Genomic DNA, 288,358 nt, shown 5'->3' with positions numbered 1-288,358 from the left:
CTTCTGCAATGGTGTTCGATAGGGATGCAACGATACAGTTAAGTCATGGTTCGGTACGAATTTTGATATGGGGGACACGAATTTTGAGCCGATTCAATACATTTAATGCTCTGTAAAAAAAAAAAAAAAAAAAAAAATTGTATTGTATTGTAAAAATTAAATTGCCATCATATAAACATGCATTTTAGTGCATAATATTTATGTGCTTACTCCTTACTGATATGAAAAAAATTGTATAAAAGTGCTGAGAACAATCTTTACTGTTTGTAAAGTGAGGCAGGGCACACCGTTGATTTCTACAGCTCTCTTAGCAGCTAGGTTTACTACATGAGCAAGACATCCTATTTATGGTCCGAATCCATCTGTGTCACGTACTGAATTAACAATATTTGCAACATTATCTATAGTCACTGGTATGGATTGATTTGGCCTTCTTAACTTCCATTCAGTCATGAAAGTTTAGAATTCATCGATGTAGTATATGGACTACATGTCCCATAATCACTCTGGGCTCACGTAGCCAATGGCATGGACCGTAATACATCTAGTTTGCCATTTCATGATATCTAGTGTGTACGCGCAAGCATATGACGGCTTTCATAAACAGGACGAGTTTGAAGCACAGCGCTCTTAATTTCATTCAGCTGTTCGTTGTCAAAGTGAGGTTATTCGTAGCAGCCAAGTCGGTAACAATGTTTTGGCGGACTTCGTTGTAAATATCCAGCGTTGTGCCGAAAAATAGCCGCCCCGCGTGAAATGTCACTCCTGATGGGAGCGCCCACACGTCAACAACACCGGCGCGCCATAGATGGTCCACAGTCACTCCGGAGCACTGACGCGGCCGGTGTACGTTGAACAATAGGATATAATGGGAACGATTGGCTCTGGCGCTAGTTTTTGCCGGACCTGGAACGAAGATGCATTTTGCGCAGTTGGTAACGAACTTTTAACAGCACGTCTGCCGCACGCGCACACACACGTGCACGTGAGGCGATAAATCGCAGCGGAAAAATGACCGCCTTCATTTTTATATATCGCGCGATAAATGGAATTATTGCATATTGCGACAGGCTTACGTAAAGGGTTAATTCCAATTTTACGCTGAAATTCAGGTTACATCGCCAGCGTAGGAACGGAACTCGTTCGTAACCAGGGGACTACCTGTATCTGATTTTAAAATTAAGTTTTCTATATTACCACAAATAGTTGCTTGGTTTATATAGGATTGAATATCTATTTAATGAAATTATGCTAGAAAATCTGAGTCTGAGACAAGATCAAAATCGTTGGGAGTCGAGACCAAGATCCTCAAAATGTAGTTTCTGGACCAAAACCAGTTTTAAGAGTTGAATAACTGCCCAAAAAAACCCTGATGAATCAGGACAACGAGTTACTACTTTCTAGGTGTGTGACAAAATACCAAAATGCTGATACAGTGGGGCAAATAAGTATTTAGTCAACCACCAATTGTGCAGGTTCTCCTACTTGAAAAGATTAGAGAGGCCTGTAATTGTCAACATGGGTAAACCTCAACCATGAGAGACAGAATGTGGAAAAAAAACAGAAAATCACACTGTTTGATTTTTAAAGAATTTATTTCCAAATTAGAGTGGAAAATAAGTATTTGGTCACTTACAAACAAGCAAAATTTCTGGCTGTCAAAGAGGTCTAACTTCTTCTAACGAGGTCTAACGAGGCTCCAATCGTTTCCTGTATTAATGGCACCAGTTTTAACTTATAATCGGTATAAAAGATACCTGTCCCCAACTTAGTCAGTAACACTCCAAACGCCACTATGGCCAAGACCAAAGAGCTGTCAAAGGAGACGAGAGACAAAATTGTAGACCTGCACCAGGCTGAACTGTGCAAAGTAAAGAATGAATGGGGCCATGTATCGAGAGATTTTGAGTGAGCAAGGGCATTGAAGATGAGACGTGGCTGGGTCTTTCAGCATGACAATGATCCCAAACACACAGCCAGGGTAACAAAGGAGGGGCTTCGTAAGAAGCATTTCAAGGTCTTGGAGTGGCCTAGCCAGTCTCCAGATCTCAACCCCATAGAAAATCTGTGGAGGGAGTTGAAAGTCCGTGTTGCCCAACGACAGCCCCAAAATATCACTGTTCTAGTGGAGATCTGCATGGAGGAATGGGCCAAAATACCAGCAACAGTGTAACAGCAGTGAAAAGCTTGTGAAGAGTTACAGAAAACGTTTGGCCTCCGTTATTGCCAACAAAGGGTACATAACAAAGTATTGAGATGAACTTTTGGTATTGACCAAATACTTATTTTCCACCATGATTTGCAAATAAAATTCTTTAAAAATCAAACAATGTGATTTTCTGGAGTTTTTTTCCACATTCTGTCTCTCATGGTTGAGGTTTACCCATGTTGACAATTACAGGCCTCTCTAATATTTTCAAGTGGGAGAACTTGCACAACTAGTGGTTGACTAAATACTTATTTGCCCCACTGTGTATATGTTGAAGAATGACCGTAGTGGTTCACATTCTCCCATTGATTTTTTTCGCAACGTTTCAAAATGCATGCATGGTACGAAAATGATTTACATTGAATCCTCGAACAAATCACTCCTGAGACAATCCTTCCTGCTTGTATGCTGTACAGCTCTCATAGTTCTTCCAAAAATCCAAGCTTAAACCTGGCTTGGAAAGAGCGTGTGCCGTCTTCGGCTGACTATTCCTAAATGAAGCTCAGCAGCTCGGGCGTGACGCGAAGTGTCACGTCAATAGTAATGAAGTCTATGATTCAAATCTCAAAATAGTTGTCAAATAATCGATTACTTGTCGATTTATCGTGTCAAGTCAGTCAGTCTCATGTGATACTACAAAACAAAATTGCCTGGAAGTTGAAGGCAAGGCAAGTTTGTAGTAAAGCAGAACAACCTAAAGAGGCACCCGCGTTGTGGTCTCGACATTAGCTCATCAATTTACAGACTTCAGGAAGAAGGGGAGGAGACAGACTTTATCAACGTAACCATTTAACTATCTTTGACAAATCAAGAAAATCTTAAAACAGAGCCATGCATGTGCAAAATAAAAGTTATAGTTGGTGCCCAAAATCTCGATAGATACAATTTATTTTAGTCTACCCGTATGAGGCTACTCTTCAATATTACCAATCTGTGGTTGTGTGAAAAATTTCCCTAATAATTCACATGTATTCAGGACATGCCGCAAAAAGAAAGTCGACCGAGGCTGAATCGTGGTCGTGTGGCGTCTGTGGTGGAACGAACTGTTTTGATTTAAATAGCAAGTGGAGCTTTCGACAGCTTTCCTTAATGAAATTCAGACATGTTTTTTTGTGGGCTCCGGGACCTTTTTTTTTTGTTTTTTTTTTTTCTGTCCCGATGACATCAGAAGTTAAAGCATTTTCTGCGGCGGTCTGAAAGTAGCTTTCCTGGTTATTTGGGTTTATGCAATCAAAACACTGATAATGACGGTGTCGACTTGACATGAGTAATTGCAGCGTAGAGTCTTTCGTTTGTTGACATTTTTGGTGCGGGTTTTGGGATGAGCATCATCAGCTGTGTCTTTGGAATTTTCGAATGAGAATGCACAGATGTTTGTTGAAGAGAGGCAAGTTGACAATAGGTGCGAGTGTGAATGATGTTTATGTGAATGGAAAAATATGTATTTATTTTTTGGGATGGACAAATTGTTGTTTGCAATGTGTGTGTGTATGTGAATGCTACAGAGATGTTTTCATTTCTCTGTTAGTCAACATTGCATAATGTACATTGCATGCCCTACGCGCATATGGGAAAGGACAAACTAACTCATTTTACTTGATCGAGTTCAGAGCTCCAAACTTTGTGACTAAAATTAGAGCCTGTATGAGTATTTTTTTCATCTACTCGCACATATGCTACCAGTAACATTGCAGAATTTTTTGTTGTTGCTGACAAACTTTTTCACGGTTAAATCCACTAGCTGGCGGTAATGTAACGAGCTAGTTTGCTAAGGGAAAATACAACAGAAGAAAAAGAAGGTGAAGGTGGGTGATGTGTGGAGTGGGTGATAATTGGGGTAGCGGGAAAGCTTGACAGCACATGCCAACAATGGCGAAAAAGACAATAAGCGACTACTTTCTTTCCAACAAACCTTCTGGCACTGTTTCGATGGAGGATCACAGGGGGAATAAGTCTGGCAAAAAGTCAGAAGAATCGTAGCATGTTCAATTTATTTAATAACTCAATCTGGAATAGATTACAAAACATAGACAAAATTAATTAATTAATTTTCGAAAGCTGCCTCATGAACAATTGACCGAAACTCCATTATAGGTGAGCATGTGTATGCGCAAACATGTAAAGATAAGTGTAGGGGTGACTAAAGAGCAGTCAGGTGTTTAATTTAATTATGTTTTTAACTGGAAGATATAATTCCTGTTACTCTAATTTTCGGAGTATAAGCCGCTACTTTTCCCCCTCATTTTGAATCGTGGCTTATAGTCCAGTGCTTCTTATTTGTTGATTTATTTGGGTTAATAGGTAACAGTATATCTGACAGCTGCGTCATAAGACTGCCATAAGACCCTCATACAGTAATTAAGACATGACATTATCAGTTACTGTTCTAGTTGTTTCATTAATTGCTAGTTATGAATTTGGTAATACTTTATTTGACAGTGGCGCCATAAGACTCTCATAAGACCATCATAATTATGACTTGCAATAATGAATGCTTATGACAAATATCATTAAGTGTCATCCGGCAAATTACCGTAATTTCCCGAATATAAGGCACACCCCTGTATAATGCGCACCCCAAATTTACTTGTAAAATCTAGGGAAAATTATTGTACCCGTTTATAAAGCGCACCCTCATTTTAGCACCAATAAATAGAAGAATACAAGAAAACACAGCTCGTGTACAAATGTCATTTTAATGACTGGTGAAACACAGCACAAGCATAGCACATTGGTAGTTCAAAACATTACCATAAACTGACAATATTTACGGTAATAATATGATTTGACAACTTCTCCAACTTATCAGAATCTAGGAGAAAACAAAACAGATGTGACTTTTCTTTTAAAGGCTGCTGTATAACTTGCTCGTTTCATCATGATGAATAAATGTTACTTCCATGGATTGATACGGTAAAATGAAAGTGAGAACGTAAGTCGGAAATCCTTGAGCGCTCATCGCTGTCAACACGACAGTAACAATAGGAACTATTGTTATTTGGGTTTGAGTTTCCCGAGGGACAGATATAGTTGACGGACACAGGAAGTCTGTGTGCTTACGTTTGTTATGGTCCGAGTTGCGGAGCTGCAATAAACGTTGACTCAAATGAGTTCAAGAAACTAAATTCTGTGCTTTATGAAGAGTGAAAAAAGCAGAATTTAACAGACGAAATCATTCGGCCGATGAAGTATTACCGAAACAAAATGGTGACGTCACGTACCGTAATGGTCGGCAACGGGTCGCAGCATATGTTTCTTCAACACAACGTGGCCGTGTCAATAAAGAAAAATCGGTTTACATATATATATATATATATATATATATATATATATATATATACTAGTATATCTATTTCTGTCTACATCCATGTACCCGTTTATAATGCGCACCATGATTTTACAAGTTGATTTTGGGGAAAAAAAGTGTGCGTTATATTCGGGAAAGTACGGTATGTCACTAACTCCATTTATGTCCAGCTCGGACCTTTACATCTATTCAAAATGGAGATAATTTGCCAAAGGACACAAAATGACATCTGTCATAAGCTTTCATTAATGCTCATGGCAGTATTAAGTCATAATTATGATGGTGTTATGACAGTCTTATGGCGCCACTGTCAAATAAAGTGTTACCAAATTCCATAACTAGCAATTAATGAAACAACTAGAACAGTAACTGAAGAAATAATTAGCACAGAACATGAATTTTGATTTGTTACTGACATTTGTGGTGCTGCAATGCATGCCAGGAGGCATGTTGGATAAAAACAGTGTTGACAATAGGTGGCAGCAGAGGCTGACTGTCTCCCCCAAGGGAGCAGTGATGGCCAAATGAAGCTTCTTGAAGCAATGCTTCATGGTGGTTCATTTGGTCTTATGACAGTCTTATGATGGCGCTGTCAAAGTGTTACTGACCAGTGCGGCTTATCTATGAACAAATGCTGCTTTGTGTCAAATTCAGTGGGTCGCGGCTTATAGTCAGGTGTGCCTTATAGTCCGAAAATTACGATATGTTTATAACTGGAAGATATCGTTCTTGTTAAATAAATAGACAGACATTTGAAAAAGGACAAAGTTGTTTTCATGATAGGTTAAATAGATATTTTAATTCATCCGCGTATGCTGTCAAAGGCCAGGTAAATGTTTACAATTGGTGTGTTTGTGAACACATGGAGGTTTGAAACAAATTTGATGTGTAGTACTAACTGCGGGCCGTAGATTTGGGATTAGTGAAATATTTACAGAAAACACTTGGATGAATGACTTTCAACTGTTTCTTGTGAATGTGAAAGTGTATTTGTTAAAGTATTAATGACTTAAAGCCCACTCTACGTATGCCCTTGAGACAACTGTGTGTGTGCGAGAGCATCCACCGGCTCAGGCTGCTTCTCCTCTCCTGCCGCCAAAGCTGAGAGAGAAGGAGACAGAGGCTGCTCAGGTTGCCGCCGCGCCCCGATGAGCTCTCGCCCGCAGAGGGTTGATAAGAGAAACGCAGGCGCCTGGGCGCTTCCTGCTGAGATGAGATGCTTAGCGGCGTCATGGAGCGAGTGCTTCCTCACCGCCGCAGTCTTAGTGTGTCGAGAAGGTGCGGGCCTTTCATGTGTGCTGAAGCTGCAGGTGCAGGAGAATTCAAAGATGCGCCTATAAATGAGAGTGGGATAAAGTCACAATATATTTCCCACATGCAGGTTTGTTTACTTGTAGAAATTACATTCTATTCATCTATTTGAATTGGAGGCTGGCAAGAAGGTGATTATGTTTTAACGCAGTTGATGGCAAAAGACGTCTATTGGCCGCCTAGCGCCGTCAATGGCAGCTAAGGAGTTAAATGGATAGATGGTTGCATTAGTTTTGTATAAAATAGCAGGCAAATATCCAATCAATGTATGTGTGAGGGGACAGGTCTGTAAACGGTATTGTTTTTTCCAATACAGTTTTTGGCACCCGATTCTGATACAAGTGTGCTACAGTGGTATGAACCTGAAGCTTTTGGAATTTCTCACATTTCTGCATAAAATCACCATCAAATGCGATCTTGTCAAAATCACACAGATGGAAAAACAGCATCTGCTTTAACTAAAACCACCCAAATTGCATGCAGACAATGACAGAAGCGGGAAAATAAGTAAGTGAACCCTCTGCCTAAGTAGACTTATAAAGCAATTGAAACCCATTTTTACCAAACTATTTTAGTCAGGTGTGTGGCCAATCACTGATAAGTGGTTTAAAGCTGCCCTGCCCACTATAAAACACACACCACGAAAGAATTGTCTTGATGAGAAGCATTGTATGATGTGCATCATGGCTCGGTCAAAAGAGCTGTCTGAAGACCTACGATCAAGGATTGTTGATTTGTATAAAGCTGGGAAAGGATACAAAACAAACTCTAAAAGTCTGGATGTTCATCAATCTAGTTTGGCACTGTTGCTGTCTACCAAAGATGATGCCAAGAGTTCAGCGCAGAATACTCAGAGAGGTAAAAAAAGAGCCTGAGAATGTCTGCTAAAGACTTACAGAAATCACTGGCAGTCCAATATCTCTGTGCACACATCAAATATATGTAAAAGTATGGCCAAGAATGGTGTTCATGGAGGACTCCACTGAGGAAGCCACTGTTGTCTAAAAAAACATGTTGCTTGTTTTATGTTCGCAAAAAGGCACTTGGACACCCCACAGAAGTTTTGGAAAAATATTTTGTGGACTGATTAAACTAAAGTTGAATTGTTTGGGAGTAACACACAACGCCATGTGTGGAGGAAAAATGGAACAGCTCACCAACATCAACACCTCATCCCCACCGTGAAGCATGGTGGAGGCAGCATTATGATTTGGGGCTGTTTTGCTGCCTCAGGGCCTGGACAACTTGCAATAATTAATGGAAGAATGAATTCAAAGGTTTATCAGGATGTTTTTCAGGAAAAACTGAGGCCGTCTGTCAGACAATTGAAGCTAAAAAGAGGATGGAGGCTGCAACAAGACAATGATCCAAAACACAGAAGTAAATCAACTTCAGAATGGTTTCAGAAGAACAAAATACACGACCTGGAGTGGCCAAGTCAAAGTCCAGACTTGAACCCCATTGAGATGCTGTGGAATGACCTAAAGACAGCGATTCATGACAGACATCCCAGGAATCTGACTGAACTACAGCAGTTTTGTAGAGAAGAATGGGTCAAGATTAGTCCTGATCGATGTGCCAGACTGATCTGTAGCGACAGGAAACGTCTGGTTGAAGTTCTTGCTGCCAAAGGGGGAGTGGGGGGGGGGTCACAAAATATTAAATGTGATGGTTCACTTACTTATTTTTCCCCCTTCTGTCACTGTTTGCATACTGTCGTCATTAAAATATGAAAACCTAGAAATTTTGGGTGGTTTTAGTTAAAGCAGACACTGTTTTTTTCATCTGTGTGATTTTGACAAAAATCAGATCACATTTGATGGTGACTTCCTGCAGAAATGTGAGAAATTCCAAAAGGGTCAGATACTTTTTTATCCCACTGTAGATCCCTTTTTGTTTAGCACTATGTGATACATTTGTGAAATGTTTGTTCAAATGTCGATTCTAAATAAATTGAGGAGGAAAAGCTGTCAGAATCTTATTTTTCATCCATTAATTAAAATGTACTTGTGGAATCATGTTTTCATGATAAAGTGAATGGCCCATGTTGTAACAGATGTTTTTTTTTTATCACTCAGAAACTAGTGTGTATGTTATTTTATTTTTACATCATGAACTTTGACACTACTCTTGTATTCCTATTTAGTTTTGTTGTTTATTGTGAAGATTCCTACTCCTACCCTGTTTAATGCAGCGTTTTTTCACTCACGAAAGTAACAAATGTTAGCTGTCAACTTTCATTTTGACAGCTGAATTGGCCTAGAAGAAAGGCTTCTTGTAAAGGAATTAAAACAAAAAAAAGCATCTCATGTTTGCATGAAGAAGAGCGAGGCAGATATGCGGTGGACAGGCCCAGTGGACTGAAAGGCTATTTGGGATGTCTTTTTATTCATCCAAAGTGAGCCTCCCGCTGGGCCCGCGAGCCGTCATCGACAGGCGGAGCTCCCGCACACAACTAAGATGTAAACAAGGCTTTCAGAGGCCTCATTAAACACAATTATTTCACCGGTTTTTTTCTCCTTTGCTGTAGAAAAGGGACTACTTTTTCTTCAATCCAATAGAGCTGCATGTAGATTAGCTACTGTTTTGATTTACTAATTCATTTGTTTTGCGTTGAAGGAATTCCAATTATGATGATAATGTTGAGTTTGATTGACACTGTAAGATAGGAATCCTGTTAGTGGAACAAATGAACAATTTCTAACATATTGAGAGCTGTTTCCAATACTTTGACTCAAAAAAGGTGACCTTTTTAATAATTTCTGCAAATATTCACCACTTTTATATAAAGAGTTCCCATTGGAAATAGGTTTAAAAACACAACCCCAACCCCAAAACTGAATTAATATTCATATATTTCTTGGTATATAATTTTAACATCACGTGGGAAGATGCCATTTAAAATATGCTATTTAATATGATTGTAATAAATGTCAAATTTTAATATGACATTTGCATTGCTTTCTCTCGACTTCTCTAGGCTTGCTATTTTATGAGATTTTAACTTTTTAAACAGTCAATTAAACAAATACATAATGAAATCCAATATTTTTTTGTAATTAAATGTAATTAACTTCATTCTAAGAATTTCAGCAATATACAGTTGTGGTCAAAAGTTTACATACACTTGTGAAGAACATAATGTCATGGCTCTCTTGAGTTTCCAGTTATTTCTACAACTCAGATTTTTCTCTGATAGAGTGATTGGAACAGATACTTCTTCGTCACAAAAAACATTCATGAAGTTTGGTTCTTTTATGACTTTATTATGGGTGAACAGAAAAAAGTGATCAAATCTGCTGGGTCAAAACTATACATACAGCAGCGCCCCCTTGGCCATTTTCACTTCAATTAGGCGCTTTTGGTTGCCATCCAAAAGCTTCTGGCAAGCTTCTGGTTGAATCTTTGACCACTCCTCTTGACAGAATTGGTGCAGTTCAGTTAAATTTGATGGCTTTCTGACATGGACTTGTTTTTTCAGCATTGTCCACAAATTCTCAATGGGGTTTAAGTCAGGACTTTGGGAAGGCCATTCCAAAACCTTAATTCTAGCCTGATTTAGCCATTCCATTACCACTTTTGATGTGTGTTTGGGGTCATTGTCCTGTTGGAACACCCAACTGCGCCCAAGACCCAATCTTCGGGCTGATGACGTTAGGTTATCTTGAAGAATTTGAAGGTAATCCTCCTTCTTCATTATCCCATTTACTCTCTGTAAAGCACCAGTTCCATTGGTAGCAAAACAGCCCCACAGCATAATACTACCACCACCGTGCTTGACGGTAGGCATGTGTACTTGGGGTTAAAGGCCTCACCTTTTCTCCTCCAAACATATTGCTGGGCATTGTAGCCAAACAGCTCGATTTTTGTTTCGTCTGACCACAGAACTTTCCTCCAGAAGGTCTTATCTTTGTCCATGTGATCAGCAGCAAACTTCAGTCGAGCCTTAAGGTGCCGCTTTTGGAGCAAGGGCTTCCTTCTTGCACGGCAGCCTCTCAGTCCATGGAGATGCAAAACACGCTTGACTGTGGACACTGACCCCTGTGTTCCAGCAGCTTCTAATTCTTGGCAGATCTGCTTTTTGGTGATTCTCGGTTGAATCTTCACCCTCCTGACCAATTTTCTCTCAGCAGCAGGTGATAGCTTGCGTTTTCTTCCTGATCGTGGCAGTGACAAAACAGTGCCATGCACTTTATACTTACAAACAATTGTTTGCACTGTTGCTCTTGGGACCTGCAGCTGCTTTGAAATGGCTCCAAGTGACTTTCCTGACTCGTTCAAGTCAATGATTCGCTTTTTCAGATCCATGTATGTATATTTTTGACCCAGCAGATTTGATCAATTCTTCTGTTAACCCATAATAAAGTCATAAAAAAACCAAACTTCATGAATGTTTTTTGTGACAAAGGAGTATCTGTTCCAATCACTCTATCGGAGAAAAATCAGTGTTGTAGAAATAACTGGAAACTCAAGAGAGCCATGACATTTTGTTCTTCACAAGTGTATGTAAACTTTTGACCACAACTGTATTAAGTAGGGCTGTCAAACGATAAAAATTTTTAATCGAGTTAATCACAACTTAAAAATTAAGTAATCGTAATTAATTGCAATTCAAACCACTTATAAAATATGCCATATATTTCTGTAAATTATTGTTGCAATGGAAAGATAAGACACAAGACGGATATACTGTATACATTCAACATACTGTATTTGTTTATTGTAACAATAAATCAACAAGATGGCATTAACATTATTAACATTCTGTTAAAGCGATCCATGGATAGAAAGACTTGTAGATCTTAAAAGATAAATGTTAGTACAAGTTATAGAAATTTATATTAAAACCCCTCTTAATGTTTTCGTTTTCATAAAATTTGTAAAATTTTCAAGCAAAAAATAAACTAGTAGCTCGCCATTGTTGATGTCAATAATTACACAATGGCCATGGTGCTGAAACCCATAAAATCAGTCGCACCCAAGCGCCAGCAGATGGTGACAAAACACCAAAAAACACAAGTAACAAATGCACATGACACTGTGCTGTCATTTTAATCTGTTTGTTCGGGGCATGTGCGTTAAATATTTTAATGTGATCAATTTAAAAAATTAATTACCGCTCTTTAATGCGATAATTTTGACAGCCGTAATATTAAAGAGCATACGACAGGAGAAAAAAAGTCTTAAATGGCATTATTATGTGAATTACAATCATATTTTGAGACGATTCGACTATATACAACAATTTAGCAAAGCGCAGATGACGAGAAATTAGTCTTTTAATCTGCCGGTTAGCCACGCCTACCGTTATAGGGCTTTAGCGTCCCCAACAGGTGGATGACGTCAGCGGTAGACTGGGCTCATCGGTTTTACTTTTCAGCCCATTGAGGGGGAATTATTCAGAACGAGGAAAACGCGACGAAGACAGCCGCAAAATGTCATTGTTTCAGTCTCTATACTCCAATATTTTTACAGGATATTTTTTTATCCAAGTATTTTTCCCCAATAGCTATATAAATGGCTTGAGAAGGACCAGTCAGCCCGTCTAGGGGGAACTATTCACAACGAGGAAAACGCGACGAAGAGAGCTGCAAAATGTCATTGTTTCTGTCTCTTTACTTCAATATTTTTACAGGATATTCTTTTTATCCAAGTATTTTCCCCAATTGCTAAATAAATGGCATGGTCATGACAAATAACAGTCTTGTGCTAAATGGAATATGAAATAATAAAAATGCATTTATTCAGGACGACATGGCAAAATTATTCCATAATGGTCAAAACAGTCGACTTCACCTTTACTGTCGCACCTCCCGAACGACATTTTATGACACCTAAATCGGACATATGTCATTTCCCTTCCCCGGCTTCGGAGAATGTAAACAAACCAAAAGGCGTGACAGCTAGCCGACATGCTAACCCGAACCGAGTGATGTTTCAAAGTCTTCGAAGCGGAAAATCACACATAACTAGCCTGGATTTATTGACATGACGACTGGGTTGTCGATTGTCTTCGCGGATCGGCAAACCGCCCGGCAGAGAGCAATTTACAGTTCGTTCCCCGTAGGAGGGTGGCTGCAGTTGTTGTGCAGCTAACGTGCTGCTAATGTGCATGAGGACAGCTTTTTACATGCCTATCAATGATCAAACATAAGTAGTCTTTTATTTAAAGAAAGTTTGTAGTGTTTACTTTGTAATCGCTGTATTCGTATTTGACATAATACAAAACAAGATGTTTACTCACTTCCTCGTAAGTCCAATGGTCCCACAGTAAATATCCACGGTGAATGGGAACCTTTTGAAACTCCAAAAAGGCGCATATGCCTCTCCCTCATACAGAATGATTTTTCGGCAGCCGTTTGGCTGGCGTGATGCGAAAAATAAACGTATTAATCCGCAAAATCAGCTGAATCCTTCGTCCTCATACACAACAGTACACCGTATAGTGAAGAGGACGTCTTCTACCGTACACGTCGCAGCGCCCTCCTCCTCAATGCAAGACCGAAGCCGGAAGTCACTCATTTTCATGGCGCGGGAGTCAAAAAGCTAAATAAATATAGCGATCGCTTCCACACACATCCACGCGGTCCATATCATTCAGGAGCATAAAATACCGCGTGTATTATGAAATAAACATGCTTTTTCGTGTCACATGCACTTTAAGTTATTAGTGCATTCCACAAAGTGCAAATTGCAAATGGTAAGAGTTAAATACTTCTTCAAAAATGTATATATCCTGTGAAACACCAAACTTACTCATTGATGAAAACTTATTTGGTTTAATTGTTAATAAATGAATAGAAAATACAGATCAGGCGTTCCAAATAACTCTTTGTAAAATAACACCTCACAATTTCAATGTAAATACTGCTTTCATTCCACCAGCAAAGTATTTTTTTAACTACTTATATTCAATTTGTTTTGCTATATCATAAATAAAAAGTGTACAAAATATCAACACTATGTCGCTATATTTATGTACTGTCTTTGATACTAGTACACTTTATCATCTCTGGCCATACTGTAAGCATGAGTCATATAAGAACTACTGGAAGTGATCACATGATTTTTCTCTGTGGACTTTGGGAGTTTTTCCATCAATGATGTCAATCGTCTTCATAAAGATTTGATGGGCGAGCCGGTCCGAATCCACGCAGACTTGGCGTCCTAGCTGGTGCGGGTGGGCGCGGTAAATATTAGCTTTTCAAAATGAGCATGGCTTAAAGGCCAAATTGAGAAGATTTCTACACACTCTTCCCTCCCTCTTTTTGGCAAGATGCTGCAGACCGATGTTCTCCATGACCGTTCAGTGTGAATCCTCCTCTGGTGTGGCTCGCTGGGGAAGGAGGAGCTGAGGAAGGGCTCCGGGTTCACCTAGTGTGTGTGTGGGTAAACAAAATAGGCCGCAGTGTCATGGGTGTCACCCATCTCTGCTGAAAGACTGAAAGATGGACAGGCGGGGATGCTTCGTGTGCAGCCACAGGCATGCTTGAAATGAAATGAAAGTGTCAATTTTTCCAAAAAAGAACCTCAAAAAAAAAAAAAAAAAACTATGTAATTTTGCAGATTTAATACAGTATAAGCCCATTTCAACCATACGCTAAACTCCGGTTAAATCCTGGAATTTGAACAGGTAGCCCTTATGTCAGAAAGCAATTTCCTGGGTGGAACGACACGGACATTAACCAGGTCATGTCCTCATATAATGTCTGGGACTTACCCGGGATGCAGCATGTGTGAAAACAGCCATTTAATTCCCAGGTCACAGCGCGAAGGCTGATCATGTAAATATCATAGCGGGCCGATCGTCATTTCCTTTTTCTTCGCCGTGAGATGAAAAGCGGTGAGCAAACATTGCAATTATCAACAAGGCAAAAAGGAAAGATCGCTACATTAAACAGGAAACATATATAAATTAATTTGCTACTGGATCTTAGAGCTGTGTAAGAGACAGTCCATTGTCCATCTTTGGAAATGTGTGGTTTATTTTGTTGTCGATGCAGACCAGAAATAACGTAATGTCTGGGTTATAAAATCCGCCCCTATCTGTTTTTAGCCATTATGCATGTTACCTTCAAAGTGAATGTAGAAGCCTTCTGTCTTTGTACACAGACTGGTTACAGCTTAGTACAACAGTTATTTTTATTGACCATTAGATGTCTCTAAACGAAGATGCTTGGGATTTGTTATATGAGCAGACCATTTGCATTCATGGTGCAAAAAATAAATGGACAATAAATGATTGAATAACAATGAATTATAAACTCATTACATACATACCTCATTCATTGAACTGAAGCCGTGTGCCTTTATTGTTATTGTGAGCCATATGTGATATGGCAGTGCCTTATTGGCACTTTGCACTTGTACTTGTACTTGATCCAAAAACAGATGTTTCCATGCACTATTTTGATTTCAACAATAATGGTGCAATATTGGCAGTTTGACACTTTCCCCCATAACTTCAGTTGAAGTTGTTCTGTTATTGTTCTGAATGTTTATTGGAAAACCTTGGAGTAGTTGTGGCTCTGTTGTACAATTAGCGCCTTTAGTGAGCAAACTGAAACTCCACTCACCGTTTTGGCGGTGCTCTCCGGCGTTTCTTGGTCCACATCTTCAATCCTTGTTTTTCGCTCAGGAGTTGTTGTCGCTTTTGAAAGCTTATGTTAGAAAAAAAACTACATTATGTATATCTATCTTGTTTCTACTGTCTTCAGTTGGTGTTGGTGTTGGCTAAGCAAAGCAAATGACCTTGTCTTTAAGGTGCTAGTCACATGATCTGTTCGAAAATTAATTTTGACCCATTATAAAAATATATTTTTTTAGTGCTGTCAAATTTATCGCGTTAACGGGCGGTAGTTAAGGGTGTAACAGTACATGTATTTGTATTGAACCGTTTCGGTACATGGTGCTCGGTTCGGAACGGAGGCGTACCGAACGAGTTTCTGACATAATGTAACCCTTACTTTTCGAGGCTGTGAGTCGATCGCGTTACAGTTTCTTTGTGTAGATTATATTTACTTCGTCTTCTCTACTATAATGAGGACCAACACGGTAGGACAGTATAACCCAGAAACGTCAAATGCGCGACAACGTGGCCGATGTGAGAACACAGTGAAACGCGGGCGTTAAAGTCAATCAGCCTATGCACACTAGTCGCAGTATGGCCGCGTGTTAGACGCGTCTCAGAAGCGGCTCAACACGACGCACGCGAAAAGAACGGCAGAGTTTAATATTTGACACGAGACGTGACCCTCCTGCATCAATACTACTACCGGTAGCTAGGATCGGGCAGACCAGAAGTCACTCGTGTAAAAACACGGTGGATCCGGTCGATTTTCAAACTAATATGCAATCGTAACCCACCTTTTGAGTCCATCGGATCTCTTGAGTGGTAGATCGGGGCACAGTTGACTTGTCTTTGTTGATTTACTGCTGTCTTCTCTGCTATAATAATAACCAACACGGCCCCGTGTTCAATACAAAACCCTCCTACCACAACAAAGCAAGTAGGAACTATTATTCACATAGGAATTAAAGTTACACAATATAAAATATACAATATAAATGAATATTACATCACATTCGTAAAATATAAACTCATAATAAAATAAATAATAGCCCATTTATGTAAATAAAATAAATTGAAATGAGCTAAAACACCTGTAATTAAATAGTAGGAATAATACACAGCTCCTGCTTACACAATTAAATTTATGAATTTCTGTGTGGCGCTTTAACTTGCGAAAATCTACCAATAAGCTTTTGAAAACCGTTCATAAGAAGAAAAAATGATTCATTGAGGCATTTCATTTGTAAAATATATGTTAAAATCTTTGTCATTGGGATTGCTTTTCTCTTTAGCACAGGACTTCTTTTTTCTTCTTTCTTTCAGAAAGAAAGCTGACCAATACGCGGGGTCTGAAAGGCAAATTGTTGTTGGATTATCTCTAAATACCCGCTACTTTTTGAGCAGAATTCTAGCTTTGTATAGGCCAATGTTCCTATTGTTGAAAGCACAAAGGTGTGTAATAAACAACTTGCACATTTATATTTTGCATTTTGTTTTCTTACTGTATCGAAAATGAACCGAACCGTGACCTCAAAACCGAGGTTTTTGTGTACCGTTACACCCCTAGCAGTAATTAATCTTTTTAAATTAATCACATTAAATTATTTGACGCATTTAACGCATGCACGGAATGACTCGCTCATGTATTGCCTCAACCAGAATATAATGACGCCGTTTTTGTACATTGAGAGCTAAAACGCAGTGATATGCGAGTGGATACAGTCGTTGATTGGCCCACGAATTTTATTGGCATAAGCATTGGCAATTCTTTCACAACACATATAACTATAGTGGTGAGCGACATGGGGAAGAATGACAGGAGATGATCGTTTTCTTAACACGGCTTTATTGAACACAATGCAGAACAAATACCATTTGTAGCCACCAGTGACAGTCATGGTTGCCCAACTTCCCATCATGCATTTGGGCGGAACAGTTAAATTGCTTCAGTATCATTTAGTGAAAGCACAACAAAAATAATATTCCTATCTCTTTCAAAAAAATTATGTTCACAAAAAGAAAAGCGCTCAATGCAAAGAGAGCTGGAATTCCAAATCAAAATAGCTATGCAAAATACACATAAAACGTACTCAGACTTTGCCTTGGCTAGATCTCTAATTAATTTAAAACTCGCCATTGACACCTTGTGGTGTATTTCAATCACTACCTTGCGTAGTTAAAGACACTGTGGAAGAAAGGCAGGGAGCCCATGTGACATCCCGCTCGGCGACGTCAACAATGGCAAGCTATTAATTCATTTTTTTGATTAAAAATGTTACTAAAACAAAAATATTAAGAGGGATTTTAATATATAATCACTATAACGTGTACTCACATTTATCTTTTAAGAACTACAAGTCTTTCTATCCGTGGATCCCTTTAACAGAAAGAATGTTAATAATGTTAATGCCATCTTGTGGCTTTACGGTTATAGTAAAACAAATGCAGTACTTATGTACAGTATGTTGAATGTATATGTCCGTCTTGTGTCTTATCTTTCCATTCCAACAATAATTTACAGAAAAATACAGTATGGCATATTTTGGAGATGGTTTGAATTGGGATTAATTACGATTAATTAATTTTTAAAACGGGATTAACTCGATTTAAAATTTTAATCGTTTGACAGCTTTATTTATTTTTTTGTTAATTTCATTCCTTTTTTTGTTTGTTTTATTGCTTTACAACTTTCATAGACAGCACTTTACCGACAGTCTTTAATTTTGAAATCATGTACTGTATTGGAAAGTCAGTTACATGTTATGACAATTTCGGCCACCAGGGAAGGAGGGCTATGCCCCCCCCCCCCTTAATCTTCGCGTATGCTTATCGGCCAGCCCAGAGTAATAAAACAATAAACAGCATGATTTATAAATGAGCTCAATAACTTTGTGCTAAAGGAAATAGCTTCAAGTCCATTTTTCAATAGATCATTATCTCAATATACACTCGTCAATATGACATTTGACTGTTACCGTTTTGTGAGTCCCTTTCTAGAGTTCAGCTCAGCTGACATTTGATCCCGTGAACACGAAACGCAACCTCAAGTGCAGCACGTGCGCAGCAATCAGTAGTGTCCATTAACACAAACACTAAGGAGAGACCTCATTAAAAATTCTTGTAGTATCCAAGCAGATGCGACTGAGTGTTTTTTTCCATGCAGTGACATTTTGGTTGAGCTGTTACACATCATAAAGACACTGTAATAAGACCATATTTGCCTAAATCAATTTCAAGCCTTGTTTAATCGTCGCGGGATTGCGCAGATGTCAAACATATTAAAGTAATATATTTGCAGTGTTGGTGGTTAAAAGAGGTGAAGAGTGGAATGTCCGAAATCTGTGTGATGCTCAGCCCTGCTCTTTTTTTTTTTCCTGGGTGAGCACAATCAGAAACAGTCATTCATTCATGTCCTACACGTCTTCCCGGAAACTCCAACCTGCACTCTTTTCCAGGGAAAGATGCAAAAACCTCTTGGGAGGAATGCGCGGTAGCTCACCGCAGACGCTAATTTCTCCCACTTTTACCTCCTCGTTTGCTCAATCCATCACTTCAGCTCCTGGAATGTCTGCTAATTGTCCTCCAAAGTGCTCTTAAGGAGTTTTGGGTTTTGCGCGAGTGCGTGCTGTTTTTCCTCCACTAAACGTCGGCTTCTTTTTCAGCTCTTGTGTTGACTGTGCTGCTCATGTTGTTTCTCACACTTTGTGGTCACCGGGCGGTTTTGTGTTGGAGCTATTAACGTGGAATTGTTGTGATAAAACAGCACGATGTGGAAATTTAATGCGCGAGCTGTAATAAAGCATAAGCTGCTACTAGGAAACAGTTTTGAATTTCATTCTTTCGTGAAGCAATTTTAGTTCCATCGGACTCAGATGATGAGATTTTAAAGGGATCCACGGATAGAAACACTTGTAGTTCTTAAACGTCATTATGAGTTAAAATAATTTGATATTGAAACCCCTCTTGATGTTTTCATTTTTATACAATTTGTAAAATTAATTAGCAGGGCGGTGACGTCACTGGGTTATGCTGCCGAGCTTCCAGAGTATGACTCAAGCGGCATAAACATGTCATCTGTTCAACCATTTCAATTTGAATCCGAGATGAACATTAACTCATTTGCTCCCAAAAACGTATAAATACTGTACGTTCTATTTTTAATTGTTTCAGTGTCCCCAAGATATATTTATACATCTTTTACATTTTTTTTTTTTTTTTTTTTTTTTACAAGAGACATCTCTGGGTTCTGATTCAATTTAGCTCCAAAGCACAAAGCTGAAAATCCATTTTAAAGCAATAAAACTGGCCACTGGAGGGCAGTAGCACATTTGGTAAGACCCGCAACCCCATTCAATGGCAACGCACGGCCGAGGCGCCGGCAGAAGACAACCGAATGGCGTCCAGGATGCCAGGCAGTGGACGACCGAGCAGAAAAACCTTGAGGACGCCCAGGCTGCCGGGCGCTGGACAACCAAGCAGAACGACCGGGACCACCAGTGCAGCGGACGATGCCTTTGAGTCTGTGCTGCTTGCGAGCAGAGCCCATAGAGACTAAAAAAAAATTCCTCTTTATGAGACAGACGGCAATGAGGGAAAAGTTTAACCGGCTGTTGCGGCCAGAACAGCGTCATCTTTCAGTTAGGTGTAAATAAATTGTTACTTTGCTATCAAAAGCTCTATTTGTCTTGTTGTTTATCTTGTTTTGTAAATGGAAAACATTATTCAGATGTTTGGGAAGTAACTAAAGCAAAATATAGCTGTGTTAAAGTCAAAGTTATGTTTGAAATGTATGCTTTCACAAAAAGTTCAATTTCTCAATTTTTTCATCACAAATTGGAAAATTGCTCAAACTAAGCTATTTTCTAATGCTGATTTCTAAAGAATGGAAAACAATATGAACTGTTTTTTTCTGCTGAAAAAAAAATCTTTCTTTTGGTGGGTTCCATGTTTATATAGTAATAGAACAAAATTTTCTGTGGGCTTTGCAAAATCAATCAAAATCCAGTAAAACGGCCGGGAGCGAAGGGCCTTGCTCCGGTGAAAATGCCTGGGAGTGAATGACTTAATGAGCTTGACAGCACTGTCGATATTTCACAAAACGAGGAGCAAAAGCAAAATGAACAGGAAAGACGGTATGAGACGAGACGAGAGAATGTCAAAACTGGTGTTCTGCCAAAATGGGCTACACCGGCAAAACCTACAGCAAGCGAATTTGCCACAAAAAGTACAACCGTGCGCTTTCAGCTTGTTTTGCATGGATGCATAAAGACAGAACATACTAAACATTTAAACGTAGCAATATCAAAAAGGGTAGTTTAAATACGCTACGTGACTAATGTGGTGAACAGATCCACAATTTGCTTTAAAGCTACCACAAGCAAACACAAATGCTTAAAAGTATGAGAGGGAAACACATGCAAAAAGGATTTTGAGGCAATGAAAAGGTAGTAAAAGACTCAATAAACACACAAATAGTAATTACACGCCGCTTTTAACCGATGTGTGCATGTGTTGGACGTCTCGCTGCATAGATGGAATTACAGAACACCTGTAGGGTTCGTCTAGTGACAGTGACAAACTATGTCATCACCCCGAGCGTCCATTGCGCGCATAAAACATGGCGCTCTCCGTAGGTCAAAATATGTAGTAAATTTTACAGATTTTTAAATCGATGGTAATATTTTATGGGTTTCTAATAACATATTGTTGTAAAAGAGAACAATTGTGGCTTAGTAGAGCCTACAATAAGTCCGAGGTTCCCTTTAACACTTTGATGGCAATAGACGTCCAGTCTTTTTCAACTGGGAGAGGTTGGCAGTGAATGAACTTTTCCCCTTCTGTTTTACTGTATTTTATTTTTTTTTTAGTTTTTTTTTTTTTTAATGAATACTTTATCTCCTTTTTATAAATAATATACTTTTTTTTTATTAAAAAGAAAATATTTACTCAAATCGTTTACTTTCAAATCAGCTAAAAGAAATAGTTAAAATATCAAAGGCTTCTAGATACATTATTTACATTGAAAGTAATACATACACAGCTAAAACTATTCTGAATATTATTTCCTGATAACAGTTAATATCCTGCTAGAGATATGACAGGAAGTGCTTTTATTTTGAAGTGCGACAGAGTAAGCTCTTGCATTAATTACCTGAAAGAGAGAAAAAAAGAAAAAAGCAAGCCAAGTCGAATGAGCCGTGTTATGGCCAAAATGCATTTGTTTTATGTTGTACTGCAGCATTTCAAGTACTGTACTAAATGTTTAAGTTGAAAAGCGAGCGTCTTGGTCATCATTAAGAAGCTTCCACTACCTTACAATGGGAAAACTCTTGAGTTGATTGAAGACACTTAAGGCACAGGGGCAAGATCCGGCCCGCCACATTATTTCGTCTGTAGTCTTCAATGAAAGGTCAAGGACTACAGAAATAGAATATTTATTGTTCCCCCCCTTTTTTTAAAAAGTTAAATAAAGAAACATTTTGTAAAAATTGAGATTTTTTCCACTGATTTTTTATATAAAAAAAGAAATAAACAATATAAGCAATTTTTTCCTGACCTTTTAAATAAAAATGTACTTTTTTTAATTAATAAATTTAAAAAAGACAATATTTCCCAGCCCCCCTTTTTTTGTTTGTTTATTTTTTGTTTAGGTTACAAAATAGGTAAACAAATCAGAAATGAAAAAGTTTTCTATTGAAAGGCTTAAAAATGAGAATTCGGACAATTTTTAGATCAGCAATCTCTCTAAATGATTCATTAGGTATCAAAATAGCGGTTGGATTATTTGTTCGTCGATGAGCTGTTGTCGATTTGTCAAATCGCGGAAGCCCTTGATGGCAGACGTAATGGTCATGTGAAGCAAACCAAAACTACTTGAGCTGCTACTAGTCTTTGTTGTTTTGCGGTCAAAAGTTAGCATCCCAGCGCTAAAATAACACTGCTACTTAACTGTTGCTAGCTAGGTAGTCTAAAATGCATAGTGAAGGTCCTGGTTGTTGATTATCTTTTTATTTATCTTTTTACCACTATCTTTGGAGTGACTTCCTTCTGGTGTATCAGTTGTGTTTCTCACATTACGCAGGGTTGAGTACAATAGATGAGTTCATTCACATATCACTATCATCAGTGGATAGTCATAATAATACAGTAATAATAATCAATCCCCCAACTTTATTGACCTGTAGGAGTCAGAGCAGAGTGATAGACCGATTTGCCACAGTTAAAAACAGACGGCATTCTTTAATGCTTCCATCCATCCATCTATTTATCTATCTATTAGGAGTGCAACGGTTTATGGTTCAAAGCCGAACCGTATAGTTCAATACGCCTTTATGAACCGCGCCTTTTCGGTTTTACAATTAATTTATTCCGAACGCTTGTGGAATGAATTGGTCGAGCTCTGTGTGCGACGTGAAGCACAGCTGTGGAGAAATTCCCGCCCCGCCGCAAGTAAATGTCCGATCGCTGTCAAGAACCTGTGTAATAGAAGCCGAGTAACGCCCTCTCTCGCTTACGACCGCAGTGGAAGTGAAACAAGAAAGAACACAAAAAGCTATGGCGAGCGGAGGAGTGGAGAGACCGAATTTTGAGGAAGCACTGGCTTCTTTCAAATCTGCGGTGTGGCAACATTTCGGTTTCCCTGTGGACTACAATGCGGTGGGAGAGAAAATAGGAGGGAGAGAAAATATTGAAAAAAAAAACAACAACAATTTGCAAGCATTGCTCAGCGCTTGTTCCCTATGCTATAGGCAACACTTTTATAACATGACTCCGGCACCTCAGCCGGCATCATCCACAGATATCACTTTCTCAGAGCAGGACAACCCCGGAGATGACACCAGTGAAAACACACGGCGGGCTTCGTTAATTTATTTGCAACGCTTGACCCGCGTTACATTGTTCCCTCGCGGACATATTTCTCCAACAACGTATTCCCCGATATTTATGAAATGGCACGCAAAGCCATCGAAGATGACTTCGCTAAAGCACATAGTTTTGCCGTGACCACTGATAGTTGGACGTCCCGTGCTACAGAGTGCTACTACCTAACTGTGACAGTCCACTATAATTCATACCTGTCAAGTTGTACGGTCTCAGCGTAATTTGTACAAGTGAGCACTGATTTTTAAATGTGTACGCCGTACATTACGTTCAAATTCTGTACGTTTTTCGTGCATTACGTTTTTTTTTCCTCCGTTCGTTAATACGTTGGTTGAATGACGCGAGAAAAGTCAGAAGCACTGAGAGGGATGTGTTTGTTGTGACGCTGTAGCAAACGCGATGCTAGGCTAGGTGGCTCCAATATTTCCTGACTGTAGCCGACAGTCTACAACCTACGCCTAGATACCTCATGCATATAGAACTACATGCGAAATGACAGACTCGGTAGCGTTAGTTAAACAGCCGCCATTTTAGAGCAGGAAACTTCTCAGAAAGGCTCTGTTGTAGTGAACCTTCCTAGTGAACCTAAGTAACTTTTTATCTAATATACTCCTAAATCGGCAAAATCTTGACTTGAGTCTATCTTTAAATGATGAAACAGTTTTAAAATTTTCAAAAGTAGACAGAAGGGAACTAATGCAAAAAACGGGAGCAATTTTATCAACTTTAACGGTTCATTCAGAACATTAAATGACCTCTAAACATAGCAAAGGTTACTATGTTTTTTTGTTTTGTTTTTTTTTGTTGAAAAAAATGAAAAAAAAAAACCAAAAACATGAAAGGTAACACCAGTTACTTTGCCTAGTAACTTTTTTACTACTGTGTGTGTATTTCAGTAGTCAGTCACTAAACTAGCCAAAGAGCTAAGAGGCATTTTAACAGTCGAACATTTTTACATTTTAAGTGTTTATTTCATTTTCTTAAAAGCAAAATAAAGGCAGTTTAAAAAAAAAAAAAAATGCAAAAAGCAAACCGAAACTGAACCGAAACCGTGATCCCAAAACCGAGGTTCAAACCGAACCGTGGGCTAACTGAACCGTTGCACCCCTATCTATCTATCTATCTATCTATCTATCTATCTATCTATCTATCTATCTATCTATCTATCTATCTATCTATCTATCTATCTATCTATCTATCTATCTATCTATCTATCTATCTATCTATCTATCTATCTATCTATCTATCTCTATCTATCTATCTATCTATCTATCTATCTATCTATCTATCTATCTATCTATCTATCTATCTATCTATCTATCTATCTATCTATCTATCTATCTATCTTCGTAATTTGCAACTGTAGCCATGTTTTTCCTGTTGTTCTACTGTATTAACAAAATAGATTGAAACAACAACAATAATAATAATAATTATAACAAATAAATTATCAGTCTTTGTTAGCTGTTTGTGAAGTTTTGTGCTTGTACGCTACGTTCACTTACATCCTGTGCATCTTCTGGGGGCTAAGCCCCCCCCGTTCTTAAAACCTAGCGACGCCCCTGAATGTACGTAAGGAACTCATGGGTAGAAAGAGATGCAAGGTTTGTTCAATTTGTCTTTCTCATCCCTGCAGGAGTCGGAAGATTCAGATCCGGAACATTCCACCTCATCTACAGTGGGAGGTGAGTTGTGTGTGCGTATGCTTGCATATCCAAACAGCGTGAAGTTGTCCATTACCTTCCCAAGTTTTGCCTTATTCATGCTGTGGACTCACTTGTGCACAAGATCTGTTGGTTTCATGTTTTACTTGTATATGTCAACCAAAAATCAGCAAGACTGTATGGACATTTTTCTCAACCAATTTTTTTTTTTGTAGGATTTCTAATAAATTAGCAACTCATTCATTTAAATGAGTAACACACAATTTGAGTAAATGATTTTTAAAAATTATTATTTTAAAAAAATTACAGGACTTTTACTCATACAAATGCATAGTGGGCCAGAATGTAGACCAGAACAGGTCATATGCAATGTTCCCTCTAAGCTGCGCGTGTGCGCAATCGCGTACTGCTGGCACCTACTCTGCGCACAAGAAATTCAATGCTGCGCACAAAAAAAAAAATCAACAGAAACATATTAATTGCGTTGGTACTCGGTGAGTGACAGGTGTCCAGCAAATGATACGATGAGGTTCACTTCCGCTACGCAGCCAATCATAACATTGACATTGCTTGTGTATTGCCCAGCCTACACGCGCGGTGTAGGTTAGCAAGCTGACAACACTGCGTGAGTGCGGCGGAGTTGAGAGACGCAAAGGCCAACCCCTTATCATGGCAAAACGAACGGGCAGCGACACATCCACTCACCAAGACAAAGTAAAAAGAAATGCGGTTCATATAAGATTAAGTGGCTGTCGGAGCATGTGCAAATAGACGAACAAGCTGAGAAACTGAAGCCAAAGTACCAAGTGAGTTTTCAGAGGGAAAAATGTGGACTCAATGGAAGTTGGACTACCTCAAGCGTCATATTCAGCAGAAAAGTCATTTGAAAGCTGTTGAAAATTACAAAGACTCAAGATGCGACAGGGGATTGGTACATTATTGCGGGAGAATGCAAAAGACCGACAGAAGAGAAACGAGCTGTCCCACAAAACAAAATCTGACCCAGAGGAAGTTGAAGTTCTCATTGACAATATTTTACTTGCCATCGAAATGAATCCGTCAATGGTGTCAGTTCAACAAATCCGCAATCACATGGCAAAGTATGTGAGTATACCAGAAAGCTGGCGAAGTAAAAACTATGCCTTTGAATTTGTAAACTCAATCAATGAGATAGTGGAGAACGAGACTATGTGCAGTGTTAAAAATGCACCCTGGCATACACTGATAGTAGATGAGAGCACTGACATATCAGTACACCGAATGCAAGTCCTATATATTAAGACGTGAAAAATAAGGTACAATTTAAGTCAGATTGGTGTGTATTCTAGTGACATTTATTAAGATATTTTAACTATGGCTATTAATCATTAAATGCTCTTACTACTAGATAATTTACGGGTAGTAGAAATGCTAATAGGCCTGAAAAGGCTTGATACTGGTGTGTGGCCGCTATGTACCGTGTTTTTCGGACTATAAATCGCAGTTTTTTTCTTAGTTTGGCAGAGGGTGAGTCTTATTTTCTGAAGCGACTTATATGTGAACTTATTCACACATTATTATATCATTGTTGCTAGTTAGTAGAGGTGTGCAAAATTTCCGATTCTTAGATTATTCGCGATTCGGCCGTGGAAGATTCGAGAACGATTCACAAACATCCAAATTCCGATTATTGAAATATGCCAAGTAAAGCGGAAGTACAACACACTCAGCGCGCCACGCGGTCTTCGGGGCGCAACGAGGAAGAACGCAGCGAGAGTAGCTAAACATCATGCTTCTCATTACCCGGCCCCTTGGGTAATGCCAATGCTCAACTCGCGGCTCTAGCTCAACTCATGCCACGAGATAAAAAAACACAACAACATACCTGACTGCTGCCGAAAAGCTGCTACAAAGTACGTCATCCACATAATGTAATGGTAGATATCATTTATATAGGACTAGATGCACCATTGATTCGGTAGCGTGAGCAGCACATCTACAAAAAGCTAGATGCGGCCGTTAGTAAACGGCCGCCATCTTAAAGCAGTACACTTCCCTGCGAGGCTGTTGTAGCGAACCTTCCAAACAAACCTAATTAACTTTTTATCTAAAATACTCCTAAATCGGTAAAATATTGACTTGAATCTATCTTTAAAATAGTTTTAAAACTTTCACATGTCGAAAGTAGACAAAAGGGAAATTATGGAATGACGGGAGCAATTTTAACAACTTTAACAGTTGATTCACAACATTAAATTAATTGAATGTAGTTTAAAGCTGCTGTTACAGAATGGGGACTGGAGTTTTTTATTTACTGTTATTTTTGTATATTTGTTTACTGCTATATGTTAAATTGATACTGAAATAGTAGTTTGGTTTAGCCTGAGAGGATTTTTGAACAATTTTGGAACTAATGTACAAAACATTTAATTTAAAAAAAAAAAAAAAAAAAAAGAAAGAAAGAAAGAAAGGAGGGGGGGTGCATCAATAATCGTTTTATAATCGAATCGGAGCCTCTGAATCGTAATCGTAATCGAATCGCTAGGTGCCCAAAGATTCCCAGCTCTACTAGTTAGCATGTTCTTTATGCTATAGTTATCTGAATAACTCTAAATAGCTATGTTACATTGATTATGCCAGGCATGTTCTCAGTTCGTTGTTTATGAGTCATGTAATGTTATCATACCGTGCACTTATTCAGCCTGTTGTTCTCTATTGTATTTTTATTCTAAATTGCCTTTCAAAATGACATGTCTGTTCTTGGTGGTGGATTGTGCCAAATAAATGTCCCCCAAAAATGCGACTTATATGCCGGTGCGACATATGTTTTTACCTTTTCATTGCGCATTTTTTGGCTGGTGCGACTTATAGTCCAAAAAATACGGTACACATCTGATGTTGCTCACCGTGGGCCGCAGTGTGCTCAGGGAGATTTGTGTTTGCTCAGACACATGAAAAATTAGAGGGAACATTGGTCATATGTGGATAATAATCTTGTAAGTCAGGGGTGCCCAATCCCGGTCCTCGAGAGCCCCTATCCAGCTTGTTTTCCATGTCTCCCTCCTCTAACACAGCTGAATCAACTAATCAGGATCGTTATCAGGCTGCTGCAGCGCTTGCTGATGAGCTGATCGTTTGATTCAGGTGTGTTCAAGGAGGGAGACACGGAAAACAAGCTGGATAGGGGCTCTCGAGGACCGGACTTGGGCACCCTGGGCCCTGATATAAATGCTCCGAGTGAGATCACAACCAATCAGTGGTGTCGCTGTCTTAATGACCCAATTACTGCCCGGTGGCCTGCCCATCCGAACTACTGGACTAATGAACTACTTTCCTACTCTAGTTCAAACATTTTAGTGAGTAGTTTCTAGTATGCTCATGTGCCCTATTTATTCATTTATTTATTTATTTATTTTGAACATCTCTGTCATCTCTCCGGCAGGATTTTGACGGCCTTCTTGCTCGTTATGGTACTGTAGAAAATGTGGAACAAGGTACACAACTCTTCTAAAATTTATGCATTTATGTAGTTTATGAGGATGTCTTCTAACATCCAATTCTTGCTTTTTCTCTGACAGTCAACACCGACACAGAAACAGCAGTGGTGAATGTCACGTACGCAACCAAGGAGGAAGCGAAAGAGTGAGTATTGTGAATAATGACTCTAATGCATATTTTGCTTTTATAATGTTCTCTAAATTATTGTTTGAATGTTTTAAGAAGGTGCGTGTTTACTGATCTTATAATAGGTGGAGTAATGTACTTCAGATGTTTCAATTCTGAACACCTTAAGTTACACATGATCTAAAGTAATGTCTGTTGTAGGTTAGTATGCAAAACAGCAAACATTCTCTGATTTCACCGGTCTTTAATCTTTCATTTTTGACTGCAGAAATTACATTTAAATTTCATCTGAGCAAGAATCATGAAGTTGATGGAGATAATTTTATTTCACGGCCACAAAATGATGTGACCTGGGCCTTGAATTTGACACCTTTGCATTTTGGTTTTTGGATATTGGTACAACTCATGTTATGACCTCATACATGATGATTTGCCATTGGAAATATGACACAAAATTAACATGATTGTCAGCCTGACAGTTTAAAATGCATATCATGGAGAAAAATCTATGTACACAGTGAAGAAAATAAGCATTTGAACACCCTGCTATCTCGCAAATTCTCTCACTTAGAAATCATGGAAGGTTCTGAAATTTTCATCGTAGGTGCATGTCCACCATGAGAGAGATAATCTAAAAAGAAAAATCCAGAAATCACAATGTATGATTTTTTTAACGATTTGTTTGATACATCTGCAAATAAGTATTTGAACACCTGCGAAAATGAATGTTAATATTTGGTACAGTAGCCTTTGTTTGCAATTACAGAGGTCCAACGTTTCCTGTAGGTTTTCACCAGGTTCGCACACACTGCAGGAGGGATCATGGTTCACCCATCAGTTAGCTTTCTAGGCTGTCACTGAGAAACACAGAGTTTGAGCTCCCTCCAAATGTTTTTTATTGGGTTTAGGTTTGGAGACCAGCTAGGCCATGCCTTGTTATGCTTCCTACGAAGGTCCCTTGGTTTTCTTGGCTGTGTCATTGTCATGTTGTAAGACCCAATCTTCGATGCTCTGACTGAAGGAAGGAGGTTGTTCCCCAAAATCTCACAATACAGGATCCCAGTCATATTCTCTTTAATGCAGTGCACTCGTCCTGTCCCATGCAAAGAAAAATACCCCCAAAGCATGATGCTACCACCTCCATGCTTCACACTAGGGATGGTGTTCTTGAGATACTACTCATCATTCATCTTCCTCCAAACACGGTTAGTGGAAATATGACCAAAAATGTCTATTTTATTTCTGACCACAAAACTTGCTCCCATGACTCCTCTGCATCATCCAAATGGTCATAGGCAAACTTAGACGGGCCATGACATGTGCTGGTTTAAGCAGGGGAACCTTTTGTGCCATGCGTCTAGTGTATGACCAACAGTAACCTTGTAAACGGTGGTCCCAGCTCTTTTCAAGTCATTGACCAACTCCTGTGGTGTAGTTCTGGGCTGATTCCTCACCTTTCTTAGGATCATTGAGACCCAACGAGGCTCTATTTCGATTGACCGTCATGTTTAGCTTCTTCCATTTTCTAATGATTGCTCCAACAGTGGACCTTTTTTCACCAAGCATCTTGGCAATTGCTCCTTAGCCTTTTCCAGCCTTATGGAGGTGAATAATTTTGTTTCTGGTGTCTTCGGACAGCTCTTTAGTCTTAACCATGTTACAAGTTTGAATCTTATTGATTGTATGGGGTGGACAGGTGTCTTTATGCTGCCATCGACATCAAACAAGTGCATCTGATTCAGAATAATACATGGAGTGGAGGTGGACTTTTAATAGGCGGACTAACAGGTGTTTCAGGATCAGAATTCTGATAGACAGGTGTTCAAATACTTATTTGCAACTGTATCATACAAATACATTGTTAAAAAATCACGCATTGTGATTTCTGGATTTTTCTTTTTAGATTATTTCTCTCATAGTGGACATGCACCTATGATGAAAATTTCAGACTCCTCCATTATTTCTAAGTGGGAGAACTTGCAAAATAGCAGGGTGTTCAAATACTTACTTTCTTCACTGTACAGTATATCATGTTGCTGAATATCTTCTGTCTTCGGTTTCCCGCTTAGAGCCATTGAGAAGTTGACCGGACAGCAGTGCGACGACTTCTCCTTCAGGGTGTCGTACATCATGGACCTGGACGCTGCTCCGCCCGTCCAGGCCGCCAGAGGTCGACGCGGCGGCCGCTCGTCACGGGACCAGGAGACCCCTCAGCCAGGACCCTCGGGGGGCTTTGGTGCCCCGCGGCCTAGGCAGCAGCAGGACTTTCCTTTGCGCATGCTCGTGCCCACTCAGTTTGTGGGCGCCATCATCGGCAAAGAGGGACTCACCATCAAGAATGTCACCAAGCAGACACAGTCCAAGTAAGCGACTGCTTGAAAAAATGGAGCTTCCTTACCTCTTTATTTAACCGCCTTTACTCTTTCAGAGTGGACATCCATCGAAAGGAAAACGCGGGCGCGGCCGAGAAGCCCATCACCATTCATTCGTCTCCAGAGGGCTGCTCCTCGGCCTGCCGGATGATCCTGGACATCATGCAGAAGGAGGCCAACGAGACCAAGGCGTGAGTTCCCATTCCCGAGAGATTAGCCATAAACGTCTGCAGCCTATAATCTTATCCTTTAACCTTCCAGTACACCTTTTAATCTCGCCGTGCATTCTCTCCGCTTTGTACAACTGACACAGTAAACACATGACACACCTCACACAGGCTGACACGTGAAGGCGGCTTAGCGTCACAAAAGACGGACGACATATCTAATTGGGTTTGACACTTTGAGAAGCATTTACTGTACACCTTTGCTTTGTATGAATATTGCTTAAAGTGCATGTGACAAGAAATAACATGTTTATTTCATAATACACGCGGTATTTTATGCTCCTGAATGATATGGACCGCTTGGATGTGTGTGGAAGTGATCGCTATATTTATTTAGTTTTTTTAATCCCGTGCCATGAAAATGAGTGACTTCCGGCTTCGGTCTTGCATTGAGGAGGAGGGCGCTGTGACGTGTACGGGAGAAGGAGTCCTCTTCACTATACAGCAGTACTGTTGTGTATGAGGACTAAGGATTCAGCTGATTTTGCGGATTAATACGTTTATTTTTTGCATCGCGGTAGCCAAACGGCTGCAAAAAAATCTAGCTGTATGAGGGAGAGGCGTGTGCGCCTTTTTGGAGTTTCAAAAGGTTCCCATTCATCGTGGATATTGGCCAAAACAAGCCCTACTACTGTGGGACCATTGGACTTACGAGGAAGTGAGTAAACATCTTGTTTTGTATTATGTCAAATACGAATACAGGGATTACAAAGTAATCACTACAACCTTTCTTTAAATAAAGGACTACTTACGTTTGATCATTGATAGCATGTAGAAAGCTCTCCTCACGAACATTAGCTGCACGTTAGCTGCACAACAACTGTAGCCGCCCTCCTCCGGGGAACGAGCTGTAAATTGCTCTCCGCCGGGCGGTTTGCCGATCCGCGAAGACAAATGACAACGCAGTCATCATGCCAAATAATCCAGGCTAGTTAGTTATGTGTGATTTTCCGCTTCGAAGACTTTGAAACATCACTCGGTTCGGGTTAGCATGTCGGCTAGCTGTCACGCCTCTTGGTTTGTTTACATTCTCCGAAGCCGGGGAAGGGAAATGACATATGTCCGATTTAGGTGTCATAAAATATCATTCGGGAGGTGCAACAGTAAAGGTGAAGTCGACAGTTTTGAACATTATGGAGTAATTTTGCCATGTCGTCCTGAATAAGTGTATTTTTCTTATTTCATATTCCATTTAGCACAAGACTGTTATTTGTCATAGCCATGCCATTTATTTAGCAATTGGGGAAAATACTTGGATAAAAAGAATATCCTGTAAAAATATTGAAATAAAGAGACAGAAACAAAGACATTTTGAAGCTCTCTTCGTCGCGTTTTCCTCGTTGTGAATAGTTCCCCCTCGACGGGCTGACTGGTCCTTCTCAAGCCATTTATTTAGCTATTGGGGGAAAATACTTGGATAAAAAGAATATCCTGTAAAAATATTGGAGTAGAGAGACTGAAACAATTACATTTTGCGGCTCTCTTCGTCGCGTTTATCTCGTTCTGAATAATTCCCTAGCAATGGGCTGAATAGTAAAACCGATGAGCCCAGTCTCCCGCTGACGTCATCCACCTGTTGGGGACGCTAGAGCCCTATAATGGTAGGCGTGGCTAACCGGCAGATTAAAGGACTAATTTCTCGTCATCTGCGCTTTGCTAAATTGTTGTATATAGTCGAATCGTCTCAAAATATGATTCTAATTCACATAATAATGCTATTTAAGACTTTTTTTTCTCCTGTCGTATGCTCTTTAACCCTTTATAAGGCACTCATTGCCTGCAATTGGTGGCGCTAGGCGTCCAATCCATTCTGACTGGGGAAGTTGGCAGCAATCGTTTATGTTTTATTATCATTATTTTAATTCATAAGTTTACATTTTCTTAAGAAAATACATAAAAACTCCAACACTCTTGAGAGTGGAGACCAAATTCAACGCATTGCCATATTTGGTAGAGTTGGCACAATACCTTTGCTTTCATGCCCCAAAATGTCATCACTCTTTCCAGTGTTGTTTTCATCAACAATGAAAATAACAAAAATATTTCGTCAACAAACAATTATTTTATGACAATGACAAGCTAAAAACGTGCCTTGGGAGACTAGAACATAACGCGACGAAGGCCAGTTTTCGTCTAACGAGACGAAAATGTGACATTCTCTCTGTCGTATGTTCACAATGTGTGATACTTCTATGTTGGATGTGGAATACGTCAGCGTGCATCGTAGGAGTGTTTGGGTTGTGTTCCTCATGTGAAATGTACTGCGCCTCCTCCTCACTCTCCTCAGCTGGGTTTAGGATGTGTTTCGAGTAGGAGTGGGAACCTCTTGGTACCTCACGATACGATACATATGCGATACAAAGCTCACGATAACGATGATATGACGATATGGCGATACAACGATTATCGATACATTGGTCAGGAAATCATTCTAGGATTTTCTACAAACAACTAATAAACAGAAAAACAAGTTTCTGCTGTGAATTGGAATGAGTTTATCATTAGTAGATGTCCAATCCATTTGAACTGGGAGTGTGGCCACTCCCTCCCACTTCAAACGGATTGAACGTCTATGGCTTTCAGTGTCAGCCAATGCCAGGCAATGAGGTAATTTTGGGCCATTCAAGATCATTTACCTGTTGATTTTCAGTTACTCCCTGTTGATTTTGGGGTATTTTATGGGTCACTTCCTGTTTATTTTGAGTTGCAGGACAGGACATGACCTGGGAATCACCCAAATGAATAGGCAGTGACTCAAACTCAACAGGATATGACCTGTAAATGCCCTAAAATGCCCTGAAATGGACAGCAAGTGACTGTAAATGCCCCCAAAAATCGGACCGAACGAATGCTGTGAATGCTCTGGTTTGGGCGTCGAGCACCGTCAATGGCAGCCTTAGAGTTAACTGAAACACTATTATGTTATTATGTTGTTATTACTATAACTTGATGGTTCCTTCTTTTTTCTTTTTTTCTTCCAAACATTGACATCGTTTTAAAACAATATCTCGATTCTTGACAGGAGCATATCGATAACCTTTTGGGATACAAAGTATCACGATATATCACCATTTCGATATTTTGTCACACCCCTCGTTTCAAACTTGGCTGCGCTCCATCTTGCTTTTTTGGAAACATGTGTTTCTTATCTTGCCAAGAGAGAATATGCAATGTTGCTTTAGCTTTTAGTGTTCTGTGCTGAGTGATCACCACTCACTAAAGGTAGCTCATTAGCATAGCGTTTGCGTTAGCATTAGTATCAACTTTAGGGGCCGTTTACATGGTGACTCTCCGAGAATACGAAAAATGTGAAATTTGCATTTGCATTTGCGTCTCCTTTTGAGCAATGTCGCGATTCCGCATGAAAACAATGTAGTATTCATGCCAGGCCCTAGGGGGCAGTGCAGATTTACTGGGCGACAGAGAATGATGCACTTTGACCCCACCAAGCTCCCTCAGCCCGGAAAAAAAATATGCCCGCCCACTCGAAGCAAAGTCACTTTTCTTTTGTTCAAAAAGGCACACAAATTGAAACGTTCAACATATTTAATTTAAAAATATTATTAAAACAGTAAATTAAAGCTGACATTCCACCATATTTGCTGTTTTTAATGTTTAGTAGCACCGCTGCGCACGCCCAATGTGACGTGTAGGAGTGCTGACGTTAACGACGCGGTCTCGTGCCGCAAGAGCCTTTGATATACATTCCGAGGAAGCCCCCCTCAACCCCCCGCAATCGGATTCTTCCACTTTGCAAGCAGGATTCAGAATTTTTCGTCTTCGACGACACCATATGCACGCGAGGCGAGTCCGCAACTCAGTCATTGCGTCTTTGTTTCGCAGAGTCGCCATGTAAACTGCCCCTTAGTGTGGCAAGCATCCTTTTAATCACTCAAACTTTTTTTACATACAGTTTGTGGCTTCTAGGTGGGTTGAATTGAAAATAATGTACTGCTTTTCCTGCTTATTTTTGGACTAAAACTTTTAAATTTTACAGACGAAAACATTCTGAGTGCGTGTCGACTAAGGGGCCGTTTACATGGTGACACTCCAGGAATACGACAAATTTCATGTATGCGATTACATGGTTCCGTCTTTGTTCCGTCTCCATTCGAACAATGTCGCCATTCCACATGAAAACGATGTAGTTTTCATACGAGGCCCTAGAGGGCAGTGTAGTTTTACAAGGCGACATTTCCTTGACAACAACCTCCTCAGCCCGGAAGACAACGTACCCGCCCACTCGAAGCAATGGCGTTTATTATATATATATATACTGTATGTATCCACATATGTGGACATCACATTTTGGGTCATATGGGCCACACTTCTATAAAAAATGTAAATATTTTGGCCCACATGACACCAAAATGGGATGTCTGCATTTTTTGACACCAGGTCTTTATAAAGTTGAGTTTTTTTTCAAGTTATCATAAATAGTTGCTATGAAGGGTTAACCTGTGTGTCTCTTTTGCTATGAAGGCAAGAGGAGATCCCTCTAAAACTCCTGGCCCACAACAGCTTGGTAGGCCGCCTCATTGGGAAGGAGGGCCGCAACTTGAAGAAGATTGAAGAGGAGACAGGGACCAAGATAACCATCTCCTCGTAAGTCATCTCCTCTACTCAGATTCCAACTTTTTAGTCTGCATTTTTACTCTAAAACAGCAAACAAATCAAATAAATTGAAAACAATCTGAGCACGTGAAGTCATATCAAATTGGAGTCAATAGTGAAGTTCCTAGACATGAGTGAAGGGGCCGAAGACAATTGATCACTGTATAAGTGGGTAAGAAATGCCTCGGCTCTATCCAGTTTAGAATATATTATAATAATATAATTTAATTTAGTTTAGCATTTTTTTTTCCTGTAATTAAGTTAGTTTTAATTAACTTGATAGTGGATTTCTAGTTTTTTTCCTTCTTAAAATTATTTTTTTTTAATTTAATTTTTGTTTCATTAGTAATTTTTTGGGTGCTTTGAGTTATTTGTGAAGTGCAAGATTCACAAGGAAAAATAAAAAAATACAACTCAGCTCGGCATGTGACGGTATGAAATTTTGACGGTATAATAACCTTAAGCAAAAATATCACTGTTTCACGGTATCACGGTATTGCAATTAGAGCTCTAAAATGTGTTTAAAAAAATAAATAAATACAACTTTTTTCCATTAAACAGGATTTTTATTTTTCAAAACGTATTAGAAAAATTGGAACATAAGTATAAAGTTAAGATCCTATATTCTAAATAAAATTTGGAAAAAAGGCGGTCCTTCAGGTGAGCGTAAACCCACAGCCACAGCTTAACATTATTATCATCAAAACAGAAATAATTGAACTATTTTCCATAAAAAGCACGTGTGTATGACTTGTATCATATTTACATTATACACACACTCTTTCTCAACACAGACCGTTGCCAGAGAGAAAAAAAACACACGTTTTACCACCGCTAGACATGCTAAACATGCTAGAGTTAATTCTCGTAGTTGGTGGGAAACTTTCATCAAAAATGCGAAATCATATTAGAGGTCTTGCCTCCTAAGCAGCCACCCTCCGCAAACATGTTTTACATGTAGGTTGGCCCTCCTCCTCTAAGCCGCGGCTATCTGTCACTTTTATGTAGCTGAAGTATTACCCATACCAGCGATTTCGTTTTCTTCGATGGAGGAAAAAAGTTTTTAAAAGTTCAGGAGTTTCACCTCCTCCAGCCATCGTGTAGCACAGCTGACTCACTGAACCTGAGCAACAACCAGTGGGAGACGGTTGACCCCTTACAGCTGCAAGCGAGGGATTTCTCCCTTTTATGGTACACAAAAAAATAGCTAACACCATAGGGGAGGGTATGACGGATTTTTTTTTAGGTTTTGAAACCGTGACATTTTCATACCATGCTATAACTTGAAACCGGTTATCGGCACATGCCTAAACTCAACAGGAGAAAACATCTTTGTTCATTCAATCTTTTAACTTTGGGGTGTGTAAATACTGCTTCCGGGGATATACCGTATTGGCCCGAATACAAGACCGTTTTTTTTGCATTGAAATAAGACTGAAAAAGTGGGAGTCGTCTTATATTCGGGGTCTACACATTATATCCATTCACGACGCTAGATGGTGCCAGATATCATTGAAGCGAATGCTGAACTCGAGGAGTAATGTTCTGTCATGACAGATCTCAGCTACTCTCAAGTTTAACCAGTTTGCATTATTTTATTGCAATGTTTTTCCTTATTCAGATTTGTTTCAAGACTAGTTACAGTCAGACCTCACTTTGATGGTTAATGCAGTTATTGCAATTTTGTTGTTTTATCACAATAGATTGGTTTATTTACATTTCAAAAACCAGAAGCCATTCATTTACGAATGTGATTGCACTTTAGTTTACATATTTAAATGTTCAGATATTAAGATTTGAATGAGGCAAAATAACATGCTTTTTCTCTCAAATATATTGTTATAATCATTTGTTTCAGATGTACTGTAATTATTTTCTGAATAAAAATTAATTTGGTGTTCAAAAAGTCTTTTTTCAAACTTTTGAAAAAGAGGGGGTCGTCTTATAATCACATATCTTATATTCGTCTTATATTCGGGCCAATACGGTAATACGAAAACAGATGGTTTAGGATCCTTGATTGACCTTAATTTCCCGAAGATAACGCACACTTTTTTTCCCAAAATGCACTTGTAAAATCATGGGTGCGCGTTATACACAAGAACAGGGACGGAGACAGAATGATTCATCATGATTCATGTCTCAGTGTCAGCTGGACCAGCACAATATTACCTGATCCGAACAGTGATATAATAATCAACTTTCATGTTGTAAATAATTGTTTTCATGATGATATTTTTCACATTTAATCAAATTTAAATGGTTTTGTTGTACTATTCGTCTATTACCGGTATTTACCGGTACATTTTTCTTACCTTGTTGTCGCAACATGCCAGCTTGACACGGCCATGTGGTCTTGAAGAGAATGTATACTGCGATCCGTTTTGTATAAATGTTGACCGCGTGGCGAGCTAGGACAGGAGTCTGAGGAGGAGTCTCGAACCACGGAGCCAAGCCGCGTTGTTTTTTGACAATGAAACTCACAATGTAACAACTTACGTCTTGCATGCTGCGACGGGAGACATTTTTTTACTTCCTGCTGTTCCCTTAACTAAACTCTTCCCCCCGGGAACTACACAACTTGCCAACATTAGTTCCACAGGTGAATTCTGTTAAAACTCGCTAAAACCGCTGCCTTTATAAAAGTTCGAGCAGGGCCGGCCCAGCCTATACGCAGACTATGCAGCTGCTTAGGGCCCCTGACCACTAGGGGGGCCCCATTCTGGCAATTGTTTAATTTATATTCTATTTTGTTTACTACAGTTTGCTTTATTTGACTTTTGTGAGTTTTGATACTTGATTACAAGCTTAAAAAAATAAAAGTTCTTCCTTAAAGTCCTTCTTTCCTCTTTTAGAAAAATGTTTGGCGCTACTTACTGTAAGTACTGACAATCATTTGGGGTGAGAAATTTGAAGTATGCAGTGCAACAAAATTTGATTAATATACAAAATATGGACGTATGGGTTTCACAGTACATTGTGACGAAATGGTGGGCCAAAAATAAGGGCCCCTTTGCATTATTTTGCTTGGGGCCCCCAAATGGCCTGGGTCGGCCCTGAGTTCGAGACATGAGTCTCATATTTATTGGTGCTAAAATTAGGGTGCACTTTATTAAAGAGTACAAGAATTTTCCCTAGATGTTACAGGTAAATTTTGGGTGCGCGTTATACACGGGTGCACGTTATATTTGGGTAATTACGGTAACTCATGTGCAACCATTGACAAATGAACATTTGCCTTTCCCTGTAAAAATGGACTGGACATCAAGCACCATCAATGGCACTGATTGATTGAAAGCAAAATCTCAATTTTCTGGGGGAAGAAAAATTTTGGACAGGAGGGCATTTAAAAAAAAAAAACCTATATGGAGGTGAGCACACGCAAGAGCAGAATTACAGACGCCATGACTTTAACAAGATATTATCGCGTACTTACCTTGTTTCGATCCAAAAACTCCTTGTCGCATCTATCACTGAGTATCAAGACACAGCTGTGAATGGCCACAGCTGGATTTTGGGGGATTTATGAGTGAAACATAGTAATATAACAAGGGCAGCGATGCAGAAATCGCAGACATCGAGGAGTGGTCGAGATTTTCTTTTTCATATAATTACCCTTTTAAACTTTTTTTTTTTCAATGTTTCTTTGTTTGGATCAATTATTTATCATCTAACATATGGGAAAATGTGACAGTAAAAAAAAAATACAATTTAGCGATAGTTATGAGGGAGATATCTGTGACTATTTTTACAGAAGCCATTTTTTTCATTGTGACGTAATTTGTTTAAAGTTTAAAATATGCGAGTGAATAATTTTTTAAAGTCGTTTTTTTTTTTTTTAAACAAAATATTAGACATCAATTAATGATTCTAAGCTAAAAATGACAGACATTTTGAATAATGAATATAATTACATACCTTGTTTTCATGGCTGGGTTTAAACAAAAACGGTTGCGCGACATCTGTAAATGGGGGTTCCCAGGGTAAAACGGGAAAATTAAAAATAGTTCGGGGGCTTAATGTGCCATGAATCTGCTATTGCAGCATATAGACATATTGTTCTATCAAACACAACAGGTGTTTTGGCTTAAAATAAAGCAGTCTTGTCTGTGTTTTCCGCCATATAATAACATTTAAAAATACAATAAATATTCATAATTTAAGAAATAGTAATGATAATAATTCCTAATATTTAAATTTTAAGTGTCAAGTTTTGTATTGCTGTCCACTGTAGTGACCACTGTCCCTGGAAAAAAAAAATGAAAGAAAGTTGCGTAAAATTAAAACAAAGAGTTTTTCAAAATATAAAAATGAATAAAACCAAAAATAACACAGCAAGATAACCATCCATAGTGACACTCCGGACAACTTAGTCTAGCGCCGTCAATGGCACTGAAACTTAATCAGATGGATTGGACGTCTTTCACTGTCAATTTTGTTTAATATAGTACCACTGGTGGCTCAGACTTGATGAACATGTAGTCATAAAATTCATGTTGTTTCCTTATCAGCACAAATGTTTATGCCCGTTTTGAAAGGCCCATACTTCATTACCTTCTGAACTAGATACACTGAAATCCAATTAAAATCCACCCACCCCCCTTTGTGATGAGCAAAATATGCTTATTGTCTTTGTCTGCACACTGCTCTGACACATCTGCGTGGTTTGTGTGTGTGTGTGTGTGTGTGTGTGTGTGTGTGTGTGTGTGCGTGTGTGTGTGTGTGTGTAATCGTCTAGGTTACAAGACTTAACCATTTACAACCCAGAAAGGACCATCACAGTGAAGGGCATCCTGGAAGCGCTTTGTAAAGCCGAAGCGGAGATTATGAAGAAACTGAGGGAAGCCTACGAGAACGACGTTGCTGCTATTAATGTGAGTTAGTGAAAGTCACGTACTGTATGACTGACCGTGTAAGCTTGGTAACAAGATTGCTACAAACGGTCATTTTTCGATCGTGGATTAAGTACTGATGATGTTTTTGTATGTACAGTAGTTGACTCATTGGAATCACATGTTATTTACGTTATTTACTATTTGTTATATTACTCTGGGTTTTAAATTTTAACTGAAAATGTGCAGTGAGAAAAGTTGAATATATATTATCATAGTTTTCCAGAGTAAAAGCATGTTTTTGCATATCATATTTTGATTCATTTGAATAATTATCTACTTAAGCATTAAAAAAAACAAGTAAAAAGAGAATATTTACTGTTAATTTTATTAAAATAAAAATTAAAGAATATTTTTTTAAAGAAATCTTAAATGAAACAAATAAAAGAAGAAATATTTGTTTTACTTTTTTCTTTTTCTTTTCTTTTTTTTTTTTTTTTTTTTAAATATTTACTGACTTTACTTACTGAGTATTTATTGACTGACTGACCTAACTTTCCCCCTTTATTTATTCAAAAATGGAAATAGAAAATGAAAAATAATCAATGGGAAAACTGCTAAAAAATTATTTAGGTGTCAAACTTATGGTCGGATCTGGCCCATCACATCAATTTGTGTGGCCTGCGAAAGCAAATTATGTGAATCCACTTCATATTTCTCGCAAAAATACATTTTAATAAAATGTCTGCAGTCCTCTATGGAAGAGCAAAGTCTACAGAAATCAAAGAATACAGCATATTTTTTTCAATTTAAAAAAATACTGTACTTTATAATAAATATTAGGATATATGCATGTATACTAGTATGTGGCTAGTCAGTTACGAAAATTAGCCCCCGCCATGTGTAAACAAAGAGCTTTTTCCGTTGAAAATTCTTGTGAATAAATGCTAAAATCACTGAATTCTTTATAGATATGGACGTAAAACAGTCTTGATTCTTGGTTTAAAGCAAAAAAACGAGGCAGATGGCAGTTATTTTGTAAATATTGCCAGGTGTAATGCCAATGCTGTGGCGGCTAAATTCTTCCATTGATTATTTTCACAACGTTTCAAAATGGATGCATGGCCTGAAAAAAATATAATAATTGCCTTGAATCCTTGAACAAATCACTCCGGAGACAATCCTTCCTGTTTGTATGCGGGGGAGCTTTCGTACTTTTTCAAAAATCAGGCTTAAATCCGGCTTCGGCTAACTGCATGTGTGAGAGTTTAACTGACTGCCACCGACCGCTAATAAATGAAGCGGAGTATGGTACAGCCCCCTTCGGGAAGAAGTGATGCAATGAATGGCAAACTTTGGGGATTAAAAAAAAAAAAGGTGGGGGGAACACCATGTCTTATATGTATCTTTCAAATGCTGTTAAATCTGAATAAATACATCAAACAACCCCCCCTCAAACATTTTTTTAATGTAAATAAGCTGCGCCTCTACTTCGCAGGGGTACAGGAGGGTGGCCCCATTAACCACGAAAAACGAGGGATCGCTGTATTTACTCTTCCCGCCCTTTTTTTTTTTTTTTAAATTAAGTGGTTCTTTTAAAAAAATAAGAGAAAATATACTTTTCCAATTTTAATGTTTAGTTAAAAAATGTAAGAAAAAAATATATGTATATATGTATATATATTACTATTAACCCTAGAACACGTAATGTGATGTGATTTATAAAAGGTCCCCTATGGTGGTTTTGTTGTTTAAATTAAATTTGATATTGTAGTATAAACACAGTAGAGTGTACCGTATTTTTCGGACTATAAGTCGCCGTTTTTTCCATAGTTTGGCTGGGGGTGCGACTTATGTGTAAAATTATTAACACATTATTATATCATTTCACATGTTATTTTGGTGTTTTGGAGTGACACTGATGGTTTGGTAAATGTGTTAGCATGTTCTTGATGCTATAGTTATCTAAATAACTCTTAATAACTATATTACGTGAACCAGAGGTTGCGTTAGACTTTTTCGTTGTCTGTCATTTTGACTGACAGGGTCATAAAAATCCGGTCATAATCTATTTTTACCAGTCACTTAAATTTTTAAAATGATAATAATGACATATTCAATAGCAGTGTTGGTCAAAAGCGGTGCGCTACTTACTCAACTCTGAATAAATTGAAGAAACTACCAGCCATGTTGTGTCTGCTCTCTGCTCTGTTGATTTGTCATCCAAGACTCGGGGTGCGTTCAGGTTTGAGAATAGCGCACGTACTTCTGACTCCAAGCTGTTTGTCCCTGCTCATTCAATTAGGCTACGTTTATACTACAGGTCTTAATGCACAAGTCCCGATTTTTTTGTCATATCCGTATTTTTTGGCGTGCCCGTTCACTGCTTTTGTCCATTGAGACCATTCAAGTATTACGCATGCGCTCTAATTCGCAGTCCGGCACGCGCCGGTGCGCAAAAGCATCAAAACAAATGACAAGTTATCTGTCATTCCAGGGATATCATATTTTGCTTTCCAAAAGGACGAGACAAATAAATAACAGACATAAATAATCCCCGTTTAGCCTTATATTCACAGTTTATATGGATCGATAGCATGCACGCACTGTCCGTGCATGTCACACACACATACGGATTTTTGTACAATTTTGTAACAGAGTCTCAAAACAAATAGCTGGCTATCAAAATAGTTGGCAATTAATTTGATCTCTGATTAGCTGTTGATTAGTCAATTAATCCTGAAAGCCCTATTCTGTATCAGCTGCTGGTAAACAGAGAGCGTTACGCGATCACTTCACAGTCATCTGGCTCTTTCACGGAGCCTCTGACTCACGCCGCCTTCTGTGAGTCTTCCCCATCACGCAGCGCCTTTCCCAGCATCCGTCTGATCCCCAATGACATCATCAGTCAGCGCTCACTGCAGCCTGAGGGGTCAACAAAACAGTGTTTGTTGATTTGACACACATTGCTATTTTTTCTCTCAAACACTGATGACCACAAATAAGAAAGTAGTTGGAGATTTCTGTTTAAAATTCAATTTAAAAAAAAAAAAAAAAAATTATTAACGGCAATTTAAAACGTGCAACAATTACGATTTTCTTCCTTGGTGGTGGTAATCATATACAGTACTGTATGTCAACAGCACAATGTGTGCTTGTTGGATTGTCTACCTGTCTCCACTGAGCTTCGAGCGCCATCTAGTGTGTATATGACGATATTACATGATGCTGTAAGACGCCTGCTCTTCCACTCTTAGTTCATCATCATGTTCACAGAACATTAATTCAAGGAGACACTTACTCAAAAAAAACGAGGAAATGTGCAGCCGTAATAACTCTCCTTAACGATTTATTACAGTAGAGTAGGCATGTGCCGGTATGAGATTCTGACGGTATGATAACCTTAAGCCAAAATATCATAGTTTCACGGTTTCACGGTATTGCTATTAGAGCTCTAAAATGTTTGAGATGTCGGTTAAGAAAAAAAAAAAGAGCTTTTTTCCATTGAACAGGGTTTTTATTTTTCAAAACATATTAGCAAATTGGAACATAAGTATACTATTAATTAAAATAAATTTTAAAAATTTATATTTTGAATAAAATTTAAATAAATGCAGTCCTTTAGGTGAGCCTAAACCCACAGCCACAGCTCATTATTACCATCAGAACAAAAATAATTAAATTATTTTCCATAAAAAGCACGTGTTTATGACTCGTATCATGCTTACATTATACAAACTGTCTTTCTCAACACAGACATTTGCCAGAGAGATAAAAACACGTTTTTCCACCGCTAGACACACTAAACACGCTGGAGTTAACTCTCGTAGCTGTTGGGAAATGTTCATGACAGTATTTACAAACCTTTAATTTTTTATGAATACGAAATCATATTGGAGGTATTGCCTCCTCGACGGCCACCCACCGCAAACATGTTTTACATGTCGGTCGGCCCTCCTCCTTTAAGCCGCGGCCATCTGTAACTTTTCTGTAGCCGAGGTATTCCCATACCAGCGATTTCATTTTATTTGATGAGTGGGAAAAGTTCAGGAGTTTCACCTCCTCCAGCCATCGTATAGCACAGCTGACTCACTGACACTGAGCAACAACTGGTGGGGGGATGGTTGAGCGTTGCAGCTGCAAAGGAGTTATTTCTCCATCCATACAGTGGGGCAAATAAGTATTTAGTCAACCACTAATTGTGCAAGTTCACCCACTTGAAAATATTAGAGAGGCCTGTAATTGTCAACATGGGTAAACCTCAACCATGAGAGACAATATTTGGGAAAAAAAAAACCTGAAAATCACATTGTTTGATTTTTAAAGAATTTATTTGCAAATCATGGTGTAAAATAAGTATTTGGTCATTACCAAAAGTTGATCTCAATACTTTGTTAAGTACCCTTTGTTGGCATAACGGAGGCCAAACGTTTTCTGTAACTCTTCACAAGCTTTTCATACACTGTTGCTAGCATTTTGGCCCATTCCTCCATGCAGATCTCCTCTAGAGCAGTGATGTTTTGGGGCTGTCGTTGGGCAACACGGACTTTCAACTACCTCCACAGATTTTCTATGGGGTTGAGATCTGGAGACTGGCCAGGCCACTCCAGGACCTTGAAATGCTTCTTACGAAGCCACTCCTTTGTTGCCCTGGCTGTGTGTTTGGGATCATTGTGATGCTGAAAGACCCAGCCACGTCTTATCTTCAATGCCCTCGCTGATGGAAGGAGATTTTCACTCAAAATCTCTCGACACATGGCCCCATTCATTCTTTCCTTTACACAGATCAGTCGTCCTGGTCCCTTTGCAGAAAAACAGCCCCAAAGCATGATATTTCCACCCCCATGCTTCACAGTGGGTATGGTGTTCTTCGGATGCAATTCAGTATTCTTTCTCCTCCAAACAAGAGAACCTGTGTTTCTACCAAAAAGTTCTATTTTGGTTTCATCTGATCATAACACATTCACCCAGTCTTCTTCTTGATCATCCAAATGCTCTTTAGCGAACCACAGACGGGCCTGGACGTGTACTGGCTTCAGCAGGGGACACGTCTGGCAGTGCAGGATTTGAGTCCCTGGTGGCGCATTGTGTTACTGATAGTAGCCTTTGTTACTGTGGTCCCAGCTCTCTGTAGGTCCCCCCGTGCGGTTCTGGGATTTTTGCTCACCGTTCTTGTTATCATTTTGACACCATGGGGTGAGACCTTGCATGGAGCCCCAGATCGAGGGAGATTATCAGTGGTCTTGTATGTATTCCATTTTCTAATAATTTCTCCAACAGTTGATTTCTTTACACCAAGCGTTTTACCTATTGCAGATTCAGTCTTTTCAGCCTGGTGCAGGTCTACGATTTTGTCTCTGGTGTCCTTCGACAGGTCTTTGGTCTTGGCCATAGTGGAGTTTGGAGTGTGACTGACTGAGGTTGTGGACAGGTGTCTTTTATACCAATAATGAGTTAAAACAAGTGCCATTAATCAGAGGTTGCGCTAGACATTTTCGTTGTCTGTCATTTTGACTGACAGGGTCATAAAAATCCGGTCATAATCTATTTTTACCCGTCACTTAAATTTTTAAAATGATAATGATGACATATTCAATCGTATTTAGTTTTCATTCATTTTTAATTAATATTGTAACGCTTGCTTGGCGGCGAAAAATTAGACACGGAAGTCGTGGTATTTTTCACCCTCTTTTTACTTTGCTTACCACCACCAACACCAACAAAACAACAACTCCGCCCCCAAAGAAAAACGGGCAACTATATAGACCCCAATCACCAACGTCACACAATGATCTTAATTGTGGTTGTCAGCCCAAAATCTTCTAAATATATATTAAATGCATCTTACCAGATATAAAATGACTACTACATAGTCTGTGGTGATCGTTTGGTGCCCAGATTTCTTGTCGAATTAAAGCAGTCCATCTCGCTCTCCTCTTCGGGTCTCTCAGAATACGGTAGAACTTCAAGTCTCTCAGTCTATCTTCTCTGTTACTGCAACCAACCGCCACACACGCCTTCACCATTTTGATTATTAATGTTAACGAGCAGAAAAACACGCCGTAATAGGAGGCATGTACGTAGCGGTAATGTGTAAACACGACGAGCTGACGGAAAATATGGCGGCTCCAGTCAGGGGGGCGGAGTTGTGACGTCATGTGATTGGGGTCTATACACAGGCGGCAATCTAGTCCACCAATTGGATGACGCGCTGGCACACCGGGTGCACCAATAAGAACCTCGCGTTGATGTGTCAATCACGGTGCCGCCGCCAGACCCCGGTGACGCTACAATATTCTGACAGAATAGCCAACGACGTCATGCATTAAGAGAGACAATAGCTAATTAATATGCTCACTCGCCACCCTGTGGTCTGGGGTGTGAATTGCAACCTGTCAAAATGACGGACGGACTTCAGTTTTTTCCGTCACCGTTTTAAAAAACCGGTCAACGACGGAAAATATTCGGTTAACGCGACCCCTGCCATTAATACAGGTAACAAGTGTAACTCGTTAGACCTCGTTAGAAGAAGTTAGACCTCTTTGACAGCCAGAAATCTTGCTTGTTTGTAGGTGACCAAATACTTATTTTCCAGTCTAATTTGGAAATAAATTCTTTAAAAATCAAACAATGTGATTTTCTGTTTTTCTCCCACATTCTGTCTCTCATGGTTGAGGTTTACCCATGTTGACAATTACAGGCCTCTCTAATCTTTTCAAGTAGGAGAACTTGCACAATTGGTGGTTGACTAAATACTTCTTTGCCCCACTGTACATAAAAAATAGCTAATGACGGAATGACGGAAAATTTTTGCGGTTTTAAAACCTTGACGTTTTCATACTACATTTAACTTGAAACCTGAAATTGGCACATGTCCAGTCTTGAGGGGAAAGGGACCCGACACCTCCTGTCGTGTGACATAATCGCTGACTGCCAATCTGGTGTCTCGGACGCCTCACGACCACATTGCAGAAAGTCTGGCACGTCAGAATTTTTGCCCGTCATGCCGTTTAGTGTGACATGTCGTAAGTGTTCCAACTTTTTTTTTGATGAATATTGACCAGTGACCTACGTGTGCTTTCTCTTGCGCATGCTCTCTCACTCTCGTTTTTTTCCCCGCTGAGAGTGCGGATGCTGGCAGCATGTGCAGAGGCGTAGCAAGAGTCCCCAGGGGCCCAAGGCAACAAGCAACATTGGGCCTTCTGAGTCACATGACACACATACATACTCACGCAGAATAATGAACTCAAAGGTTGGGAGGGTGCGAGTGCGCGCTGCGTGCACGTGTGGTCATCTTGGCCATAAAAGTGGCGAAAACTAAGCACTTTTACACTGACTCATATAGATGTACTTCCATTCGTTTATGGACACACACATTTCAACAGGTGGCAGTCCTCTACCTGAAATGCGCACCTTACGCCTATTTTCGCTCCCAGATTACGCAGTGCTTGAGACGTAGGACAATAACGGGACTGGTTGCTATGGGAACGTACGCATACCCAAGGAACCTATCTAAAAGGAGTAATAAAATTGCTAATAAAATTGTTTAGGATTATTTTAGATGCATGTATGTTGTATTTTTCTTATAGAGTATTTGACGAGGAATACGATAGACCCATTAATAGACTTTTTGGAAAAAATCACTATTTGTTTAAATAGTCACATGAATAATGAGGTGGCCTGTGAAAATCAACGTAAAATAACTCGTCAAGGACTTTCCAGAGAGTACTTGGTGAGTCACTCTTTAAACAATCACGTGGTATTAATAGCTGATTGGACTTTCTTAAACATGTTTAATGCTGATGGAGATTGATAACAGAATCGTTAGATAATCTGCCAAATGATTCCATGGTATTGAAACATTCCCTACACTTGTCCCTGCGACAGTGCAGTAAAGCTGCGTGTGCTAAATGTGTTGGCCCTCTGTGGGCCCCAGTTGGCTAGGGGCCCGAGGCAATTGCCTGGTTTGCCTAATTGGACGCAACGCCTCTGAGCATGTGACACCTCTCGCCTCCCGACGACATCAGCTGTCGGACTGCACGCTTCACAGCAGTACACGACGATCAAGCAGGTTCTGGTCTTGTAGTATGATAACTCGTTCGTTCCAAGACACGCAATAACATCGTGACACAATGTCATGTAATCTGACACTGCGAGTGTCAGGAACAAACAAGAAATCGTATAGTCTGAGTCAGGCATTCGTACGACTGTGTACTGCTTGTTGACGGCGATAGACGTCTTATCCAGTTCAATAGGATTGGACGTCTACTAGTGCTAAACTCAATTCACAGCAGAATGATGAAAAGAATTGGACATCTATTGTCATCAATAGGGGCGTGACAAAATATCGAAATGGGGATATATCGTGATACTTTGTATCACCAAAGGTTATCGATATGCTCCTGCCAAGAATCAAGATATCGTTTTAAAAAGGTGTCAAATGTCTTTAAAAAAAAATAATTAAAAGGAACCAACAGGTCGCTACCAAAATCTTCCACCATAATAGTGTCTCAGTTAACTCTAAGGCTGCATTGACTGTGCACGACGCCGAATCCATTTAGACTGCGAACGTTCGTTCATTCGAAACCAGAGCATTCACAGTCATTCTGTCCGATTTGCGGGGCATTTACAAGTCATTCCCTGTTGAGTTTGAGTCACTGCCTATTTATTTGGGTGATTCCCAGGTCACTTCCTGTTCTGTAACTCACAATAAACAGGAAGTGACCCGTCAAATACCCCAAAATCACCAGGAAGTAACTGAAAATCAACAGGTAAATGACCTTAAATAGCCCAAATTACCTCATTGCCTGGCATTGGCTGCCAATGACGGCCATAGACGTTCAATCCGTTTGAAGTGGGAGGGATGGCAGCGATTGAACGAATGTTCATTCGCTGCCACCCTCCCAGTTCAAATGGATTGGAAGTCTACTAGTGATAAACTCATTCCAACTCACAGCAGAAACTTGTTTTTCTATTTATTAGTGGTTTGTAGAATATTCTAGAATGATTTCCAGACCAATGTATCGATAATCATTGTATCGTCAGATCATCGTTATCGTGAGCTTTGTACCGCAAATCGTATCGTATCGTGAGGTATGTACCAAGAGGTTCCCTCTCCTAGTCATCAATAGCAGCTAAAGTGTTAATATTGTACTATCTTAATTCCTTCCATTTTGTTATGTCTGTATTTTATTCTAGCAACAGGCCAACCTGATCCCAGGCTTGAACCTAAACGCTCTGGGCATTTTCTCCTCCGGTCTGCCGGTGCTGCCCCCAGCTGCTGGACCTCGCGGCTCAGTCCCCCCAGTACCACAAGCAGGATACAACCCATTTTTAGTAAGTGGTGGTCAAACTGAATAAATGTGGAGCTAATTTTCATCTAGGTTTCAAATTTTAAAGCAAATCATCCGACTTAGCTGTCATGCTCGGCCCACACACAATGACAAAAACATTTTGTGTAGGATGTTTGACAAGTGGTGTGCATTTCATTTGACAAAATATGACCCTAAAAATGACATCATCCATTCTGTGTGCTTTGAAGAATAGGTTCTTGAGACTTTTTGTGGGTCTACTCATGGCAAAAATCTACCAAATTTCATGCCGACAAGTAAAACTGGCTGCGAGGGCTGAATTTTTATATGCTACAAAATATTCACTGGAGATCATTTCAAAAATTGCTGCTCCAAAGCAAAATGGCAAACTTCTGTGTTTTTCTGGCAATGGGTTTTTAAGACCTAATGGAATTGGGTCTACTCGTCATGACAAACATGTCACTAAGTAAAACCATCTTCTTGGGTGGAAATTTCCAAAAAGAGCAGAGTGCAACTGTGCCTGACTTTTAAACTACCTGAAGTTGGTTAATTATCCTGATTAATTTTAGCTATTGACTATACTGTAGCTTGTGGTTCATAAAAATTGAACTCTGTTGTCCTCAGCATTATGGTACAAAATTGACCCCCCCTTTTCAATACACTCCAAAGATAAGTCAATATGCATTTGAAACGAAGTCCACACTCATCATCGGCATCCCGAGCGACGCAGTGTGAGACGACGCGGGCCAGAATGTAAGAACGTGACTCGTTGCGACTTCAGGTCTCGAAAAAAATCCCCCCCTGGTCGGAGCCTGTGTGAGTGTGTCTGGGAATGTGTGCGTACATGCACCGCCCTGATCTGCCTGCTTGTCACTTCACTTGCAGAGTCACTCTTCACATCTCAGTGGCCTGTACGGGGTTCCTCCAGCAAGTGCCGTCCCCCACCAGCACTCAGTATGTCCTCCAAAAAGCCGCACCACACAAGAAATTAAGAGAATCTGACAAAAATGTCACTGAAATAAGAAAAGCTCATTTAAAACTTGAACCTATGATGAGGATAAATAGCATGCAGAGAGCTAAATCCAAAATCGTCGCTCACCAGCGCAGCAACATCACCACCGCCACCAGAACACCACAAATATGTCTGGATTGAGAGTTCCAACCCAGAGTTGAGCCAGGGCTCATTAAATCCACTCAATAAACCGCAAGTACACAAATACTGAGTACTGACTGCAAAAAAGCTCAACTCTTACCCGAGTCTTGTTTGCTGGGCGTCGGGTCAAAACAAACACCAGCCATAGGCTTGACGGACACCTTCGTGGAAAGCTCATTTGAGGGCTGCCATTGACAGGGATAGGTGTCCAATCCATTTTGACTGGGAGGGACAAACAAACGTCAAAATGGATTGGTCATCTACCCCCGTCAATGGCACTGAAGCATGTCTTTTTTTTTTTTTTTTTTTTTTAAACTAATGAGAAAATCTGGACTTGTGCATTTTTAAAAGTGCCTTTGTCTCCATCGACAGGCTCCAGAACAGGAGGTTGTCTACCTCTTTATCCCAACTCAGTCAGTGGGAGCTCTCATCGGGAAGAAAGGCCAGCACATCAAGCAGCTTGCACACTTTGCCGGCGCATCAATCAAGGTGCACCACAAAAGCTTCACCTCCAAAAAAATAAAAGTTAAACTTCAGCCAAAATCAAATTATGCTCAAGTTTCTTCTCTCCCATTTGACAAAAGATCGCACCAGCTGACAGCCCCGACGTGACTGAAAGGATGGTGATCATCACCGGGACGCCAGAGGCTCAGTTTAAGGTAAAAATTAATGGAATCAAATGCAGCGCAAATGAGTATATTATTTAAAATTAACAAAAAAACTTTGCCATTCGTTTCAAATGGGATGTACGTCGCCCAATTTATTTTTTCAATGGCCAAAATTTCCACTTCAATTTCAATGGCAGAAAAACATGGGTGGTGTTGATTTTTGACCAAAAACTTACTATTAAAGCGTATTGACATTCAACTGGTGCCCAAGTAAGTCTGTAATAAGTAAGTAATTAATTCTGTCAGTTAATACTAAATTTCTCCCAGAAAATGATTGCAATTACAAATGCTTTGGTAGTAATATCTACATTTATTTTTCTTGCAATGAAAAAACACAAAAGAGAATGAAATTTTTTTTTTAAATCATTATCATTTTACACAAAACCCCCAAAAATGTGCCGGATAAATTGGCATCCTTTGGAAAATCATGTGATGCTTCTCTAATTTGCGTAATTAACATCACCCGTTACTTAATTTGTTATGCGTGGCAGGCCAGGATGAGTGCATAAAAGGTAAAAAAGGGAGCAGACGTCCACTTATGCATTTTTAATCAACAAAAAATAAATAAATCCAGCTCAACCACTCGTCACTCGGGAGTGCAACGGACGACGCACACATGATAACACTCTCCAAAAAGTTGGTAGAAACTGATGAAGAAAGTGAACATACAACATAAAGAGGAGCCACCATGTGGTGGATGTCCTAAGGAACAAAAAGGATCACAGAAGTGACCGTTACATAGTCAACAGGTGATGGCAATAACTAAATCACACTTACAGCCAGTTAAAATGGATTAAAGTTGACTCAACCTCTGGCCTGTGTCCTTGTATGTACCACATTGAGCATGGAGAAAAGAAAGAAGACCAAAGAACTGCATGAGGACTTGAGAAGCAAAATTGTGAGGAACCATGGGCAATCTCAAGGCTACATGTCCAAATCCAGAGACAAACAGAATTGCAGGGGTGCCAATACTTTTGGCCTGCACTGTATATAATGTCCCCAAATCAGTTGGAAATGACAGCAATTGAAATCGGGATACATAAAATTTTGAATTCAAACTATAAAAGGAAGTCCAGTTTACTTAAAATTTTAAGTTAATAATACTCAACTCATTTACTACCAAACATCATGTCACGAGATATCCCCTTGGTTACATAAACACATAACTTACAAAAGAATGATTATATTCCTATCTTTCATCATTAAAAAAAGAAATTGAAAGCAAAGTCACCATCAGAATTTCTCCAGAAATTGCATTTTATAGTTATTAATAAACTATTTTTTAACTGTCAAAAAGATTGCATGTTAGTCAGAGAATGGACCAGAACAAAGAGAAAAATGACAAAATATTGAAGACAAGACTCGCTCCTATTCACGTAAATGGACTCGGGTGTATGGCATGATGTATACAGTACGGTCGCCTAAACTTTCCCCACACCCTTCAATGTCTCATCAATGGCATCATAGGAAATCATAAATATGATAAGGAAAAGTTGTGAAACAAATTATAGTGTATGTGCGCTGTACATATCATATTTATATTTATTGGTATTTTCAGCACGAATCTGGTTTTCTTGCGTTTTAATTGGCTTGTTTCTTTGTGCGATTACGATTCAGTTTTGATTGCTAGAAAAACCAATTGCAGAGCAGACGACTCATTACGGGAACAATTGCAGCGTTGGCAATATGTGGTGCAGTCATTAACATATGCTACCGCATTCATGGTCCTCACGGCCCACACAATTACAAGAGCAAAAATATTTTTGCCGCCCATTTAACCTTTTTGTTCTCCATCTCTGTTCTCTTGTCCCTTCACTCCTTTCTATGTATTCCAGGCCCAGGGTCGAATATTTGGGAAACTAAAAGAAGAGAACTTCTTTTCTGGGAAGGAGGAAGTGAAACTGGAGACGCACATCAAGGTTCCTTCCACTGCAGCCGGAAGGGTCATTGGGAAAGGTGGCAAAACGGTGAGTTCATGGGCCCTTTTTCATCCATCCATCAGTTTTCTATAGTTGTCTATACTGTAATTGCTTGTTCTTTAAATTTCAGGTGAATGAGCTCCAGAATCTTACCAGCGCTGAGGTCATCGTACCGCGGGACCAAACTCCAGACGAGAAAGATGAGGTGTTTGTGAAGATCAGTGGACATTTCTTTGCCAGTCAGGTACATTGAACAGATTTGGCTGCTATTGACGGCAATAGACGTCGAATCCTTTTGAAATGGATCGGGTGTCTATTGTAGCAACAGCTTAGTTAAACACAATGACTTGCTGGAATGTAGCTCACGCATTAAATATTTACACTCCCTTTGTGTTGTTAATAACAGCGTTACTAACAGCGTTATTTTTGGGAATAGTGAGTAATGTAATTAATTATTTTTCCCATCGTTACAACGCCGTTAGCGTTACTAAAGTTGTGAAGCCGCACGTTACTACAATTTGGGTGAATGAAGCGGGAGATACCGAGAGAGCAGCGCGGGAGGGGAAAAGGGGATTGTGACGCCGTTGCAAATGCGATGCTAGATGGCTCGGAGCGTTAGCATAGCATTCGCGTTCTCGCTAGCATCGGCATTTAGCGTGGCGAGCGTCATCTTAAACTCTCGGGGAACGTTTTTTTTTTTTTTTACATACTGTACAGTTCATGGCGTTCAGGTGGGTAGAATTACTTTAAAAAAATAATTGACTGTTTTCCTGTTGAGGATGCATTACCATCACCAAGTGGGTGTTGTCATTGTAGATGCTACAATACAATAATATACCGTATTTTTCGGACTATAAGTCACAGTTTTTTTTCAAAGTTTGGCTGGGGGTGTGACTTATGTGTGAAATTATTTACAAATTATTATATCATTTCACTTGTTATTTTGGTGTTTTAGAGTGACAATGATGGTTTGGTGAACTTGTTAGCATGTTCTTTTTGCTCTAGTTATCTGAATAACTCTTAATAGCTGTGTTATGTTAATATACCGACCACGTTCGCATTTCGTTGTTCATGCATTATGTAAGATTATCATACTGTACACTTATTGAGCAGGTGGTTCTCTATTGTATTTTTATTTTAAATTGCCTTTCAAGAGAAATTGCCTTTCAAGAGAAACATATTTGTTTTATGTGTTGGATTTTTTCAAGTAAATTTCCCCAAAAAACGCGACTTATACGCCGATGCGACTTATATGGGGTTTTTTTCTCTTCATTGTGCTGTTTTGGGCAGGTGCAACTTATACTCAGGTGCGACTTATAGTCATAAATAAATACGGTAGCAAAAATAGTCACTTGCCCCATACTTTTCTTGAATGACGTATCCATAAACCATGTGTGATATTTTTTGATTAAAACAACTAGAGCAAAGGTAGAGGCGTCACGTCCCATTAGGCAAACCAGGCAATTGCCTAGGGCCCCCAGCAAACAGGGGCCCACAAAGGACCAACAGATTTAGCACACGCAGCTTTACTGCACTGTCGCAGGGACAAGTGTTGGGAGTTTTTCAATTCCATGGAATCATTTGGCAGATTATCTAATGATTCTGATATCAATCTCCATCAGCACTAACCATGTGATGTACAGTAGATTATACATGTTTAAGAAAGTCCAATCAGCTATTAATACCACATGATTGTTTAAAGAGTGACTCACCAAGTACTCTCTGGAAAGTCCTTGCCGAGTTGTTTTACGTTAATTTTCACAGGCCACCTCGTTATTCATGTGACTACTTCAAAAAATGGTGAGTTTTCCCAAAAAGTCCATTAATGGATCTATGGTATTCCTCGTCGAATACTAAATAAGAAAACTATAACATACTGTATATGCTTCTAAAATAATCCTAAACGATTTTATTACCAATTTTAATACTCCTTTTAGCAAGGTTCCTTGGGTATGCGTACGTTCCCATAGCAACCAGTCCTGGTATTGTCCTACGTCACAAGTGCTACGTATTCTGGGAGCGAGAATAGGCGTAAGTTGCGCATTTCGAGGCAGAGGACGGCCACCTGTTAAAATGTGTGCGTCCATGAACAAATGTAAATATATCCAGATTAGTCAGTGTAAAGTGCTTAGTTCTCGTCACTTTTATGGCCAAGTTGACCGCACGTGCACGCAGCGCGCACTCGCACCCCCTCACTTTTATGTTCATTATACTGCGCGAGTATATACTGTATGCGTGTCTCATGATTCAGAAGGGCCCCATGTTGCTTGTTGCCTGGGGCCCCCAGCACCTTTGCTACGCCTCTGAGCAAAGGTAGGAGAGGGAACAGATTCAGAGCCTCACCTGCATATTGATATATATATATAATATATATATATATATATATTATATACAGTATACATATATATTAGGGGTGTGACGGTACACACAAGTCACGGTTCAGTACGTACAGGAGTCAAGGTTTGGTGAGGGTCCAGTACAACAGGAAAACCAAAAAGCCTTTATTCAGGAGTCAAGGTTTGGTGAGGGTCCAGTGCAACAGGAAAAACAAAAAGCCTTTATTCTCACAGCATTTGAATGTTAACGTTTTTATACCGTTACACTCTTATGCAGGTGAAATTAAAAATAAAATGTAAAAAGTGTTACCTATGTTTTTTTTTGTTTTTTTTTGGGGGGGGGGGGGGGTTACATCAGTTACTTTGCCAAGTAACTAATTACTCTTAAATTGAGATAACTGAGTTACCAATTAAATTACTTTTTGGGAAAAGTAATTTGTAACTGTATTTACTTTTTTAAAGTAAGATTAACAACACTGCCTTTCAAGCAGCTGTGTCAAACTCATCTGTGATGGGCCATATCATTATTTTCATCATTCATCATTATTCAAGGCTCCCACGATTAATCAACTCATGGACAACTAATAGATCCAATAAATTGACAAAAATGTTTATTCATTCATTCATTCTTATATTCAAAAGTTTTTTTGAGGTATTGTTGAGCTCAAAAATGTCCAAATCCCCTTTTTTTGCGTTTTAAATAGCAAATACTGTCTAATATAGTTTTCATTTACATTTTAAAAAATCTTTTTACATATTTTAATTTAAAAAAAAAAAGAACATAAAAGGTTGAAGACTATCAATATTCTCTTCTTGTTGATTGTTTTAAATTTACATTTTTTCATTTAAAAAAGAACAATCATTTCTTTTCTTTTAAATATTTTTAACTTATTGTTTAAAAAAAACATGTTTACAAGTTTAAAATTTTCACACACACAAAAAAAAAACCCAGTAAGTATTCTCTGATTTCTCTAGTCCTCAACCTATCATTGAGCAGCACATACATATTACCGTATTTAAATTTCATTTCAGTGACAAAACATAATTGACTTCCACGAGCCACACCAAATGACCTGGCGGGCCGGATATGGCCCCCAGTCCTTGAGTTTGACAGCTGTGCTTTAAAGGGACAAACAATTCGTAAAAATGACCTTCCTGTGAAATCCGGTTGCTTAAAGTCTTTAAGTATAGAAATTGTGAAATCCTTAAACCTCAGATAATGGCAAAAATGTTTATATAAAAAATGAGAACACTTAGGAGCGAGACCATTTTATGACGTCAGTTTTGCTCACGCACACACTCATTGATCAACTCGAGCACAGGTGCATGCAATGATGAGTATTAAACTATTAATGTCATCACAAAGAAGGGTGTGCTATCTGGAATACTGACATTTAATTAGAAATATTGGCTTTAATTTATGTTATTCTTTACTATTACACATCAGAAAAAACATATTAAGCAAGATTCTTTGCTTGGAATGGACATTATAAATAAATGTGTTATCTGTCCCTTTAACAGACTGCACAGAGGAAAATCCGGGAGATCATTCAGCAGGTCAAACAGCAGGAACACAAACACCAGCGAGGCGCCGCCAGTTCACCGCAACACTCCAAGTGACCCGCGGGCGCCGGCCGATGAATGTAGCCCTCCCCAAAACGGACAGAGACCTCTAGTCAGACAACGGCCGCGACCCGAGGGGGAACGCGCAGGGCTGACCGGCGGCAGCGGGATCAAAAAATAACCAAAGAACTTCATCGAGAAGGGGAAGCGAGCGAGAGCCAAAGGCGGTGAGCGACGGTGCGCACTGCCAGCCCCGCGATAACACTCGCGGTGGGATACTGATATTGCAAGAACATCAAAAGGCGGACAAGCGTCGTCTTCACAAGGTAAAACAGAAACTAGCGCGTCACTCTGCCAATTTGTTCTCTTTAGTTGGATTAACATAATGTAGGCCTGACACGGATTAAGCAACTGTATTAACGACACAATTAAATCGAGATGGAGATGAACTATCCTTAGCAGTATTAACACAGGGTAGACAACTTATTGATATTTACAGGAGCAACCACATTGAGCAGTTCCCCTACTTTGGAGGGAAAAAAAAAATCAAAAATACAAGCCCCATTTGGAAATATGGTGAATGTTTTTTGTAACAAGCCTCTGTGTGTTTGTGTGCCAATGCTTCGTATCAATTTTTTTCCCCCTTCTCATCACTCTCTCATTTGAAAATTCGTTTTTTTAAGAGGAAAAGGAATATTTGAACGTGTGAATTTTTTCTGTGATATGCATGTGGGACCCGGCACAGCAAAATGAGTCACAATAAGGCAATTTTTAAAAAGTGAGATTTGGGCAAAATCAAATAGGGATTGAGCTCAGATTTTTGACAACAACCCTTCACTTGTCTCAAGCGAAGCGCATTTGTTAGGTTGGACAACCACCCATTTACTTCACTGCCATGCATTTGCAGCGCCATCCAAATTTCATGTTGACATCTGATTCGGAATGCTAGCACGTTCTATGTTCTTTTCTAAAAATCATATTGTTATTTACCTTAAGAATTCATAGAAAAGTCTGTCTTCATTAACTCATTGGCTGCCTTTGACCGTGATAAATGTTGCTTTAAAAATGAACTATTTTTACATTCCCCACAAAGTAACTTGGCATATGACCATTTTTAATCCTGAAACTAAAAAAATTGATCAACAGCCTCTTTACTGTTGTAACAGTTTCAATGTTTTCATGAACTTATTGGCTGCCATTGACGGCGGTAGACATCGAATCCATTTGGATTGGGAAGGGCTGGCAGCGATCAGATCGGATTTGACGTCTATTGCCGTCAATGGCACTGAAACATGATCATTCAATGCCATCCATCCCAGTTCAAATATATTTGACGTCTATCACTGTCAATTCCAGTGAATGAGTTAAAACCGTCAGACATTGCGTTTTCCGACCATAGACTATATATCCCACCAATCAGAAGCCAGTATATTTGGAAGTACATATACCAACAAGCTAAAGCTTTACTATAAAACGTCTTTATGCATTTGTTAGTTAATGTTAGCACAAAAGGTAGATTTATTAAAATGGATATGAGATTAGCAAAAAGGAATTTTCGTCTTTATACAGCTAGCCGTAAACTGGGAATTCATCATGTGGTTATTTTTTAAAATAAATTGTTTTCGATACATACCTTTTTAAAAAATAGGATTTTTGAACACTCTGGGATTTTTAGCTCATGACAACGGAATATTGAATCAATAAATAACATTGAATCAATAAATAAGCGTCTTGTTGATTCAAAGAACCATTAACGTAAAATACTGTTTTACGGGGAAATGTCAATTTTGAAAGATTTTACCAGAAATTTTTGCCTTGCATTTCTTAATCTCTCTGTGCAATGTACGACTCATTTTGCGATGCCGGCCACATATGTGCTTTACAATGAATTCCAACATGGTTGCAGAGTTATTTTTTTAGTAGTTCAATTCAAAAAGTGAAACTTGTTATACACTGTAAAATAAAAACTTGAAATTTCAAGTCAATCAATTTCACTAGAATTTTCAAGTTTTAAAGGAAAACTAAAAAAATCTAGTTAATTTTGAGTAAAATGGGGTCCAGTTAATTCATTCACTACCAAAGACAAACGACAATGTTGTTTGTTGTTCAACTGCTCATAACCAAGGAAAACAAAATAGTGGAAACAAACTTTTTTTAATGATGAAAGATAGGAATATAATCATTCTTTTGTAAGTTATGTGTTTATGTAACCAAGGGGATATCTCGTGACATGATGTTTGGTAGTCAATGAGTTAAGTATTATTAACTTAAATTTTAAGTAAACTGGACTTCCTTTTATAGTTTGAATTCAAAATTTTATGTATCACAAGAAATCCAGCATGTGGTGTTTTCTGTGCCAGGAAGACCAGTAACAAAACGAGCTAGGTTCTGCTGGATTTGTAGTGTTTTGGTACTGGTTTTGCTGGTACAAAAACAAGCATGTGCTGGATTTCTCAGCATGGTTTAAAAAATGTATAATAAATTTCCCCTACTGGGGATGGAACCCTGGCCTCGCAGTGCATCTGATCTGTGGTTAAGGCTAAATTCACACAACCTAACATTTCAAGTTCAGCTTGAATAAATGGAAGTCTTGCCCATAAACTTGCATAGGTGGGTACAGTAGCCAAAAATTTTACTCAAGTAAGAGTAGCGTAAAGCAAGTAAAAGTAGTCATCCAAAAAACTAAAAAAGTATTTGATGAAAAGAATACTGACATGAATGAGTAACATTGTAACTTACGTTTTTTTAAACAATGGTATTTTTTTTCTCAGCACAAAATTATTGTCTATATGAACTGTTGTTATAATGATACTGTACAATAACCCATTTTATAACCACATTAAGCTAAAGAAATACGAAATAAAGGAAAAGAAATCATTGAATTCCGCCGAGAAAAAAAAAAGACAGAAATGATGCATTATTCGCCCAAAGAGCATGAGTGCCCTCTAGTGGAGAAAATAGTTCCTAGTTTGAATAGTGAATAGTTCCTTCATAGTTACTATTATGAAATTAAAAGGATCATGTCTGCGGTTTTCCGTGGTCAGTCGGCGCCAAATAAATACTGGGAGAGAGGTTAAAATCCACGCTTTTGAGTCATGTTTTAGGGCAGTGCTATATCTCAAATAATTCATTTTTTTACAGTGCTTTAAAGACTCCATGTGATTGAATAGGCTGGCGTCAGTGGCGTAAACATAGAACGGCGAGCTTGTGTCTGATTGGTACAATGGAGTCATGTGATTATTGTTGCGACGTCTCATTGGTGAAATTGGTAGAACTACTCTTGGCATCGCTTAAAAAAAAAAAAAAAAATTCTAATATGTAGAATAAAGAGGAAAAATGTAGCGACTCTTGTGTAGCCCAAAGTAGCGGAGTAAGAGTAGCGTTTTTTTCTTCACAAATCTACTCAAATAAAAAGTATGGCTTAGTAAAACTACTCCTAGAAGACATTTTTTTCTCAAAAAGTTACTCAAGTAAATGTAATGGAGTACAAGTAACGCGTTACTACCCACCTCTGCAAACTTGATAATTCTAGTTAAATCAACTCATTTGATCAATACTCAAAATAACAAGTTACTTAAGAAAACTAAAGAATTTAAGTTATGTCTACTTCAAATCTTAAGTTAGGATGACTAATAGGAAATTCTCTTTTTTTACAGTGAATAATTTTAGCGTTCGATAAAACGTAATTTCTTAATAGAAATGTCACCTCAAAATTGATCTTGCATACAAACTTCCTTCCTTGAATTGAACTACTAATAATAAATCCAGCTTCCCGCCAAATTGAGGTCCATCTGTATGCGTAATAGTGAAAAAATGACTACTTTCATGGTCCTAATTATAAATATTAAGAAAAAATATACTGTTAGACAAACCTTTTTCATGTGACGTCACTTTCTCTACCTGTGTTCGCTAATGCTTTCGCTGCCTTTGACGGCAATAGTCGTCCAATCTATTTTGACTGGGAGAGGCTGGCAGTGAAGCGAAGTCAAGATGGATTGGACGTCTGTTGCTGTCCAGAAGTTTGGCGAAGGTAGTAAAGTGAAGTCTTTGAAAAGTGTCTACGTATTTGAATGTGCGCACACTCGGCCTTAAGGGGGTGTTGTGTGAGGATAGCTGGGTTTTTTTTTTGTTTGTTTGTTTTGCTTAGAGGCAAATGTGAAGGCGCTAACCCTCTCTCAGGGTTCGGGGGAGCTTTGTAAAAAAGCGTGACAGCTGTGAATGTACCAAACGCAGCCTTTAAAATATTATTTTCCCATTTTTAATACTAAACAAAGCAGCCCTGGCCTTGTTCAGCAGTGATTGTCACCTCAAGAGTTTTATGCAGGTCCCTCGAAAGCCTTATTTTATCACTCATCATCGCTAAAGTCATTGCCACACCTTCCTCCGAGTGCGTGTGTTAGTATGTCTGTGTAAATCTATATATAGCTATATATATATATCTTAAAAGAGAGAGTAATATTTATGAATCTATTTTTTTTCCTATTTTGTGATGAGACCTATTGATATAAAACAAAAAGTCTTCTTTTTCCTTTTTTTTTTTTTTTTTTTTTTTGCCCTATGGGACACTGCCATAATATTTTGAAGGGAAGTGTTTATTTTCGTGAAAATGAATAAAAAGAGAAAAAGCTGAAAAAAATGGGAGAACTTTAAAAAATGAACCAACGCAGGATGTAAACAGTGCGCGTATGTCAGTATTGTGATCTACCTCAGGCTTCAGGGTACCTCAGTCCAATCTTTCATTGCCCCTCAACGCACCCTCTCCCCTTTTTCCCCACGTTTTTTATGCCTTGTTAATTGATCAGTTTGATCCCTTTGAATGAATTTACAACAAAATGAGCCGTCTCCTGCAAAGAGGATGTTTTGCCGTTGCTGAGAGGTGAATTCCAAAATTTCTGGAATGGGTGTCCGAATGGTGATGGGGAGGAAAACAAAAAGTAATGCAAATCTGACGACAGAATTTAACCGACTGTACCTCCGAAAAATCAAATAAAAAGTTGGGGATGTTTATGTTGGGTTTGTTGAATTATGCTTCTTGTACCTTTGAAAAGCCTGTCGAATGACCCTTTCCACTCATTAGGGGAGTAGATGTCCAATCCGTTTCAGTTTACAATGGATTTGTATTACTGTCAATGGCGGATAATAGCTGCATTTCCATTATCCATAGATCTAGTCATGGGAACGCCTGAATTTGGAAAAAACTGTCCAATATCGAATAAAACATTTGTATGCTAGACGTTTCGATATTCAAATATATCGCCAAAGTGCAACAGAAACACTTTTTAAAAATTGATACGGCACAACATATGATCCTACCTGGTCACTTTTACTTCTCGGCTACATGAAACCGGTTTTGGGCGTCTATCTTCCCTCAGTAAAATCTCATGGGATGAGATTTACGAGAGTTACGAGGCTTTAAAAAAGTATTCAATGGATTATACATTGCTGAAATACCGCTTTTATTTTGCGAGAAACTGGCATGGAAACGCTACTAATGAGTTAAATGATGCCAGAAATATGCACTGGTAGTAGAGCTGGGAATCTTTGGGCACCTAACGATTCGATTATGATTACGATTCAGAGGCTCCGATTCGATTATAAAACGATTATTGATGCACCCCCCTCCTTTTTTTTTTTTTTTTTTTTTTTTTTTTTAATAAATGTTTTGTACATTAGTTCCAAAATTGTTCAAAAATACTCTCAGGCTAAACCAAACTACTATTTCAGTATCAAGTTAACATATAGCAGTAAATAAAATATACAAAAATAACAGTAAATAAAAAACTCCAGTCCCCATTCTGTATCAGCAGCTTTAAACTACATTCAATTAATTTAATGTTGTGAATCAACCGTTACAGTTGTTAAAATTGATCCCGTTATTCCATAATTTCCTTTTTGTCTACTTTCGACATGTGAAAGTTTTAAAACTATTTTAAAGATATATTCAAGTCAATATTTTACCGATTTAGGAGTATTTTAGATAAAAAGTGAATTAGGTTCGCTACAACAGCCTTGCAGGGAAGTGTACTGCTTTAAGATGGCGGCCGTTTACTAACGATCGCATCTAGTTTTTTGTAGATGTGCTGCTAACGCTACCGAATCTATATTGCATCTAGTCCTATATAAATGATATCTGCCGTAACATTATGTGGATGTACTTTGTAGCAGCTTTTCGGCAGCAGTCAAGTATGTTGTTGTGTTTTTTTATCTCGTGGCATGAGTTGAGCTAGAGCCTGAGTTGAGCATTGGCATTACCTGAGGGGCCGGGTAATGAGAAGTATGATGTTTAGCTACTCTCGCTCCGTTCCTCCATGCCTCTCGAAGACCGCGCGGCGCGCTGAGTGTGTTGTACTTCCACTTTACTTGGCATATTTCAATAATCGGAATTTGAATCTTCCACGGCCAAATCGCGAATAATCTAACAATCGGAAATTTTGCACACCTCTAATTGGTAGGCTGTAGCTTCACACTTAAGGTCTACCCTACTTAAGGTCTACGTCTACTTTTTGCCGTTTCCTGTTATGAAAGCTATTTTAAAAAGCGCAATTTGTCTCAGGGTTGTTGATCACATTGCGCGTGTACTAGTGTTGTTCCGATACCATTTTTTGGGGCATCCGATTCTGATGTGTGCCAGTGTTACCATTATCACACTTGCTGAAAAAGTATAAACTTTTTTTTTTTTTTTTTCTGTTAAACTAAGTAACTGCATACTTGCATGTAGGTTAAATCCTTGTTATAAGCATTTGGAACTGGCAGCCATTATGAATAGGTTGACCTGTGATTTGAAATTTCAACTGCATTGGTGTTCATAATAATACGAAGAACATCGTACTCGCTAATGCCAATGCCTCCATTTTAGTGCCGTATCGGTGCTGCTTCTGATACGAGCATCAGTGCAAATCTAGCATTTACAATTTCATTAATTTGCATTCACTTCAACATAGGAGTATAAATGAGTAATTTCACAACTGTAAAGAAAGATATAAATTCTTTGGATTACGATACACTATGTGCCGATATTACAGACCGCTACGATTCAGGTTAATGGAGAATTATATTAGTTAAAAATTTAAGTTACGTTTCACCTTAACCAATTAAAAAATACAAAGAAATTTTGATGTTTTTGACAATTTTGTCACTAAAATTTACAGTCATTTAAATGAAAACTATTTGTTTTGACAATACATATTTAAAATAAGACTATGTTGATCGATGCTTTGCGTACGCATCGATTTTATTGGAAAATTTCTTAACAGATCAATGGGATTATGGGTGTAACTCTATTCGAACGATACAGTACTTGCCCATATTACAAAATCCGGCACGATTCGAATCAAAGGCCTTTAAATGATTTGGTAAAATATGCACACAATTAACACGAAAACACAATAAAATATACGATGCATATTTGGTTTTTGACAATTTTGTTGCTGAAAATTCCACTTTTGAACAAAACAGCTAATCAAAAAGATGACGATATAATTTGATGTTGTGATGTTGTGTTTTGATCCATTTCAATTCAATTTTGCTTAACAAATTGTTATTTCAATCAGATCAATCCACATCGATGTATTGTTACACCCTTACGACAACGACAACTAGCAAAATAAACTGCATAGCAATGCACACAATCAAGTTTTTTTCTTAAAAGATATGTCAAGTTTGTGTTTTATTTTATTGTCTTGTTTTATTAAACTGTAAACTTGGAACCAAACAGTTGTTTCACTGTTCGAACCAGAAATCCCCTGAGGCAGAATGAGAACAAGTCTGACACCTTCAGAAAAGACAAACATGTGTTGTCACTCAAATTGACAACTAAGGAAAATTTGAAGTATTTAATGGACCTAATGCGCTTGTTTTGGGAATTTGGGGAAAATGGGCAGGTGTGGTAACCAATCTTACATCGGCCCATTGACCCATTGAATGTTCATTCATCCCTCCCAGTCAAAATGGATTGGACGTCTATCTCTGTCAATGGCACTCAGTGAGTTCTAAAAAAAATAAATAAATAAACAGGCTTTTCAAAGGTTAAAGAAGCATCCTTAAACCCTACCTTCCCAACATTTTGTCTGATGCTTTTCCCCTAACTGTAACTTCTGGGGGGGAAAAAATGACCTGTGAAAAAATAAATTTTATAACACACCAGCTGGCTAATTCTGTTGGTGATTTTTATTTTATTATTTTTTAAAAAGACAAAAAGACACACAGAGCTGCAAAAATACACTGACTTTTTAAATACGGTGTACAAAAAAAAAATATTTAGAATGTAGAACTTTTAGCTGGTGACACTAGTGGATGTGAGACCATCGTGTACGATAGCGTCTCATGCTACTGTCTCACACTAACGCATATCCTGTTTCCTGTTTCGCCGTTTTGTCCTCACCTCTTCTTTTATTTTTGAATTTTTTTGCAGTGTACATTTTGAGGATTACCTCTACGAAACAAAGACTGACTTTTTTTATTTAGTTTCTTGCGGTCAGTCCCAGTGAACACACGCAGTAACAGTAACCTCACACAATGCCTGAGGCAATTGTATCTGTCCTCGGCCTGCAAGACCGGCGCGTCACTAGTAGTTCTTGTGCTTAAAATTATTGGACGTCACTGGTAATGGGGCTGTACTGGTAGTTCTTGTACTTGAAAAAATCATTAGCTAACTAGCTCGCGTCTATAGTTTCACATGGAAGCAAGCTGTTTGTTGTCAATACAAGCTGTGTCACAATTCAGGGACTGCACAATTGAAGTTTGCATTTGAAGGCCTGTGTGAAGGCTTGTCCCAAGCCATTCAAACTTGGAGTAAGCTCTTCTCACTCACTCACAATGGATCCTCCCCATAGTCGATTTGAGATGAACGTTTCCACCTGCGCCAGCAGGCTAATCCAAGTATCCTTTACTTGCTTCTCCCACAGCTAGAAGAAATCATCTTAAATGGCAGCATCGACAGCATCAAATAAATATTAATAATAGTATTAATATAATATTATAATATTAATGATTTTTTTTTTTTTGCCTCCAGATACGGATTCTACCTCTCCAGTGTTGTTTTTGGCAGCCATTTTAATTTTTGTCTTAGTCTTTTGGACGAAAATACTTACGTATTAGTCTTAGGCGTATTTTAGTCAGTTTAAAATGTGTTAGTCTTCGTCTAGTTTTAGTCAACAAAAACTCAAATTTTGACTGATAATACACACTCAGCAGGAAAACAGCACATTGTTTGCAATTAATTAAACTCACCTGGAGACCATGAACTGTATGTAAAATGTTTTCCAAGAGTTTTAAGAAGACAGTCCCCATCCTAATGCTAACATGAACGCTATGCTAACACTACAAGTTAGTTTAGTGTGTGATGATCACTCAGCATAGACCTTTAAAGGCTAAAGCAACATGGCATAGCTAGCCAAAATAAAAAAACAAAACTTACCAAACAGCACCTGACATGTTTCACAAAATGAGCCTGGAATGGAGCGCTGAGACGCAGCACTTCACATAAGTGACACGACCAAACACTGCTAAATACGTTCTAACTACACATAGAATAAGAAAATATCACAAATTGTGAATTTATGACGGCAACTATGGCGAATTTTCATCTCGTTCTTGTGTCGTCAGACGACAACTGGCTTCCATGTCGTTATGTTTAGTCTCCCAAGACACGTTTTCAGCACATCATCATAGTGAAACAATCGTTTGTTGACGAAATCTTTTCGTTGTCGTCATCGTTGACGAAAACAACACTGCACCTCCCACTTCAAATAGATTGGAATTCTGCTAGTGATGAACTAATTTGGATTCAGACGAAATATTGGGCATCTATAATCTTAAGAAGGGTGACACGCGCTCCTTTTTTTACGGCGGCATGCTTAGCTGACGGCCATCTTGGGTGGTGCTGTCGGAATCTAGAACTCAAAAAGCACATATTGTGCAGCATTGGCACGTTTTTTTATAGTACATCCTCCCTGATACCGATGACGGCATTTTAGTGCTGTATCGGCACAACACTACTTATAAGTCAAACCATTCACACTTCACATACATTTTTATTGTAGGGTTTTTACTTATTCGAATGTCCAATGACTTATATTAAACTAAAACCCCAAATTCCGTCAAAACGTGACATTTGGTTGCTTAATTATAGTTTGCTTGACGGGTCAGCTATTTTATTGATACATAAGAAAATTCATTTAATTTTTTACAAGAAGGAAATACACCAAAGACTAGACTATCCATCCCATTACCGGGAAGAGGATCCTCAGTCACCCGCGTCCAGCAGGATGCAGTCTAGAAGGATGAAGACCCTGAATTGGGACACAGTTACAGACTTCAATATGTAGACGCCTAGTTGACAGGGATGTGGTTGAGGTTAGGGTTATGAATAGGATTACCTGTAGACCACTGCCAACAAGGCCCCAGTCTTGCAGACCGCAGACAGACCCTTCTCGCCTGAGGCTGCTCCTGCCTCCTTTCTCGCGATTTTAGCCGGTGAATTGGGCACTCCCAGGGTGCTTTGCTAGTGTACCGTTTTTTGACTTGGCAGAGGACGACCTGTCTTTCTGCCTTCCCTCTTTGGGGCTCTTTTAAGCGCAGCGTTCCCTCTCCAAGGTTGGACGCTCTTCCTTTTTGCGAGGTGGTGTTTTCTAAGGTTTTGGGGGTGTTGCTAGACTTTTAATACTCAGAAACTGAAAACCACACTTAACACACATCACTGAGGATGTATTATTAGCGAATTTAGTCAGATCACAACGGTGGTTGGATAGTTGTCGTTTTTTTTGTTTTTTTTCTAGGTTTATTTCGTCTTCTGTCGATCCGGTTTTCTCGTCACCGACACTGTGTAGATGATTCTTAGCTTCAAAGTTTCATTACAGTTAGACTGCTGTCGACATTCGAGTCCAAAACGGGACGAGTAGATTGACAAGAGGATCGGGGTTTGTAAGAATAGAACAATAGGACATTGGACGAGGACAATTGCGGTGGTGTTTTGTTCAATGACACCTCATATAGCACTAAACTTCGACTAGTGGTTTTACACATCTCGCCGTTCGGGAGATTCCTCGTGTGTGTATGTGTGTACGCGTGTATGTGTGTGTTCAATAAGTGAAACCCCTCCAATGTCTCCGAAACGCGTCAAAAGGTCACTGATGATTCCGAGCGTTCTGTTGTTTGACTTGTGAGTGAACTGTATTGCTGAGTAAATCTGGATCTGAGCAATAAACACCATTTGAAAAATGTTCCTATTTTATTTGTATTTATTTACCAGCTTACCTCATTTGCTGCCATTGAGGGCGAGAGAGGTCAGTTTTATTTGAATTGGGTGTTTTAGGAAAGAAAAAGTAAGTTGACAGGAATTCTGAAAGGACGACTATTACTTGCTATAAGCCATTTATTAACAGTTCTTAAATATAGTCTTACAATAAAGCACAGTCTTTAAATATTTATGCCCCCCCAACGTATCACCAGACGTAGGTAAAATGGTTAAAAAAAAAATTGGGAAAAAAACCTGTGTTGGTCACATATTTTGTACTAAAACGAGTCACCTGATTTCAAGAATTTACCTGAGCATATATTTTTCTTCCAATTTGAAGAAAAACCATCATAGCAATATTTACTTTAAACCAAGTAAAAAGATAAACACTTGCAATACTTAGTATGAAGAATACCACTGGATTATTTTGGTGCTTTTTCGCCCTGAGAAATGAAAACGTTTTTAAAACCTGACCTTTTTCACCTAATTCCGATCCTCTAAAAATGACGCCGTCAGTCCCTACTTTTTATACTTCCTTCTGTACCACCGGGGCAAGAGAAGCCTGGTGAACCGCCAGTAGGGATGGGCATCGAGTATCGATGGGATCCAGCACTAACACTCCGATGCTCCAGGAACCGTTCGAATTGTTAATTTTCGGTTCCATGTTTCGGTGCCCTGGCCGCCGATCGGAAAGCTGCCGAACACCACAAAGAAGAAGCCACATGAAACGTGTGTGCATTGCAACTTGATTTCAACCATGGACACGGTACGGCTGCACTCAAAAGTTTGGCTCAACTTCACAAAGAAAAATGTTTAGTCAGCTCAATGCAACATTTGCAACACAGCTATATCATGCAAAGGTGGCTGCACGACCAATATGATCAAACTCCTCCAGCTTCATGGAATACAAGTGCCGAGTAGTGCATAGTTAAGTGCCGCATATTTGACACGCTGCACAGGTCCCCTAACCAGTCAGAACCAGGTAAGTAAAACAATAAATTACGTCCGTCTTCTGCTGCCCTGTGATCTGACCCCGGATTAAGCAGTAGGTAATGGATGGATGGATGGATGGAATAGTACGAGAATGTCGTATTAGTACGTCGGGCTAATGTAACTATATAAGCAGCTACGTACTTTATGTAGCGCGTTGCCGCCTCTGTCAAAATCAACAGATTTAAAAGCATCTTTGCCTTAGAATGTTTTACAAATGAGGAAATCCTTATTTTGCTTCATCTACATGAAATTAAAATTTACACTAATGCTTCGTCGTAGCTCCCAGCTAAGTTACATGTACAGTATATAAAGTGCTTAGCTACTCACAGCTACCTTACCTCTACGTAATATTTGCGAGTTTTTCTCGCTTTCTCATATTTTTGGGTTAAAGCTTCACCTAAAACCAGTGAACGCATGTTCTCCACTGCAAGAGACGCTATCTGTCCAGAACGCTCACGCTTACTGCCTGAAAAGGCAGATATGATAATTTTCCTCAACAAAAATTGTTTCTGATTTAATACTTTACCCGCTACTAATCTGGACTGGGTTTTACAGTTTTTTGTTTGATTTTCTGCACCAGGTTAGCCCATTCGTGAGAGCTCAATAACGTATAAAAATACCTGTAGCATAAGACACACTAAAACATAGGCAAAAGAATGTGTAAATGTTTTCTCTGTGAGCGTTTGAAAAATAAACATCTCCGTGAAAGTGCACTGCTGTAGAAAGAAACTTCAGCGTATTCAATTTCAAACACTGATATTTATATACAAGTTAAAAAGTCGCTGTGAAAAATTCAGTTAATTGAAAGTTCATAAATTTTTTTTTTTTTCAATAATCGAGAAGAAATATAAACTATGCAATTTTATTGACCCTGCTTATTAAAAGAATCATAAAAGAATCGGAATTGAAACGTGGAATCGGAACCGTTCAAATTCAAACGATGCCCAACCCTACTCATAAGTGATCACACAACACAAACTTGTGGTGCATAAATAAATAAACATTTAATAAAAATTTGAAAAATATGACGAGTGAACACCGTGATTACTAAACGTAACTTTTTACAAAAGGTCACTACAAGGCATTCTGGGAATTCCAGCGAGAACAATTTATGTCCACGCTACTACTTCTCCCAACCTGTATAGTGACGGATGCATTCAAAAAACTCTTGGAATTTGGCTTTTAGAATGTAATAGTAAGAATAATTTGAAGGCTTTCTGTTGCCTTTGAGAAATACTGTACATTCACAAAAAGAGGAAAAACATACAAAACTGCTCATTGAAGCAGGAGAGTGTCAATACTGATGTGAGGTAGACATTTAGAACACTTCCTCACACTGTATATGTCCAGTATATCAAGAGTATAGATACGTCACGTACGCCATCGGGTGATCAGTAGGCCAAATAATCCATACAGTGACTTATTGGACCTTCTTATTTGCGGTGAATCCATTGTGCTCGTGCGTCTCGGTCCCTTTGAGACACCGCTGGCTGTAGCAGCGCACTAGCATGCCGGGCAATAGAGCTGTGCACGCGATGGCCAGAAGCTGGGCGAGTCGCTGCCACGAGAACAGATGGTCCAGGGACGACACCTCTGCCAGCATGACGCCCGTCTGGACGCAGATGAAGTTGTAGGGCAGCAGACCTGCAGCACAAGTCAACACGCTGCATTCATACTAAGGTATTTTTATACTCAGCATTACGCTTAATTTTCTTTTTGCAATGTTATAGAGACTTTTTAACTCATTCACTGCCGACCCATGTATACATTAAAGGGAGTTTTTTAAAAAATCGATTATTAGATGCATCGCGATTCGACACGTGACGATTCGATTACGATTCATAAAGGTTAAAAAACGATGATTTTCCCTCATAACTATATGACAGCCACTCGTAGCGGAACAAAATTCAAGACACGTCTGCCCCCCGGACACCTTTAACTGACGCACACACAACGTTATGATGGATGCTACCGGTTACTGAGAGAGAGATTTACTCCTTTTCAAGAGACTGGAAAATAAATTTGTGTATGAGACAGTAGAGCAGGGCGGTAAACCGAAAATTTACCGTTACCGAAATTCTTCACGATGACCGACGTAATTTTGACCATGTCGGTAAATTCGGTAATTTAATAAAAGAAGAAAATATAGTCTTTTCATCCCGCTTTACGCTGTGTTGTTCGGCCATGTTCATTCCCCTTTAAGAAAGCAGACAGTGTGCTTACGTTTGGAGTCACATGGTTTTCAGGAAGCCAATCAAACAGAAGCCCGGTAGGCTAACGATAGCTGCTAACGCTAGCGGCTAACGCTACAAGTAAACGGGATGAAGTCGGGCTTAAGTTAGCTTCGCCAAACTTTCACCCGACATTAAGTAAACTCTTGACGGGTTCCAGATAGGGATGGAAAAACCGAGGCTTTCTGAAGCAATGAACCACTTTTAAGACAATTGCCCTAAATTGAATCACTGTTTGACACACTGCAAGCGCCCCATCTACTGGATAAACAGTGCACGTTTCTTTTTAAAAGTAAAGTTGACAAATTGCCTCACTCAGCATTACATATCTTCAATAGAATTAAGTGGATGTCGTCTATTTCAACCAGGAGATCGTGTCGTCATTAAGTGTGATTTACACAATTAAAGTTGACCTCTTTAAGCCTGTGTCATTGCTTTTGTCTGTGAAGATATGTTCAAAGCAGTATTTCTAATACACGACAGTGCTAGTCTTGTAAGTGGCTCGTCCTAGATGACTGGGAGTAACTATGTATTGTTTATTTTTTGTAAAAATTACAGTACAGTAAGCACAGTGCTTGGGAACAGGAATATTATTTATTGCATACTGTAAGGATTTCCAAAATCATAAGATGTAAATAACTGAGCCGAATAAAAGAAAGGAAAGGTTTGTGAAACATTTTATTTTTTAATTAAGTATCATTTCTGGGGGGCGGGTGGATGTGTCGTATTTGTATCTATTCTAAATATCTAAACGTATGCCACTATCTAGTGTATAACAATGCGGAATGAATTTAATGAAATTCAAGTGATGATATTTTTCAAGTCATACAAGCTGTTATAAATGTTCACACAAGAATTCTTATTGTTTACAAGATTTTTTTTCATAATGTTTAGACTGCATGTGCAATTGTTAAATTGAAAGCTGGTAAATAAATTTAACGAGAAACTGTTAATTTGTATTCCATGCATTGATTCAAATTTTCAAATTATATAACAGTTTGCTTGGGCGAATTTATCGTCATTTATCGTTATCGAGGTAAATCTGCTCAATTTATCGTGATACGTACTTAAGGCCATATCGCCCAGCCCTATGAGACAGGCAGGGAGCCGGCGGTCGCGCTTCTGTGCGCAAGTTATTTTTTCAGCGCGAGAGGGGAAGAGAGATAGTTCGTTGCTCCTTGTCTTTCAAGATGTCCAGCAGTAGTTTCATGTCATGTCATGAGTGTGTTGCTAAGACCCGTGTGCATCAATAAGAAGTGTGTACACGAACCCTTTTGTACTGTTTAGCCTTTATTGTTGTTGTTTTTGAGATGTTAACAGTTAGCGCCGAGCGCTAAGCTAATTAGCTAATTCGCTAACGTGTATTTCATATGCACGTGTAAAACCATGATTAAGTACAGCGGTAACACTACAAACATGCGAAATAATCATTTGTTTCGGATGTACTGTAATTATTTTCTGTATAAAAATTAATGCGGTGTGCAAAAAGTCTTCTGTCAAACTTGAGTCTTGAAAAAGAGGGGGTTGTCTTATAATCAGGGCTGTCTTATATTCGGGCCAATACGGTAAATTGTTACCAAATACCATAACTAGCAATTAATGAAACTACTGGAACAGTTACTGTAAAAATAATTAGCACAGAACATGAATTTTGATTGTTATTTACATCTATAGCGCTGCAATGCATGCTAGGAGGCATGTTGGACCACAACAGTGTTGACAGCAGAGGTTGACTGTCTCCCCCAAGGAAGCGGTGATGGCCAAATGAAGCTTCTTGAAGCAATGATATAGTAGTTCATTTCGTCTTATGACAGTCTTATGAGTCCGCTATCAAATAAAGTGTTACCGGTTTATATCTTTTGGTGTAACTATCCCATAATACAGTGAAAACAGCTGCAGATTATACTCCAGTGCGTCTTATCCCTGAGCAAATGCCGTTTTTTGTTAAATTTGGTGGGCGGCATCTTATAGTCAGGTTTCGCCTTATAGTCTGAAAATTACGGTAATGCTAATGGCATGCTCAAATAAAAATACTATATACATTTAAAAACCTTTTAGGACGTTAAAGCATTCTTTAAAAAGAATTTAGTTTGCTCTTAGGTGTAGTTAATAAGATACGAAATGGAGACGTGTAGGTAGGTAGTCTCGTGTGACAATTGTACATAATGACCTGACAGTCACCAATCTGCCTTGCTTACCAATAAAGACTGAGCAGAAGAAGAAGGAAACAGGGATGTTAACGACTGGCGCAGACATGTTAAGGAACCAGTTGGGCGTCATGGGGAAGAACCTCAAGAAAAGAAGGAAGAAGAACAGGCAGTCCTTGTTGTCCTCCACCTGGAAAGGAAGGACACAGCAACTCAAAAACTCTGCATCTCTAAACCTTTCTCCACCGTAATTCCGTTAATTCACCTTGCTCTGGAGCATGGCCACCTTTTCAGGGAAGAGGTTGACGATGTGGCGTTTACCAAAGGCCTGAGACAGAAGGTAGCACATGGTGGAGCCCACTGTAGTAAGCACACAAGCCAGCAGCAGTCCTTGGCTGAGCCCAAATATGGCACCCGCTAAGATGTTCTTACACAAAACCAAAAGGCTCAGATTTATGCACCGCCAATGGAAAATGTTTATTTTCAGATCTTACCAGGAAGGAGGATCCAGGGATGGCGAAGGACTGCTTGTAAAGGTAAGCACTGCAGAACAGCAACAGCACGTAGGCTGTGTGCTCAGTCTTGTAGAATTGAAGAAGCTCGGATAGCTCTCGCAAATCCTCCAAGTTGGATGGAAACTTCAACCTGAGTAGATCGTACAAGAATGCACGATCAGTCATTGGCTGCCATTGACTGCACTAGACGCCCAATCCATTTGAAGTGGCAGAGGCTGCCACATCTCTCAGGTAACACGTGTTAAATTACATGGGGGGAAAACTAGACAATAAAAGAGCAAGAAATAAAATTATTCTCACAAACTGCTACTGTTAAATATTAACATCTAAAGTTTAGGCAATTAGCTTGTGACAGCGTTATTTTGCAACTAAATACTGTTACTGTAGCAGCTAACCGTAGGCTTAGTCCGTCCAAATTAGAAGTGGACGATAATTATCGGTCCGATAATAGGAATTATGACTTCATACCAATAAATCCGATAACATTATTAATAGGCCCAATAATATATAATATTTTTGGCATGGTGTTGGTGGATTGGGATGTGTGCGTTTCCACTAATGTTTTGCCAGTGCCCAAACTTTTGTTACCGTTCTAGAGGCCATATTTTTCCATCACTGAGTAATCAACCTTACTGTGGCAAATAGCAAATGTTTGCATTTTAGTGTTATGTTTACAAGTTCTTGAGAGGCTTTTTGGTTATTGATAGACTTGTGGCCTATACTACGAACCGAGTTCAACCTCCCCAGAAGTAATCCAGTTTACCATCGGGTAACCGGAGTTGACAAAACCTGGTTGTCTAGTTTGTGGTCAATCGGTGCTACGACGCTGATTATGAGGTTGATTAGTCGAACCTGTGTCAACCCAGTCAGAGTTACTGCGCGTTCACATAAAAGGGGGCGGTGACCAGAGTCAAACACTACTTGTGACGACGGCACGGGCACCTTACTTCACGGAGGAGGAATGCGCGATGATCATGCGGAATTATGAGGAATTAAAATCCACCCTCACCGCGAAATCCAACACCGCTTCGACGAGTAGAGCGCAACGGGTCTGTTGACAGCGAATTTACAGATCGTGTGATTTGTGAATGCGTCAATATGCCAGTTTACTTATGTCCATGAAAAGAAATAAAGCCTGCTGTCAGGACAATAAAATAAGATTTGGGACATTAACAGTAAGAAATAATTGTCACGCATCACCACACGAAACAGGATGATTGTATGTTTAGTCCCCTTGACTGTATGAATACGTATGTTCTTTTTTTTTTAGTTTGGACCTAAAAAATCCAGCCCGACCCGAGCCGAGTCCAATCAATAAACTTGATTTGCAGGCCCGAGGTAAAGAATTCCCTGAGCTGAAAATCTATATCTTTCATGGAGAACATCTTCCGGGTACGCCAGCGGATTCTGGCGGTCCCGAAATACCCGTGCCCTCCGGAGAGAGCCCCTCACAATCCGCGCGCCAATGTCGTATGGGTCGTACAAGTACGCTGTCATTGTCAGGAGGACACGTCCGCGGAGGAGTGCTGTTTAAATAGAGCGTGGTTAATTGGAATCATGATGTTAAGCAAGATCTAACTCTGACACGACCAGGTTTGGCGTGTGGCGTGTGTTGCCATGGCAACACTTCTCGGTTCCAACATATCCACCTTTCGTAGTCTCGCATAGCCGCGAACTTACGTCGCACGTGATAAAGTTACTCTCGAAGTTACCCTGCTAAGCCAGAAAACCGGCTTCGTAGTATAGGCCATTGCTGTCCTTTAATTGCCAGGTTAAGAAAACTGTCTAATGGGCCAAGACCACAAAAGTCTCCTCTCCTGTTGCACCAAATGTTTTATCTGCTGACATAGCACAATACCCGTTTGGTTTATGTTTGTTTTAGTTCAGTGTTCATTGTTCAGTGGAACACATCATCAATAATATTGACTGATTGTGACTCAAATTATATTTATTTGGAAAAATAAATATGGGCACTTTATTTGAAGTCAAAACTGTTCTTGTCTTTGTTTTGTTCATTATAATAATGTTCATGTCATGAAAATTCTGGTTAGGGTTATAAAACATATATATATCGGTTCTCGTATCGATATCGGCCTTGAGGAGCAGGAAATTATCGGTATCGGTTTTTAAAAATGGTTATCGTGCACCCCTAGTCCAAATGCGACGTTCCCTTTAAATTTAATTGAAACGCTCCTACCTGCTGCGAGTGTCCTCGCTGTTCTCAGCGGACATTTCGACCCCCTCGACTGAGGCGGCATGTTGGGTCTCGGTAGCGGTCTGAATGTGTTTCGGCGGTCCGGGAGGCAAGTACAGAGATACTAAATAAAGGTAGACAGTAGCAGCGACGACCACGGAGGCAAGTCCGACGAACGAGCGCATATTCGGACTCTGTAGTCCGCACTCACGTTCCCGTTAGTTAAGCAAGCTAAAACATCCGGGTCACGTGACCGACAGGATGTTATGTCACTTCCACTTTGGAGCCTTTGTATCTGTCCTAAATGAAGTGAAGCTTTGAGCTCTAACTTGTCAATAGACCTGTACTATTGCGACACAAGAAAAGTCGAGTGTACATATGTAGCAAAACAACTGGGTACCTTCATTGACAGACAGGTTCAACCTGATATCACGCGTAAAAAGCTAGATGAAGAGGTGCGCTGTTAACCAACCGGGACGGAAGTCATCGCTTGTCGGCCATTTTGTGTCAGTGCCACTCAATAAACAACATTGTAGTCAATGGACCATATCCATTGAAATAGCCATAAATTGATCAACTTTCAAAGGATTTGGTTTTGCATAAACATCAGAGGTGGAGTACATAAACTGCCAACTCAAAATCATTATATATATTTTTTCCCAGCATCCAGCCTGAATCGTAAACCACGTTAATATGGCTTGTTCCAAACCAAAGCATTTGAAAATCTGTCAAGATTTCACCAATTTAAAGTATTTTAGTAGAGGAAAATCAACTCACATTCACTGAAGGGGAGCCTGATGCTGGCCGCCGGTACCGGACTCAGTCTTCAACTTTTCTAGTTTTATATACAAATATATAATATGTGATGTCTATCGGCGCAGGGTCGACTACCGCATTGTGACGTGACTTAACTGACAGCCCTCGTTAACGCTTTGCCATTCATTCGTTCATTAAAAAAAATGAATACCACTTTTTGACGAGATCTGCCCAATTAAAAAAAAACAAAATAAAACAAAAAAACAGCAATGTTTACTCGTTGGCTGCCATTGACAGCGACAGACGGCCAATCCATTTAAACCGGAAGGGGATGGCACTGGCAGTGAAATTATATAATAATGATATTATCGATCAACATATTTCAGTTATCTTGACGGCAATTGATGTTATTTTGACATCTAAAAGTTACAACTGCTCCATTGACGAACGTTTTTTTTTTTTTTTTTTTTTTCAAAAACGGGGGTGGGGGTGTTAAAAAACAAGTAGGCCTATGAACGGAAATGATACATTTACTTAAATTTATTTCAACATTAGGAGTGTGACAAAATATCGAAATGGTGATATATCGTGATACTTTGTATCCCAAAAGGTTATAGATATGCTCCTGCCAAGAATCGAGATATCGTTTTAAAAAGGTGTCAATGTCTAAAAAAAAAACAAATAAAAAGGAACCAACAAGTTGCTACCAAAATCTTCCACCATAATAGTGTCTCTGTTAACTCTAAGGCTGCATTGACGGTGTACGACGCCCAATCCATTTAGACTGGGAACATTCGTTCATTCGAAACCAGAGCATTCACAGTCATTCTGTCCGATTTTCAGGGCATTTACAGGTCACTTGCGGTTCATTTTATTTATTTATTTATTTTATTTATTTATTTATTTTTCCCCTTCAGGCATGACAAATCCAACATACAGCATTTATATGTGTTTACAATTAATTCAACCCGAAAAGAAAAGGGCTGACGGGAGAAGCCGAAGCTTATTGAAACCCATCCCCAGTATACCATATAGGACGCAAATGCGTCCTTCACCTTCGAGTGTCTGTGAGTCTTTTGGGGCATTTACAGGTTGTTTCCTGTTGCGTTTGAGTCAATGCCTATTCATTGGGGTGATTCCCAGGTCACTTCCTGTTCTATAACTTAAAACAAACAGGAAGTGACCCATAAAATACCCCAAAATCAACAGGAAGTAACTGAAAATCAACAGGTAAATGACCTTGAATGGCCCAAAATTGCCTCATTGTCTGGCATTGGCTACCACTGATGGCTATAGGCGTTCATTCACTGCCAGACTCCCAGTTCAAATGGATTGGACGTCTACTAGTAATAAACTCATTCCAATTCACAGCAGAAGCTTGTTTTTCTGTTTTTTATTTGTTTGTAGAATATCCTAGAATGATTTCCTGACCAATGTATCGATAATTGTTGTATCGCCATATTGTCAGATCATTGTTATTGTGAGCTTTATATTGCAAATCGTATCGTATCGTGAGGTACCAAGAGGTTCCCACTCCTATTCAACATACATGTAAGTGGAATCGTTAACAAATGGGGTGAGACAGTTCTTCATATTGACCACAAGGAGACAGCATAAGACCAAAGTTAAAACACAAATTCAGATGTACTGTACTGTACTGTACTGTACTGCCAGCCCTTCCCAATCAAAATGGGTGGAACGTCTAAAGACGTCAATAAAATCAAGTGCATTTTAAAAGGGATGGCTTTGTATCATTAATCACGTTCAGTATCACAGCAATAGATGTCCAGAGCTTGGAGGGGTGCTGGCGGTGCGACTACATCTGGGCCTCTATCGGGGAACGCTTGGCGGGCCTGAAGGCTGAGTTATGCTTCTGCGCCAAACTTACTCCGTCAAAGCAGACCCAATTTACGTCCCACCACCATAGCCTGATGTGCAGCTCCACAAAATTCTGAGTACGCGTTGCGTCAACGCGTGGTGACGTGACACAAATGGACTGTGATTGGTTTGCTCAGGCTGTTGTTTCCAGTTCAGCGCGAAATCACCGTCATTTACAAACATTCTTTTGCTAACGACCACCTTCGCAACCGTATTTTGCGTTACCTGCGCCTCTACGTTTGTATGATCAACATTTGTTGTTCAGTGTTGATGAGCTGAAGATCTACATTCAAGCGTTTCATTTCCGTTGGCATTGTTGTGTAACTGGAAGAAAACTTGAGGAAGTCAACAGGAGTCCCCCACTACCGTACAAACACAACACCACACCTTCTGTGGCTTGGCGGTACATTACAGAGCAACGCGTTCCCTTGCCGCGGAACTATCGAATGCTGATTAACGCCGTGGTCGCTACGCCATCACTACAATGCAGAAGCATATACTCAGGCTTAAAAAGGGCCCGGATGGGAGAGCGGAGTAGCTAAAATGCATGCTTGATGTTGCACTTGGCTTTAAGGCCAGATTACACCCGATGCGACTGCAGTATGGATCCGCCAAGCACTGTGTTGACTGCGTGCTCCGCAGTACTTGAAAATGGGACAAAACATAACCGGCTGCGGTCCGGCAGCTCCATCCAGTCGTGAGTTCTTGCATGATCGCGCCTGATAATATGACATTAAAAACTTAAAAACACAAACACACGGAGCCTATACTTAACAGAGAAGCAGAGAGAGAGGTGGACTTGATTTGACTGAACATTTTTTCCCCGACTTTTTTTTTCTTTTACCATGTGTTTGTGACACTCGGTCCACGTCAACAACCCGTTCTCTACTATTTAATTACTGTTTAAAATGACATAACTTGCATAACTCGCTGAGCATATTCATACTGGAGCTTATGCTATGGCGTTCCATGCAGATTCCTTTTTAAATTTTGTGACTTTCCACCTCCATAATGAATTGTTCATCATCCATGTTCGCTTGTGTTCAAATTGTGAATAAGCACCTGGCTTGTTGACTGCAGGCCTGGCGCTGCCCATTTTGACGGATGCGTCAGCGGCAAAAATAGAAAATAGCCCAAATCATCCGGCGGGCTCCGGCACATCGGAGATGGTCACCATTCTTGTTATCATTTTGACGCCACGGGGTGAGATCTTGCATGGAGCCCCAGATCGAGGGAGATTATCAGTGGTGTTGTAGGTCTTCCATTTTCTAATAATTGCTCCCACAGTTGATTTCTTTACACCAAGCGTTTTACCTATTGCAGATTCAGTCTTCCCAGCCTGGTGCAGGTCTACAATTTTGTCTCTGGTGTCCTTCAACAGCTCTTTGGTCTTGGCCATAGTGGAATTTGAAGTGTGACTGACTGAGATTGTGGACAGGTGTCTTTTATTCCGATAATGAGTTAAAACAGGTGCCATTAATACAGATAACGGGTGGAACCTCGTTAGACCTTGTTAGAAGAAGTTAGACCTCTTTGAAAGCCGAAAATCTTGCTTGTTTGTAGGTGACCAAATACTTATTTCCCCCTCTAATTTGGAAATAAATTCTTTAAAAATCAAACAATGTGATTTTCTGTTTTTTTTTCTCCACATTCTGTCTCTCATGGTTGAGGTTTACCCATGTTGACAATTACAGGCCTATCTAATCTTTTCAAGTAGGAGAACTTGCACAATTGGTGGTTGACTAAATACTTATTTGCCCCACTGTATATTCATTTGACTTGCTATGATTTCTCTGCAAAAACTGTGTTATGGTTTCCAAGTGGTGCTTATTTGTCTCTGTATAAAGCTGTAATTAATCCACCACCAGTGATGAGATGTAATGTATTGATCCAGCCCTGGCATCCTACTTTCCGTAAATGGGAGGCTTGGCAGCCGGCTCATTCCTAGCTGACATCACTGAGGCAGAGGGATGAGACAGCACAAACGGGCTGAACTTGAAGAAGTGTTACAGTTGAGCTCCAAGACGATGGGGGATACTGGAGGCTCCCAGCTGATTCAAAATCTGACTTTAAGTGCCAGCACAGCCTTAAAGGTGGTTTCTTTGACGCCCACTTTCCATCACGTTACCTGGATCCGGCAGAACATCCGCAAGAAAGAGTGTTGTTTTTTTGAAAAAGGTGCCAGGTAGGGAGAATTTTGTTTGACGGACTTAACAACCTTGTAATTGTTTGTCTTGGCTCACTACAGAGAGGATGTGTGCATGTGTGGCTACTCCAAGAGCGAGCATGTGGACGACGCCGTCCAGACAGAGGACTCTGGTGGTGGGACTTGGGACCCGCACACACATGTCCGTGAAGTCCCCACGGATGCTTTCGGGGACATTGACTTTGGAGGGTTGAGGCAGACCACGACAAAGGTAAAGATAAAAAAGCGTATGTATGCATGTTTAACTCATGTATTCAATCCATTATAACTAGGAAAGCTGGCATCGATCATCAATGGGCGTCAACAGAACTAATGTTTTCCTTTCTTCATTGTTAGTATGCTCGAGTGTCCACAGAAACCAGTCCAGAAGTGGTGTACCAGTTGATGACTGAACAATGGAAAGTGTCGCCACCCAACCTGCTCATATCGGTCACAGGAGGAGCCAAAAACTTCTACCTGAAGACCCGTCTCAAGAATGTCTTTCAAAGAGGTCTCATCAAAGTAGCGCAGACAACAGGTAAATCGCACCTGAGTAATAGTCGGACCAGCAAAAAATAAATAATAAAAAACTTTACGTATTTCAGCTACACTGGAATATAAGTTGCATTTTGGGGGGAGTTTCATTAGTCAAAGAAGAAACATTATTGCGATAATGGAGAACAACAGGCTAAATAGGCATCTATTAACATAACACACAAAAAATTATTCAGATACCTATAGCCTAAAAATACAGCTTGTTTACAGACCTCTTGATATCAGTCCGAATCACTATGAAATACATTAAAGTCTTCATTTTCAGTATCACATCTGAACAAATCCCGATCAACATCTCATCAACCCAGTGACATCATAAACCCACCCAAAGAGCGGGCATGCCCTCTACTGGCTAACCTGGAACACACAGGCATCAATAAATCCAAAAATAATTTAACCCTGAGAGAAAAAAATAATAAAAACAGGGCTTTGAGGATCGATGCGTATACATCTCTAGATGACCCCAAAGATCCATCCACAAACAACAGAGGAGTAGCCAATTTAGTTCGTGTCCTCACCAAGAACAAAGCAGGTGAGCTTTGGAGGCCTCCCTCTGGGCAATATAAAAAGTGTGATTTATAGCCTGGAAAAAACAGTAGTTATTGAAATCCAAGTAGAATCAAGTATGGGAAAAAATGCTAGAGTGGTCTCAATACCGATTTTCTGCTCTGCTTAGATACCAGATCCCCTCAGATCTCAATCTATCTTTGACTATATAAAGGTAAAAATGAGATATCTCCATCAGTGAGACATAATACGTACCGGTAATACAATCTCAAAACACTTCCAACCATCAAACAAATTTTAGTATTGCTAAAACAGATTTTGATGCCAAAGCAGCGGTACACAAATTAGAGTCAATAGGTTGTGCTACAGAAAGTTGCTTCACTAAAGGGCAGAAGACTAAATGAGGAGGGAGTATAGCAGCAATGAGTAATACAGTCTATTCTGAGCAGCTTAATGTTGAACAAATCTACTTTACGTTTTGGCACGTCTATTTAGATATATTAGAGATATGTATACTTAATTGCTTACAGAATTTAGTGGTCAAAAGGCACTATAAAATGGAGGGGTGTGGTTGTCGTGCGCATGCTCAGTAGTGCTTTGGATATCAATTCGACCTGGATACCCATTCGTCAGAACACCGGTATTATATTCTGACGGTATGATAACCTTATGCCAAAATATCACGGTTTCCCGGTATCACGGTATTGCAAATACAGCTCTAAAGTGTGTTACTTTAAGATATCTGGGTTGAAAAAAAAAAAAAACTTTCCCATTGAACAGAATTTTTATTTTTCAAAACATATTCGCAAATTGGAACATAAGTATAATGTGAGGTTAAAATAAAAATAAATGTAAAAAAAAAAATTAAAATAAATGCAGTCCTTTAAGTGAGCCTATACCCAGAGTCACAGCTCAACATTATTACCATCAGAACAAGACTACTGGTAATTGAATTATTTTCCGTAAAAAACACGTGTGTATGACTCGTATCATGTTCAAATTATACACACCCTCTTTCTCAACACAAACATTTGCATGAGAGAAAAAAAACACATGTTTTACCACCACTAGACACATTGAGCACGCTGGTGTTAACTCTCGTAGCTAGTGGGAAACGTTCTTGACAGTGTTTACCAACCTTTAATTTTGTATAAATGCGGAATCATATTGGAGTTATTGCCTCCTTGGCAGCCACCCTCCACAAACATGTTTTACATGTCGGTTGGCCCTCTTCCTCTAAGCCGCGGCCGCCTGGAACTTTTCTGTAGCGGAAGTATTCCCATACCAGCGATTTCATTTTCTTCGATGGGGAAAAAAAGTCCAGGAGTTTTACCTCCAACCGGTGGGTGAGAGTTGAGCCTTGCTGATACAAGCGAGGGAATTCTCCATGCATTTTTGGTACATAAAAAATAGCTAATACCTTAAGGACGGTATGATGGAAAATTTTTGCTGGTTTGAAACCTTGACGTATTCATACCGCGGTATTCCTTGAAAAAGGTAATCGGCACATGTCTAATTACAACCCAGTGCTTTTGTACAGGCGCATGGATTATCACAGGTGGGACCAACACTGGCGTCATGAAGCACGTGGGGCAGGCCGTGAGGGATTATTACCTGAGCAGCTCCATGCAGGGCCAGATTGTCACCATTGGTTTGGCAACGTGGGGAGTCATTCACAATAAAGAAGTGTTGGTACATTCGCAGGTACGATAAACATAACTTTACGTGATCCCAATCATCTTCTAGAAAATGTCGTTCATTGTATCACATGTCTGTAGGGTTGTTTCCCCGCTCATTATCCGATGGACGTCAAGGGTCGACTCCCCTGCCTTGATAACAACCACACCCACTTTCTGCTTGTGGACGACGGCACTCACGGCCGCTACGGCGTCGAGATCGATTTGAGGAGTAGGCTAGAGAAGTACATTTCTGGAAAGAATCTTGGACACTGTAAAAGTTACGTACGTTACTGTTTATGCTGCAACTGTAAATACACCATTAACCATAAAAGCTATTTAAAACATAGAAATGTCTGCTTTAACACTTTCATGCATGAATTATGATTTTTTTTTTCTTAAATGTTTTTATTGCATTCATTAAGAAAAACGGTCTCAAACTTGAAGCCGAAGGGGCCAATTGCTGCCCTCATTTCACATCCAATTTTACTGTAGTGTTGCCCACACGTATTTTGCGATGGGTACTAAAAGATAAAAGATACAGATTTTGTTTTGTTTTACAAATTTCTTGTGACCTCACATATCTTAACTCTTTGGCTGCCATTGACGATCACTTCCAGCCCCTTCCAGTAGAAATGGATGGAACATCTACGTACTGCCGTCAATAAGTGTTTACAATATCAATCTCCCCCTTTTACTAACTACTGCAAAACATACTCTGTGACTTCAGCTGGCAGTGAATGGGTTAAGATAATAACTTTCAAATGGACTTCCACAGAACCGACCACTGTCCCTGAAAAGGTTAAAAGTTATAAAGGTGATAATATTGTGATATGGAAGTTGAAATACTGTACAGAGGCTGCGACGCATGAGTTTTCATGTTTGATGTGGAAGTTGCAATACAAAAAAATGTCGTGATTACAAAAGCCGCTTTATAGAAGTCTCATCAAGAGGTTTGTGTTGCTATTTATAATTGTCTCTAAATTCGTATTACGACATTGCGTTTACAACTGTCTTTTTATTTATGTATTACGAAAATTTGTTAAGTCACGCTACGAAAATCTTGTTAGAAAATTGAGCAATGGAAGTTATGTTACAGAAGTTGCATTGCGAGTTACATTTGAAAGGATTTAGTTACAAAAACTGTAACATTGAAATTGCGTTGTAGAGGTGTTGTGAGTTACATTTAAAAAAAAGTTATTTTGAAACGTCGTGTTAGGAAAGCCATGCTGCGGGAGTATTGTTGCAAGTTGTTATGAAGTTGGTTTAATTGAAGTTGCATTAAAAAGTCACGTTACAAAACTAGTACTATTGGAGCGAGCGTTGTAGAAGTTGCGTTACAACTTACATACCAAAATTTGAAATACGAAAGTCATGTTGAGAAACCTACGTTACGGAAGTCATGTTACAAAAATCGACTTCCGACTTCAGTATTGAAAATTGAGATGTTCAAAACCAGCTATTTGACCGTGATTGTAAGAAACCTACATTACCACAGTCGCAATACGAAAGTTGAGTTACAGATGTTGCAAAAGCTGCGTTGAGAACATTGCGATTTATTTTAAAATCTTTTCCTTTTATTACCAGCTGTTGGAGTGACCATCCCTGTGGTGTTGGTGGTTTTGGACGGAGGAGCAGGCACTCTTAATGTGAGTTTCTGACTCATATTCTCATTGTCACATTCTTTTCCAACTGCTGTGTCGGGTTTATTTCCTCCTAGACCATCTACACAGCAATGCTCAACGACACACCATGTGTGGTGTTGGAGGGCTCTGGGAGAATGGCCGACGTGATCGCTCATGCGGCTGGACTACCAGTGAGCCAGGTCACCATCAGCCTCATCCACCGCCTGCTCAAGAAGTTCCTCAGCTTGGAGTATGACAATTTCACTGACCTCAAGATCATCGAGTGGACCAAAAAGGTAAATGGACATAATCAACATGTATTCTTCTTGTTTTTATCTCTTTCCTCTCCCTGTGCCAGATTCAGGACATTATCAGGATGTCTCACCTGCTGACGGTGTTCAGAGGAGGTGGAGACAGTCATGGAGATGTGGATGTGGCAATTTTACAAGCACTCTTCAAAGGTGAGTTGTACTTAAAATGCTTTTAGACTATTCTATCTACATCCCTTTCCAAATGGTTTCCATTTCTGACCTCCATTGATATCACTAAAACAATTTCCTGGAAGACTTTCTGCTGACTTAGCGAGTGAGGATCTTCTTCCACTGAATGCTTGGGAGCTACTTCTCAGCAATTGACTGGCACCAGAACCTCATTAGGAAAACCTCTGGGGAGAACACATCCACTATGTAGTGCCAAATAGGTCGTTAATGGTCCTGAGTCACTGCAATACAGACAGAGCCTTGGTTCAACGAAAGTGTGTCTGTGTTCATCTGACGTGCTGAAATTTTTTTTTTTTTTTTTTTTTAAATTTTGATTGCCAATTTAATTCAAATATTGCTTTTCCATTAAAGAATACTAAATTTTTACAGAAAGAGTTTCAACAGCACATACTGTTTTCTTGTCAGCGTCACGAGCCAGTGCATCACAGGTAGTGGAGGGATGGCGTCGCCAGCTTGAGCTGGCAATAGTCTGGAACAGAGTGGATATAGCTGCCACTGAGATCTTCACTGATGAAAGCCAGTGGAAAGTAAGTTGGCTTGACTTATTTTCACTTTAACTCTAGCTGTACTTAGCATTCATCGCCTAGTCTACACAATACATCGCTAGCAATAAACAATTGGGTTCCAAGAAATAAACATCAATGTCCAATGAGGAAAGTGTTTCATTTTCGCCATTCTTCAGTCCAGCGACCTCCATTGGGCCATGTTCTCAGCTCTAGTTGGCAACAAGCCTCAGTTTGTGAGCCTCCTGCTGGAGAACGGCGTGAGTCTGCGGGAGTTCCTGCACAGCGAAGACACTCTTTGCGACCTCTACAAGCAGCTGCCCAACTGCTTCTTTCTACGCAAACTAGCCAAGCGCGTCCGTGCCTCCTGTGGTCGGAGAAGGAGAGTGTTCGCCGCTAGGAACCGGGTGCGGGAGGCGCAGAACCAGTGCATCTCCTTGACTCACGTGTCAGATGAGGTGCGTCACCTTTTGGGTAACTTCACCCAGCCCATCTACCCACCGCCCACCATGATGTACCACTTCAACATGGAGGAAAACACCTCGGTGAGATTCTAGCTCCACCATCAACATTGTTTTTAAAAAAATATATATATTCATGGTAAAATACTGGCAGCTGTGATTGATAGAATTCTACTTGAAAATAAAAAGGAAAGCCATTTAGAAAATCCTGTCAAATTAGTAACAAACAACCATGAAAATAACTATATGTAGCCTACTAACCCTGTTGCAGATTTTTTTGTTTACTTCCGATCTGATCATATTTTTTGTATTAAGGTGAATCTTGTTGGTACCTCCTCAAGAAATGCTCTGTTCAAAAATAAACACAATCCATTGTTACTATCATTAGTTCCTAAAGAGAAGTAGTCCCACTTAGTGGACTGGATTGGCTAGTGGTTTGATTTCTAGCAGGCGAAAAGCATGGGGCAAATAAGTATTTAGTCAACCACTAATTGTGCAAGTTCTCCCAATTGAAAATATTAGAGAGGCCTGTAATTGTCAACATGGGTAAACCTCAACCATGAGAGACAGTATGTGGAAAAAAACAGAAAATCACATTGTTTGATTTTTAAAGAATTTATTTGCAAATCCTGGTGGAAAATAAGTATTTGGTCAATACCAAAAGTTCATCTCAATACTTTGTTATATACCCTTTGTTGGCAATAACGGAGGCCAAACATTTTCTGTAACTCTTCACAAGCTTTTCACACACTGTTGCTGGTATTTTGGCCCATTCCTCCATGCAGATCTCCTCTAGAGCAGTGATGTTTTGGGGCTGTCGTTGGGCAACTCGGACTTTCAACTCCCTCCACAGATTTTCTATGGGGTTGAGATCTGGCGACTGTCTAGGCTACTGCAGGACCTTGAAATGCCTCTTACGAAGCCACTTCTTTGTTGCCCTGGCTGTGTGTTTGGGATCATTGTCATGCTGAAAGACCCAGCCACGTCTCATTTTCAATGCCCTTGCTGATGGAAGGAGATTTTCACTCAAAATCTCTCGATACATGGCCCCATTCATTCTTTCCTTTACACAGATCAGTCGTCCTGGTCCCTTTGCAGAAAAACAACCCCAATGCATGATGTTTCCACCCCCATGCTTCACAGTGGGTATGGTGTTCTTTGTATGCAATTCAGTATTCTTTCTCCTACAAACACGAGAACCAGTGTTTTGGGCGGCCGTGGTGCAGTTGGTTGGTGTTTCTACCAAAAAGTTCTATTTTGGTTTCATCTGACCATAACACATTCTCCCAGTCCTCTTCTGGATCATCCAAATGCTCTCTAGCGAACCCCAGACAGGGCTGGACGTGTACTGGCTTCAGCAGGGGGACACGTCTGGCAGTGCAGGAATTGAGTCCATGGCGGCGCATTGTGTTACTGATAGTAGCCTTTCTTACTTTGGTCCCAGCTCTCTGTAGGTCATTCACTAGGTCCCCACGTGTGGTTCTGGGATTTTTGCTCACCGTTCTTGTTATCATTTTGACACCACGGGGTGAGATCTTGCATGGAGCCCCAGCTCGAGGGAGATTATCAGTGGTCTTGTATGTCTTCCATTTTCTAATAACTACTCCCACGGTTGATTTCTTTACACAAAGCGTTTTACCAATTGCAGATTCAGTCTTCCCAGCCTAGTGCAGGTCTACAATTTTGTCTCTGGTGACCTTCGAACAGCTCTTTGGTCTTGGCCATCGTGGAGTTTGGAGTGTGACTGACTGAGGTTGTGGACAGGTGTCTTTTATCCCTGTAATGAGTTTAAACAGTTGGCATTAATACAAGTAACGAGTGGAGCCTCATTAGACCTTGTTAGAAGAAGTTTGACCTCTTTGACAGCCAGAAATCTTGCTTGTTTGTAGGTGACCAAATCCTTATTTTCCACTCTAATTTGGAAATAAATTATTTAAAAATCAAACAATGTGATTTTCTGTTTTTTTTCCACATTCTGTCTCTCATAGTTAAGGTTTACCCATGTTGACAATTACAGGCCTCTCTAATCTTTTCAAGTAGGAGAACTTGCACAATTGGTGGTTCACTAAATACTTATTTTCCCCACTGTATTAAAAACACGCAACAACTAGATCAGATCCGATCTTGTGACCAAATCCGATACTCCAAATATTTCTGAATTTGGCACCAATATAGATACTGAGTATCGGATCTAGACATCACTAATATATACAGTATAGTGCGTTTCAACTTGTTTTATAGCAAACAGAGTAGCTTCAGCCAATAGCACCCACATTTAAGTTGTCAGCATTAGGGTTTTCCTGAACTTCTACACGCACAACACCCGCTCCATACAATCTTCATTTGCTCAGTAGCCAGGATGCTCAACTGCCAATAAAGTCACCCTCAAGATCCGTTACATATGATCACAGCATGAATGAATTTATTTAAATCCCCAAAAATCTACAAGAAAATTAATAGTTAACAAAGCATTCTTACATCAAATCATCTTGTTTCTTCCTTCCACTGTCCTTCTAGCTGTCAAGAAGTCTGTCAGGTTCTCAAGCTCCCCTCAGAGTAGACCTCGCCGAGGCCCAGAGAGACCCAGCCAGAGATCTTTTTCTTTGGGCTGTCGTCCAGAAGAATAAGGAGATGGCGGAAATCTTCTGGGAACAGGTAAGCGACATCCCAGAAGGAAAGTTGTGGGAAATTATCCAACTTTTAATGTAATACATGTGCCTTGGCTCATTAAAGATGGGGGGCTTACATAATACATACATTAATGTGAAAAAAATTAGGACACCCCATTAAATATTCCGTTCTTTATTAAGAAATGTTCGTCTGATCTTGTTATTCTTTATTTATGGAAAAGAAATTGATTTAATTGCAGGTAAACAACAAAAATTAACATTGTTTTACTTATTAAACCAAATATATCAACAAAAATACATATTCTCAGTGAGGAAAAAGTTAGGACACCTAATAGTTACTGTTACCCCCATTGGCTGAAATAACTTCAGTGAGACGCTTTTTGTAGCCATTTACCAGTCTGTGACATCAGTCTGAAGAAGGTTTGCCCCACTTGTCAACGCAGAATACTTCCAGCTGTGAGATGTTTGAGGGGTTTCTTGTATGCACAGCCCGTTTCAAGTCACCCCACAGCATCTCAATGGGCTTAAGATCTGGGCTTTGACTCGGCCATTTCAGGACTCTCCATTTCTTCCTGTTCAGCCAGACCTTTGTGGATTTACTGGTATGTTTTGGGTCATTGTCAAGTTTCAGGGTCCAATTTTGCTTCAGCTTGAATTTTTTTTCACAGATGATCTCACATATTCCTCAAGCACCTACTGATTCATAATTGAACTCATGGTGGATTCTCTGATGGTGAGCTGGCCAGGTCCTGCTGTGGCAAAGCATCCCCAAACCATGACACTTCCACCTCAATGATTCACAGTTGGTATGACGTTCCTTTCCTGGAATGCTATATTGGGTTGATGCCAAACATGTCCTCTGTTCTGGTGTTCAAATAATTCAATTTTAGATTCATCTGTCCAAAGAACAGTATTCCAGAAGTCCTGGTCTTTGTCTACAGTCACTATGGCAAACTTCAGTCTGGCCTTCAAGTTCTTCTTGGAGAGCAAAATTTTCCTCCTTGCACACCTCCAATAAAGGTTAAACCCGTGATGTCTCTTTCTGATTGTAGAGGCATGCACTTTCGCATCAACAGGAGCAAGAGCCTGCTGTAGGTCCTATGATGACATTTTAGGGTTTTTGGAGACTTCTTTTAACATCTTGCGGTCTGCTCTTGGGTTGAATTTGCTTGGACGGCCAGACCTGGGCATGTTGGCAGTTGTTTTCAATGTCCTCCACTTGTAGACTATTTTCCAGACACTAGAATGGCTGATTTTATATTCTTTGGATATCTTTTGAAATCCCTTACCAGACTCATACGCATCTACAATTTTCTTTCTGAAGGCGTCAGACAGCTGCTTTGATCTCACCATGGTGTTTTCTCTCACTTAAACAGTCAGGGGCACACCAAACTAAATGTGAGGTTTAAAAACATCAAGTCTCCATTAAAACACAGGGTTATGATGTTCTAATCATGAGCACCTGATGTGATAATCCTGTGTGTGATTTTAGCCATTTTAAGTGGGATTGAATGTGGGGGTGTCCTAGTTTATTCCTAAACAGAAATTGCATTTATTTAAAATTGCATTTTACAGAAAGTTACTTAAAAAAAACCTTTTTTTCAGTTTTAATTGTTTTGTTCTATTACTTGAATTTCTCAAGACTGTTAAAATTGATTTAAATATTCATATGACCGATTATGTTAGAAAACAGACTGGCTTCCGTAGGGTGTCCTAATTTTTTCACATGACTGTATATGAAATTTTTATATGGTATATTCAGTGTACAGACTGCGTGTCGGCCGCTCTTGCTGCCTGTAAAATCCTGAAGAAAATGGCAGAGGAGGGAAGTGACGCGGACGAAGCCGCAGTCATGCAAGAGTTAGCCGATTACTTTGAAATGCACGCTATTGGTATGTATTGATATCACACGCTTTTGGTGGTGAATAATCCAGAGATGATTCAGATCTATGCATTTGTGTTGTAGGTGTGTTTACCCAGTGTTACAGCAGCGGTGAGGAGCGGGCTAAGAAGCTGCTGGTTCGCGTGTCGCCATTTTGGGGCAAGACCACGTGTCTTAGACTAGCACTGGAGGCTAACTGTAAAAGCTTTGTGGCTCTGTCAGGTGTACAGGTAGAGTTAGCTAGTCTTGTAGAAAGTACCCGGAGGTTATACTTGTGTAAGATTAAAAAGTATACAGACACATTTTTGTTTTGTACATTGATGTAATGTACTGTATTTGGGAGTAGAAGTAGCTATTATAAGAGAATGTCAAAGCTAATGATGCACATTTATATTTATATCTTTTTCGATTTTGCAATTGTAAACAATGTTAATTATGTTGACCCTGTGCATTTGTGTGTTCCTCACCAGGCCTTGCTGACTGAGATATGGTGTGGTGAGCTTTCAGTGGACAATCCAGTTTGGAGAGTGACAACCTGCATGATTTTCTTCCCACTGATTTACACCAGCTTTCTGATTTATAGGTGACCCTCAGATGACTGTGACGATTCTTTCTTAAATTAAGGATACATAACAGAGCGCATAGTAGTTGGGTTCTATCCAAAGTATAAAAACGCATTTGGTGTTTTTACACTCCTACCTACACAGAATTGATAGCAAATTGTCTCGATTAGCAGTACCAATAACGAACTTAGAACAGTAACAATCCGGGATTTTTTTTTTTTCCCTGTTCTTAACATGTCTGTATCCTTACTAGACCTGATGAAGTAATCCAGAAGCAAAACGAGAACAGTGAGGATATTAGGACGGTGGCGAGTGTCACAGGATGCGTGGACCGAACTAAAGCTAAAAGCCCGTGAGTAAACATTTAACCTATACGATCAACTACTGTCCATCCGATTAGAATGCATCATATTAATGGCACTTTTTAACCTCAATAGTGCTCCCACAACCACAAAGTCTCTGAACTGCTGGTCCAGACTCGTCTGCCTGTATAGCTCGCCGCAGGTGAAGTTCTACTGGAATATCGTTTCCTACTTTGCATTCCTCTTCCTCTTTGCGGTGGTGCTGATGATGGACTTCCAGACCACGCCCTCCCCTGCAGAGATTCTACTGTATGTGTGGCTCTTCTCTGTGGTGAGCGAGGAGGTTCGGCAGGTAAGAACTGTACAGACTCATTTGAGAGATTTTGGTTGTCTTTAATTGCACGCTGTCTTTTGGATCTCAGTTGTTTTATGATCCCGATGGCTTCGGGTTACACAAGAAGGCCAGGATGTACATCAGAGAACTTTGGAATATTTTGGATGTTCTATCAATAGTCCTCTTCATTATCGGCCTCGTGTTCAGGTGAGCTGCCAAAGCTGTCAACTCCTGACTCGTCACGGACTCTCATTATCGTTTGTCTCCTCTAGACTAACCATCGAGCACTTCTACGCTGGAAAGATCATCCTTTGCATCGACTTTGTCGTCTTCTGCTTGCGTCTCATGGCCATTTTCAGTATCAGTAGGACACTTGGACCAAAGATCATCATTGTTAGGAGGATGGTAAGAGTATCCAGATGAGACATGTTGAAAGTGACACTTATTACATGCAATTCAACCATGTTTCTAGATGATGGACATGTTCTTCTTCATGTTCCTGCTGAGTATCTGGGTGGTGGCGTATGGCGTAGCCAAACAGGGTATTCTGATCCACAATGACAACAGACTGGAATGGATTTTCCGGGGTGCTGTATACGAGCCCTACCTCATCATTTTCGGCTATGTCCCCACAAACATCGATTGTGAGCAGACACGGTGTAATACCTTCATCTCTACTCACTTAGCAACAATGAACCATAAGATTTTGCCGTTTTAGATTCAGAATTCAACCTGGAGTCCTGTAGCATGAATGCCACTGACCCCTTGAAACCTAAGTGTCCCGTACTGAACGAGAACCAGACCCCAGCCTTCCCCGAATGGCTCACCATCATTATGTTGTGCGTTTACCTCCTTTTCGCCAACATACTTCTACTCAACCTGCTGATTGCCATCTTCAAGTGAGTCCTCGTTGCTTGTCATTCACTCACTTACATTTATAAACTTTTCACAAAATATTCTGTTGCTCTGATGCAGCTTTACATTCCAGGAAGTGCAAGACAACACTGACCGAATATGGAAGTTCCAAAGATACGAGCTCATTAGGGAGTACCACAGCCGCCCTTCTGCTCCTCCTCCCTTTATCATCCTCAGTCACCTTTACATATTCATCAGGAATGTGATACTTTGCAGGCCACCAATTAAATCCCGAAAGTTCAGTGAGTGAATTCATGCTTCTTCTTCACAGTTAACTGACTGAGCTTTATTCAAGATTATCGGACGCGATTAATTCTTAGTTAATAATGAAAGAAAATGTTGTCTACTTTGTTAACATATGCCACATCTTTTCTTCCCCTTTTATCCCAGGAACTGAGCTTCCTCACACAGAAGAAGAAGAGCTGTTGTCATGGGAGGCCCTGATGAAGGACCGCTACCTGCTGTCCACCCAGCAGCAGCGAAGTCAGACCATGGAGCGGTGTATCGTAGACACAGCGCAAAAGTAGGGACCGGCGCCATCTTGCAATCTAGCCACTCATTTTCTACTACTCTCAACCAGAGTGAGTCATGATTTCAATCACTCTTTAGGGTCACCTCCATAACTGATAGGCTGGAGCGGGAAGAAGATATACGCTCCGCCATCTTGATTAAACGTCTAGCCCGACTGGAAGAGCAGGTCCTGACCTGATCTTTGCACAGTGATCCATACAAGATACAGTTTGGTTCAGTCTGGGATGATATACTAAATGCTATCTGCAGGTTTTCCAGTCAGCCAAAGGCCTGCAGTGGATCATGGAGAGTCTGAAGTCCATACCGGGTCTTGCCGGGAAAGAAGAGCAGCCACTCCGTCTGCTACTAAATTTCTTATCTTTTTAATATATCATCACACAACTTTGATTTCCGTTCATTCATGTTCTGTTTTCCCTCAGCGATACTTTCAACAGGAAAGGACACTTCAGAAACTCTAGAATCAGAGAAAGAGACAGAAGGCTTTCACGTCAAAGCCCGACAGTTCCAATACCCAAACAGCAAAGTCACTCGCTTCCCTGTACCCGAGGAGAAGGTGCCGTGGGAGGTATATGGCCTTTTGACCTTCTGAGCCACGCAATGTCTGGTCCCAACTTCACTCACTTTCTTTAAATGTTTTTAGGTCAGCTTCAGCTCATACATGCCTTCGTATTATAACTCGGAGGATAATCTAGAAGGGTATGTTTGATGCAAATTGCTATTTAGACTTAATGACCTTATTTGACTCTGTTGTTTGTTTTCCTAATAGATTGGACTCCAAGGTGTTGGAAAATTACAGGTATGATGTCCTGAGGATTAGATGGATGCAAGGGCGTAGGTTTGCATAGGGACGGTAGGGACATAACACAACTTTTCAGGATGCTCAAATTGTTCCCACCAACTTTTAAGTAACTTAATTTGCATTATATACTGTAATGACTTCAGTTATATAGGCCATTTAGATTGTCTTCCCATTTGCTGTAATGATAGAATAGCTCCAACCATTGTTATGAGAACTATCTTCATTGTGTTAAGACTTATATTTATCCTTTTTTACTTGCTCAATCCAATCTGCCAGTATATTTTTTCCCCCTCCAACTAACGCTACCCCTATAGGTTAAAAATAAAGCGAATACAATAATTGATTATACGAAGAATTAAAATAACGTTGCCAAACTTATTGAAAAAGATAGGGAATACAGATAGAGGATTACAGTGGATTGTGTTATAATGTCACATATTCTCATTCGCGGGAGGAAGACTCATGAAAGAAAAAAAAAAACTAAAATATACCGAAGAAGGTAAAAATTACCTTGCTAAAGGAAAGACAAAATAAAAATAAGAAAAGATGAATTAAATGAAGTCATTTAGACACAGGATTGCATTTGACTGTGGTTTATTTACAGACTCTAAGATACAAAATCCACAACAACTAGGGTTCCCAGCAATGAGAATCCCCAATGAGGCACACTTTTTCATAGATGTGGCATGGCGATGCTCACAATGGCCAAACTTTTCATTTTCATTAGTTTTAGGTCTATTCAAGTCATATATTTAGAGCAGTTTTGACAACACGTACAGTGGGGCAAATAAGTATTTGGTCAACCACCAATTGTGCAAGTTCTCCTACTTGAAAAGATTAGAGAGGCCTGTAATTGTCAACATGGGTAAACCTCAACCATGAAAGACAGAATGTGGGAAAAAAAACAGAAAATCACATTGTTTGATTTTTAAAGATTTTATTTCCAAATTACAGTGGAAAATAAGTATTTGGTCACCTACAAACAAGCAAGATTTCAACGAGGTCTAACGAGGCTCCACTCGTTACCTGTATTAATGGCACCTGTTTTAACTCATTGTCGGTATAAAAGACACCTGTCCACAACTTAATTAGTCACACTCCAAACTCCACTATGGCCAAGACCAAAGAGCTGTCGAAGGACACCAGGGACAAAACTGTAGACCTGCACCAGGCTGGGAAGACTTAATCTGCAATAGGTAAAACGCTTGGTGTAAAGAAATCAACTGTGGGAGCAATTATTAGAAAATGGAAGACATACAAGACCACTGATAATCTCCCTCGATCTGGGGCTCCATGCAAGATCTCACCCCATGGCGTCAAAATGATAATAAGAACGGTGAGCAAAAATCCCACAACCACACGGGGGCACCTAGTGAATGACCTACAGAGAGCTGGGACCACAGTAACAAAGGCTACTATCAGTAACACAATGCGCCGCCAGGGACTCAATTCCTGCACTGCCAGAGGTGTCCCCCTGCTAAAGAAAGTACACGTGTCCAGGCCCGTCTGCGGTTCGCTAGAGAGCATTTGGATGATCCAGAAGAGGACTGGGAGAATGTGTCATGGTCAGATGAAACCAAAATAGAACTTTTTGGTAGAAACACAGGTTCTCGTGTTTGGAGGAGAAAGAATACTGAATTGCATCCGGAGAACACCATACCCACTGTGAAGCATGGGGGTGGAAACATCATGCTTTGGGGCTGTTTTTCTGCAAAGGGACTAGGGATGGGAATCGAAATCCGATTCCAATTCGGAACCGGTTCCGAGTGTTTCAAGGCCTCGACATCCCAATGAAAAAGCCTTAACGATCCCTTTAACGATTCCTAAACACGCGTATTGCGTCGTGACGTGTCTTGTTGTCCAGACGCATCAAACTAGCATGGCGCCAAGAACCACTCGCTCTAAAGTTGGACTACACTTCACCAGGAAAGAGTGTGAAAATGAAAGGTTACGACGGGTAAGCACGAGCATTGCAGCCATAAACATAACAATGACAGCACGTAGGTTCAAACGCTCGAAAGTGTGTCTTCACTTCACGAGGAAAAATGACAACAAAGCGACTTGCAGTCATTGCAAGGTGGAGATAACTGCATCGGGAGGGAATAGACTGCACTGTCCTCACCGAGACAGCTATACAGCTAGCTAAACTCCGAAATGACGATACAGAAGACGTTGGTATAATTTGCTGACTTTATTAAACCATCACTTGAAGAGTGAAACTAAAAATAGAAATGAAACTAATCAATTTCGTCCCCAATAACAAACAGGTTTGCATCAACGTAAATCAGCGATGATTAGCTGCTAATAACAGTATGGTTAGCATTCGTTCGCTAGCATTAGCACATCGTTCAAACCACTACACAACTGGATTTAAGTGTCCGATCGCGAGTGGAAACACAACAACAACAACACAAAAGATTATACATACAGGCGTTGTCTCTGTAGATATTAACATTAACAAAGAACGTAGGCTCGTAGAAGTGTTTCCCTCTCTCACTTCGCTCGCTCACTCGCTTGGATGCGGCATTTCTTCGGGTGCCCAAACTGCGGCCCGCGGCCCAAATACGGCACGCCTCAACATTTGGTCCGGCCATTTTGAATTTTTTTTTCTCAATAGTGTTATTTATTTCCTGGCCTTTTTCATTGAAGAATTCAGAGAGGGTTATTTGGTTATTATCTATTTAATTAATAGTGTTTTTATTATTAATTATTATTATTATATTATTATTTTATTTACTTTCATTCCGTGAAGAATCCAGAAAGGGTTATTTGATTGTGGCTTTCTGAAAAACAATAATTTTTTACATTTATGCACTTCTGCAATCGTCACACCTTTTTTTTGTTACAAACTGACCCCGGCCCCTCATCAGAGAAGGGAAAAGTTATGTGGCCCTCACAGGAAAAAGTTTGGGGACCCCTGCTTTAACACATATTGCCAAACGCAGAACAACAACCTATCTGCCAATATATACCAATATTTTTTATTTCTATTAGATAAATGTTTCAGTAAAATGTTACTCATTCTTGTGTATTTGCCACTTATTGCTACAGTTAACATTAAGGCTTTGGGCCTCTTTTGATCTCCTTGTGAGTTTGTAAGGTTGTGAGTTCTAATTAAACAAACTCGATGCCAATCAAAACGTTTGTTGTTCTTTTTCCCCAAATTAGAATCGATAAGAGAATCGATAAAGAATCGAACCATTAAGCAATATCGATAATGGAATCGTAAAAATCCTATCAATTCCCATCCCTAAAAGGGACCAGGACGACTGATGTATGTAAAGGAAAGAATGAATGGGGCCATGTATCGAGAGATTTTGAGTGAAAATGTCCTTCCATCAGCAAGGGCATTGAAGATGAGATGTGGCTGGGTCTTTCAGCATGACAATGATCCCAAACACACAGCCAGGACAACAAAGGAGTGGCTTCGTAAGAAGCATTTCAAGGTCCTGGAATGGCCTAGCCAGTCTCCAGATCTCAACCCCAAAGTCCGTGTTGCCCAACTACAGCTCCAAAACATCACTGCTGTAGAGGAGATCTGCATGGAGGGAGGGGCCAAAATACCAGCAACAATGTGTGAAAAGCTTGTGAAGAGTTACAAAAAACGTTTGGCCTCCGTTGTTGCCAATAAAGGGTACATAACAAAGTATTGAGATGAACTTTTGGTATTGACCAAATACTCATTTTCCACCATGATTTGCAAATAAATTCTTTAAAATCAAACAATGTGATTTTCTGGGGGGTTTTCCACATTCTTTCTCTCATGATAGAGGTTTACCCATGTTGACAATTACAGGCCTCTCTAATATTTTCAAGTGGGAGAACTTGCACATTTAGCGGTTGACTAAATACTTATTTGCCCCACTGTACTTGCTATATTCCAAAAAGCGTTGGGAACAGCCAGCCTTTCTCAGTAACACCATGTAACATATATTTTGTTCACAGGTTCTAAGTGGTATTTCCTAGTTTGTTTCATCACATTGACATATAAACGCACATTTTTTTCCCAAAACGCATGAATCATTTAGCCTATCAACTTATAAGGTTCATATTCATAAGAAATGTAGCCCTTACCGCTGTTCAACCAATCTGTTTGTTCTTATTAATGTCCCGTCCCTAACAAAAAGTGTACATGCAGGTTATGCTGTTATATCGTCCCAGCCAATGTTGAGACCAAACCTACGCCCTTGAAAGGATGAATGAATAATTTAATAAATTTTTTTTCAAAAAGAAGGATTGATACCGTCAACTTGACAGTGCGTATCTGATTGCCTTTCTGACACCAGAAACCCTGGAGGGAGGACCGGTATCAGAGGTCGTGGCTCACTCATGCATCCAGGTCCAAATCTGCACGTAGACCTTGTGATTACGCGGTGGGTCCATAACGGGAAAATGATTTAGCAAATATCGTCTTGATTTAAAAACAATCGGGCTGATTGTTTGTTTTTGTAGCTTGCGAGACAGTGGCCGCTGTGTTTTGGAGTTTCTGGCAGTTGAAGACAAGAAACAACAGTTAATGGTTCTACCAGGGGTAAGTGTGACGGTAGAGCAATTTTTAACTTTGGTTAAACCTTGGGGTAGGTCACATGACATTTAGCCAACATCCCTCATTTGACATACCTCTGCAGGGACCAGTTGAATCTTCGGAACATTTACCTTCGGGTCTGATGACAACTTTAGGCAAGAGCCTGTATGAAAGATTACATGAAAAAATAGCAGAGGGAATACTGGTAGGTTTAATTCAACATTTTGATTTGTAAAGTGTATTTGAAATATTTGGATATTTTACTAAATTTTTGTAATGGCATGACATATTGTAAATCTTGAAGCTATGCAACTTTCATTCTGACAATAAAGAATTTTTAGTTTAAAATTTAAAACTTTATTCCTCTGGCATAATGACTTAATTAAAAAATAAAAAAAAATAAAAAATAAATATATACATTATCCCTGGATAAAAATACTTTTATCTCAATTTTTGTTGTTAATATTCTTTTCCTAAATACGCCACTATGGCCATACTATTATGACTTAATCTTGAAAACAGAAATTAATTACATATTATACATATGACATATTTCACCTTTAATCTCATAAAACAAGACTTATTAATTAAAACATTGGCATCACTTTTTTTTTAGAAGTGTATGACAATCTTCATAATATTTAATCAAAAAATTGAACTGAAGGTTTATAATGTCTATTTTTGTCCACACACGTATTCTTGTAATATTACAATTTGAATTCAAACTTATACAATGATTTTGTTTTCACAATATTTAGTAGCAGTTTTAATCTTGTAAAATTTCTATTTTTTTTCTCTCAAAAACACAACACAACTTCATTACTGCAAATTTATGAATTTTCTCATAGCTATTCTCATAGCTTTACCTTTTTTTGTCCTCCATGACTATTATACTACATTCAGGTTTTTGAAGGTTACGTAGATGACGCCAGGAACACAGACAACGCCTGGGTAGAAACCACCGTTCTCAACCTTCACCTAGACTCAAGTGAGGATTCACAGGATATAATTAACATGGTGAGACCTAACGTCTAACATTACCACAAGGTACATCGTTAAGTACATTATGACCACATTATGACCCCTTTCTTTTTCCCCCTCTAAGGTGGCGTGCAGTCGCGGCTCTCTGCAGTGGCAAGAGGTGAGCTGCAAAAACGGACTTTGCTCAGACCAAAGCGACTCGCTGAGGCGGGTCGCCTTGCTGCATAACAGGAACTCCTAAACCTCTTGAAGCTAGCCAAATCAACAAATGGCGCTCAGGTGTCATGCAAGCTATCTGAAAGCATGCACGATCTTTCAGCTGACTATTGTATGCTGCTTTTACTTCTAAATGCTCACAACTTACTCCATAACATGCATCTTTCCAGAATCCATAGACAGATGTCCAACAACTACATGGATGATAATAAGCAATATGTATACCCCAAAATACACACCAATAAAATCACAGACATCATATCCATATGAACCTCTATAAATTCTACTTGAATGTTTACTTCTCTGTGAAAGTGAAGTCAGTCCACTCCTACTGCAATTTCATTTCATGGTATCTATTTACAGTTCAGTTTCCACCAGTGCTGTATAAACCTGTTGGGCCGCCTGGCTTTTTTTTCTGCCCCAGCCAGGCTAAAGCAGTGCTATAAAACAAAGTTTAAAATGTCTGTAAGTATGGTATATATGTGAAGGAACCTGGCCCAGCTGTCTGGCATTGCACTAAATTGTGTTGTATTTTTCTTTATTAAAAGAGTATTTTAAGACTGCCTTTTTGTATGAGACTACATTTAAGTATTGTTAATAAATGGCGTATGTTAACACAAAATAGTCAGAATTTCAAATTTCCTGTCAACTTAACATTTTTTCAATTCATTTATTTTCCAAGAACATGGAGGGCAAACAATGGGCTTTGCCACTTTTGTGGGAGAAACCCCAAGTTCATTATCTTTGTCACTTTAAAGCAACACGAGGTAACCTTTCAACCTTTATAAAACATTTTCATAACATTTGTGATAATATATTGACTAAAAACTCGTTGAATGACACCTCATTTATATCTTGAGGGGGTCTGTATCGCTTTCACCGGCACTAATTAACTTTGAGGAGGGTGGCAGGAACCCTGCCACACAAAAAAAACTACAAATGTACTGACTGCTTTACAGCACACGTCACTTCCCCCATTTCCCCAATCATTATAAAAACGGAAGTCGATGTGAACGCTTTCGTGCGAATTCTGCAAAGATGGAAGAGCAACAAGAGACAAAACCTTTTTTCTGAGGAGGAAACAAAAAGCAGGCTACCAGGATATACAGAATAAACATTGAAAAAACAATTACATATGAAATAATTAAATAAACAAGTGTCATATGCTATTGATAAGCCACAACTGGATTCATTACTTGATTACTATTTATCCTTCACACAGCTGCTGGAAACAGAAATGTTGTTTAATCCATCTGCAGATGACCGGGAGATTTAATTTTTGATTGATTGATGATTTTACGACACTGCGTGTGTGCGGTGGTCCTCATTGGAGACAAAGCGCTGGTCCTGATTGGAAACGCAGTCTTCCTTAAGGCAAAACACTACCGCTTTTGTCCATCGGCGTCGCTAAAACCGACCAAAACTTAAAAAAAGGAACCAAGTGTTTCTTTAAATGAATTAGTAAATAAAGGCTTTTTTGCTGTGCTGTTTTGTCAACTTATTTATTTTATTACCGGGGGTCATTTATGTAAACTGAAAAAAACAATGGACACCAAGCAAAAACACCATAGTTCATACCTTACTAGTCTATTTATTACGTTTTCACTTCAAATCAGAGCAGCTAAGTCCCTAGAGACAAGGGACTAGGATTTAAGAACGCGGGGGCTTGGACCCCAGGAGTTAAACAGGATGTGAGCGTAGCATACAAGCTCAAAACTTCACAAACTGCTAACAAAGACTGATGATATATGTAAATATACACTCACTGGCCACTTTATTAGGTACACCATGCTAGTAACGGGTTGGACCCCCTTTTGCCTTCAGAACTGCCTCAATTCTTCGTGGCATAGATTCAACAAGGTGCTGGAAGCATTCCTCAGAGAGTTTGGTCCATATTGACATGTTGGAATCCCACAGTTGGTGCAGATTTGTCGGCTGCACATCCATGATGCGAATCTCCAGTTCCACCACATCCCAAAGATGCTATATTGGATTGAGATCTGGTGACTGTGGAGGCCATTTGAGTACAGTGAACTCATTGTCATGTTCAAGAAACCAGTCTGAGATGATTCCAGCTTTATGACATGGCGCATTATCCTGCTGAAAGTAGCCATCAGACGTTGATTACATTGTGGTCATAAAGGGATGGACATGGTCAGCAACAATACTCAGGTAGGCTGTGGCGTTCCAACGATGCTCAATTGGTACCAAGGGGCCCAAAGAGTGCCAAGAAAATATTCCCCACACCCTTACACCAACACCACCAGCCTGAACCGTTGATACAAGGCAGGATGGATCCATGCTTTCATGTTGTTGACGCCAAATTCTGACCCTACCATCCAAATGTCGCAGCAGAAATCGAGACTCATCAGACCAGGCAACGTTTTTCAAATCTTCTATTGTCCAATTTTGATGAGCTTGTGCAAATTGTAGCCTCAGTTTCCTGTTCTTAGCTGAAAGGAGTGGCACCCGGCGTGGTCTTCTGCTACTGTAGCCCATCTGCCTCAAAGTTCTACGTACTGTGCGTTCAGAGATGCTCTTCTGCCTACCTTGGTTGTAACCGGTGGTTATTTGAGTCACTGTTGCCTTTCTATCAGCTCGAACCAGTCTGGCCATTCTCCTCTGACCTCTGGCATCAACAAGGCATTTCCGCTCACAGAACTGCTGCTCACTGGATATTTTTTCTTTTTCGGACCATTCTCTGTAAACCCTAGAAATGGTTGTGCGTGAAAATCCCAGTAGATCAGCAGTTTCTGAAATACTCAGATCAGCCCTTCTGGCACCAACAACCATGCCACGTTCAAAGTCACTCAAATCACCTTTCTTCCCCATACTGATGCTCGGTTTGAACTGCAGGAGATTGTCTTTAACCATGTCTACATGCATAAATGCACTGAGTTGCCGCCATGTGATTGGCTGATTAGAAATTAAGTGTTAACGAGCAGTTGGACAGGTGAACCTAATAAAGTGGCCGGTGAGTGTATATATATATATATATATATATATATATATATATATATATATATATATATATATATATATATATATATATATATATATATATATATATATACAGTGCCTTGCAAAAGTATTCAGCCCCCTTGAATCTTGCAACCTTTCGCCACATTTCAGGCTTCAAACATAAAGATATGAAATTTAATTTTTTTTGTCAAGAATCAACAACAAGTGGGGCACAATCGTGAAGTGGAACAACATTTATTGGATAATTTAAACTTTTTTAACAAATAAAAAACTGAAAAGCGGGGCGTGCAATATTATTCGGCCCCTTTACTTTCAGTGCAGCAAACTCACTCCAGAAGTTCAGTGAGGATCTCTGAATGATCCAATGTTGTCCTAAATGACCGATGATGATAAATAGAATCCACCTGTGAGTAATCAAGTCTCCGTATAAATGCACCTGCTCTGTGATAGTCTCAGGGTTCTGTTTAAAGTGCAGAGAGCATTATGAAAACCAAGGAACACACCAGGCAGGTCCGAGATACTGTTGTGGAGAAGTTTAAAGCCGGATTTGGATACAAAAAGATTTCCCAAGCTTTAAACATCTCAAGGAGCACTGTGCAAGCCATCATATTTAAATGGAAGGAGCATCAGACCACTGCAAATCTACCAAGATCCGGCCGTCCTTCCAAACTTTCTTCTCAAACAAGGAGAAAACTGATCAGAGATGCAGCCAAGAGGCCCATGATCACTCTGGATGAACTGCAGAGATCTACAGCTGAGGTGGGAGAGTCTGTCCATAGGACAACAATCAGTCGTACACTGCACAAATCTGGCCTTTATGGAAGAGTGGCAAGAAGAAAGCCATTTCTCAAAGATATCCATAAAAAGTCTCGTTTAAAGTTTGCCACAAGCCACCTGGGAGACACACCAAACATGTGGAATAAGGTGCTCTGGTCAGATGAAACCAAAATTGAACTTTTTGGCCACAATGCAAAATGATATGTTTGGCGTAAAAGCAACACAGCTCATCACCCTGAACACACCATCCCCACTGTCAAACATGGTGGTGGCAGCATCATGGTTTGGGCCTGCTTTTCTTCAGCAGGGACAGGGAAGATGGTTAAAATTGACGGGAAGATGGATGCAGCCAAATACAGGAACATTCTGGAAGAAAACCTGTTGGTATCTGCACAAGACCTGAGAGTGGGACGGAGATTTATCTTCCAACAGGACAATGATCCAAAACATAAAGCCAAATCTACTATGGAATGGTTCAAAAATAAACGTATCCAGGTGTTAGAATGGCCAATTCAAAGTCCAGACCTGAATCCAATCGAGAATCTGTGGAAAGAGCTGAAGACTGCTGTTCACAAACACTCTCCATCCAACCTCACTGAGCTCGAGCTGTTTTGCAAGGAAGAATGGGCAAGAATGTCAGTCTCTCGATGTGCAAAACTGATAGAAACATACCCCAAGCGACTTGCAGCTGTAATTGGAGCAAAAGGTGGCGCTACAAAGTATTAACGCAAGGGGGCCGAATAATATTGCACGCCCCACTTTTCAGTTTTTTATTTGTTAAAAAAGTTTAAATTATCCAATAAATTTAGTTCCACTTCACGATTGTGTCCCACTTGTTGTTGATTCTTGACAAAAAATTAAAATTTTATATCTTTATCTTTGAAGCCTGAAATGTGGCGAAAGGTTGCAAGGTTCAATATATATATATATATGTCACGTCTGCCCGTCGCTGATTGGTCCCCTCTGCTGTCTGTTTGCTGTGGTTTGCTCCGCTCTGGGAATTTGATCCGCGGCAAGGTCGCCAGACTCAATCAGGTAGGCGTTCTCTATATGAACAAGTGGAATGGATTGGATAGTGATTCGCTGAAGGGGCTCTCTACCTTACTCTATGAAGTGAGGGGAAACGGACAGATTTATGATCATATTTAAGTTAATAATGACAGGTTATATGATTATTGATTTAAACAAATATTCTGGCAACTTCACAGTGAATATGCCACATTTTTTTCTATTTTTATTTTTTAAATAAAACAACACCAAATTATTTAGGGGGGCTTAAGAATATTTTAGGGGAGATATTTTAGAGATGTTTAAATTTCAACTCTAAACTAATTTTTCCACTCTCGCAGTTAAACCACAACTAATACATTACGCAAATTGCCTCAAGCTTTTCCTTACATTTCCCAGTCTGCATTTTGTTCTGTTTTGCTGCTGCTATAGCTACCCCATTTGACGGTAGCAGTAAAGAGAGTATTACTAATTCATTGGCTGCCATTGATGGTGATAGACGTCCAATCCATTTTAAATAGGAGAGGTTGATCGCTGCCAGCCCTTCTAGCAGACATGAAAATGGGTCAGGGGTTAAAAAGTAAAAATTTTGATGATGCTTATTAATTCACATAAACATGTTGGAACACTTAAATTCTTTTTTAAGGTACAAATAAACATGTAAATAACAACAATAAATCACAAATATACAATGAGGTCGAATTCTGAGAGCATTAACTAGTGCAAAAGAATGGAATGTAAACAGATTCAGAACACTGACTTCGCCTTTCCAACATGATTCAAAACAATTTTTAAAAATATATCAAGCATTAATTTTATAGTATACTACTATATAAAATAGTAGTAGGCTATAATAATTATTCATTGCCAATCAGATTTTTCATAAAGGGTGCCATGTTAAGGCTATTCTTAGTATAGAATCTGAATTATGAAGTATGTGGAATTAACTCCAGAAATCGTTATTTATATAACGAACATGACGTGCTTTTATTTTGAAATGTTCACCGGAAGTATGCTCGCTAAACCGCTAACCTTCGCAACACTCCGCAAAAAAAGCTCTTTTTGTCACTGCATGTTGTATCAGTAATCATTTTTTTCCTCTTTTTTTTCGTATGTAAGTGCTGTCAACCAGCGTTTTTTTTTTTTTTTTTTTTTTTTAAGTGTCACTTTTTAACTGCAAGTTTGCGTTTTGGAGAAGACTGCCAATTTTTATAGCAGGCTAAAGTAGGTTGTCTTTTTTCCCCACTAGCCTCAATATAGCAATGCTAACATTTATAGTGTTTAATATAGATGTTTCCTTATTTTGTATGTCTGAACTTTATTTCTACGACATGTTGATGACCAATAAACATCTGTGAAAGGAACTGTTGTCTCATATGCCATCAGCACGTACGCACAAATGTATGCACGCGCGCGTGGTGATAAAACGCAGCCGTGAAAATTATCGCCCTCATTTTTATTCACCGTGCGATAAATGGAGTCAGTGCATATCGCGACAGCCTTAGCAACTTCAAATAAACATGTAGTTAGTTAGTTAGATGGACTTACAATATGACAGCTTGTAATTGTCCTGTCGCTTTCCCCCGCTTGCATACCAAGCTTCCAACATTAAAAAAATATCTCCCGAACCCCCCTCTGCTTAAAATTTTTTTCTTCGGAGCCACACAATTCACGTAGGTCACCCATTTGACTTCAAAATGGCTAATTTCACTGAAAGGTGAGAGATTTTCATGCCTGTCCTAGCCAAAATGGATTGGGACGTCTATCGCTGTGAATTAAAAAAATATAGTTTTGCAAACTCAGCTCATTGACATTAATAGATGACCATTCCATTTTAACTGGGAGGTCTGGCAGTGATCAGTGATCAATCTATTTGAACTGTGAGAGGCTGATCGATGCCAGCCCTCACAGCGATAGATGTCCAACCCACTTTGCCTAGAGGGGGTGACAGCGATCAGCCTCTCCCAGTTCACATGATTAGTCTTCTATCACCGTCAACGAGCTGATTTAGCATAACTATATTTTTAATGCTCCTTTGTAACACTTATGGGAGAGATACTAAAATAACAGTGTAATTTCAATACATTTTCTCTTGTGCAAGTGTGCCTATTGTGGCACATTTCCCGTTGCGCCCAAGGGAAAATTGTGCAAGCTTAGCACTTGTGCGATTGTTTGTGTACACTGCACTTGTCACGTATCTTCAAAGCAGTTTCGAGTAGGTATGTTGGAGTTCACCTGCAGGAGTCAAGTATCGGTTTCCACAGCTTCCTCATTCCTGTACGGTATCCTTCTTGTATACAAATCTATGCCTGCCACTCCAGTCCAAATATTTCGAACCACGTGGATTATATGTCTCCAATTTACTGTTATTGGTTGAGTTCCAATGAACTGTATGTAATGTTATTTTAAAATATTCCAGATACTATAGGTGTTTTTGAGTGGAGAAGAGCTCTCACTCTGCCCTACATTTTATATTTAATTTTTGGATGTGTTTTTTTAATGGTTAAGTAGACGTCTAGGCGTCCAGTCTATTTCAACATGGAGGCTGCCAACCCTCCCACTTCAAATAGATTGGACGTCTATTGCTGTCAATGAAAGCTAATGAGTTATTATATTGCTAGAACAAAATTAAAAATAAATAAATGGGTCGGGGGGAAAAAAACAAAAAAAGGTCCACTCTTTTGACAGAAGAAGCCTTCTTTACTGTATTGTCGATCTTCCGTCGTGAAGGCTGGGTTTATTTACAGGTGCACAGTGTGGGGAGTCCGGAAGTGACGTTGACACCTCAGGCGCCTCAGCTGATTGGTCAGTAAATCCGTGGCCTGAGAACGACACGATACACAAGAGCCGACTGACATCCCGGACCTATCGAGAGAGCTTCTACGGTGACAAACGGTAACGAAAATACACTTTTATCGATATATTTTTTGAATTTCGAACACATTAAAGGTCGACATATTAGTTAACGAGCGTTCGTCTGGCATTTTGGGCTCGAGCAAGCTAAAGAGCTGCGGGAGGGCAGCTGTCAATTAGCCGCTGTTGCCTTCAGGGACCTGATAGCTACTGTTTAGAATATTCCTTATGTTTATTTTTCTGGTCTCAAATGGGTGACTAAACGCCCTTTTGTGTTTCTTGCTTATAAAGCGTCGTTGGCAAACAGCGAGGAGAATTAAAGGGTTAGAGTTCATATTCGCCATCATTATGTAACCGAGTGTGTCCACGTTAAAACCCGTATAATAATGTGATCCTTTCAGGACTTGTTTTCACTAGCAGAGAATGGAACTGAGTGGTTGTTGCCGTATTGCAGTGCGTTGGTGTGTAGTATTTTCACTGTTAAAATGCAGCGTAACGCCCTTTGGTTGGGGTGCCATATTTAGTTTGCTCCAAAATTATGAAATGCTCATCTGTCATACAAGTGTATAAGTAGGATGATTGTTGTTATAGTAAAACAAAAAGGTTGAATGAAAACTACAAAATGACAGAAACATGATGCCTGAGATTGTGGGGGGGGGGCTAAATTGACAGCTCTATTGTTTGTTTGTTTGTTTTTTACATATTTGAAATTGTACACAGGAAAAACCTAAATAAATTTCCAAGTACGCATAACCATAAAATATGTCACAACTTCAACAATAACACATATTTTTTTGCTCACATTATTACCAACCAAATGATCATTTTCTGTCTGAACTTGAGTGTTATATGAAATTAATGAAGTAAAAGTGAACACAAATGGAGCAAAAATTTCTTTGTTAACCAATTTAATTAACTGGGGAAAAGTATTCATTCCTACTTATGTGGTAAAAAGAATACATGACATTTTCAAACCAAATATCTGCCTACTACTAACGATGCTAGATGTCCTACTCATTTTGAATGGGAAATCTGACAGTGAATGATCACTGCCTGCCCTGCCAGTCAAAATGGATTGGACATCCATCAATGGCACTGGAACATGATTTTTTTAATCCAAGCCATCCCTGTAAAAAAATGGATTTGATATCTGTCACCCTCAAAGGCAGTCCATGAGTAAATATTATGAGGAGAATTTAACCTTGATGGTGATATTTTGGCCCATAATAGTGTGTTGCTGTTTTTCTTCATTTCAGTTTCATTATTTTTTGGTTTTATGGACATTGTATTAATTTATAAATTTATGTCTGTATATATACAGTATACAAAAAATGAATAATGTAAAACATCACGATAAAAATTAATTTCAAAATTATATAATAATAATAATAATTGATAAAAATAAAGTTAAAGGGGTAGACAAGACCTTGATTATTTGCATTCCAAAGGAAATAAAATCCAAATCCACAGAATTAATTTTTTTCGATGAATACAGTGGAGAAAACGTAAATAAAAGCCAATATTTCTCTGAAGTAGGTGAAATAGCCTGTGTCAGACATTTTAAAATGCCAGTATATATACAAATGTATATATATATATATATATATATATATATATATGGCGGTAAACACTCAGGTGACTGAAAGTTCCACTCTGCGACCCCCAATTTGGCCATATTCTAATTGTCCTATATGCATGCGATACAACATTGGAAAGCATAAAATCTCAATTTTCTGGGAGAAAAAAATTATGAACAGGAGGGTATTTTTTTTTTAAATATATTTTTTTAAACCCTAACTTGAGGTGAGAGCATGAGACAGCATAATTAAAGACACCATGATTTTGACGAGATATTATCGCGTACTTACCTTGTTTCGATCCAAAAACTCCGTGTAGCATGTCTCACCTTTTTTGGCCCAAAGATGATCACTTCTGTCTTCTCCACATTTAGCTAGAGAAAATTCTGGCATATCCATTCATTCATTTAATGAATGCATTTACTCAGTGAGTCTAAGGGACTATAATCATGTTGGGACACAGAAATGTATAGTTGTGTGTCATCTGCATAGATGTGATAGAAGATGTCATAGTATTCCATGATCTGAGCAAGGGGAAGTAAATAGATGTTAAATAAGAGTGGTCCAAGAATGGACCCTAGAGGGACTCCACATGTGAATTTGGTTGGTTCTGACTGATGGTTTCCGATTGACACAAAGAAATCCCTATCATGTAAATAAGATGTGAACCACTGAAGAACAGTGTCAGTGAGCCCTACCCACTGTTCTAATCTGCTGAGTAGTATTTTGTGATCGACCGTGTCGAATGCAGCACTGAGATCCAACAGTAGCAGAACAGATGATTTGCCTGCATCAGTATTCCGACGAATATTATTTAGGACTTCGATAAGCACGGTCTCGGTGCTGTGTTGTGCCCGAAATCCAGACTGAAATGAGTCTTTTTGCGTTTATGATTGTTAGTGAGGAAAGGTTTTCTCCGTGCATGCCTCCCAAACAGCTTGTTGGTGTGTAGACAGCACCTCATACCCACTGTGAAGTATGGGGGAAGGTCAGTGATGCTGTGGGGCTGTTTAGATTCCAAAGGCCCTGGGAACCTTGTTAGGGTGCATGGCATCATGATTGCTTTGAAATATCAGGACATTTTAAATCAAAATCTGTTGCCCTCTGCCCGAAAGCTGAAGATGGGTCGTCACTAGGTCTTTCAGCAAGACAATGACCGTAAACATATGGCCAAATCTACACAGAAATGGTTCACCAGACACAAAATCAAGCTCCTCCCATGGCCATCTCAGTCCCCAGACCTCAACCCCATTGAAAACCTGTGAGCTGAAGAGGAGAGTACAGAGGCGAGGACCCAGGTCTCTGGTTGATTTAGAGAGATTCTGCAAAGAGGAATGGCTGAAGATCCCTCTTACTGTCTTTTCCCATCTTGTGAAACAATATAGGAGAAGATTAGGTGCTGTTTTGTTGGCAAAAGGGGGTTGTACAAAGTATTAACACCAGAGGTGCTAATAATTGTGACACGCATTATTTGATGGCAAATAATTATTTCTTTATGTGGGATTTTTTCCCCCACTGAATAAATGCACTTGTATTGAAGGTTGGATTTTTCTCATTTTTTCCCATTAAGGTCCCATATTATTTGAATTTAAAAAAATATATATTAGAAGCTAAAAAACACATCTTAACCAGGGGTGCCAATAATTATGGAGGGCACTGTATTTATAATCTGAAGTATGTCTGGGGCTATGCAATGAAAAAGAGTTTTGAAAAAGTTTGAAGGAATGCAGCATGTTGTGGGCTTTAATTTTGACACAATTTCTGTTAAAGTGTCTTAGTCCAATAGGGTAAACTGTCTAAGATTGACGTTGGGGACAGTTTGGGAGGCATTTAGTGCAATAATTGTTAATCTGGAGTTGCACACAATTTGTCTAATCTTTAATACTTCTGTGTAAAGAATGCTGCGAAATCATTACAGGACACCTCACATACCAGTTCCTGAGGTACTGATGCTTGTGGGTTCGTCAGTTTGTCAACGACAGAAAATAGTGTGCGGGTATTATTGATGTTTCAACAAATGATCTCTGAAAAATATGACAGTCTTGCATTTTTCAGTTCCTGGTTGTATTTGCGAAGACTCTCTTTGTGGATATCATATAAAACCTGGTTTATTTTTTCGCCAAGTGCGTTCTGCTCGTCTGCAATCTTGCTTTTGTTTTAAAGCTAGTGTGGCATTTCTCCAGGGTGACCTCTTCTTTCCTGACAAAGTTTTTGTCTTAATTGGGGCAATAGTGTGAAAAACAGTCATCATGCTGGAACTGAAACTATTTGCAACCGTATTTCACATGAATATCATTTATACTATGTGTTGTCTTGTGCTTTAAGTTTGTCTACATGATCAAAAAAAAAAGCCACACAACAGGGTATACTTTTTGATTTTCAAGCATATCAGTAACTCCTCTCTTCATTCTATTAGCTGATAATGCTATTGCTAATAACAAAGTCAGAGCAAAAACCCTAAGAATGTGGCATTAATTCACGCTAAAGTGATCATTGAATGGTAAATCGAACCCAAATGAGTTCTTTTTTAGTTTTATTGTCTAATTGCTGCTAATATTTCAATGATATAGTGATGAAACATCCTCATTTATGATCTGCCGCTTGCCATCTGCTCATCCACCTTTCCGCGCCGCTGCCGTCGTCGTGTCACATCCACTTCCTGGGTTGACTGTTTGCCATTTCCACCTTATGTTCGCAGTCAGCAGCAAATGTGTCTCGTGAGTGTGACTGCGGGATTCTGTTCACTGTCACAGGATTGCGCCGCGGCCTCGTTGCTGCTGAGCAAGTGTTCACGTGTGTCACAAAAGGCTTTGCCTTGTCACTAACCGGTGCAGTTACAGGTCAGCGGTCGCAATTAGCCAAATGGAGGCCCCCCCTTGTGTTGGCGTAGTGTGGACAGATACGCTCCTCACACGGCTCTGTGGTTTTTAACTATGGCACAAAGACACCTGACACTTGGTTTTTTAGCTCACCTGAGCAACTCTGTACCTAAAACCGCAATAACATGCTACCAAGGGGTTTTTTAGGTCAATCAGCTGTAGTGTTGGTGTGTACAGATATTCGGTGGACATTTTCTGGCTAGTGAGCGTAAACTTGAATAAGAATGAGCGTGTTCAAACTGAGTGTGTTAGTTTTTGTTTTCTCGTTTTGATTATCTAATGACTGATTTAATTGTATTTCTGAAGTGAAGCCTGCAAAACAGTGGTCTCAAACTCAATTCATCAATTTGCCACTTGAGCTTGTCTGGGTGAGTGTGGGCCACGTCAAATGTTCCAGTAAAATGTTTCAAATATTGTAAAAGTGCAAATAATCTAATATTCTAAATCACAGATGTCAAAACTAGCATCCCAGGACCCTGATCCAGCCCGCCTTATCATTTTGTGCGCCCTGCAAAATAAATTTCAAATAAAACTTAGAAAACTTAAAAAATAGATGATGAATGGAAAATGAAGAGAGAATGTTCAAAGATCTCACCTATAAAATAAATAATAAAAACTAAATAAAAATAAAGAATATATACTATTTTTCCTTTTTTAATAATAATTTAATAAAAAGAAGTGTTTACCGTTTTTTCCAAACGTATTTTGTGGTTTTGGTTGACTCCCACATTCAAATTTAAAGACAAATGGTCAGCCTTAAAGTGTCTGTCATTACATCCTTTCCACGTAAAGGATAGTTGAACACAAACACTGCAGCAACATCTATTGACATTAAAAAAAAACCTGATGCATATATTCTTTATCCTCTGTGAAAATTGATAACATTGACTGTGGCTGTGTCACTTGTAAAACTTACCTTAGTCTGTGTCTGTATTATACTTATGGACAGCATTTAAAACATAAAACATTTAAAAAAAAAAAAAATGCAATCCGATTCTTTTCTGTATAAATTTCAACTTTAACGGTGAAGGCAAGGCAAATTCATTTGTATAGCACAATTCAACACAAGGCAAAGTGCTTTACATCACATGAAGATCTACTAGCAGAGATAAAACGATTCGTAAAAATCACATGAAATCGAAAGAAAGGTAAAATAAAGACGATTGAAGCAGGAAATAAAATTATAGGTAAAAAATCACATTAAATCATAAATAGAATTGAAAAATTCATAATAATTGAAATCAGGAATGGAAATAAAGCAGAAAATGAATAAAAAGCAAATACTTTGAAATATATAGACGGTTATGAATATGCCGTGATAAACAAAAGCGTTTTTAGCCCTGATTTAAAGAAGCTAACAGTTTGAGCACATTTTAGACCTTCAGGTAACATGTTCAAGTTGTAAGGAGCATCATAACTTAATGCTGCCTCACTCTGCTTGGTTCTTGCTCTTGGAACATACAGGAGACCGCTTTCAGACGACCTTAGGGGTCTAGATGCTTCATAGGGATCCAACAAATTAAGCATGTATTTTGGTCCAAGGCCATTAAGTTTTTTTGTAGACGAGCAGTAGCATTTTATAGTCTATCCTTTAAGTCACTGGAAGCCAGGGTAACGATTTCATAACTGGTGTAATATGGTCCTGTTTCCTTGTGTTTGTAAGGACTCTGGCAGCAGCATTCTGTACTAGCTGCCATTTCCTGATTGATGTTATATTAAGACCTGTAAATGCACCGTTTAAATAGTCCAATCTACTGAAAATAAATGCATGCATGAGTTTTTCTATGTCTTGTTTAGTCAGAAGCCCCTTAATTCTGCGTATATTATGAAATCCAATTTACGTGGAAATTCGGATTACGTTGCCAGTGTAGATCACTATAGGGCTGTTAGTACTGACATTTGTATTCATTTCAAAGGGAACAGATGTGTTTTTTTTTAAATCAATGTACACTAGAACATTTTTGCATGAATATATTTTTTTTCATTTACAGGTTTACTATACGTTTGTATTGCCAGTGAATGAATCCACATTAGTGCCATTGAGGGCAGTAAACGTTTGATCAATTTGAACAATTTGAAGTATCTGACAGTGGGTGAGTTAAGAATTTTCCAATTACCTACACATTAAAAATGTGCCAACTTGACCCTGAAATGACAATTTTTTTTTTCTTGTTTAGAAATTTTGGATGTCACTGGCTCACAAAAGACCACAACCTTTACATACAGTGAGGAGCAGAATTATTTGCACCCCTTGAGATTTTGCTAGTTCAACCACTTAGAAAATAGATAGAGGTCATTGTATGATTTTTCAATAATTTATTTGTAGTTTACTGGGCTTCATAAGTATTTGTACCTCAGAGAAAAGGCTAGGCCACACCAGAAGCTTGATGTGCTTTTTACGAAGCCAATCCTTGGTCAGCTTGGCTGAGTGCTTCGGATCGTTGTAAGTCTATGACTGAGGGAACAGGTTGTGCCTCAAAATCTGATGATACATTTCACCATTCATCTTCTGCTTTATACAATACAGTCGTCCTGGCCCCTTTACCGAAAAGCAGCCCCAAACCATGAAATTTCCACCCCCATACTTTACAGTGGGGATGGTGTTCTTGAGATTGTACTCATCCTTCTTTTTCCTCCACACACGACGATTAAAGTTTGCACCAAAAAGTTCTCATCTGGTCTCAAAAGGGCTCATCTGACCACATGACTTTCTCCCATGACCCCTCTGCATCATTCAGAAAGTCACTGGCAAACTTCAGATGGGCCTTCACATGTACAGGCTTCAACAAGGGAACCTTCTCAGCAATGCATGATTTTAAACCATTGTGTTCTACTGACAGTAGCTTTTAAAACTGTTCATCCAGCTCTCTTAAGGTCATTGACCAGCTCCTGCCGTGTAGTTGTAGGCTAAGCCCTCATTATTTTCATCATTAGGGATGCCCCACTAGGAGAGATTTTACATGGAGCCCCAGTCCAAGGTAGATAACCAGTCATATTTAGCCTTTTCCATTTTCTAACAATTGCTGCAACTGTTGATTTATTCTCACCTTGCTGCTTTCCAAGTTTCCCATAGCCTTTTCCAGCTTTCCAGTAGCTCAACAATTTTTTCTCTGGTGTCTTTCGAAAGCTCTCTGGTCTTGCCCATGGTAGCAGTTGGATTATGACTGACTCTGGGGTGCACAGGTGACAATATTGAGCTCAAACAGGTGGTGGGTGTGTGGTTACTGATGGGGTAAAGGTGGACTTTTTAAGGTAGACTGACAACTCTTTGTCTTAATTATTGGATATTATCAGTGGTACAAATACTTATGAACACCAGTAAATTACAAATAAATTATTTAAATAATCATACAATGTGATTTCTGGATTTTTTTTTTAGATCATGTCTTTATGAGTGGAAATGCATCTATGATTAAAATTTCAGACCTCTACCTATTTTCTAAGTGGGTGGACTTGCAAAATGACAAGGGGTGAAAAATATTTCTGCTCGTCACTGTATGTTCTATCATAAGTTTTGATCAAATGCACTCTCTCCAACCGCTTATTGTTGTTACAGCGGTTTACACAATTGTATTGAAGCGTGAGCACGTCAGTCTTGATGTCCGCATGCCTACGTTTGCTGTATTCATGCAAGTGCACGCTGCTTTGAATGTACTGCGCTCTTGTGATGTGTCTGCCAGCCCAGCTTCTATAATTACCACAGCCTGCAGCGCCTCATGGGGAGCATATTAATACACACGAGTGGAGAATCGGAGCGCGTGAACTCGTCACACAGGCCGCTCCAGCCTTTTGGCGGCATGGCTGACATTTTAGTGTTTATTCTATGTGGACTGCGTGTTTGATAATGGATGTTAATACAACATATTTGGTGTGTTCAGGTGATCGTTATGGCATGGATAGAATCCTCCTTTAGTGATGAAAACTCCTTGTTACGTAATTTCCTCTCAATGCAAATTGGTCAAGCCGTGGGTTGTCGGTGGGCTCAGCATGATAATCTCAAACAGCATTATCTATGCGATTCACCCGGCTTTGTGCTAACGATATGAATCTCATAATGTGTTTGTCCATGTGTGGGACTTTCGGACAATTTTATTGGAACACAGTGGAATTTTTTTGTAAAAATGTTTGTAAAAATTCCCTCATTAGAAATAATGGAAGTACAGCACATTAGAAATTATCTGTTTGTGACTGTATGGTCATTCAAAAACTTATTGTTGTATTATGTTTTCAATTATATTTATTAATAATAATTACTGAGTATTTAATATTTTTTTGAAAAATAAATTCGTGAATTAATTAGATTTTAATAAAAACCAATTTGGAAAATGAAAATAACCTGGAAAACTATGGTTATTGCCCCAAATAATTGTTTGTGACTATTTTTAGTCATTTAAAAACAACTTATTATAAATTCTATTCATTATTTTATGTATTTTATCCATTAATATTACATTCACTGTGTGATTTTTTTTTTTGGTAATTATTTAAAAAATATTCTTTAAAAATATTCATTTTAAAATTATATTATTTTTCAATGATTTTATATATATATATTAACACATGTATAAATTCATTCAAAATTAAGCATGATGTTTTGATAGTATCTGAATGAGTGCCTTGCAAAGGGCTAACCATTGATGGCGATCGAATTTTCGCTGCCAACCCTCCCAGTTCAAATGGATTAGACGTCTATTGCCATCAAAGACACCAGAACAATGTCATTCAGTAACAGCCTTTCCAGTTGAACTAGTTAGATTGTAGGTAATACTGGGTTCTGATTAGTTCAAGAAGCAAGTCTCCATCTGGAATTGTGACATTTGCCCCAATGGGCCAACATGTCAGTTGGAAAGGTAATCCCTTTCTTTTCTGTTATTGATGTCGGGGACACAAGAGCTGTCAGTGCCGCTGTTCCGCTGCTGGTGAAATAGTAATGAGTGTGTATAACGGGCCAGCGCTAGTGTGGTTTACAGCTCGTTTGCACTTGAAGCTATTGCATGTGTTGTAACTATGTGTCTGGCTGTGTTGTATTGGAGTGTCTTGTTGTGTTGAAGCTTGGACAGCTGCGGTCATAAAACTGACTAGAATCTGACATCAAAGCATATTTGAGCATAAATGTGCATGAAGACTTAACAGATTTAAAAGTGTGACGTTATATAGTGGTTTTCCACCTTAAAAGTCTGAAGTTATTTATGAAAAGTCCGGAGCATATATGTCCGTGTTTTATTGGGAATTTGTTTGCGGTCCACTTGAGTACACAGGCTGTTGATCAATTGACCTTTGGAATTTGGTCTTGACATTGGCACTACTCAGCAAATGGCTCAGCTGTTTGAATTTCTTTTTTCCTTTTGATTAACAATTTTAATTTCCCTTTCCCTTTGTAAACAATATTTTGTCTGGTTATCCTGTTTTATATGGCTGAAAGATTCATTGATTTTACATCACAATCACGAATTTATTTCATGTCTTCTAGACTGACCCAATGATCTGTAATGCGAACAAATTAAGCTGCTCATTACTGCACCTTTTCACTGGAAATATTTACATTTCACATTTTAGTAACACATTCTCAAAAGTCTTAAAGGGAACCTCGGACTTATAAACTTATGGGCTCTAAGAAGCCACAATTGTTCTTTTTTACTGAAATATGTTATTAAAAAGACAAAATATTGCCATTTATGTAAAAATCTATAATATTTAGTACATGTTTTGATCTACGAAGGCCGCCATGTTTTAAGTGCACAATGGACGCTCGGGGTGATGATGTAGTTTGTCACTCACTACACGAACACGACTGGTCTTCTGCAATTCTTTCTACGCGACGAGACGTCCGACACATGCGCACATCGGTTACAAGCGGCGAGTATTTACTATTAGTGTTTTTATTGAGTCTTTTATTACCTTTTCATTGCCTCAAAATACTTTTTGCATGTGTTTCTCTCTCATGTTTTTAAGCATTGTGTTTTCTTGTGGTAGCTTTAAAGCAGATTGTTTATCTGTTGACCACATGAGTCACCTAGCATATGTAAACCACACTTATTTTATATTGCTACGTTTAAGTATTTTCTTAAAGTGCGTATGACACCAAAAAGCATTTTTATTTTATATTTCATGCGGTGTTTTATGCTCCTGAATGAAATCGACCGCTTGGGTGTGTGTGTGTAAGCGATCATTTTATATATTCAATTTTTGAATCCCCTGCCATGAAAATGAGTAACTTTCGGCTCCAGTCTCGGGTTTGGGACAAATGTGAATGTGACGTCACCCAGATCAGCATCCCACAATACAGCATTGCTTTATAGCATGCAGATGGACTGCGGATTCAGCTGATTTTGCTGATTAATTTGTTTATTTTTCGTATCACACCAGCCAAATGTGCTGCAGAAAATTGTTGCTGCACCAGGGAGAGGCGTGTGAGCCTTTTTGGGTTTCAAAAGGTTCCCATTGACTGCGGATATTGGCCAAAACAAGCCCTACTTCTGTGGGACCTTTGGACAAGGAAGTGATTAAACGTCGTATTTTGAATTATGTCAAATACTGGGATCATGGCACACTTTTTAATATGAAGGTTGCTTGCATTTTGTGGCTGATTGTCCACCGAAAATACCACTCGGGTGACGACCGCCGGCTTGTCGCACACCCCCCTCGGTCCTTCGCGTGCCGGCCAGGAGAGCGCTATACTCGGCATATTGCCCTCTTCGTGTGCCCGGTGTTCTGTCAAATTTTCAACCCCATCAGCAATTGCAACTTTGTGTTAAAAATGGCGACAAATACAGCAATTGTAAAGTAAACGCTATCAAATTTCTTTAAATAAAGGATTATTTACTTACGTTTGATCATGGACGGACATGTAGAAAAGTTCTCCTCAGACACATCCTGCTATGTTAGCTGCACAACCACTGCACACTGCTCTCTCACTGTTTACGTCTTCGCCGTGTCGTAAACCATTATTTTACGCCATATTTGTGTTGACCATGTGGCAGCTATGCGCTCCTCTGACGTCGGCCAGTTTGTCCAGCTGTCCACCGGAGTCCGACGAGCTGTAACTTGCTCGCTGCCAGACGGGTTGCCAATCAGCGAAGACAATCAACATCCCTGCCGCCGTGTGATATGATCCTGGGTAGTTTTGTGTGATTTTTCGCTTCGAAAGCCGAGAAAAAGACTTTGAAACATAACTCGGTTCGGGTTAACATGTCGGCAGGGAAATGACAAAAGCCGACTAACTCCAGTGGCACTAAATATAGTTTGGGAGGTGCAAGAAGTGGAAAGCTTTGACCATTATGGAGTAATTTTGCGATGTCGTACTGAATAAATGCATTTTTGATATTTCATATTCCATTTAGCACAAGACTGTTATTTGTCATGACCATACCATTTATTTAGCAATTGGGGAAAAATACTACGATAAAAAGAATATCCTGTAAAAAAATTGAAATAGAGAGAATGAAACAATGACATTTTGTGGCTTTGTCGCATTTTCCTCCTTCGGAATATTAACCTCTCAATGGGCTGAATTGTAAATCGGATGAAACCATGACCCTGCCGACGTCATCCTCCTGTTGGGGATGCAAGAGCCGAATAATGGTAGGCGTGGCTACTTGTCATCTGCCATTTGCCAAATTGTTGTATATAGTCGAATCGTCTCAAAATATGATTCTAATTTACATAATAATGCTATTTAAGACTTTTTTTACCCTGTCATTGGCACTTTAAGGTATCTTTAGTATGTTCTGTCTGTATGCATCTAAACAAAACAAGCTGAAGGTGCACAGTAGTGCTTTGGGTGTCAAATTCCCCTTTCGTAGATGTTTCACCGGTGTAGCACATTATGGCAGAACCCCAGCCAGTTTTGTCATAACCTCATCTTGTCCTGTCTTTCCTGTTCATTTTGCTTTTGCTGCTTGTTTTGTGAAATATCAACAGTTCTGTCATGCTTATTTGTTTTCCTCTAGGGTTCAAATTGAAAGGGTTGAACAGCTGACATGTTTATGTCATGAGAGTCGTACTCTGGAAGCCTGGCAGTGTAACCAAGTGTCGTCACCGCCCTGCAACATCAACAACAATGGCGACCTACTATTTGAACTAATTTTACAAGTTGTATAAGAACAAAAACATCAAGAGGGGTTTTAATATCATGAAGAACTACAGGTCTCTCTATCCGTGGGTCCCTTTAATTTAAAATGATCACTTTAGATAAGGTAGTGTGAAGGGATTCTACTGTATTTATCCCTTGATATAAATTTTATGTCATATTACTCAACCCTGATCAAACAAATGTTTGATGCAGTCATTGACCCCCAAAATGTTTATATCTGTACGTATATTTGCATAGATTTATGTTTAAGAAAAGATCTACAGTAGGGCAAATGTTAAAACATGTTTAGTTATAATCATATTTCACATACAGTATAACTTATTCAGATGTGTATGGCAGCAAGCATTTTTGCTATTTGGAACCAGTTGTTAAAAATCTAAAAAGACTGTATAAAACTTGAGTGCCCTTGCATTATTAGTTATAGCTTATGTTTTTATGGTATGATGTAATTCCGTGTCAAGTACTGTATGTGAAAATGACTGTGAATTTTCCACTGAAGCTTGATTAGAACAAAATCATTACCGGTAATTGTATTGTAGTAGCGGCCAGAAAAGTCGCAAATATATACATATTTTCTAAAATCGTTCAGGCCTACTGTTTGACTTGAATTTTGAATTTCGGGCTAGACAATAACCCCCCCAAAAATTTGATTTCTAAATTTTCACAATATTTTTCTTCCCCTACCTTTTAAGGTGACAATAAGAACAGCTCAAGACAACTTGGAAAAAAATGTAATATAAATAAAGTGCTAAACCTCTGGTTAAAACAGTCCTTGTCTCTCCCTAACTAACTAACGATTAGTTTTTTTAATCGATTAATCGGACGATTACTTAAACGATTAATCAGATAAATGTCACTTTTTTCAATGACCCTCACAATTTAACTTGAAGTTGTTTTGGGTATGTTGTAAGTAACAATGAAGACAAAATGGATGACTATTTCCTTCAAAAATAATATTTGATTACAGCTTTCTTCAAAACAATGTTTTATTAAAGCTTCCTGAATTAACTGTAGTCTAAACTGTACTGTTTTAAGTACATAAAACTTCTTTTTAATAAAGGTTCTGAGTAGAGATGTCCCGATCGATTGGCGTCCCGATCAATCGGGTCAAAGTATCGGAATCGGCAAAAAAATATCGGACATGCCTTTTTTTAATATGTATGTATATATGTATATATATATATATATATATATATATCAAATAAATCGTTTTCTAATTGTATTTACCGTTTCAGACATAATATGTTACACTCATCCAGAGTCTTTAGTTTAGGCTTAAGGTAGGGTTATCAAATTTATCCCGTTAACGGCGTTAACTAATTTTTTAAAAAACTTATCACGTTAAAATATTTAACGCAATTAATGCATGCGCTGCACGGCCCACTCACGCATTGTCGCGTTCAATCTGTAATGGCGCCGTTTTACCTATATACAGTGGGGAGAACAAGTATTTGATACACAGTCAATGGGAAATCCCAATGGCAGTGTATCAAATACTTGTTCTCCCCACTGTATAGTATTTGATACACAGTCAATGGGAAATCCCAATGGCAGTGTATCAAATACTTGTTCTCCCCACTGTATAGAGCTAAAAGGCAGCGTAAATTGAGTAGAGTAAATTTTGGCAGCATTTGGAGCCTTTTTTTAATTAGCTAAATCCTTACAATCCCTCTCCCTACGACTAGAAACATTGTGGGAAGCAATGTGGGGAAGAAAGGTAGTAATTGATATTTTTCTTAACACCCTATGTTATTTCCCAGCGCAGAGAAGATATATCAATTGGTACCACTACGCCCAGTCATTGGTGCACTTCCCATCATGCATTTGAGCAGAACAGATGGCTACAGTATCATTTACTGAAAGCTAAACAAATACACTAGATGGCAATATTTAGTCACAATATACAAAGTCACATTTATCCTTTAAGAATTACAAGTCCTTCTATCCGTGGATCCCTCTCACAGAAAGAATGTTAATAATGTAAATGCCATCTTGAGGATTTATTGTCATAATAAACAAATACAGTACTTATGTACGTATGTTGAATGTATATATTCGTCCGAGTTTTATTCATTTTTTTCTTAATGCATTGCCAAATGTATATAATCGGGAGAAATTGTCGGGAATGATTGGAATTGAATCAGGAGCAAAAACAAACAAAAAAAAACTAATCGGATCAGGAAATATCGGGATCGGCAGATACTCAAACGATCGGGATCGGATCGGGAGCAAAAAAACATGATCAGAACAACCCTAGTCCTGAGTATAAAACATTAAAAAATTCTCAGTACACAAATTAGACAAACGTCATTCAACGTTCAGTCAAATTTAAAAAAGTGCTGCTTTTTGACGTTTTTTTTTTCTTGTGGGCAAAGCGTTAATATAAATTGTCAATGACTCACTTATTTTCTGTAAACAAACTAAACAACAAAATCGAATAAGGACGAGTCAGACTGTAATGAATGTGTTTTCCTTATCAAACAGTTGTTCACAAATACAATGCAAATCTGATTTCAAAACACACTCTCTTGTATGACAATTTACAGTTTGAATGGATTTTTGTAAATGGAGAGTATTTATATAGCGCATTTATCTACATGGTTACCATGCCCAAAGCGCTTTACATGAGCACACATTCACACACCAATGGTGCTGCTTGCATGCGCAGCGCTGCCAACCCATTGGGGGCAAATTCGGGTTTAGTGCCTTGCGCAAGGGCACTTCGACAGTGGGCAGTCATAGCCAGGAATCGAACTGCTGACCATTTGGTCCGAGGACAACTCGAGCTACCAACTGCGGCACTGCCGCCCCTTTGTTTGTGTTGAAAGGAGACTAAGCTGTTATATGACTGGGTTCATGTGTTTGGTTTCTTTTGTAAAGTTTTCTCATTTCTTTTTATAATCTACCAATAACTTAAGTGCTAATAAGCTTTTCCAAAACACACTTAAGACACTGATTAGCATTATCTGTAACTAGCTTAGCGCGCCGTGCTATGTAGAAAAGTCTCGTCAACAAAGAATTAAAAAAAAAAACTATTGGCTTCATTTACTCACCTCTGACGGAGGCACACTGAATCTAACAACACAAAAGACAATCTAACACTTCGTAATATTACTGTATTTATTCAGTAAACCAACCTGAGTGCAGCAGCGAACTCTCTCTTTTGCTCTAACCATTGGCGTACAGGCACAGCTTCACATTACACACAAACAAGGACTTAAACGGGACTGCTCATAGCTGCCGGAAAAAAATTGATTATCACATTAGTTGGCAACTTATTGATTAATCGATTTTAATCAATTTAATCGATTAGTTGTTGCCGCATTACCCCCCATTTGTGCTGTCAGCCCCAAAAGAAACTAACTCATTCTCATTGAAAAATCCATTGAAAAACTGGTTGCTAGATTTCTTTTTAGCAAAAAACAACAAACTTGCAATTAATATACCTATTTTTAATTGTTCACATTTAAAAAAAAAAAAAAAAAAAAAAACAATTCACAAAATGGATTTATCGGACGAGAGACCACCACTTTCGGGAAATCTCTTGTGTACTGGTACTTGCTGTGCTTCTAATTCATTTTTATTTCCCAGTACTGTACATATTTAGTCATATTTGGAGCTTGTGCTAATTTGTGTCCACTTTAGAGTAGGGTTGTCCCTTTTGGACAGCACCCTCAGCCATCTGTGCATGAATTCATCTTGGCCGCCATTTCACACCATTTAGAGGCTTTCTTTATCCTCACCCCGGGATATCAGAGCTCTGCCTTTGGGGTCCCCTGCTGGGGTGGACTTTGAAGGTTGAGACAGACAGACAGACACAAACACACACACACACACACACACACTCTTTCAATGCATTAATACACTCATCCCCAGAGGTTTATGCCTGTAACAAGACTACAAGGTGGAGCATCTGTTCTCTGGGCCACTCCTTTAATCAGAAGACTCTCCCATTTTATTCAGTCTCTTTTGAATTGGTTGTGCACACACACACACACACACACACACACACACTGAATCATGCCTCCTCTGCTCTGCAGTTTTAGTGGTGACTCAACCTTTGAGCTGATGCCACACTTTCACAAACAGCAACCTCCTCTGCAGCCACTCTGACTTTGTGTACTCTCACATATCCATGCCCGTCATGTATGAACTTTAAATGTCACTTTTCCGTATGAACCATTTCCCTTTTCGCTTTGTGTGTGTCCATTCAGGTGGGAGTCAAGTCAGAACTGAAGCACAGACTGTAATGGCGCAGCTCTGAGATGTCCACTAAGCCTCTTACAGGTCAGTACACAGTACAGTAGAGGAGATTGGGGTTGGTTGTTGCAATTTTTACTCTTTCATGAATGGCTTCCCGTCAGCATTTCTTGGAATAGTTTTTTTTATTTGTAAAAGGGGACCATAATATGTGTGTTGTATTTGATATCCATTTCATTTTTATATTTCTTTTATTTATACGGTATTTTATAATCAATGAAAGACATCCTGACACTTTACGACAACCATCCCCATTGTGGTTGGTTGCCATCAGTTTAAATGAAATTTTCTTTTGATGACAACCTTGAAATGTGGAGTTTATGTATTCGATTCCGTATGTCTATTTGTCAGTTAGTCTGAATTATATGATCAAGACAGCTCAAGAGAAAAAAAAAAAATATATTGTTATATATTGTGGCGAGTAACACACTTGCTTCTCTTGTGCCCCATACACTGCACAACTTCATGAAACAGCATGCCTTATTGAAAACAACGCACAGCATATAACACTAGCAACAGCGACTCCCAGTCACGGTTTCTCACCATGCATCTCGGGGCAGAAAATGGGCGGAACACAACAATATATATATACGCCGTAATTTCCTGAATATAAGGCGCACCCGTGTATAATGCGCACCCCAAATTTACTTGTAAAATCTAGGAGAAATTATTGTACCCGTTTATAACGCGCACCCTAATTTTAGCACCAATAAATAGAAGAATACAAGAAAACAGAGCTTATGTACAGATACAGAAATGTCATTTTCCTGACTGGTGAAGCACAGCACAAGCATAGCACATTGGTAGTTCAAAACATTACCATAAACTGACAATATTTACGGTAATAATATGATTTGACAACTTCTTCAACTTACCAGAATCTAGGAGAAAACAAAACAGATGTGACTTTTCTTTTAAAGGCTGCTGTATAACTTGCTCGTTTCATCATGATGAATAAATGTTTCTTCCATGGATTGATACGGTAAAATGAAAGTGAGAACGTAAGTCGGAAATCCGTGAGCGCTCATCGCTGTCAACACGGCAGTAACAATAGGAACTATTGTTATTTGGGTTTGAGTTTCCTGAAGGACAGATATAGTTGACGGACACCGGAAGTCTGTGTGCTTACGTTTGTTATGGTCCGAGTTGCGGAGCTGCAATAAACGTTGACTCAAATGAGTTCAAGAAACTAAATTCTGTGCTTTATGAAGAGTGAAAAAGCAGAATTTAACACAGACGAAATCATTCGGCCGATTAGAGTGAAGTATTACCGAAACAAAATGGTGACCTGAAACAAAATGGTGACGTCACGTACCGTAATGGTCGGCAATGGGTCGCCGCATACGTTTCTTCAACACAGCGTGGCCGTGTCAAAAAAAAAAAAAATCGGTTTATATATATATATATATATATATATATATATATTTCTGTCTCCATCCATGTACTCGTTTATAATGCGCACCATGATTTCACAAGTTGATTTTGGGGGAAAAAAAGTGCGCGTTATATTCAGGAAATTACGGTACATATATATGTATGCATGTACAGTGGGGAGAACAAGTATTTGATACACTGTCAATGGGAAAACCCATTGGCAGTGTATCAAATACTTGTTCTCCCCACTGTATGTATGTATGCATGTATGTATATATATGTATATGTATGTATATATACAGTATATATAGATGTATATACAGGTATGTATGTGTGTGTGTTTGTGTATATGTATATATTTGTAATATGAAACCTTCAAACATAATCATTAAATTTAGGGATAATGAGGTCAAAGGAATTTATTGAAAACTTGATCATGAATTAGCTATGTAAAGGGAGTATACAGGATTTTTAGAGTTCATTTGAAATACTTTTTTTACTCCATGCATGCTCCCACAATGACCTGATGGGTACACGGAGCCCTGACATTTTAACTGAGACTGCCCCAAAAAAGCCCTTTTTCTTATTTTCAATAGAGAGGGGTCGGGTGGACCATTCTGTGTGAACATGCACTTTTGCGCGTCCTCGCAGCAGCAGGTCTGTCTCCGCTAGACAAAAACACTTTTCTGTCCTACTTTTCGGACCAACTCAAGACTTGCAGTAAACCGCAAACAATCAATTTTGCTGGTTTTTACGTGCATGGTTCTGATCTGATAGACCAAACGCTTGTTGCTTTTATGTTTGCGCTCATACAACATGCCCACCTTGCACTAGCTTAACACAGGCTGCAGTTACGCTTTTTGCCATAGGTGGCAGTCGCAAAGAAAAAAAATGACAAACTCTCTATCGTACCTTTAACTAAAATTTGCAGGGTAGGTGATATGATGAGAAGAAAAAGGGGTCAAAGGCCACAGAGATCAGAAATGCTTTGAGTTTGACTGCTTAGGTGGTCTGCTCTCTCAAGAGTGTGCCTTAATTTCATAATTTTATTTATTCATAAAGTATATTTTAAAATGTAAATATTTTAAAAAATGTACAGTATACAGTAATTACCATTGAGACCTGATGTCCACATATGTGGACATATACATTGTATCACAAAAGTGAGTACACCCCTCGCATTTCTGCAGATATTTAAGCATATCTTTTCATGGGACAACACTGACAAAATGACAGTTTGACACAATGAAAAGTAGTCTGTGTGCAGCTTATATAATAGAGGTAATGTATTTTCCCTTCAAAATAACTCAAAATATAGCCATTAACTCATTCACTCCCAGCCATTTTCACCCGTGCAACCCCCTTCGCTGCCGGCCGTTTTACTGGATTTTGACTGATTTTGCAAGGCCCACAGAAAATTCTGTTCTATTGCTATATAAACATGGAACCCACCAAAAGAAAGATTAGACTCTCTTCTATCAGCAGGAAAAAAAGTTAGTTAATATCTTTTTCCATTATTTAGAAATCAGCATCGGAAAATAGCTTAGTTTGAGCAATTTTCCAATTTCTGATGAAAAAACAGAGAAATTGAGCTTTCTGTAAAAGCATACATTTCAAACCTAACTTTGACTTTAACGCAGCTATTTTTTGCTTTGTGACATCCCAAAAATCTAAATAATGATTTCCTTCTACAAATTAACATAAACAACAAGACGCGAGCTTTTGATAGCAAAGTAACAATTTATTTACTTTATTGAACTGAGAGATGACGCTATTGTGGCCGCGACAGCTGGGGTAAACTTTTCCCTTATAGCCTTATGTGACACACTGCATGTACAGTGGGGAGAACAAGTATTTGATACACTGCCAATGGGAAAACCCATTGGCAGTGTATCAAATACTTGTTCTCCCCACTGTATATGTGGTCCATGATCCAAAATTTTATGTCCACATATGTGGATGCCAGACCTCTATGGGGTTGATGTCAGACATCCCAAGTTCCAAAAACTAATTTCAGGGAGATCTGCAATTGTCTAGCTAAATAATGTGAATCAAAAGTAGCTTTGCTATTATACTTTTTAATCCCAAAACTTTCCTAACTGGAAACCTATTGCGTAAAGGCCCATAAAAACAAACATGATAACCATAAAACTTTGAAATTTACCTTTAAAAAAGTAATTGCCTTTGACCTCAGAGTGACATGGGAAAATTAAGGCACCAGTACAGTACTTGCTGATGAATGGAGGGGGTGTTAATACTATAACAATAATAGATATTGCAGGGCGAATTGATTCGTGATTTGATTTCTAAAGGGATTTGTCATGCAGAAAAAAAAATAAAACCCTCACAAAAACCAGCTCTGTCCTACTTAGCGAGACACCACCACAGCCCAACCTGCTCATCCCAGCTGGTGCTGCTCCCAATCACATCCGCCTCCCCCTTCGTCCCCTTTCCCCTTCATCTTTGCTCCTCCTCTTTTGAGTCGGTAAAGAAAGCTCCCCCCCTTCCTCCTCCTCAGGTTTGTGAGCGTCGTGCTCTCTGCGTCAGCCGACTCCATTCATGAAAAGTGTGACGTGAGCGGGTGGTTGACGCTGCCACCCGCCCACTCACAGTCCGTGTGCTACCGGGATGCCTGTCATTCAGCGTGTGACTGGCTTTCTCCTTGCTTTTTGTGCTGCCTTTTCACCACCCTGACTTTGGTGGCACTTTCTTCAACTCCTCACCTTCGTTTTTAACAGGAATCATGAATTCAATCTCTCCGATGTGAGTAGTCAAAAAAAAATGCACGTGGAGTCCGTTTTTCTGGTGTGTTTTGCCTTGCATAGCATCGTGCTTATGTGTGTGTTGGTGTGTTTATATGTGAATCAGCTGTTGGTGCAGGAGCGTGCTATGCAGTGGTGCGCCGGTGCGTGCATGCGGGAGCTATTTTCGGCTCGGTGGTGGAGATGCCGCTGCTGCTTTGTGATGCAGTACGTCTCCGTGTCCTCTGAAGGACAGGTAGAGATGAGGGGCGACAAAAACGCATCACGTCTCCAGTTAGCAAACTGGAAGAGATCACCCTTGAAGACATTAAAGTGTTGTATTTTAACATGCTAAAATGTGCCTTCAATCTGTTCATGGCAGAATACATGCACATCTGCTTCCCGAGGGTTTCAACTTTGACCCCCCCCGCGACTTAATCTGTCTCTTTTATTTCCCCTGCTTGGCAACAGAAACAGTAGCGCCCACCCTTGTCCTCTAATACTAAGCATGTTTATGTAACTGCGCTGGATGAGTAGCCGGCAGCCGGGTTTTAGAGGAGAAAGAGGAGGAATCGTACTGCTGTTCTTTCCCGACCAAACATACACACACACGAGGCCATTTAGATGCTTTTATTTGATTTAAGAGTGTGTGACTTAGGGTACGATCACATGGGATAGCTGTAGTGCGAAATTATGGTTGGGGTTCGTAGTTGTGACTGTAAACTCATACCGTTTGTGCCCAGTGATTGGCTCGTGATCAATGCAGTGTGTAGTCCAGTGGTTCTCAAAGTGTAGTATGAGTACCACTAGCGGTAAGTTAGCTCCCTCTAGTGCAGGCATGTCCAATGTCCGGCCCGGGGGCCAAATGCGGCCCGTGGTCAAATTTCATCCGGCCCCCAGCCTCTGTCATAAAATCAATAACGTCTGGCCCGCACACAGACTTAATAATTTGGTCAGCAGTACTGCAACCAGCATTTCAAGTAGCTTACACACGAAATGCTGCTCCTCATTTACCCACTAAAAGTCAGCAGCACTTTAACCCTTTATTGCCAAATGTATCACATTTGATACACCTAAAATTTCATGATTTTGAGACTAATTTAGAATTTTGACATTTCTTTTTGAAAAAAAAATGATGGATGCAAGTCAACACATGCATCTGCAGGTTCCATGAGAAAAAAAACATGATTTAGCATGGGTTATAGATATTAGAGCGCTAATTACACATATTCATTTTGACTTTTCTTTTTACAAATTTGAAAAATACGTTTCATTAGGACCTTATTTTTCAAATTTTCGGATTCTCTGATAATTGCTTCATGTTGCAAGTATTTAAGGGCTAAGCAACATTACTCCGTGTGACCCATTACTTCCATTTTCTAAAATGGCGACAATCAACAAAAAAAAAGAAAGCTTACTGTGACGGCCGAAGCTTCAAGGATAGGTGGAAATTTGACTATTTCTTCTCTAAGATACGCAACAACTGTGTCTTGCCTCATTTGTAAAGAGACAGTCGCTGTTTTTAAAGATTTCAATGTGAGGCGATATTACCGAACAAGACACGCCGACATGTACGACAAGATTACAGGGAAGATACGCAGCAAGAAATTGAAGCAACTTGAAGCTAGTTTGATTTCACAGCAGCAGTACTTTGCAAGAGCCCGAGAGGCGAAAGAGAACGCCACAAAGGCTAGTTGCGAGATTGTTGAAATTATTCATTTAAAAAAATAATAAAGCAAATGTGACACACTGAATGGCTAGCTAAATTTTGCTTAAATATATTGTTCCACGTAAAGGACGTCAGCCAAGGTCGGCCCCCCACATTTTTACCACGCCAAACCTGGCCCCCTTTGCAAAAAGTTTGGACACCCCTGCTCTAGTGGTACGTAAAAGACTGACCAAATCAAAGGGAAATTTACCTTCTCCATCCTAGCGAAAGAATTTTCAATAATAAATTGAAAAAACAGAATTCAATTTTTCTGATGTATCACAGTGGAGAAGAAACGTCAATAAAAGTCAGTATTTCCAGGAAATGGCTACGCTACATGAGGACAGACATTTTTATCAATGCTGGTACTATTTTAGCAGATCAAATTCGAGTGTCCCAAATTGCCTGCCTTTCCTTGTTACACCAAGACCTATTATTACATACATACATACATACATACATACATCTTTGCTCGAGTCTATTAGTGTTTATATGCATTGGTAAAACTGACATCACAAAATGACTTAGTCATTAAGTGGTGTCATTTTTGTTTTTTAACAGTATCTCCGTCATGAGAGGTCTAAAAAAATGTGCACACCTATATAATGAGCAATAGTCTTTCACATGAAGGTTATTTATACTTGGTTTTGTCTTTCCCTTTAACTTATTTCAGTTGTAGTAAACTGAAACATGGACTTCGCTATGACGGGACACGAGGCTCGGGGCCGATCCGTATGGGGCCTATTTTCAAAAATTTGAAATTAAAATATTTTCAAAACCAAAGCCACTAGTGACCTAAAACCAAAACAGGCACCTCCCTTAGGCAAATATGAGTATCCATGAGCAGTGATAAAAAAAATTCAAAGTCGTTCCCCAATAAAATCCTGATTAATTATTTTTGGAAACAAGTATAACAAAACTTAAACTAGCTATAGAATTCTCAGATTTTACACTAGATGCACAAAAATCACCAGATGCTGAGATGATCACCTATATTTTCAGGATCAATAGCAATATTTAACATATAGGTTTTTCCCAAAATAGCAACTTAATTATTTTTTAATTTAGTGCACATTTTCAGCAAATAATAAGTGGAATTTTTACAAATATGAACATAAAACCGTCTAGATTCTTTGTTAAAAGCAAAAAAAAAAAAAAAAAAAACGCAGTTATGGTTCATTTTACGTAAATATTTCAAGACAAAGTTACGATATTGTGTAATCCAACATGGCGGCCGTCACGAAACAAAAAGCTTTTTAAGTTGAAAATTCTTGTAAATAAATGCTTAAATCGTGGATTTTCTATAGATATGAACGTAAAACAGTCTAGATTTTTGGTTAAAAGCAAAAAAGGGCAGTTATCATTCATTTTATGTAAAATTTTTCAAGCTGAAGTTACACTAATTTTAGCCATTGTTTTTTTTTCACAACGTTCTGCCTGGGTCGGCCCCCTACGGAAAGGCGTGGTGCAATGTCTGTGGCAGCTGTCTTGTCAACTGATGACGGAATCTATGACTGAAACTATAGCTACATTTGGACGCGGAGGTCTTGGTAGGGATCACCCGCTGACAGCCTCTCCCAGTCAAAATGGATTGGAAGTCTAGCGCCGTCAATGGCAGCCAATGAGGTAATGTCGGCCCTGGTATAGTCAACTCACCCTTGACCCCAAAGAGTGCAAGCACTATAGAAAATAGTGATCTTTGAGGCCGCCATTAATAATCCAAGGTTGTCGACAACACCAAGTGACAGTATGTTGTTTCTTAACAATACTAAGTGAATGGGGGAGGTGTGGGCTAAAGTAGATGTATGTGTTTTCAAGTACAATAGCGGTAGCAAATGGATACATGATGGCGTTATACACTTCTGTGTAAAATTGTTTGCAGTTTGTCACCTAGAATTTTTTGGTGTGTGAATGACTAGCATTTAAAGTAAACACTACTGTGACGTTTATGATTCTGTTTAGAATACTTTACATTGAAAGAGGTTATGCTCCTATGCCCAAAGATAGTCTCTGTGGCCCAACATACTTTCAATCATTTCTATTTGTCTCTTGACTTTGACCTATTTTGAAATACAGGAGATATTATTTCATCCTTGAGCAATATCTGTTTCATACAACATTGGTAAAATAAATCCAGCATCTAATAGAAGCACTAATGCGTATTGATTTTCTGGTTTCCTGCTGTGGTTGCTTCAGTTATTCCCTCAAAATGGTGTCAGTCCAAGAGGCATGTTTGCCTCTTGTATCATGTTTGTGCGTCTTTTTCAATCCTTGTTGTAAGGGGGCCAGTTCGTCTGTCCCTAGTAAAAGAGCACAAGGGGAATTGTTGTGGCAGCAGCTGCTCTGGTCTCAGTGTCGAATGCGTGCGCTGCTGTCTCCTGGCCGTGCAGGGCAGACAGTTCACATGGAGCCGGCTCCTCTTGTGTCCTTTGTTGTCGCTCCTGGTCGTCTTTCCAATCACTGCAGGGTCACCACTGTATCTTGCCGCCAGCAGCCATCACAGTTCCTGGCCTTCTGGTCTATTTTTTTTATTCAATGCTCTCTTTTGCTTGCAACCCACAAATTGCCTCCATATCTCTCAGTGCCCTTCATGCCTTTCTGTCTGCCTAATCTGCTTTTTTTTCCTCTTCTGCTTTTCCTCTGAGACATTCTCTCCCCCATTTCTGTCGCTTTGTATTCGTCCATCCATCCATTTCACATACCACTTATTATGTTCAGGGTCATGGAGAACATGGAGACGAAGTATCCCAGTGCATGCGAGATAGCGCACACCCTGAATTGATTGCCTTTCAGTCACATGGTTAATATGTGTACAGTATTTGTTTTTAAATATAATTTTTGACAAAGTTAGAAAATTACCTCCTTTTCATTAAGTCTTCATCTTCAATCTGCCTATTCCTTGTGTGCTTATGTTCTTTACACCTAAAGTAAAGCTAAACCAGCTATTGGGAAATGTGTCTTGCTTTATTTGTTACTAAATGTGTTCTAATTTTGTTTACTGCACTAAGTATTGAGAAATCCAATAGCATTTTCTCTAACTCACTTGTTTCGTAACCTTTGTTTACCAACACGAGATCACTTCAGTTCATGAACCCGATCTTGAGTTTGCACTGAAAAGGACAGTTGAACTGAGTGTGACTGTTCAACTCTGTCACAGAGGATAGGTGTACACATATTCAGAGTGCAGTTCATGTGGGTATTTTGGCAATATAACTCAGTTGGGATATGATCCAGATCAGTGGTTCTCAACGTGGGATACGTGTACCACCAGTACAAGGGCGTAGGTTTGATCTCAACATTGGTAGGGAAAATATAACAACATAACCTGCATGTACACATTTTGCTCAGGATGGGACATTAATAAGAAAAAACAGATTAGGTGAATGAGGGTCAGGGCTACATTCCTCACCAATAAGAACATAATTATATGCTAAATCAGGGGTGCTCATTACATCAATCACGATCGACCAGTTGATCGCAATGGGTAGCTCGTGGCATCCCCGCCCCCCAATTAAAAAATATGTATTTTCTTTTAATGTACATAGTTAATTATGATTGTTTGTTTATGTTGTGTTGTGTGATTCACATATAAGGTTATGTCGCTCTCCAAGTAGCTTCTTGCTCACGTTTTTCTGGTTCTATAGTTTACAGCAAAGTTCACTACGTTTCTCACAGTTTAATTACCATTAACAGTAGAAAACACATACAGAAGGACACCTCTCTCTAAGCAGCTTCCTACTCGAGTTTTGCAGGTTAGCAAGTTCATACAGTTTAATGTTATGCTAACTATGATGCAGGTCGAAATTTTAGTAGCAAAATTAATGGCCACAATATTGGCATCTTTTTAAATTACAGTGGCTGCTGCTGGCCAGAAAAAAAACTTCTAATATCACTCTTCTTCGAAGGGGGCGGAGGAGGCGGCATGTTTTCGACATGTATTTCTGTCGGGGCTGTGTGAGCATGCGTGTGTGTTAGGGGTTGGTCAAGTCATCAGCCAATCAAAAGTGCGTTTGTGGGGGGGTAAGTGAAAATGGGTAAATGTTAGTTTGAACAAAATAAAAATAATTCACTTAAAAATGGCAGTGTCAATTCTATCCTTACAATTAATGGGAAGGCAATCTAAATTACCTGGATAACTGAACTCATTATATAATGCATTTAAGGTTGCTTAAAGGTTGGTGGGGACAATTTGAGCATCCTGAAAAGTTGGCAGTGTTATTTCCCTCCCGTCCCTATGCAAGCGTACTCCCTTGCACCAGTAGTCTGCGGGCTCTGTGAAGTAATAAGCGAAAAACTGACTCAATTAAATGTTTGAACAACCTTTTTGTGCATTAATCAAGTACAGTTCAGTTGTATTCAACTTAAACTCCATTACATTTCATGTTTAAGAACTGTATCTTTTCAAATATCAGTAGTTAGGAACAACTTATTAAAGTAATACCATGAAACTAAATCCTAAGTATATTTCCATTTTTTTCTAAGTGAAGTCTCTATGCTAGAACTGTGGTTTATGAAAATAACTAAAACCTCTGCCTTAAAAAAAAAAAATCTCTGCCAACACTCCCAGTCAAAATTGATTGGACGTCTAGCGGCATCAATGGCAGCCAGCAAGTTAATGTTGGCCCTGAAGGTGTCGACATGGCAACGTGTTAATGATGAAGTGAGATACATCTAAATTGGTTCTTTGTTGGCCATGCAGCTGTCTGCAAAGGAAGGATGCCCCTCTGGGACGCAGCAGGATCTCCCTTTAATTAGGAGCAGAGTGATGGAGACACAGATGACGATGCTGGGTGTGTTTATGGAAGTGGAAATGCAACGGTTGAATCAAAGTTCAATATGGTGAAAATTAGTAGTTTTCTCCTCTCATTACTCTGAAGAGTCTCATTACAGGTTCTTCAGACACGCCTCTGGCTTTTGTGCACCTCTAGCTAATCCCAGCACAAGGTTTGATCCACTTAAAATAAGATTACCGGGTATACATTTGTGTATAATATTAAAGCACTGGACTGAATAAAGTCAGTATTCTGTCCCTGTACAAGCCTTTCTTTGAAGGGATTACAGGATCATCAGACCGTTTTCACCAATCCACCCCCACCATTTTTCTTCCACCCCCACTTTTTCTTTCGTACATCACAAGGACAATCATTTCAACCTCTCGGAAAGTGCATTAAATGAGTGTCAAAAAGGAAGCTTGAAAAACAGGCTCTGACAGTGCTTATGGCATTCAATGCCATTAAAGGTCTTCCATTAGTGATTAATGGGTGAGGTTTGCTTTCTTTTCTTGTCTGTGTCAAATGTTGATGCTGATTCCAGATTGCAAGCACTGGTAAAGGAAAGAATTCACTAAAGGCTTCATAGTCATGATTTTCAAGCCCATGGCTTTAAATTGGGTCAGAGGGCTTAACGTGAGGCGCCTTCAGTCTTGGCATGAGTTTCTCCAAATCTGACCATATCCAGCGATTGTGTTCTGCGTCAACGAATTATTTGTGGCGTGGAATTACAGCTTGCACTTCTCCTCGCACAGCTCGATTGTCTCGGTATTGGAAAGGACTGATTTATTGGATACCTGAGAGAGCGTTCTCTCGTTCCCCCTGCACTCTCAGCAACCTGCTTCAAGTCAGGCCTGCATTATAGATGAGCTCTTGGCAGGCGCTACACTCTCACAGCACTCGGGTTACCCTCCAGGAGTTAAATGCACACGGATACAGTGCCGGCATTCCCATAAACATCGAAACAACAATTCTACAGCGCAGTGGCAAATTTGAGCAGCTTCTCTTTTGTCAGATGCCCAGAGGTCTTTGTTTGGATAGCATAATGTACCACGTCTGTAGGGTGGCCATACGTTTGGATTTATGCAGGACAGTACTTTATTTGAATACCTCACCCGGCGTCCTGCGTAGCATTGAGCAGGACACTTATTTGTCCTCCCTCTTAGAGTTGCACCTAAACGCAACACACTCCAGAGTGTTCGCAAATGCTGGCTGCATTGAAAGCAGCTACGGGTAAGCAATGTTGTCTCCTGAGAGAAGTGCTTATTTTACCTCAACATCTGATATGCGAAATAGAAGCTGCCACTACCACAGATGAGTGTCATTTTTCATCGTCAAAGAGTTGTTTTTAGAGGAAATTTAATGAGTTAAATAAATTGCTGTTGTTTGTGTTCGCATGCTAGCAGTTAGCCGCTTACTACTTTAGACTTAACAGTAGTTGTTGGCGCTGGACTCTTGTCGTTTGTGAATATTGTAAATATTGTAAAATATATTTGTGTTGCGCTGTCTTTTAAACTTTTTTCTTTCTTTTTTTTTTTTATATACAACTACTACATTGTCTTTTTTCCTAACTAAAAAAATAGAGAACTGTGATACTTGTTTTTGCATTAGTTTATTTTCATGCAAATTTAGTTTGGATATTTAAAAGTATAATTGTTCTACTTTGTGGCACTGCACTTTAACTGAGGGATACATTGGCATTGAACATCCGCCTTCGAAGTTCAACGTTTTGTCCCTTATCTGTTATACATAGGCAGAGGTGGTTAGAGTAGCCCAAAATTTTACTCAAGAGTAGCGTTACTTCAAAATATTTCTCAAGTAAGAGTAAAAGTAGTCATCCATAAAATGTACTCAAGTATAAGTAAAAAAGTATCAATTGAAAAGAATACTCAAGTTATGAGTAACATTTTGACAGGCTGGCGTGATCATAGAACGGCAAGCTTGCTTGCGTCTGATTGGTGTAATTGAGTCATGTGATTATTGTTGCGACGTTTCATTGGTGAAATTAGTAGCCCTACTCTTGGCAATAGCATCGCTAGCAAAAAATGATACATTTTTCCTCTTTATTCTACATATTAAATGTAACGACTCTTCTGTAGCCCAAAAAAGCGGAGTAAGAATAGCGTTTTTTCTTCGCAAATCTACTCAAGTAAAAGTAAAAAATATGGCTTAGTAAAATTACTCTTAGAAGTACATTTTTCTCAAAAAGTTACTCATGTAAATATAACAGAGTACATGTAACATGTACCACCTGTGCACATAGGCATACATCCAAAAATTTTACTCAAGTAAGAGTAGCGTTACATCAAATAATATTACTCAAATAAATGTAGTCATCCAAAACTTTACTCAAGTACAAGTCAAATTATTTGTTGAAAAGAACTCAAGTAATGAGTAGCATTATAATTGCTTGCAATGACATTTTTTTTTAAATTTGTTTTTATTTCTCAGTACACCTTCATCTATATGAAATGTTATTATTACACTGTACTAGAGCTGTCCCGACTAGTCGACGTTGTCAACGTCATCGATTACGTAAATGCGGCGACGGGCAAAACATACCGTCGACGGGTAATGACAGGTTAAAAAAAAATAATCACATGCGGATAAAGTTTAGAATTGCAGGCGCTGGCGATACAAGCGGTTGTTACTGGCACCCCCAAGGGGGCCGCTGTTATTTCAATGTGACCGGCATTGTCAGATTGAGCAAAGAGGAAGAAAGTGGGCGAGCGAGAGAGAGGGAGCGAGATCGGTGAGTTGGGAAAGTGCGCTGGTAGCGCGGAGTTGGCATCCCCCGCGTTTTGGTTTTGGTCAATCAAAGTATCCATAAAGAGCCATCCGACGCCTCTCGGTGTTTTTATGCACGCCGCCGCCTTCCTGAGGAGGAAATCGGACGAAGCGAAGACAACGAGCCAAGTGAATTGCAGGTTCACTCCTCACTACGGCGAGGAGTTGAAAACACCACCAATTACCAAATAGGGCAAAATTGGTAACACGTGAAAGCGGCATAAAGCCAAAAAAAGCGGACCAGAATAGCCAGAGCCTGGAATTATTTCAAGGAAAATATGGAGGGTGCCACTGTGTGTACTCTTTGCTAAGCTGAGCTCGCATACCACGGTGGCACGTCGGCTATGAACGAACACTTGAAACGCCGTCACCAAAGTGTAATTTCCGAAGACAACAAGAAACAACAAGCTAGCGGATTGTATGTCCATACAACTTTCTCATGATTTTTTTTTAAAATTGAAGTTGCCTTTATGTGCGTCGTATCAACGTGCTTTTTTATTTGATAAAATAATTAATATTCTATATATAATTATATAATATTTTTTAAAATTATTATTAAATTTATTAGGATCATGGAAGCTCCCACTTGGGGAAAATATATACATATATCCTGTATATACATAATATAATTAAAAAAATATATATATGGAAACAGCACTGGCCTGCTTACTGTAATCCATGACTGCACTAATGTTAGTTACTTTATATTATAAAGTATTATTGTGTATATACATATAGTAGTATACTATAAAATTAATACTATATATTTAATTTTTGTTACAGTGAGTATGTGTGCCTTTCATTCAAAATAATTGTGGTAATATTTCAGTGTGCCATCTACTTGATCTATTTTCAGGTTAAAACAAACAAAAGTTTAACAGTTTTTCCCCTCCCCCAAAAATGCGGAATGCACACCAGAAAAAGCACCCGAACTCACACAAAGTATTCTGAAAATGGTTTTCCAGGACATTGCGATTCATTTTAACATTCAGAACAATATAAACAATGACATACCACAAAAAGAGTAAGAATTGTTTTGACTCCTGTTAAAAAGGTGAAGTCACAGTGTTTCCGTTTATTCCATTATTTATTTATACGTTAATAAAGAATTTAGGTGTTCCAAAATATTTTTGTGGATTTATAGGCTTCAACAAAAATTCCATTATTAAAATAGTAAAAAAAATATATATATATATATTAGATTAGTCGACTAATCGTAAAAATAGTCGGCTAACTAATCGGGAGGAAATTAGTCGTTTGGGACAGCCCTCCACTGTACAAAACATATTCTTCTTCTTTTCCTTTCGGCTTTTCCCCTCCACATTAGGCCACAAAAATCATCGAATTCAGACCAGAACAACACTTGAAACATAACCCCCTCAAAAGGCATGAGCACCCTCTAGTGGAGAAAAATATGTTGCCTCTGATTGGTACAATGGAGTCATGTAGTTATTGTTGCGACGTCTCATTGGTAAAAGTGAGACAGCCACTTTCGGCATCTCTGGCAGAAATAAAGCCAATATGTAGAATAAAGAGGAAAAATGTAATGGCTAGCGTAGCCTAAAGTAGTGGAGTAAGAGTTGTGTTTCTTAAAAAATATTGTGTGGTATAACTACTCTAAGAAGTACATTTTTATCAAAAAGTTACGTAAGTAAATGTAACTGAGTAAATGTAACACGTTACTACTCACCTCTGCGCACATCATACTACGGTATTGTCTTGTAATGAACAACGTGTCTTGGAATTACTGTATTATTATACCAATGTAGAAAAATTTACTGTTGAGGGGAGTACTTGGCTGTATTATTTTTCTTTTCGCGCTAAAGTTTTCAAATCAAGTGTCCTACTCCCCTAATACCAAAACAGAACAAATCAAGCAAGACTCTGCTAGATTTGGTGTTTTGATACTGGTCTTGCTGGTTCAGAAACCATTATAAGATTGCATATGCTAGATTTCTACGCAAGGTTTCTGGTGTTCTGGAAATGGCCACCTGTCTTCGTGTAACACAATAATGATTAAATGTACCAAAGCTTGCAAGGTAACTGTCGCAGCTAACAATATGCAACTCTCCCTACTTGGACCTTGGTCGGTGCATGCCAGATGTTTGGCTCTGAGCTTCCCTAATACACAGCAACAGTTTTAATCCCCGCTCCGCTGATATAACACTTGACTAGCAGCGTCGCAAAGCCCCGACTGTTGGTGTGTGCCATCGGTTTAGTACCAACTGTTGCCGGAATTTTCCCAGAAATGAGACTATTTCTATCCAGTGTGATTTAGTCATCTGCTGACTTAAAGCCTACTTAGTGTTTGTTTGTAATTTGACCACATCCGTCCTGTATTGCTAGCACTCATTAGTTAAAAATAAAAGTCATTAGCTCATTGGCTGACATTGACGGTGTTAGACATCCAATCCATTTGGACTATGGGATAATTAGAGATAATCCCGGAGAAAAGATGAATCAAAATGAAATCTTTCCCCTGAGTGCACCACAGGAGCACAACAAATTTGTTACGTATTGTACATTTAGTACAATGGCTGCCATTGATGGCAATAAATGTCGCTTAGGAGCAATATGTTAAATTTCATCTACCTTTTCACTTTCAAAAGTTCAAATGAAATGGGCGCCTCGTGCCATCACTATCGAGTTAAGAGTAAGTAGTTTAAATTCATGGTTTTGTATGCAAACGTTGTAAATTAAATAGGAAAAACGGCAAATATTCTTTTTAATTTACTGTATTTTTCAGACTATAAGCCGCTACTTTTTTCCCTCATTTTGAATCATGCGGCTTATAGTCCAATGCGGCTTATTTGTTGATTTATTTGGGTTTATTGGTAACACTTTATTTGCCATAAAACTGCCATTAAACCATCATAATTATGACATGACAAAATCATGGGCATTACTGAATGCTTATGACAGATGTCATTAAGTGTCATCCGGCAAATTATGTCGCTAACTTCATTTATATCCAGCTCGGATCTTTTAAATCCATTCAAAAGTGATATAATTGGCCGGATGAAACAAAATGTCTGTTATAAGCATTCATTAATGCTCACGCCAGTGTCATGTCATAATTATGACAGTCTCATGGCACCACTGTCAAATAAAGTGTTACCAAATTCCATAGTTAGCAATTAATGAAACAACTTGAACAGTAACTGTATAAATAATTAGTTTAGAACATGAATTTTGACTGTTATTTACATCTGCAGCACTGCAATGCATGCAAGGAGGCATGTTGGACGACAAGAGTGTTGACAGCAGGTGGCAGCAGAGGTTGACTGTCTCCCCCAAGAGAACAGTGATTGGCAAATGAAGCTTCCAGAAGCAATGACCAATTGGCTGCAAAGCTTCATGGTGGTTCATTTGGTCTTATGACAGCTTTATGATGCCGCTGTCAAATAAAGTGTTACCGGTTAATATCTTTTGGTGTAAATATCCCATAATACATTGAGGAAATCTGCGGCTTATAGTCCAAAGCTGCTTATCTATGAACAAATGCCATTTTCATGACAAATTTGGTGAGTGGCGGCTTATAGTCAGGTACGCCTTATAGTGCGAAAAATTACGGTATTTTTAATGTTCAAATGAATTTGACATCTAGTGCCACCAATGGCAGCCAATTTATTCTCATCCCAATCCAGATCAATGATTTAGTAAAATCATTAAAATTAGATTGAACCATTAACATGTTGTTTGTTTTTTTACCCCCAGGTCAAACAAATACTGGTGAGGCAATGTTTTAAGACTGCCCTCACCAGGTGTACCTAGCCCATGTTCATGCATGACATCATGGGAAGTTCCCCCGAGGTTCTCTCATGGACTTCCTGCCCCAGTATGCTGGTGGGCAAGCTAAAGGAGGAGCTCAAACTCACTGTAGTCGGGGACTCCATGAAGAAATCAAACACGGCAAACTCTCAAACGCAGCATCCTCCGGCCCCTCCCCCTCAGATAATCACAGACCTGGCTCCGCCTACGCACCTGCCCGTTCCCCTGCAGCTTCTGCAGCCGCCCGGCAAGGATGAGGAGACTGCGCTCGGGGGTTTGAGTCCCCAGAACACGGCCTTGAGTATAGATTCTACGCGAAGTGAGGGGGGCCACTTTGACAACAGTGTCCTTCAACTGCAGGAGAACGAGGAGCCGGTCTCACCGGCCTCCTGTGAGCACGGAGGATGCGGGAATGGAATGAACGAGCAGACAGGAGACAAGGACTGTCATATGGACCGCAGTGTAGAGGGGAGACAAGATCACCCGCATAACCCAGACGATATCAAACTACACTTCCAAAGAGCAGGGCCTGGATCAGGCGGATTTCTGGAAGGACTGTTCGGCTGTCTCCGGCCGGTCTGGAACATCATAGGAAAGACGTACTCCACAGAATACAAGCTACAACAACAAGGTGAGCTTATGGCAGCTTTGCATGAAGTTGTGATGTTTGTCAGTTTGAATTGAGGTCAGCAGCAAGGTATACTCACCATGCTGCAGGCGAACAGGGCGCTAGTGCAGTCAGATGGAATTGGGCTGAGTCTTGCAGTTGGCGTTCCAAATTATTGTAGTAGTTTTAAACAAATCACATTAGAACTGCTACGATTAATCGTCAATTAATCGATTATCAAGTTAGTTGATAACTTTTTGACTAAAGGTGGGTGAAATTTTTGATTCTGAGATTATTCGCGATTTGGCCGCTAAAGATTCAAGAACAATTTACAAACATCCATATTCCGATTATTTAAATACGCTAAGTAAAGCAGAAGTAAAACACAGTCAGCGCAGTCTTTGGGGCGCAATGAGGAACGGACCCAGAGTAAACATCCACATTCCACAACTCATGCTGCTAGATATAAAAAACGCCAACAGCCTCTACAAACAACGCCCAGTTGCTACAAACTTTGCCCACGTTGCTACAAACCACGGCCACATAATGCTACGGTAGCTATCACATGTATATAGAACTAGATGCGAAATGACAGACTAGCCGGTGTTAGTAAACAGCCGCCATATTAAAGCAGTTGACTTGTCAGGTCTCAACTGCCTCAGCTCTGTCGTAGCAAACCTAATTTTTTTTTTTTTTTAAATCTAAAATGCTCCTAAATCAGCAAAATTTTGACTTGAATCTATCTTTAAATGATGAAACTGTCTTAAAACTTTCACATGTCGAAAGTAGACGGAAGGGAAATAATGGGATAGTGGGAGCAATTTTAACAACTTTAACGGTTGATTTACAACATTAAATTAATTGAATGTAGTTTAAAGCTGCTGATACAGATTGGGGACTTGAGTTTTTTATTTACTGTTTTCAACTGTGAACTTGATACTGAAATAGTAGTTTATTTAAGCCTGAGAGGGTTTTTGTACTAATTTTTGTCACTAATGGCAGAAACATTAAAAGCAGCGAATAGCTGGGGGGGTTGATCATCAATAGTCGATTTATAATTGAATCGTAGCCTCTGAATCGTAATCAAATCGTGAGGTGCCCCAAGATTCCCACCTCTATTGATGACCTGTCTTTTTACAGCCTCTTAAATTAACTGCCATTGATGTCGATAGATGTCCAATCCATTTTAACTGTGATCCATTTGGATGTCTATGGCTGTCAATGGCAGCTAATGAGGTAAATAAATATTCTTATTTATTTTTAGGTGTATTTTATAAAACATTTTTTATTAGAAACAGAAGGAATATAGTACAGTAAGTATATACAGTATATTACTTAAAAAAAAAGGATAGAAAATATAATAGAAAAGAAAACACAGCAAATACATTTTGTACTTATTTTTTCATCAGTTTATTTAATTTAATTATCTAATATTTATATTATATATATATTATATATATATTTTATATCTAATTATTTAATATTTAATTTCTGTAACATTAAAAGTAAATAATGTGATTTATATATGAACCGATTATTCGGCTAATCACAAAAATAATCTGTAATTAGTCAACTATTTAAACAATCATTTGTAGCACATAGGCATGTGCTGATGACCGGTTTCAAGGTATACCTTGGCCAGAGGCGTCGCGTTCGATTAGGCAAACTAGGCAATTGCCTAGGGCCCCCATCCAGCAGGGGCCTCAAGAGTGCCAACAGACACACGCAGCTTTACTGCACTGTCGCAGCCAGCGACAAGTGTAGGGAGTGTTTCAATACCATGGAATCATTTGGCAGATTACCTAACGATTCTGTTATCAATCCCAATCAGCACTAACCATGTCACATAGAGTACACATGTTTAAGAAAGTCCAGTCAGCTATTAATACCACATGATTGCTTAAAGATTACCTCACCAAATATTCTCTGGAACGTCAATGCCGAGTTTTTTTACGTTGATTTTTACAGGCCACCTCATTATTCATGTGACTACTTAAAGAAATGATTTTTCCCAAAAATTCTATTAATGGGTCTATCGTATTTTTCGTCAAATACTCTATAAGAAAAATGTAACATATATGCATCTAAAATAATCCTAAACAATTTTATTAGCAATTTTAATACTCCTTTTAGCAAGGTTCCTTGGGTATGCGTACCTTCCCATAGCAACCAGTCCTGTTATTGTCCTACGTCACAAGCGCTGCGTATTCTGGGCACGACAATAGGCGTAAGGTGCGCATTTCGAGCAGAGGACGGCCACCTGTTAAAATGTGTGCGTCCATGACCAAATGTAAGTACATCTATATGAGTCAGTGTAAAGTGCTTAATTTTTGCCACTTTTATGGCCAAGATGACCGCACATGCGCGCAGCGCACACTCGCGCCCCCCCACCTTTGTGTTCATTATACTGCGCGAGTATGTATGTGTGTCACGTGACTCAGAATTGTTGCTTGTTGCCTGGGGCCCCCGGGGACCCTTGCTACGCCTCTGACTGTGGTATGAAAACGTCATGGTTTCAAAACCGCAAAAATTTTCAGTCATACCGTCCCTAAGGTATTAGCTATTTTTTTTAAATGCATGGAGAAAACCCTTGCTTGCAACTGTAAGGCTCGAGCCTCCCCCACCGGTTGTTGCTCAGTGTCAGTGAGTCAGCTGTGCTACACGATGGCTGGAGGAAGTGAAACTCCTGAACCCCCCCCCCACCTCATCGAAATAAAATAAATCGCTGATATGGGAATACTTCAGCTACAGAAAAGTTACAGACGGCCGTGGCTTAGAGGAGGGCCAACCGACATGTAAAATGTGTTTGTGGAGGGTGGCTGTTGAGGAGGCAATACCTCCAATATGATTTCGCATTTATACAAAATTAAAGGTTATTAAACACTGTCATGAACGTTTCCCACCAGCTACAAGAGTTAACTCCAGCATGTTTAGTGTGTCCAGCGGTGTAAAACATGTTTTTTTTCTCTCTGGCAACTGTCTGTGTTGAGAAACACAGTGTGTATAATGTAAACATGATACGAGTCAGTCACACGTGCTTTTTATGGAAAATAATTCAATTATTTTTGTTCTGATAGTAATCATATTGAGCGGTGGCTGTGGGTTTAGGCTCACCTAAAGGACTGCATTTATTTTAATTTTATTTAGAATATTTCAATTATTTTATTTTATTTTTTTTTCATTTATTTGAACTTGACATCATACTTATATTCCAACTTGGTAATGTTTTGAAAACTAAAAATCCTGTTCAATGGAAAAAAGTTTTTTTTTTTTTTTTTTTAAGTTTTTTTTATAAATCCAAATTTCTCAAAGTAACACATTTTACAGCTTTAATTGCAATACCGTGAAACCGTGATATTTTTGCTTAAGGTTATCATACCGTCAGAATCTCATACCGGCACATGCCTAATAGCACACAGTTTTGCTATATTAGAGCCAGAGGCAGCCTATTAAAAGTTAGGGTTTTACATTTATTTCTTCTCCAGTGAATTCAAGTTTCCATTTATCTCGTCCCAGACATGTGGGAGGTTCCGTTTGAGGAAATCTCCGAGTTGCAGTGGCTGGGTAGCGGTGCTCAGGGAGCCGTCTTCCTGGGGAAGTTCCGTTCTGAGGAGGTGGCGATAAAAAAGGTGCGCGAGCAGAAGGAGACGGACATCAAGCACCTGCGAAAACTCAAACATCCCAACATCATCAGCTTCAAGTAGGTTTCCAATCTCTTGGTTTGTTTAGTTTTGTACACGCTGCTTATTTGCTCACTTGTTTCCTGTGTTCCGCCTAGGGGGGTGTGCACTCAGGCACCTTGTTACTGCATCATCATGGAGTACTGCGCTCAAGGGCAGCTTTATGAAGTGCTCAGGGCTGGACGGAAAGTTACCCCTAGGTTATTGGTGGACTGGGCCTCAGGCATCGCCAGTGGCATGAACTACCTGCACCTTCACAAGATCATCCACAGGGATCTTAAATCTCCCAAGTGAGCCGATCATTTTTCAGTGCCATTGTCGGTGATGGACGTTCAATCCATTTTGACTGGGAGGAACAGAATAGATTGAACATCTATTGCCATCAATGACAGCCTTTGAGTTCATTTATGAAATAACAACTGTAAGAAGGTTGTTGATCGTTTTTCCTTGCTTTGGTAATATTCCAAAGAGCAACTTTGGTTTGTCTATTACCATCAATGGCAGCCAATGTAATTGGGATGAATCGACTTTAAGCCTTTACTATTACTGTGCAGTAAATTCAACGTGACAATTAGGAGATTGAGTCTGTTGAACCCCTATTGAATGCCGTCAATTTAGGGTTACTGTCACTCAAATTTGTTCCGATTTGACATTTTGTCACTTCCACTCATTCTTATGAAACAAGCAACAAAATCCAAGACCGTCTCTTTATGCTGTGTGATAATTTCATATATAAGGCCTCAGGGGTTATTTCGTCTTCCTTCTCCTCATATTATAAAGTTGACTCATACTATTACCCACGGCGGCAATTCAGCCTTCCAGTTCTAAATAGTGTGACATTAACCCTCAGGATGTTATTAATCGTGTGGTCTTCATGCGAGTGAAGTCGCCTACCCTGAACATCCTGTGCACAGCATCTGCATCCCCCCGTATCTTTAATCAATATTGGCGTGCCGCAGCTCTGCCAAACATTGTATTAGTCAGCAGAGCGATTTCAGCATGAATTGTCTGGAAAGGTCATCTTCATTTGATTAATTGGATGAATCATATGCAAAAAGATGTTGGATGACGATATGCTTATAATCGTGTTTTGACGCTCTTTATAGAAAAGTGTCTATTGCTTGCATATACAAAATAAATTACAGATGTCAAACTCAAAGCGCAGGGGCCAGATCAAGCTTGCCACATTATTTTGTATGGCCTGCAAAAGTAAATCAATTGTATCTACTTCATTTATTGCTAAAATATCAAGAAAATAAAATTTCTGTGCTCCTCAAGGAAAGGTCAAGGGCTACAGCAATCCGAGAATAATTATTGTTTTTTTCTTTAATAAAGATTTAAAATATATTTAATTTCGGGGAAAAAAAGTCCTATTTTTGAATGAAAATACAATTTTTTCCATTTTTACTATTTAATATTACAAATCAAATATGGCTCACACAGTGCTTTGACTCAAAATACCAAAGGCACACAGCTTCAGTACAGTGAATGGGGTATGTAATGAGTTTAGAATTCTTTGTTTTTCAATCATGTATTGTCCAATTGCCATATTGGCCCAAATATAAGACGGCCCTGATTTTAAGACGACCCCCTCTTTTTCAAGACTCAAGTTTGAAAAAAGACTTTTTGAACACCAAATTAATTTTTATACAGAAAATAATTACAGTACATCTGAAACTAATAATTATAACAACATATTTGAGAGAAAAAGCATGTTATTTTGCCTCATTCAAATCTTAATATCTGAACATTTAAATATGTAAACTAAAGTGCAATCATATTCGTAAATGAATGGCTTCTGGTTTTTGAAATGTAAATAAACCAATCTATTGTGATAAAACAACCAAATTGCAATAACTGCATTAACCATCAAAGTGAAGTCTAACTGTAACTGTAGTCTTGCAACAAATCTGAATAAGGAAAAACATTGCAATAATATAATGCAAACTGGTTAAACTTGAGAGTAGCTGAGATTTGTCATGACAGAACACCGCTTCAATGATATCTGGCGCCATCTAGCATCGTGAATGGGTATAATGTCAAGAACGCGACTATAAGACGACTCCCACTTTTTCAGTCTTATTTCTATGCAAAAAACACCGTCTTATATTCGGGCCAATACGGTAATTTTCGCACCATGAAAACCAATCCCAAGCATCTTAATTTGGAGAAATTTAATGGTCAGTAAGCATAACTGCTGTGCTAAGCTGTGATCAGCCTCTGTACAAAGGCAGAAGGCATCTTCATTCACTTTGAAGGCAGCATGCGTTACGGGTCCCAAAGATTAGCCTGGTACACCAGACTCACCGCTGTTCCAGCTATTGAGTCTGGCCACCATTCCCACGGATACAATTTCCAGGGCGGAGCAAGCCACAGCAAACAGACAGCGGAGTGGACCAATCAGCGACGGGCAGGGCAGACGTCACGTTATTAAAGCGACGAGGGCAGGACCAGGGACTTGTGCGCGGAAGTAAACGTACGAGGAGAGCGGAGTTTATTCAACATGGCTAGCGCGGGACAGACTTGTCAATGACTCGTGTCGATGTGTTTTTGGTCATTTAAAACTGATTTTACCTTGGATTGGAACATATTCTCGGCTCTCCTGTTCAGCTTTGTTGTGGAGACGACTTCCGACGCGCAAGAGTGACGTTGCTCGTTAAAAACACATCACGCAAATAAATGAATCTGATTTGTCGATTGATTTTGTACCTGCTCGAAAAGGCTGTTAATGGGATGGTTCCCAGACTATTTCTCTCAGTGTTTGAAAAATACAGGGAGAAAAGTCTGGCAGAGCCAGGCAACCCAAAGATGGTGCCACACAACAAATACAATAGTCTGTGGAACAGACAAAGGTGCATGAGGAACGAGGACACAACAGTTGTTCTTGTGCTGTCCAAATTCAGTCTCTTTTATTTCAACACAATGACTCCAACATCACATTGTAATCCGCTTAAAATAAATATATTTATTCTCAATAAAAAGAAAATTAATTCAAATTAATATTTTCAGGTACAAGAATACATATTCTTAAAATCTATTATAATCAATAACAGTCTTGCTTTACTGTGATTTATACCAGTGTTTTTCAATCGGTGTGCCGTGAGAGATCGTCAGGTGTGCCACTTGAAATGATCCAATATCGCATTTTTTTTAACATCGTCTGGCGTAGTTGCAGCAGGAAGGAAGGAGTAGGTGGAAGGTTGCGGTTGTGTGCAGATGACTGGAGTATTTCTCGTGTTGCGTTCGAAAACTGCTCGGATTTCAAGCCATCAGCCACCTTGCTGTTCACGACAATGTGGACCCCAGCATGTCTACTGTACATCATTTGATTAGACTTGTCAAGTGTCGACATACACGAAAGTGTCCTTTCCATTTTATCCGTATGTGTCGACCATCAATCCTCCCCCTGTGTTTTATTCCAACACATTTTCAAGGAAAGCAAGGTGGCTGATGGATAGAAATCCAAGCTGTTCTTGAACGCAACACGAGCAACTATCAAACAGCGCCATGGTGCCAAGCAAGCTTAAACGTCATCTCCAAACGAAACGCCTGTCGCTTCAAAACAAGTTGATGGACTATTTTGTTAGCCTTCGTAAAAACAAACTTTTTTGAGAAAAACTACAAAGGTCAATGAGAAAGCCCTCAAAATTTTGTTGCCGAACTTGTTGCTAAATCCAAAAACACCCACACTATGCCAGAGACCTTAATATTACCTGCCTGCAAAGCCATTGTCAGCAAGACGTTCGGCCCTGATGCGGTTAAAGACATTGTTAATGTCACCCTGTCTGAAACGTTTTTCAAGCCTAACTGCTATAGAAAAATAAAAACAAAGCGACTGCGAGCTGTTGAAGAAGATTCCTGCCAGGATAACGGCTTTGTGTTCATCAGATATTCAGAAATTGTTTTATGCTTAAATATATTGTACGGAAAGTAATTATAGAACATTTTTGGTTTGTGGTGTGTCACGAGATCTTTTCCAATGTAAAAACGTGCCGTGGCTCAGAAAAGATTGGGAAAAAACTGATTTATACAGTTGAAATCTGTTCTTTTTAGCTGAACTACATACTTTCCCCACAAGGGGGCGAACTGACGAATATAACTGTTTCATTGTCACTCTTTTCACATCAACAAATAATCATTTTACACTTTCTTCAAACAACAAAGATAATGTACAACATGTTCGCTAAATACCTTTACTAAACAACATGTCCACGAAATACATTTACTGAACAAAGATGGCAGAGTATCAATTACAAGTATTGTATGACGCAATCCTGGGATTGGCTCCAGCACCCCCGTGACCCTAGTGAGGATAAGCGGCCTGGAAAATAAATGAATGAATGAATATTAAAAATATAAATATTTAAAATAAGTATATTTTTTTAATGATCAGAGAATTTTTTTTTTTTTTTTTTTTAATAAAAGATGTAAATTTTAGAAAATTAATATATCGGAGAATATTTGCAATACTACAGTGATCCCTGCTCCTTCGCGCTTCAAACTTCTCGCCCTCACTCCATCGTGGATATTTTTCAATGAATAAAATTTAAATACAGATGAGCTTCCCCGAGCCGCTTGCGTGTCACTCTCCATCCCTCCCTTTCACTGCTCTTTGTTCATCAGGCAGGCAGTGTACGTGCACTGGAGTTGTTTATTAAAGTTAATGATGATTGACAGAGTAATGTGTTTGATCTTGCCAGAGTCACGAACTTCCGAAGCGACGCATGCATCAATCATGGTTTAACTTGTTAAACAGTTGCTGTGGCAACTCATTGTGTGTAAGTGAGCAGCTCCGAGTGAATTTGAGTAGACTCACTCAGTGAAGCATTTAATAAAGCCAAGCATTTTTCTACTACTACTTTATAAAAATAATTCGGTGGGACAGTAACATGTTTAAAACCTATCACAATTATTGCATTTGAAGTGCTTAAAAAACATTCATATATATATGGCGGAAAACGCTCAGGTGACTTGAAGTTCCGTTCTGAGACGATTTGGCCAAATTTAAAAATTGTCCTAAATGTTTGTGTGATACAACATTAGGAAGCTTAAAATCTCAATTCTCTAGGGGAAGAAAAATTTTGAACAGGAGGGCATTTTTCAATTTTTCCAATTTTTTTTTTTTTTTTAAACAGCAAAAACCCTAACTGGAGGTGAGAGCATGAGAGAGCATAATTAAACACACTATGATTTTAATGTGATATTATTGCGTTCTTAACTCTTATCAATCCAAAAACTCCATGTAGCATGTATTACAAAGTGTCAAGACACAGCTGTGAATGGCTGCAGCCGGATTTTCGGGGGATTTTATGGGTGAAACATGGTAATAAAACAAGGGTCGCGATGCAGAAATCGCAGAGAACAAAGAGTGGTCGAAATGTTCTTTTTCAAATATTGACCTTTTTAAACTTTTTTTTTTCAATTTTTTGTTGTTTGGATCGATTATTTATCATCTAAAATATTGGGGAAAATGCGACAGTAACAAAAAAAAAAAAACGATTAAGCGATAGTTATGAAGAAGATATCCGTGACTAATTTACAGACACCATTTTCATTGTGACGTAATTTGTTTAAAAGTATAAAACTTTTTAAGGTTGTTTATTTTTTTAACTCAATATTAGACATCAATTAATGGTTCTAAGCTAAAAATGACAGATATTTTGAATAATAAATATAATTCTTTTTATGGCTGGGTTGAAACAAAAGCGGTTGTGCGACGTCTGTAAACGGGGGTCTCCAGGGTAAAACGGACAAATTAAAAATAGTTCGGGGCTTAATGCACCATGAATATGCTATGGCATCATATAGACATATTGTTCTATCAAACACAACAGTTCTTTTGGCTTAAAATAGAACAATTTATTTTAAAGAGGGGCGCAAAGGCGGAAACTGCTTTTTCAGCCTTGTGTTTTGTGTCTCTCTCCAATGCTAAATCTGAATAAATACATTGAACACACACACAAAAAAATGGGGTGGTGGGTGCGCTACTTCGGGGGTTTTTCACTTATCGCGGAAGGTTCTGGTCCCTATTAACCACGAAAAACGATGGATCACTGTATATTATTTTACATATTCATATATACAATATTTTTATTAAAAAGACAACATTTACTGTTTATCCCTTGTTTTATTTTCTTGATTAGAAAATATGAATAAATTAAAAAATAAAAAAAAAACGAAAACTCAAGTGAAAATGAAAACTATGTAAAATATAATACTGTACTGCCTTTTTTTGTTTTGTTTTTTTAATCAAAAAGTGTTAATAAATTAACAAAATAAAACAAAAGTAAAAGAATATTGCAATCAGGAGACTGAAAGAAGAAAACTTGGAGAAATTTTAGGCCAAGAAAGTATCTTAAAAATTTATTGACTACCAAAGTAGTTTGACAATTTGATTTCATTTCATAATTCATTAGTTATCGATTAATGGTGGGTGTCCCAGTTGGCCCATAAGTTTGACAGCCTTGATTTAAATACATCACTATCACACATTTGCTACTGCATATTTTGACTTGCATCTAATTTCTGGAGCTCATGTCAGGATATTAAAACGTACCTTCTCCTTTCTCTTTGTTTTCTAAAGTGTTTTGGTTACCCACAACGATTCTGTGAAGATATCTGACTTTGGCACATCAAAAGAGCTCAGTGACAAAAGTACAAAGATGTCATTCGCGGGTACGGTCGCTTGGATGGCCCCGGAAGTTATTCGAAATGAGCCCGTGTCGGAAAAAGTGGACATCTGGTGAGTTCCACATGATGATTTTAAAATTCTTGGATGTTTCTAGTTGTAAAATTCCTATTCTGTGTTGCAGGTCATTTGGAGTTGTCTTATGGGAATTGCTGACTGGAGAAATCCCCTACAAAGATGTCGACTCTTCTGCTATCATCTGGGGTGTCGGCAGTAACAGTCTTCACCTCCCTGTGCCATCCACCTGCCCAGATGGCTTCAAAATCCTCATGAAACAAACATGGTTTGTAGGCTTTTTCAATAACATAACGTGTGATAGTAGCTCTATGATTCAAAACCTCACATAATAACCTACTTATATTTTCCCAGGCAAGGCAAGCCTAGAAACAGACCGTCGTTCCGTCAGATCCTCCTACACCTCGACATTGCCTCGGCTGATGTTCTGGGAGCTCCTCAAGAGACCTATTTCAAGTCTCAGGTCTGTTCATCTTGAAAGAAGTACTAAAAATACGTGGCTGGGGTTTGTGACTTTTTTTCTTACATTCATTCACATTCAGGCTGAATGGCGCGAGGAAGTAAAGAAACACTTTGAGAAGATCAAAAGTGAAGGCACGTGCATTCACAGGCTGGATGAAGAGCTGATTAAACGAAGACGGGATGAACTCAGGTGCTGGCTAAATACCAGTTACATAAGAAGGGCCAGTTTAACTCATTGGCCGCCATTGACAGTGGGACACGAACCAGATTTGCTCGAAAAATTAACTATTTTTCACACTGTGTAACTTTGCCAAATTACCACTTAAATTATCACACTGAAACTAAAGAAACACATCAACATTACTTCTATTGTATTGTAACTGCTGTAATGTTATTTCATAAATAAACCTATTGCCTGTCAGTTGCTACGTTTACATGGAGCCAAATATTCCAATTACAATCGGAATATTTGTTCAAACCGAATAAATGTATTCCATATAAACACCTCATTCGGAATGAACAGGCCCAAACCGAATGGAATTTCATTCCGATTCACAGGGGTGGAATATTCCTTTTCCCAAACCGATTAGAAGTAAAATTATATCATATAAACAGGGAAGCGGAATGGTGTCTGGTTGCGTTCTTTCTGCGCATGCTCCGTACTGACGTGGTGACGTCACTCGGTGACATGGTGACGTCACTTGCAACATGGCTTCCAAGCACACGCACAGCGCACCCACACAACTTTTTAAATGAACGGCGTATCATTCTGAAGTTTTATTTCCACTCGAAAAGTTAAAACAGCAGCTGATCTGACGATCGATCTACATGTTTTGCAACGTGACGCTTTGTTTTGATTAATCTGCGCATGTCAGACGGCAGTTGTCAAACGTCCTTTCGGAATAAAGGCAGTCACATGTAAACGCTGGATCGGAATAGATGAAGTGACATGTAAACAGCTGATGTGAAATTTCCATTCGGAATGATTTGAATCGGTATGAATAAAAGTCAGCATGTAAACGTGGCTATTGACGGCGATAAACATCTTGTCCCTGCCAATCAAAATGGATTGGACGGCTATTGCTGTCAGTGGCAGCCAATACATTTAACGTCTAGCGCTGTCAATAGACGTAATTGAGTTAATTGAAGTGCCTAAATGTCAGTGTTTTCAATTATTGCCACTACTAATGCAATAGCAGTACTTTTGGGAATTAGTTGCGTAATTGGTTTGACATGCCATCGTAGATAGGGGATTTGTTTTAGCTTTTTTTCTGGATGTTTTAAATGCTCTTAGGCATGCGCTGGACATCCGGGAACATTACGAGAGGAAGCTGGAGAGAGCCAACAACCTCTACATGGAGCTCAGTGCCATCATGCTGCAGCTGGAGGTTCGAGAGAAGGACCTCATGAAGTAAGTGAAGAAGCTTCTTATCACAGTTGCAGGCTTTCTTATGTAATACTATTGCCCTTCTTTACGTATTGGTGTACAGTGATCCCTCGCTACTTCACGCTTCAAATTTCGCATCCTCAGTCCATCGCGGATTTTTTTTCAATTAAAAAAAAAAGATACAGATAAACTGTCCCAAGCCGATCATGTAGTCTCACTCACGCTCCCTCCGTCCCTCTCCCTGCTTGCTGTTGGTCAGGCTGTGAGTGCACTGAAGTAGCTTATTGAAGTTAACCATGATTGACAGATGTTTAATGTTTGAACTTGTCAGAGAAGCGGACTTAAAAGCGCTGCATGTGACAGTCATCGTTTAACTTGTTAAACAGTTGCTCTGGCAACTCATTGTGTTTAAGTGAGCAGCTGTAGCGGATTTAAGTGGACTCACTCAATGAAGCATTTAATAAAGCCAAGCATTTTTCTGCTTTATTCTTGTCCACAAATAATTCGGTGGGGCAGTAACATGTTTAAAACTTATCATAGTTGTTACATTTGAAGTAATTACCATATATTAAAATATAAATAAATATACATAAAAGTTTTTTTTTAATGTACTTTGAAAAAGCATGTCTTATATATAAATAGTCTATATATCTTTCCAATGCTAAATCTGAATACAAACATTGAACATCAAAAAAAAAAAAATGTGGGGCGCGGCTTCGCGGTTTTTCACTTATCGCGTGCGTTCCCATTAAATGCGAAAAATGAGGGATCATTGTAGTTACTTTTTTTCTTTCATGGATATTGAATATAGTAATAGTGTTTATATTACACTTATCATCACAGAAGAGAGCAAGCTGTGGAGAAGAAGTACCCTGGCACCTACAAGCGCCACCTGGTCAGACCCATCGTACGGTCCAATGCTGTCGAAAAGCTGATCAAGAAGAAAGGAAGCATTTCTCACAAACCTGGAATGCCCACAGCTAAAAGGTCTGAATCTATCCCTTAGACCAGGGGTTTGGACAGAGAGAGCCAAAACACAGCATATTTTAAAATGTGATTCCACAAGAACCATACAGTGTGTGTCTATTTGTATGTATGTAAATGAACACACACTGTATATTCTATGTTCTTTTGCCAGCTTGTCCGAGTCCATTTTGTAAGCACTGTTTCTTTCGTGATGCATTTGAATGCATAACACGGGAGGCAGAGGGTGGTCACGCTCTGGTTTTACGAGCAGTCGCCATGTTGCGATTGAAACAGTCAGAAACAGTGGCCGAGACAGGCGGAGCCTTTCGGAGCGGTCGTTTCGTGAGTCTCGCTCTCCTGGAAGTTCCGACAATTTGACAGTCCAAAAAGTCACGAAAGTGAAGCGCCTGTGTGACTTGGGGTACCAAGCAGTTCCTTATATTGGTTTAATTTTCCCCTATGGCCTGGTGGCTGAGTGGTTAGCACGTCTGCCTTAGAGTTCTGAGATCAAGGGTTCAATCCCGGGCTTCGGCCTTCCCGTGTGGAGTTTGCTTGTTCTCCCCCGTGCCTGCGTGGGTTTCCTCCGGGAATTCCGGTTTCCTCCCACATCCCAAAAACATGCATGGTAGGCTGATTGAACACTCTAAATTGTAAAAAGTATGAGTGTGTGCGTGAATGGTTCTATGTGCCCTGCGATTGGCTGGCAACCAGTTCAGGGTGTCCCCTGCCTACTGCCCGTAGTTAGCTGGGATAGGCTCCAGCACCTCCGCGACCCTCGTGAGGAAAAGCGGCATGGAAAATGAATGAATGAATGAATTTTCCCCTATGTATTTTTTATATACTCCAGTTCGCTCGGCATCAAGTCAGGAAGGGCCGACAGCGCTGCTGGCCGACCGGTGACTTAACGTATGAGGCGATCTTGCTCATCAAAAGAGCCACATATGGCTGGCGAGACATAGGTTCCCGACCCCTGCCTTGAACGTATGAAGCAATTTGAACTGGGAGACACTGACTCTGTCTGTATGATCACGGTAGCCCTCCTAGTTCAAATGGATCGGACGTCGTGCATTGCTGTCAATGGCAGTGACACTTCTCCTCTCATCTCAAACTTTCCAAAAACATTTATAACAGCATACTGTTGTGTGTACCTCCTTCAGGCCAGACTTGCTTCGTTCCGACGGTATCTCCAGCGCGGACCCTCTCCCCTCTCCCTCACCATTGTCCGCCAGCCCAAAGGTGTCTACACCTCCTGGCAAAGCCCGCTACCGAAGCAAGCCCCGGCATCGGCGCGCCAACAGTAAAGGAAGCCATAGCGAGTTCCTCGGGGTGCTGAAATCTACTGGAGTGCCCGATGACACCCGGTCTCTCCAGGAGCAACCTCACCACCTTCCCCTTCCTACTCCCGGACCCCAACTTCCATTGAAGGGCCGCGAAGAGGCCGTCGTAAACTGTGCCAACAATCTGCGTTATTTTGGCCCCGCCGCCGCCCTGCGTAGCCCTCAGACTGATCACCTCCAAAGACGTGTTTCCGGATCCAGTCCCGACCTCATCTCTACAGCGATGGATGCAGACACACGTAAGCGGACTTCATCCACGAGCTCCAATCCCCTGCCGGGCACCGGTCCCGGTTGTCCCTGCTGCCAGACTCACCCCTTCCCTGGATGCCTTCATTGTCAGGAGATCACTCCTGCATCTAGCCAACCAGAGTTGCCCAACTTTTCACTGCACAGTACTCAAGAGGGCAGCCAGTCAACTTTGAAGGCTCCCAACAAAGAGCCTGGTTCTAATGTTGTAGTCTTGAAGAAACCAGAGCCTCAGGAACAAGAGACTTTCCAGAACAAACACGCCCTCCCGAATGCACTTCCCCACACACTCAGACCTCTGAGGAAGGTAAACTGCCACCGATTGGATCATGACGTGTGACTATGAGAGAGGTTTGCGATGATACTGTGATTGCTTTTGTTCTAGGGTGGAGAGGAGTCCTCTGAAGAGGAAGAAGGAGAGGTAGACAGTGAAGTGGAGTTTCCAAGGAGACAGAGGTAATGACAATGAATGATAACAATTCTGTTTAGTACAGAGTTGTTGTTTTTTTCTATTTTAAAATGTAACAATTACTGTTTCATACCCTAGATTAGTCGTAGTTAAAGACGCATTTTGAAAATCTTTGTCTAGTCTTAGACTTCATTCCCAAAACATTCTGTGTTGGTTTCAGTCTTGGACTTTGTTCTGTTTCGGCCTGCATGTATGCACTAAAACTTTCCGCCTGTTTGCACCTAAATCCGGCGTTAGAACGCAGCGTGTATTTAAGTTTATCACAGTGAAAGCTGCCACGACGCCTCCTATGGGAAGCTGTGGCACAATGTCTGTTGGAGCTGTCTCGTCAACCGATAGTGAAGTCTATGTGTACTCCTTCCGTTGTCATCAATTCGCGTTTGTCTTGTGGCTATTGGCATTCACGTTTTTTTTTTCTTTGGGAAGGGTTTGGAATTTGCACTGTGCCTGACACATACTGGCCGCCGTACAGATAAACCGGGCAATGTGTCAACTGAATACGATGAAGGAATTCTGCCTCCCCGGCCAGCGACACCCGAACAAAATGGGTGTTCCACTGGCACCGCTCACGCAAGTCGGCTAGAAGGGCCAAAATTCCGCGCATTCACTCCGGTGTTAACCCTTTGTACTGACTCCGTGTTCCAAAAGTTTGAAGAAGGCTTACCGAAAACAGGTTGACAATTTATTCATCGACAATGGTCAAAAACAAGGCAAATACAGACGACGGAGAGACCCTGCTGGATCCAGGGTCGGCAAAACATAGAAATGTTCCCGAGCAGCGAACGTGTTATCTAAATGTTGAGTTCTTTTTGAAAGCTGCGGTGGAGTGGGCCGGGCCGAAGGTGTTGTCTTGGGCTCATCCCTCTGTGGCAGGTCAGGTTCGTGCGTCATCCTTCGTGGCTGGGACGTGGTTGCCACGGCGACCGACGCACGTCTTGACGTCCAAGGTGCCCGCGCTATCAACTTGTTTTCCTAGTTGGGCGAGGGTGCTCTCCAATGCTACTTGTTTTAAGACAGAGCGCCCTGCTCTTTGTCCTGGAGTGCCTGGGAGAACTGATTGCAAGAGTTGGTGCGTCAGTCTTGCTCATGATGCGTTGGGCTTTTGTGATAAGATGGCGTTGTGTATCTTTTATGCCATCTATTCTGCTTCTTTTCATTAAACTATGGTGTAAGTGCTATTTATTTCATATTAAGTGTGCTAGAGTAACATAAACAGTCCTACAGTAAATATGAGAAATGATACTATTCCCTGATTGATTATATTACGTGTGTTAGAGTAATGCAAACAGTTGTCGGGGCTCGTGAACAGAAAACGCAGGTTGCTTTTCATGACACATTTTTCTATATCCTCACTCTTGCAGACCTCATAGATGTATGAGTAGCTTCCAGTCGTACTCCACGTTCAGCTCGGAGAACCTGTCCGTGTCTGACGGAGAGGAGGGGAACACCAGTGATCACTCCCACAGCGGGCCACTGGAAAGGCTGAGCGCCAGTCAGGAGGAGCATCTGGACGAGCTGCTGTCACACACACCGGACATCCCCATCGATATCTCTACCCAATCGGACGGTTTGTCAGACAAAGAGTGTGCTGTCCGCAGGGTCAAGACCCAAATCTCCTTGGGAAAACTGTGCTCTGATGAACATAGCTACGAGGTTAGTAACATAGTTTGAAATGAAGCACTTAAATCCACAAGCAACTGAAAAACACCACTAGGTGACAGTATTACATTGTGCAAGTGTACCTTACATTGTGGCTCGTGAGTATACTCAAAAAACTGTTTCCACCTTAGAATCCTCTCCAGTTTGGGGACTCAGACTGCGACTCATCCGAAGCCGAGTGCTCAGATGCCACAATCCGAAACAACAAAGCGGCCCCTTCTTCGTGGTGAATGAACCCTCAGGCATTTATCTTTTTTTTTTGTCTTGTTGCCTGGAACAATATCGTCTCAATGGGTCCTGCAGAAAATACAGCAATAAGAGGACAAAGATGTCAAAAAATATATAGCAATCTCTCCTAGAACTACCCTCCCCAAACCTCTTCCTTTTTCCAGGCCTTCATTCCCTCATGTTTAGCACAGCATCCATGCAACTCATGGCAGGGATTCCCTTTTAGAACGAGGGTGTACATTAGATAGAGTGACATTCATAATTTATTTTTGAATTCTGAATGACTATTCAGGACCTCTGAGTGAAGAAAAAGACTCTAATGAAGAGCTATTTTTCAATTTACGCACATGCTAACTGTTTGGGCCAGTGAGAGTGATACTGTGATGAAGACACAGGTGGAAAGAGTGACGAGGATGCGTGGAAACCTGATTGGTTTGAATGCTGACAGCGAGTGGTGACGCGTTACATCATCATTAATCTCTCAGGTGACCCAGATGTGGATCTCCATGCTTTTATCTAGCTGCCGTCACTCTTCATTTTATTGGTTTACGTGGCAAAATCCAAAAATCATCACGCAACACCCTCTAGTGCAGTGTTGCCCAACTTTTATTGAGCCAAGACCTTTAAAACACTACAAAAATGCCACTACACATCACTTTTTGGATAGAGTAGTCAAAATTCACATTCTTTGCAGTAAATACACTTCCAGACCAATTAAAGACCCTGTAAAGTGAATTTCCGCCTTCCTCGTCATGATGTTCAGGCACTCACTCAAAAGCAGGCAAGTCAGTCCGAAGCACAAGTCGTTTGATTTTACAAGCTGGCAGTCGTGTCAAACTTTTTCAAAAGTATTTCTCGGCCCTTTGACTTATGTGCACACATGGCAGTCAACAAGGCACTCTAAAGCAACCATGCTGGAGCCAATCTACATGATGGCTTTCAAGTCAAACTTTTTACAATACAATTTTTTTTCCATTGTTGCACTTCTGCCCTTGACATACATGCACTCATGGCGGTCAACGAGGCGCTCTAAAACAGCCACGCTAGCCCAAATTCCAGATTGAGGTGCAGGCTCTCATGCGACTTTTTAAGCATTTTATTTCCACCTTTGACGTACTCACACACACTTATGATGGACAGCAATGTTGTCCAAGCAGCCACACCTTCCCACACCCCTGGTTGACTTGCAGTCTGTCAAGTCCAAATTATTAAAAATGATTTTTCCAGCCTTCTCACACTTCCGCATTTTATATACGTGCACTCACAACGGACAACGAGGCATTCATGCAAGCCTGAAGTACGTTGACACCCAGGGCGTAGGTTTGGTCTCAACATTGGTAGGGACGATATAACATTATAGCCTGCATGTACAATTTTTGCTCGGGAGGGGACATTAATAACAGATTGGGTGAACGGGGGTCAGGGCTACATTTCTCATGTATATGAACCTAATTAATTGATATGCTAAACTAGGGGTACTCATTACAACGATCTTGATCCACCAGTCGATCGCAACGCTAGTGTGGGTAGATCACGGCATCCAAAAAAATACAAAAATTTTTTAAAAATTATGTACATAGTAGGGCTGTCAAAATTATCACGTTAACAGGTGGTAATTAATTTTTTAAATTAATCACGTTAAAATATTTGACGCAATTATCGCACATGCCCCGCTTAAACAGATTAAAATGACAGTACAGTCATGTGCACTTGTTACTTGTGTTTTTGGAGTTTTGTCGCCCTCTGCTGGCGCTTGGGTGCGACTGATTTTATGGTTTTCAGCGCCATGAGAATTGGTGGTGCTGAACAATGGCGAGCTACTAGTTTTTTTGTTTGAAAATTTTACAATTTTATTAAAACGAAAACATTGAGGGGTTTTAATATAAAATTTCTATAACTTGTACTAACATTTATCTTTTAAGAACGACACGTCTTTCTATCCATGGATCGCTTTAACAGAATGTTAATAATGTTAATGCCATCTTGTTGATTTATTGTTATCATAAACAAATGCAGTACTTATGTACAGTATGTTGAATGTATATATCAGTCTTGTGTCTTATCTTTCCATTTCAACAATAATTTACAGAAAAATATGGCATATTTTATAGATGGTCTGAATTGCGATTAATTACAATTAATTAATTTTTAAGCTGTGATTAACTCGATTAAAAATTTTAATCGTTTGACAGCCCTAGTACATAGTTAATTATGATTATGTTGTGTTGTGTGAGAAACATATGAGGTTATGCAGCACCCGTCTCTCTCGAAGCAGCTTTTGCTCACGTTTCTCTGGTTCTATAGTTTCCAGCAGAGGTCACTACATTTCTCCCAGTTTAATTAACGTTAACAGTAGAAAACACAAACAGAAGGACACCTCTCTCTAAGCAGTTGTCTACTCGAGTTTTGCAGGTTAGTAAGTTGACACAGTTTAATGTTATGCTAACTCTGATGCAGGTCGGACTTTCAGTAGCAAAATTAGTGGTGTGTTTCCCACCTCCACAACGACGGGGTCTTTTAAAACTACTTATAGTAGCTGCTGCTGGCCGAAAAGTTTTTTTAATATCCCTCCCTGTCAAAATGGGCGGAGGAGGCAGCATGTTGTCGACATGCATTTCTGTCGGGGCTGTGTGAGCGTGAGCATGCGTGTGTGTTTCAGGGGTGGGTCAAGTCACCAGCCAATCAAACGTGCGTTTGAGGGAGGTAAAAATGGACCGCCACATTCGTAATAAGGGGTAAATGTAAGTTTGAACATAATGAAAATAATTCACTTAATAATGGTAGGATCAAGTCTGTCCTTACGACATATGAGAAGATCTAAATAACCTGTATAACGGCACTCATTATATAATGCATATGAGGTTGCTTAAAGGTTGGTGGGGACAATTTGAGAATCTTGAAAAGTTGGAATTGTAATGTCCCTACCGTCCCTATGCAAACCTACGCCCTTGGTTGACACGCTGGCAGTCATAAACCTCCGCGTCACATGCACACACTCATAGCGCACTTTACAGGGTCTTTAACTTATTGGCTGCCACTGACAAAGATAGACGTCCAATTCGTTTAAACTTGGTGGACTAGCTTGGAGTGGAGTAGTTCTAATTCCCCTCCATCTTAGAAAGCTAGCATTACAAACACCAGCATGACCAACCTGCCTCGTAGCCGGACTCCGCTATGTCTACTCGTCAGGCTGTGCACCAGTGGTGGAACAAAAAAGATCCGGGCCCGGGGCAAGGAAGACAGACGGGGCCCCTAAAGCTGGGGGTGCTACCGGTGTTATCAAGGCCCGCTGCCATATTTATGACGCTGAGACCCAATTAGAAAGCCCAGCTCAACATGAAAAAGCTTTTTGACCCGCAAACCAGACTCCCTTGAGGCCCCGGCCCAGGTGCAGCACCACCGCCAGCACCCCCCCCAAGCTCCGCCCCTGCTGTGAACGCGTCCAGCATGCATGTGACCGAAACAGTAAGAATTGGGAAGAAGAGCTGAAATGAACAAAACGAAAACCATCTCCTTCTCCTGCCACTACCGAGCAAGTGATGCTTTTAGTGTGTAAGGACACACAAAGCCCTCATTAGACATTACGCTTTCAAATCTCATCTCAGGATTGTTCAAGAAAGGACCGGAACAAACTGGACTGGACCAATTACTGTATGGTAGGATAATGTTTAAAAAACGTTGCTTTTTGCGTATTTCCTCAAATAGTGGCTACATATTAATAACTGTACAGTGTTGGCTGGCAATGAATGATCATGTTACAGTGCCATTGACAGTGATATACATCCGATCCATTTTGACAGAGAAGTCTGGCAGCGATCCGATGTCTATCTCCGTTATTGACACGACCACAATCTCTGACCCTAGAAAAGTTTAGTCACTTTTAACAAATTTCACAACGTACTAAAAACGGCTAAACTCAGGTTAAATGTAGCTCCTTCCCAGCATTCAAGAGCCGTATCGTGAAAACGTTTTGATCATTTTTTAAATTGTAAACTGCAAAAATACAGAATATTAATGTATTCACTGTATGTGAGGCAGTTACACATCTACACTGTAGAAAATAAAACATCCTATTACAGTGATCCCTTGCTACTTCGTGCTTCAAACTTCGAGCCCTCAGTCCATCGTGGATTTTTTTTCCCCAATTAAAAAATAAATACCGTATTCGATTTAAACATATAAATGTATATGCATGAATACATGTATAAATCATTGTTTTCTGTTACACAAATCTCATTTACTGTATAATACAATTATTACATTTGCTTGGGTCCCCCATTAACCGCAAAAAAACAAGGGATCACTGTAGTTGTGCTGGATCACTGTAGGTGTGCTAACTAAAGATTTTATGTAGACATAACTCAAATTCTCAAGTTCTCCCAAAGGGATCCACGGACAGAAAAACTTGTAGTTTTTAAAAGATAAACGTTATTATGAGTTAAAATAATTTGATAACGAAACCCCTCTTGATGTTTTCATTTTTATACAATTTGTAAAATTAATTTAACTAGTAGGTTGCCATGGTTGTTGACGTCACATGGTTACGCTGCCAGGTTTCCAGAGTATGACTCTAGCGACATAAACGTCATCAGTTCAACCCTTTTAATTTTAACTTAGAGGAACATTAATGAGCATGACAGCACTGTCGATATTTCACAAAACGAGCAGCAAAAGCAAAATTAACAGGAAAGACTGGATGAAACGTGACGAGAGTAGAAAAAAAACCACCCTACATAAGGCGACTTTGATACCCAAAGTACTACCGTTCGCTTTCAGCTTGTTTTTTTTTTAGATATATACAGACAGAACAAACTAAAGATGCCTTAAGAAAATACTCAAACGTTGTAATATCAAAAAAGGGTGGTTTAAGTATGCTACGTGACTAATGGCGTCAACTGATCAAGAAAACCCTATGCTTAAATGTATGACAGGGAAACGCATGCATAAAGTACTTTGAGGCGATGAAAAGGTAACAACACTTAAAACACAAATAGTAAGTACTCGCCGCTTTTAACCAATGTGCGCATGTGTTGGACGTCTCGTTACATAGACGAAATTGCAGTAGCGCCGTAGTGTTCGTCTAGTGGCAGTGACAAACTACGTCATCACCCCGAGCGTCCATTGTGTGCATAAAACATGGCGCCCTCTGTAGGTCACAACATGTACTAAATATATTTTTAAATCAATGAGAATATTTTATTGGTTTATAATATCATATTTTAGTAAAAGAGAACAAGTGGGACTTATTAGAGACTGCAAGTCTTTAAGTCTGAGGTTCCCTTTAAGTAACTTGTTATTTGGACTATTCCTAACTCAATTTTTCAAGTTAATATTGGGATCGTGATTACATGACTTGTATTCCGTACATTCAGCCTAGCAGCTGGTCAGTCAGCCAAGGTGTTAAGCTCAATTTTCTATGTGCTCCACTGCCACTGTGGCGGCCTGGGTTCAATATTAGTGCTTGGAACAACATTATTTGTTTACATAAACTGAAATCCAGTTTACTTAAAATGTTGAATACGGACTACTTAACTTATTTACTTAAAATGTTTTTTTTTTCTTGAACTGTTAACTTTTTTTTTGTCCTTTAGGGTTTCCATCAAAATTTGAAATTTCTAGTTCTGCCAACCCTTTTTTTTTTTTTTTTTTTTTTAATATATACAGTATATCTACTGTATATACAACGTAACACAAGATGACAATTCCACCAATCAGCCAACAGCATGTCGATTTCACAAAGGCCTCATCTCAAATAGCATACATGGCCACTGTTTAAGGAAATATTTGTCAGGTGCAGTATCCCATTTTTCTTTCCAATTTCAGGCGCCGCATCTCACGTAACACTTTCTAGCAGGGTACTTTATACCAATATAACACTAAATGTGAGTGTATGTGAGTGACATACTACCAGAGGTGGGTAGAAATGCATTACATTTACTCCGTTACATTTACTTGAGTAACTTTTTGAAAAAAATGTACTTTTAAGAGTAGCTTTACTTAGCCATGCTTTTTACTTGAGCAGATATGTGAAGAAGAAACGCTACTCTCACTCCGCTACTTTGGGCTACATTAGTTGTTACATTTTTCCTCTTTATTCTACATTTTAGATGTCTTTTTTTTTTTTTTTTTGCCATAAATGCCAACAGTGGCTCAATCAGTTTCACCAATGAGACGTCGCAACATTAATCACGACTCCATTATACCTACCTTGCTTGCAATCAAGCTTGCCGTTCTATGAACCCGCCAGCCTGTTCAATCATGTGGCGTCTTTAAAGCACCGCAAAAAGTTAAGTATTTGACATAACCGTCATCATGACTAGAACGTGCGGATTTTAACCTCTCAATATTTATTTGGCACCGATTGACCACGGAAGACTGGAGATATGATCCCTTTAGTTTCATAATAGGAAATATTTTTTCTCCACTAAAGGGCACTCCTGCTCTTTGGACGAATAATGCTTCATTTCTTAGATTTTTTTGTCTCTCTCCGGAATTCAATGATTTGTTTTATTTCTATGGCTTAATGTGGTTATGTAATAGGTTATAGTAGAGTATAATAATAACAGTTCATACAGATAAATTTGTTACTCATTACTTGAATATTATTTTCACCAAATACATTTTTGCTTCTACATGAGTACCGTACATTTTTTGGATGACAATTACTTGAGTAATATTATTTTTGAAGTAGCGCTACTCTTACTCGAGTAAATTTTTTGGCTACTCTACCCACCTCTGCATACTACTGTATGTCCAAATGAAGCAAAGCATTCCCCCTGTGCTTGTGAACAAAACTAAAGCAATGAAGAGTCAAGGTTGCTTGCTCAGGATCAAGAGCGTCTAGCTGGCTAGACACAATAACTGGTGGCTAGTGAAGCTTGTATTTTAATTGTATTTATTTAATTGTTTTCAGATTTGTATTTTTTCTTGCTGGTTGGGTGTGATGTCGCCTGTTAGAAACAAATGTTTGTCTTATGTAAGTGGTTCTGCTGCTTTCCCTTTTTTCCCCCTTCCTGACTAGACATCATACGTTTTGCTAAACTGTATTTTAAGAAAGGGATGCTGCATCTGTTGGAGATTAATTTATCTGTCTGTTTTTTTTTAAAGTGTCATTTCCATGTACAGCATTTTAGGTGAAGGCAAAGTTTAATTCCACAGAAATGATGCCAGCTTTAGTGTACTGTATGTAAAAGGCTATTAGGAATACATAAGCCAGAGATCAATAAGGGTGCGAGCCTCTTTTAATTTCTCTTATATGTATTTGTGTGTATAAACATCAAATATACCTTGACCTGTCATCAATGAGCTGCTCAAACTGTCTGAAAATTATATGCTAGTGATGTGTTTTCATCACTTTTCAACTGGATGAAGATTGAACTGCTGAATTGTTTCTTTGAGCTTGAACGCTTTAACAAATGCTCGGTATTTTAACCCTTTATAGGGCTAGTGACCTTTTGGTAAATTCAAAATATCTTGACCTCATAAAGACCTGGCGTCATACAGTAGGCCACAATTTTGGGATACAATCTTGGCCTACATGATCCAAAATGTATGTGATGTCAACATATGTGAATGGCAGTTCTCAATTATAACTAGAGGAGAACTCTAGAACCGACCTCTGCCAGAAATTCCTTTTCTGACCTTTGACCTTAATAGCCCCAAATTTGATTCACCTTTCTCCATTTCATATTCAAATATATACTGTAAATTTGATGATAACGCAAGAATTAATAAGGGGATTATCTTGAACACAAACATACACACATGCATACGAAACCAAACCTCAGGTTTCACCGACTATGGGAGGGATTTTTTTTTTTTTTTGTAAATATTTTTTTCTGGCTGAGTGTATAAATTAATCAAAACTAAATGAATAAAACCAAATAAATGAAACCAGAAATACACTTTGGTTATGCCTAAAGTTATCTGATAATGGCTTTGTAACCGATAACCTGATATTGTTGAACTCCAAAAATCCGATACAGATACTTGCGGTTGTGAATTTAATTTATAATGACCAATTGCATTGTGATATTCCAGGGGTCTTCAAATACAAATCTTGAAGGTCCACATTTTTTTCCCATACAAGCACGGGTCCATTTATTAATGCCAGGCAAATACAAGGAAGGTCGAAGGTGGTAAAGGGGGTTTTCTTTTGACCAGACAAAAATACAATGCACATTCTGATTAAATAAAAATAAATTAACAAAACATTTTCTTGACTTAAAATACAAAATAGCATAATGGCGTTTCACATTTTCACTTTTTATCAGAGCCACTGTCTTTCAGCATATTAGGCACATAGGTTTGGTACATGCAGGTGGGAACATGGACGCATATTTGTCAGTCCATTCCTCATTGAAACGGCGATTTTCCATAACTGTTTAGATAACCATAACTGCGGGGCTAAGCTGTGACCAGCCCTTGTACCAAGGCAGAAGGCTTCTACATTCTCTTTGAAGGCAACATTCATATTGACCCAAAACCTATAATGAAAAACCGATGTTGATATTTTCCAATACCATTTTAAAATGCTTTTATCTGCCAATTACGCCATTTCCTGCCATTTACAATGTCTGACATCCAATTCATTTAAACTCGAAGGACTTGCAGTGAATGGTCATCTTTCAATGCCATTGACGGTGCTAGAAGTCCAATCCATTTTGACTGGGAGGGGTGAAATGGATTGGACATCTAGCGCCACCAATTGCACCCAAAGCGTTAAAAAAGTGCCTTATAAAGGGTTAAATTAGGCTGCCGCATTAGTTTAAACCATCCTGAACATCTTTTATGTTTACATTGTTGTAAATGTTTTAACCTTAAATCTGTTAATGATACATAGCGTACATCCGCAGAAGTATGATTGAGGATTTTTTTTCTTTGTAGCTGGCCTACATGATGTTGAATTAATTTATTACGAATGGCGAATAGGTGTTCTTTTTAATTTCAGGCAGCTTTCGCGGGAGTATTATTTAAAAAAAGCACAATGAACAGGAATGAGGACAGTATTAGTTTGGTGGATCAAATCATCTCATCTCATCATCATTACAGATGAAGTACAGATGTGGTGGCACTTAATCACAAACATAATGGTTCCAAATGCTTACTCCGGTCAACATATCTTTTTTTGTTTTGATAAAAAGCCAGTCGGGGGCAATGAGACCGCAGATCTTGAAGCATCTGTGTTGCCTATTTCTTCCCCCTTACATTGTCATTTTCTCTCATACAGTATTTAATATCAACTTGTGTCTGTGAAGTTGTTTCTAAACGTGGATATCATTTCATGTATCTGTCAAAATCTTTCTTTACAACCTTTATTTTCCATATCCTGTTATTGTCTTATGGCATTGAGATAAAACCTTTTCCAGAGTACAGTATGGTGGCTATCTGGGGGAATATAATCCGAGCAAGCAAGTGCATGGAATAAATGCTGATGTACTGTACCCAACATTTTGTGCTGGTCTTTTATTAGTAGTTCTTTTTCCTCATCTATTTTGCAACGCTAGACCTCATTAGGTCATGGGTAACCACTAGACTTGGGAGAGGGTACGTTTATACTGAAGTGGACACCATTTGATTACATGTACGCGACTTTTTACACTTATTAAGACCATTTGTAATTGAAAGTTTTCCATAATACTGTACTCATAAAACAGAGGCGCACTCCGAGATATAAGACCTCTGCCTAAGTAGCCAAATCCAAATCGCCATATTTCTGACCTGTGACTTTTGCTCTTTCTCTTCTCTGACCTGACTTGCAAATTTGAGTTAAAAAGGCAATTCCGTTATGAATTTTCTGACCACTGTGAACTTTGACCTCATAACCTCAAAATTTCATCACTTCTTTTGTTTCGCATTATAAACAGGGCCTGCAAGTTTGACAATCCCTATATTTTTTCGTGAATTATCTAGAACAGAAATGTACAAACAGAAAAACCAAACCGAATGCATAACCTCCACCAGATTTTTAGCCAATTAATTAGAATTTTCAGATGACAAATTTAGACTACACATTTGTTTTTTTTCAACTTCTATGGAATTGAATAATGGTCCAAATATACTTTTTACCGTAGTATTAAAAAGTTGATTTGAAATAAAGATATGTGAATTACAAGAATGTTAAGTGTCTTACATGCTGGCTTTCACTTGACCCATTTTTGGGCAAGTAACCAACAATTTTTAGTAATTAGGAGAAAGAAAAAAAAAAACTATATAAAGACCTGGCGTCCACATGTGTCGTCACATTTTGGCAGAAGTGCGTAGTGACGCATTACAAGTACTCCAGTACATTTACTTGAGTACATTTTTTAGAAAAATGTATTTCTAAGACTAGTTTTACCAAGCTCTACTTTTTACTTTTACTTGAGTAGATTTGTGAAGAAAAAAACACTACTCTTACTCCGGTACTTTGGGCAACACAAGAGTTGTTACATTTTTCCTCTTTATTCTACATATTAGATTTATTAGTTTTTTTTTGCCAGCGATGCCAACAGGTGGCTGGTGTATTACCTGGTGTATTATAGCTCTACCGATTTCACCAATGAGACGTCGCAAGAATTATCACATACTCCATTATACCAATCAGACGCAAGCTTGCCACTCTATGTTCACGCCAGCCTGTTGAATCATGGGGTGACTTAAAACCACTGTAAAACAGGGGTCACCAAACTACGCCCCGTGGGCCCGCTCCACATTTGGTCCGGTCCGGCCCCCTGGACAATACCAGAGAGCTTTTTTTTTTTTTTTTCTCCTCAATAGCGTTATTTCTTGGCTTTTTTCTGTGAATAACCAACAGAGGGTTATTTGGTTATTATCTATTTATTTAATAGTGTTATTATTACTAGGGTTGTTCCGATCATGTTTTTTTGCTCCCGATCCGATCCTGATCGTTATAGTTTGAGTATCTGCCGATCCCGATATTTCCCGATCCGATTGCTTTTTTTGCTCCCGATTCAATTCCAATCATTCCCGATAATTTTTCCCGATCATATACATTTTGGCGATGCATTAAGAAAAAAATGAGTAAAACTCGGACGAATATATACATTCAACATACAGTACATAAGTACTGTATTTATTTATTATGACAATAAATCCTCAAGATGGCATTTACATTAACATTCTGTGAGAGGGATCCACAGATAGACTTGGGACTTTGTATATTGTGACTAAATATTGCCATCTAATGTATTTGTTGAGTTTTCAGTAAATGATACTGTAGGCATGCCTAAATGCATGATGGGAAGTTGAACCATGACTGTGAATAGTGCTACCAATTGATATAACTTCTCTGCGTGAGAAATAACATGAAGGTGTTAAGAAAATCGTAGGGAGAGGTATTGTAAGGCTTTAGCCAATTAAAAAAAGGCTCCAAAGGATGCCAAAATTCACTCTACTCATTTTATGCTGCCTCTTTGTCTCTCTATATAGGTAAAACGGCGCCATTACAGACAGAGCGCAACAATGCGTGGGTGGGTCGCAGCACATGCATTAATTGCGTTAAATATTTTAACGTGATACATTTAAAAAAAAAAATGTAATTACTGCCGTTATTGAGATAAATTTGATAACCCTACCTTAAGCCTATACTAAAGACTCTGGAAGAGTGTAACATATTATGTCTGTAACGTTAAATACAATTAGAAAACAATTTAATTAAAAAATATATTGTATATACAGTATATTAAAAAAAGGCATGGCGGATATTTTTTTGCTGATTCCGATACTTTGAAAATGACGTGATCGGACCCGATCGATCGGCATCGATCAGGACATCTGTAATTATTATTATTATATTTTTATTTACTTTTGTTCCGTGAAGAATCCACAGATTCAGTGCTTAAATGTGCCTAAATTTTTACATTTAGGCACTCCTGCAATCGTCACACTTTTTCTGTTACAAACTGACCCCGGCCCCTCATTAGAGAAGGGAAACGTTATGTGGCCCTCTGCTGTAAAAAGCGATGTATTTGACATACAGCGCTGCCCTGAACATGACTCGAAAACGCGGATTTTAACCTCTTTCCCAGTTTTAAATTGGCACCGATTGACCACAGAAAACTGGAGATATGATCCTTTTATTTTCATAACAGTAATTACGAAGGAACTATTCAAACTACGAACTATTTTCTCCACCAGAGGGCACTTCTGCTCTTTGGACGAATAATGCTTAATTTATGTGTTTTTTTTTTTTCCTCTAGTTGGAATTAATTTGTTTGTTTTTTTTGGTATTTTTTGGGCTTAATGTAGTTATGTAATGGGTTATTTTACAGTACCATTATAACAACAGTTCATTTAGATGACTTTGTGCTCAGAAAAAATATACCATTGTTTAAAAACAAATCAAAAGAAAATATAAGCAGTTACTCACAATTTTACTCATTACTTGCGTATTCTTTTCACCAAATACTTTTTTACTTGTACTTGAGTACATTTTTGACCTACTACTTTTACTTGAGTCATATCATTTTGAAGTAATGCTACTCTTATTTGAGTAAAGTCTTTGGCTACTCTACCCACCTCTGCATTTTGGCTCATTTAGTCTACAATGGGGTGATCACTTATGTATTATTTTCATATAATTTATTCTTTCACAGTGTATTTTTTATTGTATTTGATTCATTTTTAAAGGAATAAACACAATTTTAACTAATTCTAATGTCAATACATTATAATAATATTATATATTGTAATAATTATAACATTATATATATATATGTATATATATCAACTTTAGTTTTGCCTGTATAACACTTTAAAATTGATTTTCTTTCATTTTTTTAGTATTTCATAGCATTCAACTTTTCCTGTTGGTGACAACGATAGACATATAATTAATCCAAACCTGGTTGTGAATTAGTTCAATTATAGCCTTATAAAGCATCAAGACACGTCAAACTAATAAATTAGTGGTGGTGTCACCAGTAGGTGGATGGCGAGATAGTGTAAAGCGCTTTGACTTCGATTGAAAATATATATTTTGATTGAAGCAACTTTTTATTTGATCGAAGCAACTTTTTTTTTTTGGATTGAATAATAAAGACACAAATCTACCTCCATATATATAAGTAAAACACCATTTACCATTGTGAAGTAAAGCCCCTCCCACTATCAACATGTATCCGTGATGTACGTGTTGAACGTGCTTTCGTTGTCTTAAATTTAGAGTCTCGCCGGCGGGCGGTGCCTACGTTTAAACCCAACCGGGAATTGTTGAGCACGCATTTCCGGGATGCTTAGGTTAGTAAAACAATAACCAATCGCCTTCGGGCGGGCGGAGTCAAGAGTCCAACTGAAACACGTCGACCACGGGTTTAGGTAAAGTTAAACCCCGCCTTTCTCAAGGGAAGACGAGCCCCTCGAAGGACCACCTGGTGATTAAAACAAACGTGCACTCCCTCGGAAGCGGCACTGTTTTAGTGACAACCAAGAGAAAAAACAAACATGTCGTCCATGGACCTGGAAAAGTTGAAGATGACGGGGGCAGGCCGGGCAATAGCGGTGCTCACAAGCGGCGGGGACGCACAAGGTGACTCCAAACACACTGCAAGTGTCTAATATCCTATTAGAATTCATTTTGACTTGGTTGTTGAATGCAAGTGAAGCTAGCTCTGGCTAACGCAGCTAATGTATATGTGATAACTTGTTTCGCACATTAATACCGGTGTTAAGAAACAGTGGGAACAGTGCATAACAAATAATGAGGCGTTCAATAACTGTAGTAAAAGTGAGAGTTGTAGGTGTAACGAAAAGCTCCTGACGAATCTCCTTCAGGGTTGTTCGATAAGAAACTTTGACCAATATAGAGTTACGAAATCATAAATCCAAGTGATGAAGCAACATCCAACGAGGTTAAAGAAGCGTTCCTTCATTGGCTTAATCATAAAATAACAGTTTATTACTATGTAGGCCTACTGTATTGTAGGGCTGGGCGAAATGGCCCAAAGAAGGGCCATCTTGTCTAATCACGATTCTTTTCACGATTTTAAAAAATAAATCAGTACATTGCTTGGCTGATGTTTTTTTTGTTGTTATTTTGTTTTAACTGGTAGTTTATAAACAATTACATACCATTGTATATTAGCATTAAAGGGATCCACGGATAGAAAGACTTGTAGTTCTTAAAAGATAAATGCTATTATGAGTTAAAATAATTTGATTTTGAAACCCCTCTTGATGTTTTCGTTATTACGCTTCCGGGCTTCCAGACTATGACTCTAGCGACGTAAACATGTAATTTGTTCAACCCTTTCAATTTCAACGCGAGATAAACATTAACACATTTGCTCCCGGAAACGTATAAATACGTTCTATTTTTAAATGTTCACTGTCCCAAAAACGTATTTATACGTCTTTTGTGTTTTTTTTTTTTTTTTTTTAATAAGAAGCATATATACCTTCCGCTGTATCTGAGAAACAAAGAACAACACTCCAAACCCATTTTAAAGCAATAAAACTGGACACTGGAGGGCAGTAGCGCATTTTGCAAGACCAGGCAACCCGATTCAACAGCAGTGAACGGCCGGGCAGCATGGTCGGAGCGCTGGCGGCACGATGCCAGGCGGCGCTCCGACCGAACAAAACAATGAGAGGACGCCTGGCAGGCGTTGGACGACTGCGCAAAACAAGTGAGACCCTCAGTAAAGCGGCTCGCCAAGCAGAACCCGCAGAAACGCAAAAATAATCCATCTTTGTGAGACGTACAACGATGAGGGAAAAGTTTACACGGCTGACGTGGCGACAACGGCGTCATCTCGGCAACAAACCGTCATCTCTCAGTAGTCATGTGTGAATAAATTGCTACTTTGCTATCAAAAGCTCCATTTGGCTGGTTGTTCATGTTATTTTGTAAAAGGAAAACATTATTCAGATGTTTGGGATGTCACTGAAGCAAAAAATAGCCGTGTTAAAGTCAAACTTATGTTTGAAATGTATGCGTTTACAAAAAGCTCATTTTCTCCATTTTTTTCATCGGAAATTGGAAAATTGCTCAAACTAAGCTATTTTCTAATGCTGATTTCTAAAGAATGGAAAAAGATATGAACTTACTTTTTTTCTGCTGATAGAAGAGAATCTAATCTTTCTTTTGGTAGGTTCCATGTTTATATAGCAATGGAACAGAATTTTCTGTGGGCCTTGCAAAATCAGTCAAAATCCGGAAAAAACGGCCGGGAGCGAAGGGCCTTGCTCTGGTGAAAATGGCTGTGAGTGAATGATTTAATGAGTATGACAGCACTGTCGATATTTCGCAAAACGAGCAGCAAAGGCGAAATACAGGAAAGACTGGATGAGACGAGATGAGAATAGAGGGGGGGGACTACTAAAAAACTGTGCTACACCGGTGAAATGTCCTACAAGAAGGGAATTTGACACCCCCAAAGTACTGCCGTGCGCTTTCAGCTTGTTTTGTTTAGATACCTACAGACATACTAAAGATGCCTCAGGAAAATACTTAAACGTAGTAATATCAAATAAGGGTGGTTTAAATATACTTCGTGACTCATGTGGTCAACAGATCAACAATCTGCTTTGAAGCTACCACACGAAAACACAATGCATAAAATGAAAATTATGAGAGGGAAACGCATGCAAAAAGTATTTTGAGGCAATGAAAAGGTAATAAAAGACGCAATAAAAACAATTAATAAGTACTCGCTGCTTTTAACCGATGAGTGCATGTGTTGGACGTATCGCCAAGTAGAAGGAATTGCAGTATTTTAGTAATTATTATTTAGCAATGAATTTTTTGTTGACGCTTATTAATTCACAAAAACATTTTGGAGCACTTCAATTCTTTATTAAAGTACAAATAAACACGTAAATAACAATAATGAATCACAACTAAACAATGAGATCAATTGCTGTTAGCATTAACTAGTTCAAAAGAATGGAATAAACAGATTCAGAACACTGACTTCGCTTTTCCAACATGATTCAGAACAATTCTTAAAAAAATATCTAGCATTAATATTATAGTATACTACTATATATAATAGTAAGGGTGTAACGGTACATGTATTCGTATTGAACCGTTTCGGTACTTGGCGTTCGGTTCGGAACGGGGGCGTATCGAACGAGTTTCTGACGTAATGTAACCCTTACTTTTTGAGGTTGTGAGTCGATCGGGTTACAGTTTCTTTGTGTAAATTATATTTACTCCGTCTTCCCTACTATAATGAGGACCAACACGGTAGGACAGTAAGAAACGTCAACGGCGCAACAACGTGGCCGCCACCAGAACGCCGTGAAACGCGGCCGTTAAAGTTAATCAGCGAATGCACACCAGTCGCAGTGCGGCCGCGTGTTGCGTCCCAGAAGCGGCTCAACGCGATGCACGCGAAAACAACAGCAGAGTTTATTATTTGACGCGAGACACGGCCCTCCTGCGTCAATACTACTAGCTAGCAGACCGGAAGTCACTCGTGTAAAAATACGGTGGATCCGGTCGATTTTCAAACTAATATGCAATCGTAACCCACTTTTTGAGTCCATCAGATCTCTTGAGTGGTAGATCCGGGCACAGTTGACTTGTCTTTGTTGATTTACAGTTGTCTTCTCTGCTATAATAATAACCAACACGGCCCCATATTCAATACAAAACCCTCCTACCACAACAAAACAAGTAGGAACTAATATTCACATAGGAACTAAAGTTATACAACATGAATTATACAATATAAACGAATACTACATCACATTTGTAAAATACAAACACACAGTAAAATAAATAATAGCCCATTTAAATGAAATAAATTGAAATGAGCTAAAACACCTGTATTTAAATAATAAGAATAATATACAGATCCTGCTTACACAATTAAATTTATTATTTTCGGTGTGGCGCTTTAACTTGAGAAAATCAACCAATAAAGCTTTTGAAAACCGTTCATAAGAAAAAAAAAATTGAGGCATTTCATATGTAAAATACATGTTAAAATCTTTGTCATTGGGATTGCTTTTCTCTTTAGCACAGGACTTCTTTTTTCTTCTTGCTTTCCGAAAGAAAGCTGACCAATATGCGGGGTCTGCAAGGCAAATTGTTGTTGGATTATTATCTTTATTATATTTCAATCTACCTGCCTTCTATTCCTCTTGTGCTTATCTCCATTGCTGATTTCAATGATTATTATTAGTAGTAGTTTTTGCTTTATTTCTATTTTTGTTTTATTTTTATTTATTTATTTTTATTCTGTGATTAAATGCAATCTTTTGTCTTGGTTTTTACGTTGTGTTGATTTAAATGTGATTTTTATGGTTTTCATGTGATGTAAAGCACTTTGAATTGCCTTGTGTTGAATTGTGCTATATAAATAAATTTGCCTTGCCTTGCCTTGCCTTTAAATACCCGCTACTTTTTGAGCAGAATTCTAGCTTTGTATAGGCTACTGTTCCTACTGTTGAAAGCACAAAAGTGTGTAATAAACAACTAGCACATTTATATTTTGCATTTTGTTTTCTTACTGTACCGAAAATGAACCGAACAGTGACCTCAAAACCGAGGTACGTACCGAACCGAGATTTTTGTGTACCGTTACACCCCTATATTTGTGTGTCTGAACTGTAATTCTACGGCGTGTTGATGAACAATTAACATCTTTGAAAGGAACTGGAGTCTCATATGCCACCAACACGCACGCACAAATGCATGCACGAGGTGATAAAACGCAGCCATGAAAATTACCGCCCTCATTTTTATTTACCGTGCGATAAATGGAGTCATTGCATATCGCGACAGGCTTAGCAACTTCAATATAACATGTCGTTAGTTAGTTAGATGGACTTACGATCTGCCAGATTGTTGTCTGCTGTCGTCTTCCAAAATTACAACTGGATGATGGCGCTTTAGGTATTCATTCACGGCCAACGTGCAGCCAAGCTTGGCATTGAAGAGACAGGACACAACAGTGTCCCCTCCTTTGTTTCGTTGAAATAAGTCCATGTTTTGTCCACTCTGGTGCTCTTTTTTGGCTTTGTGCCGCTTTCCCCGCTTGCATACCAAGCGTCTGCGATTCTCAACTTTCCACGCATATATATTTTTAACCCTTCATTAACCGTCGACAGGATGTTGTCCTCACTGACGCATTTACATCATCGATGACATTGACTAGTCGGGACAGCGCTGCTCCGGGGGTCCTTAAAACAGGACGCCCTCTGTAAATATTATTGATTTTTAAATCAATGGCAATATTTTATGTGTTTCTAATAACATTTTCGTAAAGGAACAATTGTGGCTTATTTGAGCCAAAAGTATTTAAGTTCGAGGTTCCCTTTAAGCTAACCAGCGCTTAAAAATTTAGATTTGGAGTGCACAATATGTGTTTTCTTTGTGTGTTTAGGTTTATAGTTTAACTCACCTGGAGTGTAGTAAACTGCACTAAAACCATCAACCATTTCACTCTTTGTTAGCACCAGTTCAAAATCTGCCAAACTATTTGTCATAGTAAGTCTACATACATATGCATGTAGTAAATTAAATGTTACATGGCTGATTACCAAGATTGTTTTTTTTTTCCTCCGATCTTAAACTCGTCCAACCCAACTTATTATCCATCCATCCATTATCTTCCGCTTATTCCGGGGTCGGGTCGCGGGGGCAGCAGCTTCAGCAGGGAAGCCCAAACTTCCCTCTCCCCAGCCACTTCAGCCAGCTCCTCTGGCGGGATTCCAAGACGTTCCCAGGCCAGCCGAGCGACATAGTCTCTCCAGCGTGTCCTGGGTCGACCCCGGGGCCTCCCGCCGGTGGGACATGCCCGGAACACCTCTCCAGGGAGGCGTCCAGGAGGCATCCGAACCAGATGCCCGAGCCACCTCAACTGGCTCCTCTCAACGCGGAGGAGTAGCGGCTCGACACCAAGCCCCTCCCGGATGACCGAGCTTCTCACCCGATCTCTAAGGGAGAGCCCGGACACCCTGCGGAGGAAACTCATTTCGGCCGCTTGTATCCGGGATCTTGTTCTTTCGGTCACGACCCACAGCTCGTGACCATAGGTGAGGGTAGGAACGTAGATCGACCGGTAAATCGAGAGCTTCGCCTTTTGGCTCAGCTCCTTCTTCACCACAACGGACCGGTGCAGAGTCCGCATCACTGCAGATGCTGCACCGATCCGCCTGTCAATCTCCTGATCCCTCCTACCCTCACTCGTGAACAAGACCCCAAGATACTTAAACTCCTCCACTTGGGGCAGGATCTCATCCCCGACCCGGAGAGGGCATGCCACCCTTTTCCGGCTGAGGACCATGGTCTCGGATTTGGAGGTGCTGATCTTCATCCCAACCGCTTCACACTCGGCTGCAAACCGCCCCAGTGAGAGTTGGAGGTCACGGCTTGATGAAGCCAACAGCACCACATCATCTGCAAAAAGCAGAGATGAGATGCTGAGGCCACCAAACCGGACCCCCTCAACGCTTCGGCTGCGCCTAGAAATTCTGTCCATAAAAATTATGAACAGAATCGGTGACAAAGGGCAGCCTTGGCGGAGTCCAATCCTCACTGGGAACGAATTCGACTTACTGCCGGCAATGCGGACCAGACTCTGACACTGGTCGTACAGGGACCGAACAGCCCTTACCAAGGGGCTCGGTACCCCGTACTCCCGGAGCACCCTCCACAGGACTCCCCTAGGCACACGGTCGAACGCCTTCTCCAAATCCACAAAACACATGTAGACTGGTTGAGCGAACTCCCATGCACCCTCGAGGACCCTGCCGAGGGTGTAGAGCTGGTCCACTGTTCCACGGCCGGGACGAAAACCACACTGCTCCTCCTGAATCCGAGATTCGACTTCCCGACGGACCCTCCTCTCCAGCACCCCTGAATAGACTTTACCGGGGAGGCTGAGGAGTGTGATCCCTCTATAATTGGAACACACCCTCCGGTCCCCCTTTTTAAAAAGGGGGACCACCACCCCGGTCTGCCAATCCAGAGGCACTGTCCCCGATGTCCACGCGATGTTGTAGAGGTGTGTCAGCCATGACAGCCCTACAACATCCAGAGCCTTTAGGAACTCTGGGCGGATCTCATCTACCCCCGGGGCCTTGCCACCGAGGAGCTTACCAACCACCTCAGTGACTTCAACCCCAGAGATTGAAGAGCCCACCTCAGAGTCCCCAGACTCTGCTTCCTCAAAGGAAGGCGTGTCGGTGGAATTGAGGAGGGCTTCGAAGTATTCTCCCCACCGACTCACGACGTCCCGAGTCGAGGTCAGCAGTACACCATCTTCACTATACACAGTGTTAATGGTGCACTGCTTTCCTCTCCTCAGACGCCGGATGGTGGACCAGAATTTCCTCGAAGCCGTCCGGAAGTCGTTTTCCATGGCCTCACCGAACTCCTCCCATGTCCGAGTTTTTGCCTTGGCGACCGCCGAAGCCGCAGTCCGCTTGGTCAGCCGGTACCTGTCAGCTGCCTCCGGAGTCCCACAGGCCAAAAAGGCCCGATAGGCCTCCTTCTTCAGCTTGACGGCATCCCTTACCCCAGGTGTCCACCAGCGGGTTCGGGGATTGCCGCCACGACAGGCACCAACCACCTTATGGCCACAGCTCCGATCGGCCGCCTCAACAATGGAGGTGCGGAACATGGTCCACTCGGACTCAATGTCCCCCACCTCCCCCGGGACAAGGGAGAAATTCTGCCGGAGGTGGGTGTTGAAGCCCTTTCTGACAGGGGATTCTGCCAGACGTTCCCAGCAGACCCTCACAATACGTTTGGGCCTGCCAGGTCTGACCAGCATCTTCCCCCACCATCGGAGCCAACACACCACCAGGTGGTGATCAGTTGACAGCTCCGCCCCTCTCTTCACCCGAGTGTCCAAAACATGCGGCCGCAAGTCCGATGACACGATCACAAAGTCGATCATCGAACTGCGGCCTAGGGTGTCCTGGTGCCAAGTGCACATATAGACACCCTGATGTTTGAACATGGTGTTCGTTATGGACAATCCGTGACGAGCACAGAAGTCCAATAACAGAACACCGCTTGGGTTCTGATCGGGGGGGCCGTTCCTCCCAATCACGCCCCTCCAGGTCTCACTGTCATTGCCCACGTGAGCGTTGAAGTCCCCCAGCAGAACGAGGGAGTCCCCAGAGGGGGCACTCTCCAGCACACCCTCCAAGGACTCCAAAAAGGGTGGGTACTCTGAACTGCTGTTTGGTGCATAAGCACAAACAACAGTCAGGACCCGTCCCCCCACCCGAAGGCGGAGGGAGGCTACCCTCTCGTCTACTGGGGTAAACCCCAGCGTACAGGCACCAAGCCGGGGGGCAATAAGTATGCCCACACCTGCTCGGCGCCTCTCACCGTGGGCAACTCCAGAGTGGAAGAGGGTCCAACCCCTCTCGAGAGGACTGGTATCGGAACCCAAACTGTGTGTGGAGGAGAGTCCAACTATATCTAGTTGGAACTTCTCTGCCTCACACACCAGCTCGGGCTCCTTCCCCGCCAGAGAGGTGACATTCCATGTCCCAAGAGTTAGCTTCTGTAGCCGGGGGTCGGACCGCCAAGGCCCCCGCCTTTGGCTGCCGCCCAAATTGCTACGCACCCGACCCCTTTGGCCCTTCCCACAGGTGGTGAGCCCATGGGAACTTATTATAAAATCCATTTTATGCACCACCATAACGGTGCCCAATAATTTTTCCCAACAGAAACAAGTAGAAATGCCCTTATTACTCAATTTCTACCAAACCGAAACAAAATCTTCATAATTCATGTAATTAAAAATCACTTGTGGACATTTTAATAAAACTTTTATATTGTGCTTGTCTAGGGATGAATGCTGCTGTGCGAGCTGTCACCAGAATGGGCATTTATGTTGGTGCCAAGGTCTATCTGATATATGAGGTAACACGAAAAGAAGAAAAATAGCATGTGAAAAAGTGTATTTCTCTCGCATTGTTTGTTATGATGTATTATCTGCTTTTGTTAGGGATACCAGGGGCTGGTGGACGGGGAAGATAACATTAAACTGGCACACTGGCATAGTGTGACTAACATTATCCAGCTGGTAGGTTGAACAATGTCATTTAGTAGTAAGTTGGCAGTGTCCCTACATTTTAACACACACTGATTGTAGTCGTAGTAGCTTTGATTACTCAGGAGTGAAAATTTGCCCGCATTACAGATACGTTTCAATTGATGGGTTTTTACATCAATTTAATATCAATAGGAACATCCCTCTTTCCCTTCTTAATTGTGACTTGAAACATGTTCTCAAGCTCTCTCTTTTCTTATGATAGGACTTCTATTATTTCATCCATCTTCCTGACTGTCTAGTGCAGGTTCTAATTTGGTAAGGGGCCTTGCTGCATGTGTCTTTGTTGTCCTCACATAGCGTGCAGTAGCATTAAAGAAAGCAGCACGTAGTTCCACAGTGATTCAGATTCCTGGTGTCCATTTGGAGGAACTTGGGTAGCACTTGAGAGGCATGTGCATGGGAACGAAACATCTTTCACCATTGTTTTTAGTCACAGTAGCTGGGACTTGTAGATTTTTTGACGTAAAGTCTTAAAATTAACAAAGTAGCATAATAACCTTTTCACCCATTCATGCAAAAAAATTCCATTGTCTATCAACATTTATAAATTCTGTGTAATGACCGTCACAGGGCGGAACGATAATTGGCAGCGCGCGTTGCAAGGCGTTCACGACCCGCCAAGGAAGATTGGCAGCCGCCTCCAACCTGGTCAAACGGGGCATCACTAACCTATGCGTGTGCGGCGGCGACGGCAGCCTCACCGGAGCCAACATCTTCCGGGACGAGTGGAGCAGCCTGCTGGAAGAGCTCGTCCAGAGTGGTGAGCATGAGACCGCTGTCCAACCTTCCTTCATGTTGAATGATTTTTTTCTGTTGTTATTATGGCACGTTCAGGGAAGATCACAGAGGCACTGGCGAAGCAGCACAGCAATCTCAACATTGTGGGTTTGGTGGGATCTATAGACAATGACTTCTGTGGCACCGACATGACGATCGGAGCTGATTCTGCTTTGCACCGCATCATGGAGATCATTGACGCTATCATGACTACTGCACAAAGGTGAAAGAAGTGCTACATTTATGTGAACTTCAACTCATTTCCTGCCATTGACGGTGTTAGACATCCAATCCACTTGAACTGGGAGAAGCTGGTCGCGATTCAAATTCAAATGATGCGTTAGATGTCCAATCCATTCATCCATTCATGACTTCTCCCAGTTCAAATGGATTGGATGTCTACCGCTGTCAATAGCAGCAAATTACAGGCATGAAAATCACTCACCTTTCGGCGAAATTCGCTGTTTTGAAATAAAAAAGGGTGATCTACGTGAATTGTGTAGATCCAAGGAGAAAAATTTTAAAGGGGGGGGTCGTAATTCCATCTAACTAACTAACAACGTGTTTTATTGAAGTTGCTAAGCCTGTCTCGAAATGCATTGAGTCCATTTGTTGCAAGGTAAATAAAAATGAGGGCGATAATTTTCACGGCTGTGTTTTATCACTGTGCGTGCATGCATACATTTGTGCATGTGTGTAGATGACATATGAGACTCCAGTTCATTTCACAGATGTTTATTGGTAATCAACACACCGTAGAATTACAGTTCAGACATACAAAATAAGGAAACACATCTATATTAAACACTTTCAACGTTAGCATTGTTACATTGAGGCTAATGGAGAAAAAATACAACCTACTTTAGCCTACTATAAAACATTGGCAGTCTTCTCCAAAAGGCAAACTTGAAGTTAAAAGGTGACACTTCAAACATTAAAAATCGCTGGTTAGCAGCATTTGCAAACGGAAAAAAAAAATCTATGAGTGACACCACAAGCAATGACGAAAGGTGCTTTTTTGCGGAGTGTGAAGCTGTAAGCGGTTTAGCAAACGTACTTCCGGTGAACATTTCAAAATAAAAGCACGTCACGTTCATATAAATAACGATTTCTGGAGTTAATCCCACATACTTCAGAATTAATACTATAATATGTAAATACTATAATACTGCAGAATGCAGATTCTACACTAAGAATAGCTTTAAAATGACAAGCTTATTGAAAAATATGATTGGCAATTAATATTATAATTATTATAATTCTATTCTATATATAATGACGCTAGAACTTTTGTTTGGTGCTGTTCCAGTGAGATTTACAAAGATGACTGCCTGAAGAAAACATCAAAATTCCCTCAGTCCTTGATGATATGGGGCTGCATGTCAGGCAAAGGCACTGGAGAGATGGCCGTGGTTAAATCTTCAATAAATGCACAAGATTACATTGAAATTGTAGACAGCTTTCTTATCCCTTCAAATGGAAATATGTTTGTCATTTTCCAAGATGACAATGCATCATACCACAGAGCTAAAACTGTTAAAGCATTCTTTGGAGAAAGACTCATCCAGTCAATGTCATGGCCTGCAAATAGCCCAGATCTCAACCCTATTGAAAACCTGTGGTGGAAATTGAAAAAAAAAAAACAGCAAGGCTCCGACCTGCAAGGATGATCTGGCAACTGCAATCAAAGAGAGTTGGCACCAAATTGATGAAGAATACTCATCAAATCCATGCCTCAGAGACGGCACGCCCTCATAAAAGCCAGAGGTGGTGCTACTAAATACTAGCAATCGTTTTGTTATTTGTTTCTCATGAGTCCATATTTTTTTCCTCATAATGGAGTGATTCCATATACTAGTATATTTCCCTGCACTTGCTCTATAGAAGTAACCTTTACTGACCACCACAATGTTTTTTATTCATTTCTTTTAGTGTTTCCGAATGCTAAACAGTTGCAATTTTGAACTAATTCATTATTTTTTTAAGCTTTTTATCTGAGTTTCCTCATGATAAAATGTCTGAGTGAGTGATCGTCCGAGACCAGTGATTCCATACTTTTTGCTAGAGGTTGTAGATATATTTTTCAATATGTAGGCATCACAAAAGCTAAAATAGCTTCACCCTCACTGTTGTGCCTTACATATTTCTTTTCATATATATTTCTTTTGGTTTAGAAACCCTTTTTTTTTTTTTTTCATAAGGTCAACATTTGTGCAACTGCTGATCACTAAAAATTGTTAAAAGCTTTCATAAAAAAATGCATTCTACTTGAAGTTAATGTTACAAATGAAATGTATATGATTAATGAGCAGTGAAAGCGTGAATACATTTCAAAACAGAAATGTATACCGTAAATTGAAGGATTACAGTGACGTGTATAAAGAGAACACTAGCATCCACATGAGTTTGTTTGAGCCTGCACGCTCTTGCTCAGACTTGCTCAGACAGAACTATCCATGCATTTCTAACTTTTAAAATCTCAACATAAGCCGGAAGGAATGAAGTCCTGGGAAGTTGATATGCTTGTTGTTCTCTTGACAGCCACCAGCGCACATTTGTTTTGGAGGTCATGGGGCGTCACTGTGGGTAGGTTTTTGTTTTATTTTGTTTTCCTTCCCTAAACTAACTCCAATATTAATGTACTGTAATGGGCTTTTTCTTGTCTTTTCTTTAATGCAGCTATCTTGCATTGGTGTCTGCGCTAGCATCTGGTGCTGATTGGCTATTCATTCCCGAGGCTCCACCCAAGGATAACTGGGAGGATCGCATGTGTGACCGTCTTGAGGCGGTAAGGTGTCCAGGATGTTTATTGTAGGGATGAGCAAAATAATAATAGTGGAATCAATTTTGGTTGTTAAAAATAATTAATTGACAACTAACGAGTCAATGAATGCAAACTGATTGTCTTTGGAATTATTTTGTAAAGACATTTGCAAACATCTGCTTTAGCTTTCCATTTTTTATCCACGCAATGATCGTTATTTTTCCCTATTTTCTGACATACTGCGGGCCAAACCAGTAATAAAATTGCATTGTATTTTGTTTGTTAAATTTGTTTTTCAAGACTGTGCCTTTTTTAAATATTGTTAATAAATGGATTGTAATAAAACATAATAGTCCCAATTTCAAAATTACTATCAACTTTACTTTGTTCATTGTATTTTTTTTTTCTTACCCAAAACACAGTAAACTGTGGGTGGGCTTCTTGGCCACCAGTTATCTGGGGGGAAACCCTGAGTGAGTAAAAAATAAAATAAACATTTGCATCCCAAATATAAATAACCTGTGATTAACATGTACTGCAGTTGAAATTAAAGCAGCCTGGGAAGTGTTTTTTTTAGGGCTGTCAAATGATTAGGATTTTTAATCGCGTTAATCACAGCTTAAAAATTAATTAATCGCAATTAATCGCAATTCAAACCATCTCTAAAATATGCCATATTTTTCTGTAAATTATTGTTGGAATGGAAAGATAAGACAAGACGGAGATATACATTCAACATACTGTACATAAGTACTGTATTTGTTTATTATAACAAGGAATCCACAAGACGGCATTAACATTGACATTCTTTCTGTGAAAGGGATCCACGGATAGAAAGACTTGTAATTCTTAAAAGATAAATTTGAGTACAAGTTATAGTGATTTTGATAGTTTGTATAGTGTGACTAAATATTGCCATCTAGTGTATTTGTTGAGCTAAACTTAATGTTTGAATAGAGTATTATTTTGCATAGCTATTTTGATTGGGAATGCCAGATCTCTTTGCACTGAGCGCTTTTCTTTTTGTGAACATTATTTTATTTTTGAGAGATAGGAATATTATGTTTGTTGTGCTTTCACTAAATGATACTGTAGCGACTTAAATGTTCTTAACTGCCCAAATGCATGATGGGAATTTGAGCAACCATGAGTCACAATGGTTGCTGCAAATGGTATATCTTCTCTGAGTTGAGGACAATATATGGTGTTAAGAAAAAGATCTCCAGTTATTCTTCCCCATGTCGCTTGTCACAATAGTTATAACAGTTGTGGAAGAGATGCCACCGCTTATTCCATTAAATAGCGCGGCTCCAATAAATGCCTGCATTAGCAATTCGCCCTTCTTGGTAACTGGCGGTGCTATGGACCGACGATTCATGTTGGCTCGTTGTCGTCGGTTGGCTCAGTTCGTCCGATGTCCTCCTGAGGAAGACGGCGGCGTACATATAAACACCGAGAGCCGTTGGATGGCTTTTTGTGGGTACTTTTATTAACAAAAGCATGTGGGGGACGCAGCACTTGAGCCTGCGCTAACTGCGCACTTTCTCTACTCTCTCGCTTGACCACTTTCTTCCTCACTGCTCAATCTGGCAATGCCGGTCACATTGAAAATAACAGCGGTCCCCTTGGCGGGTGCCGGTAACACCTGCGTCCACTCCACTTGCTTGTCTCTGCCCTTAGTTCTCAATATACTTCAAACGGCGCCATTGTAGTCTGTTCGCGGCAATGCTTGAGTGGGTCGTTCCACGCATGCGATAATTGCGTTAAATATTTTAATGTGATTAATTTAAAAAATTAACCACCGCCCGTTAACGCATTAATTTTGACAGCCCTAGTTTTTTTTTTTTTTTTTTTTACACATAGCCTTTTGAATTAACATCAATATCCAACAAGTGTCTCTTAGTTTCATCTGATATTGCATTTTGTTTATTTGGATGAATTAACCCTTTAACACCGAACGTGTCGGCAGCGACGCGTTTACCCATGTCGTCTTTGAAGCTTCGTCACGCTGTAATTACGTCACCCACGTGCCGCTGGTTGGTCTCATTTGAAAGTACGGAAGTTGATGTCCACACCAGTTTTTATTTGAAGTCAATCGACCAAGAAAAACGGGAGATATTGTCATTTGAGTTTTATAGTTTTGTTGCACTCATAAATATGCATTAAAACGCTGCATGGACCATGTATCTATCTCCATATTTCCATCATTTATTGTCCTTTTTCAAAACCGAAAGCACAAAAGACTACATATCCCAAGAGTCGTTGTGATGTCAAGAAGGACGAACCGAATGTGGACATTTGTTGAAAAAAAAAAAATTTAAATACATTTCCGAGCGAGGCGCCAACTAAGGAAAAGGAGGCATGCTGAAGCAAACAACGGCCAGTTTGAGCGAGCGACTTTGAAACGTGCAGAATGAATCTAAAACTAAATTTAGCGCAAGCTAATGCATTATTTCATTAACTCAAGGAAGAAGATGAGCCGTATTTGCCGTTGTTTTCCTGGGATGAGTCGGCGTTTCTACGAGTAGAAGTGACAGGCTGACAGCAGCGCGCAAACGGGACGGAGTAGGCTGTGTGACGTTGTGTGTGACGCAGCTTCGTGACCTGTTCATGCAGAAGCTTTATTGAGTTCGCAAAAAAAAAAAAAAAACTTTATTGGGTCGTATGCCAGAAAAATTTGAATTGAACTGAACTACTTGTCAATATTTATTTAAATACTTTTTTTCAATGTTATATACATTTTTCTTCAAGAAAATTTTATAAAGATGAGTGTTCGAGAAGCTTGGTTGCATGTACGTAAATACTTAAATAAGGTGATGGGTATAATACCTAACTTCACAAAGAGATATCCTCCAAAACCTTTTTGTGTTAGATGATATATATATATTTTTTTTTTCTCACTATTTTGCACTGTATATAACCCGTTTTGACCATAGTATGTGTAAAGGCCAAAAACGCCTATGACCATACTTGCTGTTTGTGTTGAATTGTCAGACATAAAACTATTCAATCTTATTTTTTTCTATTGAATGTTTATCCTAACAAGTAGAATAAATATTATCAAGCTTCAAAACGTTTGGTCGAGCATGTTTGGTTGTCAATGGGACATCAACATTACAAATTTTGAAAAAATATTTTGGGATTTTTTTGTCTTTTTGGGTCCAAAATGTGGATTATAATTGGTCAGTGAAGAAAACAACAGTTTGGACATGAAGTTCAAGGTGTCCTTAAAAAAGGGACCCAACTTGGCCATTGTGAACAATTTTTTCTTTGAAATATAAAGGCAACATCAAATGCATGCAAATTCGGCCAAAATAGGCTTAGGTGTTCAAGGGTTAATCATCGACGAATACCAAATTAACAACACTATTTGGCTAGTAAACAGTCATTGGGGAAGTAATGATTCTGTCCATTTTAATGTATCGGAAAAACAAATCTTCTGATTAACAGATGGAATAATCAATACTTAAAATCTTCGATAGTGAAGGGCGCTAGAATCAAATAACAATTCTGTGCAAAATGCCATTAATTTATTTTCTTTTAATCCAAACAGATCAAGCAAGTTTAGTTCATTTCCCATCCTTGATCAGTCTCCGTTTTGATTCAATTCCTAGATTTGTTTATACATGTCATTGATGTCATTTTACTTCCAGAGTCGTAACAAGGGGTCCAGACTGAACATTATAATTGTTGCTGAAGGTGCTATTGACATGCACGGAAAGCCCATCTCCTCCACATATCTTAAAGATGTAAGTTTGAACATTTATTAATTGGTTGAGCACGCGAGCATAAAATGCCGGACATGCTCTTCATAATGTACGTCACTGAAGCTGGTGGTTAAGAGGTTGGGCTACGACACCCGAATCACCGTACTCGGTCACGTCCAGCGAGGAGGAACTCCCTCAGCGTTTGACAGGATTCTTGTGAGTTTTTTCAGCGTATAAACACAAATATACTATATGTAACGCTCATCTGAATATTAGGAACTGTTACTTTCAACTTCCAGAGCACCAAGCTAGGTGTGGAGGCGGTCGTCACCCTGATGGAGGCGTCTCCCGACACTCCCGCCTGCGTCATCGGACTGTCTGGCAACAAGGCTGTCCGTCTGCCTCTCAAGGAGTGTGTGGAAATGGTGAGCCCATTTTCTAAAGTCGACAGGATGGATATCGCTTGAATTTACCACTCCCTCTTTTGTAGACAAAGTTGGTGCAGACGGCCATGAATGAGAGGAGGTTCGATGAGGCTGTTAAACTACGTGGAGGGTAAGTCGTTACCATTTTTAACATTGTCTTTCTTTAACAGGGAAGGCTGGCAATGAACGTATTAACTCATTTTCTGGCATAGACTGCGTGAAATGTCCAATCCATTTTGACTGGATTGGATTCGCTGCCAGCCTCTCCCAGTCGAAATTGATTGGGCTGCTACCGCCTTCAATGATAGCTAGAGTTAAAAGTAAATATACTCCTATGTATTTGTTTTTAAGATTAAAAGCATTTACTAATTAATTTTAAAAAGTTTTTAAAATTACATCACAAAATAGGAAATCATCTGTGCTAAATATGACCTTTTTTCTTATTTTTTGATGTCATATATTACAAAAGAAAAAAATCCCTTTTCTCTTTAGATTAAATAAAACCATTTAAAATAGAATAATACGAAAGAACAGAACCAGTGAATATTCAATTCAATTCAATTTTATTTGTATAGCCCTGGATCACAACAACGTTGTCTCAAAGGGCTTTGCAGAGGCAATATGATACACAATCAGACACAGCAAATGAAGCAACAAAGATGAATAAATAAAGTTCAAGTCCTGGGTATCCCCCATCCTTAGACCCTCTATGTCGGCAAGGAAAAATTCCAAAAACTCCAGAGTCTTTGGGAGAAAATGAGAAACCTTGGGGAGTACCACAGTCAGGAGAGATCCACTCCCAGAACGGATAGACAGGAAGCCCCAGGACTGCTAATGGGAATTAGTCGGCGAAGTTACAGTCCGTAAAGATGCAGTGGAGTAAAGGAACAAGAAGAGGGCCATCTAGCCAGATGAGACGGGGGTAGCAACGAAGATGTCATCCAGCCAGGGGTCCGGACAGTCAGTAGACTGCAGCTGAAAAATAGCCCCTCCCCAGAGGGGAGGGGGGAAAGGGGACACCGGGTGACTAGTGATGAAGGGACTAGACAACTAGATATTAACATTGGAAAATAGAAATAAAGTAAGATAAGTGGTAGGTAGAGTGAGAAAAAGGAGATAGTGGCTGTACTTCCCCCAGCTTTAAAGCTTCTAGTGCAGCTTAGACTAAACTTTGAGTCTACTCCGACTTCAACTAGCTTGACCATAAGCTTTGTTGAATAGGAACGTTTTTAATCTAATCTTAAATGTACAGACTGTCTCGGCTTTTTTAATATTAGCTGGAAGCTTATTCCATAAAACAGGGGCTTGGTGGCTAAAGGCTCTAGCTCCGACAGTACTTTTAGAAACCCTGGGAACTACCAGTAGACCTGCATTCTGAGAGCGGAGTGTTCTGTTGGGGCGGTATGGAACCAGAGCATCGGTGAGATAAGATGGCCCCAACCCACTAATGGTCTTAAATGTAAGAAGGAGGATTTTAAATTTAATTCTAAACTTGACTGGAAGCCAGTGAAGGGCCTGTAGCACAGGGGTGATGTGCTCTCTTCTATTGGTTCCTGTTAAAAGTCTTGCTGCTGCGTTTTGGACTAGCTGAAGACCTTTTAGAGAACTTTTAGGACAAGCTGCAAGTAGGGAGTTACAGTAATCCAATCTCGATGTAACGAACGCGTAAATTTTTCTGCTCGCTTTTAGATAAAATATTTCTAATTTTGGCTATGTTGCGCAGGTGAAAGAAGGCTGTTCTGCAGGTTTGTTTAATGTGAGCTTTAAACGATAAGTCAGGGTCGAATAAAACTCCTAGGTTTTTAACTGTGGTGCTGGAGGCTACACTTACATTGTCCAGAGTGACTATCTGGGCAGCTAAAGAGTCTCTCACACTTTTCAGGCCTATTATAAGGACTTCTGTCTTTTCAGGGTTAAGTAGAAGATAGTTAGTGCTCATCCAGGTATTTATATCTCGGACGCAGGTGCTTAGTTTGTCCACTTGCCTGATCTGCTCAGGTTTAATTGATAAATACAGTTGTGTGTCGTCAGCGTAACAATAAAAGTTAATGCTATGTTTTCTGATGATATTACCTAGAGGAAGCATATACAGCGTAAACAAGATGGGCCTGAGGACCGATCCTTACGCCACACTATAACTAACTATAGAGTACGGTGATGATTGCTGGTTTACATTGACAAACTGGTACCTATTAGATAAATATGATTTAAGCCAGCAGAGGGCTGCTCCTCTAATGCCTATGTCACATTCTAGTCTCTGCAAGAAGATATTATGGTCGATTGTGTCAAAGGCTGCACTCAGGTCCAACAGAACCAGGATCGAGACTAATCCAACGTCAGCGGCTAGTAACAAGTCATTAGTTACTTTGACTAATGCAGTTTCAGTGCTATTATGAGCTCGAAAGCCAGACTGGAAATGTTCAAATAAATTATTGTCCTGTAGGTGCCGACAGAGCTGTTTAATTACCACTCTTTCAAGGACTTTGGAGAGAAATGGTAAATTAGAGATAGGTCTATAATTGGCCAAAATATCAGGATCAAGAGTAGGTTTTTTTCAAAAGCGGTTTAATAACTGCATATTTAGAGGACTGCGGCACGTGGCCAGTAACTAATGAGGTATTTATTATATTTAAGATAATATCAATAGTAAAGATGCACCGATACCGATACTAGTATCGGCAGGGGGCGCCGATCCGGCCCGAAATGGTGGTATCGGTATCGGCGAGTACCAACAAAGACGGCGCCGATACCACTTACCAGTCCAAGATTATAACATTTGACCGCAGCCTTTTTTTTCCCTCCTGGTGCTCACTACACTCTGTCTCTGTGTTGTGTGATGACACGTGAACACCAAGCAGCTATCGCTATTGGCCTGCTCCAGACCAATGAGAACGGGCCAATAGCCACTCCTGACCAATGACAAGGCCGCTTGGCGGCGCCGACATGGCGGCGGTCGGAAATATTTCATAATATAAATCCCGTCATTTAAAATCAATGGCTGCATGCAAGATTTGCGGCCTGAAAGTTTCGAGATGTGGAGTTAAATCGGCCAGTTTCAATACCTCGAACCTGATAAAACATTTGAAGACGAAACGTGAACGAACACAACGAGTTTGAGCCTGCAAGAGCAGGACTGCTCTCCAGAAGAAGGGCGCAGGATCCGAGCAACAATCTCTGGTCAGTTTACTACGTCTACTTTACTTTTATTGTCTTTTACTGAAAGAAATGCCGCAGTAATTTGGGACCTCTTTCCAAAGTAGGGTTGCCACCTTTCAGAAATAGAAATAAGGGACTCCTCCCCCCGAAAAAAGGAGGCTAATAGAGAGACGGGATGCTGTGGTCGGTTATTATTACTTATAATTGTTAGCGTCTGCAAATGCGGAATAAAGGTTGGACCTCGAAGCGGACAACAAGCGGGGGATACGTACAAGGGTTTAATGATTGCAAACAAAAAATAACACGCGATCGCAGGATAGTAGAAATAACAAAAGGAGTCCGTGACAGCAGGTCGACGGAGCTCAATACTACAAACTCGAAGGTTAACTAAGACGATAGGCAGCGAGCCAAAAAGCCAAAATAAAAACACTCAAATACCTGCACAGCGTAGAGGTTACAAACGAGTGCAGCACACTAACAGAAAAAAACCCAATGCAGGGGCGTAACAAGCAAATGTAGCGAGACTATAGTGTGAGATGTCAAATGGCGAGCAGCAAAGCAAATATCTCGGCAGCCTTCTCTGAGCTCACCCGTGCTTAAATGCTGCGTTGATGAGCCTGCATTGGATTCACGTGCGACGTCAGGAACGCCCCCACTAACAGCCCAGCAACAAAACACAATCTAATCAGCAGCTGAATGTGACCATAATTTCATGAAAGTTGCACTGTTTGGCCTTTGAGAGGTTTAAAAAAGTTTACTCAGTTCATTCAGAGTTTATTATTATTAACTTATTTTTACTTTCTTACTGTTGGGCTAGTATGATACTTTGTACTAGTCTTTTTCCTATTTTGCAAAGGTAAGCAACAGCCTGACAAAGCCTTGATAGCATATATATATATATATATATATATATATATATATATATATATAACAGGGTGGTATCGGTATGGTATCAGTATCGGCCGATACTGCACAGCCAGGTATCGGGGCCAAAAAATGGTATCGGTGCAACACTAATCAATAGTTAGAGGCAGGGTCTCTTTAAAAAGTTTGGTTGGGATCGGGTCTAGGAGGCACGTTGATAGTTTGGAGGACATTATAATTGAAATTACATCGATTTAGTCTACAGTGGTAAAGTTATTTAATATTTTAGAGGGGTTTATAGGAGATTCTGAATTTTTAGTCTGCACTTCATCAGCCCTAATAGTTGGAAGTAATTCATTTACTTTATTTCTAATAGTTGCGATATTATTGTTAAAAATTTTTAGGAAGTAATCACAGCTGAGGGTGGTTGGGATATAAGGTTCTATTGAGTTGTGACTGTTTGTCAGCCTTGCTACAGTGCTGAACAGAAACCTAGGATTATTTTTGTTTTCATCTATTAAGGATGAGTAATATCTGGTTTTAGTCGTACGTAAGGCCTGTTTATAGGTCACTAAACTGTGTTTCCAGGCAGAGAGAGTGTGCTCTGTGTTGGAACGGCGCCAAAGTCTTTCTAATTTACGTGTCGATTGTTTAAGAGAGCGTGTTTCAGCATTATACCAGGGAGAGGCTCGTCTCGGCTTGACAAACTTTAATTTGGGGGGAGCGACATCATCGAGAGTAGTTCGTAGAGTAAACAGAACACTATCAACAAACTCGTCATTAACAGCAAGGCCGGACATTATTCCTTCATAATCAGATGACATGGAGGCAAATATTGGCTGAATTATCTGTTTATACTCTGAAACAGAGCAATCACATAATGACCTTTTCATCTGAGTTCTAGTCACTCGTGACGGATTATCTTGAAGCACAAACTGAAAGGTAATTAGAAAATGATCAGACAGTACGGGGTTGTGGGGATGGACATTAAGATAATTAATCTCCGTACCGTAAGTTAAAATCAGGTCCAGGGTGTGCTTGTGACTATGAGTCGGTTTATTTACTTTTTGAATGAAGCCAGTCCCATCTAGTAGGTCATTAAAAGCCTTACCAAGAGAGTCACCATCATCATCAACATGTATATTAAAATCCCCTACAATTATAATTCTATCCCATCTTAGCAAAATACTGGATAAAAAGTCAGAGAAATCTAACAAAAACTGTGAGTAGGGACCAGGGGGACGGTAAACCACTATGAACTGGTTTTTGGTTCTTCCAGTTAGCATCTATAATTGATAGTACTAGACTTTCAAAGGAGTTATAAATGTAATTAGCTTTACTTTTTGGGCTCATACCTAGACAAGAGTGTGATATTACTGCCACCGCCCCGCCGCGGCCCGTGTTTCTAGCTGTGTGAAAATTCATATGACTTGGGGGTGTGGATTCCTTAAGTCTAACAAAGTCATCCTGCTGAAGCTAAATTTCAGTCAGGGCCAAATTATGAATATTATAATCCCCAATTAAGTCATTAACTAACAGAGATTTGGGCGAGATTGACCTGATGTTTAATAATCCGCATTTTATATATTTATTAAGAGCTATTTTATTTTAACTGCTATCAGGGGCTATATGTATGAAATTCTTTGGTCTCGTTCCTATAGTACTATGTTTTCTACTGTTCACTATACGAGGCACGGACACAGTCTCTATCTTCTGTCCTGAATGTTGGATTTGTGACAGCTCGAAAAGAGGCGAGTGATCACTACTAACAGAGTTGTGTTTTACACTACAACACTGCGCCCGGGCCCCCACTCTGGAGTGTCACTTTGGGAGACTAAGTTTGGCGGCCATGTTTCAAGTTAAGAGAGCGGCACCGTCCCAAGTCGGATGAATGCCGTCTCTGCCAACGAGGCCGGGCTTCCCCCAGAACGCATGTCAGTTATCAATAAAGACTATGTCATTTTCTGGGCGCCATCTAGACAACCAGCGGTTAAATGATGAGAACGTAGAGTACATCTCATCATTGACCAAATTAGGCAGAGGACCAGAGAATGCTACGGTGTCCGCCATCGACTTAGCAAGCTTACACACCGAGGCTACGTTTAATTTAAGCACCTCAGACTGTCTCCGCCGGGCGTCATTACCGCCTGCGTGAATCACGGTACGGCGGAACCTCTTCCTACTCTGCTTTAAGAGCCTGAGGTTTCCTTCGATGTCACCGACTCTGGCCCCTGGGTAACACCTGACAGACACCGCTGGGTGCTTCACGTCTCTAACTATGGAGCTTCCAATTACGAGAGTTTTTGGTTCTGCCGGTGTGTCGCTGAGGGGGTCAAACCTATTGCTGACATGAAGCTGCTGGTGCACTAAGGTTGTGCGTTTACCACTACGCTTCCCCCGTACAGTCACAAATCCGTCCTTAATTTCCCCCGGCTGCACGGGGCTCGCTGGGGGGCTAACTGCGCTAGCATTCCTACTACTGCAAGCACGACCTGCGGGCCCTGCTACTACCTGGCTATAGCTTGGATTAGCTTTCGTCTCTAGAGAGCAGAGCCGTGTTTCTAGCTCAGAAACCCTGGTCTCCAGCCCTGAGACTAAGCTACATTTCCTACAGCTACTACTGTCCTCAAAGAAGGAGCCAGGGTGCTCGCTATGCATACAGCACACTGAGCAGAAAAGACGGGGGGAGAAGGCAGAGGGCTAGCCATGGCTCGGATAAGCTAGGCTAGCAGATAGAGCTAAAGAGGAGAGTAGTTTTAATCCACGAGCAGGCGTTTACGCTGTCAAATCGTGGGATAAAACAAATTGAGGAGCACTAGGAGAGCCGAACCTGCCAAGGATCGATTCTCCGATGTGTCCGTGGGGGGAAAAAAATTGAGGAGCACTAGGAGATTAGCGACTAGTAGCAGTGCTAACAAACAAACAATACACTCACCGGATGTGACGTCAGTCAAGTTGTGTTCTCAGTTCACATTATCCATTTTTTAAAAAGTTTTTTTTTTTTAATTCTTGATCGCTCAGTCAGGATGGGTTGGACATCTATTGCTGCCAATGAGTAAATGAACCTAAGAAGCATATTTTTGAAGGTGCAGAACTCATGAAAGTTTGAGAATTTGTGGTATGTTTTATTTTTTTAAAACAAAGAATTGAAAAGTTTGTGGCTAACGAGTGTTTTTATGAAAAAATGTCTTTGCAGGAGTTTTGAAAACAACTGGAATATTTATAAACTTCTTGCCTTTCAGAAGCCTGCCCAGGCCAAGGTGAGTCTGTGATTCAAATTGAAATTTAATTACTGTAATTTTCGGACTATAAGGCGCACCCGAATATAAGCCGCCACCCACCAAATTTGACACAAAAACGGCATTTGTTCATAGATAAGCCACACCGGACTATAACCTCAGCTGTCCTCACTGTATTATGGGATTTTTACACCAAAAGATATTAATCGGTAACACTTTATTTGACAGCGCTGTCATGAGACTGTCATAAGACCGTCATAATGATGACATGACACTGTTATGAGCATGAATAAATGCTTATGACAGATGTCATTTAGGCTAGGTTCACACCGCAGGTCTTAATGCACAATTCTGTTTTTGTTATGTGTTTTTGGCATGCCCGTTCAGACTGCCTTAGTCCATTGAGCACATTCAAATAGTACGCATGCGCACTAACTTGCGCTGTGCGTCATTCCAGGGTGATCATATTTTGCTTTTCAAAAAGAGGACAGAAGTAACAGACATTAATAATCCCCGTTTAGTCATATATTCAAAAACTTTATATGTATTGATAGAAAGTATGCATACAATGTGCGTGCATGACACACACACATAAGCCATATATTTGTGCATCAGTTTGCCCCGACTCGGCCATGTAAGCAATACTTATATCTTTCTCATTTGGCGCACAGAAAGAAAACCGAGAATTATCAGGCTTAAACTTTTCATTTTATTTTTTTTTATGACTGTGGTCAAGCCTGCCTACTGTGTAGTAAAAGCCGAGTTCAAGCTAAGCGCTAACGTTAATGCACAGCTACTTCGCTGCCATTCCGCCTGCCACTCTCGCTCTTCGCTGACGTAATTGCTGCATGAAATCCGATTTGGGAGACTTGACAGTTTAGACCACCGCCACATTCTGGAAAAATATGGCCCAGATCGGATTTAAACCACATACAAAAGTAACCCTAATCGGATTTGAAATGGTCCACTTCTATGCGACTTGTCCCGTTCAGACTGCCAAGTTAATGCCTCACTCGAGTCGGAAAAACACGAAAAAATCGGATTCGTGCATTAAGACCTGCGGGTTGAACCTAGCCATCCAGCAAATTATCTCACCTTTGAATGGATGTAAAAGATCCGAGCTGAACATAAATTGAGTTAGTGATAACATTTGCCAGATGACATTAAATGACATCTGTCATAAGCATTCATGTCATCATTATGACAGTTTTACTACACCGCTGTCAAATAAAGTGTTACCTATTTACCCAAATAAATCAACAAATAAGCCACATTGGGCTATAAACCACAGGATTCAAAATGAGGGGAAAAAGTAGCGGTTTATAGGATGAAAATTACAATACAGATAATCTGTTATATGGAACCCAAAATGGCATTTACCGCATCAATACAGATATTTTAACATTAGTGATGTGCTGATTCCAAAACTGATCATATATGAGTAAGCTCTGCTGATACAGATTTCTTGGATTATTGAATAAAGTGAGGGCTTTTAGTTTGAGTGCTTTCAGTATTTTAACAAAAACATTTACTTTTTGTAACAATAAAATTCTAGAAGAAACTGTGTGAGTGTGTAGTACCTTGAACACAAAGCTTGCACCTTCAGTTGTTTTTGTGAGGACATACTATTCCCTGTACAGAGAATTGCAGGCTTGCCCAGAGGATGCCATATTCTGTTTTATCAGGAATGGATCAGCGATAATGATAAATCTAACCATCTTTAGATAACATGAATATGTAAGTGCCAAAGTGCATTGGTACACCGGATAAAAGACACCCTAGATATAATTGAAAATCCTCCTCTTCTAGAGCAACTTTTCCTTAGCCATTCTGAACGTGGGCGCCCCAGCAGCGGGCATGAACGCGGCTGTGAGGTCAGCCGTTCGATTAGCCATCGCGCACGGGCACAAGGTCTACGCCGTGCACAATGGCTTCCAGGGCTTCGCCGACGGTGACGTGAGTTCCTTCATGCCAGTGTCTTTCACTTTCAAACCATTAAGGTTCATCGCAAAGAGAATGACTTTTGTGCCCTTGGCAGGTGTTTGAGATGCAGTGGCACAATGTGGCGGGATGGACGGGCCAAGGCGGCTCGCTGTTAGGTACAAAGAGGTGAGATTCAGATTATGTCATGCTAATAAGAAATGAATGACATGTCTAAAACCTTCTTCAGAACCCTTCCCAGCAAACACATGGAGAAGATTGTGGAGAATATTGGCAAGTTCAACATCTCAGCTCTGCTTGTCATTGGAGGATTTGAGGTACGGTGCACCACATTATTGTGGGGGTCTTTTATTAAAGCCCAGGGGTCTAAAACTCAATTTATCCAGGGTGCCACTGGAGTCTGGATGAGTGTAGGTGGTGTCCACAAAAAAGGTTTTAAGTATTCAAATAAACTACAAGTAACTCAATCATCTAAATCTTGACCAATGACAGTTGAGAAAATGAACAGTTCTTCAGAACAGGAAGAGTGTGGACGTGCTTTAATTTGAACATATTCCTAAGCATGTTTTGTTGAGTAATGACGTCTTATAATTCTTGGGCATTGCAACCTCCTCCGTACATTTACAGTAATACAAGTTGGTGTCAAAATTAGAGTGATACTCTGGGTACCTACCGATATGATTCGTGATAGAAGGATCACGATAACGATTGGCTCACAACATGGCAATACAAATAATATCGATATCTGGGTTATGAAATCAATCAACATCAGCGGTCAGCAACCCATGACACGCTTGTCAGCACTGACACGCGAAGGGTAAACCAGTGACACGCGAGCGCATGGCAAAATTTTTTTTTTAAATGCGCCTTTTTACCTGAAATTATGACATTTCAGCGCCCCCCAACCCCTCTGCCTATAGCATTATATGCGAGCAATAATGGATTTTAAGCACACGTCTAGCGCTTCCTCAATTTCTCGATTCAGTTTTTTTCCTCTGCGCGCTCAATTTAGCACATGCTACTAACGTGTCACGAAGCCAACTAATCAGAGAGCTGGCGGAAGTACACTGTTTTACCAATCTGCACTTTTTGGTAATTGCGGTGCTTTCAACTCCGCACTGTAGTATGGAGTGGAACAGCGTTTAACTTGGCTCTCCGCGCAACTCTCTCTCAACACCTTTCTTCGCTCCCTCTCTTTTTCTCGTCTAGATGCCCACTTCTTCTTCTACGCTTAACTAGTAAGCCGGTCAAATTGTAGTGGACAGCGGCCCTTTGGGGATGCCGGTAACAACTGGTTGGCTGGTTACTTCCGCTAGCTCTGTTTGTGCGTTATGCCTCGAGAGCGTTGTGTGTTGCACAACAAGTGTCAAACGCCACTACGAGACAAAACATGCAAATTCATGGAAATCAGGGCCAGGGATCACATGAAGGTAGGGATCTTTTTTGCATATAATTCACTAGGAGTGGGAACCTCTTCGTACCTCACGATACAATACAATTTGCGATGCAAAGCTCACGATTATGATGATCTGACCATACAACGATTATCGATACATTGGTCAGGAAATCATTCTAGGATATTCTACAAACAACTAATAAACAGAAAAACAAGCTTCTGCTGTGAATTGGAATGAGTTTATCATTAGTAGACGTCCAATCAATCTGAACTGGCAGCAACATTCGTTCATTCGCTGCCATCCCTCCCACTTCAAACGGATTGAACGTCTATGGCCGGTAGTGGCAGCCAATGCCAAGCAATGAGGTAATTTTGGGCCATTTAAGGTAATTTACCTGTTCATTTTCAGTTACTACCTGTTGATTTTGGGGTATTTTATTTTATCTCTTCCTGTTTATTTTGAGTTACAGAACAGGAAATGACTTGGGAATCACCCAAATGAATACGCACTGACTCAAACTCAACAGAAAATGACCTGTAAATGCCCTAAAATGAACAGTAAGTGACTTGTAAATGCCCTGAAAATTAAACAGAATGACTGTGAATGCTCTGGTTTCGAATGAACAAATGTTCCCACTCTTAATTGATTTGGCATCGAGCACGGTCAATGCAGCCTTAGAGTTAACTGAGACACTATTATTGTGGAAAATTTTGGTTGCAACTTGTTGGTTCATTTTTATTTTATTTTTTTTAGACATTGACACCTTTTCAAAACGATATCTCGACTCTTGGCAGGAGCAAATTGATAACCTTTTGGGATACAAAGTATCATGATATATCAACATTTTTATGTTTTGTCACACCCTTATAATTTACTGTTTAAGTGATTAGTGAACAAGACAAAATGTAAGAGTCGGCTGTTCTGACTTTGAAGGTTAAAACAGCCCGCTCTGTACTGTGATAGACCTGCACTGAGAATCACACCTGTTCCCCTTTTCCTGCTGGGGTGTGTGTGCGTGTGTGTGCGATATGTTTACATTAGATGATGCTGCTGTACAGCTGTTATTACTGTTGCACTTTTTTTCAAGTTTTGATATTTTCTACAATATGCATTTATGTTTTAATTGATAAAGACGAATGGTAGTTATAGGAATTCAATATATTTCAATGTTTTTTACTTTGAAATAAAATTACAGCTCTGTCAGATATAAAAATTCAGATATGCGTCATTAATCTTGGTGTGGCACACTGATTGACAAGAAAATTTGAAAGTGGCACTACTACACACCAAAAAGGTTGCTGACCCTTGATCTACATATTCTACGATACAATTATTAAACAGAAAACAAGCTATTTCTAAATGGAAAAATAAACAATGTTTTTTTTTTTTGGCACTGTTTCGTAAAATCTGACAAAAATGTGTCTTGTTTACTGGGAGGACTTGCTTTGAATGCACATGTTTGAGTGGGATTGACACGTGAGGTGTCCAATTCATTTTGACTGGGAAGGGTGAATGAATGAAATTTCCTTTACCCACCGACCTCCTCCCATTCAAAATGGATTGGATGTCTAGGACTGGCAGTGGCAGCCAAGAAGTTAATGTAGATTCTCGTCTAGTGGAAAATTCTGGTCTGATGGCAGCCTGTTGGTTCTTTTATTAAACAGTAATTACAAAAACATTGGACTTAACAAAAAAATACGAATTGGGTAAACAAAGAATTATGATTTGTAAGGAGCTGCAAAATACTGTCTCACGGCCTGCAGTTAGCCCCCGTGCCACAAGTTTGAGGAGTCTTTACTGTTTTCTCCATGCTCTAAAAGGCCTATAGAGGTGTGCTGGAGCTCTTCGAAGCCCGAGGTCACTACGACGAGCTTTGCATCCCCATGTGCGTGATTCCCGCCACCATTAGCAACAACGTCCCTGGAACAGACTTCAGTCTCGGGGCCGACACGGCCGTCAATGCTGCCATGGAGGTAACAAGCCCACTGAATGTTAAAACAAACCCATCCTGCCGTTATCTCCTCTCAACACCTCTTTCCTGTTAATCTCTCCTTTAGGGCTGTGACAAGATAAAGCAGTCAGCTTCAGGGACAAAGAGGCGCGTGTTTGTAGTGGAAACAATGGGGGGCTACTGCGGTTACCTAGCGACCAGCACCGGAATTGCCGTGGGCGCCGACGCGGCCTACATCTTTGAGGACCCCTTCAACATCCACGACCTGAAGGTTCTAGCCGCGCTTTGGTTTTTCTTCCCGTGTTCGACGTCTCATTATATTGCCTTTTTACAGACTAATGTGGAACATCTCACTGAGAAAATGAAGAAGGACATCCAGCGGGGGCTTGTGTTGAGGTCAGACAGGGTCAACTTGATTCAAAAGCAAAAAGCATGTCTGGCTGACTTTTTTATGATTCTGTTCTATACAGTCAATAAATAACATTTCAATGTGATGAGATCAAATAAGTTAATACATTTCAGTCGTTCAGTGCATGTTTTTAACTCAGTCAGTGACATCGACGGCGATAGACATCCAGTCCATTTGAACTGGGAGAGGATGGCAGCAAGTAATTGTTGCTAGACCTCCCAGTCCAAACGGATTGGACATCTGTCGCTGTCAATGGCACTAAAACCTGATCATTCGTTAAAACTCTTCTACTAAACAGGAATGAAAAATGCCACGAGCACTACACTACGGATTTCCTCCACAAGCTGTATTCTGCTGAAGGGAAGGGAATTTTTGACTGTCGGGTTAACGTGCTGGGGCATCTCCAACAGGTACCGGCCGCCATTTTGTGTTTTCTTCAATCTCCCCAATTAAAGTAGATATAGCTAAAGCTAAAAATCTGATGCTAAGGGCTATTAAGGATTGGGCATCCTCACTTGTCGGCCATTAAGGGAAAGACAACACCTATTATAAAAGATTTCATGTAAAAGACGGTTGGTCACAGTATTTGAGTATACAAATAGTGATTTCTTAAACCTCTGATAATGGAGAAATAATGTTTAACACACAAAAATGACACCGCTTACGAGCACAGGCCTTTTGTGATGTCACTTATACCTACACACATACACACTGATAAACTTGACCACAAGTGCATGTGTTAATGGGTATTATTGACGTATCGACGAAGGGTGGGCGATCTGGGATACTCATATTTGAATGGCTAAATTAGTATCAGCATTGATAAATTGGCTACTTGGAATAACTGGCTTTTGTTTGTTATTCTTCATTATTAAACATCAGAAAAAATCTGGAATGGAGCCATTTGAACCACATAAATTCAAAATAATGGAACATGTACTTTGAAATAGCTATAGCTTTTTAATCAATATCAGTGATGCTGTAAATTGACTAAATACTTCAAATTAATTATTAGATTAAAAAACCTGGATTATAGGAGCTTTAATACAATTTGTTATAAACCAAACCATTTGTAAATCCATCTGGAATTCAGCGAGTTCAGAGAATTTTAATGGAGAAAATCACTTATCTTAAATTGACTAGAAAAAAGTGTGCTGGAGAAGTCCTCTGCCACAAGATGGCCATCCTTTAGTTGTTCCATTGACTCCGACCTAAGACATCTAGCCTCATAAGTACATGAGGTCTTTGGTTTAAAAAAAAAAAAAAATCCAAAAACAAAACTCAATAAATGCTTCCACCTCGCCAGGGAGGGGTGCCATCTCCATTTGACAGAAATTATGGAACCAAACTGGGAGTGAAGGCCATCCAGTGGATAAGTGAAAAGCTGACGGAAAACTACCGACAAGGTAGGAGGAATTTGAACAGCTCGAAATCAAACCTGTGCCGTCACCCTAGATCACAGGTGTCCAACTCATGGCCTGGGGGCCAGATCTGGCCTTCCATGTCATGTTGTGTGGCCCATGAGAGCAAATTATTTACAACCACTACTTTTTTCCACAAAAAAAATTAAAATTTCTGTAGTCCTCACTGAAAATTTAGAGAATAGTTATATCAGGGTCCCCCCAGGATTGATAAATCTAAATTCACTTTTAAGACCTTTTTTAATGCCATTTCAACTGAAAATTAATACTTTTCTCGCACCCATTATTTAGATAATATTGAATCATATTAAAAAAATAAAGCACTGAATATCAAATTTAACCTCAATTACTAAGTGTGTTTGACAAAAGAATGCACATTTATTGAAGATACAATTAAAACATTTAAATATAAGGTCTTTCAGAATTTTTTTCCCCAGGATAAAATGGATTTTACGCTATTATTGTAAAGTAACTTCAGAAATTACATTTGCAATACAACAGGTTTCCCTTTTAAGAGGACCTAGCCAAGGTGGTAGGTAGGTGATTGTCAAGTTGGCCACCTTAACTGTAAAGTGCTTGCAATTGGCAGTGAAAGTTTAAAAAACAGCCACTACATGGCAGTAGTTTACAATTAATTACCACAAAATAAAAAAGCTACACATGACCATTTCCCTTGGTAATTGTTTTTTTCTAATCACATTACAAGAAGTATACAAAACACATGTTAATCCTATGTTAGCTATTGAAGACATTTCTTTTAATCAGATAGAGAAAATCCATACTTTTATTTAATCAAGAAAAACATTTAAATATACCAGGAGGGGTTTTACTATCACCTACATTATAATTCGCCTACCATCATGCCATGTTATTCAGATCAACGTTACCCCGCACTCGTTCCAATAATAGACAGTGTCAACCGTGTTGTGTATCTGAGAGTGATGGTGACTCTACGACTCCGGTTTATCCATGCTAAGGCTAGTGCCCCTGCCAATACCCCATTGAACATGGCTAACTCTTGAGTTAAATCTGCGAAATTCACATTCATTCGAAAGGCAAACCGTGCAGAAATACATTATTGCATCTAACACATTTTAATTGGAGAAATTGACAACTTACTTTGAAATGTTAAGCAGGTCCCCTGCCTTTGCATGACCCATAAACTGCGACGCAAACTGGATGTGACCATCCAATACCTCACATGCTGGTCCAACTGTTTGGACTTGGTTGTCTTGTTGAGGCTCTCGTCGAACATAACAACTAAGGCATCTGAGCAGTTCCTTGCGTTAGCACACAGTATTGTGCAATTGCCTGCTGTTGTGATGTTGATGCTAATGATGCTAATGGCGCGCACGCACGAGGTGCAGTGCATCGTAAAAATTCTACGCGTCGTCTTCGTTATGGATTTAAAAAAAAAAAAAAAAACTTCGTCACGGATATAATTTAGGTTGCACTGAGATGTTCTTGAAAATTAAAACCACGGTGAAAAAATTCCAGACTTACGACAGCTAATTTAATACTTTTAATACCTCTAATAATGGGAAACTAAATTCAATGCTTTTTTAATACTTTTAATAACCCGCGGGTACCCTGTATACATATATATATATATATATGTGTGTATATATATATGTGTATATATATATATATTAGGGCTGTCAAAATTATCGCGTTAACGGGCGTTAATTAATTTTTTTAATTAATCACGTTAAAATATTTGACGCAATTAACGCACCCGCTGGCATATTGCCTCAAACATTACATGAGGCCGTTTATGGACATTAAGAGTGAAGTGAATGCCACCGGCCGCTTGGGGGCAGCGCCGTTCCATACTCATGTTATGTCTTCTAAACGTGGGAGAATTAGTAGTTGTGAGACGTTTATGCTGTATTCACAATGCAATGCAAATTGCTATTTGTGCTCCACACATATTTCGGTAAGTTTTCTTTCTTTTAGTGGCAATTATGTGTCTCTTGTTTTATTTTCGGTAAGATATGTACAGGTACAGTGGGGAGAACAAGTATTTGATACACTGCCAATGGGTTTTGGCAGTTTATCAAATACTTGTTCTCCCCACTGTATATGTTATACAGTAAAGGCGAGTGGACACAGGTGTGCCGTTTATTGGCATAAGCTTCTCCTTCACAACAAATATAAGTATCGTTTAGTGAAAGCACAACAAAAATAATATTCCTATCTCTCAAAAAAAAAAAACAATGTTCTCAAAAAGAAAAGCACTTCAGTCTATAGTAATGAGGCCCTATTCTGACACACAAACAACAACGCTAAATAAACTGGCGTTCCATATCAATTTAGCTATGCAAAATACACGTAAAACTTTTCACTCTATTTTTATTTTTATTCTTCTTATTATTATATTAACTCTTGATTGAAAATTTTACAAATTTTATTAAAACGAAAACATGAAGAGGGGTTTTAATTAGGGCTGTCAAAATTATCGCGTTAACGGGCGTTAATTAATTTTTTAAATTAATCACGTTAAAATATTTGACGCAATTAACGCACTAGGCCCGCTCAGACAGATTTAAATGTTAGTACAGTGAAAGGCCAACTTGTGAATTGTGTTTTATGGAGTTTTTCCGCCCTCTGCTGGCGATTGGGTGTGACTTGCATATGTTATGTGGCGTAATGTTGCCCTCTGCTGGCGATTCAGTGCAGCTGATTATTTGGGTTTCGGCGCGCTTTTCTGACGTGATTATATGTCGACGCGAACTCACACTAATAGACAGTGCTATTCAGACCAGCTAACGTCCGCATCCAGTATTCAGTGGCAGTTCTCATAGCCCCATCACACTGTTTGTGTCTAATACATGCATCGCTTGTGAGTTATATTCCTCCTTTGCTTATATTCATGAGCATTAGATAGTTATTGATGATGTGTATTTGAATTTGTTCACATATATGGTGAAATGCAGTTACATTGTTAGATGCTTGTGAGCTAATTGGCTAGTGCTACTGCTCAAATGGACACGTGTGTGTACATTTTATGTTATTTTGTGATTTATTTTCAGTTTTACAAAAATACAAGAAACGTGCTCCTGTCAAAAAGAGATGACTTCAGTAAAGCCCATGCAACTTTGCCACACCGTCTGATTTCTTTTTGGAACCTATGTTCGCTATCTGTCAATTTGTGTACTCACACACATTGAGGACAGAATAGGGCTACTAGTTTATTTTTTGATTGAAAATTTTACAAAATTTATTCAAACGAAAACATTAAGAGGCGTTTTAATATAACATTTCTATAACTTTTACTAATATTCATCTTTTAAGAACAAGTCTTTCTATCCATGGATAACTTTAACAGAATGTTAATAATGTTAATGCCATCTTGTTGATTTATTGTTATAATAAACAAATACAGTCCTTATGTACCGTATGTTGAATGTATATATCCATCTTATCTTTCCATTCCAACAATAATTTACAGAAAAATATGGCATATTTTATAGATGGTTTGAGTTGCGATTAATTGCGATTAATTACGATTAGTTAATTTTTAAGCTGTAATTAACTCGATTAAAAATTTTAATCGTTTGACAGCCCTAGTTTTAATATAAAATTACTACAACTTGTAACTATAACATTTATCGTTTAAGAACTACAAGTCTTTCTATCCGTGGATCACTTTAACAGAAAGAATGTTAATAATGCCATATTTGGATTTATTGTTACAATAAACAAATACAGTACTGATGTACAGTATGTTGTGTGTATATATCCATCGTGTGTTTTATCTTTCCATTCCAACAATAATTTACATAAAAATATGGCATATTTTAGAGATGGTTTGAATTGCGATTAATTGCAATTAATTACGATTAATTTTTAAGCTGTAATTAACTCGATTAAAATTTTTAATCGTTTGACAGCCCTAATATATATATAATATATATATATATATATATGTATATATATAATATGTATATATGTATATATATGTATATTTTAAAATCAATTTAATAATTACGCTCGTCTTTTGATGTGACAGTCCCTGTGGCTTGTCGTTCAGTGCGACTTTTACAAAAACAGTTTTCTTGTCTAATTTGGGAGGTGCAGCCTATCTATGGAAAAAATGCCATTTTCGTGTTTAATTTGGTGGGTGGCGGCTTATAGTCAAGTGCACCTTATTGTCCGAAAATTATGGTAGTTTTGATTTTCACCTTTTTTGAAAAAGTTAAAAAGCTCATATTTACTACCTTAACCGTTAAAAATATTAATATTTACTGTTTTCACATCTTTGTTATTAATTCAAAATTTAGAGTTAAAAAAACTGAAAAATATGAAGGGAGAATATTTGGTATAATGAGGCTTCAAAAAGAGATTTTGGATATTTTTAGGCCAATAATGTCTCTGAAAAATCGACAATCAAAATAGTTTTCGAGGCATTTGATAAGCGATTACTTTTCAATTACTCGATTCGTCATGGCAGTCGTAATGGCCCTCTGAAGGAAACCATGACTATTACGTGGCTGTGACAACAGTGGCGGAGCTAGACTTTTATTCTTGGGGTGGCCAGGGGGTGGCCGAGGCTATTTCAGGGGGTCCACAGACTATAACAATACATTTGTTTCTTGACTTATCAATTGCTATCAGAGTGTCAAATGTTGAAATGTACATACTAAGCACACAGGTGATGAGATTTATGTATATAATTTGTTTATTAACTTGATAATAACTATTTTTTACAAAAATGGTGAAAATGCACCAACACATTCACAGTTACTCATACGACCCCTCCCCTTCTCTCTTATCAATCTACCTTATGAATAGATGATGCAATTCATCATGCAAATCATTTGTTATAATTAGTCTGAATTTGTATGTCATTATGTCACTAAATTATTTCCAAGAGATTGTAGATAAGTGATGTATGCAAAATAATTAATCCAAATATTTTAAGATAACTATTAAGATAAATATATTTCCATACAATGGCTTCCATACTAGTGGTATGGAAGCCATTGTATGGAAATATATCGTAAAACTACTACTATAGAACTAAATATAAAAAATCAAGTTCCATACTTTCCATACTCATGTAAGAAACCTGTATCTGAAAAATGACTGCTGAAGTGAGCATGTGACTGCTTCTCAGACCAGAGAAGCTGCTTCTCTGCTCTGACTGACCTGGTGATGGGCAGTGTGTGCCAGATTCTTTCTCATCCTGAGCCTGACTCGTCCCAGACTTGGATCACTTTAAAAAGAGGAAATCTTCGCCCCCTGCCTTTTCATTCTGAACTGTCCCTATGAAACAATGAGCCAGTCCTGTTAACGTTACTCCTAGCATCACTCATAATCACACAATGTTGGTAAATGATTAAATCCCTACTTCAAGCCTTAAAAAATTCAGGGCAAATAAACCACCGTAGACATTATATTACATAATATAATAATACATATATACATAATAATACATAATAGACATAATATTCTGACTTTCAAGCTAGTTGACAGCAGGCCCGGCCAACTACCGTGTTCACGTGATTTTTCATTTAAGGCAAGAGAGCATGAGACAGCTGGCTAATGCTCTACAATTATTGGAGAAACATGTACATAGCGACCCAAATGAATTAAATATAGACGTTAATATCGAGCGGCTGTTGGAAGCTGGACGACATGAGATAACGTTAACGTTTGCTTGATGCCGGGGCTCTCTCTTTTAGCGACAACAAAAAATCTCCCTCCTACAAATTTAAACATTGACTCATTAGGACACCAGCATAAAACTTACATTACGACGAGGATTTCAGTGGCTTGAAGGCAGGGTATCCAAGTTCGTCTCCTTGTTTGTTCTTGTCACTTTGTTTATCTTCCGTGTTCCGTTCCGTCAACGATACTCAAACGGTACTCAAATCTCAAATCCTCCTCCGTTTCAGTGGCGATTCTTCTTCTCCTCATCAAAGCGAATTTGCAACGCTTTATGGTACATAGCGCCAACTACTGTACAGGAAGGACTTAGCAGTCGGTGCCGCGATATGTCATTGTCAGTCATCTGGGGTGGCACCTGGGGGGTCCAATCAGATTTTAGGGGGGTCCAGTGCTACCCCGGCCCCCCCTCTAGCTCCGCCACTGTGTGACAAACCTGTCCTCATTGAGTAATGCTTGACTCGCATTGGCAAAATACATCTATAGCCATCATTGGCAGCCACTGTTAATAACTAAGGCTAGGTTCATACTACAGGTCTTAAAGAAAGAATCCGATTTTTTCGTGTTTTTCCGACTCGAGTCAGACATTAACTTGACGGTCTGAACGGAACAAGTCTCATAGAAGTGGACCATTTCAAATCTGATCTGAGTCACTTTCGTATGTGGTTCAAATCTGATTTGGGCCACATTTATTCAGAACATGACTGGCGGTCTGAACTGTCAAGACTCCCAAATCGGAATTCATGCAGCAATTACGTCAGCAAAGAGCAAAAGGTACGGAGGACGGCAGCCAAGTAGGCATTATCGCTTAGCTTGAACTCTGCTTTTAAGCACGAAGCGGGCTTGACCACGGTCATAAAAATATAAAATGAAGAAAAGAATAAGCCTTACAATTTTCGATTTTCATTCTGTGTACCGAATGAGCAATATTTCATTATTCCACACATGGCCGAGTCGGGGCAAACTGACGCACCCATGTCATTTCACGCACACACGTCAAGGCTCGTGTGTGTGCGTGTATGCGTTCTATCAGTCCATATAAACTTTGAATATAAGACTAAACGGGGATTATTAATGTGTTATTTGTGTCCTCTTTTTTGGAAATCAAAATATGATCACTCTGGAATGACATACAGCTAGCATGTGTAATTTGTTTTGATGCTTCTGCACATGCGGGTCTCCTGGCTGAGCGCATCTCGGACTGCGAATTGGTGTGCATGCGTGATACTTGAACAGTCTCAATGGACAAAGGAAGTCTGAACGGGCACGCCAAAAAAAGATATGGCAAAAAATCATATTTGTGCATTAAGACCTGTAGTATGAACCTAGCCTAAGTGTGTGCAACTCTCAGGTCGTGTGTTCGCCAACTCTGCTGACTCGGCGTGTGTCCTGGGCCTCCAGAGAAAGGTGGTTTCGTTCAGCCCTCTGACCCAACTCAAGGAGGTCACTGACTTTGAGTAAGTAACCAGAAATTAATTTGCCTTTATTTTAATGGGGACAGTCAATTTGAGGTACGAGACACCTTCTCATTTGTCTCTCAGGCACCGCATGCCTAAAGTCCAGTGGTGGTTCAACCTGCGGCCCATGCAAAAAATGTTGGCCAAGTATCAGACCAGTTTCTGTGAGTACGTCCCAGGAGAGATCGAACATGTCACCCGTCGCTCGCTCAGCATCGACTCTGGCTTCTAAGCGCACGCCGGGATATTCTACTTCTATATATTTGTTTTTTAGCCTTCAATACTTCCATGACATTTCCATGTACCTGCTGACTTGTTTTGACATTAAAACTGATTTACAAGGTTTAAAGTTGAATTTTGCAGTTTAAAAGATTTGAATGTAGATTCACACTGTTCATATCAGAAGCGAATACAAGTAGTCCCCGGTTTACGACGTACCTGACTTATGTAATTTCAACTTTACGACACCAGAGTCTTGTCTGCCCTTTTTGTCTCTAGTCGCGTAACAGTAGCCCCTTGCAGATTGATATCCCACTAAATTCCTGTGTAATCTGACACGGGATTTTACCCGTGTTATGGCTTTCAAACATGGGGAGATGCACCCGGAATTACCCAGGTTGGACACTTTCAGACTTGTGCCTTGTTTGCGAGTCGGTGCTCTCTGTGCTGGGACAGCAGGGGACGGGATTTTATAACTCTGACATTACATCATTTTTGGTCGACATCGGCATCAAAATAAACCAAACATTTCCAAATATGGACAATGGACTAGAGGTGTGTGAAATTTCCGATTCTTACATTATTCGCGATTCGGCCGTGGAATATTCGAGAACGATTCACGAACATCCAAATTCCAATTATTCAATTATACCAGGTAAAGCAGAACTAAAACACAGTCAGCACGGTCTTTGGGACGCAATGAGGAATGGACCGAGACAAAAACAATAATGCCTGACTGCGACCGACAGCTGCGTCAAACAACGCCCAGTTGCTAGTTGCTACAAACATACGGACGAATACGGCTATAATAGATATCACATATATGTAGAACTAGATGCAAAATGACAGACGACGGCGGCGTTAAAACCTATAAAGAGAACTAGACGCAAGATGACAGATTTGCCGTTTAGCAGTTGCAGCGTTGTAAACGGCCGCCATCTTAAAGCAGTAGACTTCTCTAGAAAGCAAACCTAAAACCTAGCAAACCTACATAATGTTTTATGTTTAAATACTCCTAAATCGGCAAAATCTTGACTTGAATCTATCTTTAAATGAAGAAACGGTTTTAAAACTTTGACTTTGTTGAAAGTAGACAAAAGGGAAATTATGGATTAACGATAGCAATTCTAACAACTTTAACAGTTGAATCACATCATTAAATTGATTGAATGTAGTTTAAAGCTGCTGATACAGAATGGGGACTTGAGTATTTTATTTACTGTTTTTAACTGTTAACTGAAGAGGATTTTTGAACAATTTTGGAACTAATGTACAACACATTAAAAGCGCGGGGGTAAAATCAATAATCGATTTCTAATCGAATCGAAGCGTCTGAATCGTAATTGTAATCAAATCGTTAGGTGCCCAAAGATTCCCACCTCTACAATGGACTGCCTCTTCCTCAGCTCTTAAGATCAAGTAGCAATTTATTTTCGTTATGATTCCAGTTTAATTTGGGCATTTACAGTTTGCCTGTGATAATTGCGATGTTTCTCGCTTTACGTCTTACTGCAAAGAAAGGGAAATGAAGATCGGCCCGCCATGATATACTGTATAAGTCATCAGTCTAGGTGCCGTTAGCCAGGAATTTAACCAGCCGCTTTCATACATGCCGCAACCCAGTTGATGTCCCATGTCAGTCAACCCGGGAAATTGCTTTCAGACATTAGGGCTACCCGTTTAAATCCCGGGACTTAACCGTAATTCAACATATGTCTGAAAGGGGCTAGTGTCTGATCCACCCACCTCTCAGCATTGATGGTAAGTACAGTATCTGAATTTTTACTTCATTTTATTAATATGACGTATAATACATGTTTTTGTATAGTTATTTTGAGATTTCGGGGTACTTAAAGGTTCAATTCCGACTTACGCTGAAATACGGGTTACGTCACCAGCGTAAGAACGGAGCTCGTTCGTAACCTGGGGACTACGTGTATTCCAACATACTTTCATCAAAGCTAACCATTCTAAGCTAACGTGAGGCTTATTGTTTTTCTGACAGTTGTATCAAATCTGACAAAAAAACATTTTTTCCCCAACTTGAAGAATGCGCTTTCATTGTAACTGCTGTTATTTATTAAATGGGGCATTCAATACATAAAAGGATAAATTACTTGGAAACACTAAAGTTCAATACATATTTTCCAGGGACACTGAATAAAAAAATGCTATTAATCTGTCTGGGTCAGGTCAAAGCCTTAATGTGCTACCATTGAAGATTTTTTTTTTATTGTTAATAGTTTACCTTAAGATTTGGATTAAAAATCACATTTCTCAAAATTGTACTTGAAAAGTGTACTGTTGCTTCTGCAGTAGTCTGTGGTTACTGAGGTGAAGTCTTGCCAGATTTGCCTAAGTGTGAGTACAGAAGTTACTTTGTATTACTGCTCAACCAATCCTGAACAGTAACCAAAATGATAATAAATATTCTACTGATGTATCGCATAACTGTGCAGTCATTTCAAATTAAAGTATTGTTGACTGAACTGTGACTATTTGTAATTAATGAGAGTGAATGGGGGGTGAGGCATTGCTAAGTTTGGGCTTGAATATATTAACACTCTAGACGTCAATGGCAGTGGCAATGAGTTGAACAATATAAAAATATAAATATATACAGTGTGTATATAATAATCAACTTTAGAGTGGTATTGGGGGCCGTAACAGTGTATTTCTAATTTTATGTATTTGTTTAGGCTTTAAAACAAGCAACGGCAACACAGAACATCCTTAAGTTAGTAACATACAGCCGAAAAAATGCAAACACTGACTACATCAATTTTTAAATAGAAAGGGAAAGGGGTCACTCATCAGTGGAGGCGAAGGGCAACTGGAAGTCATCGCCTTGATCCGATTTATTGAACAGGAATTCCAAACCTGGGGGATCGCGTTATTGATATTATGTTAGTACAAAAAAAGTGTTGTAAAATTCACATTCGTGTTTGACTAGTGAGCTATTTACCGCCTGATTTGTTGTCCTGTTTTTTCTGAAAGCAGACAGCAGAGTTCGAATTGCAGGTTGAAAACCGCAAGAACAGAGATTTTCCTACCTTATTTTTGAAAAAGGAGCTGCTGAACGAGAACGGTGCATCCTGCGAAGAAAAGGAGGTGTTAAGCATTTGTTTGGCAATACTGACTATTAGGGCTACAAAAAATAAATAAATAGAATGGGACAAGAAGATTAAAATCTCAATACTACTTTAAAGCCATGTTGTAATGTTAGGAGAACATTTATTACTGTATAAAAATAAGTCATACGTCGTTAAATTATTCTTATTTCGGGGATTTATTTTTTTTTTAGACGATAAGTCATAATGATACGTCATTTTGCATCATACTGTATAGCATATAAGAGGAAAAATAATGTTACCTAAACTTGCAAAATATGAGAATAAAGTCATAAATTGAAATATTGTAAGATAATATTACATTATCTTTTACGTTACGTGATATGTATGGATGCAGTGAGGCAAATTTAACTAAGGTGGATATTACATAAAGCTACGTAAATTGTCTTACCTTGGCTGGGAGTTACAAAATACAGTATTACTCTAAATCGCTATATTGAATATAATATATGTAGAAGTGCCAAAAGATTAAAGAATTTCCTGAGCTATGAAACAGATTTTAAATGCAGCCTGTCAATATTGTTCATGTTCAAAGGAGAAGGCGAAGCACTACGTAAAGCACGTAGTAGCTATATTGGCCGCAATGCATCCATACATACGAAAAGATCCGCAACATAACGACTCATTTATTCTCGTAATATTATGACTTCAACCTCATAGTAGTATGTAAAATTACCGAACACTATGACTTTTCTCATAATGTTACGTAAAGTTACGCCGTAGGCTTATTACGATTTTAATCTCGTAATATTTTTTTCTCATATTTAAATTTTTAATCTAAAAAAATTACAACATTCCGATTTAGCTCTCGTATTTTTCTTTGTGTGGCCCAAATATTCGGTCTTTGGAAAAGTTTGCAGTGCTTTCTCCACGGTTACCTCATCTCCACCATCATCGCAACCGAAGCCAGAGAAAGCGGGGGTGCTGGAGTTGGAGCTGATCGAGAACATGAATCCTGGAGATTTGTTTTCAGACGAGCCTTCGATGGAAGGAGTTGGACTAAAGCTTGTTGTAAAAAATAACACGAAATCGCATTATAGCATTTTGTTTTTGCAAGAATTTGATTTATAAAACCTACTTAAAGGCAAATGTTGGCGTTTTAGGCGCAGGGAAAGACGGAGATGGGATTTGTTCACATTGCAGTGGCGGAAGAGCGCCATGTTCCTGCAATGGTTGCTCTTCCTCTGTTGCGTCGCCTTCCTCCATTTGCCACTGCGCTTCCTCGTCTTCCTCCAACACGACTGACAGGGGTGTCTGTCAGCAACAACAAAACAGCGTATGTTAAAATGAAGGCAAATTGTCTGATTGCATTCATTAAGGCTGCAGCTATCGATTGTGTTAGTAGTAGAGTCGTTCGATCTTTCAACTAGTTACTTTGAATTATCGGGTAATCGGATTAGGAACATTTAATGCGTTGCAGAATAAATTTTAGGAGATGTCAAACAAAGGCTTGCTAAGATTGCACTTTTAAAAGGGCATTAAATGCAAATACATACAAAATAAAATTACTGAGTGTTTTGTCAAACAATACAGAATTGCACTTTCATTTAAAAAATAAAATACCTGAGCTCAGTCTCAAACGCTATAAAAAAATAAATAAATGAGGATGTAAGTACAACAGGAGACAAATTGGCTAACTTGCCTAACCGTGTACGCTAGCTTAAATGCTATATGTTAATGTTTTTTTTGCAATGCTCTTAACAAATCATTCAGACACATATTTCCACAAAAAAACCTGCTAAATATACCAATAAACTAAATTACAAATGCATTTAAAAAAATCAACAAACAAAAATCTACCTCATGTTGGTCTTAACAGAGAGCACTTGGATTCAGCCATGTTAAATGAGTTATGTCATATTCACGGTTACCACTAGAGGGTGGTGTGTATCTACCCAAATCGATAAAACTAAATGCAAACACTTTCAAAACAAACCACCACAACGCCACTAATTAAAATGGATACTTGAAGCAGCAAAATTTGAAGTTTTTTTTTCTAAGCGAATTACTCGAGTTAATCGAATAATCGTTACAGCACTATATTTATTTAACTCTTTCAGTGCCACTGACAATGTTTTACGTTCTATGACGTGATTCTTTTCATCTTTCTGCTTTGCATTTAAATGAGTGTCAAAAGTAGACAGCCAATCCAGTTGAAGTAGCAGTTTGTCATCTCAAACGGTTCGGACGTCTATCGCCATCAGTGGCAACTATTTAGTTTATTTACTTTTATTCAAAATTCTGAAATTAAAAAATTTGATTACCGGTATTTATGTACAGTATATTGGACTACGGTATTTATGTACAGTATATTGGACTATTTTTCATTGAGATGTACTTTAGTTATTAGCATTGACTTCCATTGAAATTCTTTACCATTAAGTCTAATGTTACAGACAAAACATCAACTGCCATTTTTAAGAAATAGCAACTCTCTTTTAGTCCACTATATAAAAAGAATAAATGTTTTCTCAGTGTAAAAAATCCTCTAATAATCATTTTCAACGACGAAAAAAGTGAATCAAATGAATGAATGAAAAAAAAAAAAAAACCTTTTAGTATTTTTCTCGTATTACTGTTTATCCTTTAATAATATTAATCTTTAAATGTTTTTTAAAAAAAGACGATTAATTAAATATAGTAATTTTTAAGGCAATAAATCATAAGTTCAGTATTCTTCTTTTAATGATACTGTATTATCAATCTTATGGTAATCATTTTCAACTTAATTTGTAATTTTTCAATCAGTTAATTTTATGACAAAAAAATAAAACTAAAAATGCACACTTTTTTAAATGAGTAAACTGTTTTCTTATTTCGACTTATTTACAGTTTACAAAATAATTTATAATACTTTTTCATTATCTGCAATACCTAAAATGGCAAAACTTGATCAATGTAACATTTTCTAATGTTCCTCTTTATACACCTTTACATTAAAGTTTGGGCCGGTTGGATTTTGCCGTCCTTACCTTTCTGAATAGTATGACCGCCTGTTCCTCTTCCTCAATGGTCATTCCATCTTGTCCACCAACATCTACAGAAATATTCAATACACATTTTTGACAGTGCATGCAAAATGGGGCATTTGTTAGAGACACACTTACCTTCTGCCCTCACATGCTGCTCATTGCTTGAAGTTGTATCAGGCATCCAGGAGGTCAAGTCCCAGGATCGGCTTGGAATGTCCTTTCCCACAGAGGTTTCCGGACCGCTTGCACATATCTGTGTTTGTCACGGTGAGCAGAAACAAGACCAACACAATCCTCATTTATGACGGCGTTCATAGTGAACCTTTGTGTCATCGACGTTGACAGCCCAGACGGCAGCTGTGGAATCTTTCACAGGTGAGCTCTCCATTTGCATGACTGTTTCTGTGTGGGGCTGCAGGTGAAGGTCACTACGGGGACAAAATTTATCATAATTATATACACTGTAACAGATTCTGTGTGAGTACATGGTGAACATACCTTTCTGGGCCTTCATCTGAAGTGGAACGAGGAGCACCGAAATCTGTAATATCACAAATGTTTAAAATGAACTATCTGCAATACAGTTGTTGCTTTATGAATTAAACTAACAAGGGAGTGTTATCAACATTCAATAAATCGAAAGTTACATACGTATGTAACTACGGTTCTATGAATCCTGAATGACCGCTAAAGGAGGTGCTAAAGCACTTAATGATCCCTTGCGCAATATGAGTAGCAATACCAAAACCGAAACTCGTGGCCCTCGGAAGAGACATAAAATCTGGTGACTACAGAGTCCCCCAAGATTAACATACTGCTGGCAGCCATTTAAAAAAGCATTGACAAGGAAGCGGCTAAAACCAGAAAGATAAACAACAGATGACTGGATTGATGTTGTTAAAGAGGTTTTCATCATTGAGAATATTTCTTTTACACTTAAATTACAAGTCGATGTTCTACTCAACTTTGTCGAAATGGACAGAATGTGTTAAAACTATACCAAATTATTCTGTTTACTATGTGCTCGTACGCCATTTCCTTTAATAAGTACAGCAGTATAATCAGTCCACTTGTTCCTGTTTATTAGCTGATTTCACTTGTGTGTGAAATGGAAAAGCAATAGAAAATTGTTTTTTTTTTTCAGTTGCTTGTGGGAGGAGCAATGTGCTTTTCAACAAAAGGTACATTTAAAAAAAAATAGACGCAATTTTACAAAAAATCAAGCTGTTATACTAAAAGCAGGGTGGCCAACCAGGCTTATAAAGCACTGGGGTAAACCCTGTATACTATAAAGTTGGTCTGTCACAAATTATTATTTTGATAGTTGGTTATCTTATTCATTGACATTGACCATTCCATTTGAACTAGGATGGAAGACATAGGGTGATCATGTATTGCTGCGCTAGACGTCAATGGCAGTCAATGTGCTCATCCGATTAACACTTGCTTTCATCAAGGGCTTTAAAATGTTTTTTTTTCTTTCTTCTGCTACTGTTTTTCCATTCATTTCTTTTAATAAAAAAAAAATTAGAAAAAAAATAATTAGAAAAAAATGAATCTAAAATGTAAAAATTAAGGAAATATGTAGTCTTTTTTTCACCCTTTTTACAGGCTAAAGGTCGGTCAAGTCACCACTGAGGTTGTTTTTGTTCTTGTGGACATTACATTTTAAGTCCTACTCTTCCATTATTTGTGAACTGATCATCTTGAAACTTGGTAGATATGTAGCCTGGGCCAAATTCTATGAATCCTCGGAGCCTGATTTTTTCATTTTATTTTTTTGTATCAGGGCTGATTAATTCACTGCGAAATCATAGTTGGGAATTAGCCTGTAGAGGGCAGCCTTCAGCCTGTAGTAGCACATCATTGCTTGTTTCGGAGAATAAATGAAATTAGACATGCTCTTAACTCATCGGCCGGCATTTACAAAGATAGACATCCAATCCATTTTAACGAGAAGGACTGCCAGCACTTCAAAACCTCCCCGTTCAAATGACTTTGACGTCAACTAAAACTTAATTAAATACACTGCTGATGAAGAAAAGAGCCACATGATTGGACATCTATTATCGTCAGCGGTACTGAAAGAGTTAATACGTCAACTATTTAGCAAAAAATAAGTTAACATTTGCGCTTTACTCTTTTAAAATGACAACTTTCAATGTATTTCTTGTGATATTCCAACTTAATTCCACTTCTTCTTGTTTTTTTCTCTCCACGTGTTAATTACCAGAGATGTAAGCATGGTGGTCTGCTTCCTTGACTTTTACTATCACGTCATCTTGAGAGGCAGTAAATGAACTCTCCATGTCATCATTTTGCATCTGAATCTTTTGCACATATGGCTTTTGGTGTTCTTGATACAGCTTCCTGTAGCTTGCCATCTTTTCTTCATAGACATCCCTAGATAGGTTCAAAATAAAGATGGGAAAATGCTCATAATAAACTCAAAATATAATGTGCTAAACCGACAACTACCAGACTCACTTGTCATTGTTGTAATTGGATTTTATGCTTTCCAGTTCCATTTTCAGTGTACGCTCGTATTGAAGAAGCATGCCCTGAGTCACCTCCATGCTGGGAATAGAAAAAGCAGTTACTGTCAATAGGAAATTTATTTAGCAGTTTTTTGTTGCTACCTTTTTGCAACTTCTCGGTTACGGTTCAAGTTGTTATGTTTCATTTCAACATTCTCTTTCATTTTCTTGATGTCTGCCTGCATGGTCTCAATATAAGTCCTTCTCTGGACAATGTCAGCTTTATAAACTGTGGGCACAAGCAGAAACCAGTCAAACATAATAATGACATGAAAAACAAAACGGATGCCTTATAGTTCAACTGGAAAATGCAGCTCTACATTTATAGAATATCAGTTACCTTCAACTTCTTGGTTAATGTCATTTTTCTTCTGAGTAAGTTTACGAGCTTCAATGGCTGTTGTGGGGGGGCACTTATTAAAGTAGGCAGTTTTTCTCAGCACAACACTGTTAGGCGTTTCTAGCAAAGTTTTATCAAACAGCGACCAAGCCCAAATTAACAGTAACATTTTTATTCAGAATGTAATAAAATAACTTACCTAGCTGAAAGAGGATGTTATCAATAGCACTGGTCCTGCTTTGAGAGGTCATTTTAAGTGACAGTTACTAATTTATCTTTAGCACTAGCAAATTAGCATAACTCCTAGCTTAGGTCTACTGAAATAGTCTTGTGGCGCGAAGACCTACGCTAACATGAAATTATTTTAGAATGTGCTTATTGCTAAGTTAACTAACAAAAGGACCTTTTAAAAATGAATTAAGAGTATTTTTATATACACACTGAATAAGTTTTTTCAACGAGTCATTTAAAAGTACTTGAGCGGGAGGTTAGTTCACTCAAACTTCGACGGGTGTGAAGAACCGAATTTTATATTGCGGTTTTATACATTAAAATAAACGTAACCACTATTCTACCTGTCGTTTTTAAATCGAAATACTTGGTAAATTATGTGGTAAATTATGTGAAGGAAGCTAGGGCGTGGTTTTCACAGCTCTGAGCTACTGGACGACGTTTTACGTAACGCATCTACCCCTCTGGCTATTCTGAAAATGTCTTTACGTAAAAACTTCGTATTGGCCGCCCATAATAGCGCCTTGCTAGAGTAGGAGTCATTTTTGCGTAACTCATCTGTACACTCAATGTGTGATGTGTTCGCTGCCGCGAAGTGCAACCCAGATAAAGGATTTTATTTTTAATATTGAAAAATATTACAGTTCTACCAAATGCTGGTGCAGCTCCGCTAAGGTAAGAGTGACTAGAGCTTGTCATTCATATAAGAGGGACGGGTTGTTCGCTGGCTGTCGGAAGACAAAAGAGCGGACATGGGTGGGATTTAAATTGCAGAAGAATGGCTTACATTGTGTATTTCATTCCTTAATTTTTGGTTAAATTGTTCCCAGAAACCGCGTAACCCACCCAAAACGGATCCGTCGAAAAGCATTGCCACTGCCACACATAAACTCGCCGATACCAATAAAAATCAATAACATTTCAATCAAATCGATCCCATGTTTGATACTGTGTCTGTATTTATTTATATTCATGTAAAGTCTACGCATTTCGTGTATTTTTTAAGTTAACCTCAGCACATGCATGAACGCACACGGAATGTAGGTCAGCGTCATGTGAGTCATTTTGTGGCTTGAAATAGCAAAACGGTGTTTTTAAATGTCTCTCTCCTTGTATGTATGTCTTTATTTCATCCACCCAGTTGCTTCCTGCCTGCAATGCAATGAGTGGACTGTAGTCCTCATTCAGTATCATTGTCCTATAGTTGACTATAGGCCAGCTGATAAGATGACCCAGGTGGAGGAGTCTCAGACGGAGGGAGAAGGCAGCCCCCAGATCATGTCCCTCAGGTCAGAATCGTCAGCAAACCACGTGGACGATGGCGACGTGGGACCGTCCGTGAGGAGAAAAAGGAGGAGAAAGCGAGACCAGCGTCCTGAGTCAATCATTGTTTATCGCTCCGATGTGGAACGAGGGACCGGTGAAGACCAAGGAGGTGAAGAAGAGGGAGCAGAGAGGAGTACCGAGGAGGGAGCTATGTTCCTCTGCACGCCCACAAACGAAGGTGACTCGGGTTCTATATTTTCAGCACAAAATCAATCAGATTAATTTCTGTGTCGACTCAACAGACGGTGGTTGGAGCCTTCCACCAGACAGCCGCTACGTAACCCTGACAGGCACTATCACAAGAGGCAAGAAAAAAGGCCAGGTAGTGGACATCCACGTGACCATGACAGAAAAAGAGCTCCGCGAGCTGGCCAAGTCCAGGGAGCGGCTAGATGCCGAGTGCGAAGCCGGTGAGGACCCTGAGCGGTCTTGTGGCCTAGGCGTATGCAGGGGTCCTCATGTCGTCCTATGGAGCATCTCTTGCGCTCCTGTGGTCTTCCTGCTCTCCTTCATTACTTCCTTCTACTACGGCACCTTGACCTGGTATAACGTCTTCCTGGTTTACAACGAAGAGCGGACGTTCTGGCACAAAATCACCATCTGCCCCTTCCTCATCATCTTTTACCCTGTGCTCATCATGCCTGTGGCTCTGTCCCTGGCACTCTACTCTGCCGTGGTGCAGGTGTCCTGGGCCTTCAGCAGGTGGTGGCATGCCGTGAGGGACCTTGAGAAGGGATTCTGTGGCTGGGCCTGCGGGAAGATGGGACTGGAGGACTGCTCGCCATACAGCATCATCGAGCTGCTGGACTCAGACACTGTCTCTAGCACACTGCAGAGTAAAGGCCCCAGGGAACTCGCCCAGACGTCGTCGGTCTGAAACTGGTCGGAGCCGGTTCTCATGCCAGTTTGCTGATCAATTTTATTAAAAAAGTGCAATGGGGAAGACAGAATGCTACATTTGATTAATTCATGCACAGTGAAAATGTTTGCATGCAATACTGTGCAAATGTCTTATCATGATCATTCCATTTATACCACACCATTTCCACAATAACTATCAAAATAATATATCAAGATATCTTTAATAATATATCTTATTTTATACATACATAGTAAAAGTTATTTTTTTCAATGTATTATTTAGATTTACATTGATTTTAACAACTGGAATATTCTGTTTACACTACAGTGGACTTTGTGGTTTTTGGGGGATAAAATCCATGAGTAATTGATATGTAAATAATCCAGGTATCTGGTGTAAACTCAACAAATAAACTGTGGTTACTGTGAAAAGTGGGATTTGTTTAAAAAAAGAAAAAATCTCTGAATATGCACATTCTTTACAAATTTCTGTGCCTATCTGTTACGATGTCATAACCTAAAAGGGTTGTTGTAACCCAATACTTTTGCACAGCATTGTATATACCACATATACACTAAACAGATGCACACACACACAGGTCTCTGATTCACAATTGTTTTGTGAAAAACTGTAAATTGTGTGTTGACATGTAAGTTTAGCTAACTTTCTGTACCCCTTCAATTCTCTTTTTTTTCTGCTCACCCAAAATGTGCTTCAGTAACCTTCAATTTTTTTATATACGCAATTTTTTCACATCACTGTCCGCTGTTCTTCTACATTTTAAAATTCCACAGGACATCTTATCTCAGTGGTCAGTCTAATCAAATATTAAGCAAGCTGTCTGTTATCTTGAACTTTTTCATGTTCGTATGTTCATTGTGATTTCAATTCTCCTAGTGAGAATCATTTTTTTTGTTCAACTTTGTTCTTTTTTATGTTTGTTTAATTTATTGTAATACACGTAAGTGTAGGTATAAATGTGTCAGTTATTTATTTTCTACTGCCATTTTTTTGTAAAGAAAAAATATTTGTTAGGATTTGAACATTGCACACTTGTATAATAAATATGACCTTCCAAAATGTTTAACAGTTGATGTAGGCAGTTTTTCAAGGTGGAGCTTCTTGCATTCTGTGTCATGTGAGATAACCTTACGGATGTAAACAGATTCCAAAAATAAAATGAGAAAGTTGTTGCATGACAACACTGTGACTACATGACATCAACATTGGTGTGTATGAGTTATTATTTATCACTGCTCCGTTCTCATTACTGAGCCATTTAAAGACAAACCATTTCATAATAACATTTATGGACAACTCAAAATCTACATGAGTACCTTATTTGCTGCCATTGACGGCGTTGGAAGTCCAATCCATTTTGAATAGGGGAGGCTGACAGCGAATGATAGCACCCAGTCCTCCCAGTTTGACTGAATAGCGTACCGCACGAATGCTATTTTTAGACCGTGATGTCGCCATCGTAACACGGAAGTGGGTCATCATAGATATGCCCTCGCATACAATCCATGTTATTTTTGCTTGTTTTCTCCGGTAATCTTTCAAAAAATAACATGCCGATAAAACACTGCTGCTATGAAACTTGTAGAAACGACTCTAGACATTACGACATATGAAGGATGTTATCTTCAAACGTTCCCCGAAACCAAAAACTCAGAGGAAAAAATGCAAAGAATGGATTAACTTACGCAGACGTCCAAAAGACTACTTTAACGCCAGCAAGGTGAAGCCATGCACATTTCATATGCAGTAAACATTTTGTTGGGGGCCATGGTCCTACAGAGGATGAAGAAGTAAGCCATTTTGATACTTTTACTTATTTTTTTAGAGTGGCGTTTTGCCGGGCTGCTTCTGTCTGACGATGAATGACCTGAATAAAAATGAAAATGGTATCTGAGTGCCACTGTTACCTTTTCTGTTGTAAAAAAAAACAAACAAAGTGAGGGGGAAGTGTAAATTATAGAATTAAGATATGTTATTAATGAAAAAAATAAAGCTTTCCTTGGCTGTCACTGAGCAGCATTTGCGATCGCTACACAAAAAGAGCAATGTAAATTGCCCCCAAGAACGGTCAGAGACATAAGGCAACCAGAGGATATTATATATATTATATAATTATAATTATAATGATCTATAATTATATATATATATATATATATATATATATATATATATATATATATATATATATATATATATATATATATATATATATATATATATATATATATATATATTTGTATGTATAAAAAACGAGGCATATAGTGGTAAAGGATAGATTGTTGAAACAGGAGAATGTCATTGTCAGTGACGTAAGGCAATGCACACAAATATAAAGTGTCGATAAAAAAGCTATCTCTACATCAAATCGGCTCTTTTCCCGTCTTTTTCAGCCCTTGACACTCAAGCCATCTCTTTAACTGAACATTTGTATGTTGTTCCACATCTTTACCAGTTAATTTGGCGCCAGGGACATAATTATTGGACAGAATTGGTAGGTTTAGCTCAGTAAACATCTCCATGCATTTACTATTTGGGACAAACGGTAGGTTGACCCGCCTAGCAACAGTTGCTAACGTCATGAATATTAATGAGCAAAAGTGACGTGTTGCTTGCGGTACGCCATTGGACGGCTATCGTTGTCTTTGGCAGGCAATGATGCCACCCCTTATGTCAATTTCTTAACATAACATAACATAGCATAGCATATGAATACTCCAGTCATTCATTATGGAATCTTTAATACTCAGAAAAAATATTCATGAAATATTTAAATAAGTCCAAAATATATTCGGGAAAATAAATCTAATGCTTTAAAATGGCGGAAATAACGTTTTTGTACTTTGTAACCAGGAAGTGTGCGCTGTTTTCACACGGACCTTTTATTTGGTAACACTCAGGCTCTGAAGGAGGGAAACAAAAATGTCTAGGGCGAAAGTAAGTTCAATTGTATTCGTTTTTAATTACCCTAATAACTCTTAAGCAGGTCTTTTGCTAAGCATTTTGTACTGGTCTGTGGTTATTTTGTATCATTCCATCCGTAACAGTTCAGTTGAAAAGGCATGTTGGGGCATGTCTGAGTGGTGTGGGGCAAGCTGAATGAATCAACTGTAGTAATGGCCAACATAATAATTTACCATTTGTTTATTGTATTTTTTGTTTGTTTGTGTACTGTAGTCGTTCCACGTGCTGTGCATGGATGTTGGATTCTCCATGTCCAACTCTGCACCGGGTGAAGACTCACCATTTGACATGGCCAAACAAGTCATTCAGAAGTTTGTCCAGCGTCGGGTAAATATGGAGACATTACCTGCAACATGATTATATAGAAGTTAAAATGTCGTACTTTATTTTTGTAATATTTTAACTTTATTTTCAAACTAGACAGTTTCTATTAAAACAACATGAGGTTGTTATGAGTATATCAATATGTAACAAACGAGCCCACCGAGTCAAAATGGATTGGACGTCTCTCGCTGACAATGGCATTTAAACGTAATCAATCAATGGTTGCACTACCTGTTAAAATTGATTTGATGTCTATAACTGTCAGTGGTGGTGAATAAATTCATTAGTGAACAAAATCCAGCGGCATATGCATACACACACTCACACAAAAGTAGAAAATAATCGCAATCAAGACAGTTCAATTTATCATGTTGGATGATCAACTTGTTTTTTTAAAAATGTAAATTCATTAATGCAAAGCAAGATATTAATACGTCATTTTTCTTTGCAACTTTATTTTGTGCTGCACAACTAATTTGCAAAAAAGTGGGATTTAATATACTTTTAATTTAATTTTATAAGTTAATGTGCTTAATCAACCCCAAAATCAAATTGCTTTTTGCTAATTTTTTTAACTGTCTGTATTTTTAATATAATCTTAATGATCAGGAGTCAAGTTGTGGCCTGCTGTACAAGCTAACCGCGCCCGATGCTTTCAACAATCAATCAGATCAAGCGTTCGTCATCCGCCAACCACGACCTCTGCTTTCAATTGCCACGTTTACATGGAGCCAAATATTCCAATTACAATCGGAATATTTGTTCAAACCGAATAAATGTGTTCCATATAAACACCTCATCCGGAATGAACAGGCCCAAACCGAATGGAATTTCATTCCGATTCACAGGGGTGGAATATTCCTTTTCCCAAACCGATTAGAAGTAAAATTATATCATGTAAACAGGGAAGCGGAATGGTGTCTGGTTGCGTTCTTTCTGCACATGCTCCGTGCTGACGTGGTGACGTCACTTTGTGACGTAAGTAACATCGCTTGCAACATGGCTTCCAAGCACAGTGCACCTAATTGAAGTCCGGCGGAAAGATTGTATTTAATTCAAACTTTCAAAGAATTGAATATAATTGCTCGCTTAGACGGGCGTAAAACGAGGAACAGTGAACTATTTTAAAAAAGTTCACGAGAGGTTACACGAAGCCGGAATAGACCGGAGCGTTGACCAGATTAGAAACCGGTGGAAAACCGGTTACTACAAGGCAAAAGAACAAAACAGCAGAAGCGGATACGACCCCACCAACACAACAAGTGGGTTAAAGTTAAAACAGCAGCACTCCGACGATCGATCTCCATGTTTTGCAACGTGACTCTTTGTTTTGATTAATCTGCGCATGTCAGACGGCAGTTGTCAAACGTCCTTTCGGAATAAAGGCAGTCACATGTAAACGCTGGATCGGAATAGATGAAGTGACATGTAAACAGCTGATCTGAAATTTCCATTCGGAATGATTTGAATCGGGATGAATAAAAGTCAGCATGTAAACGTGGCTAATGACTAATCAGAACAAATGACGTCATCAGCCAACTGTGCCCTCTGCGAGTTATGTGGGCTGCAGCTGGACCTACTTGAATTTATTCCCCAAAATTGACAGATGTCCGTTAAATTCATTGCGCTTTATGTATGAATTCTGCTTGTGCTTAATGACATTGCACCTCGTAAAGTGCTCAAAACACACATTCATCATTCAACAACCTGTTTATTAAAACAATACGAAGATAATAACTTAATGAATATATAAAACGGCAATTACAATATTTAAAAGAAAACACATTACAAATGCAGTACACTGATGTTGGAATGTTCTGACGTGAAAAATAAACTTGTTTATTGATGGTGCGCCTTATAGTCCGAAAAATACGGTACACAGTACTTTTACAATTTATTTCTTGAGAAAAAAATCTTGAGATATATACAACTTTTATTCTCTTAGAACTATCAAGTTAATCTCGAAAATATAATAATATACTGTTATTTCTTTACACAGGTTTTTGCTGAGGCTAAGGATGAACTGGCTTTGGTTCTGTTTGGCACAGACTCCACCAAGAACCCGCTGGCTCAAGATGGCCAGTACCAGAATATCACTGTGCACCGCAACCTAATGGTACCTGACTTTGATCTCTTGGAGGAGATTGAGAATCAAGTCTGCCCGGAGAATCAACAGGCTGATTGTATCTTTTGCATCTGAAACGGAATATGACTAATGGATGTTAAATGTACTCTTATTCTTAATCAGTTTTTGACCCAAAGAAAATCGATTTTATTAAGACACCTGGGACCTTTTTTAAAATGTGCTCACCGTAGAGCACTTTGTATTCAGCTGCTGTTGTTTATGAAGTCCTTTATAAATAACGTTGAGTATACAGTGGGGCAAATAAGTATTTAGTCAGTTCTCCGACTTGAAAATATTAGAGAGGCCTGTAATTGTCAACATTGGTAAACCTCAACCATGAGGGACAGAATGTGGAAAGAAAACCCAGAAAATCACATTGTTTGATTTTTAAAGAATTTATTTGCAAATCATGGTGGAAAATAAGTATTTGGACAATACCAAAAGTTCATCTCAATACTTTGTTATGTACCCTTTGTTGGCAATAACGGAGGCCAAACATTTTCTGTAACTCTTCACAAGCTTTTCACACACTGTTGCTGGTATTTTGGCCCATTCCTCCATGCAGATCTCCTCTACAGCAGTGATGTTTTGGGGCTGTCGTTGGGCAACACGGACTTTCAACTCCCTCCACAGATTTTCTATGGGGTTGAGATCTGGAGACTGGCTAGGCCACTCCAAGACCTTGAAATGCTTCTTACAAAGCCACTCCTTTGTTGCTCCTTTGTGTTTGGGATCATTGTCATGCTGAAAGACCCAGCAACGTCTCATCTTCAATGCCCTTGCTGATGGAAGGAGATTTTCACTGAAAATCTCTCGAAACATGGCCCCATTCATTCTTTCCTTTACATAGATCAGTCGTCCTGGTCCCTTTGCAGAAAAACAGCCCCAAAGCATGATGTTTCCACCCCCATGCCACACAGTGGGTATGGTGTTCTTCGGATGCAATTCAGTATTCTTTCTCCTCCAAACACGAGAACCTGTGTTTCTACCAAAAAGTTCTATTTTGGTTTCATCTGACCATAACACATTCTCCCAGTCCTCTTCTGGATCATCCAAATGCTCTCTAGTGAACCGCAGACGGGCCGGGCCTGGACGTGTACTTTCTTCAGCAGGGGGACATGCCTGGCAGTGCAGGATTTGAGTCCCTGGCGACGCATTGTGTTACTGATAGTAGCCTTTATTACTGTTGTCCCAGCTCTCTGTAGGTCATTCACTAGGTCCCCCCGTGTGGTTCTGAGATTTTTGCTCACCGTTCTTGTTATCATTTTGATGCCACGGGGTGAAATCTTGCATGGAGCCCCAGATCGAGGGAGATAATCAGTGGTCTTGCATGTCTTCCATTTTCTAATAATTGCTCCCACAGTTGATTTCTTTACACCAAGCGTTTTACCTATTGCAGATTCAGTCTTCCCAGCCTGGTGCAGGTCTACATGTTTGTCTCTGGTGTCCTTCGACAGCTCTTTGGTCTTGGCCATAGTGTAGTTTGGAGTGTGACTGACTGAGGTTGGGGACAGGTGTCTTTTATATCGATAATGAGTTAAAACAGGTGCCATTAATACAGGTATTAAGTGGAGCCTCGTTAGACCTCTTTGACAGCCAGAAATCTTGCTTGTTTGTAGGTGACCAAATACTTATTTTCCACCATGATTTGAAAATAAATTCTTTAAAAATCAAACAATGTGATTTTCTGTTTTTTTTTTCCACATTCTGTCTCTCAAAGTTGAGGTTTACCCATGTTGACAATTACAGGCCTCTCTAATCTTTTCAAATAGGAGAACTTGCACAATTGGTGGTTGACTAAATACTTATTTGCCCCACTGTATATTATACATGGGACAAGTTTCCTTTAACTGTTTTCAAAAGGGTTGGATGCTCTTGTGGTCTGCATGGATATTCTTCAAACAGGAATAGAGTAAGATTGCTTTTCCTTATGATAATTCTTGTTTCATAATGGTGTACAGATTGTACTTCTATTTTTTATTTTTTTTATTTTTTTTATTTTTTTTTAGGGGAAAACGTTATGATCAACTCAATATTTACCTTCTGAGTGACCTCAGTGCTGAAGCAGACTCTGAACAGCTGGATGTCATCGTTGAAAACCTGAAGAAGGCGGACATTACGTTGCAGTTCTTGTGTGTTCCTACATCATGTTTCCTCATATAGAAGCGACAATCTAACAGATGCCAATTGAATAATTAAACGCCAAATCCCAAATCAACCCAGTTCAAAGAAAAGCTTCCATTGTTTTCATTTTGCAGTTTACCCTTCCCTGCTGAAGATGACTCAAAGGACGAAGCTGGTGATGCGAGCAGGCGAGGCCCCGGTGGACCAAGTTCGGGGAAAGGGCTGTCCAGAGAACAGAAGACTGGACTAGACATGGTTAAACACATCATGCTCAGTCTGGATGAGGAGGAGGGCCTCGATCAGATTTATACATTCAGGTTAAAAACACTTTTGGCCTATTTGATGCAAACTAACTGCAAACAACAGTCATTTGTCACTTGGGCGCTTACTTTAAGAAGTCATCTATATATATATATTTTCCTGAGAGTTTCCCAGATTTGCATGTTTATTGTGCTGGATGTTTTCTTTCCATTACTAAGGAATGCTATCGAGGAGCTTTGTATGTTCAAGAAAATTGAGAGAAAACCCATGCCTTGGCCCTGTCAGCTAACCATCGGCAGCGCGCTGTCCATCCGCATTGTCGGCTACAAAGCGGTACGTGTTTTGACGAGCACTCTGCAAACAAAGTCTGAATTGGGGCTGCCACGATTACTAAACTAATCAAAAATATAATTCATAATCAAAATAATGTGCTTCTATGTTGATAGTAGATTAATAATATTTAAACTTTTTTTAGCCTCCTTAATAATAAATATTTTCTTTTGATTAACCCGCCCAGAAGGAAGGCTCAAAGAGTCACTCGCTTTGTTGTTGTTGTTCGTGAGTAAACTGACTAAAATAGCTATTTATATTCACAGACGAACCAAAATTAAATTTGATTCATTCACTCATTCATCCTTGGGGCCTAATTTATTATTACCATTATTTTTGTCTCAGGACTAATGAATAAAGTGCAGACTTATTATGTAGTTACTCCAGTTTTCCAAAGGAAGAAAGTATTGTGCTGCCTCTTGTTTGGGTCTATCTGTATTTTTTTGTAATAAAAAAGAAAAAAGTACCCAGATATTTTATTTTTATTTATTTTAGTTAAAAAAATATTTTCTCGTTTTTATTTATTGAAAAAAAAAAAAAAGTATTAAGAAAGGGAAAATGTTAAATAATACAATTACATAGAGTACATAATCTTCATAGGCCTTTTCTTAATGCATCGTTTTAGTTTCAGTGCGAAATGCAAAGTCCAAATAATATACCATGATTTATGCGAGGGTCAAGTAGTTCAGTAATCACAAAATTAATCGGTGATAAATCGGCTATCAAAATAATTGTGGCATCCCTAAACTGCATCATTGAATGCCTTACAGTTGAACAAATATTTTCCTCCAATCTTTAACTCATTAGCTTTCATTGATGGTACAGTGCCTTGCAAAAGTATTCGGCCCCCTTGAACCTTGCAACCTTTCGCCACATTTCAGGCTTCAAACATAAAGATATAAAATTTTAATTTTTTGTCAAGAATCAACAACAAGTGGGACACAATCGTGAAGTGGAACAAAATTTATTGGATAATTTAAACTTTTTAACAAATAAAAAACTGAAAAGTGGGGCGTGCAATATTATTCGGCCCCCTTGCGTTAATACTTTGTAGCGCCACCTTTTGCTCCAGTTACAGCTGCAAGTCGCTTGGGGTATGTTTCTATCAGTTTTGCACATCGAGAGACTGACATTCTTGCCCATTCTTCCTTGCAAAACAGCTCGAGCTCAGTGAGGTTGGATGGAGAGTGTTTGTGAACAGCAGTCTTCAGCTCTTTCCACAGATTCTCGATTGGATTCAGGTCTGGACTTTGACTTGGCCATTCTAACACCTGGATACGTTTATTTTTGAACCATTCCATTGTAGATTTGGCTTTATGTTTTGGATCATTGTCCTGTTGGAAGATAAATCTCCGTCCCAGTCTCAGGTCTTGTGCAGATACCAACAGGTTTTCTTCCAGAATGTTCCTGTATTTGGCTGCATCCATCTTCCCGTCAATTTTAACCATCTTCCCTGTCCCTGCTGAAGAAAAGCAGGCCCAAACCATGATGCTGCCACCACCATGTTTGACAGTGGGGATGGTGTGTTCAGGGTGATGAGCTGTCTTGCTTTTACGCCAAACATATCGTTTTGCATTGTGGCCAAAAAGTTCAATTTTGGTTTCATCTGACCAGAGCACCTTCTTCCACATGTTTGGTGTGTCTCCCAGGTGGCTTGTGGCAAACTTTAAACGAGACTTTTTATGGATATCTTTGAGAAATGGCTGTCTTCTTGCACCTCTTCCATAAAGGCCAGATTTGTGCAGTGTACGACTGATTGTTGTCCTATGGACAGACTCTCCCACCTCAGCTGTAGATCTCTGCAGTTCATCCAGAGTGATCATGGGCCTCTTGGCTGCATCTCTGATCAGTTTTCTCCTTGTTTGAGAAGAAAGTTTGGAAGGACGGCCGGGTCTTGGTAGATTTGCAGTGGTCTGATGCTCCTTCCATTTCAATATGATGGCTTGCACAGTGCTCCTTGAGATGTTTAAAGCTTGGGAAATCTTTTTGTATCCAAATCCGACTTTAAACTTCTCCACAACAGTATCTCGGACCTGCCTGGTGTGTTCCTTGGTTTTCATAATGCTCTCTGCACTTTAAACAGAACCCTGAAACTATCACAGAGCAGGTGCATTTATACGGAGACTTGATTACACACATTTGGATTCTATTTATCATCATCGGTCATTTAGGACAACATTGGATCATTCAGAGATCCTCACTGAACTTCTGGAGTGAGTTTGCTGCACTGAAAGTAAAGGGGCCGAATAATATTGCACGCCCCACTTTTCAGTTTTTTATTTGTTAAAAAAGTTTAAATTATCCAATAAATGTTGTTCCACTTCACGATTGTGTCCCACTTGTTGTTGATTCTTGACAAAAAAATTAAATTTCATATCTTTGTTTGAAGCCTGAAATGTGGCGAAAGGTTACAAGATTCAAGGGGGCCGAATACTTTTGCAAGGCACTGTAAGAGGGGTTCAGGCAGTTAGGACCTGATCAAATAGATTGGACGCGTATTGTCGCACATGGCACAGATACAGTGGGGCAAATAACTATTTAGTCAACCACTAATTGTGCAAGTTTTCCGACTTGAAAATATTAAAGAGGCCTGTAATTGTCAACATGGGTAAACCTCAACCATGAGAGACAGAATGTGGAAAGAAAACCCAGAAAATCACATTGTTTGATTTTTAAAGAATTTATTTGCAAATCATGGTGGAAAACAAGTATTTGGTCAATACCAAAAGTTCATCTCAATACTTTGTTATGTACCCTTTGTTGGCAATAACGGAGGCCAAACGTTTTCTGTAACTCTTCACAAGCTTTTCACACACTTTTGTTGGTATTTTGGCCCATTCCTCCATGCAGATCTCCTCTAGAGCAGTGATGTTTTGGGGCTGACGTTGGGCAACACGGACTTTCAACTCCCTCCACAGATTTTCGATGGGGTCGAGATCTGGAGACTGGCTAGGCCACTCCAGGACCTTGAAATGCTTCTTACGAAGCCACTCCTTTGTTGCCCTGGCTGTGTGTTTGGGATCATTGTCATGCTGAAAGACCCAGCCATGTCTCAACTTCAATGCCCTTGCTGATGGAAGGAGATTTTCACTCAAAATCTCTCAATACATGGCCCCATTCATTCTTTCCTTTACACAGATCAGTCGTCCTGGTCCCTTTGCAGAAAAACAGCCCCAAAGCATGATGTTTCCACCCCCATGCTTCACAGTCGGTACGGTGTTCTTCGGATGCAATTCAGTATTCTTTCTCCTCCAAACACGAGAACCTGTGTTTCTACCAAAAAGTTCTATTTTGGTTTCATCTGACCATAACACATTCTCCCCGTCCTCTTCTGGATCATCCAAATGCTCTCTTGCGAACCGCAGTCGGGCCTGGACGTGTACTGGCTTCAGCAGGGGGACACGTTTGGCAGCGCATTGTGTTACTGATAGTAGCCTTTGTTACTGTGGTCCCAGCTCTCTGTAGGTCATTCACTAGGTCCCCCTGTGTGGTTCTGGGATTTTTGCTCACCGTTCTTATTATCATTTTGACGCCACGGGGTGAGATCTTGCATGGAGCCCCAGATCGAGGAAGTGTTCTTGTATGTCTTCCATTTTCTAATAAATGCTCCCACAGTTGATTTCTTTACACCAAGCGTTTTACCTATTGCAGATTCAGTCTTCCCAGCTCGGTGCAGGTCTACAATTTTGTCTCTGGTGTCCTTCGACAGCTCTTTGGTCTTGGCCATAGTGGAGTTTGGAGTGTGACTGACTGAGATTGTGGACAGGTGTCTTTTATACCGATAATGAGTTAAAACAGGTGCCATTAATACAGGTAACGAGTGGAGCCTCGTTAGACCTCGTTAGAAGAAGTTAGACCTCTTTGACAGCCAGAAATCTTGCTTGTTTGTAGGTGACCAAATACTTATTATCCACTCTAATTTGGAAATAAATTCTTTAAAAATCAAACAATGTGATTTTCTTTTTTTTTTTTTTCCACATTCTCTCTCATGGTTGAGTTTTACCCATGTTGACAATTACAGGCCTCTCTAATCTTTTCAAGTAGGAGAACTTGCACAATTGGTGGTCGACTAAATACTTATTTGCTCCACTCTACATTATCACTTACTGCCAGGTGACGGAGGAGAAGCTAAAGAAAACATGGATCACAGTGGAGGCGCAAAGCAACCAGAAAGACCATGTGAAGAAAGAGACAGTTTTCTGTCTAGACGATGATGACGAGACGGAGGTGCCGAAGGACGACATCATTCAAGGTAACGCGTTCCGTTGCAACTAGGGGTGGGTTTTGTGGCTTGAAGTGTATTGCGATACGAACTGTTATGAAATATGCAATGCTTGTCAAACTTTTTTTGTTTTGTTTACAGATTTATTAAAATAGATGTTTAACTAATACTGTGTAGTACATGATACTGCAAACATTTTGCAGGAATTATAGCTAGCTATGTGTTGTATGTATTTGACATTATAATAACTGTGTGAAAATCAATTTAAAAAGATAGTGAGATTATGCTGATTGTAGTACTTTACTTGTGGCACACCCAATTCAATGAGGCGTCTATAGTACCCGTTACAGCTGCAACTAACGATTTTTATGTTTTTTTTTTTTTTTTGCACTTTGTAATTTACTGTAGCTTGTTTCAGGCATGTTGTAAAGTAACAATGCAAATAAAATGAATGACTACTTTCTTCCAAAATAATATTTCATTAAAGCTTTCTGACTGTATTCTTTTAAGTATATATAATTTGTTGAAAGGTTCTGACTTAAAACTAAATTATTTCTCAGTACACAAATCAGGCCAAGTCCTGTTCAATTAGATAAGAGTGCTGATTGACATTTTTCTCTGTCCGCAAAGTGCTGATAGAAATTGTGTCAATGACTCATTTATTTTTTCTGAACAGACAAAACAACATAGATTTGATTAAAAATGAAAAAAACTCAAGCTAAGTCCAAAGCAAAACTTGGGATGTCGCGATTTTGAGAATCTGCCAACCGTTTCTTTCTTTTTTTCTTTTTTTTGAAGAAAAGTTTCAAACATTTTAGAGTACTGTACTGTCATAAATATTTTTGTTTCTTTTGGCAATTCCTTTGCATTTCTGGATTATTTTGTTACTTTTTAACCCTTATATACATATATACACTCATGATCAAAATCTTAAGACCAGTTAAAAAAATTGCAAGAATTCTCATTTTGCACTGTTGGATCTTAAGAAGGTTCTAAGGAGAGTTTAAAAATGCAAAAAGAAGAAATGGGAACAAGAGACCAAATGTTTTGAGCAGGCAGTTTATTGAAAATAACTATTTAACTGAAATAGGCTGATCATCAGCTGATCAATAGTTTAAGACCACATATTTTACAAGTCCAAATCTGTGCAAAAAATTGGATTCCATGTCATTTTCTGTCAAGTAATCACACTGTCAAGACCTCTTGATGGGGGAAAAGCAAAAAAACTCACTGCCTCGAACGTGGCAGGATTGTTGAGCTGCATAGACAAGGCCTCTCACAGCGTGCCATCGCTGCTGAGGTTGGACGCAGTAAGACAGTCATTTTGCATTTCTTAAAAGATCCCGAGGTTTAAAGAACAAAAAAATCAAGTAGTAGACCCAAAAAACATCTCACCGGCACTGAGCCGGAGGAGCCAAAGGGCTGTCCGTCAAAACACAGGACGATCCTCATCCCAAATTAAGGAGGCCATTACTGGTGCTGACTGCAGCCCAATAACCATCACACGACATCTGCAAAGGAACGGCTTCCAAACAAAAAACGTCTTCAAAGGACCACTTTTCCTTCAATGCCACAAAATTGCCCGTTTGGCCTTTGCAATGGAGCATTAAACATGGGACGTTCAAAGTTGGAAGAAAGTTTTATTCTCTGATGAGAAAAAAATTTAACCTTGATGGTCCTGATGGCTTCCAACGCTACTGGCATGACGGGGGAGCTGCCACCTGAGATTTTTTCAACAAAACTAAATCCAATTGAGAACATTTGGGGATGGATGGCAAGGGAAGTTTATAAAAATGGACATCAGTTCCAGACAGTGGATGCCCTTCGTGAAGCAATCTTCACCACTTGGACCAACATTACTAGAAGCCTTTTGGAAACACTCGCATCAAGCATGCCAACATTTTTTGAATTTGAAGTGAACAATTTTTGAAGTGATCAACAATAATGGTGGAGCTACTCATCACTCAGTCTGTTTTTGAGACTTTAATTTCTGTTTTAGGGTTTTTTTTTTAGTTATTGTCTTAGGCTGTTCATCAGCTGATCAAAAGTTTATTTCAGGTTCAATATAGCCACATGATGCGTTACACCCAGGCACGAAGTATTCATCAACTTTGCTTCAAACAAGGGTCATGTATACGTGTGACCTTGATCTGTGATGTCACATGCTAAGATGGTGTCTGTGAGAAAAATTGAACAAGAAGAATACCGGAATTCTTTCCCAAAAATATATTGATGCTATATAGAAGAAACTAAACATTGTTTTGCAATATGCGTATTGTGTCACTTCATATCATAATACACCGAAATATTGATAATATTGCCCAGCTCTCATCGCAACATTCATTTATCCCTCAGATGGCTTCAATTGACTAATCTTGTGATGTTCCCAGGTTTTAGCTACGGGAGTGACATTGTTCCCTTTTCAAAAGTGGATCAAGAGCAAATGAAATACAAACATGATGGGAAGTGCTTTGCTGTGTTAGGATTTACCAACCAAAACATGGTAGTATGTTTTTTTTTCTTTTTCTTCTTCATTTATTGGGATTTCTTACATGTTCAGCATTATTCATGTTTCCTGCCTGCAGGTTCCTCGCCACTCATTCATGGGAACTCAGGCCATCAAGATCTTTGCTCCAGCCGACGATGAGGTTATATCTGGTTGCAGAGTTTCTTAACAAAAAGCATTATTTTTCATTACCGTAATTTTTTCCCTGTAACTCAGCACGCAGGAGTAGCGCTGTCCGCTCTTGTCCGGGCGCTGGACGAGCTGAAAATGGTGGCCATTGTTCGCTACGCTTATGATCGGCGGTGCAACCCTCAAATAGGAGCAGCTTTCCCGTGCATCAAGCTGAACTATGAGGTGATGCCACAAAACTGTACCATTTTATGTAGTTATACATTTATATATTTTTTTAGTTATTTTTAGCTTTCTTTAAGTTTTTTGAGTTAAAATAAATGTTTAAAATGCTTTTTTTTTTTTTTTTTTTACTGTAAAGATGGTAAAAAAACAAGTGAAAGATTTTATTGAAAATGCTTTTCATGAAATGGCTGCGAAAGCATAAATTTCCCATTCAAAATATTGCTATGAATTTAAATCTTTTTTTTTTTAACTATGCGTTGCTTTCCCCAGTGTCTCATTTATGTTCAGCTGCCCTTCATGGAAGACCTCCGACACTTCACTTATGCTTCTCTGAACAGCAAGAAATTTAGCCCCTCAGGTATGAAGATGAAAATATTCCACTTGATTTTGCAAAATTCTTATTGGCTGACATTGACGGCGATAGACGTTCAATCCAATTCTGACTGGAAGAGGCAGTCAAAATAGATTGGACCTGTATCGGCACCTGTAAAGGCACTGAAACATGATAATTTATAAAGATTAATTTGTGTAAATAGAGACACAGCTGCAGGCTGTCGACTCCCTAATTGACTCAATGATGTTGGTGGAAAAAGATGAAGATGGAGACTTCAAGGACTTGGTCAAAGTCCACCACATTCCCAATCCAGCGTACCAGAGGCTTTTTCAGGTACTCTTTTTCTCTTCACAGCAGCATATTTAAAGTTGAAATTAACTCTGTTTTTGTCCAATTTAAACGTTTGGTCTAATCCAGGATTGACAAACGTAGGCTACATTTTAGTTATGGTTTCATACGGAGGGACTAAAGATACACAATAATATCGGTCACCGATAATTATCGGCCGATAATGGCAATAATGACGTCACACAGATAATCCAGATAATAAAAAAATTCAACCGATAATGCAATCCGATAATTATATACTTGATTTTGCCTCCAAATGTGCGCAACCGAAGAATTCAGCACGCCGCCTCCTCAACCCCTCCCCTCTCTGAAGCCCCTGAGGGAGGAGGGGTTGAGGAGGCGGAGTTACAAGACAAGAAGTAGTTGAATATTATGGCGGCTGTTACTAAAAAAAACGACGCTCTCGCCATCTGCAAAACATGTACCGTAGAAGTTCCACGAGGCAGAAAGAACGCGTCCTCATTCAAAACCACTAACCCAGCAGCCATTTAAAACTGCATCACAAAGAATTTTGGAACAAATACGAGGCTGCTGCTAGCAGGAATGCTAAAGCTATTGTAAACACTAAGTTAAACTACAGGGCTTGTGACGATACAGAGTCGGGCTGTTTGGGAATTCAGCCCAAGGCGGGTGGTAAATTCGCATCTAAGGCTAAACACCGGCACTACTGGAGACCGATAGTCGGCAAGTAGCCGTCTTCCGACGGAGCCGGCCTCGGGACCTCCGGTGAACACCCCAGTTTCTGGAGCGTTCCCCCACGGCGTGTGAGCAGAGCCAGGACCCGAATACGCCGCGGCGAACCGGCCGGGACGGGCGGATTATCCGGTACGAACGTAGCTGCCGCCGCCGAGACGAGACACATTTTTTTTTTTTTTTACCTTAATGACCCGAGAACCAAAGCCCTGGATAAAAGAAATAATGCAGTTTATACGACCACCATTCTTCATGAAAAAGTGATGTCCGGCAAGCGAGTTTATCATGAGGGCACAGTGGTTATAAGATAATTTAAACATGGAGAAAACGAAGTCAGCCAGTCAATAATGCATTCAGAATGTGAAATGATGAGCGGTCAGATGACTTTGTAATGCTGCCTTTATTTTCGGCTTAATAAAACTCAGGCACAAAACAACACGCACGCGAATGCGAGCTCCAACTCCGTCCAAATAGTACTGCCGTGTAGCAGTTTAGCTGCTGTAACGCAAATGTCGTGAAAGCCGCAAATGTAAACAAAGCGCTGCAGAATGGGTACATGACATCTCGCTCTTTTGAGGTAATCATTTTCACAGTGTGCAACAAAGCATATAACATTAGCAATCACTTTTCAAATTATTTAACTTATTTCTCTGCTCAATTACAGTCACAGTAGATAATCAAATTCTTAAATCAATATTATGTAGCCACAAATATTATTCAAAATCTTTCCTTCTTCCAAGTTTTTTTTTTTTTTTTTAGGATTAAGTATAATAATCAGGGGTGCACATAAGTGGTCCGCATGCGCGCATGCGTACCGGACGTAGACAAACGCGCTGGCCCTCAACGACTTTCATACGCTTTTGCGTACCGATGGCTGACCACCGTATTTGCGGCGGACACGAGAAAATAACTTCTCAAAATGTCAAAGAGGCAGGCCACACTGAGTAATTACTTCCGTGTTCCCCCACCCCCGTCAAAAGACAGACAGACGACAGAGACGTCACCGGAGCTACCGAAAAAAAGGACTTTTGCTGAAAAGTAGGAGGTACAATGGCTAGAAGCAAATGATGCTCGCACGGAAATGCGGTACAAAATGTGCTGTGAGAATCCCAATGTCGCCGATATGAGCGGCACATTTTATGTAGGGTCAAAGAATTTCAGCCATCCAAACTTTGAAAAGCACGAAAAAAACAGAGAGCATGTGGCAATTAAGCAAACTATCGATGTCAAACAGGACCCCGCTCGCCCTATGGACAAGTGGCGGAATAAAGGTAATGAACAGCGACATGCACTGACAAACGTGTTTTTGCTCGCATTTTACAAAGCTAAACATGCACGTTCAATAAGGTCTTATGAGGAGGACATCCCACTTTTAAAAAGGCTTGGAGTTAATGTGGGAGCCGCATAATGCCCTTTATTTTGAATTGGTGCTTTTTATTTCTTTACATTTCAAAGTAATGGCAATTTTGTTGTGCCAGTTGATGTTAATCAAGCATTAATTGTTAATATAATTAATTAAAGTTAATTGGCTCTAAGTAAAGCTTGTCATAAATTTATCGCATCAGGCGGGTTGGCTCTCAAGCTCAATGAGGACCAAGTCACATCTCCAGGTCCTCCTCTGAGAACCTGGGCAAAAAAATTATGTGCACCCCTGATAATAATGTATTGCTTAAAACAAGGCTGTTAAGATTATTTTCAGCTAGCTATTTTTCTTCCAAGAAATCTGAGAGAAATACACTTGAAGCGATGGCAGATAATTTCACTTATTGCCAATAGATTTACACTTAAAACTGACTAGTTTTAAGGAGGTGTGTTTTGCAGCGGATTAATGTTATATATGTTAGGAATGGCTTACTTTTAAACGCATTTTTGTGCAACTTAGGTATTTACTCTGTAAGTAATTGTTGCCAAAGGTTTACCATTACACAATGTCAGACAATCTGTCATTATTTAGATGTTTGAATTGACGACTTGTTCATACTTTATGTTGAAAAAAAGAGCAATAAATTATATTTTTGCACAGTAATATTTTCTTTTGTGTATAATTTCAAATTTTACATAAATCCTTTAATAGAATTATCGGCTTGACATTATCGGTTATCGGTTGGAATGAGGAGGAAATTATCGGTTATCGGTATCGGTTGAATAATGCATTATCGTGCATCACTAGGAGGGACATTATGTTTGCCAACTAGGGCTAATTGACAGCTTATCGATTATTAATTACCTGGACTACAATTTAAGTTGACGAATTGTTTAAAGACTTCGTTGACCTACAAAAGGTGAAAATCCTCAGTTTTTTTCTTAATAACAAATATTCTTTTACCTTAATTTTAAAATTCATTTACAGTCATTCATTTAAAAAAAAAAAAAAAAAAAACACAAAAAGGGCAAAAAATAGTAAATATTCTGTTTTAAAAGCATTTTTTTCTGGTTTTTAATTAAAAATGGGGAAAAATATATATTTTTTTAATTTCACAAATAAAGGGGAAAGCCAGTGAATATTCTCTTTTGAATTCATTCTTAATTATTTTAATTGAACAAAAAAGGGCAAATCAGAAAATGTGAAATTTTCTAAATGTAAAAAAACATATTTGAAATTTTAAAATAAGCGGTGAAACATGTAAATATACATAGATTTATAGAGTCCTCAATCTTTCACTGTGGACTACAGAAATATTATTGGAATTTTATTTTAACGAAAAACCATAAAGCCGTTGCACTTTATTTACTTACGCAGGGCCCACAAAATGATGTGGTGAGCCACAACTGGCCCCCATGCTGGGAATTTGACACCTGTGTTTTAATATGATCTCTTTCAGTGCTTGCATCATCGAGCGGTCAAGCCCGGCACGGAACTCCCGCCAATGGAACCCTGGCTGGTGGCTGTACTGGACCGCCCGGATGTCATTAAGGAGCGTTGTCAAGCGCCACTTGAGCAGGTGAAGAAAAGATTTCCCCTCAAAGTGGTGGAGAAGAAGAAGCCATTGAAGACAAGCGCTCAGATCTTTGGGAAAGAGTAAGTCTACTAATTTAAGTCAAGTAGTTTTTTGGAGTACCTGTGCATATACTATATATATATATATATATATATATATATATTAGAGCTGTCCCGACTAGTTGACATCGTCGACGTCATCGATGACGTAAATCCATCGACGAGCACAACATCCCGTCGACGGTTAATGAAGGGTTAAAAAATATATGCGTGGAAAGTTCAGAATGTTTGACGCTCTGTATGCAAGCAGGGAAAGCGGCACAAAGCCAAAAAAAGCGCACCAGAGTGTCCAAAACATTGACTTATTTCAAAGAAACAAAGGAGGGAACACTCTTGTGTCCTGTCTCTTCAATGCCAAGCTTGGCTGCACGTCGGCCGTGAATAAACACCCAAAGCGGCGTCACCCAGTTTGTAAGTCAATCTAACTAACTAATGACATGTTTTATTGAAGTTGCTAAGCCTGTCACGATATGCAATGAGTCCATTTATCGCACGGCAAATAAAAATGAGGGCGGTAATTTTCACGGCTGCCTTTTATAGCTGCGCACGTGTGTGCGTGCATGCATACATTGGTGCGTGCGTGCTGATGGCATATGAGTCTCGAGTTCCTTTCTCTTATCAACACGCTGTAGAATTAAAGTTCAGACATACAAAATAAGAAAACACATCTATAGTAAACACTGTAACGTTAGCACTGCTACACTGAGGTGAATGGGGGAAAAAGGCAACTTACTTTAGCCAGCTATAAAACTTTGGCAGTCGTCTCGTGAAAGCAAACTTGCGGTTAAAAGGTGACACTTCAGACATGAAAAATCGCTGGTTAACAGCATTTGCAAACAAAAACAAATCATTGACACTACATGCAATGACAAAAAGTGCTTTTTTTTCGGAATGTAAAGCTGAAGTTAGCGGTTTAGCGAACGTACTTCCGGTGAACACTTCAAAATAAAAGCATGTCATGTTCGTCATATAAATAGCGATTTCTGAAGTTAATCCCACATACTTCAGAATTCAGATTCTACACTAAGCCTTTAAAATGACACCCTTTATGAAAAATCTGATTGGCAATGAATAATTATTATAATTATTATAATACTATTATATTTATGCTATACCATTAATGCTAGGTGTTTTTTTAAGAATTGTTTTGAATCATGTTGGAAAGGTGAAGTCAGTGTTCCGACTGTTTACATTCCATTCTTTTGCACTAGTTAATTCTATCAGCATTTGAACTCCTTGTTTGTGATTTATTATTTTTATTTACGTGTTTATTTGTACTTTAATAAATAATTTAAGTGTTCCAATATGTTTTTGTGAATTGATAAGCGTCAACAAAAATTTCATTGCTAAATTAGTAAAAAAAAAATATATATATTTTTTTTTAATTATTATATTAGTCGACTAATCGTAAAAATAGTCGGCTGACTAATCGGGAGAAAATTAGTCGTTTGGGACAGCCCTAATTATATATATATATATATATATATATATATATATATATATATATATATATATATATATATATATATATATATATATATAAATAATATGTGTGTGTGTGTGTGTGTATGTATGTATTTTTTCTTTTTCCCAACAATTTGTTTAATTACAGACACATATTTTTTTTGGCTCAGTAGCATTCAACCCCCTCACCCACAAAAAAATGTTCAGTCTTGGTCTCTGATATCTGCGACTTACGCTTAGATTTTTTTCACTTTTAATTTTGAATTTTCAGCTAGTGCATTGAATAATCTGAAAAATCCGATAAATGTGTTGAAGATAGATTGTTTTCTTTTCTTCTGTTCTTTTCACTGTTTTATTCTTGACCGTATGTTCTGGACTTTAATGTTACATTTTTTGGACCACCCAGAGTGAGGGCTCAAAAAGTTACTCGCTCTGTTTGTTTATTTTATTTATTTATTTGATAGGGAAAGTACACAGTAATGAACATCTATTTAGATGCATCTGAAAGATGTAAATATGCCAGATTATAGCAAAAATGCTAATTCACATCTGCAGTCCCTAGGCAGGTAATGGAACAGAAAGACACAACAAGACATGAGAGAGAACAAGAGGTTACAATAAAACACAGCACAGTACTATAAATTACCAAGATGTTAAAAGTTAGTGGACTGGTAACTCATTTACTTTCAACCACTGCTTATGGTGAGTTTTGAAGGTTTGTAAAGAAGGACACTCCCTGATGGCAAGTGGTAGACTGTTCCAGATCTTATTGGCCTTTAGAGGGATAGTTTTGACCAAAGGCTGTTTTTCTGAGTGGGACCTCACAGTCCCCTCTTGAGCAGGGGTCCCCAACCTTTTTTGCACCACGGACCGGTGTGATTTGGGTCTTTTTTTTTTTTTTTTTTCATGAACCGGCAATGTGTGGCAGAAAAATACAGCAAATATAAAATAACACGACGGGGCTGAAAACAAATGTTAAGTGCTGGGAAAATATGACTTACCCACTGAATCAGTGAGAGGCCTGAGCTTTTTTCGTTGAGACGAGGTGCTCCCATCTAGGTGTGATGGGAGACAGTGAGACACGTAGTGTGTTCCTTATGTCCAGTCTGCTCCGTAACTTTGTCTTGGTTGCCGACATTGCAGAGAAGCCCGCTTCACAAAGATGCGATTTTGGAAATTGTAGCAAGGTTTTTCAGTGCTCTCGTAGTGATGTCAGTATATTCCGCAATGAATTTAATCTAGAACCTCGGTGGAGCTGTTGTCTCAAATGTAGGTTTCTTCACCACGAGGTACGATGCTCTCAGTGCATTCTCATTTGTTGATGTGGTGGCCCTCCGTAATTGTTTCTGTCCTTCGTGCTCGCTCTTTTTTCTTTCGAAAAATTCCAAAGGCTTACCTTTAATTCCAGGGTGCTTAGTCTCTATGTGCCGGAGCAGCTTTGAAGGCTTCATTGCCTCGTTTGCTATCTTTTGGGCACATATTATGCAGAAAGGATTTGGCGCCTGTTGCGACAAACCCATACTTTAGATAGGATTCTTGGTATTCTGTTAAAAGAAAATTGGTTTTTTTTTTTAAGTTGTAGGCTCATCTTCTGGCTCGTCAGGTGCCCTTTTCCCCGTAAAAAATCTGTCCAAAGACGTTTGTTTTTCAGTCAACTTCGCTAGTGTGGGAGCTAATTATTTCCGGGAACAAATGTGATGGGCCCGCTCTACGGCCTACGTTATTATCGATGACAAGCGCACATAGATATTAAAAACAAGATGTACTGCTAGCAGTCCAATGGATTTCTATGACGACATTCTATCCAGTTGTAGTACTATATCTAGAGTAGACAGGGATATTGGTGTGTTAAGGGGCACAGGCCAAAGTTAATTCGGCCAGAATGCAGTCATTAATAAATTATTATTTCTGTGCGCCTCCTTAGCAAATGTGCCACGGACCGGTACCAGTCCGCAACCCGGCGGTTGGGGACCCCTGCTCTAGAGGAGGCCCTGGTCCTGGTCCGAGCACAAGGAAGTCAACTGCCTTGCTGCTCGGTCGGAATACTTTTACGCTAATGCTTGGATTATGCAGGTGCGCTAATTTTAGGGTCCGCCCATTTGACCACGGGAACATGAACGTCCGCTGGCTTTACCGCAGTCACCAATTCCTACTTATTTTTCCCATGGACATGTAAAATATATGTAGGGTTGCATTTCGCGCATGTGTAGTGACATCAAACCCTACTTATTTTAGGAATTCTGACCATTGTCCCGACACTGGCCTATCGGGGGTATCACTGTATGCCAGTTTGCCCTTGGTGGGGACACTAACTAAAATGGCTACTACTCCCGATGATTGTGAACTGATAACAATGAACTTTTGTAGGTATATTCACGGGATGTATACGCATCAATCTTTGGAGCCCGATTTTATATGTATAGATTTTTTTTTGTCTCAGAGCTGACTCATTAATACAGATTGGTTAATTGGAGACTTATGTTGTTATGCTAGCTATCCAAAAGATGGCAGTATTATGTTACATTTTGGTAGGGTACTGGGCGGCCGTAGTTCATTTGAACTTGTTTGGTTGCACCTGCAACTTCACTCACGTGTGACTTATATGTCAATGCGCCTCAGGTTAAAAAAAATGAATCTCAAATATTGTCCTTACAATTTGTTTTATAATAGCTACATATTTTTTGCTGGATAGCGTAATTTTTTCACCTCACGCTGACCACTGCGAAAAATGTTTATTCTTAGTCTCTGATAAAATTCCATTTTTTCTTCTTCACTGGGTGTTTTTTGGCCTGGTGCAATTTATACTCATTTGCGACTTAAAGTACAAAAAATACGGTCAATGTTCTGAGATGGATATGTCCAAGTTTCTGTACTTTTCACTGTCTTCTACTTGACCCCTTCTTCTGTCAGCTCTGAGCAGCCGGATGCCAAGAAGGCAAAGGGAGATGCAGAGGAGGAGGAGGAGTATAATCTAGCTGACATTTCTGAAGGCTCTGTTACTTCAGTAAGAAGCTGGGTGGGAGAGACAAGGGGGGCCGCTCTGTGACTCACTCTTTTCAACCTCCTTCCTCTTCTCAACCAGGTCGGAAGCTTTGATCCCGGCCGTGACTTTTGCCTCCTGATCAAACAAAAAACACTTACATTCCAAGAAGGTAATTGATTTCTTTTATTGATGACAATTTGACTGCCTTTGACTGCGATAGATGTCCAAATCATTTGGATTGGGAGGGATGGTAGCGATCATTCACTGCCAGCCGGTTCGAATCGCTGTCAATGGCACTGAAACAAGAAATGTAACATTCCAATTTCTGTTTCCTTGTTTGGGTGTGATGACCAAACCCCCGTCTCACTTCTCCACCCAGCGTGCGAGCAGCTGACTCGCCGGATAGAACAGTTGCTAGGCAACAAGAACACGCAGTACTACATGAAAAGCATCACCTGTATCCAAGCCTTCCGAGAACAGTCTGTAAAGGTAAATAAACAGTGAGCATATCGCATTCCTCGCAATTTGAACTGAGTCCAGTTCTTGCGAAAATTTGCACGTGTGAGAATGTTCTGTATTTTTTGGGACCTTTAGTTGGGGAAGGCTGATCTGTACAATAGCTACCTCCAGTCACTGAAAGGAAACACCGCAAACAGGGGGCTTGAAGCCTTCTGGGACCTTCTGGTTCAAGGTACGCAAAGCCCAAACATTTATTCGAGGTTACAAAATTCGGATAACATGGCGGTCAGGGACAGGCAACAGCTTTAACAAGATCCTTTTTTAATAAATTTAAAAGACACACAATTTCATTTTTCTGATTTGTAATAGTGAAGAAAAAAGTGAATAAAAGACAGTATTTCCAGGAAGTGGCCATCATAGGTGGACGCAACCATTTTAACAATACTTGTCTATTTTAGCCAATCAAATGGGACCATCCCAGATTGCCCCCCTTTCCTTTTGACATCATTAATACCCATTATCACATGCACCCGTGCCCGAGTCTGAGTATTGATGTAAGTGCACAAAGTGGCTGTGCTCATAAGCAGCAAGGTATATGGTCTTGGAGTTTTCATTATTATTGAGTTTAATTTAGCAATTCTTTAATTTTTTTAGCATTAGTTTTTATTAGTTTTTAGGCTGAATTTCCTGGTTTTTATTTGTTTTAATTTTTTAGTTTTAGTTTTTCTTAATTTTACTGTTTGTTTTAGTCATACTTTGGGCATTTGTCAGTTAGCTTCAAAAGGAATAAAATAATACGACTCAGCGAAAGAAAACATGTGTAAAGTTATTCATTTTGAGGTTTGTAAATGCGTTTTGTGAACGCATAATGCTGTTTGAGTATTACTTTTTTCCTTTTAATTTGTTTTTATTTGTTTCAATTAATGAAAATAGTTTTTCTATTCTCGTTTTCGTCATTTCATTTGTTTTCCTTAATAACCTTGGTAAAATGCAATATTTTTTTGTGTGTGTTAAACATTATTTTCTCCATCAGAAGTCCCCAAAAACTATTTTTGGGCTCTAACATGCTCAACAACACCCACCAAATTTTACAAGAAAACTGTATTTGTTCATACAGTATATAAGACGCACTGGACAGCTGTGTATGGGCTATTTTTACCAAATGACAAGTTGCTCATTAGCTTTTAAAAATCAATAAATAAGATGCAAAATCGAGAGGGGGGGGCTTTATAGTCTACAAATTAGGATACTTACTCTTAAAACCAAGATTTAAAGGTGCACTGTAGGACTTGCCCTTCAATTATTCATGAAGTGGCCATCATATTTCAATAGACATTGAAGGTTTTTGTGAAAAACTTCTAAAACGGTTCTCAATGGTTAAGCGGAGATTCTCTTTTTAAAAGACTATTTGCGCGTCACAAATTAGTTTCCGTTTCGCTTCCGAGTCATCATCAGCCAATCACGAAACCAGTTTCCAGTCTTCATCCGGGTTGCCACAGCTCTGTACGCTCTGTCCACTTAAGGCTGGTTTATGCTTATGCATTGCGGTGACGGCGGACCTATGCCGTTAAAACAGACCCGATTTACGACCCTATGCCTTAACCTGACGTACGCCTCCAAAAAAAAACAGACTACACGTTGTCACATTTGTTATTCAATATTAATGAGCTGTAGCTGCAAATACAGACGTTCCATCTCCGTTGCCATTGCTTTCTATGACCGGTGGAAAACTAAAGGCATTCGACATGTCACCCAAAACCATACAAAGACAACGCCACACACCTCTAGCGGCTTGGTGGTAAATTACAGAGCAACACGTTCCCCTGACGCAGAACCTCGAATGCTCACGGACGACGTACAGTCTACGCCAGGGTTGGGCAAACTGGTCCTCGAGGGCCACAGTGAGCTTTGGTTTTTGTTCCAACTGATTCCACACTGACAGTTTAACCAATGAGGTTTCAGCAGAAACAAGAAGCACCTGACTGCAATCAATTGATTGCACTTGTAAGAAACCAGAGAGGTGAAAGGCTGTCCTCATGATGGGTTTGAACAAAAATGCGCCCTTTTGTGGAAGAGTGTGCTGGCCCGTGGTCTACGCTGTCACCGCAAAGTAGAAGCATTTTTTAGCCCTAATGCTTTGCCACTTTTGATAAACAGTCTGACTTATGTCTACTACTCACACAAAAAACATTGTTATGCATATCAAAGGGTTCAAGACAACAATAGAAGCAAAACAAGGATATTCATTCATTTGGTGTGGTTGTGGTACGTTATTTATAATGTGGATCCACTGACCGGGACAAAGATAGGTAACACTTTATACTATCCGTTATAACCAGTTAATAGATCATTAGTCAACTGTTAATAACTGATTTTGTTGTTGATTTGTGAAGTGTTAACGGTTTAAGCATTTAAAATGATGCCTTTACAGATAGTCTTAAACTGACAATTAATGAGTAATAAAGGACTTGTAAGCTGTATGTCAATGATTGAAACCTACGCCTTATAAACTAGTAATAAACCAATAAAAAACTATTAGTAGCTTACTAACTAATGACTTATTAAGTATCATTTGATAATTTTGTGTGATAGGGACGATATTCTAACGTTGTTGCTACTCCTCATTTCTTAATTGTTAGCGAATGAGGAATAAGTGCTACTTTAGAATAACGTCCCAATAACATACATAAGCTTATAACTATACTAAATATATTAACTCAACACTTTACAGATCAGTTTTTAAGTTTGCTAACCATCTACTAAACTTCAGAGAACAGCAAATAGGTTGAACAAATTCAAGGTACAGAAACTTGATGTGATATTTAAAATATCAATTTTTTGTACAAGATTGCTCCACCATTAGGCCTTTCTATGTGATGTACTTTACCAAAGTACCACCAAAGATGAAATTTTGAACATTTCGTTTAAAGCATAGAAACGCACATTCTGAGCCATCAAATGGCAGAACAACAAAATACTAGTACAAACCCATGAGATATTTTTTGTGCTAAACACGGGATGAATTGAATTTATGAGGGGCATTTAACGTCCAAACATCACAGCGTACTGTTAACACATAACAAGTCAACAATAAAACATTTATTAACAGTTTAGTAATGATGTATTAACTAGTTATAACAGATAGTTATTGTAAAGAATTACCCAAAGATAGTCTTTAAGCATGTACGGTATATACGGTATATATTTAGTCGGTATTTGAAATTTAAAATGGATGGCGCAACAAAATCGTCTTTGGGAATGCTGTCAATACATTACCAAATTTTATATTTCTTTGACAGTGTGCTTGTACATTGAGAAAAGTAGCCCTCCCACACTTTGGTCATGATGACATAAACTAACTTGGACCTCATATCATGGCTCCTTTAATCGTCGATCACTAAATGTTGGTATTATTACGTTGAAAACATGTCGCATGAAAATTAAAAATAAGATATAACTTCTGCAGAGGACTCGTCGCTTGCCACTGCAAGTTCTTTTCCTGCAGTTTCTCCAATGTTAACCGGTATTCTGGCAACCCAAAGGTGGGGGGCATTTTGTCCTACATTTCGATAGAGTTGCAGTGCCGTTTTTGACCACCAATCCTACTCTATGCACTTTTAAGCAGGGGTTTTGTGGAGGGGGGGGGGTCTTTTGAGTCTTCAAGGACCGGTGTGGTATAAAATTAGAAAAGATCCTTGTAAGTATAGAGCTCCAACAACAGTAATGTCAAATTCCACGTAAAAAAAAATATCAAACTAACAAAGTTCTATTATATAAGTTCTATGTCTGGGTTCACCAAATCCGGACCTCGGGGCCACTTTTCCTGCCGTGTGGTCCATGTCTACCTCATCCAACACACCTGAATCAAATAATCAGGATCATTATCAGGCTTCAGGTGTGTTCGGGGTGAGGGACGTGGAAAACACAACAGGATAGGTGGCATCGAGGTCTGGATTTGGTGAACCCTATTCTATGTAGTAGAAAATTTTTGAGGTCCAAACTTCAGGAAACAACATATTGCATAAAGCAACCAAGTCAAAACATTATCCATATTGTAAGTGATACAGTTGCAATACAGTGGTGCCTTGACATGAAAGTGACCCAAATTTTGATTCTTGAAAATTTTTAGCCGCATTTCCAAGGGTTCACGTTCCATTTTGATAAGAAACTGACGATTCAGTGTTAAACAATCAATAACCAGTCGTCTGTTTAGTACAACCCAATAACATCTTTTTGCTGCCGATTAGGCTCCATATCTCTTATCAGCCAGGACGAAGTGGAGGGAAGCTCAGTGTCCAAAACTGAAGCCGCTCAGGTGACTCATGCTAACAATTTCACAGTGACCCTGACTCTGTCCTCATTTCTGACTAAGCTCTACTGTCATCAGTTTCTGCGGCCCGATGAGAAAAAAGACGAGCCAGTCGCATCAGTGGCAGATGATGATGGTGATGTTGACGACTTGGTAATTTATTTTTCCAAAACATTAGGTCACTTCTATGAGTCAAACTCATTAAAAAACAATTTCCTGGGTATTTTGCATGAAGTGTCCCTAATGGTCCAACCCAATCTCTAATATAAGCTCCAATCACACTTTTTTTTTCTCCCCTCCCTCTTCCTGTGCAGCTGGACGACATGTAAGAAAGAAGGCGATGGGAACGTTTGCAGGAAAAATGCGAAATATGCCTCTTCGGGTCCATCTGTCCTTTGTTCTGCCTCCCACATGGAAACCACTGGGTACTCAGGAGGAATATTGCACGGAAGACAACCTTAACCCAACTGTTATCTTTTGTGTGGGGGTCTTACAAGCGCAGCTGGGACTTGACGAAAGGCAGGACACTGTTATGTTTATCTGTAAATCTGATTTATTGTGTGTATAAAGCATTTATGGTTGCTATAGTTACATACTGTACAACTGGTGGTATGTTTGAATGATAGCTCAATTAACATCAGTAGCACCAACACTAGTTTTTTGTCTCGAGTGTCCCCCCCGCATTGGCTGCCATTGATGACGATAAAAGTCCAATCCATTTCAACTGGGAGAGGTTGGAAGCCATCATTTGCTGCCAGGCTCCCAGTTCAAATTGATTAGACAGCCATTGCCGCCAATGGTAGTGAATGATGTAAAAGGACAGAGAACACCTAATATAAAAATACTAGGGCTGTAAAACGATTAAAATTTTTAATCGAGTTAATTACAGCTTAAAAATTAATTAATCGTAATTAATCGCAATTAATCGCAATTCAAACCATCTATAAAATATGCCATATTTTTCTGTAAATTATTGTTGGAATGGAAAGATAAGACAAGATGGATATATACATTCAACATACGGTACATAAGGACTGTATTTGTTTATTATAACAATAAATCAACAAGATGGCATTAACATTATTAACATTCTGTTAAAGTGATCCATGGATAGAAAGACTTGTTCTTAAAAGATGAATATTAGTACAAGTTATAGAAATGTTATATTAAAACGCCTCCTAATGTTTTCGTTTTAATAAATTTTGTAAAATTTTCAATCAAAAAATAAACTAGTAGCCCTATTCTGTCCTCAATGTGTGTGAGTACACAAATTGACAGATAGCGAACATAAGTTCCAAAAAGAAATCAGACGGTGTGGCAAAGTTGCATGGGCTTTACTGAAGTCATCTCTTTTTGACAGGAGCACGTTTCTTGTATTTTTGTAAAACTGAAAATAAATCACAAAATAACATAAAATGTACACACACGTGTCCATTTGAGCAGTAGCACTAGCCAATTAGCTCACAAGCATCTAACAATGTAACTGCATTTCACCATATATGTGAACAAATTCAAATACACATCATCAATAACTATCTAATGCTCATGAATATAAGCAAAGGAGGAATATAACTCACAAGCGATGCATGTATTAGACACAAACAGTGTGATGGGGCTATGAGAACTGCCACTGAATACAGTACTGGATGCGGACGTTAGCTGGTCTGAATAGCACTGTCTATTAGTGTGAGTTCGCGTCGACATATAATCACGTCAGAAAAGCGCGCCGAACCCCAAATAATCAGCTGCACTGAATCGCCAGCAGAGGGCGACAGTACGCCACATAACATATGCAAGTCACACCCAATCGCCAGCAGAGGGCGGAAAAACTCCATAAAACACAATTCACAAGTTGGCCTTTCACTGTACTGACATTTAAATCTGTCTGAGCGGGCCTAGTGCGTTAATTGCGTCAAATATTTTAACGTGATTAATTTAAAAAATGAATTAACGCCCGTTAACGCGATAATTTTGACAGCCCTAAAAAATACCTTAATTTAAAAGAGGGTTGCTCAAATTATTTAAGTATGCAAATGGTGAATTTCTTAAGATCTGTGATAATGGAGGAAATCATGTTTAAATGAAGGCTGGGCAAATTAACTACCGTGGTTAACTCAGAAATTAACACCGTTAATTATTTGATTCGCACATTAGAACATCAGAGCCACCAAATAAAAAGTTGAGCCTTTTGTGTGCTTCATTGGAGTTTGTATTCTGAACAGATGTAACTCAGAAAAGCATGCCTCGAAACAGCAAAACCCAGCAGCAGGTCGGAGTTTTGTCCAGGTGGAACAAACATGTAGGATCATTTTGTGTGTGCTGCTTGTGTTTACTAGCGTTACAAGATCATTGCAACTTCATTTACCAAGACGCCATATAGCGACGTTACCCCTAGGTGAGCCATAGAAAAAGAAGAGGTAAGTTGGGACAGATTTGGGTGTGACTTTTTTTTTTAAATTGGTTTGTGTATATGACAATGCGATTATTTGCAGTTAATCGAAAAACTTTCATCCTATTCACCACGCGAAAAAAAAAAACTGTTGCCCAGCCTTAGTTTAAACAATGGCACTGCTTATGAGCGCAGCCATCTTGTGACATCAGTTATACCCATGCACCCAAATAAACTGATTGACTGGCACAGAGTTGCATAGCACATTAGGTATTATGTCATGATGTACTCGCTTTTATTTATTTTTTTCAAACAAACATCAGGAAAAAGAAATTCTGAGTGTGTCCCCCCCAGTCACTTGGATACACATAGTAAAGGTTTTGTCTGTCATTTTTTAACATATCCACCGGATAAAATTGTCAATCAAGCCTGACTGCCATTGTGACCATTTTTTGGCCTTAAAAATGGCGTTCCCATCTCCCATGGCTAGCTTTGTTAACACTTCATGATCTACATCGCTTCCTACGGCGATAACTGTGGGAACGACCTGTTCCCTACGCATGGCGCGCACCGCATCGTCCAAGTTTTTTGTGTCTGTGACGCCGTCAGTAATGAAAACAAATGCAATCTCTGCGAGCCGTCTCGTCTGACGAGTCGTTCCCCTGCCAAGCATTCTGTCAATTGCCTCGGTGATCGCTGGTCCTATGCTGGATGAAGAGAACTGATAGCGCAGACGTGCCAGACCGTTGGAGACAACAGCAGCATCGTGCGTGAGCGGGAAAGCCACAAGTTTCTCCCCGTTGTTGCCATATTGAAACAGAGCCAGGCGAGCTCTAAGGCGATCTGTCCTGCTCCTGGCCAGCACAAGTTTGTTTGCCACTGTTTGCAAGAATTCACGGATGTGACGGTAGTCGTCAGTCCCAAGGCGTTCCGAGCCGTCGAGGAGGAATACCACATCCACTGGCCGCTGGGCACACAGGGCCACATCAGGCTCTTAACGGAGGGCCCACAAAAATGGATTTGTCAGATTTTAGTCGACTTGCAATATCCAGGGGAATTTGAGAAAACCTACCACGCTTGCAAGGGAGATCGGGGCACACAACAACTGGATCTACAAAGGAAAACGGGTGTTGTTAAAAAACTCATGAATGAGTCACCCCAGAATTAGAGGACTTGAGACAATTTTTAAAAATGTTTTTCCTTCACTCGTTTAGATCAGTACACTGCTGTATGTCGTCTTGAACAGCGTTTGTGCTAGTCAAACTTCCACTCCTGTGAAAAAGCTAACAGTATGGATTTGCAATCCTGTTAGTGTAAGTACATCAGCTCCTATAATAAATATTTTATCAATCATCTGCAAGATGAGCTATTCAAGCTTTTGGTAGTTAATTACCTATTGATGAATGTATGTAGCAGACATCCAGCAAAGTGAAGGATTATTTTTGCAAGAAGTCAAAATGTCCTCCAGTTTCAGAACACTTAAAACCATCCCACTAAACTTACCTGGACACAGCACAGTCTCCATTTTGTCTATGAAGTCCTCAGCGACTAAATCAACAAAATTCTTCATTCCAGTGACCCGATCCTTATTGTCGCACGCTATGGAGCCCAAAATGTCATCGTCCTGTGCTTTTCTAAACATGTCTCCAACCCCGATGGCGTTCACCTCGACTCTGCTGTCTCGGCAGAGGTATTTGAGAAGATCCTCATCGTCACGTGGGTCAAAGCGTCCGTCAGTGATTACAACCACGGACACTTGGGCGGCGGCTCTCTTGCTGTCCCTTATAAGGTGTTCGTAGGCAAATTTTAGAGCTGAAGGGGTGAAGGTGCCTCCCGCAATCCACTGAAGGTTCTTCACGGCCGTTTTGAAAGCAGACATGGAGTTTATGTTAGGGTCATCAAGACGGATGGCCTCAAAGGTCCCATTGTGACTGTACTGGACAACTCCGACTCTTGTTCCTGAAATAATGTAAGAATTATTGAACTGAGTAATCCAAGAGATTTATTCTCTCTTCTGAACAAGCTGCAAGATATTCATTACCACGTAAACTGATTCACTCCCTTTTATCACGAGCTGCTGTCTCTTGAAGCGTTTTACGATATCATTTACAAGGCGATGGTGCCAGACTTTACCAGTCGGGGATGCAGGGCTGTTGGCCATAGATCCAAGACGATTAATGGTCTTGATTACAAAGTTCTTTTCCAAGGTGAAGTTGCTCAAACCGACACTCTCCGAGCTGTCTATGATGAATACAATGTCCAGGGCACTGCAACGCTTCTCACAGTCTGTCACAGAAGGTAAGATCAGTTTTAGTATCTTGAATTGTATAATTGCAGCTAACTGCACATTTGTAGTATTTGTTTACCACAGCAACCACAAGTTTCCCTGATGTAAGTCATGACATCACAATCCTGCAATGACATTAACGCAATATGAAGTGATAGTATTGACAGAGGCACTTTTTTATGGTATGTACTCACAGTAAGTGCAGGATCTCCCTGTGGTCCAGGGGAACCCTGCAAATAGCCAACACAAGCTCTAGCAACACTCTTGGAGTGTTTCACTTATTAAATTGCCTGCCATTACCGGGGATAGACACTCAGCCCTTCCAGTTAAAATAGATTGTATCTGTCACGATAATGTTTTTAAGACAATATATTTTCCCAGAAACTATTGCTATAATAAAAAATATATATATCCCTGCTGGCCTATTATTACAACATAAAAATTAATCATCACAGAAACACTCAGTCATTAAAAATGAGATTTAATGATCCGATGAGCCATCTACCTTAAATTTGAAATAGCTGTATCGGCAATTCTGGCCTTGTAGTCACTAGGATCAGATCGATGTCAAAATATGCATGATCACGCACCATTATTCTCTGCACCCTCTTTGTGTATGCGCGTGAGTCTCGCCTCCTTCAGAGCACTAGTTGGCTTCCAGAGGGAGAGTACAAGGCAGCACAAGTGAATGTTGTTGACACATGTAATTATCTTGCCCTGAATAACCGTTATTGGACATTTTCTATGTCTGACTATATAACTGTTATTGGACATTTTCTATGACTATAAAAAAAATATATATAGTAATTATCGTGAGAGTCTTGCGTCCATCACCGTCAATGGCAGAGAATGAGTTCTGTTGCTTACGTCTGGCCCAGGGTTCCCTCTAGTTCCTCTTTCTCCAGGTTCTCCAGCTTCACCTACCTCCCCCTTAACAAAAACCAAAATTGAGTCATATAAAAATTGTAATGAGATTCCTGCTTCAAATTAAAATCGCCCCCACCACCGCCCAAAAAAAACATTATGAACCAAGAATGTAATTCACTAACTTCTAATTTTGCTTCCACACTAGCAACCACCTGGCATCCTTATTATTATGAGCACTGGAATAAGTGGAGTCTTGTGTAACTGTAACAAGTGCAAACACTTCTTGAGTACGCAGGGAAACTTCACTCCCTTCAAAATAGCGCTCTGGCAGCTGAAGCTGCTAGCCTGAATTTTTAGCTCAATAGTCAGTATGCTCGACTGCCATGGTGACGGTATAAGTTGTGTAGAATATATTGATTTTGTCCCACAATGCCTCAAAAATACAAATTACAAATGTATGCATATTTTTCATCTGGCGTTGAAATGCAGGATTCAAAAGGTGTACGGTAAACAAGCAAATAAAAAATGATTTGACTTACAGCCTCTCCACGTTGCCCTTTGATTCCTGGCTCCCCTTTGGCTCCAGATTCACCTCGGCTACCCCTTGCTCCTTTTCTCCCTGGATCACCTCGGTCGCCCTGAAAAACACAGTTACTTCTCTACCACCGTAAAAATATTTGAAATGTTGGCACCAAACTTAGTATTAGTTTTTTTTTTTTTTTTTTTTTAATCCATTCAATTTAACCCCTCCAAACCTGCATTTTTTCTGCTGGGCAAAAAAAAAAAAAAAAGAAGTCTTAAAGCTGATTTTTACTCTACTCAAACACCAGAACAAAGTGTAATTTTTTGGTCCGGGTATTTTTAATGTCAATGTGTTTATAATGAGAAATGAGCACTCCACTTTTTGAAGTTGCGTTCTGTCAGCCATTTTCAAAGAGCCAATAGCAAAAAGGGTGTGCCAAACCTCATGATTTGATTTCGATGGGTTACGTTTCATCCAATTATCTCCCAGAAGTGGCAGTTGCAACTAAATTCAGTGTATTTATTGGTTTCGAGACGCGAATATGTTTTTTTGGGGGTTAGCACATCGGCAAATTGAACTTGGTATCCACTTATGTGGACATCACATTCTGGGTCATGTAGGCCAGTGGTCACCAACCTTTTTTGCACCACGGACCGGTGTAATGTGGGCCTTTTTTTCACGGACTGGCAATGTGTGGCAGAAAATGACAGTAAATATAAAATAACACTTGGAGGCTAAAAACGAATATTAAGTGCAGGCAAAATGTCACTCACCATACACTGAATCAACTTTTTTTTTTTTTTTTTTTTTTAACGGCGGCCTCTCCTAAAACTTGTCGGCAAATATCCGTGGTCACAAGCATAATGAGTTCTTCTCCAATCGTGAAAGGTTTCTTACCTTTAGCAATACGGTTAGTCATGAGGTATAATGCTCTCGGTGCATTAGCTTTTGTTGCCTCGTTTGTTAGCTTTTAGCCACGTATTGTGCAGAATGGACTTGGTTGTAGGTGCCTGTTCTGGCTCAGCAGGTGGCCTTTTCCCCGTAAAAAAGCTGTCCAAAGACGACGACGCCCGCAGCAAACAGCCAGCAGCAGCTAAAGTTACTGTTTACATTGACTGGCGCTGGGCTGCTATAGATGTGCAAACACCCTAGTAATTGCGGCCAACCACTAGATGGCGACCTATACAAATCTTTACTTGGATTAGTCTATAGAGTAGACAGAGATATTGATGTGTCAAGAGCCTCAGGCCAGATTGCAGTCGTTAATAAATTATTTCTCTGCAGCCCGGTAGCAAATGTGCCAAGGAATGGTACCGGTCTGCGGCCCGGGGGTTGGGGACCACTGATGTAGGCCACAATATTAACAGTGGTATGGCAAGTGTGGCCGACATATATGGATGCCAAGTGTTGGTTAAAATTATATTTTTATTTTTCATAAATATTTTTATATATCCAGTATATTTTTTGTATTTATCTCATTGCCTGTCTTTGAAAACGATAGACATAAATTCATGAAAAATATGAGGACTGGCTGTGACTGCTCATCTCTCAGTCCCATTGATGGCGCTAGATGTCAAATACATTTTGACTGGGTTAAGGTGCCAATAAAAAGTTAAGAAACATGCATCGACACATCTACAAATCTTTGAATTTTCTCATTTTTTGCCCCTTAACAACAATATTAAAGCCTTTCACATTACAAAGAGAACATTACAGTTGCTCCTCTTGGTCCAGGGTAACTGAATCCTTGTCTTCCTTTATCACCCTAAGAGGGAAAAAAACAATTAGCTGTAATAGCAACAGTGTACTTTATGGTTTGATATAAAACTCCTTTGTGTGGATAGTCCATTAAACTAATTCACAATTAATGAGATCCAATACATTTGGCTCCATAAAATTTTACTTGAACCTACCTTTGGTCCTTCTGGGCCAGGCTCTCCTCTCGGTCCTGAATCTCCTGGATTTCCTGAGGTACCCTGCAAATCATACACATGTGTTGATTGTGAACACACAGTTATAATATTTCTTCTTCTCTGTTTTCAATGATCAGCTCACATTTGTACCAGAATCTCCCAATTCTCCTGCCTGACCCCTCGGGCCTGGGAGTCCAAGTTGACCCTACAACAGAATGAAAATAGTAGTTTTTACAGAATTTTCTTTGAAAGGGGTGGATAAGTCCTTTATGATGTGACTTCTAGCAGCAATAATCTTGTTCAAAACACAGGATTTTTTTTTTTTTTTAATGTGTAATACTGGAAAAAAAATGTCAATAAAACCCAGTATTTCCAGGAAGTGGCTCCCCGACATGGGGGCGGACATTTTATCGATGCTTGTACTAATTTAGTCAATCAAATTTGAGTATTATAAATGCGAAATGAGAGTGTGCACTGGTTGGAATGTGTCATCTATATAGTTTTTTTATCTGATTGCAATCATGTTTGCAAGCTAAATCGTTCTCTCAGCAGTAGGCTTCCAAATTGGTCATGGTGTGATCTTATAATGTGGCTTTTTTTCTTGTCCACGTCTCCTAAAAACATGAGCTCTGAGGAAGAAGGCAAAGTTGTCGCCACTCCCTAATTTAAACTATAGTATATATAAATACTGCAATATTTTAAATGAATACATCAGCATTTGCTGTGGGTAGTACACAATTTTGTAGCATAACAAGTTCATGTCCTTGTCACTTTTTTTCTCGGAACCTCCACCCCCGCCATTCGCCATCTATATGGCCGAGAGGAAATTTTCTCTGCTTACTCGCCTGATCATCGATTAACATTTGCCTCTTGACATAGATATGCCTCTACGTGCAAGCACGCACAGAACCCCGCTGACATGAGAGTGTGAAGTGAGTGAATATTTTATTTTTGTATCATTGTGAAATAGTGACGCTTGGTGCCATTGAAGGACGGTTGTAGCCGCATCTCTGCAACATGTCAAAGTCCCCACATGGATCGTTAACGCCCATAAGCTTCCCCCCGACACACCCTTTCCCCAACGGCCAATCAGAACAAAGATTATGCATATTTAATAAAAAAACAGGATTTTTCAGAGGCATACCTGTCAAATTGTACAGTTTCGACGTAATTTGTACAAGTGAGCAATGATTTTTAAATGTGTACACCGTACGTTCAAAATCTGTACGTTTTTCGTGCATTACGGTTTTTTTTTTCTCCGGATTTTGTCACCGTTTCGACAACGAGACAATGTGCGTTACTAAGCGTTACTACGTTGGTTGAATGACGCGAGAAAAGTCAGAGACACGGAGAGAAGAGTGTTTGTCGTGACGCTGTCGCAAATGGGATGCTATGCTAGGTGGCGCCAATATTTCCTGACTGTAGCCGACAGCCTACAATCTACGCCTAAATATCACATGCATATAGAACTGCATGCGAAAGACTCGCAGACAGACTCGGCGGCGTTGGTAAACAGCCGCCATTTTAAAGCAGTACACTTCTCAGAAAGGCTGTTGTAGTGAACCTTCCTAGCGAACCTAACTTTTTATCTAAAATACTCCTTAATTGGCAAAATCTTGACTCGAATCTATCTTTAAATGATGAAACCGTTTTAAAACACATGTCGAAAGTAGACAGAAGGGAACTAATGCAAAAACGGGAGCAATTTTAACAACTTTTAACAGTTGATTCACAACATTAAATGACTTCCAAACATAGTAAAGGTTACTATGTTTTTGTTTTTTAATGAAAAACAAAACAAAACATGAAAGGTAACACCAGTTACTTGGCCAAGTAACTAATTACTCTTACATTCAGGTAAGAGTTACTAACTAAATTACTTTTTGGGAGAAGTAATTTGTAACTGCAATTAATTACTTTTTTAAAGTAAGATTACCAACACTGGTCATAAAGACGAAGTCTGCAGAATGAAAAGTGACAAAAGCAGAGATTTTATTCTGCCAATTTGTTGCCGAACACAATTTGCCTGCAACTATTACTGATCACTTCTCAGAATTAGCTAAAGAAATGTTCGCTGACTCAAAGATTGCATCAGTTATTAATTTTATTAATTGACCTTTTTAATTTATAATTGGACACATTAAGAAACTACCTTCAATTCAAACTGAATTGCGAGCTGAAGTGCCATGAAGTGCAGCCATCAAAAGATGATAGAAATTGCCGAAAGTGCTACATACAATTATAACAAAAGTCACTGTTAAATTTTAGTAATCATGATGTAGCTGAAGATAGTGATTGTTCTTTGATTGCACCAGGTTATATGTTACAATATTATCAATAAATTCATATTATTTTAAAAATTGAGTTTTATTTTTGCTTCATATTGCACGCTATTTACAACGTTGTGGCTGGCTGGGGAGAGGGAAGTCTGGGCTTCCCTGCTAAAGCTGCTTCCCCCGCGACCCGACCCCGGACTAAGCGGAAGATAATGGATGGATGGATGGATGGATACAACGTTGTAAGATTAGTCACCAATTTGTAAGGGCATACGTCACTTTTTGTAAGATTGCCAACGGCCTCGGGTTGACAGGTATGCAGAGTGGATAACAAAAGGACCAATTAAACTGGGCGCTTTCAATGCAAATTGTTGTGCAAACCTAGTACAATGGTATCCAAGGTTACAAAAAAATACTGTAAAGAAATAAAACCTTAAGTCGTCAAAATGTGACTGTTGATGCCAAAACACTTGCCTCACCTTTGTACCCTTGAATCCTTCAATCCCTGGTTGTCCCCAACTTCCTTGATGTCCTCGTTCTCCCTTTAAATAACAGCCCCATTAGTAAGAAATAATTCTTGACTTGATTAACACCAAATTGTACTTTTACTGTAAATTGATGACAATAGACGTCCGATCTATTTGAACATTCATTCACTGCCAGTGCCTCCCAGTTCAAATGGATTGGGTGTTTATTGCCGTCAATGGGTTTTGCATATTACCTTCACTCCCTTTCTCCCAACAGATCCCTGTTTTCCCTTTGGTCCTTCATGTCCTTGCCTTCCCTTTGGACATTTATTAGTTGACAAACTGCAGCAAAGTCACCGGAAGGAAATGGACACTGAACAGCATTAAAAAAACAAATCTTTACCAATTCACCTCTTGGTCCTGGTAAACCAGGCAGTCCCTGAAAGTATTCATTGAATTATTCAGCATGGATTAATTGTCAGGGTTAGTCAAGGTAATCAAATGAAAATCATTGTTTATGTATACCACTGATCCCTTATTTCCTGGGAGTCCTGAGTATCCTGGATTTCCTCTTTCACCCTGCAGACATTCAGTCCAGTTGTTATGACTGTGGCGTAAATCAGATTTTTCACGGTGTGTTTTAATTAGATTTGTACCTTTGGTCCTCGTTCACCCTCAGGGCCAGGAGCACCTGATTTGCCGGGAAGGCCGAGTTCACCCTATATAACATGAAGAATAAACAGTAAGGACATAAACTCAACCTTTAAAGAAAGTAACAAAGATGTCATGAACCCGTTATGGAGCACTCATTGAAATCCTATGATAATACTAATAATAAAAATTTTAAAAAAATTTAAAGTCAACTTTTGAGTGTTTTGGGGGGGCACAGCCTGAGTGTAATTTGTAAATAAATTACTTCAAGCATCCCTTGAACCCAGGTCACAATAATGGCAGTAGAATGTGCATTCAATTGATCTAAATGCACTGGGTGACTGCCCAGTTGCCAGCTAGGTTCACATCATTTTACACTTAAACTGAAATTTAAGTATGGCCCAAAAACTTAATCATGCAAGTTAGCTCATTGAATCCGGTCTTATTAACTTGATAAAATTAGGAACGCTCAAGATAACCAGTCACTTAAGAATTTGAGTTCGGTCTACTTAAAATCTTTAATTTGCTTGAGTAATAGGATTTAAAAAAAAAAAAAAATTATTATATATATATATTTTTTTTATAGTGTATTGCTACCATAACTTGCAATATTTCCTGGTACCACTACCCCCCACTCAAAATAGACTGGACATCTATTGCTGTCAATGTTACTAACAATTTTATCAACATGGCTTAATGCTTAGGAACGGAGTTGTTTTCGTCAACGATGATGATAACACAAATATTTAGTCAACGAACACTTTTTTCATGACAATGACGAGACGATAACAAGCTAAGAACGCAACTTGGGGGACTAAAACATAATGTGATGAATGGCAATTTTCGTCTGACGAGAACGAGACGAAAATGTCCAATAGTTTCCGTCACATGTTCACAATTTGTGACATTTTTTAATGTAGTTAACCTCTCATGTAGTTGTGTTACAGTGACGTGCAGTGCCCCGCTCCCCTTCCTGACTCACCAGTGTGTCGTCTCCAGTCTCCATGCAAGCGTGCACACAGTTAAGATTTGTTTTCTTGACCAGAGAGAATATGCAATATTGTTTTCCCCTTTAAAGGTCTGTGCTGAGTGATCATCACACACTAAATGTAAATAGTAGCGTTAGCATAGCGTTTGCATTAGCATTAGGCTGATGCTAACGGCGAGTGTCCTCTTAAACTCTCGGACAACTTTTTTTACTTCCAGTTCGTGGCGTCAGGTGAGTATAGTTAAATGAAAATAATGTACTGATTTCCTGCTGTGTTTAATCACCAAGTTGACGTTGTCCTTGTAGACGCTGCAATATGTGCTCATCTGTCAGTGTTCATTCCAAATAATTGGAAACCTTTTATTTTTGGAGTAAATTTTACAGACGAAAACATTTTTTTTTAATGTCGACTAAAACTGGACGAAACTAGTCTTGAGTTTTCACCAACGAAATCCCTAACCTAACCCTAACCCTAACCCTTAAAAATGACTAAGAGTAAGAAGTATTATTGTCCATAAGACTAAGACGAAAATGATAAGGGCTGCCAAAAACAACACTGCTTAGGAAAATGCATCTTAGCAGCAGCTTCGTTCCATTTTCGTTACACACCACTCTGCTTTTGAAATGTTTACCAGCTTAAACTGAATATGTCTCACTTTGGTCCGCCATCTACTCACATTACAATGACAGGCGTGAGGAAGAAACACTTGAAACAGAATATTGGTCTGGCCATGGAATTTCTGCTATCCATCATTCACTGTTAGTAATTTATTTAGAATGTTTGCCATCATGAAATTAAAATACCTTTTCTCCTTTTTTGCCTTGTTGGCCATCTTCCCCAACTTCTCCGTGGTAGCCGTCCTCTCCCTTGTAAAGACAAAAATTGAAAAAAACATTTCTCACATAGAAATCCGTTAAGATTTGTCATCGGAGGGAAAAAGTAATCACTTTGTCGCCTGGATCCCCTTTGCAACCAGGACCTCCAATACGGCCAATCATGCCCTGAAGATACAACATAGACGAGAGCAGTCAGTCACTAAATTGTTACAACATGAGATATACTGTAGCTGTGCAATTAGAATTCACCTTCTGTCCATCAGTTCCATTCCGGCCAGGTACTCCTACCAAACCCTGAACATTTTAAAATCAGTTAAGCAAGTAGAAGTGCTCGTTCGTATCATTTTTATTATACAAATTTTCAACTAAAGGAAGAAATACCTTTGCTCCACTTCCTCCTAGATCACCCTGTTGGAGTTGAAACAAGTGGTCATTTGTATGTGACAGATCTTCAGAGGTCTGCTCAATTCACAGTTGACCAAACTATGACCCGTGGGCTAATAGCGGCATTCTGCCCAGTTTTTATCAGCCTGCAGTGATTAATGAAAATATTGTTGAATATGGCCTGCACAAGAAGCTAATGTCCGAATGAAATGAAACTTTGGTCATTACTAATTTATTATATTCAAAACATCACATCAAAACACTAGGGTCTTTGGCCTTTTTTCCTCCGTTCTACAGCATATGTTCTAGATGGCCTCCATTTAGCTCCATGCATTTCTTGAGGCGCTACTTCATTGGGTCTGAAGGACCCCCAGAAGACATTTGTCTTGGAGTTCGCCTTTCCATCAAGATGGAAGTGGGCTTCATCTAATGAAGTAGCCACCAAGCCCCTGCACTCTCCTAAGTGCACGGTGTGGGCTGCAATCTCGGCCAGAGGCATCATTGGACCAATCTTCATCGAAAAATCTGGCGCAGCAGTGACAGTCACCAAGGAGCGGTATGTGGAGGTCCTCAAAACCTTCAAGAATGAGCTCCAGACCATCTACCCGTCGCTCATGAGCAAGTTCTGGTTCCAGCAAGACGGAGCAAGTTCTCACACCTCAAACCTGTCCCGAGATTGGATGAAAGAGAACTTCGGAGGCCGAGTGATCAGTCTCAAGACTGATTTTGAGTGGGCACCCCATAGCCCGGACCTAAGCCCCCCAGATTTTTTTCTTTGGGGCTATCTTAAGGACAGAGTCTACGCAGGGAAACCCAGAACCATCACGGAACTCAAGAAATTCATCAGGGAGGAGATGAGAGCCATTACCAATTCAGTCTGTAAGAACGTCATGGACAACTTCGTGCTGCGCCTCAAGAAATGCATGGAGCTAAATGGAGGCCATCTAGAACATATGCTGTAGAACGGAGGAAAAAAAGGCCAAAGACCCTAGTGTTTTGATGTGATGTTTTGAATATAATAAACTAGTTATGACCAAAGTTTCATTTCATTCAGACAAAACACTAAGAAACGGGGCCTAATTAGAGTTGAGGCCCGTTTTTTTTTGGGTCATCCTGTATCTATATTGCAATATCCTTATACCTCTGGATTATTTTGTAGCCCTTAACATACTCACTGCCAATGACAGTTACTGTATAGACATCAAATCCATTTGAACTGGCATTGAGTGATCATGGTTCAATGCAATTGACGGCAATAGATATCCAATCAAATTTGACTGGGGGGACCTCCCAGTCAAAATGAATTAGAGATCTAGCACCGTCAATGGCAGCCAAGGAGTTCACACTTAAAATAAAAACGTTTCAAAAACCCTATTTTTTTTTTTTTTTTTTTTTTTTTACCCAGTTTCGATCCTCTGTTTAACAAATTAAAGTGGTTGTGGGGAAAAAGTTTGGACACCCCTGGTTCAGTTAAATCAGTCTTACCTTGTCACCCTTCAACCCAACTTCTCCCTGTGTCAAAACACAAACATGACTTTGCAATTATTGAAATGAAACTAACACTAGGTTCATATCACAGGTCTAAATGCACAAATCCGATTTTTTCGTGTTTTTCCGACTCGAGTGAGGCATTAACTTGATGGTCTAAACTGGACAAGTCGCATAGAAGTGGACCATTTCAAATCCGACTTAGGTAACTTTTGTATGTGGTTTAAATCCGATCTGGGCCACATTTTTCCAGAATGTGGTCGCAATCTGAACTGTCAAGTCTCCCAAATCCGAATTCATGCAGCAATTACAGTGCGGCAGCAAAGAGCGAGACCAGCAGGCAAGACAGCAGCGATGTAGCTGTGCATTAGCATTAGCACCTAGCTTGAACTTGGCTTTTACAGGAGGTGGGTTTAACCACGTCATTAAAAATACAATGAAAAAAAGGATAAGCCTGATAATGCTTGGTTTCTTACTGTTTGCCAAATGAGCAATACTTCAGTATTGCTTACATGGCCGAGTTGGGGCAAACTGACGCACACACATAAGGCTTATGTGTGTGCATCATGCAGGCACAGTGCGTAGTAATTTGTTTTGATGCTTCTGCGCATGTGTGTCAGTTTGCTCAGCGCGTGTCGGACTGCGAATTAGTGCGCATGCGTAATTCTTGAAAGGGCTCCATGGACAAAAGGAGTCTGAACGGGTACGGCAAAAAACAGATATGACAAAAAATCGGAATTGTGCATTAAGACCTGCAGTATTTACCTAGCCTAATTGGATTTGTGATTTGTCAATCGATAACCCTCTACAAACCTTTGGTCCAGGACGTCCGATTGGACCTTCAATGCCACGATCACCCTGTCAGAGAAAAATATTGATATTTTAGAGCCTTAATACTAGTAAAGTAGGTGCATCACCAAGGGGGAAAAAAATCATTTTTCTGTAGTGGAGAAAAACGTGAATTAAAGTGAGCATTTCAAGGAAATGGGGGCAGACATTTTATTAATGCCGATACTATTTTAACCAACCACATGTAAATATCCCAAATTGCCCACCCTTTCTCGTTATGTCATTAATACCCATTATCATATGCACCTGTACTCGAGTCCATGCATCCTTATGCATGTGCTTGTACCATAATTTTTTGTGTGTGTAAAAAGTATTTTCTCCATTATCAGAGGTCCAAGAAATTCCGTACTTGCAAACTTAAATACTTTGAGCAATCATCTTTGACATGAAGGTCACATGCACTAAAAGTTGACTTTCTTTTTATGTTTTTAACCACTAAACCCAGTCGTAATAGAGTAGTAAAATTGATTAATGACTCGAAATTATCGATTCAAATTCAAAAAATAATATTTATCGTGATAGGGAAATTGAGAAAAAACACAGAAATTCACAAATACGTTGCAGATGAATTTACTAGAGGACATTCCAACAAAACCTTATTACCTGTCCTCCCTTTTCACCTTTTGGTCCAGGATAACCGCTTTCTCCTTTTGTACCCTGTTAAAACATCCAACAGATAAACATGATAGCAAACTGAAAAATATTTAGCCCATTCTAATGGATAAATATCTAGAATAATTTAAGAGAATATTTAATTCCTTGCAAAACATCCCAACCCAGTTCCAATATTCACATTTGAAATCATACAATCCCAATGAAACATCACATCAACATACTTTTGGTCCTCGAGGCCCTCTTGGTCCAGGCATTCCAGGGGTCTCGAAGCATTGCAGTTGGTAGCACTACAAAAAAAAACCCACACATGCTCACAAATCTGGTTAAATAACTCATTCCCTGCTATTGATAGACTTTGCCAGCCTCTCCCAGACAAAATGGATTGGACATCTATCAACATCAATCGTTCACTTACCTCTACAAAGGCTTGATATTTCTGCAAGAAAATGACTTAAGTAAGCAAAAATTACCTCACAGTAAGGTGTTAGCATCATAAAATAAAATATCGTAAATTACCATAGCTTGTATGATGCGATCAATAGATTCTGTCCTTATTTTCGGTCTTCCATGAACGATTTTCATGACTGAATAATTGTCACGGTAAACTTCAGTCGGCGAGCTGGCGATCTCCCTCATTCCGGTTTCTTCGATTAACTGAGACGCTGCCACTGAGAAAATGCGAATCCCCTGCTCTCGGGCCTTGTCGGCCGTCGCTTTGAATCCGCCGCAAGGGCTTCCCGTCACATGACCGTCAGTGATAACCACGGAAAAATGAACGGCCTTCATTTCCGAATAGTGTCGAGTCATTTGGTGCGTCATGTTTTTTAGGGCGCAGTCGATGTAGGTGCCTTTGCCCAGGTATTTAATCTGGTTAAGGTTCCTGATGAAGGTCTCCTTTGTAGAAAACTGGCTGAAAACCACCTGCTTCTGGGAGAAATGCAGGCCCCCGACCAACCAGGTGAAGCGTACCACACCTCGGTACTCCTCGTCAGCCAGTTTGTCGGCAAAAATTCGTGTGAAATCCTTAATTTTGTCCACCAATGATCCAGGTGGAGACTCCTGGAGGGCTATGGTCTCAGAAGTGTCGATTGTGAAGAATACCTTGATGGGACAGCTGACAATCGTGGCTGAAAGAAGTGAATATAAAGACATTGACAGAAATTACAACACATTTTACACCTGATTCACACCGTTGCAACTCCAAATGTTACAGAAAATCACACAACGCTGTTTTTTTTTTTTTTTTTTTTTTTTTTTTTTAATGAAGAACAAAGTTCAAGGTTTTTGCCAAAAAGGTTTACTTTTTTAAAAATTTATTTTCACCCCGAAAAATGCCTAATCATTTCCAATGGCACATTCAACCTGACACTTTGATTGACTTTGCTCATTCAATTGTCATTGTCACTGATAAAACCACAAGAAATTCTCCATCTACTTCTATTGACTTTTAAGTCGAGACTGACACAAAAAAAATCTCATTGTGCTCAATGTTTTTGACCATAGATATCACATATAGAGAAGTACTGTATATGCGAAAAGTCTGAGTTGGGCATGAGTAACACCAGTAGCTGTCTTGGACTTCTCTAGTGGGCTTTTTTACAGAAAACCTAAGGCGCATTAAAATACTTATAACTCAGTGAAATCTGACGCATTTTGAAACTGTTTGTTTTATAACAAACCATTTTAACGTATCTACGATTCAGGTCAAATGATGAAAACAAAAATATATAATTATTTGCCACTAAATTACTGCATCTCTGACGTTTGTGAAAAACCAAGCCCTTTGCAAATTGAGCAGTTTAAAACTATTTAATGTTCACACTCTAATTATGGATATAATATTATGTTTATCAAATGGCACTGACACAAATTGGCACACGAGTGATGAAGGCCATTCCAATTTTGCATCTATCTCTAAATATAGCCTCTGTGTATTCATATATTAAATCAACAAGAAATGACCCAGAAATGCAACAAAATCACCTAAATGTGACTCAGAATTGCTCCGAAATCAACAGGAAGTGACATAAAATTACCCTCAAATCAAGAGGAAGTGACCAAAAATTCCCCTAAATTTAATATTGTGTCACCCGAAAATAACAAAAAGTGAACCATAATGCAAGGGCGTAGGTTTGGTCTCACCATTGGTAAGGGACGATATAACAGCATAACCCGCTTGTACGGTTTTTGCTGGGAACGGGACATTAATAAGACCAAACAGATTACTGAATGGGGGTCAGGGCTACACTTCTCACGCATATGAGCCTAATTAATTCATAGGCTAAATGATCAATGCAAAATAAATCTCCCCTGACTTATACTAACTTTCATGTGGTTCAGGTGATACGACGTTTGATTCAAACCTTTGTTTTCAAAAACTCCAAAAGAAACATTTTGAATTGAAAGTCCCTTTATTAAAAACAAAAAAAAAAACTGGGAGCTATTCAAGAATGGGTCCACTTATGGAGGGCACTGGAGCACATCAATTCTCAAACTAAAGTATTGTAATATAAAAGTGATTTTGGAAAAAATATTGACAAAAATCTGAGAAATCCAAGGACCAATCTACATCCAAGGCATACTAGACTACCCCGAGACTCGAACCAAATACTCATGAAATTCCGATGTGTGATTCATTTTAAGAGATTTTTTTCCCAGTGTTAGTTCATGTTCATGTCGGTGTCCCCCTGAAGTGGACCGATTCTTGAATAGCTGCCCATTTATTTCAAATAAAGGGACTGGCACTCTGAAGCCACTGCGTTGCATTTCTGTAATGCAAACGATGATCCAAATAAGGGACGGCTAGCTTGACTTCATTGTTCCTTGTGGGGACTGGCCTGACTGCAGTAGTTATGCAGGTTCAGACAGTTTAATGTTATTCTAAATCTGATGCAGGTCTGACTTTCAGTAGCTAAATTAGTGGTGTTTCCCCCACCTCGACAATTTTGGCATCTTTTTACATTACTTACAGTGGCTGCTGCTGGCCAAAAACAGCTTTTAATATCCCTCCTGTTCGAAGGGGGCGGAAGAGGCGACATATTGTTAACATGAATCTGTCGGGGCTGTATAAGTGTGTCTGTGTGGTGGGAGGGGGCTAGAGTAATCAGCCAATCAATAGTGCGTTTGAGGGGGAAAAAATGGACTGGCACATTCTGCAAGTGAAAAGGGATACATGTAAGTCTGAACATAATGAAAATATATCACTTAATAATTGTACAGTCTATTCTCTCCTTACAACATATGGGAAGACAATCTAAATGACCTATATAACTGAAGTCATTATATAATGCAAATAAGATTGCTTAAAAGTCGGTGGGGACAATTTGAGCATCCTGAAAAGTTGGTAGTGTTCTGTCCCTACCGTCCCTATGCAAACCTACGCGCTTGCATAATTGCCTTCAAGTCAGCATTAAGTAAGCTGACATAAACTTGAAGTGACGCTGGAAATGTCCCAAAATCAACAGAAGGTGACCTGAAAATAGTGAATAATATGATGTCAACTCACGCTTACAACGTTCTAGTTCGGGTAGGTTATCATTTGGTTTGTCTTGTGGCACAGGTACTGGTCTTGGTCCACGAGGAGTCAGTTGAGGGATGGCGGTATTGACCATGCAGAGGAAGAGGAATCCTGAAAGGTGACTTTTGGCCATTTTCTTCATCATCTTCCATCTGGTGATAAGACAAAGATACTAAACGGCTCACTTTAATGCGGGAAGCAAATGTCAAACAAGTGGGGCTTTACAAAAGGCACGCCATAGCAACCAAGGATGTTTATTGAACGACCTCACTTAGTATGAAAAGAACAGCATTTCAAAAACAATGGCTGATATTCAAATGGAGCTTATCACTTTTCTGGGAAAATAATCAGTAAGAATGCTTAAAACACCAATAGTGTTCATTTCCGAGTAGTTGTTGAGCAACATCAGTATTTGATCTTTTTTCTCTTTTGGTTAACATAATTTACTGTAAGTAGTGATTGCAGGGAGGGCAAAAATAAAAGGTTCTGGATTTGTGCCACTGGCCCATTTCCCAGTTTTAGAATACGGCTGAGATAAACTACTCAATAATCAAAACAAAAAAGATGAATATTACTGGCAATGCTTAAAATGTTATGATTAAAAAAAGACGAGATATCTACTGCAAGCTGGAATCTTTAAACATTGTTTTTAGAGCCAATTCCACTATAATCTGCACACATTATTGTAACATACAAGCACTCTTAAGAAAATGTTATTTTTCTTCCATACATTATCTTTCTAGTCATACAACCATTGATTTAAGTTATTGTGATTCTACTTTAATAATGGTGCACATCTTCAGACTGAGTGGTTCGTCATGCTTTGGTCACTTCATATAGTCACGAAAGAATTTCAAAATAACAAAAACACCCTTGAATTTTTGAAAGTTATAATGAAAAGGCGCATAATGTTCTTATGTAAAATTTTCAAAAAAAGATCACGTGCTTAAATTTTGCAGATCAACCTAATGAAGAGTATCGTCTGTATACATATTATATATTTTCTTATATTTCCATCACTTTGCAAGGTAGTTTTATAATTATTTAATCTATATGTTGCGCATATAAATTAGTATTTATTCCTCCAAAACGAACCAATTAAAAAGCAAGCAAAAATAATAAAGGGACAACAAATGCACTTATTCAAAGGGAAGCAATATTGAAAATTGTTACTCACCCAAAATATCAGGAAAATTGCACCTTCACTCAATCCTACTTGGGGAAAACCTCAAAATCCCCTCAAAGTCTAAATAAGACTAGCATCTTATTCAGCAGACACAGTTTGGTGGACTCTCTTCAGTCTAGGGAGGGGGTTGCCCAATTTATTCCATAGGAAAGCGCGCCCACGCGACCACTGCACACACACTCAACGAATGGCAACAGATTGATATGGCTAAGAATCAACTCCCAAAAATGTAGTAGTATTCAAGAACGCGTCCATAAAGTAAATAGTTGGACTAAAAGTTTATTTATCTTGCTGTGTGGACAGGAGAAGTGTTTCAGAGACAAACACAGCAGATGCTCTCTTTCTTCTCCATACATGGAGACACTCCCTGTGTGTTTATAAAGCCCTGACATGAAGCCTGGCTACAACATATTTGTCAGAGGTAAGGATATGAACACATTCTAAGTAATGCATTACATCATGTAAGTATTATTTAAAGACTGTAGATGTTGCTTGACCTCAACTTTTGTTCATATTTAAATTTCTTGACAGTCCTAAAGTATTCATAGTGATACATATTAAAACATAATACATAAGAATATGAAATGCTTATAAAAAAACACTAAATAAAAACTAAAATTTCACTCAGAATACTTAGAAAAGACTTACCCTTAGTTTTGTGTCATGTATGCCACAATTTTAACATTTGGTGCGGTCTGCATCAGTGGTGTCAAATTAATTTTCGTTCAGGGGCCATTCATGGCAATTAGTTTTTATGTGGCCTGGATCAGTTTATTTTTGGCCAAATAAGCCACTGATTGCCATTGACGGCGATAGACATCCAATCTATTTTGTGTGAGTCAAAATACAGTGGTTTGAAAAAGTATCTGAACCTTTTGGAATTTCTCACATTTCTGCATAAAATCACCATTAAATGTGATGTTTGTCAAAATCACACAAATGAAAAAACAGTGTCTGCTTCAACTAAAACCACCCAAACATTTATAGGTTTCCATATTGTAATGAGGATAGTATCCAAGCAATGACAGAAGGGGGGAAAATAAGTTAGTGAACCATCTCATTTAATATTTTGTGGCCCCCCTTGGGCAGCAATAACTTCAACTAGACGCTTCCTGTAGCTGCAGATCAGTCTGGCACATCGATCAGGACTAATCATTGCCCATTCTCAAACTGCTGTAGTTCAGTAAGATTCCTGGGACGTCTGGCATGAATCGCTGTCTTTAGGTCATGCCACAGAATCTCAGTGGGGTTCAAGTTTGGACTTTGACTTGACCACTCCAGAACGCGTTTTTTTTTCTTTCTGAAACAATTCTGAAGTTGATTTAATTCTGTGTTTTGGATAATTTTCTTTTTGCAGCATCCATCCTCTTTTTAGCTTCAATTGTCTGACAGACAGCCTTAGGTTTTCCTGCAAAGAATCCTGATAAACTTTTGAATTAAGTCTTTCATTAATGATAGCATGTTGTCCAGGCCCTGAGGACAACAGCCCCAAATCATGTTGCTCCCTCCAACATGCTTCCCAGTGGGGATGAGGTGTAGATGTTGGGGAGATGTTCCATTTTTCCTCCACACATAATGTTGTGTGTTACTCCCAAACAATTCAACTTTGGTTTCATCACTCTACAAAATATTTTGCCAAAACTTCTGTGGAGTGTCCACGTGTCTTTTTGCGAACATATAACGAGCAATAATGTTTTTTTAGACAGCAGTGGCTTCCTCTGTGGAGTCCCCCCACAAACACCATTCTTGGCTATAGTTTTGCATATAGTTGATGTGTGCACAGAGATATTGGACTGTGCCAAGGATTTCTTTAAGTTTTTAGCAGACAGTCTAGGGTTCTCTTTACGTCTCTGAGTATTCTTCGCTGAACTCTTGGCATCATCTTTGGTGGACGGCCACTACTTAGGAGAAAAGCAACAGTGCCAAACTCTCTCCATTTGTAGACAACTTCTCTGATTGTCAATTGATGAACATCTAGACTTTTAAGATGGTTTTGTATCCTTTCCAAGCTTTATACAAATCAACAGTCCTTGATCGCAAGTCTTCAGACAGCTGTTTTGACTGAGCCATGATGCACATCAGACAATGCTTCTCATCAAGACATTTCATACCAGGTGTGTGTTTTATAGTGGGCAGGGGCAGCTTTAAACCACTCATCAGTGATTGGGCACACACCTGACTTAAAAAGTTTGGTAAGAATTTCAATTGCAGTTTCAATTGCTCTTTAAGTCTCCTTAGGCAGAGGGTGCGCTTACTTATTTTCCCCCCTTCTGTCATTGTTTGCATGCTATCCTCATTGAAATATGAAAACCTATAAATGTTTGGGTGGTTTCAGTAAAGGCAGACACTGTATTTTCATCTGTGTGATTTTGACAAAGATCAGATCAAATTTGATAGTGATTTTATGCAGAAATGTGAGAAATTCCAAAAGGTTCAGATACTTTTTCATACCACTGATTGGATGCCTAATGAATTGGACATCTATTGTTGTCAATGAAAGCCAAAGTGTTAATTTTGGGTCATTTCTTTGTAATTTTAGCGTACTGACAGGACATTTCCTGGACATTTTGGGACATTCCGGGGTGACTTCCTTCATACAGTATTTTGGATGAGTTTCTGTTGATTTAAGGGCAGGGGCGCTCACAGCAAGGGGTGCTGAGGTTAGTTTTTCCCATCTGAAAACAGCCGTTTTGGTCCAAATTTGTCATGCTTGTGTGTTTTCTTCATACACATTAAAAAGTCACCCCCCCCCAAAAAAAATCTTAAATCCAATCATTTGATTTTAACCCTTTATTGCCAAACGTATCACATTTGATACACCTAAAATTTCATGATTTTGAGACGAATTCAGAATTTTGACAATTCTTTTTGAAAAAAAAAAAATGATGGATGCAAGTCAACACATGCATCTGCAGGTTCCATGAGAAAAACAAACAGGATTTAGCAAGGGTTATAGATATAAGAGCGCTTATTACACATATTCATTTTGACTTTTCTTTTTACAAATTTGAAAAAAAAAGGTTTCATTAGGACATTATTTTTCAAATTTTGGGATTCTCTGATAATTGCTTCATGTTGCATATATTTAAGGGTTAAGGCCTTAAAATGACTAAAATTCTCCTAAAATCTCATAAAATGTCTTAATTAAATACAGTATTGAAAGGTCTTAAAATCTGTTGACGTGACTTTACTACTTCACTACTACAACTTCTAGAAGTACTTCGTGCTCATTTGTATCACAGTGTGAAAGAGCTCGGAATAAATTCAGTTACTTTACGATAAGTAATTCTGGGCCTCCAGTTTTCCCCAAATCTTTTGTACGTCTTTTTTGCCGGTATCGATGTGAAATGGATCTTAAATTTTATTCGTTATGGTCTTTAAAAGTCTTTAAAAGTCTTAAATTTGGCTTGTTGAACCCTGCATAGACCCTGCATACAAGGCGGGCACAATGACAGTACACACGCATGCTGGATAGTTAACGTACTACTACTAGGCTTCTACAAAAAAAAAAAACTATTTCACCTACAGTGGGTGTTAGAGTTTTAGTATTAGAAATTAAATCGCCTGTGCATTATGATGCAATTCCCCGCAGCTAGATGGCGCTATGACACACAAACACATTTGAAAACTAAAACGTCTAATACCATCTTATTAAAAAAAAACAACAAAAAAACAACAACAACAACAATATATATAAGGTAAATACACTACTGTTTCAATGTATTTATTTATTTATTTTTACCAATAAAATCTACCAAAACATTTTTCCTCTCCCCAACACCAGGGGGTGCTGCAGCACCCTCAGCTCCCACTTCCTGCGCCACTGTTTATCGGCATTTCCAGCCCGCTTCCGGTTGATTTTAGGGCATTTCCAGGTTACTCGCCGTTGATTCTGGGTCACTTCCTTTTGGTTTTGGGGCATTTTTGGGTCACTTCCCTGTTAACTTGTTGGCCATTAAGGGTGCAAGATATCCATGCATATTTGTTCATTTGCCCCTTCCCTGTCAAAATGGCCCGATAAAGGGTTAACGAAAGGGTAAACATGAAAAGGCTTCCATCAACCTTTGCTAATAAAAACTTAACAACAACAGAACATTTGAATCCGCTTTCGGCTGCACCAAATCAATCATTCAACCAATCAATAAACAATTGATCAATAATAATCCATTTATAACGGTTTTATAACTGCTGAAATTCGACCCTCATTCATTTCTCTTCCACACAGACTGCCACAATCAATAATAACCTTCGCTCTGGCCTCTACTATAATTTATAGAGTCTCACTAGTTTTCAACTGTCATGTATCACATGGAAATGCCCTTGAGGGACACAATAAACATCCCGTGGTCATGAATTACAGCTGCAGTGGTGTTTTGGAAGGAATGAAAAAAAGTCAACAATGATTTAAGGTGCTGTCACAGAACTGCTTGCTTTCACACCTTTAAATCTTTCTTGCATTTCATCAACACCAACATCAACATGTAAGCAGTGACCTTTCAATGACCCGGTTTGTGATATGGGCGATATCAGCACCAACCACAAGGGGGGGGAAAGTGTTGCAAAGAGAGGATTGAGAAGCATTCGTCATTGTACCTTAGTCACTGAGACATCAAATCTATTTCAACTGGCATTGAGTGTTTGTTTCACTGCCATTGGCTGCGATAGACATCAAACCCAATTTGCGTGGGAGGACTGACAGCAATCAAACATACTGTAAGTAAACAAAAATTATAATAATGATTATTAAAAAAAAGGAAAATTAGATAAAAATCCAAATAAAAATTTGAGCATCCAAAATTAAAAAAAAAAAAAAAAAACATCATAAAATGGTAGAGCAATAAAATAGAAGCAATAAAAGGAAGGCAGCAGGCCCCGCATACGGTGACCCCCCCCCCCCGACTACTCAAGGTTTGTGCTGCTGAACTCGATGTACCACTCCACCATCTCCAACTAGCCTACGGCTAGGTAAGGTACCCACCTTGTGGAAAACATCCTGTACCGTTTCAGTCCAGAAAATGAATCTTACTAGTGAGTTGAAGGATTACTGACCGGTGGCTCTCACATCACAGCTGATGAAGACTCTGGAGCGGCTCCTTCTCAAACTCCTCAGGCCACAAGTGGAGCATGCTCAGGACCCCCTTCAGTTTGCCTATCGGACAGCCATTGGTGTGAAGGATGCCCTCCTACATCTTGTTCATCATACCCACTTGGCATAGACTTCATTACCTATTGACGTGACACTTCATCATTCTTTGCGTCACGCCTTATCAGAGGGTGCCGAGCTTCATTTAGTTTATAGTCAGGCGAAGACGGCACACGCTCATGTCTAAGCTGGATTCAAGCTTGGATTTTTGAAGAACTATGAGAAATGTACCGCATACAAACAGGAAGGATTGTCTCAGGAGTGATTTGTTCGAGGATTCAAGGTAAATATTATATATTTCGTACCATGCATGCATTTTGAAACGTGAAAAATCAGTGGGAGAATGGAAACCACTACAGCGTTATACGTAAAAATAGATGTGTAACTGCCCGTTTTTTTGCCCTTTTAACAAAGAGTCGACAGTTTTACGTCCATATCTACAAAGAATTCAGTGATTGAAGCATTGTTTCGCAGGAATTTTCTTCTTTGTTTACACATGGAGGCGGCTAATTTTCGTAACTGACTAGCCTCATAATTGGCAATATTTACGCGAAATAAATGCTACCCACATGTTTTTTTTGTTTTGTTTTTAACCAAGAATTGAGACTTTTTTCATGTCTATATCTATAAAGAATTCAGGGATTTAAGCATTTATTCACAAGAATTTTCGCCAGAAAAGGTCTGCCTACGTCAGGCGGCCCCAAGTCTCGTTCACTAACAGAGTAGCATTGTACTTCGACATATATACGTAAAATAAATGCTAACTGCACGGTTTCTTTGCTTTTAACCAAGACTCAAGACTGTTTTACGTCCATATCTATAAAGAATTTGGAGATTTAAGCATTTATTCACAAGAATTTTTGCCAGAAAAGCTCTGTTTACGTCAGGCGGCTGCTAGCCTCATTCGCTAACAGAGTAGCATTGTACTTCGACATATATACTTAAAATAAATACTAACTGCACAGTTTCTTTGCTTTTAACCAAGAATTGAGACTGTTTTACGTCATATCTATGAAGAATTCGGGGATTTAAGCATTTATTCACAAGAATTTTTGCCAGAAAATCTCTGTTTTCGTTTGGCGACGCTAGCCTCATTCGCTAACAGTATATAGTGTATAATGATAATAAAGGGCTATTCTATTCTATAATAAGTTGTGATTGTATATAGAATTTATTAGTAATCTATTTACATATTATTTATAATTGATTCTCCATGGTTTCCTCAAGTATTAAGTTTCTGATGTTAAATTCAGTGATTTATTAGCTGTTGAAAACTTGCAGTAAATAAAAAAATTTTTATTTGCTATTTTGGTCAAAAACTTATATGATATGTTATATATTGCTATTGATCCTGAAAATATAGGTAATTATCTCTGCATTTGGTGTTTTTTGTGCATCTAGTGTAAAATCTGAGACTTTTATAGCCATTTTAAGTTGTGTTATACTTACAGTGCCTTGCAAAAGTATTCGGCCCCCTTGAATCTTGCAACCTTTCGCCACATTTCAGGCTTCAAACATAAAGATATGAAATTTTTTTTGTCAAGAATCAACAACAAGTGGGACACAATCGCGAAGTGGAACAACATTTATTGGATAATTTAAACTTTTTTAACAAATAAAAAACTGAAAAGTGGGGCGTGCAATATTATTCGGCCCCTTTACTTTCAGTGCAGCAAACTCACTCCAGAAGTTCAGTAAGGATCTCTGAATGATCCAATGTTGTCCTAAATGACCGATGATGATAAATAGAATCCACCTGTGTATAATCAAGTCTCCGTATAAATGCACCTGCTCTGTGATAGTCTCAGGGTTCTGTTTAAAGTGCAGAGAGCATTATGAAAACCAAGGAACACACCAGGCAGGTCCGAGATACTGTTGTGGAGAAGTTTAAAGCCGGATTTGGATACAAAAAGATTTCCCAAGCTTTAAACATCTCAAGGAGCACTGTGCAAGCCATCATATTGAGATGGAAGGAGCATCAGACCACTGCAAATCTACCAAGACCCGGCCGTCCTTCCAAACTTTCTTCTCAAACAAGGAGAAAACTGATCAGAGATGCAGCCAAGAGGCCCATGATCACTCTGGATGAACTGCAGAGATCTACAGCTGAGGTGGGAGAGTCTGTCCATAGGACAACAATCAGTCGTACACTGCACAAATCTGGCCTTTATGGAAGAGTGGCAAGAATAAAGCTATTTCTCTAAGATATCCATAAAAAGTCTCGTTTAAAGTTTGCCACAAGCCACCTGGGAGACACACCAAACATGTGGAAGAAGGTGCTCTGGTCAGATGAAACCAAAATTGAACTTTTTGGCCACAATGCAAAACGATATGTTTGGCGTAAAAGCAACACAGCTCATCACCCTGAACACACCATCCCCACTGTCAAACATGGTGGTGGCTGCATCATGGTTTGGGCCTGCTTTTCTTCAGCAGGGACAGGGAAGATGGTTAGAATTGACGGGAAGATGGATGCAGCCAAATACAGGAACATTCTGGAAGAAAACCTGTTGGTATCTGCACAAGACCTGAGACTGGGACGGAGATTTATCTTCCAACAGGACAATGATCCAAAACATAAAGCCAAATCTACAATGGAATGGTTAAAAAATAAACGTATCCAGGTGTTAGAATGGCCAAGTCAAAGTCCAGACCTGAATCCAATCGAGAATCTGTGGAAAGAGCTGAAGACTGCTGTTCACAAACACTCTTCATCCAACCTCACTGAGCTCGAGCTGTTTTGCAAGGAAGAATGGGCAAGAATGTCAGTCTCTCGATGTGCAAAACTGATAGAAACATACCCCAAGCGACTTGCAGCTGTAATTGGAGCAAAAGGTGGCGCTACAAAGTATTAACGCAAGGGGGCCGAATAATATTGCACGCCCCACTTTTCAGTTTTTTATTTGTTAAAAAAGTTTAAATTATCCAATAAATTTTGTTCCACTTCACGATTGTGTCCCACTTGTTGTTGATTCTTGACAAAAAATTCAAATTTTATATCTTTATGTTTGAAGCCTGAAATGTGGCGAAGGGTTGCAAGGTTCAAGGGGGCCGAATACTTTTGCAAGGCACTGTATATAAAAAATAATTAATTGAGATTTTATAAGGGAACGACTTTGAATTTTTTGATGCCACTGCTCCTGCAGACTCATATATGGCTAACGTGGGCACCTGTTTTTGTTTTAGGTCGGCAGCAGCTTTGGTTTTGAAACTATTTGAATTTGAAGTTTTTGAAAATAGGCCCCCTACCAATCGGCCCAGTTTCCCTTGTCATGTCAACAGGTTCAGAAGTCTCTGCACCTGGATAAAGGAGGTGGCACTGTGAGGATCCTCTTTCTCGATATTCTCAAGTGCCTTTAACACCATACAGCCCACTATTCTTCAAGAAAAGCTAGTGGGGATGCAAGTGAACCCCTGTCTGGTGTCCTGGATTTGAGATTACTTAACTGACTGGCCGCAGTTCGTCAGATTGGGTAATATCTTGTCGGACACAGTCACCTGCAGTACGAGGGCACCTGAGGGGACAGTGTTGGCCCCCATTCTCTTCACCCTTTACACCTCAGACTTATGCGACAATTCGGAGCTGTGCCACATCCAGAAGTTTGAAGATGGCTGCATTAAGGATAATGGAGAGAAGGCATACCGGGGTCTGGTTGACGACTTTGTTGCCTGGAGCGAGGAGAACTGCCTTCAGCTCGACACCGTTAGGACCAAGTAGTTGGTCATTGACTTTGGTAAGTCCAGGCAGTGTCCATGGCCAGTGGTGATCAAGGGGGATGAGGTGGAAATAGTGGACAACTACAAATACCTAGGTGTGTGGTTGTTCAAAAAGCTGGACTGGTCTTACAACATAAACCACTTGTACAAGAGGGGCAAGGGCAGGCTGTACTTTTTAAGTAGACTGCAATCTTTTAACATCTGTAAGAAATTGCTGCGGATATTTTATCAGAGCGTGGTGGCCAGTGTCTTGTTTTATGCCATGGTGTGTTGGGAAGGCAGCATAGCTAAGAGGGACTCCAACAGGCTGGACAAACTAATCAGGCACGCGGGCTCTGTGGTTGGCATGACCCTGGACTCTCTGGTGACAGTGGTATAGGGGAGATCCATGAAGAAACTCCTGGCTATTGTGGACAACGTCAGTCACCCTCAACACTCTGTCATCAGTGCACAGAGGAGCTCGTTCAGCAATAGGTTGTTTCTCGCCAGGTGCAGATCCAACAGACTGAGAGACTCCTTTGTCCCACGAGCTATCAAGCTCCAGAATTCTACTGGAGGAGGGGGAGGGACAGTAATGGACTATTAGCACTTTAGCACCTCTGTAACTCGGTTCTCCTGCTATAGACCCCAATCACCAACGTCACACAATCACATGATCGCTGTATTGTGCCGCCATAATGTCCGTCATTGTGTGTCCGTATTGTCAATGATCGTAGTTTCTAAAGGTGGATTCACTTGGAAATTACGGAAGCCCCGGTGCTTTCAGATGCTGTAAACTCATTGGATGAGTTGCGTAAAATCCGTTGTTTGGAAAAGCTTTGGTCGATCCAGTCGCCAGATCCATATTTGATGCCCAAACCGATGTTTCCTCCCGTCCGGTCCCGTCCCGTGCGTCAGAGCTCGTCCTGAGACCACAACATTTCCAATCATACTCCAGTTTATGTCACGATGAGGAGTCGGGTACCCAAAATCGGCACCGGCCCGAATATAAACCGACATTTGGTCAGCTGAGCGTCACCATTGTCACGATTGTATAATGAAACTTGATCGACAACGGACCGGTGTGTGCCGAAAAATAGCTGCCCCGCGTGAAATGTCCCCCTTGACGGGAGCGCTTATTTATAACGCTTTATTGACGTGAAAACATCAAACGTTTTCATGGACGCATTATAGTAATGGATTTACGACTGTAAGATCAGTTTTAAATAATTAAATTACACAAAATATTAGTACTGTATTTTAGTAACAAATCGTGGACTGGGCGACATAACCATCTTTGAACAGAAATGTATTAGTCTAGGTTTTCACGACCATATCCCAATGACAATCACACAGGTAGGACATTTATTAGTTCAAGCAGAGTAAAATAATACATATTCACGGTACGAGAAAGTAGTTTCCGTGTGGGCACTCCTGTCAGGGGGGGCATTTCACGCAGGGCGGCTATTTTTCGGCACAACACCTGTTGTTGCGCTCACCTTCTTGCTGCGCGACCGTGCCGACGAGCTTCGTAGTCTCCGTCTGATGATGTCAGCGATTGTGTTGGCATCATATTGATGTTTACGCCGCTGTCTGACGGCTGTCGACACAAACGCATCATGGATCGAGATAAACAAACCGTGCTGCTTTAGAGATTTGCCCTTTTAACAATGGGCACAGAGCAACTGCTAAAATGACCGTTTATCTTCTCTCTTACTGCAACCAACCGCCACACATGCCTTCAACATTTTGATTAGTCAATGTTAACGATTGTCAGGAAGGTTTTTGGGTTCGTTTACTAGGCGGTGATTCCTTAGACAAGCAGAAAAACACGCAGTAATAGGAGGAATGTACGTAGCGGTAATATGTAAACACGATGAGCTGACGGACAATATGGCAGTACCAGTCAGGTGGGCGGAGTTGTGACGTCACGTGATTGGGGTTTATTGTATGCCTGGTGTGTATTATTTCTTACATGGTACTACTAAATAGTAGTATATTGCACTGAATTGTATTTATTTTATTTTTAAATTTAATTTTGTTTTTAATCCTTTTTATCTCTAGCACTTTTTTACTTTCTTGCTCTTTACACTTTTATCTTTGCCGCTGTGGTGTTATGGGCCTGTGCCATTGGTAGTTGATTCCTCCACTGGCGAAGAGGAGATTGAGCCAATGCCCTCGGTGGATGAGGCCATGGACTCTGATTAGTAGCCCCCGGTGGGCTCAATCCTTGGGACTTCTGGAGCCGTCCCTTGAGAGGGGGGTTCTGTCACGTATTCATGTTTCAGCCATTAATGTTTCATCTTCTTGCATGTGTAATGTTTCAGCGAGTAATTTCAGCTAGTAATGTTTCATCATATTGCTTCACACTCATGCATCACAAAGCTCTTTATTATGTCATAAAGAATAACTGAGAACACTATATAAGCCTCGAGCAGACAACATCCAGTGTCAGGTCGTCAGCGATTCAACATATGTCTGCATGTCAACTTGCCATTATCGCTTGACCTGATAGTTTTCCCTTGCCTGTCAACATCAATAAAATCCTGTGTCTGTGATATGCAACTGGATCCTCCGTCTCGTACGTGACATCCTGAAAGTTAACTAGTGTCGGTAAAAGTGATAGAGACCCCCTTAGGCCCTAACAGAGGTGTCATTCAACTAGTTGACAATCGACATCACAAATTTTATGAAAATATTTTATAAAGGTTGAAAAGTTTCTTAGTGTTGCTTTAACAATGTCTCTAAAATTGAGTATCTGTTGATAACTAGTTGTTAATGAATTTGATACTCTTTTATTCATTCTTCAAAACTTTCATGTGGTCATTCACATAATTTGTAGTCTCTGTTTTGTCTCCGTCCTCCCACATTTTATGATGTTTGGACATAATGCAGCAATTTATTTGAATAACGATATGCTCAGCTTGTCTCAATGCCAACTTTTCTTTGTAGAGGCAAGAGAATTGCCAAGGGGAATTAGGACAGTTATGCTAATATGCCGCTTTTATCCCAGAGTGTTTGAGAATTTCAAATTACACTGACTAAAAGCAGTTCATCCACTTTCAACACTTCACTGAGCCCATTTTTGATCTTTTTTTTTTTTTATGTGTGTTTTTTTAAATCACAATATACATGGATGAAGAGGAAAAAAACCTCGAGAAATAATGGTTCACAGCGTGCAATTGTGCTTCACGCTTAGTTTTGAGAATCACGTGACTGATTGCATTAATACAATTACTGGAAAAGCGTTTAAATGAAATACAGTTTCAGTGACGTGCGACTATTGTGTAATGACCATATTGAACTATGTTGTCATTCGATGAAGTTTATACTTCCCCCAAACGCTGCTTATGAAGTGGAAAAACTTAAAAGCTATTGGGAAAAACAGCAACTTCACTTTGATATTCTTGGAAGCAAAAACCCTTTTGCTTTGGGAACATTAAAGCAGAAAGTTTACAAGTGGATTTCTCAGTTCTGTTGTTGTCGTCAGTTCCGTCGTGTGCACCTGGAGTTTCAATTGCGAGGCGAGCAGATTGGCGATGAACTCTCGATCACCTCTGAGAGGCTCCTCGCCGCTTGCCGCTTCAATTATTCAGCAGTCAAATCGTGCTACGCTACCCGATTCGATGCATATACTGGACTGGGGGAATCAACTTGTCAGATAGAAGTGATGCAAAAACATCTTTTTTCTAAGTCTTGGTGGAAGTTTGCTGTAGTTTGATGTTTGGTGAGGCCACCATGTAAAGTCGTTTTGAATGAATGTTTGTGTTTGAGTGCCATTGACGACAATAGGCGCCCATACACCAATAAAATAACAACCGCTATTCAATTTTAGTGGGGATTTGAATATGGCGAAAACTGAAAGAGTGGTTATACACACAATCCTGCTAGGTTTTTGTAATATTAGTCCCTTGATGCCTCAATTTACTGTGAGCATATACGTATACATCAAAAATCATGGGGAAAATATATAAGTACATTAAATAGAAATAGTAATAACAATACTACACTACTACTACTAATAATAAACGTTAATTGGAAAATTATTTTAAAAAATATTTTTTTCAATTAAAGGAAATATTTCTTTTTCATATTAAGTAAATTAAATAAAAAGGAAGAATTTATCAAAAATTGCATGTATTTAGATTTTTTTATTCTATAAAAATCTTTTCTGAATAAAATGTTTATTTTATTATTTTTAACTCAATAATAAATCAAGGGATTATTATTAAACTTGTGGGATATGTTTGTGATATAAAATGAAAGAGTATTACATTTTGAGTTAGTGAGGTCAAAGGTGACAGAGGTCAGAAATGTGTTTGTGTTCAGGAAAACTCTAGAATGAATAAAGGGATTATTATCAAAATTGCAGGATATGCTTGTAAGATGAAACAGAAGAGGTGATAAAAAATTGGTGATAAAAATTTGGGGTAGGGGTCAAAGGTCACAGAGGTCATAAAAGGAATTTGGTGATATTTCAATAATGAATTAGCCTGTTTAACTCAAATTTGGAGGGCAGGTGATTTGAAGACAGGAGAAAAATCGGTGACGACTTGGGGCCAAATATGGCAATATGGCTGTTTAGGTTGAGGTTTGGACTCTCAGAATTTTGTCAGAAGTTTGTTCTCTTTTTTATTGTTTTTAGTTTTTTTTATTTCACAATATTCTATCGTATTTCCACTCCCTGGAAAGTAGCAAGACAGTGTAGACATTCCTATTAATAAATTATACAACTGATTCTTTCCGATTTTACACAGTACAGTGACCGACAGCGGACACCCTCTTCAAACTGACGTTTCGACGACATGAAACGCGTGCAATGAAAGAGCATATTTGAATGAGAGAGCTTGAAAGACTGAAAGATCACTGACGCTGGGAGCCGAATGGGAGCCATGCATGCTGAATAGAGCATATGACACCCATACTTTCTCTGCCATTGACAGCGACAGACGTCCAATCCATTTGAACTGGGAGGGTTGGCAGCAATCATTCGCAACTTAATCACGATCATCCACTGTAGGTCCATTGAAGTTCTGCAGAAATAATTCATTGACAAATGCTGTTTTTTTGTCCCCATACTTGGGGACTTTTTCTGATGCAGTACAACAAAGATGATCATCTTTTGAACATTTGGACAGTAAGTAATGCTTTCCTTTCTCTATTTTGGCATTTTGAAGCGTTAAATAAAATGTGTTGTGTCATGCATGAGAATTGATTGCGCTGTAATTTGAGTAGTTCGAGTGGACAAACAACAGTAAGTTTTTGTCTTGATTTGATAAAACACTTGCGGGTTTTTGCTATGGGCTGTTGTAAATATTAAAAGAAAAAATGTCAGTGGTAATACAAATTTCTTTTCGTTTTAGTAGGCCTCTAACAGGGCATTGCATGAAATGATTTTTAAAGGTATAAATATTTCATAGATCGCTTCTCGCTTCTCACTTGCAAGAGATTTATGCCCTTAAAGGTCAAGCGAGTACATTGATCTAGTACTTGATATAAAAATGTCAACAAAACCCTGCAAAAGGCATTTTTTTTCAAATGAAAATGAGACAGTGGAAAATATACCAGGAATAAAATGTGAAAATAACATCCCAAAAATATATAATTTATATTTTTTTTTGCATAAAATAGGTTTACGACAGATGTCTTTTCTTCCCTGTTTTTAAATTTAGATGATTCCCCTGCATAAATTTCTCTTTTTAAGTCTATAGCCCTAAATCATTAGATACTAAATGGGTTAACAAACTATTATTAATAAAATATTAAATAATAGCATATGAATTAACATCAATCTAAAAAAAAAAAAAAATCTTAAAAGTATTTTCTTATATAAAAGTTGCTTATTGATTATGCATTTGTCTGACTCAATGTGTTTTCAGCTTTTATCGCTTGTACCTGATAATGACAATTAATAGCAGACACTCGCAATAAAATTGAGCCTCATTATCTTTATTAAGTTGTAATCAATAATACTGCTATTGTATTGGATGTCTCTACACATGCAGGTTTACGTAATGTATTGTAACTTTTGGACTGTAAACCACTACTTTGTGTTTGTGTTTTATGTCTCCATGCTTCTAAGACGATTTATGTCTTTTGGTATGAATATCCCATAATACAATGTAGCAACCTGCCAATCAT

At 39.4% G+C, this 288,358-nt stretch overlaps 9 protein-coding genes across 18 annotated transcripts in view; 6 read left to right on the top strand and 3 right to left on the bottom strand.

The window, feature by feature from the left end:
* igf2bp2a (insulin-like growth factor 2 mRNA binding protein 2a) overlaps positions 1-68,761 on the top strand; it is a 127,361-nt gene extending 58,600 nt beyond the window's left edge. For 4 of the 6 annotated variants that reach the window (XM_057853430.1, XM_057853434.1, XM_057853435.1 and 1 more), the window contains 14 exons: positions 24,917-24,965; positions 28,366-28,417; positions 28,502-28,565; positions 30,617-30,910; positions 30,976-31,110; positions 35,629-35,751; positions 40,499-40,634; positions 49,791-49,928; positions 50,789-50,857; positions 51,429-51,545; positions 51,641-51,715; positions 53,560-53,691; positions 53,774-53,887; positions 57,501-68,761. In XM_057853430.1, coding sequence (XP_057709413.1) covers positions 24,917-24,965; positions 28,366-28,417; positions 28,502-28,565; positions 30,617-30,910; positions 30,976-31,110; positions 35,629-35,751; positions 40,499-40,634; positions 49,791-49,928; positions 50,789-50,857; positions 51,429-51,545; positions 51,641-51,715; positions 53,560-53,691; positions 53,774-53,887; positions 57,501-57,599 — 1,597 coding nt within the window. In that variant the 3' untranslated portion in view covers positions 57,600-68,761. The remainder of the gene's footprint in view (positions 1-24,916; positions 24,966-28,365; positions 28,418-28,501; positions 28,566-30,616; positions 30,911-30,975; positions 31,111-35,628; positions 35,752-40,498; positions 40,635-49,790; positions 49,929-50,788; positions 50,858-51,428; positions 51,546-51,640; positions 51,716-53,559; positions 53,692-53,773; positions 53,888-57,500) is intronic. The other 2 variants (XM_057853431.1, XM_057853432.1) reach the window with 2 other exon arrangements.
* Positions 68,762-70,747: 1,986 nt separating this feature from the next.
* On the bottom strand, positions 70,748-77,209 carry tmem41aa (transmembrane protein 41aa). The gene is made up of 5 exons (XM_057853439.1): positions 76,859-77,209; positions 74,641-74,791; positions 74,412-74,573; positions 74,198-74,336; positions 70,748-71,412 (listed from the first exon to the last, which is right to left on the bottom strand). Exons 1-5 carry the CDS (start codon positions 77,038-77,040, stop codon positions 71,189-71,191), a joined length of 858 nt encoding a protein of 285 aa, XP_057709422.1. The 5' UTR covers positions 77,041-77,209; the 3' UTR covers positions 70,748-71,188.
* Positions 77,210-81,475: 4,266 nt separating this feature from the next.
* trpm2 (transient receptor potential cation channel, subfamily M, member 2) lies at positions 81,476-101,737 on the top strand. The gene is made up of 32 exons (XM_057853440.1): positions 81,476-81,674; positions 81,738-81,906; positions 82,032-82,212; positions 84,277-84,440; positions 84,515-84,692; positions 86,000-86,061; positions 86,133-86,333; positions 86,396-86,498; positions 86,943-87,064; positions 87,220-87,585; positions 90,019-90,156; positions 91,894-92,023; positions 92,098-92,243; positions 92,484-92,596; positions 92,830-92,928; positions 93,014-93,230; positions 93,301-93,419; positions 93,485-93,617; positions 93,685-93,856; positions 93,931-94,111; positions 94,188-94,369; positions 94,518-94,650; positions 94,737-94,824; positions 94,908-94,995; positions 95,078-95,223; positions 95,299-95,354; positions 95,425-95,454; positions 99,744-99,830; positions 99,910-99,988; positions 100,086-100,187; positions 100,886-100,999; positions 101,088-101,737. The coding sequence occupies exons 1-32, from the start codon at positions 81,517-81,519 to the stop codon at positions 101,202-101,204; spliced, it is 4,374 nt and encodes a 1,457-aa protein (XP_057709423.1). The 5' UTR covers positions 81,476-81,516; the 3' UTR covers positions 101,205-101,737.
* Positions 101,738-108,739: 7,002 nt separating this feature from the next.
* Positions 108,740-170,597, top strand: si:ch211-45c16.2 (mitogen-activated protein kinase kinase kinase 13). Of its 2 annotated transcripts, XM_057852247.1 has the most exons (15): positions 108,740-108,841; positions 125,562-125,634; positions 142,704-143,388; positions 146,881-147,064; positions 147,143-147,334; positions 153,628-153,786; positions 153,857-154,015; positions 154,102-154,210; positions 154,290-154,399; positions 155,504-155,620; positions 156,440-156,583; positions 157,720-158,452; positions 158,531-158,601; positions 159,976-160,267; positions 160,405-170,597. In XM_057852247.1, the coding sequence occupies exons 3-15, from the start codon at positions 142,764-142,766 to the stop codon at positions 160,501-160,503; spliced, it is 2,994 nt and encodes a 997-aa protein (XP_057708230.1). In that variant the 5' UTR covers positions 108,740-108,841; positions 125,562-125,634; positions 142,704-142,763; the 3' UTR covers positions 160,504-170,597. The 2 variants fall into 2 exon arrangements, with proteins under 2 accessions (XP_057708230.1, XP_057708231.1); XM_057852248.1 differs by lacking the exons at positions 108,740-108,841; positions 125,562-125,634 and adding an exon at positions 128,910-129,744.
* A 3,185-nt stretch (positions 170,598-173,782) lies between these two features.
* pfkla (phosphofructokinase, liver a) lies at positions 173,783-214,792 on the top strand. Of its 2 annotated transcripts, XM_057852128.1 has the most exons (22): positions 173,783-174,029; positions 182,263-182,336; positions 182,422-182,499; positions 183,100-183,289; positions 183,364-183,529; positions 185,848-185,892; positions 185,986-186,094; positions 189,724-189,819; positions 189,901-189,993; positions 190,077-190,202; positions 190,268-190,332; positions 197,419-197,482; positions 199,271-199,417; positions 199,500-199,570; positions 199,632-199,719; positions 202,620-202,772; positions 202,857-203,021; positions 203,085-203,146; positions 203,458-203,569; positions 204,466-204,565; positions 211,602-211,707; positions 211,792-214,792. In XM_057852128.1, the coding sequence occupies exons 1-22, from the start codon at positions 173,945-173,947 to the stop codon at positions 211,937-211,939; spliced, it is 2,343 nt and encodes a 780-aa protein (XP_057708111.1). In that variant the 5' UTR covers positions 173,783-173,944; the 3' UTR covers positions 211,940-214,792. The 2 variants fall into 2 exon arrangements, with proteins under 2 accessions (XP_057708111.1, XP_057708112.1); XM_057852129.1 differs by lacking the exons at positions 173,783-174,029; positions 182,263-182,336; positions 182,422-182,499 and adding an exon at positions 182,769-182,784.
* Positions 214,003-221,563, bottom strand: LOC130926845 (uncharacterized). Its single transcript, XM_057852130.1, has 14 exons — positions 221,106-221,563; positions 220,907-220,963; positions 220,669-220,795; positions 220,517-220,606; positions 220,260-220,432; positions 218,528-218,570; positions 218,352-218,457; positions 218,165-218,282; positions 218,030-218,094; positions 216,136-216,311; positions 215,936-216,062; positions 214,980-215,021; positions 214,892-214,916; positions 214,003-214,806 (listed from the first exon to the last, which is right to left on the bottom strand). Exons 1-14 carry the CDS (start codon positions 221,155-221,157, stop codon positions 214,733-214,735), a joined length of 1,275 nt encoding a protein of 424 aa, XP_057708113.1. The 5' UTR covers positions 221,158-221,563; the 3' UTR covers positions 214,003-214,732.
* Positions 221,564-221,644: 81 nt separating this feature from the next.
* Positions 221,645-224,538, top strand: tmem169b (transmembrane protein 169b). Of its 2 annotated transcripts, none has more exons than XM_057852131.1 (3): positions 221,645-221,812; positions 222,279-222,641; positions 222,706-224,538. In XM_057852131.1, exons 2-3 carry the CDS (start codon positions 222,365-222,367, stop codon positions 223,338-223,340), a joined length of 912 nt encoding a protein of 303 aa, XP_057708114.1. In that variant the 5' UTR covers positions 221,645-221,812; positions 222,279-222,364; the 3' UTR covers positions 223,341-224,538. The 2 variants fall into 2 exon arrangements, with proteins under 2 accessions (XP_057708114.1, XP_057708115.1); XM_057852132.1 differs by having other exon boundaries at positions 221,657-221,812; positions 222,342-222,641.
* A 1,564-nt stretch (positions 224,539-226,102) lies between these two features.
* xrcc5 (X-ray repair complementing defective repair in Chinese hamster cells 5) lies at positions 226,103-254,889 on the top strand. Its single transcript, XM_057852595.1, has 21 exons — positions 226,103-226,280; positions 226,521-226,634; positions 228,631-228,814; positions 230,620-230,668; positions 230,766-230,888; positions 231,015-231,197; positions 231,360-231,474; positions 235,585-235,723; positions 238,084-238,196; positions 238,279-238,341; positions 238,416-238,553; positions 238,824-238,911; positions 239,090-239,220; positions 242,751-242,947; positions 247,301-247,394; positions 247,473-247,542; positions 247,753-247,862; positions 247,968-248,064; positions 252,080-252,147; positions 252,220-252,294; positions 252,456-254,889. The coding sequence occupies exons 1-21, from the start codon at positions 226,266-226,268 to the stop codon at positions 252,468-252,470; spliced, it is 2,181 nt and encodes a 726-aa protein (XP_057708578.1). The 5' UTR covers positions 226,103-226,265; the 3' UTR covers positions 252,471-254,889.
* Positions 253,461-273,721, bottom strand: LOC130927072 (collagen alpha-2(VI) chain-like). 2 transcript variants are annotated; one of them, XM_057852593.1, is made up of 28 exons: positions 273,370-273,721; positions 272,187-272,344; positions 269,192-269,802; positions 269,091-269,111; positions 268,897-268,962; positions 268,664-268,717; positions 268,025-268,069; positions 267,209-267,235; positions 265,721-265,747; positions 265,589-265,633; positions 265,451-265,504; positions 265,307-265,369; positions 263,520-263,582; positions 263,389-263,442; positions 263,267-263,302; positions 263,118-263,180; positions 262,876-262,938; positions 260,263-260,325; positions 260,121-260,183; positions 259,922-259,972; positions 258,224-258,322; positions 257,685-257,747; positions 257,012-257,047; positions 256,897-256,942; positions 256,664-256,816; positions 256,034-256,489; positions 255,603-255,641; positions 253,461-255,523 (listed from the first exon to the last, which is right to left on the bottom strand). In XM_057852593.1, exons 2-28 carry the CDS (start codon positions 272,335-272,337, stop codon positions 254,925-254,927), a joined length of 3,111 nt encoding a protein of 1,036 aa, XP_057708576.1. In that variant the 5' UTR covers positions 272,338-272,344; positions 273,370-273,721; the 3' UTR covers positions 253,461-254,924. The 2 variants fall into 2 exon arrangements, with proteins under 2 accessions (XP_057708576.1, XP_057708575.1); XM_057852592.1 differs by having other exon boundaries at positions 272,181-272,344; positions 273,370-273,719.
* Positions 273,722-288,358: the final 14,637 nt, after the last annotated feature.

The sequence above is a fragment of the Corythoichthys intestinalis genome, chromosome 12 (assembly GCF_030265065.1).
Source record: "Corythoichthys intestinalis isolate RoL2023-P3 chromosome 12, ASM3026506v1, whole genome shotgun sequence".
Taxonomy (NCBI): Eukaryota; Metazoa; Chordata; class Actinopteri; order Syngnathiformes; family Syngnathidae; genus Corythoichthys; species Corythoichthys intestinalis.
The sequence above is the reverse complement of the archived record's forward strand: the minus strand, read 5'-3'. Positions and strand labels throughout refer to the sequence as shown.

Excerpts from the sequence above, each read along its gene's own strand:
- tmem41aa (XM_057853439.1), bottom strand. The coding sequence starts at position 77,040 with ATGCGCTCGTTCGTCGGACTTGCCTCCGTGGTCGTCGCTGCTACTGTC. Across the intron at positions 74,792-76,858 it reads AGCGAGGACACTCGCAGCAG|GTTGAAGTTTCCATCCAACT; the intron begins GTAGGAGCGTTT and ends CGATCTACTCAG. Across the intron at positions 71,413-74,197 it reads CTTCTGCTCAGTCTTTATTG|GTCTGCTGCCCTACAACTTC; the intron begins GTAAGCAAGGCA and ends CTTGTGCTGCAG.
- trpm2 (XM_057853440.1), top strand. The coding sequence starts at position 81,517 with ATGGGGGATACTGGAGGCTCCCAGCTGATTCAAAATCTGACTTTAAGT. Across the intron at positions 86,334-86,395 it reads TCATCGAGTGGACCAAAAAG|ATTCAGGACATTATCAGGAT; the intron begins GTAAATGGACAT and ends TCCCTGTGCCAG. Across the intron at positions 94,651-94,736 it reads ATCGTAGACACAGCGCAAAA|GGTCACCTCCATAACTGATA; the intron begins GTAGGGACCGGC and ends ATCACTCTTTAG.
- si:ch211-45c16.2 (XM_057852247.1), top strand. The coding sequence starts at position 142,764 with ATGTTCATGCATGACATCATGGGAAGTTCCCCCGAGGTTCTCTCATGG. Across the intron at positions 147,335-153,627 it reads AGGGATCTTAAATCTCCCAA|TGTTTTGGTTACCCACAACG; the intron begins GTGAGCCGATCA and ends TGTTTTCTAAAG. Across the intron at positions 158,602-159,975 it reads GAGTTTCCAAGGAGACAGAG|ACCTCATAGATGTATGAGTA; the intron begins GTAATGACAATG and ends TCACTCTTGCAG.
- pfkla (XM_057852128.1), top strand. The coding sequence starts at position 173,945 with ATGTCGTCCATGGACCTGGAAAAGTTGAAGATGACGGGGGCAGGCCGG. Across the intron at positions 182,500-183,099 it reads TGACTAACATTATCCAGCTG|GGCGGAACGATAATTGGCAG; the intron begins GTAGGTTGAACA and ends TGACCGTCACAG. Across the intron at positions 185,893-185,985 it reads GTCATGGGGCGTCACTGTGG|CTATCTTGCATTGGTGTCTG; the intron begins GTAGGTTTTTGT and ends TCTTTAATGCAG.
- LOC130926845 (XM_057852130.1), bottom strand. The coding sequence starts at position 221,157 with ATGACCTCTCAAAGCAGGACCAGTGCTATTGATAACATCCTCTTTCAG. Across the intron at positions 218,571-220,259 it reads CCACCATGCTTACATCTCTG|ATTTCGGTGCTCCTCGTTCC; the intron begins GTAATTAACACG and ends GTGATATTACAG. Across the intron at positions 218,458-218,527 it reads TCAGATGAAGGCCCAGAAAG|TGACCTTCACCTGCAGCCCC; the intron begins GTATGTTCACCA and ends TTGTCCCCGTAG.
- tmem169b (XM_057852131.1), top strand. The coding sequence starts at position 222,365 with ATGACCCAGGTGGAGGAGTCTCAGACGGAGGGAGAAGGCAGCCCCCAG. Across the intron at positions 222,642-222,705 it reads CTGCACGCCCACAAACGAAG|ACGGTGGTTGGAGCCTTCCA; the intron begins GTGACTCGGGTT and ends TCGACTCAACAG.
- xrcc5 (XM_057852595.1), top strand. Across the intron at positions 230,889-231,014 it reads GACATTACGTTGCAGTTCTT|TTTACCCTTCCCTGCTGAAG; the intron begins GTGTGTTCCTAC and ends TTCATTTTGCAG. Across the intron at positions 252,148-252,219 it reads CCAAAACTGAAGCCGCTCAG|TTTCTGCGGCCCGATGAGAA; the intron begins GTGACTCATGCT and ends TACTGTCATCAG.
- LOC130927072 (XM_057852592.1), bottom strand. The coding sequence starts at position 272,337 with ATGATGAAGAAAATGGCCAAAAGTCACCTTTCAGGATTCCTCTTCCTC. Across the intron at positions 256,943-257,011 it reads AGGGAGATCCTGCACTTACT|GATTGTGATGTCATGACTTA; the intron begins GTGAGTACATAC and ends ATGTCATTGCAG. Across the intron at positions 255,642-256,033 it reads GGAGACTGTGCTGTGTCCAG|ATCCAGTTGTTGTGTGCCCC; the intron begins GTAAGTTTAGTG and ends TTTCCTTTGTAG.